Genomic DNA, 257,033 nt, shown 5'->3' on the forward strand with positions numbered 1-257,033 from the left:
GAGACTCTGTCTCAAAAAAGTAAAAAAGAAAGAAAGATAGGCAATGTGAAGAGATACAGGGAGAAGGAGGCCATCAAGTACAGAAGCCTGGAACAGATCTTTTCCTTCCAGCCCTCAGATAAACCAACACTGTCAACGCCTTCATTTTGGACCTCTAGCCCCCAGAAATAGGAGATAATACAGTTGTTTAAACTACGGATTCAGCTTGTGGGACTTTGTTACAGCAGCCCTGGCAAACTAATACGCTGATGGAACAAGGGAAAGAGTCCCTTTCACGACTGCCAACGTTGGGTGGGAAAGAAAAGCATTAGGCACCTTTGTCATCTTCTCCTTCTCCCCTGATGCTCTGCTGAATTTAATCTCAGAAATTTGTGTCTGTTGCTCAGTTCCCAAGAGCAGCATTCTGGGTACAGGCATGAGTAGTAGTGTTTTGGTTTTTGTTGTTTTATTTTGTTTTGAGACAGAGTCTCGCTCTGTCACCCAGGCTGGAGTGCAGCGGCACCCTCTTGGCTTACCTCAACCTCCACCTCCCAGGTTCAAACGATTCTCCTGCCTCAGCTTCCGGAGTAGCTGGGACTATAGGCGTGTGCCACCAGGCCCGACTAATTTTTTTTGTATTTTTAGTAGAGCCGGGGTTTCACCATGTTAGCCAGGATGGTCTTGATCTACTGACCTTGTGATCTACCCTCCTCGGCCTCCCAAAATGCTAGGATTACAGGCATGAGCCAACATGCCCAGTCAGGATTTTTTGTGTGTGTGACGGAATCTCTCTCTGTCGCCCAGGCTGGAGTGCAGTGGCATGATCTCAGTCCACTGCAACCTCTGCGTCTCAGGTTCTAACGATTCTCCTGCCTCAGCCTCCTGTCTAGCTGGGATTACAGGCTCCTGCCACCATGCCCGGCTAATTTTTGTATTTTTAGTAGAGATGGGGTTTCACCATGTAGGCCAGGCTGGTCACAAACTCCTGACCTCAGGTGATCCACCCACCTCGGCTTCCCAGAGTGCTGGGATTACAGGTGTGAGCCACCGTGCCTGGCCTTGTTTGTTTTTAATTGAAACTAGCCTTTTTATAGAGTACAAAGAAAGGAGTGTAGATGTTGCAAATGTCGATTTGTAACATTTCCCTTCTCTTATCACCACACTACAGAATACTGACATATTAACTCTCACATGTGGAAGGAAGGAAGGCCATTGGAGCTGGCCAGAGCAAAGCCGTTTTGTTCCTGAATGCCATTTTACAACTGCCTGACTGCAGAATGTAATTGCTAATGTTGCAGACAAAATTGCTGCCACTTAATGAAAAGGACTTTATGCTGAGGACTGAACTTTTCCCAAACCCCTGAATCAAGGACTTTTGCCTAGAAACCAATGCACTGTCATGATAACACTTCATCTTTAAAGAAAATAGTGGGTTATGAATGAGTGAGAACTAACTTTTTATTTCCTTTAAAAACGCTACCCAAAAATAGCTGGTCAGGACACAATCCAAATGCTTCCGGAATCTGTGTTCCTTGAATTGCAATTCTAAGGCTGCCAATAAACTTCTTTCGTTGGATTTCAGTCTCTGTGACTCTGGTTGACACAGCAAGACTGTGTTTAAAAAACATAAAAAAATAAAAAATAATCAAGGTGTGTCAGTTGGACTGCTACTTCTGGAAACTCTAGGAGACAATTTTTTTTCTTTTCCTTTTCTAGCTTCTCCTCCTCCTTTTCTTCCATCTCCTTCTCCTTTTTCTTTTTCTTTTTTTTTTTTTTTTGAGACAGGGTCTCCCTCGCTCTTTCACCAAGGCTGGACTGCATTCGTGGGATTATGAGCCCTCCCCAGCTCTAGTGATCAGCTTGCCCCAGTCCCCAGAGCAGCTGGGACGACAGCGCCCGCTGTCATGTCTAGCTAATTTTTCTTAGAGACGGGAGTCTCACGATGTTGCTCAGGCTGATCTCCAATTCCTGGGCTCGAGGGCTCCTCTCCCACCTCTGCCTCCGAAAGCACTGGGATTGCAAGCATGAGACACTGTGCCTGCTCCTCCAGCTACTTGAGGCCAGCTGCATTCCTTGGCTGTTGCCCCTTCCTCTACCTTCAAATAGCTTTCCGATTCTCACTTTTTAGCGCCATTTTCCACTTTAGATACCCCTTGTAATTACATTGGGCCCACCCGAATACTCCACGAGCATCTCCCTATTTTAAAGTCAGCTGATTAGCAACCTTAATTCCATCTGCAATCTTACTCCCCTGTGCCAAGCAAGAGAACAAAGGCACAGGTTCCAAGGAGTAGGATGTGGACATCCTGAGGGATGGAGGTGGGGGGCATTATTCTGCCTTCCACACTTGCCCAAGGTCACGCAGCTAGTTAAGTGCTAACTAGCACTGAGTGCTGTGCCCGTGAAGCTTATGTACATAGGCTTTCACTTAAACTGCAGACAGAACTCGGCTACTTAGTGGGGGGCACTTTCCCTCAATGTTATTAGCATTGTTCCACTGCAACGTGGAACAGCAGCTCCGACGAGTCCGGGAACAGCGCCTCCCGCCAGACCCAGGCGGCTTCCTCCACCCACAACCCGAGAGACGACCCGCTGGGCCCGCCCCGCGGAAGCCGCCGGTTGCCTGGCCAAGGAGCGGACGAGAGTCTCGGGGGAAGCGGGTGAGTGGTCCCCACCCGGGCGGGCCGCCTCTGGAGCGAGGAGCGCGGCGCGTAGTCGCGGCGCGCGGCCTGGGGAACGGGGTGGCGCCGAGCGGGAGCGAGACGGAGACGCGCTCCGGGCGCTCGGCTGGGCCCCTCAGCTCCGCCCCGCGGTCTGGGCCGCTCGCCGCGAACCCGGGAGTCCCTCGACGCCTTGGGGTCTCGGCGCGGGGCGCAGTGGCGGCCGGATGCCTCCGAGGGCCGGGGAGCCAGCAAGGCGGAGCGGCTCTTCCGGGACAGAGGGGCCTCACGGGTGAGCGGGGCCACTGGGCTCCCCCTGGGTGCGGTTGCCAAGCGGGCGCCGGCCCTACGGGTTCTTCTCGCTGCCCGGAAAGAACCAGTGGGAACCGCAGCTGCAGCAAAAGAGAACTTAGCGCGGGGCTGGCCGAGCCAGAACAGGGCCTCAGACCGTCTTCCCGCGGATTCCGGGGCCAGGGTTTTTAAAGGGTACTTTGGCGGCAGGGAACTGAAACAATTGACCGGCTGTGAACGAGATCGCAGGAGCCTCTGCAACTCGGAGAGGTTTCGCGGGTTCCCAGGAAGGGGGTGGGGTCAGTTTCCTTTGCCTCCAAGTTTACACGAAATCCCTCTCGTAGGTATCCTAGCCTCTGTGTTAGAATAAGAAAACAACACAGTAACTTAGCCTGTGAGGTTAGAAGCAAGATGGAGTCAGTCATGCTAGATTTCTCCCATTATTTATAAATCCGCAAAGGTGGTTTCAGGGCACTTTCTGAACTTAGCCCATGTCTCACCGGTGATCCCAGTTCTGGGTGTTTGTAAATCACTTTATTAGGTTTTTAAATTATTGTTGCAGGCATGCGAAGGGGCCGATATACTTCTGCCACGTTCAGAGTGTATTCAGGTCTTGTCATGGTCATATGGGTATAATATTGAGTAACAGGCAGATGTGAACAGAAAACATCAAATGTGGTTTTCAGCCAAGAAGTCTGGTTGCTCTTATTTTTCAGTTACTCTCCATTGCACAGAATAAAGCCCCAAAGAAATGAAGAATAACATGAAACTTGGCTTCCATGTGAAATCGTGTAATGGCAGGTGTTAGAATAATGGTAAAAGGGCTTGTTTCTCTATATACACTCAAAGACCTCATCATTCTTTGAAAAAAATTGTTTCGAAGACAACGTGTATGATTTGGTTATATGAAGAGATTATTTCTAGGATTTCCTAGTAATTCTGTGATAAGCAAGAATGCAACCCGCAGTTTTACAGGTCACTGTAGTAGAGGTTTTAGTTTGATTTTTGCTTTGGCTGTCATGCTCTTTCTGCCTTATAATTCTTTGTGATAAGATTAGAAGACGAACACTATAAGCTTTTTGAAAAATCAGGTAAATTCATTCGTGTTTTTCTTGCAATGAAAAAGAATGCATCACTTTTTTCTTTTTCTTTTTCTTTTTTTTTTTTTTTTTTTTGAGACAGAGTCTCATTCTGTTGTGCAGGCTGGAGTGCAGTGGCATGATCTTGGCTCACTGCAACCTCTGCCTCCCGGATTCAAGCTATTCTCCTACCTCAGCCTCCCGAGTAGCTGGAACTATAGGTGCAAGCCACCACACCCAGCTAATTTTTGTATTTTTAGTAGAGATGGGGTTTCAACATGTTGGTCTGGCTGGTCTTGAACTCCTGACCTTGTGAAGAATGCATCACTTTTCTAAGGTTTTAATAATCATAATAATCATAATATTCAGTACCTTCTGTGTACCAGGCAAAGTGTTAGGAAAGTTTTATCCATTGTCTCTTATGTGCTAAGCAGTCCTACTAGCTGCTTCATCGTGGAAATATAGATGAGACAACTCCAACTGTTTGTTTAACATCTCTCTTGACTCCCAGGAGCCTCTAGCTTGGCATGTCCAAAATGAAACACATGTCTCTCTTCTCCCCATGTTTTGCCCCACCCTGCAGCACTCCCACTGCCAGAAAAATCAGACAAACAAAAAAACACCCACATAACCATTGCGCCTTTCCTCTTAGGGAGTGCCAGAAACCATCCAGTTCATGCCAGAAAACTGGGAGTCAACCTTGCCCCTTCTCTGCTTAACCCCATAAATCTGACACCAAGAATCCTGTCAACTCCTCTTACATCTTTCCTTGCCATTTATTCCGGCCCCACTGCCTCCACCCTATTCCATTTCGTTATTTTCCTGTCTTTTCTATTGTTGAAATCTTCTTACTGGCCTAGCCTCTGAGCTGGCCTTCCTGCCTCTCCTCCACTGGTCCATTGAATCTGCCATCAGAGTGAATGTTTCTTCTAATATGCAAATATGATTATATTGCGTTCTTGGTTAACTGCTTCAGCAGCCTGTTACATTCTTTCAGTTTCTTGAACTGAATGTAGTCTCTTTAGCTCTTAAATATGCAATTTCTTCTTTCTTGAATATTGTTTTCCTCCTCTTTGTCTAGCCAACTTTCATTCCTCCTTTAGGCTTCAGCTTAAATAGCCTACATTTGTTGAGGTTTATGCTTGTCTCTCTGCATGGGATGTCCACGGTGGCAGGGACTATGAGAGATTTGTTCAGACTATAACACCTGACTCAGAGTTGGTGCTCAGTGTCTACCTGTTGAATGAACGGTATAGGGGAGAAAAAACATTTTTTCTCTACCCTCTTAGGTTCAGTGGCTAGGTCCTGCAAGATAAACAGATGAGAGAGATATTAACAGGAAAAAAGGTTTATACATAAATGTAAAGAAGTGGTTAAACCAGGGGGCTCATATGCCATTTTCACAACGAGTAAAAATTGTGGAGGAGTAACTAGACAAAGGTAGGGGAATGCTTCTTGGGTAAATTGTAGGAAGGTAAATATATTGGAAGCTAGCAGAAGATAAGGGTTATTCAGTAAGGTTTGTTATGTGGACTCAAGTTGATGCCTTCCCCAATCGTAAGGGTTGCTCTCCTTTTCCTCGTACTGGAGAGGAAGACACATTGACAAATGGATATTTATTACCTATACACAGGAAAATTTATACCCTGCATTTGTACAAAAAAGGGACAGCAAAGAGCCAATTGGTTTCAGCTCAAACCAGTTCTTACCCAAAAGTGGCATATTTAGGGAGGGCATAAGCTGATCCTCCTCAAAAGGAACAAGTTGCTTGTTTCTTATCATGATTATGAGAGTGACTTTGAATTAATTTCTGCTTTTTGAAAGTATGTTTAATTCTCAGCTGTTTCTGCTTTTGAATGCAGTTTGGGAGAGCCCATGTGACTGTGCAAGCGGAGCCCAGCTGTGTGGATGCCCCAGCATGGATGACTACATGGTCCTGAGAGAGATTGGGGAGGGCTCCTTCGGCAGAGCTCTTTTGGTTCAGCACAAAAGCAGTAATCAGATGTTTGCCATGAAAGAAATAAGGCTTCCCAAGGTTGCTACTAAAGAAATTAGCTCACTTTGAAAGTAAACAGGCAATTTGTATAAAAGAATAAGTTTTTTTGCCAGGCATGGTGGCTCACACCGGTAATCCCAGCACTTTGGGAGGTGGAGGCGGATAGATCACCTAGGTCAGGAGTTTGAGACCAGTGTAGCCAACATGGGGAAAACCGTCTCTAGTAAAAATAATTTTAAAAAATTAGCCAGGTGTGGTGGTATGCACCTGTAGTCCCAGCTATTTGGGAGGCTGAGGCAGGAGAATTGCCCAAACCTGGGAGGCAGAGGTTGCAATGAGCCAAGATCACGCCACTGCACTCCAGCCTTGGTGACAAAGCGAGACTGTAAATAAATAAATAAATTTCTGAGATTTAACAGGGAATTTCTCCTTCATGCAAAAGATGTAATTGGTTTATTCATTAGCTTTACGAGGGCTCAATACATTATATGTGGTTCTTAGGATACTGTGATTAACAATGGGAGAAAAATAGTAAGAGTTTTGGTGGTGATTATTGATAACTTTATTTGAGCGAACAGTTTGTAATAATTTCCACTTTTGTATACCTAATGGTGTAGGAAATCCTTGGCAAAGCAACTTAGGTGCAATATTAATGGAAAAGGATCATAAAAATACAATGAAGAACAAATGCTAACCTTTGGTACTAGGAAATCTACTCTGTGGATCAGTTTATAGATTTTATTTCCTTGTAGACTATTACTGTGTATCATAGTTGTCCTATGAAATAATTCATTAAATGGAGACCATGTAATAATATTTTGGATCAATTTTTAAAAATACATTCTAATAAAGTTCTCAGAGTGCTGGGTATTTTTTTTCCCACTGTATTCTTGACTTCCTTCAGTGATTTTCAGACTTGAGTGGGCATCATAACCATCTGGAGGGCTCGTTAAAACACTGATCCTTGTCCTCCACCCACAGGCTTACGACTGATTATGTCCAGGTGGGCATAATTTTATTTTATTTTACAGAATTTGCATTTTTAGCAAGTTCCCAGTTCGCGCTGCTGCTGCTGCTGGTCTGAGAACCCTTGTGTTACTACACAATCAATGGCAGTTTCTTTTCTTTCTTTTTTTAAATTTATAGAAGGGGTCTTGCTCTGTGGCCCAGACTGGAGTGTAGTGGCACGATCATAGCTCAGTGAAGCTCGAAGTCCTGGGTTCAAGTGATCTTCCTACCTCAGCCTCTTCAGTGGCGGGGACATTGGGTGTAGGTGTAGTATAGTCCCAGCCACTGGGGAGTGTAGCCACCACACCCAGATAACCATGGCAATTTCTTTTTTCTTTTCTTTTCTTTCTTTCTTTTTTTTTTTTTGAGACAGCATTTTGCTCTTGTTGCCCAGCCTCAAGTGCAATGGCATGGTCTTGGGTCACTGCAACCTCTGCCACCCGGTTCAAGGGATTCTCCTGCCTCAGCCTCCCGAATGCCGGAATTACAGTCATGCACTACCATGCCCGGTTAATTTTTTTTTTTTTTTTTGAGATGGAGTTTTTTGCTCTTGTTACCCAGGCTGGAGTGCAATGGCGTGATCTCGGCTCACCGCAACCTCCGCCTCCTGGGTTCAGGCAATTCTCCTGCCTCAGCCTCCTGAGTAGCTGGGATTACAGGCACGTGCCACCATGCCCAGCTAATTTTTTGTATTTTTAGTAGAGACGTGGTTTCACCATGTTGACCAGGATGGTCTCGATCTCTCGACCTCGTGATCCACCCGCCTCAGCCTCCCAAAGTGCTGGGATTACAAGCTTGAGCCACCGCGCCCAGCCTAATTTTATATTTTTAGTAGACATGGAGTTTCTCCATGTTGGTCAAGGTGGTATCAAACTCCCAATCTCGGGTGATCTGCCCACCTCAGCCTCCTGAAGTGCTGGGATTACAGGTGTGAGCCACTGTGCCTGGCCAGCAATTTCTTGATAGTAAGATAAATCACTTAGAATTTCATTCTTATAGAATAAGTTAGGGATAAACAGTTTTGGAAACTTACTTTGCATGCCATCTTTGTTCATCTTTGATGCAGTGATACACCAGCATATTCTTTTTTTATTTGGACCAGTCGACTCATAAGTGATGCAGACCGTCAAAACATGAAATCCCCCCTTTTTTTCTTTTACAATTAAAAAAATTTCTTTTTCTTTTTTCTTTTTTTTTTTTTTTTTTTTTTTTTTTTGAGACGGAGTTTCGCTCTTGTTACCCAGGCTGGAGTGCAATGGCGTGATCTCGGCTCACCGCAACCTCCGCCTCCTGGGTTCAGGCAATTCTCCTGCCTCAGCCTCCTAAGTATCTGGGATTACAGGCACGCGCCACCATGCCCAGCTAGTTTTATTGTATATTTAGTAGAGACGGGGTTTCACCATGTTGACCAGGATGGTCTTGATCTTTCGACCTCGTGATCCACCCGCCTCGGCCTCCCAAAGTGCTGGGATTACAGGCCTGAGCCACCGCGCCCGGCCCTTTTTCTTTTTTCTATATTACAAGTCATCAAGCAAAAGGTATAGTATTTTTGATGGTACACTGGCTCTGTAAGTCAGATAATGCTTAGGCTGATATTAAAACTAACATTCTGACTGTGTAAGAAATGAAAAAAGAGAATAAAAATACAATGAAGGGCTCAGCTCAAGCACGAAAATATACCCAGAATTGAAAAATCACCAGGCATTTTTTTTGTCATTTGACAAACTTAAGTTGAGCCAAAGTATTATAAAACTGGATCTAGCATTGAAATACCATATAAACTATATTATTGTAAAGTTATCTATTTTAAAATGCAGTATTAAATTTATGCTTTTTAAAAATGTTTTTTCTAGTCTTTCTCCAATACACAGAATTCTAGGAAGGAGGCTGTTCTTTTAGCCAAAATGAAACACCCCAATATTGTTGCCTTCAAAGAATGTTTTGAAGGTAAATACGAATTCCCCCAGATATGTGCATTTCTGAAATTGATTTGTAGCCACTACAGCTTTTCTAAAGAGCCTGTGTCTGTTTTAGCTGAAGGACACTTGTATATTGTGATGGAATACTGTGATGGAGGGGATCTAATGCAAAAGATTAAACAGCAAAAAGGAAAGTTATTTCCTGAAGACATGGTAAGAGATTGACTTACATAGTTTCTCTCAAGGTGTAGAAGCCACTTTTCTTATAAAGTTTGTATAAGTTAAAAGCATTGATATCTGTAATTACTCGAGAAGGTAGATAGAAATGACTGATTTCTGCATTGGTGTTACCACTTAGTGTCCTCAGAATACCACTGCCTGAAATGGTTTTAGGAAGTAAAATCTATAGGTTATAAATTATTAAGGAATAAAACTTGCATGTTTAGAATAATTTCAAGGTTGTGTCATCAAATTTTGTACTAGATATTTAAAATCTTGATTTTTATCATACAGAAATTTTAGAAAGCAAGTGTATTTTATTTTGTATACTAAAACATCAGAAGAATGAAGCTTGCCATTTCTGTTTCTTGGGAGTACCTATCCTCAATCTTTTTCCTTCTAAAGCTTGAAGTGGTCCCTTCAGTCTAAGACTGGCTGCCTTTTTAGTGGAAAATTGCATACTAAATATTTTTAAATGAATTGGCTATGGAAAACATTTAAATTGCTCCAGTGAGGCTTAGTTTGATTTAGGTTATAGCATGTTATAAAAGTATGTAAATAAATGTAAGTAAGTATTCTTTATTTAGAAATTGTATTGTTACAAATATGGGTTCCATAGAGGGAAGTCAGCCTTGGCTTCAGCTGGAAGAATCTCCATAGCAAAAGTGAAAACAAAAATCAGTTTGACATTTGACATTTAATTGTTGGCCCCCAAAACACCTACAAATTCTGGGTACTGTTGACCTTGGATTTGTAAGTAGGAGCTATGGACCTCGAAGCTTTATTTATAATATAATGAAATCTTTTAATGTTACCCTATGGATATTCTGCAAAAGTAAATGAAAATCCAACATAATGATTACACTAGAAAAGCTGTAGTGTATTTCTTATTGTTGAACTACTTTTATATAAGCATTTAAGAAATACTTTTATTTGGTTGAATATAAGAAAACTATAGTGGTAGTTTTACTAAAATAAATTGCTGTTTGGATCATGCATAAGATGATGGAATATGGGAATCACAGCTTTTCTGAATTTCTCGAAGTAACACTGAATCTTAGTTGAACTACGTAACTTACAGCATTCTGTTCTCACATTATGTATAATTCTGGTCGACTAAGGCCAAGAGATAATTCTTTGGAATTTTAGGTTAACATGAGCAAGTTACTGCATTTTTGAAGATTTTGCATACCTTTTCCTTACAGATACTTAATTGGTTTACCCAAATGTGCCTTGGAGTAAATCACATTCACAAGAAACGTGTGCTACATAGAGATATCAAGTCCAAGGTGAGTGGAGTACATTTTTGGGCTGAAAAACAATATAGGCTGGGTGTGGTGGCTCATGCCTGTAATCCCAGCGCTTTGGGAGGCTGAGGAGGGCAGATCATGAGGTCAGGAGGTGGAGACCAGCCTGATCAACATGGTGAAACCCCATTTTTACTAAAAATACAAAAATTAGCCAGGCACGGTGACATACTTCTATAGTCCCATTTACTCAGGAGGCTGAGGCGGGAGAATTTCTTGAACCTAGAAGGCGTAGGTTTCAGTGAGCCAAGATTGCATCACTGCACTCCAGCCTGGGCGACAGAGTGAGACTCTGTCTCAAAAAAAAAAAAAAGGAAAAAGAAAAAAAAAACCTGTCAGCCTAATATTTATTTATTTAATTTTTGAATGAAAATTTCCCCCACCTTTATTAAAATATAATTGACAAAAATTATATATATATATATGTTGTACACATGATGTTGCATATATTTATATATATGTAAACACATTGTAAAATTATTAAATCAAGGTAATTAATATACCTCTATCACCTCACATACTTATTATTTTTTTGTGGTGAGGACATTTAAGATCTAATCTCAGCACTTTTTAAGTATTCTGTGCATTATTATTAACTATAGTCACTATGTTGTACAGCAAATCACTGGAACTTACTTGTCCTAACTGAAACTTTGTACTCTTTGACTTAATATTTATACTTACCAAATAAGGTAATACCTGAGAAAGTCATTGAAATCTCTGTAGTAGTACAGTCATGCATCACTTAACGACAGGGAGAGAAGTACTCAGAAATGCATCGTAAAGTGATTTTGTCGTGTGAACATCATAGAGTGCACTTACACAAACCCAGATGGTATAGCCTACTACACCTAGGCTTTAGAGTGTAGCCTGTTGCTTCTAGGCTACAAACCTGTACAGCATGTTACTGTACTGAATTCCTTGGGCGATTGTAATACAATGCTAACTATTTATGTATTTAAACAGAAAAAGTACAATAAAAATACGGTATTATAGTCTTATGGGACCACTGATACATATGCCATCCATTGTTGACTGAAATGCGGCACCTGACTGTGTGTGTTAATGTGTCCTTAGCTCTCTTTTAGTGACCGCTTGCTAAGCCCATGTGTTCTCAGATGGACAAGGGCTGACATCTGGGCCTGCCATGTGGCATCACCCTGACACAGGTTCTCACTGGGTAGATTGGGTCTGCTGATACAACCTAAAACTTGCTTGTCAGATTTCGAAGCACTCATCTGAGTTTCCAAACAGGGGAATGTGTAGCTGTCAAGAGGGGATCTTGGTGTTTTGTGCTTCACTCTGGGACTTAGCTGTCAGCATTTCTACCCTTAATCTCCATCATCAGCAGGCTTTGGAAGACACCTTATCTGCCTCGTGTTTGTTGATGGAAAACATAATCTGAGTTCTTCTTTTTAAATGCAGAATATCTTCCTCACTCAAAATGGAAAAGTGAAATTGGGAGACTTTGGATCTGCCCGTCTTCTCTCTACGTATGTATCTCTGTTCTATCGTAGTGACAGTAATCAGAATATCCATTTTCAGGAATGCTCTGTAATCATTCTTTGCCTTCTTATGATTTTAGTCCGATGGCATTTGCTTGTACATATGTGGGAACACCTTATTATGTGCCTCCAGAAATTTGGGAAAACCTGCCTTATAACAATAAAAGGTGAGTGGTGCATATCTGATGCAAGGGTGCCCATTTGGTGACAGGCATTGTAGCCTGCAAATGTTGCTACACTCTGACGTCACTTCAAAGCAGATGCATGGGTCATTTGATTTCTGAAAAGTATATCTGAAGGCAGTGTGGAATCTATATTGCTAATCTATATTGCGAGGGTGCTAGATGAAAGTAATAGTTTTCCAATTTTATTAATTATAGTTGAGAGGAGCAAATGCTGAAAAAAAGGCTAGTCATCTCTAGGATGGTATGAATTATATCAGTGGTTCCCTGACTTTGCTGCTCCCACTAAAAAAAATCCCAAAGCCCATTGTTATGTCTACACTAATTAAATCAAAATGCCAAAGGATAGGAAGCAGGCATCAGTCATATTTCAGAATCACTGAGTGATTCCAATGTACAGCAACATTTGAGAATCAATAGATTGTGTCATTGAGTTACTCTTTATAGGGATAGATTATAAGCAGTTGGTTGATAGATAAATTGATTGCAGGAGGTTAGTATGAAAATCTTAGTGATTTAAAATGCAGTATTTTTTCTGAATGTAAATTATATGTGCCTATCGTGGGGATGGATGTGCAGGAAAAATTGGAAGTAGATCTGTAAGAAAGGTCATGGAAATCACCTACATTTCCCAACTGCTAATAACATTTTGCGGTTTTTTTCTTCATTCATTCACTTTCCCCCCTAAAACTAGTTGATATATTTTATGTATAATTTGCTTTTGTTATTTAATATCATAATAATCATTTCCTCACATACTTAAACTCTTCATAAATTTTCTAATGGCTGCATATATTTTATCATATGGCCCTTATTTACTTAGTAATTCCTTTGTTGTTGGCCTTGTGTTTCTAGATTTCAGTATCATAAGCAGTGATGTGATTAACATACCTTTTGTTTATAAAGATGTCCTTGTTTTATGTCACATTCTTGGCATGGATTCCTAGAAGTAGAAACACCTAAAGGCTGTGTTACTTTTTGCTGACTTGCTTTCTGAAAAGGGTATGACAGTCTATACTAAATACGTTTCTTTAAAAGTGGAATTGACTGAATGGGGACGAAACAACTCTACAAGGATTTATTGGGACAATTGGGGAAATGTGGGTATACAGTAAATATTAAATAATGTTACTGAATTGAGATTAAATTGATCAGATGTGATAACAGTATGGTGTTTCTGAGAGAAAGGGTACGTCTTTGTTCTTAGGAGATACATGCTGATGTATATAGGGATAAGGTGTTCAATACCTGCAACCTTTTTTCAGGAGGTTCAGATAGATATAGGGGAGGGAGATTAGCACGCAAACATGGCCAATGGAAATAATTGCAGGACCTAGATAAGGGCATATGGACATTTGCAACTTTTCCCTAGATTTCAATTTTTTTTTTTGTTTGAGACCGAATCTCGCTCTGTTGCCCAGGCTGGAGTCCAGCGGTGCGGGGACTTCCCAAAGACGCACCCAATTCTCCAGTCCGAGGCCCTTGGCTTCTCTTACCGCAGAGAATGGGGAAAGGGGCCCAGGAGGAGTGGTGAGCTTGCCACTTAAATAAATATCGTGGACCCAAAGAGTTTTTGCAGGAAAACCGATTTATTAGGCGGAGAGAGAGAGACAAAGAAAAAGAAAAAGCTCCCATGCTATTGTGGGAGGTGAATTCGGAGGGGATATCCGTGTAGAGAAGGCGGAGTTTTAACCCTGGAGTTATCCCTCATTCATATTCTCGTCCAATTTGAGAGGAGTTCTTTCAAACTTCCTCTGGAGTGATTGATTTGACTCTGATACCGGATTGGCTGCTTGATCCGCAACAGAGCCTCCTCCTCCCAGAGCTTTCCGGGGGCTTTTTGGATAAAGAAGCCTACCTGGATTCCTTTACCTAGCCCGCAAGCGGGAAACCTAGGCAAAGAACTTTACATTCCGGATGGGGGTGTGGATAGAGGCCTGGTGCTAGGAGACTCTTGCTTTTGAAACCACGCCCCTCGTGGATCCGGAAAGAGAAGTTTTTTTCCTTATCACAGTCCCTCACAGTCTTGGCTCACTGCAGCTTCCAACTCCTGGGTTCAAGCAATTCTCCTGCCTCAGCTTCCCAAGCAGCTGCGGTTACAAGCACCTGCCACCATGCCTGGCTAATTTTACATATATATATATATATATATATATATATATAGAGAGAGAGAGAGAGAGAGAGAGAGAGAGAGAGAGAGACAGAGACAGAGACATATATATATATATATATATATATATATAGAGAGAGAGAGAGAGAGAGAGAGAGAGAGAGAGACAGAGACAGACAGAGAGACAGAGACTGGGTTTCATCATGTTAGACCAAGCTGGTCTTGAAGCCCTGGCCTCAGGTGATCCGCCTGCCTCGACCTCCCAAAGTGCTTGGGTTACAGGTGACAGGTGTGAACCACCATGCCTGGCCAGATTTGAAATTTAAAAAAACTAAAAGGGGAAACAGTTGATAAAAAACCGTTAATTAAAATAAAAAGGCATGTCATCTAGAAAAGTCTGGAGGAGCTGGGCCGTTGTACGTGCTTGTGGTCTCAACTACTTGGGAGGCAGAGGCAGGAGGATTGCTTGAGCCCAGGAGTTCCAAGGCTGCAGTGTAGTGACATCATGCTTGTGAATAGCCACTGCACTCCAGCCTGGGCAACACAGTGAGACCCCATCTCTAAAAAAAGAAAAGGGAAAATCTAGAGGATGACAAATAGGTGGTGTGAATGATGGAGGAACCTGGAGAGGCTTAGCATGAAGAAGTGCAGGGCATGGGGCCAACTATAAAACTCTGGATTTTGAAGAGCTATTTTGTGGAAGAATTAGTAGTCTTGGTCTCTTTGTTTTGAAACATAGAGCTAACTCCGGGGATGGAGAGAGTTCCCAGAGACATATTTTGGCTTTTGAAAAGGAAGAACACTATCCCTGAGAGCCATCCAGCAGGAGAGCAGACTGTGTGGGAGGTAGAGAGCTGCCTAGCAGGAGATGTGATCGAAGGCTGGGTGCTGCGTCCAGGGTGGTCGGAGTGGAAGCTCACTGGATGCCTTCCAGAGTCCTTCCAGCTGTGATCATCTGAGTCCTCAACTATTCTCTCTTGCAACTGAATTCCCAAATACTACTGAAGTGATAGCTCAGCCACCCTGATTTGAAGGGGTGGAGATTGAAGAGCAGAGAGTTTGATCGTGAACGTTACTCTTAGGAAGTATGTAGGTGTCAGACCAAAATTATCTATTTTATTATACTGCCTAGGAATTACTTGTGATATCTAGTCTTATAAAGGTAAGAAAATACATAACCCACTTGTTATTACATTGCTTCTTTATGCTTTCAGTGACATCTGGTCCTTGGGATGCATTCTGTATGAACTCTGTACCCTTAAGCATCCAGTAAGTATGGCGTGCAAAATGAAAAAGGCAGCTTGTCATGTCTAGCTGAGTCCTAATAAGGTGACAGATTCTAGTTGGTAGTTTACTTCTCTAGGATGAAGTCATTATAAAAGTTTATATATGTTTCCAGTGCAGTCTTCTGCCCTGAGATAGTTTTGTAGCATCTACTAATAGGAAATTCCCATTATTTAGTTTTGCTGTGCAATACATAACCTTTCCCTCTCTTTTTCTTTTCCTCTTTTCTTTGTTTTTGCTATTCTTAATTTTTTATTTTGATAAATATAAAATTTGCCATTATCCTTTTTTTTTTTTTTTTTTTTTTGAGACAGAGTTTCGCTCTTGTTACCCAGGCTGGAGTGCAATGGCGCGATCTCGGCTCACCGCAACCTCCGCCTCCTGAGTTCAGGCAATTCTCCTGCCTCAGCCTCCCGAGTAGCTGGGATTACAGGCACGTGCCACCAAGCCCAGCTAATTTTTTGTATTTTTAGTAGAGACGGGGTTTCACCATGTTGACCAGGATGGCCTCGATCTCTTGACCTCGTGATCTACCCACCTCGGCCTCCCAAAGTGCTGGGATTACAGGCGTGAGCCACTGCGCCCGGCTATCCATTTTTAATTACACAATTCATTGTCATTAATTACATTCACAATATTGTGTATCCATCACTACTATCTCTTTGGGTTTTATTTATTTATTTATTTATTTTCTGTGATGGAGTCTACTCTGTTGCCCAGTCTGGAGTGCAGTGGTATCTTGACTCACTGCAACCTCCATCTCCTGGGTTCAAATGATTCTCTTACTTCAGCCTCCCGAGTAGCTGAGACTACAGGTGCATGCCACCAAGCCCAACTACTTTGTTTTTTATGTATTTTTGCTGGAGACATTTTTGTGTGTGTATATATATATATATATATATATATATTTTTTTTTTTTTTTTTTTTTTTTTTTTTTGTATTTTCCCCATGTTGACCAGGCTGGTCTCGAACTCCTGACCTCAGATGATCCACTCACCTCAGCCTCCCAAAGTGCTGGGATTACAAGCATGAACCACTATGCCCAGCCACTACTATCTCTTTGTAAAACTTTTCTCATCACCCCAAATGGTAGCTCTGTACTCATTAAACAGTTACTCCCCATTTCTTCACTTTCCCTGCTAATCTAATTTATGCCTCATAAATTTACATATTCTAGATATCTCATACAACGGGAATTATACAACATTTGCCCTTTTGTGTCTGGTTTATTTCACTAGCACAGTGTTTTCAAGGTTCATCCATGTTGTAGCATGTATCAGGATTCCATTCCTTTTCATGGCTGAATAGTATTCCATTGTATGTATAGTCATGTGTATCCATTCATCTGGTTTTTTAAATTTTTTCTTTTATTTTTATCCTTATTTTTTTTTTTTTTTTTTTTTTTTGAGACGGAGTTTCGCTCTTGTTACCCAGGCTGGAGTGCAATGGCACGATCTCGGCTCACCGCAACCTCCGCCTCCTGGGCTCAGGCAATTCTCCTGCCTCAGCCTCCTGAGTAGCTGGGATTACAGGCATGCGCCACCATGCCCAGCTAATTTTTAGTATTTTTAGTAGAGACGGGGTTTCACCATGTTGACCAGGATGGTCTCGATCTCTCGACCTCGTGATCCACCCGCCTCAGCCTCCCAAAGTGCTGGGATTACAGGCTTGAGCCACCGCGCCCGGCTTTTATCCTTATTTTTATTTTTGAGATGGAGTCTCGCTCTGTCACCCAGTCTGGAGTGCAGTCGTGTGATCTAAGCTCACTGCAAACTCTACCCACAGGGTTCTAGCAATTCTCCTACCTCAGCCTCTCAAGTAGTTGGGATTACAGGCACCTGCCATCACGCCTGGCTAATTTATTTATTTATTTTATTTATTTATTTTATTATTTTTTTTTTTTTTGAGATGGAGTTTCGCTCGTTACCCAGGCTGGAGTGCAATGGCGCAATCTCGGCTCACCGCAACCTCCGTCTCCTGGGTTCAGGCAATTCTCCTGCCTCAGCCTCCTGAGTAGCTGGGATTACAGGCACGTGCCACCATGCCCAGCTAATTTTTTTGTATCTTTAGTAGAGACGGGGTTTCACCATGTTGACCAGGATGGTCTCGATCTCTCGACCTCGTGATCCACCCGCCTCGGCCTCCCAAAGTGCTGGGATTACAGGCGTGAGCCACTGCGCCCGGCTTTTTTTTTTAATTTGTAGAGGAGACAGGGTTTTGCCATGTTGTCCAGGTTGATCTTGAACTCTTGACCTCAGGTGATCCACCTGCCCCGGCCTCCCAAAGTGCTGGAATTATAGGCGTGAGCCACCACACCTGACCTATCCATTCATCTGTTGATGGATACTTGGGTTGTTTCTATGTTTTGGCTATTGTAAATAATGCTGTTATGAACAATGATGTACAATTATCTGTTAGAGTCCTTGATTCCAAATTCTGAGGTATGTATCTAGTGGTGGAACTGCTGGGTCATATGGTAACTGTATTTGGCTTTTTGAGGAAGCACCAAACTTTGTGAGAGTGCCTGCAGCATTTATTTCCTCAGCTTTTTGCAGTTAGATTTCACTTATCATATGAGTTTCCTCATATGATAAGTTTCCTCCTAACTGAAATATCATGAAAACACAGACTTTGCCTTATTATTTTTTCAAGATATTTTTAAATATATGAACAAAAAAAAGTCAAATAACTTGTCCCGCTTGTTCAGCAGTAGTTTATTACATAGAACAACAATTGCAGGGCTAATTCCTATTAATTCTTAGCTTTGCATAGAAATCAATTCTGTTCTTTGGGTACGGATTGAAACTTAGCTTTTTACAGATGTACTTGAAGGCATGTAGAGCTCAGGAGAGAGTGAATGGTTGACAAACATCCTTCACCACTAACAGATGAAAGTAGACAAACTGAAGACACCTGGTATTAATGAAAGATTATCTTTCTTGAATATAAGTGGTTTATAATGATAGCTGTGCAGTTAGAACAGCTGCGGGAACCTTTAAGATGCTGATGCCGAGGCCCACATCACAGTGACTGAATTGAAATCTCTGAAAATGTCCTGGGCATGTTTTTAAAGCAGGTGATTACAGTGTACAGCCCAAGTTGAGAAGCAACGTAGTCTACAAATAAAAGTATTTTTTAAATTCCTACATCTTATAATTGTTTACTTCCTGACTGTATCTTTTTCATAACTTATATATACACATTCTTTTTTTTTTTTTTGCCTAGCAAGAATGAGTATTAAGGACTTTTGTGCCCTGAATATTTGGCACAAGATCTGTCATCTCTTTTCTACTGGAAGACAGAAGTTGTTCTCAAAACGTTAGGAAATGCAGATGATTGGTGTAATGGTTAAAAAGCCAGAGGCAGCTGGGCGCGGTGTCTCAAGCCTGTAATCCCAGCACTTTGGGAGGCCGAGGCGGGTGGATCATGAGGTCAAGAGGTCGGGACCATCCTGGTCAACATGGAGAAACCCCGTCTCTACTAAAAATACAAAAATTAGCTGGACATGGTGGTGCGTGCCTGTAATCCCAGCTACTCGGGAGGCTGAGGCAGGAGAATTGCCTGAACCCAGGAGGCGGAGGTTGCGGTGAGCCGAGATCGCACCATTGCACTCCAGCCTGGGTAACAAGAGCGAAACTTCGTCTCAAAAAAAAAAAAAAAAGCCAGAGGCAAAGCAGATTCAGTGGTATTTGTCATGATCAGAATTTGTCCTTTGTTATGTGTTGATTTTTCTTTTTCATATATTGACTTGCATTTTTTTATTCATGGGAGAATACACTTTTTTTTTTTTTTTTTTTTTGAGACGGAGTTTCGCTCTTGTTACCCAGGCTGGAGTGCAATGGCGGGATCTCGGCTCACCGCAACCTCCGCCTCCTGGGCTCAGGCAATTCTCCTGTCTCGGCCTCCTGAGTAGCTGGGATTACAGGCACGCGCCACCATGCCCAGCTAATTTTTTGTATTTTTAGTAGAGACGGGGTTTCACTATGTTGACCAGGATGGTCTCGATCTCTTGACCTCGTGATCCACCCGCCTCAGCCTCCCAAAGTGCTGGGATTACAGGCTTGAGCCACCGCGCCCGGCTGAGAATACACTTTTTAAAAAATGAACTTTAAAAAAATTTTAAAGAGTTTTGGATTTACAGAAAAATTGCAAAGATAATACAAAAAGCATACATATACCGCACACTGTAATTAACATTTGACATAGCCTTGAGGTATAGAAACATTTCTTAAACAAGATTCAACAAGCAGAAATTATTAAGGAAAAACGATGAATAAATTTGACTATACTAAATTATAAATTTTGCATAGCAAAAGATACCATAAATAAAAACATAATATACAGATCAGGAGAAAACATTTTCAAACGTAACTAGTCAATAATTAATACAATACAGTATCTTTTTTAATATTTATTTCTAATGTCGGCGTACATGTCCAGGGTGTGCAGCTTTGTTACATGGAAACGTGTGCCATGGTGATTTGCTGCACCTGTCAACCCATCACGTAGGTATTAGGACAATACGCTTCAAGGTAGAATGCTAACATGTTCTTTCATAAACATTACCAAGGCTGACATCTAATGTTCTGATATATTTATTATACATGGAAAACTTTAAAAATGTTACTCCAGTCTGTCATTGTATATCCCACACTGTCACTCGTCAAACTTTAATAGCTACTTTAATGACAGGGATGGTTAAAAAGGATTTTGCAGTAGAAGTTTAAAACTGGAAAAGTCTGGCTAGGTGCAGTGGCTCATGCCTGTAATCTCAGCACTTCGGGAAGCCAAAGTGGGAGGATCGTTTGAGCCCAGGAATTCAAGACCAGCCTGGGCAACATAGCGAAACCCTGTCTCTACAAAAAAAAAAAAAAAAAAAAAATTTAAAAAATTTAAAAATTACTGTAATCCCAGCACTTTGGGAGGCCGAGGCGGGTGGATCACAAGGTCAAGAGACCGAGACCATCCTGGTCAACATTGTGAAACCCCGTCTCTACGAAAAATACAAAAAATTAGCTGGGCATGGTGGCACGTGCCTGTAATCCCAGCTACTCAGGAGGCTGAGACAGGAGAATTGCCTGAACCCAGGAGGCGGACGTTGCAGTGAGCCGAGATCGCGCCATTGCACTCCAGCCTGGGTAACAAGAGTGAAACTCCGTCTCAAAAAAAAAAAAAAAAAAAAAAAATTAGCCGGGAATGGTGGCACAAGCCTGTAGTTCCATCTGTTTGGGAGGCTGAGGAGGGAGGATCACTTGAGCCCAGGAGGTCAAGGATGCAGTGAGCTGTGATTGCACCACTGCACTCAAGCCAGAAAACTACCTGCAGAAAACTGGAAAAGTCTGAAGTGCATGTTGCTATGGAGCAGGCCTGGCAGTTTCTGGGGAGGGGTGGAGCGAAGGGATATCACACTTATTATAAGCCTTTTAGTATCATTTAATGTTTTAAAATGTCATGCATATTTTAATTCATATTTAACATGTATATATTACTTTGATTTTCAATATATATTAATAATGTATATCTGCAAAAACATTATGACTAATAAGGTAGTCAAAGCAGGCATTGATGGAAATACCTTTTCTAGAGGGGGAAGCTTTTTACCATTCACGTTCAACTTTCTCCTAAACCACCTTAAGATTATATAATGGAGGAGGAATTTGTGGCTATAGCAGATTGAGATCATGGCAGGTCCAGAAGCTGATGAACAATTTCATTTCACTGGTATTAAAAAATATTTCAACTCTTATACTCTCACAGGTAGAAAGAATTGTGTACTGGCCACATACGGAAGCATTGCTTTGATTATCTTATATTTCAAGTTAAGGTCTAAAAAAACTCCAGCTGTGAAAGAAACATAAATGGATTTTAAACTGTCTCCGGTTCTTAACCTCATCTGTTAAGTTCCATGCCTGGAGAAGCTAATCCCAACTCATCATGTGATAATACAATTTGTACAATAAATTATGAACCTGGAAAAAAAAAAAAAAAGATTATATAATGGTATCTTAAGGACACCTCTAGAAAGAAAAATGACCAGATAGCAGATACATTTATTAAATTAAAATAATTTACACAGCTGGTAGTTTCTTCCATTTCTTCCCCTGTATCTGTTTTTAAAGTTCAGTTTTTCTTTTTAGTTTCAGGCAAATAGTTGGAAAAATCTTATCCTCAAAATATGTCAAGGGTCCATCCGTCCACTGCCGTCTCATTACTCCTATGAACTTCAGTTCCTAGTCAAGCAGATGTTTAAAAGGAATCCCTCACATCGTCCTTCGGCTACAACGCTTCTCTCCCGAAGCATCCTAGCCGAGCTTGTCCAGAAGTGCTTATCCCCTGAGGTACGATCTGTGTTGGACTGGCTGTGAACAGTTTTCAAGTGTATGGCAAATGGTTTATCTTTTAACATTACATATTACCTGAGCTCATCAAAATCCAAATGATATAGAAGTATATTAAAAAATAAAAACTTAAAACTTTTTCCTTCCTCTTTCCCCCACCACAATGCTGTTCCCCAAGAATAATCACAGTTACAGTTTGTGTATCCTTCCAGACCTTTTTTTAGACATAAATGTCTACATTTGTCTATCTAAATTATATGTACTTTTTTTTTTTTTTTTTTTTTTGAGACGGAGTTTCACTCTTGTACCCAGGCTGGAGTGCAATGGTGCAATTGCACGCGCCACCATGCCCAGCTAATTTTCTGTTTTTAGTAGAGGCGGGGTTTCATCATGTTGACCAGGATGGTCTCGATCTCTTGACCTCGTGATCCACCCGCCTCGGCCTCCCAAAGTGCTGGGATTACAGGCTTGAACCACCGCGCCCGGCCTATATGTACTTTTTTAAGTGGCACTTTTGTTTCTCACCTTGAAATATTGTGCTGAAGAATGCTGATGGTGAAATGAAATCATGGCAGTATCTATAGAAAAGTATGTTTTCACATCTTTAAATTCTCAACTTTAAATTTCAGGTCATCATGGAATATGGTGAGCAGGTATTAGAAGAAATAAAAAACTCTAAGCATAACATACCGAGGAAAAAAAGTAAGAATTTTGTACAGCGTATTTTTTTAATTAAGTGCTCTTTTAAAAATATACTATCACAGAAAAATGTATAATTTTTAAGTTATTAGAAATGATTATCAGAGATACTCCTCAAATGAACATTTTCTTTTTGTTACTTTACATGTAATTCTGTACTGAATACTGTACTTTCTGATCTCTGAAAAAAATTGGGATTTAAAAAAGCCTAATTTGGGATATTTTAGTGATGGAAAGATTATGTTGTCATTATTAGTACCATATTTTCTCTGGCTTGCTGTGTAGATCAGATAGAAAGCTTCTTCTGTGGGCTGACCTAAGAATCTATCCATGAAAATATAGCACTAATCTTATAGGAAAATGTATCCCGTATGTATCCCATATGCCTGGTGCTCTTTATCATAATGTTATATGCAGATACTACAAAAGAAACATTTTGAGAACTGGATTGTTTTCTTAAACATAACTTTTAAGTGTTGTTTTGGAAGGATGTAAACCCTTTAGTCTTATAACTCAACCTTTTCTCCATCCGTTAAGAGATAGCCAGTTACCCTTGTTTTACCAGTTTGCATTAGCATAGGTGTTATTCTGTGGCTTTTGTTTACATCCCAAGGTAATAGGAAATTCGTTTTAAAATGCTGGGTAAGAAAAAAGGAGACTAAGAAAACTTTCAAGGTAGTTTGGAAAAGTGTAGGTTTTTTAAAAATTAACTTTATTGGCCGGGCGCGGTGGCTCAAACCTGTAATCCCAGCACTTTGGGAGGCCGAGACGGGTGGATCACAAGGTCAAGTGATCGAGACCATCCTGGTCAACATGGTGAAACCCCGTCTCTACTAAAAATACAAAAAATTAGCTGGGTATGGTGGTATGTGCCTGTAATCCCAGCTACTCAGGAGGCTGAGGCAGGAGAATTGCCTGAACCCAGGAGGCAGAGGTTGCGATAAGCTGAGATCGCGCCATTGCACTCTAGCCTGGGTCACAAGAGCGAAACTCCGTCTCCAAAAAAAAAAAAAAATTAACTTTATTTTATTTTTGAGACAGGGTCTCACTCTGTCTCCCAGTCTGGAGTGGTATTATGATCTTGGCTCACTGCAACCTCTGCCTCCTGGGTTCAAGCCATTCTTGTGCCTCAGCCTCCAGAGTGGCTAAGACTACAGGCATGCACCACCACACCTGGCTAATTTTCTTTTCTTTTTTTTTTTTTTTTTTGGTAGAGACAGAGTTTTACCATGTTGACCAGGCTGGTCTCAAACTCCTGACCTCAGGTGATCCACCCACCTTGGCCTCCCAAAGTGCTGGGATTACAGGCATGAGCCACCATACCCGGCTGAAAAGTGTAGTTTTACAGTTTTTAGAAAGAAGAATAAAGTAGTTAGACAAATGTCACTAGATTGGGACCATATGTATGGTGGCATATCCAGTTTAATCTGTAGACAGACCAGAACAATGAAATGGAATAGGGGGGATTGTTTCTGACTTGCTTACTCATATATTCAGTGAGTCATCATCGATGTTCAATAGCAATTTTTAAAAATGTTGAATGAACAAGGCACATGAACCACAGGGCTCTGCCGGAGGAAAACGAGGCATATAGACATTCCTACCAGAGATCAGTTGCCAGAGTTCTCTCCTAACTCCTTCTGCTCGTCTCTTGTGAGCTAATAAAAAGCTCACTTCTTGTTAGGGACACCTATTCCACCAGCTGTGACAGCTGACAGGAAAAGCAGGGACTCCACTAGCCAGCATGCACTAAAGGGGAGAATGACCTTAGGCATGCAGGGTATGTTACCTCTTCGTGCCTAAATGGGTTGGCATAAGTGGATAGAGATCTCTTTTAACTTTCAGATTTTAACTTTAGGAATGAAACGGTGGAAATAGCCTCCTTGAACAACTGAGATGTATTATTAGGTGGTTAAAGCTTGATATTCCCATTCAGGATATCAAAGAGCTTTGGGTCTTTGACTTTAATAACCTCAAGCTGTATGCAGATCATATTAGGATGTTAATAAGATGATCCTTTATGTGTTTTATCTCTCTGTCTTTTCTCTCTCTTTTGAAAGCAAACTCTAGCAGAATCAGGATAGCTTTGGGAAATGAAGCAAGCACAGTGGTAAGTGCTTTAAAATTAAATTTATGAGGCTGGGTGTGGTGGCTTACACCTGTAATCCCAGCACTTTGGGAGGCTGAGGCAGGTGGATCACTTGAGGTCAGGAGTTTGAGACCACTCTGGCCAACATGGTGAAACCCTGTCTCTACTAAAAATACAAAAATTAGCTTAGTGTGATGGCGCACACCTGTAATCCCGGCTACTCAGGAGGTTGAGGCAGAAGAATCGTGTGAACCTGGAGACGGAGGTTGCACTGAGCTGAGATCATGCCGTTACACTCCAGCCTGGGCAAAAAAAAAAGAAATCACATTTATGAAACATGCAACTCCTGGGTACTGGGTACCCTTAAGTACCGTGAGATATTTGGAAGATTCACCTGGTCCCTCTAGTTAAGTAATTCTTCATCTTTAGGCGTGTGAAATAACTGGTAGCTGTTCTCCTGTACTATCAGCTGAGCCACTTTAGGTCACCATTTATTGTTTTTCCAGTTTTTTGTTTTGTTTTGTTTTGTTTTTTGAGACGGAGTTTTGCTCTTATTACCCAGGCTGGAGTGCAATGGCACGATCTCGGCTCACCGCAACCTCTGCCTCCTGGGTTCAGGCAATTCTCCTGCCTCAGCCTCCCGAGTAACTGGGATTACAGGCACGCGCCACCGTGCCCAGCTAATTTTTTGTATTTTTAGTAGAGACGGGGTTTCTCCATGTTGACCAGGATGGTCTGGATCTCTTGACCCCGTGATCCACCCGCCTCGGCCTCCCAAAGTGCTGGTATTACAGGCTTGAGCCACAGCGCCCAGGTTTCCAGTTTTAATTATTGATGGCAGTGGTTTCAATACAGATGTGAAAGAATTTTGTCCTGCTTTCAGTCATAAAAATCTTTCATTACTGTGGCTTTATTTATTTATTTGAGATGGGGTCTCACTCTGGCATCCAAGCTGGAGTGCAGTGGTGTGAACATGGCTTCTTTGAACTCCTGGGTTCAAGTGATCTTCCCACCTCAGCCTCCCAAGTAGCTGTGACTACAGGCATGTGCCACCATGCCCAGCTAATTTTTTTTTTTTTTGGCATTTTTTTTAGAGATGGAGTTTTGCCATGTTACCTGGGCTGGTCTCAAATCCCTGTCCTCAAGTGATCCTCCTGCCTTGGCCTCTCATAGTGCTGGGATTATAGGTGTGAGCCACTGCGTCTGGCTGCTTTTTGGTTTATTTGCTTGTTTTGAAACAGTCTCCCTATGCCGCCCAGGCTGGAGTATAGTGGCACGATCACAGCTCACTGCAACCTCTGCCTCCTGGGTTCAAGTGATTCTCATGCCTCAGCCTCCTGGTTAGCTGGGACTACAGGCACGGGCCACCATGCCTAGGTAATTTTTTGTCTTAGTAGAGATGGTGTTTTGCTATGTTGGCCTGGCTGGTCTTGAACTCCTGGCCTCATGTGATCTGCCTGCCTCAGCCTCCCAGAGTGCTGGGATTACAGGTGTGAGCCACCATACCTAGCCTGCTTTTTTTTTTTTATGGTGGTAGAATATACATAACATAAAATATGCCATTTTAGCCAATTTTAAGTGTATAATTCAGTGGTCTTAATTACATTCATAATATCGTACAACCATCTATTTCCAAAACTTTTTATCATCCCAAATGGAATCTCAGTACCTATTAAACAATAACTCCCCACTTCCACCATTGCAGCCCTGGCAGCCTCTAATCTCAAATCTGGTAGCCGCTCAAATCTCTGTGTGAATTTGCTGATTCTAGGTATTTCATATAAGTGGAATCATACATTATTTGTCCTTTTGTGTCTGGCCTCTTTCACTTACATAGTGCTTTTAAGTTCTTCTATGTGTCAGAACTTCATTTCTTTTTATTGCTGTGCTGAATAACATTTAGATTACTATATTTTTTTTTTTTTGAGACAGAGTCTCACTCTTTCGCCAGGCGCCAGGCTGGAGTGCAGTGGCACAATCTCGGCTCACTGCAACCTCCGCCTCCTGGGTTCAAGCAATTATTCCGCCTCAGCCTCCCAAGTAGCTGGGACTACAGGCTCACACCACCACACCCAGCTAATTTTTGTATTTTTAGTAGAGACGGGGTTTCACCATGTTGGCCAGGATGGTCTTGATCTCTTGACCTCGTGATCCGCCTGCCTCGGCCTCCCAAAGTGCTGGGATTACAGGCTTGAGCCACCGCGCCCGGCCTAGATTACTATTTTGATCTTAACATTTTTCTGTTCAATGCCTTGTAGCGCCTCCTTGTTATCCTAAGAATCAATTTTCAGGGTGGCATTCGGGGTCCTGTTTGTCCTGTCTGTCCCTGGGCAACTGTGACATTCTTTTACACTGAAGGTTCCATAAAGCTGTGGATATTAACAGCCGATTCATGTTCCAGTGTTGTCACACCCACCTTAGCAAATCGTGTACTATTGATTTTTTTCTTCAGTATTTCAATTCACCTTCCTTGCTTTGCTCTCCTCTCATTTCCCTTTCTCTCTTTTTTTCTTTTCTTTTCTTCCTTCCTTTTTCCCTCTCTTTTCTCTCTCTCCCTCCCTCCCTCCTTCCCTCCTCTCTTCCCACCCTGCCTCCTTCTCCTTCCCTCCTTCCTTCTCTTCCTCCCTCTCTCCCTCCATTCCTTCCATCTCACCCTGTTGCCCAGGCTGGAGTGCAGTAGTATGAATACCATTCACTGCACACTCGACCTCTTAGGCTCAAGGGATCCTCCCACCTCAGCCTCTTAACTAGCTGGAACTACAGGTGCATGCCACCACACCCAGATAATTTTTTAACTTTTTCTAGAGATGAGGTCTCACCATGTTACCCAGGCTGGTGTGGAACTCTTGGGCTTAAGTGATCCTCCCGCTTTGGCCTCCCAAAGTGCTGGGATTTACAGGTGTGAGCCACCTTGCCTGGCCTAACCTTTTAATTCAAACAGGAAAATATGTTGTATTGACATATTTTTACTCTCTTTATGGAATGTACTAGTAATTAAACTTGTTGTAAATGTTTTGAATAAACCATAGGTTGTAAATAAATAACATCCCACCATTATGTTGCTACAAATGGAATACAGGCCTCTGTCCTTTTTTTCTTTTCATTGCAGTGTCTGTTTTTTCCCAGCTTTTTGAGTTATAATTTACATGCCACAAAATTTACCCATTTTTATAAATTTGATAAATTATCCCAATTTGATAAATTTTGATGATGGTATTTAAACGTTCGTATAACCCCTGCCACAGTCATCATGTAGGACTTCCAGGTGGGGCAGGGTGGCTGGATGGTGGAGGCAGGAGGATCGATTGAGGCCAGGAATTTGAGACCAGCCTGGGCAATACAGTGAGATCCCCATCTTTACAAAAAATTAAAAATTGTAGCTGGGCATGGTGGCACATGCCTGTACTCCCAGCTATTGGGAAGCTGAGGCAGGAGGATTGCCAGAGGCTGGGAGGTTGAGGCTGCAGTGAGCTATGATTGCACCACTGCACTCCAGCCTGGGTGACACAGAAGACCCTGTCTCAAAAAGAAAAGAATTTCTATCCCCTAAAATGTTTCCTTGTGCCCCTTTGCAGACGATCTGTGTCCACATGCTATAGTTTGATACCGCCTGTAGTGAACACAGCAATATGTGCTCACAAAATGAAAAGAGTGCAACATGTAAACAGAATGGAGAAAAGTCCAAAACCTCAGTCAGGGCATGAAGGACTTGAGGCAGGAAACTCGTGTGCAGGCCAGCAAAGGATGGTGGCAGTGAAGGCAGATTGAGTAGCATCCAGAAGACGGTGGGAGGCCACTGCAGACGCAGAGAGCAGTGATCCCCAATGGCAAGGAAAGATTGGAACCCCCTGGGGGCTTTTCACAGCTGCCCCTCACCGCTATTCCTGAAGATTCTGATGTCCATCTTGAGTGTAGGGGGCTTTTAAATCACTGCTTTAAATGAGCCACCACTGAAAAGTGACAGATTTTTGTGTTCCCTACATGTATAGGAAGAGAAGTTTGAGAACCACTGCTTACAAATAAGAAAACCCCACATGCCAGCCAAGCATACTGTTTGTTTATTCATTCAACAAATAACTGAGAACTTGTTTGCCTGGGACTATTAGGCATTCAGTATGTGCTCCTCAAAATAGATGCAGATTTAGTAAACTAGATAGTGTATTATTATATTTCATGAAATAAATCAAGGGCTTAGATAATTTGGAAAGATACTGAATTAAGTGGTAACATTTTGATTGTATATGGCAACTTTATAAAATATCTGATTTTGATATTATAGTTCGTAAAGCTTAATACAGCACACCATATTGAAATTTTTCATTACTCTTTTCCTTATAAAGATCTGCCAAACATCTGTCATTTTAATATATTCTCTTCATATTTATAATCATTGATATTAATGGCTATGATTGTGTATGTCTATTAATATATACACGTATGTAGGTTCATGGTTAATATACATGTTATTAAATACATCTATATGGCTATTAATATACATGTCTTTGGGGTTCTATGATTAGTCATGTTTTTTAATCCATTAATTTTTATTTGAAATTAAAATAGCTGACTTTGCATATGTGTTTACCTTTTTTATTCTAGCAAATCAAGCATTATTTAATCGGTCTTTTATTTATTTATTTATTTTTTTCACTCTTGTTACCCAGGCTGGAGTGCAATGGCGCGGTCTCGGCTCACCGCAACCTCCGCCTCCTGGGTTCAGGCAATTCTCCTGCCTCAGCCTCCTGAGTAGCTGGGATTACAGGCACGTGCCACCATGACCAGCTAATTTTTTGTATTTTTTTTTTTTTTAGTAGAGACGGGGTTTCACCATGTTGACCAGGATGGTCTCGATCTCTTGACCTCATGATCCACCCGCCTCGGCCTCCCAAAGTGCTGGGATTACAGGCTTGAGCCACCGCGCCCGGCCTTAATCGGTCTTTTAAATTTCTTTTAAAGCAGGAAGAAGAACAAGACAGAAAGTGTAACCATCCTGATCTGGGAAGCATTAATGAAAATTTAGGTAAAAGTGCATTGAGAAGAGTAGACAGAGGAGAAAAAGGTAAGTTATTCAAATTCTAATCATTTCTTAGATGAGGAGTTGCGGAATACAGAGGAAATACCAATTTGTATGTTACTAGGTCTCAGATATCATAAACAAGAGTACAAGTCAGTATTTTTTTGCTTACCCAGTAACTTATTTAATGTTTTAGGAATATTTTATTTACCATAAAAGAGAGAATAGTATTTATCAGTAAGAGCCATTAGGAAGAGTAGTATTTATTGTACTATATGACATAAAAAGCATGTCCTACTGTGTGTCTGTAAGTCCTCCCAGGGCTTCATTCTTGTACAATGTGTAATATGTAACTATGCATATATTTTTAAAATTCAGTCACATTAACAATTCATTTTAACTTTTCATTTTGGAGTTTTTAAAAAATGTCCTTTGCTTAGATTTGAAAGAACATTGTTGCTAGATCTGAGTTTGAAAGAGAAAAGAAACACTTCCATATTGTTGTTAGAGTATGTGTGTGGACAGAGATGAATACGTGAAATACAAGCTTGGCATTCCTTTCTTAACACTTTAAAATCAGGTAACAAGTCAGTCCATCTGCAGAAAGCCAGTTCACCAAATCTTCACAGGCGACAGTGGGAAAAAAATGTACCTAATACAGCTCTCGCAGCTCTGGAAAATGCATCCATACTCACCTCCAGTTTAACAGCAGAGGATGATAGAGGTTAGTAGTGAGACTGAATACTATTATTTTATTAGATAACTTTTTCTAGTAGTTATTTGGTGTGCTAGAGGTTTTTATTGTCTGTGAAGGGTATTTGGCATCACACATCAGAGCATTGTTCACACAGGTGAGTGAAGCAGATTTTAGTTGACAGTCAGATATAATTAACTTTGCTTGAAAATATGATCTGGAAGGTGTTGTACTGGCCCGAGCATAGAAAGTCAACACCAAGACAAAAGTATGCCAAATTGCAGGGTTTTTATTGCCAGCGGCCACGGAGGACTCTTGTCTCTCCAACCCATGGCCCTGAATGGAGGGTGTTAAGACCTTTTATACCCATAAAACCACCTCGGGAGTGAGGGGCAGGGGCAGGGGTGGGGGTGAGGGGCTTCAGACATTCTGAGGGCTAGTGGATTCTGTAAATCACCTCCTGGGCAGGGATGAGGGTGAGGGGGTTCTGGACACTCCAGTGGACTCCTGGGCGAAGATAGGGTGAGGGGCTCCAGACACTCCAAGGGCAAGGGGACTTTTGACCTTCTGATTGTTACTTAAGTGGTTCACAAAAGCCAAGATTAGCATTTGTTTACACATTGGGTAGGGTGGAAATCACAGTCCTTAATTACTTATTCACATTTGGGTTATAGATAGCAGTTTCAACAGAAAAACCGAGGTATGGTTGAGGTATACAGTTTAATGGGGCTTTTACCATGTCACAGAAGGTACGTGCTGAAAAATCTTTTTTTATTTGACACAAATTTTTGTCTTTTCACAACTAGGTGGTTCTGTAATAAAGTATAGCAAAAATACTACCCGCAAGCAGTGGCTCAAAGAGACCCCTGGCACTTTGTTGAACATCCTTCAGAATGCTGACCTCAGCTTGGCATTTCAAACATACACAATATATAGACCAGGTAATTCATGTCTGTATGCCACCTTGGAAACCCTTTGACTTTTTGAAGATTGTGATAAAAAGACACAACATAAAATTTACATCTGAACCATTTTAAAGTGCACAGTTCAGGGGCACTCGGTGCTTCACACTGCTGTGCAGCCATCACTGCTGTCCATCCACAGAAATTTTCTCACCTTCCGAAACTAAAATCAAAGCGTTTCTCCTCCCAGAAACCCTCTGATTTCAAAGTTATAGAATTCATAGCATTGTCTTTTTGCGTGTTTTTGCATCTTTTCTAGCCAGTCTTAAGCTACAATTAAAGTTTTTCATAGAGCTACATTACTTCTATTGGCTCATTTGTTTGCTTATTTTCATAATCCTGCTACTACTATCCTTGAAGAGTAGCCCATTTTTATCATGCAAATATGCCACTGCCTTAGCAACAACTCCAAGATTTCTTCTGCAGTATACCTAAACTGTGTTACATTGAATGGAGCTCAAAAAGGATGAACAATTAGGATTTGATTTTTCAATTATTTTAACAGACATTTTTACCAAAATTGTATAAAATAATTTTTATAATACTATCCTTAGGAATCTAGGCCAGTGGTCTGCATTAGATATGTATATCTGTATGTGTCTTATAATTATGATAATTTAATTACTAAGCTACCTTGCTAGGTTAAGATCTAAGATAAATTATACCTAGTAGAGCGTGTAATGGTATGGCAAGTCTGACTATATTTATTGCAACGATTGGTCAATATTTATTGAATGCCTACTATAGGTTAAGATAAAAAAAGAATAAAACGCATTTCCTGCCCTAAGGACGAAGGGGTTCGTTACCTGGGAGGTGAGCACACTGATAAAGAATGATTGTGCTCTGTGGTGTATGCATTCAGACGGAGAGGAGCACCAAACATCATGAAAGCCCTAAGGAGAGGCTGATACACAGGAGGGAGATGTTAAGGGAGGTTAACGGTTATGAATTTTAATTTAGCAATTTTAGGTCCTGGCTTTTGTGTCCGGTTTAGTGATGAAGTTTTGTCATTTTAGGAAACTCCCTGTTCAAAAAATGTATCATAGTTCTATTTTGAAATGCCTTTTATAAGATTCAGCCCATGTTTTTAGGTTAGGTTTTCATGCTGTTTGTGAAAAATTTAGAAGTAATTACTACCTGGAAAAATTTTTTGAAGCGTACATGTAGTCTTCCTTCAGTTTCCTACTTTTCTTCCCCCTCATTTTGAAAACTTGAGAGGGGAAAGCTGAGAGGAAAAAAGAAATTGCTATAATCCAACTTCCAAAGGTAACTTTTAATGCCTTAATATACATTATATTTGGAGGATTTTATTGTAATTTTCCAACTTTTTTTTTCTCTTAAAATCATATTTGCTGGGCGCGGTGGCTCAAGCCTGTAATCCCAGCACTTTGGGAGGCCGAGGCGGATGGATCACAAGGTCAAGAGATCGAGACCATCCTGGTCAACATGGTGAAACTCCGTCTCTACTAAAATACAAAAAATTAGCTGGGCATGGTGGCGCGTGCCTGTAATCCCAGCTACTCAGGAGGCTGAGGCAGGAGAATTGCCTGAACCCAGGAAGCACAGGTTGCGGTGAGCCGAGATCGTGCCATTGCACCCCATCCTGAGTAACAAGAGCGAAACTCCGTCTCAAAAAATAAATAAATAAATAAAATAAAATAAAATAAAATCATATTTATAGGCTGGGTGTGGTGGCTCATGGCTATAATCCCAGCTCCCTGGGAGGCTGACACAGGAGGATTACTTGAGCTCAGGAGTTCAAGACAAGCCTGGGCAACATAGCGATACCTCGTCTCTACTAAAAAAATTAGCCAGGCATGGTTCTGGACACCTATAGTCCCACTACTTAAGAGTCTAAGGTAGGAGGATCTCTTGAGCCTGGAAGATCGAGGCTGAATTGAGCTATGATCACGCCACTGTACTCCAGTCTGGGTGATAGAGTGAGACCCTGACTCAAAAAAAAGGAAAAAAGAAAGTACTGTTTATAAATTTAATTCACGTCCTGGTGCTTCTGCTTCAGGGGCCTGATTTATGCCCACAGTTGTGTTGGGTAATGTGTGGAGACACTACAAAAGAGTTATGGGACATGGCATTGTCCTGAGTTAGCCAGCAAGCTTGTGGAGGAGTTGAGTCAAACTGCGTGAAATAAGTAAATACTGTGTAAATTGGTATATTTTCTGTTCATATCTCCTGAAGGTTCAGAAGGGTTCTTGAAAGGTCCCCTGTGTGAAGAAACAGAAGCATCAGACAGTGTTGATGGAAGTCATGATTCTGTCATTTTGGATCCAGAGCGACTTGAGCCTGGGCTAGATGAGGAGGACACGTATGTTGTGATATGCGTAGAAAGCTTTAGGGGTGTGTGTGTGTGTGTGTGTGTGTGAGAGAGAGAGAGAGAGAGAGAGAGAGAGAGAGAGAGAGAGAGATTTAAATTAGACCATGATAATTTGAGGTTTAGTAGGGACCTATTTCATTATAAATGGGTATTTATATCCTGATCTTTTGTCTGGGATGGGCTACGATCCTTACATTATGATTATAAAATTCCTGATTGAGCCTTATGCCTATAACCTTTCAGCTTGGACTTGTAATTTCTTAATATATTAGGTTTTACATTTTTGAAAGTTTTAGAAACAGTAAAAGAAGTGATCTTTTGGAAGAAGTAACAATTTCTTCCCTTTAGTTGCTTTATGGAACTAGTTTTTCAGAAGCTTAAATATTGTGATGGTGGTGTTCTGCTTTCAATTCATCAACAGATACTGTGGCCCTATTGTAGAGGTTTATGGTCCAACCTGTTTTTTCACAGGGACTTTGAGGAAGAAGATGACAACCCCGACTGGGTGTCAGAATTGAAGAAGCGAGCTGGATGGCAAGGCCAGTGCAATCCTGAGTCACACTGAGGAGAGGCTTCAATGAGGAGTTCATGTCGGGATGATAATTAGTTAACACGATGTATATTTTCTTTTGGAAACAGAATGAAGTGGAGGAAACTCTTAATACTTAAAATTGTTCGTGAGTTTGAAAAGTCTAAAACCCTGTAAGTTTTGAACTCAAGGGAGAAGGTATAGTGGAATGAGTGTGAGCATCAGGCTTTGCAGTCCTGTAGAACAGAAATGGGATGCTAGCCTGCCTCTACCCACTAGAGGGGTGATTGTGAGAAATCACTTGACTTCTTTGAGCCCCAATTTCCTTAACCATAAAATGAGGATGATAATGCCTACCTCAGAGGGATGCTGACCACAGATCGTTATAGCAGCTCATATATTATTATTCACATTATGATTTGTGTTTATTATTATGTGACTCTTTTTAAATTTCCTAAAGGTTTGAGAATATATTTAATTATGATACAGTAATGTGTGCAATTTTTCAATGTGACCTGATTCTGAGTAGTTTGAAAATCATTCCAATGATCTTCACCAGCGACCAGCTGTCCTTAAGTATTCAGTCCCTCCTAGGATGCACGAAAGCATCTGAGTTGGAGGGTCAGCCCTGGGAAGCGTGGGGTGGTCTGCAGATCTTGTCAGAAGATGGCAGTCCTGTAGATGATGAAAGAAGAGGCCAGAGGTGAGGAGTGGAAATGGTAAATGTCAGAAACTAGAGAGTGATGTGGAACGAATAGGGGGCGAACAGGGGACGCATGGCACACATGTGCTGGGTCCTGTCGTGTGTTAATGTCATCTAATAGTGTTCACTTTAGTGAGATGAGAATATTTCTCTAAAGAAGAAACAGGCTTCACTTAGCACCTCTCACAGGGACATGAGCCAGGTAGATACGGGGAACAGTGCTAAAGTGAAGAGGTGAAGAGCAGGGGAAAATACATTTAGGGTCATTAACAAGCACTTGCTGAAATCTGGAATATATACATCTCTCTCTCTCTCTTTTTTTTTTTTTTTTTTTTTTTTTTGAGGTGGAGTCTCGCTCTGTCGCCCAGGCTGAAGTACAGTGGCGCAATCTCAGCTCACTGAAACTTCCGCCTCCCAGGTTCAAGGGATTCTCTGCCTCAGCCTCCCAAGTAGCTGGGATTACAGGTGCCTGCCACCACGCCCAGCTAATTTTTGTGTTTTTAGTAAAGACAGGGTTTCACCGTATTGGCCAGGCTGGTCGTGAACTCCTGACCTCGTAATCCACCTGACTTGGCATCCTCAAGTGGTGGGATTACAGTTGTGAGCCCCTGTGCCTGGCCAGGAATATATACATCTTTTAAAGATTTAACAATTTTTGGCTGGGCGTGGTGGCTCATGCCTGTAATCTCAGCACTTTGGAAGGCTGAGGTGGGTGGATCCAGGAATTCAGGAGATCGAGACCATCCTGGCCAACATGGTGAAACCCCATCTCTACTAAAAATACAAAACTTAGCTTAGTGTGATGGTGTGTGCCTGTAGTCCCAGCTATTTGGGAGGCTGAAGCAGGAGAATTTCTTGAACCTGGGAGGTGGAGGTTGCAGTGAGTCAAGATCATGCCACTGCACTTCAGCCTGATGACAGAGTGAGACTCCTTCTCAAAAAAAAAAAAAAAAAATTGACAATTTTTAAATCTTAACATGCAAAACCTGTGGTATAGAACCCAACCTCACCCATTTGCTGTATTTACATTTAGACGTCTTTCATCTTTCATCTCTGGTGGTCTCCAGCAGTCTGTAAACTTTTTCTTGTTTTTCGGGACCTTGACGTTTTTGAGTACTGCTTAGGTATTTTGTAGACTGTTGCTTAATTTCGGTTTGTCTTACAATTGGACTAAGGTTATGGATTTGGGGGAAAACCACTAAGGTGAAGTGGTGAAGTGATGAATAAGTCATCAGCATGACTTATTCCCGGTGTTGTTCACCCTGATCACTAGAGTAAGGCAGTGTCTGCCAGGCTCTCCACTATAAACTTCGTAATTTTCCATATTCATGCTATGTTCACTATAAGCAGGTCACACAGTCCCGTGCGTACTCAAGTGGAGAGGAATTAATCTTTACCTTTGGGGGTGCGGTTGGGGGTGGGAATATATCCAATAATAAGTCTTTCGTTTTCTTGCTTAAATTGTTCTAGCTCTGGCCATTGGGAATTGTTTCAGGTCAGCTCCCATGTCCCTTTGATGTGGCCCTATCCTTTTGGAATACTTCCTTCCTTTCTGGCACTATAAGAAGATGGTCCAGACTCATCTTTACCTTCTCTGTCTCAGCCCCAGTATCATCCATTTCAACAAGGAGCCTTGGTTCCCACTGGTTTATAAACCAAGATCTGGGGGCTGGGTGTGCCTGTTGTTCCTGGGGTGTCACTGCTCCTAGGCCCTCTCAGCAGACAGCTAGGAAGTATATGTGTGTATACTAACCTGTGTACACTGTATAATTGTATAACTATCCACACATCTCTACAGTTATTTCTGTATCTCTCCATCTGTACATATATTAAATTAAGCATGAGTCCATACTGATGTCTCCAACTGACCCAATATACAAGGTTCATTCTAGCCTTCTTCTCATGGTTTTTTATAACTTCTGTCTCTGACAATGAGGAAACTGGCTTGCACCATCCACCATCCACTTAGCTGTTCAATCCTAGTCTATTTGTAAAGCCCTTTCTAAATCATTAACCCATACCTGTGGAAGAAACAAATTTACCAACTAGGGTACAGAGTTTATGTATCTTTCCTAGTCTCATGGTTTCCAGTCAAATACCATCTCCCAAAATTATTTAGGTTAGCTCTTTGAAATTAGCTTACCACTCTCTTGAAGATTTTCCAAGTTAAAGCAGGCATGGATAATTTTAAGGATATTTCCAGATACTCAGCTTCCATATTTACTGTATTCCATGCCTCTTATCTTCAATCTTAGCATTGCCCAAGGGTATAAACATTTCCAAACCATCAAACAAAAACAACTTGCAATTGTGTACAGTAACTGACAGACTAGATGAGTACTGGAGAATAAATAGTTTTGAAAATCAAATGGCTTATCGGCTTTTACTTTTAATAAACTTTCAGAATGATCAGTTCATGATTATAAACCATTTTTGGTGATAGATTGCTGTAAGATTCTTTTTTTTTTTTTTTTTTTTTTTTTGAGATGGAGTTTCACTCTTGTTATCCAGGCTGGAGTGCAATGGCACAATCTCGGCTCACCGCAACCTCCGCCTCCTGGGTTCAGGCAATTCTCCTGCCTCAGCCTCCTGCGTAGCTGGGATTACAGGCACACGCCACCATGCTCAGCTGATTTTTTGTATTTTTAGTAGAGACGGGGTTTCACCATGTCGACCAGGATGGTCTCGAACTGTCGACCTCGTGATCCACCCGCCTCGGCCTCCCAAAGTGCTGGGATTACAGGCTTGAGCCACCGCGCCCGGCAGCTGTAAGATTCTTGAGATATAACTAGGCAAAAATAGAAGGGACACTTGTAACAAAACTTTGATTCCTATATACTTATTTCTCAGCTCTTACAGCTTTAAAAAAAAAAAAAAAAAGGAAGCGAATCAGTGTTAAACTTTATTGTAGCAAGAAGTTATTCCTTTATGGATACAGAAACTAATGACACATGAGGAGCCCATCCAGGGCCTAAAAAGATGAATTTTCAGTACTTACTTATTTGAGATGGTGTCTCACTCTGTTGCCCAGGCTGGAGTACAGTGGCACCATCTTGGCTCACTGCAACCTCCATCTCCCAGGCTCAACCGATTCTCCTGCCTCAGCCTCCTGAGTAGCTGGGACTAGAGGTGTGCAATTTTTGTATTTTTACTAGCGACAGGGTTTCACTATGTTGGCCAGGCTGTGCTTTTCACATACAAACTAACCAGTCCAGAGCTGATGCCCCCAGCTACCCACTTCATCAGCCTTCCACAGGACTTACGTGGTCTAGGCCCCTATTCCTCTGCCCTGATCACCCCAGGGCCAGGTACCAGACAACTAGGGACAGCCCCTATGCGCCCAGAGCCTGCTGAAATTACTATAATAGCTAACCTTAACCCAGTTCACCTTGCCTCATTCATTCCTTCCCATGGAAACCACAATAAAGGCTCTTGCCCATGTTTTCCCATCACTCCTGCCTTCTCAGTGACCGCAGTGCCTCGCCATGTGCTCCTGCATGGCATGGTACTTTCCCTTCTCTTGGGATCTGTGAGTCACAAACTGTCTTTTCAGTGGCAACAGACTCTTGACCTACCTACAATTTATTTAATTGAGCATAAAGTTACTTTCCCATTTGTCTACAACCACAGTAGACCTGGTGTCCTGGTGGAGGAAACATCGTCCTACAGTCCTGTTCCCACGGAGGTGACAGGAACCCAGTGTCAGAAGGAGCCCTGTGAGGATCCGGTAACCTACCACAGGTTGATTCTCCTCTTTTGTTGGTAATCTGATGATGCAGAGGATTCCCTGGGCCTCTTGAGCCTCTTCCTTTCCCCCCGGGAAGCAAAGGTGAGAGTCTGAGTGGATCCTCCAACAGAGTTGGAGGACAGAGAAAAGCTCTCGTTTCAGATGAAGGTCCACCCATTGGTGAGGGACCATATGTGGAATGTTCTCTGCCAAATGCCGTATTTGGAACATAAAGTGCATCAGGATCTTTTCCTAACAGTTTAAATTGTATTTCAGTTAATTTTTGCCTGCTGTGAGCATTGTCTTTCCCTAAATGATTGAGGTTTCCTTCAGCAGTCCGAGCTGCCAACCAATTACGATGTGCTTTTTTCTCATAGTCCACCGTTGATAGCAATGAATAGTTCTCTTGAATTCTTCTTTGAGATACTTGACTCGCTTTCTATAGGTCTCCAGCTTCTCGGTGGCATGGACAATCTTTCTGTCTACTTTAGAAAGTTTCTCTTCTTTCTCTAAGTGGCTATTTTCCTGTAGTGTTAATTTCCTATAGAGTCTCATTTCATTTTGATAGAATTGAGTAATTATTTTAAGTTTCTGTTGAAGCTTCTGATTCTCACTTTCTAAATGTGTGTTTTCTGACTGCAAAGATGCTTGTTGAGTCTGAAGATTTTTAATGCACCGTGTAAGCTCTTCCTTTGTTTTTTCAACTTCAGATAACTGAATATCAATTTGGTTTCTTCCTCCTTCCAAGAATTTTAAAGATGCATTTAACTTAGCAGCATGAATCCGTTTCTTCACAGCTCCTTTTGGAGGATGATCTAAGTAAGCACATTCTTCTGATTCGGTGTTCATTGCTAATTCCAAGTTCTCATCTTCCATTGCTAATTCCAAGTTCTCCATCTTCCATGAACTTGAGGATGAAATACTTGGTCTGGAAAAAGAGTTAAAAGAACAGAAATCAAAACATTCTGAACAAAATCAACTGATGGCAGATATTTCAAAAATGATAGTCTCTAGAAGATAAGTCAGAATCCCTCAAATCACAAGTAGCTGAAGCCAAAATCATCTTCAAGATATCTCAAATGAATGAAGAACGACTGAAGATAGCAATAAAAGGTGCCTTTTATTGGATATTCATCCAATGGATGAATGAATACATACATGAACGAAGCAGAAAAAATACTGAGGAATCTGAAAAGTTAGACAGATGGAAATGACATAGAAGGAACTTCAGAGATAGAGAATTTACCCTTGTGAACCCGGGACTCTGCCTGCCATTCGGGACCAATAGGTGTCCACTAAACACAACTTTCCAAGGACAGGAGTTTCGCAGCTTCCCCTCTTCCTTTTCCTGGCCAGAGCCTGTTGATTCAGACACTAAATAAATAGATGAGTGGGCAAACTGCATTCTCAGGGTTCAGTCTGTGCTCATGTTGTCCTAAAGCTCATGCTTCATGTGGAATGCAGTTGAGGTCACTGGGTTGAAGGTGAAAGCTTCTCCCTTCTTCTTGGACACTCCCTTTCCCCAAAGGGCAGTGTAAGAGTCTTCAATCCCTTCCCCCAAAATTCTAAGGAGATACATTAAATCCTAAACAAATAACTAAGGAGCTAAGTGAGGCAGTTTGCTTTTACCAATGGCATTTCGAAATTTACCAGGAGGGTTTTTAAAAAATGGTATTGGCACCAAAGAAATGGGAGGGGTGCTCCTGAAAGGGGCGATGCAGCAGCATGAACCTCTTGGAATGACTGTAATTATACTGTCTCTTGCTCTTTAAGCCAGTGACAACATGTGCTTAGTGAGCTCTTCCATGATGAGCAGACTCCTCATTCCTCTTTTTCTGGATTTGCAGCTGCATTGCAGGGACAGCTTAAAATAAGCCAAACCCAGGCCAGGCTGCAACTGATGTGGGACCCTCCAGGCCACAGAGCCTGGGGCAGTGCCACATAGAGTCTGCAGCCATTATGCTGCATGTCCTTCTGGGGGATGCTAATGACCAGAGGATCAGGACAGCCAGGAAATACAGCCTGCCCTCATCCACTCCCTCTTCTCCTGGAAGAGACGTCTGCAGGACAAACACCTGGAGCCTCTAGGAAAGAAATGCTGCTACACAAGCTCTAAAGGTGACAAATAAAATCACCACAGCCTGTTGTCACCAGGCAGGCCTGTGGTGATCAAGCAGCATGGCTGGGATTTGGGGTGCATTTGGGAGGACCCAGGCAGAAAGAATGGCAGAGGCTGCCAGCTTGCTGCACAGCTGCAAACATGCTAAGAGAGACAAGACAGGCAAAGCTGACATCTGTCAGGAACAATTAGCTGCCATCAAACCCTTAGCCTCTGCTCAGCCCTCTGCAGGGTGTGAATGTTTGCAGATGTCCTTCTGTTCTAACACCGTCTCTTCTTCACACACATTGAGCAAAAGGAAGCTGAGAGTACATGCTGCAAGAAGTAGTCACTTGATTCCTAAGGTCAGTTTAGCCCAGGAACAACAATAACCAGTTCCATGGTGCTGTGGGCCAACACGCAGAGTCGGATTGTGTAACTAGTCATATAACGCCTCATTTAATCCCTGAATAACTCCATTAGGTGGGTCATATTCAGTTCATTTCATGCATAGGGAAACTGATGCTTAGCGGGGCTCAGCGGCCTGTCACCAAGGTGGAGAAAGCCAGGCAAGTAGAGTCCAGCCAGGTGCGGCTGTCACACTGGAACGCCAGTGCTCTCCTGCTTCCCTTGCAAGTTCAGACTGACTGCAGCATCTCAAGCCAATCCCGGGAAACAGGAGGGGCAGCTCCCACCTGAGGTGTAGGGGGCTGGAAGGGACATTCCTCTTGGGGACCCAGAGCTGACTCCTGGGACTCCACACTTAGCCCACCTGCCACCATGGTAGGCAGGGGCAGGAGCTGTGAGTTCAGCCTCTGACTCTGCTATCTGGGCACTAACCACTCCCACCACCTCCCTGAGTGGCAGTGGTTAATTGCACTGCCTGAGAGCCGCCATAGAGCGCATTAGCTGAGAGACCGAGGCTCCTGAGTGTGGCCCATAGAGCAGCAGCCTCACGGCACCTGGGCCCCAGCCCACATCTACTGAGTCAGAATCTGCACCTCAACAGGACCCTGACTCCAGGGACGCATGTTAGAGTCCAGGACGCCCTTCCAAGGTCCACGCTTGAATTCCAGCTTCAAATCCTGGCTTGGCCATTTAGTGGCTGTGATTCCAGCTTGTTACTTCATGACTCTGTCAGGAATAGATTCAGGTTTTGTGGGCCTCCATCTTATACAGTCTGGAGTATTTTCCTTAAGAAAAGAAGGATATAAAATTACAAATACAAAATTAGGTACAAAAGTGATGTTTGGAATGTAAAGACTTCACGGCAAACCACAAATATCAAAGAGCTGACAAGTACTGAAAAACGCTAAACAATCCAGAAACCTAATTTCATGTTTTTATCAACCAGTACACTTCTGCAACACTTTTACCCTGTATTTTGGGGGTCCGATGGACTCTTCCTCTGGCTATGATTTTATAAAAGATAATTCAGCCTTTCCCCTAACAATACTGATAGAAATGTTTCACTCTGGAGAGCTGGAATGTGTAGAGTATGCCACTTCAAGCACAGACATACTCATTAGATAGAACGCTGCTATCGATTTCTGCCCTAAAAATACAACAGCTGCAGTGAATTGTATTTCTTGCAACTGCCATTGAAGAAGAAAACAATCCGTAATGTCCTTATAAGATATAGGCCACATTAAGTCCGTTCCTGACAAGAGAGGCCTTTGCTGATGAGAGTCGACTCTGCTAACAGTTTTACCTGTCAGATAATTGGGAGAATTCTCCACAGTAGCTTTGGACTCCATGTGCTACAGGTCTGGGGTTCCTCTGCTGTTCATGTTCCTCTACATAGACACAGAGGCACACCCCTGTCACCATGCCCCTGGGTGAGTCAGGAAGCGGACAGAGGGAGTCGTCCTGGGTCCTGGAAGCCATTCCTGTACAGGGAGCACTTGATACCCAGAAGTGGTAGCAAATCATCGGAATAGATCTCGCTCATTCAAACTAATTGTATCCTCAACTCAATGACCTTTTCACCTGAAAATCATTGACACTTGACACAAGGAACGTGCATGTGCTGGAGGGAACACTGGCAAGAGGAAACCTGTCTTAACCAATTACAAGTGAAATATTAATAACCCATTTTGCAAAACTTCCAAACACATGGCCACGAGAACACATGGCTGGGCCCCTTCTAGAGCCTCACAGAGGCCTGAGCATCACAGAAGCCTTGAGGGCGAAGCTTCAGTGAACGGCCCAGCGAGTGGCCTCTGCACTCTGGTTTCAGTTCTTTCTCCATGAAATGGCCGGAACGATCGTATTTTACATGTGGGCTGTGTGACAGCTGGGGAGAATGAGCATGTAAAGGGTTTCTATGCACTTATCATGATGCAAGGCACGTATTTAAGGTTCAAGAAGTGGTAGCCATCATCAATGCATTCTCCCCTTGTAGAAAATATCTTATTTATTTCAGTCTGCATGTTAGTTTAGAGAAAGGAGCCACATGGAGCCAGGCGCTGGCTTGGGTTTGGCCCTTCCAGCCATCCAAGCATGGACCCAGCCCAGCCCTCCTTCCTAGGTTTGCATCCCAGGAGGGCCTGGCTCCCTGGAGTGTCATTGGCCCAGAGCCCCTCAGGGTCACCTCAGGTCAGTTACCCAAGAAATCCTTACCTTTCATCTTTTCAATCATCCACCTAAAATGTATTTTACCTCAGTGATTTTTCTCTAAGAATCCTCTTTAAACACACTCTTTCCACTTTCAATTAAACCAGAAAGAATTCAATACCCTCCACCCCTTCCTCCCTTCCCTGCTTCCTCCCTTCCTCCCCTTCCTCCCTTCCTCCCTTCCTCCCCTTCCTCCATTCCTCCCTTCCTCCCTTCTTCCCTTTCTTCCTTCCACCCCTTCCTCCCTTCCTCTCTTTCTCCCTTCCTCCGCCCTCTGAGCATTCCCTTGCCTCATTATCCAGCCTCTTTCTCACTGCATCCTCAGGCTCTGGGAAGCTGAGTGACTCCCCTGAGGTGATCCAAACTCGGTTCTGTCCAGCTCACCAGTTTTTTTCATTCCCTTATGCAGAGGAGGAGAAGTAAGGCCCCCTAAAACTAACCTGTGGGCTAAAGCCCTAGTTCCCCACCTGCTGACCAGGCGGACATTGCCTAAAGAGCATTAATGTGACTTACAGATGCCAGCCCACCCACCTCCCAGCCGCACACTGCACCTGCCAACATCACTACTGGAACAAGTCCTAATGTGTATGCTAAATTCTACTGTTTGCTGAGAATGATGGCAAGGAAAACCTGGCTGCCAGGCCCCCCACCCCCCAGGTAGAAAACTGCTTGGGGCATTCTAAAGTAGCAAAACCATATAGGCATATCATACACCAGTTAAAACAATTCTTTTTTTTTTTTTTTTTTTTTTGAGACGGAGTTTCGCTCTTGTTACCCAGGCTGGAGTGCAATGGCGCGATCTCGGGTCACTGCAACCTCCGCCTCCTGGGTTCAGGCGATTCTCCTGCCTCAGCCTCCTGAGTAGCTGGGATGACAGGCACACGCCACCATGCCCAGCTAATTTTTTGTGTTTTTACTAGAGATGGGTTTCACCATGTTGACCAGGATGGTCTCGATCTCTTGACCTTGTGATCCGCCCGCCTCAGCCTTCCAAAGTGCTGGGATTACAGGCTTGAGCAACCACGCCCGGCCCAAAACAATCCTTTAAGCACGGGGTATGTGACTCTGCCCCTGTGGCTCCCTCGTGGAGAACGCTTTCTAGTTTGTGTGTATTCAGAGGTAAGCAGGCACCAGCTGCCTAACTAGTTTATTTTTGTTCCATGATAAAACACAGAACACCTGTTTGTTAATAATAATCACCTGTTCAGAGATAATAAATTCGTGGGTTAGCGTCTGCTCGAGGCCCTCAGTCTGGAATGCTCATAGCCTCCTGAGGCTCTCAGCTCGGAAGGCTGTTGGCTTCCCCCAATAGTCCCTCACTTTGCTGTTCTATCTGGGTGTCTGCTCCTTAATTCCTTCAGTGCCGCTGGGGTGGGGGTCCCTACAGCTGAGCTGGTCGGAACAGCACCATAGAGCTCCACAGGGCAACTGCTCCTTCCTCTAAGTGACTTGCCAGTGGACCAGTGACATCCAAGGTCTCCTCTTTCTCAACAAATGGCAGCAGGTTGGGGGGGACGTGATGCTGCCAGGTGAAGGGCAAGGTTTACTAAGCCTGAGTAAGGAACTGGGGGCAGCTGCGGACAAAGAGGAGTTTGCCCCAGAGAGGGTGCGCAGGGAAGGAAAGAGAGGGAGAGTGCAGAAGCAGGAATTCCAGAGGCAATCATATAATTCAAGAACAAAGATGGACAGGCACCCCTAGGTTCCTGAATCCCCCACTCTTCTGCCACCCTGCCCTGCTCACATATCCAGGTACCCTCACACACCTGAGCCGATCCAGTCAGCTGTTTTCTGGGAGATGCTGGGGAAACCCACCTGCTGCTGAGGACTGGTGCCCCCAGTGAGTCCTGCAGGTTAAAGACGGTGGTTTTCAGGGCTGGCAGAAGGGCTCTGCGCTAAAAGCAATTTTGCTACTTGCTAAGTATGTGTTGGGCAAACTACTTAATATCTCTGAGTTCACTTTCCTAAGCTGAAAACTCATTGATGGGGCTTAAACGAAATGATGAAAGTGCCTGCAGCAGCACCCGATAGATCCCATAGCATCACAGTCCTGGGTTGACCCCGGTCTCTGCCCCAGGGAGTTCCAAATTCTCATGCCCCAAACTGCAGACTCAGTGCCCTCCGAGAATGTCGCCCCTCTCCTTCCACCTCTAGAAGTTTGAGTAACTTCTTTCCTGTTTATTGAGAGATCCACCCCAGTGTCCGCTCATTCCCTCCTGTCCCTCTGGGAATTTCCTCCATCCATTTTTGCCTCCTTTTTCATACCTGTCTCCTGAGCTTCCAAATATTGATCTCTCTTCATCCTAAAAACATTTCTGTGCCTCATCCCTGCAGGCTCAAATGTGATCTTCCTTCTCTTTACCACCACACTTCTCAAAATAACAATTGGCATTTCTTGAATGTTTCTCTCGAAGGTCCTCTGTGAACTCCTAGTGCCAATTCCAGCCATGCCTTGGGGTCAGCACTTCCTCCTGCCGCCTCTGCACCTTCAGCTCCATCCTGGAACTTTCCTGACAGCCCCTCCGTCCTCATCTCAAGTCACCTGTAACATTTAATGTGACTGACACTTCCCTCTTAAAAAATCTTTCTCAATGTCTGGATATTTTGGAAATGTACATTGCAGCATAAAGGGGTGAAAAGACACGATGTCTGGGATTTACTTTAAATTACTTCAGCAAATGAGAAAAAGAAAAGGAGAAATAGAAGAAGCAAAAATGATACGCAAAATCTTGACCTTTATTTAATTCAAGATGTTCAGGGTGGGTATTTGGGGATTCACTCTTAGTCCCTGTATTTCTACATACAAAGCAATTGACATTTCCCATGATAATTTTAAAAATTATTTTTATTTAGTTAATTTTTGGAACAAGGTCTTGCTCTGTCATCCAGGCTGGAGTACAGTGGTGCAATCACAGCTCCCTGAAACCTTAACCTCTCGGGCTCAAACGATCCTCCCACCTCAGCCTCCTTGGTAGCTGGGATTACTGGCATGTGCCATCACGCCAAGCTAATTTTTCTATTTTTAGTAGAGATGGGATTTCACCATATTGGCCAGGCTAATCTTAAACTATTGACTTCCTGATCTGCAGCCTTGGCCTCCCAAAGTGCTGGGATTACAGGAGTGAGCCACTGTGTGGCCAGAATTTTATTTATATTTAATAATTATTGGTATTATGATCTATTTTCTTGTGATAAATTATATAGTACTAGTAATTTTAACAATTTAATCCAGAAAAGATAAAAATCTATGAGTGGGAAATATAAATTTCCATTTCTATACTTCTTTCAGCAGTATGACAGGATGATCAGTAAGACTTTCAAGCATGAAAAAGATAACTGGGATAAAATTCTATCAGGAAAGTAGAATGAAGGTATGATTTTATAAAGTATGTGTGAGAATTTGAGAGAAGAAATTTGGGTGTGGTCACTGACACATGAAATTAAACAAAAACAAGTAGGTATATGATCTCATATACCTACTGATATTTCGAGGGAGTTTCAGTGCCAAAGAAACTAACATTGGATGTTCCAACTTCTAAACAACTTTCCTGTTATGGGCTGTATTCCCCAGCCCCTTTCCGCCACTCCTAATCCACATATTGAAATCTAACACCAATAACTTATAATGAAACTGCATTCGGAAATAAGAACTTTAAAGATGCAATTAGATCAAAATGAGGCCTTTAGTTCAGCCTTAATCCAATTTGACTAGAGTGCTTTTATAAAAAGAAGAAATTTGGGAAAGCGGGGAGGGGGCGGATAGATGATTTTTAGAAGGAAGGAGAAAAAGCATTGATATAAACTTATGATTTTTGAGTTTTTTTGTGGGTTTGTGTGTGTGTGATGGACGATGGCGGGTACTATATCACCGTACTGTTCAGATTCCGCTGGATATATTTCACTTGCGTCACTATTTACAGTTGCTGGAAATTACATTTTTTTCAAGTACTTAAACATTTTAGACAGCTGCTTGATGTGCAAATCCAGAATGGGGCAAGGTGGGGTGGGGATGGGGCGTGGGTGCAGACGCTTGGGCAGCGCCAGTTTCGTTAGAGTCCCTTGGCAGCGGCCGCTGTGGCCCAGAAAGTGGGAAGCAGTTCCTGTCTCACGTCCACCTCTCGGCCATATGTGAGACCTGTACAAGAAACACTTCCTGTCTCAGTGTAGCTCATCTGCAAAGCTGGGAGACTACTGCCTTGCGGGGTTGGAAAGAAAAGAACGTCTGCGAAGCGGGAGCGCTACTGTCAAGTGCAAGGAATCTCGACCCAAGGCAACAGGACTGGGGGTGATTCTGTCGGGTCTCCAAACTCCCTGGCGCCTGACCCGCCTCGCGGTGGACGGTGTGGACGTGTACCCTGGCCATCCCAGCCCCACCCCGCCTCCGCCCCGCCCGCCCCGCCTCCGCCCCGCCCGCCCCGCCTCCGCCCCGCCCCGCCCCGCCTCCGCCCCGCCCCGCCCCGCCCCGCCCCGCCCCGCCTCCGCCCGCCCGCTCCGCCCCGCCTCCGCCCGCCTCCACCCTAGCACCGCCCGCGTTTCCTCGCGCGGCTTGGACACGGCTGTAGGGAGGCGCAGCGGCTTCTGGAACCCGGATCCTTTCCACGCGCCTGCCGGCCCCGCGGAGCCTGCGGAGCAGGTATGCTGCAGGGGCTAGACTTAGTTCTTGCCCGAAGCCGCCTCAGGGCTTCGGGAGCCGTGAGGAAAGGGAAGGAGTGTCCGTCCGGGGCGGTAGGGGCGTCCCAGAGGAGACCTAGCGTCCCGGGCGCGTCGGTCTCTATGGCAACGCCCCGCGCGCTGAGCTCGGTCCAGGTCAGCTTCCCGCTGCCGCCTCCGGGGGCGGCCCTAGGGGAGAGGGAATTTTCCTAGACTTGGGGGCTTCCACCCTGTGGTGCCACTTGGGCGGGAGGGTCGCGTGCCCTCAGTTCTCGGCTGGTCACCTCCGGCCCCAAGTCCGCATCCGTCTCTCTCAGAACCCGGTCCTCGGGTGTCTGCAGCCTCCCCTGGCTGTGGAGCTGGTTCCCAGTCCCCTGCAACCCAGTGGTACCCACTCCCTACCCTGACGTGAAATTATTCGAAAACAACCCCCTTGCTCACCTCATTAAAAACAACAGCGACAGCAAAACTGTATTATGCCCTAACTGTAGCATAAAGGGGAAATAGAAGGAAAGCAATAAGAAAGTACATATTTCCGTCTGAAATGCTTGGCACTGCTACCCTTGAGGAAATAGAGAAGTAGCCAGTAGTCGCGCCTGGACAGTCGCCGAAACCTGAGGGCAGCAAAGGCAGATTGTTGGGTCTCCGGGACCAGGAGCAGCATAGCCGGTGGAGGGCATGATTTTCCCAAATGGGGAACAATTCTTGGTAAACCTCCAAACCAAAGTGCAATCAAGCCTCACTTTAAGTTGCATTCCTAGAAAAAAAAAAAAAAAAGTCAGTGTTCATTAAAACTGTGCAAAAATACTTAGCATTTCCATGTAAAATGGAGTTTGGTTCTAGCTGCAGATAACAGATTTTTCCACACACATGAATTACAGGAAGACTCTCCAAGGTGGTAGGACCGTGGGGGTAATCCTTTATTGTGCGGGACTGTCTCTCGAATGGCAGAATCGTAGCATCTCAGGCCCCATCCACTTGGCAACCGCATGCCTCTGCATCTGGGGGAAACAGCCTCCCCACCCTCCTATTTCCAAAATTGCCCCTAGGGGGCAGTACGTTCCCACTAAGAAACGCTGGAATGTAAAAGTACACAGGTTTAAGGGCATACCGGGTATATAGTATCTTTCATTCTCAGAACAAACTTGCAAAACAGGTGTTGTTATTCCATTTTAGAAATTAGGAAAGTAAGATTTTGCCAGGTTAAGTTACTTACCCAAGAACACAGGGCACAAGTGTATCAAAGCTGAGCTATGACCCATGTCTGACCGAGAAACTGTCTTTCAGTTGTTACCTGAGGCCACAAGGTAAGTTATTTGTCTGTCTTGGCAAGGCTGGGAGGAAAGTTTTAGCAAAGTGAGTTCTTTTACACTTTAGTCATCAATTTTGTGACTTTGTTAGTCTTTATGAGACGTGTGTGATATATTCACATTACTGTAATTCCAGGAACCTCAGCCCATCCAAGACCATGGATAAGTACGATGTGATTAAGGCCATCGGAGAAGGTGCCTTCGGGAGAGCATACTTAGCTAAAGGGAAATCGGATAACAAGCATTGTGTCGTAAAAGAGATCAATTTTGAAAAGGTAAAGTTAAGAAGTTCAAATTTCTGTCAATTTTCTGTGGAATATTCAGCTGGCTTTTAATCCAATATAAAAAGGGAGTTTGTGTCTTTTTATAATTACAAATTTTAAGCCATAATTGATTTTTGTTAATTCAGCCTCCTAAGTCCATTGTCCAAACAGCAACCAATGATCTTATTTTTAAAAAGAGGCTCGACGCAGTGGCTCACCCTGTAATCCCAGCACTTTGGATGGCCAAGGTGGGAGGATTATGTGAAGCCAAGAGTTCGAGATAGCCTGGGCAACATAGCAAGACCCTGACCCTACCCCAAAATAATTTTATAAATGAAAATAGAAAATAAGATCATATCTCTGTGGCTTCTATGACCCTTCTTAGGGTGCCCTGCAAGGCCTTGTGAGATGCCACTCTCCTCTGTTGCCCTGACTTCTCTGGTGCACTTCCTCTCTCCTTATTCAGGTCCTCTACAAGGGATTTCTGCAAACATCCTAGCTAGGGTAGCCCCCTCAGCCACAGTCACACCTCATCACCTTATCACACTACCTTGGTTTTTTCTTTTTCTTTTCTTTCTTTCTTTCTTTCTTTCTTTCTTTCTTTCTTTTTTTTTTTTTAAGACAGACTCTCTGTCTGTCACCCAGGAGTACACTAGCATGATCTCTGCTCACTGCAACCTCCACCTCTGGGATTCAAGCAATTTTCCCACCTTTGCTTCCTGAGTCGCTAGGACTACAGGTGCATGCCACCATGCCTGGCTGATTTTTTGTATTTTTAATAGAGATTCACTATGTTGCTCAGGCTGGTCTTGAACTCCTGAGCTCAAGTGATCTGCCTGCCTTGGCCTCCCAAAGTGCTGGGATTAAAGGCATGAGCCACTGCTGCTGGCCTGGTTTATTTTCTTACTAGCATGTATAGTGCTCTGCAGTTACTTTGCTGTCTTAATTATTCACTTGTTGATTATTTGTCTTCCTCAGTATGCAGAACAGTTCCTGACACATATTAGGTGATAAACAAATTTATTGAGTGCACTGAATGAATAGAGGAAAATCACATGTAAATTTTTGTCTAACGATTTTGGAAAATAAATATAGCTAATTAAAAATTAATCATTTTTGCTAACTCCACCTTAGTCAGTGTTTATGTCATCCTCATTAGTGATATGTTCATTTCAAATATTGTTATATAACAAATAAATTGTTTTTAGAATTAATTTTAAGGCAAGTCTTGTTGGTCAGATTCTAGAGAATTTATAAATGAGAGTAGCATAAAAAGTTCCATACAGAGTGTGTGCAAAATGGACTACCCAAGTTACACCATGTGAATATACTTAATGCCATTGAGTTGTGCACTTAAAAATGGTTAAAATGATATAAATTTTATTTTATGACAAAAAAAATTGTAAGAAATCCTACCCAAACTTAAAGCTCATGGGTAGATGACTGGCTTCCAGGGATAATGATTTATTTCCCAAAATAGGTCTAATTATTTTATTTTATTTTTTTGAGATGGAGTGTTGCTCTGTGGCAGGCTTGAGTTCAGTGGCACAATCCTGGCGGCTGACTGCAATCTCTGCCTCCCCAGTCCAAGCGATTCTTCTGCCTCAGCCTCCTGAGTAGCTGGAACTATAGGTGCGCTCCACCACATCGGCTAATTTTTGTATTTTTAGTAGAGATGTGGTTTCATCATGTTGGCCAGATGGTCTTGATTTCTTGACCTCGTGATCTGCCTGCCTTGGCCTCCCAAAGTGCTAGGATTACAGGCGTGAGCCACTGTGCCCAGCCCATCTTTTTGTGAATCCATGGCATGTTCGTAATAATGTCCTCTTATTCTAGTGGCTCACCTTAGCTTCCTTCCCTGACATTATTCTGCTCACTCTCTTTTGTTTACCTGACTGCTCTTCCTTAGGCTTATCTTTCTCTTCAACCTCTGTATGTCTCCAACCATGTGTGCTTTCCTGACCTTCTCTTTCTGTAGTCACCTAAACTGCCCCACTTCAGTGTTTACCACTAAGCAGATCACTCCCAAGTCTCTGTCTCTACCCCTGACATCTTTCAGTGCCCTAGTGCTGCATTTCTTCTGCCAGCTAGATAATTTTAGGTAATGTCTGTGTTCGTAATCTATTGCTGTGTAGCATATTACTCCAAACTTAGTGGCTTAAAGAATAAACATCTGTTGGCCGGGTGCGGTGGCTCAAGCCTGTAATCCCAGCACTTTGGGAGGCCGAGGCGGGTGGATCACAAGGTCAAGAGATTGAGACCATCCTGGTCAACATGGTGAAACCCTGTCTCTACTAAAAATACAAAAAATAAGCTGGGCCTGGTGGCGTGTGCCTGTAATCCCAGCTACTCAGGAGGCTGAGGCAGGAGAATTGCTTGAACCCAGGAGGCGGAGGTTGCGGTGAGCCGAGATCGCGCCATTGCACTCCAGCCTGGGTAACAAGAGCGAAACTCCGTCTCAAAAAAAAAAAAAAAAAAGAATAAACATTTGTTACCTCGGAGATCCTGTGCATCAAGAATTTAGGATGACAATCACTGAGACCACCTTGGAGGCTAGGTATCACATTTGTACCCCGAAACAAGTATTACTAGCAATTCTTCGTTGTAAGCAGACACACTTCACCACCTACGTGCTGCGCTGTGATAAGTTCAATCATGTGTTTATGGTAGCCAGGCTCAAAACCTTGGGGTCATATGTGAGCTTATTCCCTCTCCACATTCAGTCATTTGCTGAATGCTGTTGACTCTTTCTCTTCCTGGAAGTTGCTTCAGTCCTTTTGTCGATGCCTTGGGTCACTTGGATCCTTCAGTCACTTTCTCATGGCTCCAGCCCAATTTTGACAATGCCCCAGCCATGCACCTAAACCAGGTGTCCCCAAACTTTTTACACAGGGGGCCAGTTCACTGTCCCTCAGACCGTTGGAGGCACGCCACATACTGTGCTCCTCTCACTGACCACCAATGAAAGAGGTGCCCCTTCCTGAAGTGTGGCTGGGGGCCGGATAAATGGCCTCAGGGGGCCACATGCGGCCCATGGGCCGTAGTTTGGGGACGCCTGCCCTAAACCTTCACTGGGACAGACGTTGTAGAGGAAGAGTTGCCTAGGTTTGACTACATAAATTAGAAAATGTTTGTATGTCAAAACAAACACTATAAATAAGTTAAAAGAAAACTGAAAAGGTGCCCAAGTATTGACTTAATGGTGTTAGCCTTTTAGTAAATCAATAAAAAGATAAAATCCGTATATGAAGTCATCATGCAAAAATTTGAAACTCATTAGAAAACTAAGAAATTAGGAGTTTAGGCCGGGCGTGGTGGCTCACGCCTGTAATCCCAGCACTTTGGGAGGCCAAGGCGAGTGGATCATGAGGTCAAGAGATTGAGACCATCCTGGTCAACATGGTGAAACCCCGTCTCTACTGAAAATACAAAACATTAGCTGGGCATGGTGGCACGTGCCTGTAATCCCAGCTACTCAGGAGGCTGAGGCAGGAGAATTGCCTGAACCCAGGAGGTGGAGGTTGCAGTGAGCTGAGATCACGCCATTGCACTCCAGGGTAACAAGAGTGAAACGCCATCTCAAAAAAAAAAAAAAGAAATTAGGAGTTTATTCAAAGGAAAACCCTATTAACAGTTAGAAAACAAATGTCCAACAGTAGGTAATTTGTTAAGTAATTTATAAAAAACTCAGTGGCTGTTAGCAGTCATGTTGTAGGTGAAGCTGACATGGGAAAATTTCAATGTCTGCAGTGTTTGAGAAAATAGTAAGTATAGGGCAATAGACTCTTTGTAAAAATATATATATTCTCCATGTATATGTATACCTACAAATATGTTCATATAGGTACAAAGAAAAAAGATACACTAGATTGTTATTATTGAGAAAGAAAGTGGCGTTTACCTTGTACGTTTTTTTGAGACAGTTTCATTCTGTGGCTCAGGCAGCAGTGCAGTGGCATCATCATAGCTCACTGTAACCTTGAACAAGCCATCCTCCTGCCTCAGCCTCCTAAGTAGATAGAACTTCAGGCATGCGCCACCACACCCGGCTAATTTTTAATTTTTTTTAGAGACAGGATCTTGCTATGTTGCCCAGGCTGGCCTCAAGTGATCCTCCTGCTTTGGCCTCCCAAAGTGCTGGGATTACAGTTATGAGCCACTGTGCCTGGCCTGCCTTGTGCTTTTGTATTGTTTCGTTCTTCAGAGAAGTTTGAGATCCTCTCTGATTTGCTCCAAAATTACAGCTCCCATTACATACCCTACTTTTTTTTCCACACTCCAGCCTCTGCATTTGCTTACAGGGCTGCTTCTCCCAGGGTCCCTTCCTGTGGATCTCCCAGCATCAAGATCCCACTTGTTCAAGGCTGAGCTTCACCATATCTCAAGAATCCTCCCACTCTAAAGAATTCCTCCTTCTCTGTAAACCTGCCTAATTTTTATTGGAACCTCTGTTAGAGTCCTGACTGCTTTCTTTCTGGACATGCTTTGTCTGTTTATTTTATGCCTTTTCCTCGTTATTTAGCTGGAACGTGTTCTGTGAGGGCAGAGTCCATGTGCGTTGTGCTGGTATCCCACACAGCACCTCGTACTAATGCTTGGTGCAGTAGATATTCAGTAAATTCTTATTGGATAGATGATTCACTGGACAGATGCTTTCAGGCTCTCTTGCTCTATTGTGAAGCTGGTATATGCTTAGGAATTATAAACCCATTTTAATTCTATGTAAAGAGAAAATATTTGAGAGGTGACTCTCCATCAAAATACACATTACTTCATTTCATAGCATCTCTCCTGTTCTTTAGTATAATAAAAAATTGACTATATTTTTCTAATAGAGCACCAATTTTTAAAATAACTTTCCTCATTAACTACTCTTGTCACCATGCCATAAATAAGTAGAATCTTATATCAGCCCCCATTATTCTTGTTTTTCCATATCTTTGTTATCAAATTTGCCAATAACATGTGTCACAACAGTAACATTTATTACTTCTTTCTTCCTATATACTCTCATGAAGTTTTTCATTACTTCTTATCTAAATAAATGTATATTTCTTTTCTCTAATGCCTCCCTACTTTCTACACTAGACCCAATAACTAAATTGCTTATTTTCTTACATGTACCAAAAAGATAATATTTTCTCTCATCATCCTACCATTATCAAGCATGTTCTTTTCCTTCTGGGCTCAAATCAAAGTGTTTTATCTTTCCTTGATTATGAAAATAAAAATGTTCATTGTAGAAATTTTGAAAACAACCAAAGGCCAGAGAAAAATAAAAATAGTGTATAACCTCTTTCTTAATCACTATGGACATTTTCCTGAATTTCTCTGTAGACTATTTATTATGTATAGTATACTTTATAAGTTATTAGAATGATTGATATCATGGTGGATATACTCTTTTTTTTTTGAGATGGAGTTTTCTCTGTCACACAGGCCAGAGTGCACTGATGTGATCTCAGCCCACTGCAACCTCTGCCTCTCAGATTCAAATGATTCTCCTGCCTCAGCCTCCAGAGTAGGACTACAAGTGTGCACCACCATGACTGGCTAATTTTTGTATTTTACTAGAGACAGGGTTTCAATATGTTGGCCAGGCTGGTCTTAAACTCCTGACCTCGTGATCCTCATGCCTTGGCCTCCCAAAGCACTGAGATTATAGGTGTGAGCCACCACACCCTGCCCAGATAAACTTTTTTCCAATAGTATTTTACATTAGCAATATATTGTGAACATTTCCTCATGTCATTCAATGTTTTTATGTAACAAAATGTTGTCATATAATGATATTAAATGTTCACACTAATGATAAAGGGACCACTTTCCAGGGTATCCATTATATGTCACACCATCCTGGGTGTTTCATATATATCAACTCAGTGTAATCCTCACAACAACCCTAAAACGTAGCTCTCATTACTCTCACTATCCAGGTGAAAGGGCCAAGGCTAAAGAGGTTAAGCAGTTAGCTCCAGGATGCACAGTCATCGGCAGATCCATCTAAGTCTTTCTCTGCTCTTTCTACACTAACACATTACCTCCCTTGATTTTTAATGACTGCATAGTATGGTAGCAGGTTAAAACTACCGTAATTTAGCTGGGCATGCAAGTGCCCATAGTCCCAGCTATTCCAGAAGAAGAGTGGGGAGGATCCCTTGACCCCAGCAGTTCAAATGCAGCTTAGACAACATAACAGAACTCTGTCTTTAAAAAAAAAAAAAGTCGGCCGGGCGCGGTGGCTCAAGCCTGTAATCCCAGCACTTTGGGAGGCCGAGGCGGGTGGATCACGAGGTCGAGAGATCGAGACCATCCTGGTCAACATGGTGAAACCCCGTCTCTACTAAAAATACAAAACATTAGCTGGGCATGGTGGCACGTGCCTGTAATCCCAGCTACTCAGGAGGCTGAGGCAGGAGAATTGCCTGAACCCAGGAGGCAGAGGTTGCGGTGAGCCAAGATCGCGCCATTGCACTCCAGCCTGGGTAACAAGGACGAAACTCCGTCTCAAAAAAAAAAAAAAAATAAAGTCAGCAAAACAATCCCTGTAATTTATTTAACTCTTTTTCTATTTTCAGATAATTATATTGTTGATTGTTTTTCTTGGCTATGATTCAGTAACATTTAATATGTAAAGTCTGATTCATTTTTATTAAACAATGCTATGTATATATACTCACCTATGTATGCATGAAATAAAAAGCTCTAACTATTAACAACAGTTGTCCCTAGGGAATATAGTATTAGGTTGACGCAAAAGTAATTGCATTTTGCCATTCAGAGTGAGGTTACCACCTGTGGACTTTCATCTATGGGCTAGATGAGAAAGAAGGAAGGAAGTTTCACTTTTACCTTATTCACTTCTATTTGACTTAAAACAAGTATACATTATTAAGGTAACTTAAAAATTAGCAATAAAACACTGTAACAAAGGCTTTTGTATGAGAACGCTTCTGTACACTTTTTATTATCTTCTTTGAATAAGTTTCTAGAAGAATTAGTAAGTCAAAAATAGAAAAATTTCACTCATACCTGTAATCCCAGCACTTGGGGAGGTTGAGGCAGCTGGATCACTTGAGACCAGGAGTTCAAAACCAGGCTGGGCAACATGGTGAGACCCCTCTCTACTAAAAATACAAAAAATTAGCTGGGTATAGCGGTGCTTGCCTGTGGTCCCACCTACTCAGGAGAGTGAAGTGGGAGGATCACTTGAGCTCAATGGGCAGAGGTAGTGAGCTAAGATTGTGCCTGAGCACACTGGGTGATAGAGCAAGACCTTGTCTTAGAAAAAGGAACATTTCTTCAGCAGGATACAGACCCCCCCCCCCAAAAAATGAACATTTTAAAGGTTTGTATTATGTATTGTAAAATTGCTTTCCCAGAAAGATTTTGTCAGTTTGTGTAGTTTTACCAGAAATAATTGAGTGTCCATTTTGCTACTTTCTGGCCAATAGTGGCTATTGACATTCTTCTCATCTTTGCCAATTTCATACATGAAATATTATATTACATTTTGTTTCAGTTTTTATTCCCCCCCCCTTTTTTTTGAGATGCTGGAGTGCAGTGGCATGATTTTGGCTTACTGCAGCTTCCACCTCCCAGGTTCAAGAGATTCTGATTCTCCTGCCTCAGCCTCCTGAGTAGCTGGGACCACAGGTGTGTGCCACCATGCCTGGCTACTTTTTTGTATTTTTAGTAGAGATGGGGTTTTGCCATGTTGGCCAGGCTGGTCTTGAACTCCTGGCCTCAAGTGATCTGCATGCCTCATTTGGCTTCCCTAAGTGTTGGTATTACAGGCATGAGCCACCATATCTAGCCATATTTTGCATTTTAATTTTGTTTATAATATTATTTTGAATAAATAATAGGAATTTTTTAAGTTGCTAAATCTATCCAGCTGGTAGGAGTAATTTCACCTGTTTTGTTTTGAAACGGCTATGTACTGACTATACAATTTAAATTGGGGCAGGAAACATTGAAGCTTAGAGAGGTTAAGGAACTTACTGAAGGATCCTTCAGCTGGGATGCAGTGAAGCTAGAATTGAGAATATTAATTTAAAAAAATTCTTAAGTCTAAATGAGAATGTAAAATTTGGCCAATGTTGAAGACCTCTAGTGGGTGGAGGTCCCATGGACACTAGAAAGGCAGGGCAGTCAGGGGCTGGAAGTCAGGGTAGAAATGACAAGTCAGCAAAGCATAAAGAGTGAGAAAGAAAAAGTAGAAATGAGGCGTGACCACACACTCCTTGAAAAGTATTGTCTGTAGATGAGAGGTAGAACAAGAAAGAACAGCTAAATACATCTAAAGTGAAGCCACACAAGACAATTTCTATTTGAAATTGAGAAATGTAGTCATCTTAATACAAAATTTTACTGGCCCGATTTCTGTATAAAAACAGGCATATGATATATAAAAATCTGGCATATGACACATTTTCTTTTTTTAGATTTCATTTGTTTCTTCTCAGCAGTGCTTACTCCTGGAATGTTGCATTTTTATAAAGAATTCCTTTGCTCCTGAAAGATAAATATTAAAACACCTTTCCTCCATATGGCTAGATAATGAACACAGTACCACCAGTCCAACTTTTAATATAGCAAAACTTCACTGGAAGTTTTTATTTTCTTGATGATGATTGTTGACGAACCATTGATTAGACACAGGGTATTCTGTTAATTCTAGAAATGTTTCCTGCCATTGAAAGATCATTTTCAAAGTGACATTAAAAAGCCAGTGACATTCTAGAGAATTTTAGATGGAAATGAGCAGAAAGCATGTTCTTTAAACCAGGTTACCTCTACAGACTACTGTCTCTTAATGTAATTTAGATGCCCATACAAGAAAAAGAAGCTTCAAAGAAAGAAGTCATTCTTCTGGCAAAGATGAAACATCCCAACATTGTAGCCTTCTTCAATTCATTTCAAGGTTTGATTTTTCTAATATTCTTTAAGTATTTTTATAAAGCATAGGCACGTGGACATATGTAAAAAGAATTGTTCCGTGCTCGCTTCGGCAGCACATATACTAAAATTGGAAAGAATTGTTCCTAAGGACTATGTATAAATTAATTTTTGGAAATGTGTCATTTCCCCATTTACTCAATTTGCAGTTTGAGATATCCTCCTTATTTCCTCTCAAGTTTTTATAGACAGCTTTCTTATGTTTTCTTGTTTTTCCACCTATCCTTAATTCTCACTCTCTTAAGTTAATGACAGTTTATTAGCTTAATGTTAATGACAGTTTATTAGCTTAATGTTAATTATTATTAATTAATTATTAATCATTAATTGTTTATTATTATATAATATATAATTATATTTTATATTATATTATACTATAATTATATAATTATATAATAATTATTATTAATTATTAATTAATATTAATGTTAATTAATTATTAGCTTAATGACAGTTTATTAGCTTCTTTGCTATAGTAACAACCCCCAAATGTAACTGACTAACAATAATACACACCTGTTTCTCATTTATACTACATACTAGCTATGGTGGGCAGGGGTCTGGAGTCTGGGGTCTAGGCTGAAGGAGCAGCTCAGATAGGGAGTTAGTTGTTCTCATAAGCAAGAGAAGAGAGGAAGACACAGAGCCCACCACACTATGGCTCTCAAAACCCTGCTGGTGTGTGTGTGTGTGTGTGTGTGTGTGTGTGCGTGTGTGTGTGTGCGCATGCATGCATGCGTGTGTGTGTTGAGGGTACTCTGCTTACATGAAATCCTGCATATCCTTAGGCAACAGATGGGGCTGTGTAATCCACTTACAGAGAGCTAGCAAACAGCCACACACCATAGCTTGGTACACTGCCTCATAGAGGGGGAGAACTTTAGGGAAGGCATTCTCTTCCTCTGTGCACCTGAATACAGTTCACCTCCACCATCACTCTAGTCCAAGGTAAAAAATAAATAACATATGAAGGAGCATTGGTCAGACAGCATTCCTTCACTGAACTGATACTTACTGTGTGCTTACTATATGCCAGACATTGTTCTAGGTGTCAGGAATACAGCAGTGGACAAAGCAGATGAAAATCCCTGTTTTCATGAAGTTTATATTCTACTGGGAAGAGATAGACAATAAAAAAATAGACAGTATGTCAGGTATGTCTTAAGATGTGACAGGGCTGTATGTGCTGCCAGTTTTATGAGGGGTCATTCCCCAGCCCAGCCCCCAGCACGGGGCTGTTTTAAGAGCGGTAAGTAGTTCATGGAGCAGAAGTGTTAACCTTAGTATCTTCGAGCATCATCAGTGGGGTAAAAGTTAGTAAATAAATAAATACAGCCACTGTGTCTCAAGCTTGTACACTGTGCAGGGCACTGTGTTCCTTACTGATTAAAACCACTGCATTCAAAGTAGTTTTGTGTGTATGACCCTTCTTTGGCTTCTGGGTATTTAAAAGAGCTCTTGGGAGGGACTCTTCTGAGGTCTTCCTGGGAACAGAGCAGTACACATGGTCTGGAATTGGGTTACATGGAATAACTTTCAAGGAGAGCCACTCAATAAAGTGCCTGCATTCCTATCCATTGATTGCGGATAATGCTATAAGATGATCTTTCTCGTCTTTATTTTTATTTATTTTTTTCTGAGTCAGAATTTCGCTCTCTGTTTCCCAGGCTGGAGTGCAGTGGTATGATCTTGGCTCACTGCAACCTCCACCTCCTCGGTTCAAGAGATTCTCCTATCTCAGCCTCCCAATTAGCTGGGATTATAGGTGCCTACCACTGCGCCTGGCTAGTAGAGATGGGGTTTCACCATGTTGGCCAGGCTGGTCTTGAACTCCTGACCTCAGGTGATCAACCCACCTCGGCATCCTAAAGTGCTGGGATCACAGACGTGAGTCACTGCGCCTGGCCTTCTTTACTCTTTTTTTTTTTAGGTTATTACTATGACTCTCTGGCTAACTCCTCATCTTCAAGCCTTTTCTGAACCCACAATTCGAATTACAGCTCCCTTTGCTTCTCTTCCACAGCAGTTGTACTTATGTATGTCTATTTATATAATTTTGAATTTGTTTCATAGTTGTCTCCCTTTACATAGTAAACTTAATGAATTTGGGGACTCCATCTGTTTTACTCACCACTTGATACTTGGCATCTAGCACACACTGGCTGCTCAATACATATCTACTGAATGAGTGAATGGACTGGACCACTTTTAAAGACTGGAGTATTTCCTTATACCATGTGAGATCGATTTTTGAGGACAGTTTGCTACTGGAAGTTTTTGCAAAACTAAGATCATTTTTACAGTATAAATAACCTCTGCTATGTTTGTTGATACTACAAGTTTACATTTTCTTATGACTCTTTTTGTTTAAGTAGAGCACTTCTGTGCTTAGGAAATCTAGAGCTATTGTGATGCCTTTGAGTTTGCTTGGCAGATTGCTGGGACTTGAACCACTGAGTTTATCTGAAAGCTTCAGGAGCCTTGTAGCCTCTGTCTTTTAGAAACTATAGGTAAAGGCTTGTTTACCCGCAAATGGCTTCTCTCTCTCTGATCATAACAATTATGGCACTAATGTTTGTCTATAGAAAATAGGATATTTTTATTGGTTTGAAGACACATAAGAAAAATAATGAGAATGTAGTGGTATTTTCCTAAGACTAAATTAATTCCATTTAAATTTCATCAATAAACATTGATTAAGTGTCTGTTATATGCCAGGCATGTTCTAGGTCTTAGAATATGTCAGCAAACAAAATACAGGCAAAAATCCCCACACTGTTGTGTTTGTTTTCTATTACTACATAGCAAATGAACACAAATATAGTGGCTTAAAAACAACACCTATTTATTATCTCTTGATTTCTGTAGGTCAGAAGCCTGAGGTTGGCATAGCTGGAGTCTCCGCCCAGAGTCTCACCTAGTTGAAATCAAGGTGTCAGCTGGGACTATTACCTGTGGCTCATGGTCCTCTTCCAGGCTCATCTAGGTTGTTACAGATTTCATTTACTTGCAGTTGAGGTAATTGGATCATGGCTCACTGCAGCCTTGAACTCCCGCTCAAGTGATCCTCTGGCTGTGGCCTCCCAAAGTGCTGGAAGCACTGAGCCTGGCCAGAAAGAGCTTTTTCACGTTTGTTTAATCACAGAGTTTTATTTTATATTACTCTTGCACACACATAAAAAAGAAAATATAAGCAAACAAAATTGGTTAAGGTATTCCAAAAATTATGCAGGCAGTGATTTCCAAATAAAAAGAAAATATAAGCAAACAAAGTTGGTTAAGGTATTCCAGAAATTATGCAGACCCATCTAGCCTGCTCCATAGCAATCGATTGGAAGATGCCAATGTTTGTAAGAAACAATCTTGATTTTTTGTTTGTTCGTTTTGAGATAGGGTCTACTCTGTTGCTTAGGCTGGAGTGCAGTGGTGTGATTACAGCTCACTGCAGCCTTGAACTTCTGGGCTTAAGTGATCTCCCACCTCATTTTCCTGAGTGCTATGACTACAGACATGCACCACCACACCTGGCTAATTTTAGTAGTTTTTTTCTTTATAGAGCCAGGGTTTCACCATGTTCCCCAGGCTCATCTCAAACACCTGAGTTCAAGCAATCCACCTGCCATAGCCTTGGCCTCCCAAAGTGCTGGGATTACAGGCAAGAGCCACTCTGCCAGGCCTTTAATTTTTTTTAATGTGCATTTTAGAATGAATTATAATAATTGTTTAATGTTAGAATTTGACAAATGAAAAGGTTATCCAGGTGTGGTGGCTCACACCTGTAATCCCAGCACTTTGGGAGGCCAAAGTGGGTGTATCATGAGGTCAGGAGTTTGAGAACAGCCTGGCCAAAATGGTGAAACCCCGTACCACTAAAAATACAAAAATTAGCCAGGCGTGGTGGAGCATGCCTGTAGTCCCAGCTACTTGGGAGGCTGAGGAAGGAGAATCACTTAAACCTGGGAGGTGGAGGTCACAGTGAGCAGAGATGACACCACTGACTCTAGCCTGGACAACAAAGCAAGACTGTCTCAAAAAAAAAAAAAAAAAAGATTATATAGTACCCTTAATTGTTTTGAGAGGTCAATGATAAATGGGCTTTACAGGTCCAGAAACTACTGTCCTATAGTGGACCTTGCTTTCTCTTTCTGGGGTATCCTTTTTTGTTTTTTTGAATTATCAAATATTATACATCTTTTAGGAGTAAACACATCCCACCTCATAAATCTAAAGTGATCTCTCTCACCTCTGCTCTGAGCCCCTCTAAACTCTTACTGGCCTTATCATACATTCACATGGCATTTATAGTATACTGTATTATTAGGTTAATATGTATTCTTTGTTTCCCTCAATGAGATTGGAAGTTCCTTGAGAAGAAGAATTATTAGTTATACCTTTTATTCCCTCCTTCAGTGCTTATTTTTTAAGCAGATGGAAAATTTGAGAGCATAAATGATTTTTCCAGGTACTTACAATAAATATAAAATTAACAGTGGCTAATGGATAAAATACTTATTTTACAGCCAGATAATGCTAATTGACATAAGTGGTTTTTTTCTTTTTCTTTTTCTTTTTTTTTTTGAGACGCCCACACTGGAGTGCAGTGGTGCAATCTTGCACCTCCACCACCCAGGTTCAAGTAGTTCTCCTGCCTTAGCCTCCTAAATAGCTGGGATTACAGGTGCACGCCACCTCGCCTGGTTAATTTTTGTATTTTTAGTAGAGATGGGAGTTTAACTGTGTTGGCCAGGCTGGTGTCAAATTCCTGACTTCAACTGATCCACCCACCTTGGCCTCCCAAAGTGCTGGGATTACGGGCTAAGCCAGTATTTTCTTTAAGATGGCTCTGTCATGACAAATCTTGAGTCAGTCAGTTTCTTTCACCAAAAACCAGTGTAAGGTTGAGTGAACTGGAGGTTGATGAAAAGGAAATGAGATTAAATCATTTCTCTTCTGTCTCATTATTCTGATTCTTTCATGGTTTTGAAATTGACATCCCTTCATTGCTGTGGCAGACTTTAAATAACTGAGCTTTAGTGATAAGAAACATCAGTTCTCCTAAAACTAACACATTCCTGAAAATAACTGATCTCTAGATATTAGGGCATATCAGGAAGCATCTTCTTTTTTTTCTTTTTTTTTTTTTTTTTTTTGAGACGGAGTTTCACTCTTGTTACCCAGGCTGGAGTGCAATGGCGCGATCTCAGCTCACCACAACCTCTACCTCCCAGGTTCAGGCAATTCTCCTGCCTCAGCCTCCTGAGTAGCTGGGATTACAGGCATGCGCCACCATGCCCAGCTAATTTTTTGTATTTTTAGTAGAGACGGGGTTTCACCATGTTGACCAGGATGGTCTCGATCTCTTGACCTTGTGATCCACCCGCCTTGGCCTCCCAAAGTGCTGGGATTACAGGCTTGAGCCAATGCGCCCGGCCAGGAAGCATCTTCTTAGAACCCTTCCTGGATGTCCAGTCTGACTTGCATGCACTTTCTCCTCACTCTCCAGCCTGCAGACTTCTTCACAGCAATCCTCACCCAGTGCTTAGGGAGCCCCAGCTAGCCTTTGCCTCCTTAACAGTAGGATGAATGGCTTCTTTGCTTTTTATTCCTACATAACATTCCTTGTTTTTGCATGTCCTCAATAGAAGTTTGTTAATAAATGAATGGATCTGTGTGTTAAAGAAGAGACGTGGAAAAATTGAAATACGTGAAAGAAGATGCATGTTTTGCAAATTAGAAGCATCCAAGGGTAGATGCTGCCAGGTTCCTGATATCCATGGGAAAGTTGGTTTAGGTTTTAAAGAGTGGGATAGCAAAAGATAGCTATTTGGCAAGAGATTCTGGCATTTAGTGGATACTACAGAGGAAAATGTTAGGAAGATTAACAATTGCTTATAAGCCCGGCTTTGTCGCATCTGTCTTGTGTTTTTTGAATCTACTCAACAGACATTTAGGCCCCTTTGATGTGCTAACTTCTGTTTTGGGTACAGAAGAATGAAGTGTGGACAAACAAGTTAGTAGAAGTCCTTCTTTTTTAACAAGATCCCAGCTGGTGGTTGGTCAGCTAATGAAAAAAGCTGGTTAAAGCAGAAAATCATCTCTTTTAGTCTATTCCAGCAGCTGTAACAAAATGCCATAAACTGGGTGGCTTATAAACAACAGAAATTTATTTCTCACGGTTCTGGAGGCTGGGAAGTGCAACATCAAGGTGCAGGCAGATTCAGTGTCTGGTGAGGATTCACTTCCTGGTTCATTGATGGTTTGTCTCTTTTTGTCTTCACATCGTGGAACGGGAGAGGGTCTCTCTTGGACACTACAGGCCTCTCTAGTATGTTCAAGTACCTACTCACCTTCCAAAAGCCCTACACTTCCTAATACCATCATCATGGAAGTTAGAATTTCAACATATAATTTGGGGAAGACACAGACATTTAGACCATAGCAATTATACAAACATATTTTAACATAAGAAGACAAAATCATCCTTTGAGTGCAAATGGCTGGGGAAAAAAAGAAAAGAAAAGAAAATCTAAGGAAATTACAAGCATTTGTCAAAGGATAGTTTCTTTTCTTTAATATAGAGCAAGTGTTTGTGGATAATCTGTCCACAATCCTTTTTATAAGTTTTCTAGTTATATTTCATTCAACATTTAGGTCAATGGCAATTTCTTTTTTTAAAAAAAGAAAACTACTCACTTTGTATTACTGAGTCCTTCAAAATATTCAGCATAGCTTTTGGAGAAATAATCATATCTTTCATTTTCTATTCATATATATATATTTTTTTTTTGAGACGGAGTTTCGCTCTTGTTACCCAGGCTGGAGTGCAATGGCGCGATCTCGGCTCACCGCAACCTCCGCCTCCTGGGTTCGGGCAATTCTCCCGCCTCAGCCTCCTGAGTATCTGGGATTACAGGCACGTGCCACCATGCCCAGCTAATTTTTTGTATTTTTAGTAGAGACGGGGTTTCACTATGTTGACCGGGATGGTCTCGATCTCTCGACCTCGTGATCCACCCGCCTCGGCATCCCAAAGTGCTGGGATTACAGGCTTGAGCCACCGCGCCCGGCCCATTTTCTATTCATATTTTATCAGTTTATGTTACAACGACAAGAATAAATGGTATAAACATACTGGGAAAAAAAACACAATGGTCTTGGTAGGATTCAGTTTAATTGGTAGGAGCAGAGGTACTTGGACATACTAGAGAGCCTTGTAGCCTAGTGATAACCTGGTTGGGGCAATAGCAATGGAGAATGTCCTGTAATCTAGTGAGTGGTTTAGGCAGAGGTCAGTTATGAGTTTCTATTGTATTCAACAATGTAGTTGAATAAGTGCCGTATAAATATGGCATTATGCCCAAATTCAAGAAGGGGCTGTTAATTCTTCCTAGGGTGTTATGAAAGAGTCACAGCTGCTATTTTTGCAGCAGATTTCTAATCTCTCAAATGACTGTATTAATAAAAATAGCCAACATTTCTTAAACTCTTATTATGTGCAGGCATTGCTTTAAGCATCTGACATGGATTAACTGATTTAATCTTTCCAGCAATCCAAAGAAGAAATTTCTATACTGTTATTTCCATTTTACAGGTGAGGTAATGAGGCAAAGAGAAATTAAAGTGACTTGCCCAGAGTCACAGAGCTAAGAAATAGAAATGGCATAGTGGGATTAGAACCCAGTCCATTTTGATTCCACAGCCAGAACATGACATGATGATAAATATCTGAAGTCCTTCCAGCACCAAATGATTTCTTTTCTTACAGAGAATGGCAGGCTGTTTATTGTGATGGAATATTGTGATGGAGGGGATCTCATGAAAAGGATCAGTAGACAACGGGGTGTGTTATTTAGTGAAGATCAGGTAAAAACTTTGAATTTGCTTTTTAATTTTATATATGTGTGGCGGGGGGAGAATTAAACGTGTAATGTCATAAGTAGACTATGTTGTTATAAAGCATGTGTTTTGGTAGAGAAATTCAAACCATAAAATAGTGGATCAATGTTCTTGGTAGATTCAGTCCAGAACAAGTTTCCAGTTGAACCTAAACTGAATTGTTTTTTAGAGAGAGATTTTCTTGAGAAAAGATAGTCTGTTTGGACAATCTCGTGTATGATGCCTCTGAGTTAAAACTTCATGGTTAAAAAAAAAAATCTGAGCCGGGCGCGGTGGCTCTAGCCTGTAATCCCAGCACATTGGGAGGCCGAGGCGGGTGGATCACGAGGTCGAGAGATCGAGACCATCCTGGTCAACATGGTGAAACCCCGTCTCTACTAAAAGTGCAAAAAATTAGCTGGGCATGGTGGCACGTGCCTGTAATCCCAGCTACTCAGGAGGCTGAGGCAGGAGAATTGCCTGAGCCCAGGAGGCGGAGGTTGCGGTGAGCCGAGATCGCGCCATTGCACTCCAGCCTGGGTAACAAGGGCGAAACTCCGTCTCAAAAAAAAAAAAAAAAAAAAAAAAATCTGAATGTGAGTGTTCCTTAGCCATTTAACATATGACATATTTATAGCTTCACTGTTTTCTCTTTAACAATTTGGTGCTCTGTTTTAAAATAGATATCCCACTTTGCTAGAGAGGATAGAAACTTATCTTAGCCATGCCTGTTTGGTTTCACTGGTTATTAAGAGGGGGAGACAAAAAATGAAGAATAATGGCCTCAATTCCCACTTTCTCTTTGCATAAACATATTTCTCTTCTGTTCTCCAAGCCTCCTTGGAACTTTCTTGGGAGAGGTACTCATAAAGGAGACAGGTTTGTATGTGTGGAGAGGAATCTGAATTAGTGCCTGTGTGATTGATGGTAAGGCCATTGCCTCAAGCAGCACACAGAAAGGCCTGCCATCTATCCTTTGGCCATTTGTTTCTTTGTTCTGGTTTAGCATGTAAGAGCGTCATGCTCATATAATTTCCACTTAAAGTTGAGTATTTTGAATATACAAAGGATTAAAGAATCAATATCTCTAATCTCTGTAACATTAGTCAAGCATTCTTTATATGCTCATTTGTGTTAGATATTAAATTCCATATTCATAGAAGCTCTCCTTTCTTATCTAGGTACTATTTTGCCACATTTTATAAAAATGCTTCTCATGACAAAATTTTTAGTTACCTTTCTTTTTGTTAGGAATGAACTAAAATTACAACTGGAGATTAATGTTTGGAATGTAGTTTTATTCCTATTATTTTCCTCTTTCTGTATAATTTGGCAGACAAAGAACCAGTGAAATTTTAGAATCGTTTAAATAAATCTCTATGGTCATAGGACATATTTTCATAAAGAGGCTCATGGCCAACAAAGATAAAATAAAATCATGACTTAGAAATAAAATTAAACTTTTTTTTTTTTTTTTTTTGAGACGGAGTTTTGCTCTTGTTACCCAGGCTGGAGTGCAATGGCGCGATCTCGGCTCACTGCAACCTCCACTTCCTGGGTTCCGGCAATTTTCCTGCCTCAGCCTCCTGAGTAGCTGGGATTACAGGCACACGCCACCATGCCCAGCTAATTTTTTGTATTTTTAGTAGAGACGGGGTTTCACCATGTTGACCAGGATGGTCTCGATCTCTTGACATCGTGATCCACCCTCCTCGGCCTCCCAAAGTGCTGGGATTACAGGCGTGAGCCACCGCGCCCGGCGAATAAAATTAAACTTTAAAAGTAAAGTATTTATTGTTTTTATATTAGATATATAGACATTTCATTACAATTCCTAATAACCTCACAGATCTCGCGTTTCTTCCTCTTTCTCTCCCTACCTCCTTCCACTGTAAAGGAAGAATCGGTGGTGCCCAGGTTATCAGGAAACAGGGCTGCTGCGTATATTCCTGATGCAATTAGCATCCCAGGGATAAGTAAGAAAAGAAGAAAATCATGAATGGCATGCCTCTTTCCCTTGCTTCTACTTATCGTTTTTTGCATGTGGAATTTCCCTTGATACCAGTGATATTTGGATTACTTTTCTGTGCCTCCATTTTTCTAGTTGTAAAATGAAAATAATAACGTTATAAAGTGTATCTATTAACTTCATTTCTATAAATAGACATACACTATGTGTGTGTGTATATGTGTATGTGTATAACTTCTTTCTTTCTTTTTGCATGTTACCATGAAGACGTTTCAGTGACTACCAGGCTATTCAATGGCTTTGTTTTTTGTTCTCTCTATAGATCCTCAGTTGGTTTGTACAGATTTCTCTAGGACTAAAACATATTCATGACAGGAAGATATTACACAGGGACATAAAAACTCAGGTAACAGCTCAGACAGAAGACTAAGAGAGAACTCTGATCTTTTCTTGAAGTGCCTCAAACAACATGACATTTTCTCCATTTATAGAACATTTTTCTTAGCAAGAATGGAATGATTGCAAAGCTTGGGGACTTCGGTATAGCAAGAGTCCTGAATAAGTAAGTACTTTGAAAGTCATTTTTTTTTTTCTATTCAAAATAGCCCAAGTATGTATTTTTAGGTATCATGGATTAAGAATATATTAAAATCTTGGTTGTCCAAATAATTTTAGGTAGCTTTATGTCAGTGCATTAAATCAGTCAGATGGTACTTTGAGATTAAAATTCTCAAGATAAATTTTGGCATAATAGAATGATGTTGCTAATATTCTGTAGTGTGATTCCAGTTTTATCAACTATCGGATGTGACTAATACGCATAAAGCCAGTGAGAATTTAGTGAAACAGGCAGGTTTACACTTCTTAATGAAAAAAGTCAAACTCTGTAAAATATTTGAAGAAATTTATTCAGAGCCAAATACGAGTGACCAAAGGCCCATGCCTGTGACATAGCCCTCAGGAGATCCTGAGAACATGTGCCCGAGGTGGCTGGGCTACAGCTTGGTTTTGTACATTTTAGAGAGACATAAGACATCAATAAGGTGTACATGGGTTTGGTCTGGAAAGGCAGAACAACTCAAAGCTGTGAGGAATGGGAGGGAGCTTCCAGGTCATAGATGGATTAAAAACTATTCTGATTTACAGTTGGTTGAAAGAGCTTATCTAGAGGCCTGGAATCAATGGAAGGGAATGAGTGGGTTAAGATAAGGGTTGTGGAAACCAAGGTTTTTGTTATGCAGATGAAATCTCCAAGTAGCAGGCCTCAGAGAGAATAGATTGTAAATGTTTCTTTTTTTTTTTTTTTTTTTTTGAGACAGAGTTTCGCTCTTGTTACCCAGGCTGGAGTGCAATGGCGCGATCTTGGCTCACTGCAACCTCTGCCCCCTGGGTTCAGGCAATTCTCCTGCCTCAGCCTCCTGAGTAGCTGGGATTACAGGCACACACCACCATGCCCAGCTAATTTTTTGTATTTTTAGTAGAGACGGGGTTTCACCATGTTGACCAGGATGGTCTCGATCTCTTGACCTCGTGATCCACCCGCCTCAGCCTCCCAAAGTGCTGGGATTACAGGCTTGAGCCACCGCGCCCGGCTTGTAAATGTTTCTTAACAGTCTTAAAAAGGTGCCAGACTCTTAGTTAATTTTCTCCTGGATCAGGAAAAAGACTTGGAAAAAGGGGATTTTCTTCAGAATGTAGATTTTCCCCATAAGAGAATGCTTTGCAGGACTATTTCAAGATACGGGCAAAGAAACATGATGTGGAGTAAAGTATTTTGATTTCTTTCAGGCCTTCTATCTGTCATGTGATGTTATGCTAGAGTCAGGCTGGACTTTGATGTCTTATTGCTACAAAGCGTCTGCTTTGTCAGTCTTAAGGTCTGTTTAATGTTAATGCTGGTCAACTGTGCCTGAATTCCAAAAGGAAGGAGAAAATAATGAGGCATGTCCAACCCTGCTTCCCATCATGGCCTGAACTAATTTCTCAGGTTAACTTTGGAATGTCCTTGGCCAAAGGGAGGGTCCATGAGTTGTTTGGGGAGCTTAGAATTTTATTTTTGACTTACACACTTTCTAGTGAATAAATTAGTGCACCTGTTGGGAAGACAATTTGGTGGCAATATATATTAAGAGATTTTTTAATATTTCTATTCTATTTCTATTTCTGGAAATGTGTTCCAAGGGAATAGTTTGAAATTTGGAATAACGTAAATACCTAAATAATTGGAAAATGGTTAAATTTAATAAAACTTGGCATGGCCATGTACCTGACTATATCATAAAAAACATTTATGTTTGGCTGGGCACGGTGGCTCAAGCCTGTAATCCCACCACTTTGGGAGGCTGAGGCGGGTGGATCACGAGGTCAAGAGATCGAGACCATCCTGGTCAACATGGTGAAACCCCATCTCTACTCAAAATACAAAAAAATCAGCTGGGCACGGTGGCACATGCCTGTAATCCCAGCTACTCAGGAGGCTGAGGCAGGAGAATTGCCTGAATCCAGGAGGCGGAGGTTGCGGTGAGCCGAGATCACGCCATTGCACTCCAGCCTGAGTAACAAGAGTGAAACTCCGTCTCAAAAAAAAAAAAAAAAATTACGTTTTTGAAGACTTCTTGATAACTTTGTTATACTAAATAAAGAAAATGGAATTCTGAATTTTAAATACATTGTGATCACAGTTATATGAAAAATATTGGTGGAAAAAAGACAGGAAGGAATTATATCAGAATTTTAACAATAGGGGCCGGGCGTGGTGGCTCACGCCTGTAATCCCAGCACTTTGGGAGGCTGAGGCGGGTGGATCATGAGGTCAAGAGATCGAGACCATCCTGGTCAACATGGTGAAACCCCATCTCTACTAAAAATACAAAAAATTAGCTGGGCATGGTGGTGCATGCCTGTAATCCCAGCTACTCAGGAGGCTGAGGCAGGAGAATTGCCTGAACCCGGGAGGCCGAGGTTGCGGTGAGCTGAGAACACGTCATTGCACTCCAGCCTGGGTAACAAGAGCAAAACTCCATCTCAAAAAATAAAAAGAATTTTAGCAGTAGTTGTTTTGGGTGCTAAGATTCTGGGTAATTTTTTCTAATTATTCATTTTTGTATTTTCTAAATTTTAAATCATGTGGTTGCAATTAGTTAATATCTTACATCTGAGAGATTTTTATAACATGACAATTTCATCTCTTTGTGGAGTCTTTAAGCCATAAAAATATGTTTTAATGTGTAATTTTTTGGGAGGTGAATTGTAATTTTAAAAATCAACTGATTTTGTTACTTTATCAATATATAGTGTTTTTCTTCCTTCTAACACTTGTATGCTTCAAATCTTGTGTTATCCATTTTCACATTCTTCTTGCATGTCCATGTCTTAAGACTTTTCATAAGACTTTATCTCCACTAAAAAACCGTGCTAATTTATTGTTTAACATAATTTACTAGTTCCATGGAATTTGCTCGAACTTGTGTTGGAACACCTTACTACCTGTCCCCAGAAATCTGTCAGAATGAGCCCTACAACAATAAAACGTAAGTTGCTGACTCTCAGTTTAAAAGTGTCAGTAAAATCTGATGGATGATACTGAACGAAGATTCCAAACACTAAAATTCAAATCTCTTCTTTCTTTTTTTTTTTCTTTTTTTTTTTTTGAGACGGAGTTTTGCTCTTGTTACCCAGGCTGGAGTGCAATGGCGCGATCTTGGCTCACCGCAACCTCCGCCTCCTGGGTTCAGGCAATTCTCCTGCCTCAGCCTCCTGAGTAGCTGGGATTACAGGCACGCGCCACCACGCCCAGCTAGTTTTTTGTATTTTTAGTAGAGACGAGGTTTCACCATGTTGACCAGGATGGTCTCGATCTCTCGACCTCGTGATCCACCCGCCTCGGCCTCCCAAAGTGCTGGGATTACAGGCTTGAGCCACCGCGCCCGGCTCTCTTCTCTCTTTCTTATGGTACTTTTATAATTTCATTTTCTTCATGTGTGAAATTGTTCCTGGACCAAACTGAGGGTTGGGCTGCTATTTCTTGTGGCCCAATAATGAGATGCAGATGAAGTAGGGAGGAAGTGAGTTTTTATTTCTGTAACCAGTTATAGGGAGGTTTGGAAATTATCACCAGACCAACTCAAAATTGCAAAGCTTTTCGGAGCTTATACACCTTTTAAACTATATTTCTACATAGAAGAGTGCATTCATTTAAGGACATAAGTGATTCACTTCTTTTAATCTATAACTAAGGTTTGAGTCCTGAAGACCTTCTTCTGGAGCCTCAATACGTTTACTTAATCTAAAATGAGTCTAAGGTGCTGGGGTGATTACCCTTAATCTTGTTTTATGCTAAATCATGGAGGTTTGGGGAGTTCCTTCAGACCTCCAATAAACTTGTTTGTGGAGGCCTGGGGAGTTTCTTCAGACCCCTGATAAAACTTGTTTAATACTAAATGGGTCCTGTTAAGAATTCCTTCAGGCCAGGCGCGGTGGCTCAAGCCTGTAATCCCAGCACTTTGGGAGGCCAAGGCGGGTGGATCACGAGGTCGAGAGATCGAGACCACCCTGGTGAACATGGTGAAACCCCGTCTCTACTAAAAATACAAAAAATTAGCTGGGCATGGTGGCACGTGCCTGTAATCCCAGCTACTCAGGAGGCTGAGGCAGGAGAATTGCCTGAACCCAGGAGGCGGAGGTTGCGGTGAGCCGAGATCGCGCCATTGCACTCCAGCCTGGGTAACAAGAGCGAAACTCTGTCTCAAAAAAAAAAAAAAAAAAGAATTCCTTCATTATTTTGTCATGCTTTAAGGCCCAGGAAAGACCTAGGCAAAACTCTTGATGGGCTTTTGTTACATTCCCTGAGGAATATATAAGGGCACTGGCTTTTTTAGCTTTCAGTGTTTAACTTACCACTCAGTCAGTACTGAAACAGTTGTGATGGAGGCCTGCGTTAGTAAGACCTGGCCTGCCACAAAATGGGGATCCCAGAGACTATCTCTGAGCAGTGTTACCTGAAGCTTTCGAAGTTCTTTAGAAGAAAGCCATTTGTCTTCCTTTAAAGATACAAGTGGTATAAAAAAATAACATCAAAAATTGCCGTCACTGTGATGTCCATTTTTTGGTTGTATGTTTATACCTTTGAAGCACTGTTTTGTCTGTTGCAAGACAAGATTGAAGAAGATGAAGCAGAACACAGTGTGGTCTGGTGACTGATCACTGGGTTAGGAGCTGGAATCCTAGTCTTGGCTCAGTTGCTGACTTGACCAAGTCAGTTGACCTCTGTGGTCCTCAGTTCTCTAACTCATAACAATGAGAATATTGACTAGGTAATCTTTAAGGTGTCTTCCAGCTTTAAAACCCAGCTAGTTTTTATGTATGTGAGATCAGAGTCTGGTTCTCAGTAGTAATAATAATAATTATTTGTTTTGGTGATGGAGCCTGGTTCTGTCACCCAGGCTGGAGTGCAGTGGTGTCATCTTGGCTCACTGCGACTTCTGCCTCCCAGCTTCAAGCAATTCTTGTGCCTCAGCATCCCAAGTACCAGGACCATGCCTGGATAATTTTTTGTATTTTTAGTAGAGACAGGGTTTCACCATATTGCCCAGGCTGGTCTCAAATTCCTGACCTCAGGTGATCTGCCTGCCTCTCAAAGTGCTGGGATTGCAGACATGAGCCACCACACCCAGCCCTCAGCAGTAATGTTAATGTATACAGCAAAAAAAGGTGAAGAGGAACTTTTGCTTCCTATAAGGAGAAGGGAAAGATTTTAACTTTTCAAAGCCAGCTGCCATTGAACAAGTTGGCAGTAAGGAAGACTGTGTTCTGTTTGGGTTAATTGTCCTTTTGTTTAGGAAACTGCCCAAGAGATGTTTGGCTATTGGACTTTGAAAGAGGTAAATGAAAGGCAAAGCTCGGATGGTGGAGAATTACAAAAAGAATAGTAAGAATTTCTCTGCATCATAAAATAACAGGGATTTTTGTTTTGTTTTGTTTTGGTTTTGAGCTATCCCCTGGCACCTAGGAGTTTGGCCTCAAGTTAGTCATGCAGGAATGCGGGTAGAGTGTGCTGGACAGAAAGTGGGCTGTTTAGAGCAGGGCGTGGTGCTGCGGTGCATTGCTTTGTTTCCTTGTACTGCTTTTCAAGAATGTGAATCAACATGTAAATAGTGCTGGATGTGGTGACTCACACCTGTAATCCTAGCACTTGGGGAGGCTGAGGGGAATGATTGCTTGAGTCTAGGGGTTCAAGGCCCGCCTGGGCAACATTGTGAGACCTTGTCACTACATTAAAAAAAATAATAAATATTGAAAGGCTTTAAAATATGCAGAGTTGGTGCATCTGAAAATGGGAAGATCTTAGCAATAATCAGGTGGGTGGCTGCTGGCTCCGTTAGAGCAGCAAACATTTCCTGGTTCACCGCAGTCTTCACCATGCTGCAACGGGCCCCTCCCAACTGCCAGGTGGCTGCAGTACTGGCCTGAGCCCTGGGAGGCATATGAATTCTCCAGCCTGGCTGCAGAGGGTGCTCTGGGGACAGAAGTTTGGGTCTGTGGAAGCCCTAGAAAAGACAAATTCTGTGTGGTGTGAAGTGGTCAGTGAGTTTCTAGAAGCTCTAGAAAGGAGACGTCTGTTTCCTGGGTCAGGTGCAGGTGGCTTATGCCTCCCTCCACTTTGGGAGGCCAAGGAGGGAGTACTGGTTGAGCTCAAGAGTTTGAGACCAGAAAAAATAAAAATAAAAAAACCCCACAAAATTGTTTCCCACCAATCTTACCATCTCTTGTATTTATGGTCTATTGTACTCAAACCCTTAGTATAAGAGTCAGTCAGTCTCTCTCTCTCTCTCATTTACATGCATGAAGCATTGCTGCTGGAGGAGGCATTTACCTCACTCCTCACTTTAATGATTCCTTCTTGCTTTGCCTCCTGATATTTACATTTCTCATTATACATTTTTTGATCTTTTAGATTTAATTGTGCTTTTTGTTCTACAAAATAACTCCTCAGCTAAACCAATCACATATAATAAATATTTATGAAATACTAAATCTGTAAGGAGCAAAGCTCTCACGATATATATTTTAAGTACATTTTTAAAAATGTTTATTGAGAATCAGATACTGTGTTCATTACATAACTTTGGTTCTGTCAAAAGCCTTGAGTAGGACATATATTTCAAAATCAATTCAATATTACCTTTGAGTCAAAACAAATCCATGTTTGAATTCTGCCTGCCTCCTCCAAATTGCTCAAAATTTCATCATATACATTTTCTCTGGGCAGGAAGCTGAACTAAAGCCACCAGGTTGTAGCAAAGTTTGTGTGCCTTTCTTCCACTAGAAATTCAACAAACTATAAATTTTATTTTTATTTATTTTACCTATTATCTTCTAATAAGGATTGATGATATATCTGAAAGCATTTGTAAAAACGGGTCAACTTATATAAAATTGTAAAGCAACACAAATTTAAGGCACTGTAAGGGTAAAAGCTTTTATTAAGAGTTACGGATATTTTCGTGGCTTGTAAACTCTGATCTTCTCTAGGGATATTTGGTCTCTTGGCTGTGTCTTATATGAGCTCTGCACACTGAAACATCCTGTAAGTATGCTCATCACCAGACTAATCTTGAATTACTAGAATTGTAGAAAAGAAATTAACTTCTGGGAGAAAAAGGTTAATGTTTGGTTTTATTAGATTGTTAAAAATTATATGGATGAGCTACTTAAAATAATGGTAGATCTATATATCCTGACATAGAAAGATGTCCAAGCAATATTGTAAAAAGCCTGAGTTGGAGAATAGTATATGTAGCATATTTTCATTAAAAATAAACTATGTGGGCTTGACATGGTGGCTCATGCCTGTAATCCCACCACTTTGGGAGGCCAAGGCAGGCAGATCACTTGAGGTCAGAAGTTGGAGACCGGCCTGGCCAACATGATGGTGAGACCCCATCTCTACTAAAAATGCAAAAATTAGCTGGGCATGCTGGCGTACATGGAGGCTGAGGCACGAGAATTGCTTGAACCCAGGAGGTGGAGACTATAGTGAACTGAGATCACACCACTGCACTCCAGCCTGGATGACAGAGTCTTCTCTGTCTCAAAAAAAATTAAATAAATAAATTATGTGTGAGTACATATGTTTGGCAAAAGGAAAATGTACATGGACAAAGTTTATAGGAAAAGAGTCTTTTCCCAGAGGTCACATGGGATGTGCCAAATCCTCCAGCATTGTTACCCACGACACCTGTGAAATGTGATCTATAAGAAAGCTCATCAGATATACCCAGTGCCCAGGGTTTTTACTGGGGACTGGTCACATAGGCACCCTCTACCATCAAACTTCCAGACACCTGGAAAGAAAGCAGGCATTCAGCATAAGCTATATTGTGTGCATAAATAGCTGAGGGAGAGAGAACCCCTCTTAACATTCAGGTAATGGTGGGAATTCTCCTGAAGTCTTAGTTCCCACGCCAACATTGTAAGCAGGCCTTTCTGAGGATAGCCTGCTACATCAACTCTTTTCTCCACAGCTGTCATTATTATTGTTATTATTAATTATTGTCAAGGGTTGCACAGCCAGTGTCTGACCAAAACGTGTACCTATTTTTTTTTTTTTTTTTTTGAGACAGAGTCCCACTCTGTTGCCCAGACTGGAGTGCAGTGGCCTGATCTCAGCTCACTGCAACCTCTGACTCCTGGGTTCAAGCAATTCTCCTACCTCGGTCTCCTGAGTAGCTGGGATTACAGGTGCCCACCACCACGCTCGGCTAATTTTTTTGTATTTTTAGTAGATACGGGATTTCACCATGTTGGCCAGGCTGGTCTTAAACTCCTGACTTCAGGTGATCTGCCTGCCTCTGCCTCCCAAATGCTGGGATTATAGGCATGAGCCACTGTGCCTGGCCAACGTGTACCTTTATTGCTACACTGTGGTGTTGAATATTATTATGTATAAATAACTATTGGGTATATACAATAGAAGATTCTCTGGTTTATGAAGCATTTTAGAGGAAATGAAGAATGTTTATGCTAATTTTAAATAGCAAGAGATAAAATTTCATATCACTATGACCTCAACTTTGTAAAATAAAAATGATTTTTAAAAAAGATAAGAAGGAGCTATATCTCTGAGTGGTAAAATTACACATATTTTTCCCATGACTTTAGAACTTCCTATACCTTCCAGTTTTTTGTTATGAATAAACATTATTTTGATAATAAGATAAAATTAAACAAACATAAAAAAAGAACTTGTTTTAAGTAACATGGCATCTTGTTGAGTAACTGCAGTATCTGCTCATGGAAGATTAGTTGATGAAAACAATTTAGGGTGGACCATAGTGCTTCTTTTTTTTTTTTTTTTTTTTTTTTTTTTTTTGAGACAGAGTTTTGCTCTTGTTACCCAGGCTGAAGTGCAATGGCGCAATCTCGGCTCACTGCAACCTCCGCCTCCTGGGTTCAGGCAATTCTCCTGCCTCAGCCTCCTGAGTAGCTGGGATTACAGGCACGCGCCACCACGTCCAGCTAATTTTTTGTATTTTTATTAGTAGAGACGGGCTTTCACCATGTTGACCAGGATGGTCTCGATCTCTTGACCTCGTGATCCACCCACCTCAGCTTCCCAAAGTGTTGGGATTACAGGCGTGAGCCACCACGCCGGGCCCAGTGCTTCTTTTTTATTGACACAGAGTCTCACTCTGTCACCCAGGCTGGAGTGCAATGATGTGATCATGGCTCCCTGAAGCTTTGACCTCCTGGGCTCAGATAATCCTCCTGCCTCAGCCTCCCAAGTAGCTGGGACCACAGGCTCATACCACCATACCCAGCAAAATTTTAAAAATCATGACTTGGAGAGATGAGATCTAACTGTGTTTCCCAGGCTGATCTTGAACTCCTAGGCTCAAGTGATCCTTCTGCTTCAGCCTCCCAAAGTACTGGGATTGCCCACAGAGCTTAGTGCTTCTGCAATTTAAAACCATTGTTTTGCTTCGTGGTATGTTTGTTACTTTAACACTTTTAAGATTTGTTACTTTAGTAACTTTTCTCTGATTTAGTATCATTGCTCCTTGTCCTTTCAGTTTGAAGGTAGCAACTTACAGCAGCTGGTTCTGAAGATTTGTCAAGCACATTTTGCCCCAATATCTCCAAGGTTTTCTCGTGGCCTACATTCCTTGATATCCCAGCTCTTTAAAATATCTCCTCAAGACCGACCATCCATAAATTCCATTTTGAAAAGGCCCTTTTTAGAGAATCTTATTCCCAGATATTTAACTCCCGAGGTGAGTTTTGAGGTGGCTGTTTGAATTTTGGCAGAGATTTTGGTTTGTAGGTCCTTGACACGTGTGTTTGGTTTTAGGTCATTCAGGAAGAATTCAATCACATGCTTATATGCAGAGCAGGAGCGCCAGCTTCTCAACATCCTGGGAAGGTGGTCCAGAGTAAGTGTGACCTAGCTGTGCAATCAAAAGCATCTATTACACATGTGTCATACACAGAGTAATGCAAGGAAATGTCACCAAACATATGGAAAGTGGACATTTGAAAAATACTAGCAGTATAAGCAGGAGAAAAATCATCTTGTCAAATGGCAACTAGTGAGTGTGCCTGAAAGTTGTATATCTAGCTCATACATTAGCATCTTCCTTCTCATTAGTCAGGAAACCTTCATGAAGCAGAGGGCATGCTGAGAGAGATGCTTGAATAGGTTGAACCCAAACTTAACTTTTGTATAGGAAAGGGATAGAGTGGGAGAAGGTTATAGATAGACACAGATAATGAGATGAAACTTATTTTTCTAAAATAGGGTAGACCAGCAATTAAGAATTCTGTTGCAAAGGACCACTGGAGCTGAAGTTAGGATCTTGGGGTCTAATCGGTAACAACGGGAACTGTTACTAAATGAAAGTGATGAAGTGCTCTGTGTCATGGGAGGGGTGCATTAAGGAAGAGAAAATTACTAATTCACTTGAAGCTGTGAAAGTTAAAGCCCCAGAATTTAGCCACAACTGAACGTCTAGACTTACAATATCAGGAGGAGCAAAAAACCTCTCAAAGAAATCTGTGATAGGGAAATGTTATCCATTGTGATAGAGATGCTAAAATCAAGGAAAGTTAAAGAGAAAACGAATGAGCTTCTTTGCCATTTAATTTGACTGACGTTGTATATCAGTCTAGATTGAGAATGTTCAGAAAATAGATAAGTAGAGAATATGGGACAGTGTATTGTCCATGTTTCTAGTATAGGTAAGATAGGAGAATAAGAACAATTTTTTTTTATTGAGATTGGGTCTCACTGGGTTGCCCAGGCTGGCCTCGAACTCTTGAGTTCAAACAGTCCTTCCACCTTGGCCTCCCAAATTGCTGGAATTACAGGTATGAGCCACCTTGCCCAGCCCAAGAACAAATTTTGATGGAGATAAAGACAAACATTAGAAAATCTACTCATACCTTAATCTCAGCACTTTGGGAGGCCAAGGAGGGTAGATCACTGGAGGCCAGGAGTTTGATGCCAGTCTGGCCAACATGGCCAAACCACGTGTCTACTGAAAATACAAAAATTAGCTGCATGTGGTGGCACATGTCTGTCATCCCAGGTACTCAGGTGGCTGAGGCATGAGAATGGCATGAACTTGGGAGGTGAAGGTTGCAGTGAGCTCAGACCCAGCCACTGCACTGTAGCCTGGGTGGCAGAGTGAGACTGTCTCAACAAAAACAACAACAACAACAAAAAAAAAAAAAAAAAAAAAAAAAGAGAGAGAGAGAGAGAGAGAGAGAAGATCTGCTCATCGATTCCAAAAAATGTGACATGAATGGAGTGGCCTGATAACCCAAGCTCTGATGACCAAATTTAATAACTTTTACTATTACCTCATACATATTGTTTCTGTAAATGTTAATATTAATTTCTATTTTTCTGGAAAAAAAAGTGATGTCATATATTACTTGAAGTATGCAAAGGGACTCTGAAAAAATGGTTTTCTCCTTTTAAAGAAAATGCATATTTTTCAGCTGTACTTCTCTGTGTGTAAAATATCTCTGGCTAAAAAGTAAACTTGCTGAAATGTAGCTTATGTTTATACTCTTACACGTATCAGTATTAAAGGTGTACAATTTTTAAAAAATTGAAGCCATTTTATTTTGGTTAATTAAGAGTGCAAAATACAAAAAGTGAGATTCCAGGGAGAGTGCCCACCAAGATCAAGGATATCTGTGCCAATTAAAAGGAATGAATGGAGACCACCAGCTGGAGCACAGAAGCCCAGATCTGTAAGTCATTCTAAACCTTCCTTTGTGATTTTTTAGCTATTTTACATAAACATATACATATACATATATATATATATACATATACATGTATATATATACATATACATATATATATATATATATTTTTAAATTAAGACAGAGTTTCGCTGGGTTACCACCAGGCTGGAGTACAGTGGTGCGATCTTAGCTCACTGCAACCTCCACCTCCTGGGTTCAAGTGATTCTTCTGCCCCAGCCTCCTGAGTAGCTGGGACTACAGGCACATGCCACTATGCCCAGCTAATTTTTGTGTTTTTAGTAGAGATGGGGTTTCACCATGTTGGCCAGGATGATTTCAATCTCTTGATCCACCTGCTTTGGCTTCCAAGGGGGATTACAGGTGTGAGCCACGGTGCCTGGCTGGTATATTCTTTTTCTTTAATTTTTTAACTTAAAATTGTGGGTATGTAGTAAGTATATATATTTATGGGGCACATGAGATGTTTTGATACAGGCAAGCAATGTGAAATAAGCACATCGTGGAGCATGGGGTATCTATCCCGTCAAGCATTTATCCTTTGAGGTATGAACAACCCAGTTATACTCTTTTAAGTTATTTTAAAATGTATAATTAAGTTATTGTTGACTATAGGCCATCTATTTTGCTATCAAACAGTCGGTCTTATTCATTCTAATTTTTTTAACCCATTAAAGGTATGGTATATTCTGACCTACCTGCACATGTTCATGAGGTACAAGCTCATTATTTGGAGCCCACCGATTTTGTACTTATTCTGTAATGAGCATTATAATGGTATTTTGTTGGACAACTTCTAGTTTTTACATTTTATAAAACAAAGCTGTATGTTCTTACTAGTATACTTCAGGTTTAATTTTATTATTATTATTTTTTTATTTTATTATTATTATTTTTTTTTTGAGACTGAGTTTCGCTCTTGTTACCCAGGCTGGAGTGCAATGGTGCGATCTCGGCTCACCGCAACCTCCGCCTCCTGGGTTCAGGCAATTCTCCTGCCTCAGCCTCCTGAGTAGCTGGGATTACAGGCACGTGCCGCCATGCCCAGCTAATTTTTTGTATTTTTAGTAGAGACGGGGTTTCACCATGTTGACCAGGATGGTCTCGATCTCTTGACCTCGTGATCCACCCGCCTCGGCCTCCCAAAGTGCTGGGATTACAGGCTTGAGCCACCGCGCCCGGCCTTAATTTTATTTTTATAACTGAAATTCTTCTAATTTCTAATAACTAAGGTTTTTCTATGTAGGACACATGAGTAACATAGCAATAGAAAACAATCTGCACTTAATTTTCTTAATACTAACATATATAGGATTGAGAAGTTTTTATGATATAATAATTGATATTTCCCTAGTGATTCTTTGTGCTTAATTATTTGAATTCATTTCAGCAGAGTGTTGAGTCTTTTAGGTCATACTAGTGAAATGCTTCTGGTATGCAAATGATAAAATGGCTATTATATTTTAATTAAAGAATTGCATTTTTAAAGAAGGCTCATGGTATAATTATAGAACCATTTGGAAGTATATTTACTAAGTGTTTACTTGATACGTAGACATTTTAGAAAATGTGTTCGTATATAAACTTTTTAAAAAAATCCATTGTTTAAGTTATTGCCCTTCATTTGATACAGGGCTTAGCTTATTTATTTATTTGAAACAGGGTCTTGCTCTGTCACCCAGGCTAGAGTGAAGTGGCGTGTCTTAGCCCATTCCAGCCTTGAGGTATTAGTCTGTTCTCATACAGGCTAATATGAAGAACTACTTGAGACTGGGTAGTTTATAAAGAAAAGAGGTTTAATTGGCTCACAGTTCTGCAGGCTATATGGGACACATCGCTGGTGAGGCCTCAGGAAACTTATAATCATGGTGAAAGTGGAAGCAGGCTCATCTTAAATGGCCAAAGTAGAAGGAAGAGAGTGAATGGGGAGGTGCTACACACTTGTAAACAACCAGATCTCATGAGATGTTACTTACTGTCAGAAGAACAGCAAGTGGGAAATCTACCCCCATGATCTAATCACCTTCCACCACACCCCTCCTCTAACTTTGGAGATTATAATTCAACATGAAATTAGGGCAGGGACACAAATCCAAACCGTATCATTCTACCTCTGGTTCCTCCCAATTCTCATGTCCTTCTCATATTGCAAAATACAATTATCCCTTCTTAACAGGCCCCCAAGGCTTATTATCATTTCAGCATTAACTCAGAAGTCCACAGTTTAAAGTTTCATCTGAGACAAGTCAAGTCCCTTCCACCTATGAGTCTATAAAATAAAAAACAAGTTACTTACTTCCAAAATATGATGGGGGTACAGGCATTGGGTTAATTCACCCATTTCAAAAGGAAGAAATTAGCCAAAACAAGGGGTTATAGACTCCATGCAAATTCAAAACCTAGCAGGGCAGTCATTAAATCTTGAAGCTCCAAAATAATCTCTTTTGATTCCATGTCTCACATTCAGGGCATACTGCTGCAAGGAGTGGGCTCCCAAGGCCTTGGGCAGCTCTGCTTCTGAGGCATTGCGGCTACAACCCGTTTGGCTGCTCTCACAGGCTGCTGTTGAGTGCCTGTAGCTTTTCCAGGTGCATGGTGCAAGCTGTCGTTCAATCTACCGATTTGGAGTCTGGAAAATAGTGGCCCTCTTCTCACAGCTCCACTAGGCAGTGCCCCAGTGGGGACTCTGCGTGGGGACTCCAATGCCACATTTCCCCTCTGCACTGCCCTAGTAGCAGGTCCCCCTGCAACAGGCTTCTGCCTGGACCTCTAGGCTTTTCCATACATCTTCTGAAATCTTGGTGGAGGCTCCCACGCCTCAACTCTTGCACTCTGTGCACCTGCATACTTAACACCATGTGGAAGCCAAGGCTTATGGCTTGTGCCCTCTAAAGCAGTGGTCTGAGCTGTACCTTGGGCCCTTTTAACCATGTTTGGAGCTAGAGCAGCCATAATGCAAGACACCACATCCTGAGGCTGCACAAGTAGTGGGGAACCTGGGTGTGGTCCTCAAAGCCACTCTTCCCTCCTAGGCCTCCAGGCCTATAATGAGAGAGGCTGCCTCAAAGGTGTCTGAAATGCCTTCAAGTCATTTCCCCCATTATCTTGGCTAGCAACATTTGACTCCTCTTTATTTTTGAAAATTTCTGCAGCTGGTTTGAATTACTCCCCAGGAAATGGGTTTTTGTTTCCAAGCTGCAAACTTTTGTTTTACATTCTGCTTCTCTTTTAAATGTAAGTTCCAGTTTTACATCATTTATTTGCTCACAAATATGACCACAGGCTGCTAGAGCAGCCAGGCCACGTCTTAAACACTTTGTTGCTTAGAAATTTCTTCTGCCAGATATCCTAAATAATCACTCTCAAGTTCAAAGTTCCACAGATCCCTAGGGTAGTGATACAATGCCTCCAACCTCTTTGCTAACGCATAAGAAAAGTACCCTTTGCTCCATTTCCCAATAATTTCCTCATCTCCATCTGAGACCTCCTTAGCCCGGACTTCATTGACCATATCACTGTCAGCATTTTGGTCACTACAATTTTAACAAGTCTTTAGGACATTTCAAGCTTTCCATCATCTTCATGTCTTCTTCTGAGCCCTCCATACCCATCTAACCTCTGCCCATTACCCAGTTCCAAAGTTACTTCCACATTTTCAGGTATATTTATACAATACCTGACTCCTAGTGCCAAGGTACTATGGTAGTCCGTTGTCGTACTGCTATAAAGAACTACCGGAGACTGGGTAATTTATAAAGACAAGAGGTTTAATTGGCTCACAGTTCTGCAGGCTGTACCAGAAGCATGGCTGGGGAGGCCTCAGGAAATTTACAATCATGGCAGATGGGGAAGCAGGCTCATCTTACATTCAGGAGGAAAAGAATGAAGGGGTAGCTGCTACACACTTTTGAACAACCAGATCTCATGAGAACTCACTCACTATCACAAGAAGAGCAAGGGGGAAATCTGCCCCCATGATCCATTCACCAGGCCTCTCCTTCAACATTGGGGATTACAGTTCAACATGAGATTAGGCAGGGACACAAATCCAAACTATATCACTCAGCCTCCCAGGCTCAAGTGATCCTCCCACTGAGGCTCCTGAATAGCTAGTACTACACGTGTGCATCATGATGCCCAGCTGGTTTTTATTTTTTGTAGAGTCAGGGTCTCTCTGTGTTTCCTGGGCTGTTCACAAACTCCTGGGCTCAAGTGATCTGTCTGCCTCAGCCTCCCAAAGTGCTGGCATTATAGGCATGAACCACTGTGCCCAGCCTAAGGGCTTAATTTTATTAAAGAAATAAGAAAAGTATCTTGTGATTCAGAGGACTCTTTATCAGACCTGTAGAAGAGAAACTATATCTAAAAGATTTGAGGATGAATTAAATTACGACAACTGTTGAACACATTGACATTTTTTCCAATTCTTTGAAAAGGTAAAATTGATTTCCACAGGAACTACCTCTGATATTCTTATTATTGTTGGGATGTTAGAGAAAATTTTAAAGAAACTGTTTATTGTCTTTCAATACTTTTCTCTATTTCTAACCACTTTTCAACAAGTAATTAATAGTATTTTCTTCTAGGTTGTATGCATGTGAAATTGTAAAACAAAGAAAACTACTTCTCACTTTAAAAGATTTTTAGAATAGGTCAGTGCAGTGGCTCATGCCTGTAATCCAACACTTTTGGAGGCTGAGGCAGGAGGATCACTTCAGCCCAGGAGTTTGAGACCAGCCTGGTCAACACATTGAGAGCTCACCTCTGCAACAACAACAACAACAACAACAACAACAACAACATAGCTGGATGTGGTGGCATGTGCCTCTAGTCCCAGTTACTTGAGAGGATGAGGCAGGGGATCCCTTGAACCCAGGAGTTTGAAATGAGCTATGATCATACCACTGCCCTCCAGGCTGGGTGACAGAGCAAGATCCTGTCTCAGAATTTAAAAAAAAATTTTTTTTAATAAACATGTAATTTGTGTTTAGATTAATGAACTAAATTTTATACATTTACCTTAATATTTAAATAGAACTATATGAAGGTACCATTTTTCTAGATTAATGATGGTAAAATATATGCAATTTCATGTGGTCCAATCTAACATATATGAACCATGTAGCAGTAAAAAGAACAAAGAATATAATATGTTACCTCTTTACATGAGGACATTTGGTTTTAATTGTTTTTGTTATTCATATTCCCAATGATTTGTTCCTAGGTTGTTCCAGTAGTTTCATCTTTTTTTCTCTTTTTATTTTTAACTGTAAACTGGACAGAGTTGCCACATTTAAGGTTAAATTGACCCCACTTTGCTCTTTAGCAAGAAGGTCTTGACTGGCTTTTGTATCTTAATTTGATCTGTTTCTTGTCTTCTAACTCAGTGGCCTCTATTCAATTGTGAGATAAACTGTCATTTCTGGTTCTCCTGTTCTCATTCTGTTCTGGTTGGGAGGGGTGGTAAGAGCTGGGATGGCAATATTCCCATGACAGCTGTTATATGACCTTTTTTATGTTTTCACTGGAAGAATGACTCTGATTCAGCATCTTCTTTTCTTTAAGTCATGATGCCATTTTGCATTTAGTCAATTTATCAGAAACTAAAATGTTGCAAATCCCCAAATGTATGAATTTTACAAATACTTTTTTTCCTTATATAGTAAGGTATAAACAAACTTATGAAAAACAGAAAACAATAATTCTGAGTTTAGTTTTGGATCTTGGGTGGGCTGGGCATACTCACTAGCTAAGTACTTTTCACATACTCACCATGAAGTATGCATGATTCATATCCATACCTTAGCAAAATTGTAAACCGGTATACTATAGTACTTAGGTCTTTTTGTACTCTAGGCTTGGGGACTCTTAAGATTATTTTACTGTGAAAAACAAGTGTAGAAGAAACACAGCAAAAATACACCTTCAGAGCCTTGTCTTAGCTCTGGTCACTATCATATTGCCAAGTATTGTAAATTTATATTATGGTTTTTAAAAACATCCCCTCTTCTTTTCTTCAGATAAAAATGATAGGAAGGCCCAAACTTGCTGCTGTGTGTGGACATTTTGATTACTATTATGCTCAACTTGATATGCTGAGGAGGAGAGCCCATGAACCAAGTTATCACCCTGTTCCTCAAGAAAATACTGGAGTTGAGGATTACGGTCAGGAAGAGAGGCACGGCCTATCCGCAATTCAATGGTAATATTGTGGTGTAACTTAAGCTTTGGTTTTCTGAAAATAACTTTATATATTAACATTCATTATTCTGAAATCCAGATTTTCCTAACATAAATAATCCAAGAAGAACTTTGCAAATCTTAATTTGAAACACATAGTTCCCTTGATCTTTTATTTATTTATTTATTTATTTATTTATTTTCTGGAGACAGAGTCTCACTCTGTTGCCTAGGCTGGAGTGTGGTGGCATGATCTCAGCCCGCTGCAAATGCCGCCTTCCATGTTCAAGCAATTCTCATGCCTCGGCCTCCCCAGTAGCTGGGACTACAGGCCTGCGCCACCATGCCTGGCTAATTTTTGTATTTTTAGTAGAGACTGGGTTTCACTATGTTGGCCAAGCTGATCTCAAACTCCTGGCCTCAGGTGATCCACCCACCTCGGCCTCCCAAAGTGCTGGGATTACAGACGCGAGCCACTGTGCCTGGCCATGTTAGTGCCCTTTTTCTAGGTCAGTCCCATACCTGCTTGTTCATTGGTTCTTCAAATTCTCAGGCACTTTCTCACCAGGCAGCCACGTAGCTCATGTAGCCTACCCGACTTGGCCTCCTAAAGTGCTGGGACTATAGGCATGAGCCACTGTGTCCAGCCCTTCTTTTCTTTTTTGTTAGAAAGATTTTGTTTTTGTTTCCGTCAGAATGTCTTATATATTACACAAATCAAATCTGTTGACATCTCAAGCATATAAGAGCAATTAAATGCTCTTATAAATTACGTGGGAATTATGTATACTGTGAGAAGTGTTATAATTATTATATAATCTATATGCTAATTTAGAAGTAACAAAGAAGTAACAGAAGTAACAAAGTCTTGTAATTGAATAAAGCAATGAATGTGTTGCTAGATTATCACAATTGATAAGTAATTGATACACTATCTTCTTTTTCCTTTGACCCTTTTTCATCTCAAGTCTGTTCTAGTTTATTTTCTTTTTCATAGAGTCATTAACTGTAGGCACAGACCCATGATTTTTCCCTTTTAATGTTCTTTCTTCCTTTTACTAAATTCTACTATATGGCAGGTGAAAAAAAGAGTAGTATATATTCCATTTTCCAAAGAGGTTTTACTAATTTGAATTAATAATTGAATGATTAGAATCAAAGGATCATTTGAGACATTTTGAGAAATATATTTCATTTCAGCATTTATATTTTAGGGAGTCTCAAAATATGGACATATTAGAAAGAAAATAGTATACTTAAATTGGTCTTAATGATAGATTTTCAAAAAATTTACTCTATAACAGATTTCTGCAGATCTGTAATATTTTCAGATTTTTTTCACACTGATGTCAATATTCCTGTGTCCTGAATAATTGACACCTAACACAGGCCTGAAGACCTGAGTCTGAGAGTTCTTTTTAAAAAATGTTTTGTCATCAAATTATTTTTGTTCAGGGTTTAGAATTTGTTACTTTGGCAACTATGGTTATTTATTATTGAAATTTTGGATGAATTATGAAAAATATAACAGACTGATAGTAATCTCATTAAAGTGAAAATGAGATAAGAATGCAAAGAGAATAATTTCTTCAGAAACATATAATGGGAAAAACATGTTTTTATCTTTAAAGATACTGGATACTGTTGTGGTTTTATCCATCTTCATAACACATTTTTAATTATCTCCACAATTATCAAAAGTTGAGTCTTCCATTAGTTCAGATTGTAATATCCATATTAGACTCAATTAGTGAGGGACAGAGATTTTACAGATGAACTGGGAATAGCCACAAAAATCCCTTTCCCTTTTCTCAACCACTGGGAAAATTATCTTCCACTCTGCCTAAATTTGAGAGCTGTCAAGCTATCAATTATTTTGACCATGTCTGATTTTATCTCCCAGGCTCTTACATGAGACAGCAGGAAGGTCCTTCTCTTTCCTGGATGCCCCTTCGATGCCTGGTAATCCCTCTTCTTTGTATGGTCTCCCAGCCCCAGCTTTCTCTCTGCTGGAGATCCAATTCCAGGCCATGGGATGGAGGAAGAGAAATTTCTACAGGATTTGGGGGGTGGGCGGTAGAGAGGGGGTAGACAGAGAGAGAATGTCTTTTGGATTTTGGACAGTCCCTGGGTGTCTGAATCATTTTCCTTATGAAGATATTGATACACGTGCCAGTTAGGCTTTTGAGACAGGTGAGTGCTACAAATTACCCTCATTTGATTCAGGAACTACCTGTGTGTCAGGCACTTCAAAGCCCCAATCCAATCTCTTCTAATCCTCATATCAATTCCTTGAAATGGTACCATGCCCACTTTACAGCTGAGGAACTAAGACTCCAAGACTTTAACTAGCTTGTCATGCCATCCTATTTCTAAACCCCTGATTATTAACTTGCCTCTTTGTAAATTGGGGATGCTTATCATGATGTTCCTTCCTAAAGGAATTATTTCTGAAATGACAGTTCTGTCTTTGGAGCCATAGAAGATACTAATATTTCAAAAAAAACTTATTATCTGAAATGCAGTTTTTAGTTAGCAACCAGTAATTACAGAAATGTTTTGCAGGAAATGTTATAAAAAAAAAAAGAAACATAAAATACGAGTATAAACTTGAAAATTGTTTAACTAAAATTACAATTGTGCTGGGAAAATACCTTAAACATTTGGAGAGACAGCTAAATCATGATTTCCTCTTTCATTAAGCATGTATGTGCAGAGATAAAGGGATGGAGGGACACATTCTGCTCTCAGGGAGCTCAGTGTGTGGTGCAGGAAACATGCAGCCATTGTTAAATCAGGAGTGCCAACCTGTACATTAGACACCTACACAAAGCATGAGAACTTCTGGGTGTGGATTTGTTTTCCTCCCCACAGCATATGGAAGGACTGAATCTTGCCCTGAAGAAAAATCACTGGATAAGAATATTTTTCTGTTTAATCCTCTCCTGTATACTCACTTGTTATTCTTTATCCTTTTTCCTCTTAATTCCAAAGTTTTCTTTTCCATTGTAAACATTCTGTAACTGTGGACTACTTTTTGGACTTGGAACTTCAAGCCACTGGTGAATTGTGAATCTCATTGCTAAACTGAAAATCTACTTGTCAAATTGGTGCCTGAGATTCATTAAAATTTCTACTTAAGCTGAACATTCTTATTTTCTAAGGCCTGCTGAGTACCTTCAGAGAAAATTTGAAGCTCAACAATATAAGCTGAAAGTGGAAAAGCAATTGGTAAGTAAAATAGCAAATATGGGAGGCAGTTAGGAATTTCCTAAGAGTTTTTCTGTTCACAGATATTCAAGTCAAAGTTCATTCCACCGGAAAGTCAAGACTGCTCTCTACCAGTCTGCAGTTATTTTTTGTTTTTTATTTTTTGAGACAGAGTCTCACTTTGTTACCAGGCTGGAGTACAGTGGCAGCATCTCAGTTCACTGCAACCTCTGCCTTCTGGGTTCAAGCAATTCTCATGTCTCAGCCTCCTGAGTAGCTGGGATTGCAGGCGCCCACCACCACGCCTGGCTAATTTTTGTATTTTTAGTAGAGACAGGGTTTCACCATGTTGTTCAGACTGTTCTTGAACTCTTGACCTCAGGTGATCTACCCGCCTTGGCCTCCCAAAGTGCTGGAATTACAGAATGTGAGCCACTGCACCTGGCCTGAGTCCCCAGTTTTTAGTAGCTAAAGAAAATAATGGGAACAGGCTTGAATCAGAGTCTTAGCAGCCCTGTTTCTTCCTTGGCTCTGTCTCTTCTGTGGGACCTTGGACAGTTCATTCAACCTATCTGAGCCTTAATTTCCTTTTCTATAAATGAGACAATTTAGAGTAGATGAGCTTCAAATTTCCTTGTAGTGCTTTGGTTCTATTTTGTTAAAGATTCTTCTGCACATTAAAAAAAAAGTGACTGGGCCAGGTACAATAGCTCATACCTGTAATCCCAGCACTTTGGGAGGCCAAAGCTGGCAGATCGCTTGAGCCTAGGAGTTCACGAATAGCCTGGACAACATAGTGAGACCTTATTTCTACAAAAAAATGCAAAAATTAGCCAGGCTTTGTGGCATTGCCTGTAGTCCCAGCTACTCAGAAGGCTGAGGCAGGAAGATGGCTGAAGCTCACAGTGGTTACAGAGAGCTAAGATTGTACCACTGCACTCTGCCAGGGTGACAGAGTAAGACTGTGTCTCAAAAAAAAAAAAAAAAAAAAAGTGACTGTTGTATTTTATTTGAAATGAAAGTTAACCTTTACCCTTAAATACTGTCAGAATTCTGGGGCTGAGAGGGGCTGGATTTGCACCCTATTTGTATTACTCTTGTTTTGAACCGCTGAAAACTTGTAGTTCTGTTCTTCTACATAATTCATGCTCTGGGGTTGCAACCCTTTACAAAGCTTTAATATTACAAGTATAACTTACCATTTCCAAAAATAAATCTACATATCTCAAATGGTAGAATAAAATATGGGTCACTTAGAATAAGCTACTTAAATGGTCGAATTCATTTTTAAAAATTGTTTACTGTATGTGTGGCACAGTGGCTCACACCTGTAATCCCAACACTTTGGAAGGCTGAGGCAGGAGGATCGCTTGAGCTCAGGAGTTCAGGACCAGCCTGGCATCATAGTGAGGCCTTATTTCTACAAAAAATTTAAAATTAGCTAGATGTGGCGGCATGTGCTTGTTGTCCCAGCTACTCAGGACACTGTCGCAGGAAGATTGCTTGAGCCCAGGAGTTAGAGGTTGCACTGAACCAAGATTATGCCACTGTACTCCAGCCTGGATGACAGAGTGAGACTCTCTTATATATACATATTATATATAGATATATATTAATATATAGATATATAGAATATGTATATATATAATACATATATATTTTTTTCTGTCTATATAAATGTTCTATACTTAAATTAAGAAAAATCTACCACTTACCACAAAACCCTCCCAGATATTGAGTTTGCTTAGTGATATAATTCTTGTTTATAGGAAAAAGTCAAGGTCAAATCACAAGATGTTTCTGAAATAAAAGTGTGCTTTTAAACTATTTCATTCATTAAATAGGGTCTTCGTCCATCTTCTGCGGAGCCAAATTACAACCAGAGAGAAGAGCTGAGAAGTAATGGAGAAGAGCCTAGATTCCAGGAGCTGCCATTTAGGAAAAACGAAATGAAGGAACAGGTTAAAGACTGTTTAATTCCAGGGCTACCATTGTATTTCTTTGTATTACTGTCTTTTCGTATGTTATAGGAAGTTACTTCTATTTCCTACAGTGCCCCTGAGAGGGCGCTGTTGTGTGAATACTTGGACACTCAATTTGTCAACACGATGCTGCGTGTTACAGGGGATACAGAGTTAGGTATTTCACTTTCTCAGAGAATGCAATATGGCTAAGTTCATGAAGCTTTTCGCCTTGGATTCATAGAGTAACGGTCCATCATTAACAGATTTGGCATTTGTATTAGTTTCCTGGGCTGCTGTAACAAAGTTCAACAAATTGGCTAACTTAAGGCGGTAGAAATGTATTGTCTCACAATTCTGCGAGAGCAGAAATCCAAAATCAAGATGTCAGCAGAACCAAGTGCCCTCTGAAAGCTAGGGGAATCCTTCCTTGCCTCTTCCCGGTTTCTGGTGCGTCACTGGCAATCTTTGGCATTTCCTTTATTTGCAGTCGCAAAACTCCATTCTCTGCCTTCATCACATGCTGTTCTCCCTGTGTGTCCCTGTCTTCATATGGCCATCTTCTTCCAAGGACACCAGTCATATTGAACTAAGGGCTCACCGGTATGATCTCAGCTTAACTAGTCACATCTGCAGCAACCGTGTTTTCAAATGGGGTCATATTCTAAGGCACTGGCGGTTAGGACTTCAACATATCTCTTTTTGGGGAGGGACAAAATTCAATGCGTAACAGGGTTATATATATAGGTGGGATTTATAAATTAAGTGTACATCATGAACACATTTGGGTTATATATAAAATCAAGCTCTGTATCTGAAGCTGCTGTCTCACAGGGTGTGAAGTACCACAGCCAAACATAAGGCAGATTATCATTTTAGGAACAACAGATTTTTCTATCTTGTTTTATATTACACACTTTTGAAACTGTAGGCTGCATAAGGATTATTTTTGTTATGGTATTCATAAACACTTAAAGTTTCTGGATTGGGTTTGCTTTCCAGGAATATTGGAAGCAGTTAGAGGAAATACGCCAACACTACCACAATGACATGAAAGAAATTAGAAAGAAGATGGGGAGAGAACTCGAGGTAAGTTCGTTCTTCTAGGGGAAGCATTGTTCTGTCGATTTAGAGCTAACCAAATTGAGCTGCTATGAAAAGTAATGATTTCCTCATAGAAAAGATAAAGTTTTATCATAGAGATAATCATGCAGACTTATTTGTAATAGGAAAGCTGTCAGACCTCACTGGAGCGTCAGTTTATTATGGTTTACGAGAGACTGCGCAAGGTAATAAGGATATCTGAGATTGTCAGGAATGGCTATTATTAAAATACCTATTGATTGTTTTCCTCATGAATCAGTCAATATCTATTTACTGAGCAGCAACTTTAGACCAGAACTGGATTAGATGCAGAAAGTCCAAAATGAGTGTAAGTTCATGCCCAGAAGGAGGGGAAAAAAATCCCCACCACACTAGCATTTTTTTCAACTATCTGCAGGGTAAGGTTCTAAAAGCTATTTAAGGCAAAATCTGAGTGCAGTTGAACTGATCCTTAAAAATCTCTTCAAGGTGCCACATTGGAAATTGCTCATTCCATCTCCAAGAATGTCTATAGAGTTATTGCTTCTTCAGAAGCGTGTCAGATGAAATAGCCAGCCTGTGTTTGAAGACCATGTTGTAAGAAAGACACCTGACTATTGAAACACTAGGAACACACTCAGTGCCCTAGAATGCCCTCCTAGGAGAAGCTTGCAGGCACTGAGATGGCTGTCTCCATCCCACTCGCACTGGCCACGCACTCATTGAGTAGAGCCACCTTGCTGCCGAAATTCATCTGTCTCTCTGTCTCTTTCTCTTCCACCACAGTGCATACAGATAAATTAATAGAAGTCAAATGAATGTGTGGTACAATTCAGTTGTATTTGCCAGGGTGTGAACTAGAGCTTTCACATACTGTGTTAGTCTGTTCTCACACTGCTGATAAAGACATACCCGAGACTGGGTAATTTATAAAGAAAAAGAGGTTTATTGGACTCACAGTTTCACATGGCTGGGAGGCCTCACAATCATGGCAGAAGGCAAAGGAGGAGGAAAGTCATGTCTTACATGAAAGCAGGCAAGAGCTTGTGTAGGGTAACTCCCATTTATAAAAACATCAGATCTTATGAGACTTATTCACTACCATGAAAACAGTATGGGGGAAACTGCTCCCATGATTCGATTCAGTTATCTCCATCTGGCCCCACCCTTGACACATGGGGATTATTACAATTCAAGGTGAGATTTGGGTGAGGACACAGCCAAACCGTATCACACATACTTTTTTTTCTTCTTCTTCTTTTTTTTAACGACAGAGTTTTGCCCTTGTTGCCCAGGCTGGTGTGCAATGGTGTAATCTCAGCTCACCACAGGACCTTTGCCTCCTGGGTTCAAGCGATTCTCCTGCCTCGGCCTCCCCAGTAGCTGGGATTATAGGCATGTGCCACCATGTCTGGCGAATTTTTATATTTTTGGTAGAGACAGTGTTTCTCCATGTTGGTCAGGCTGGTCTTGAACTCCTGACCTCAGGTGATCCACCCACCTCAGCCTCCCAAAATGCTGGGATTACAGGCATGAGTCACTGCGCCCAGCCATACTTACTTTAATTTACTCCCACACAGAGAAGTTAAGTAGCTCATCCAAAGTCACTTAGATATTACAAAGCAGACTAAATATTTAAATATCTGACTTTAGGTTGGGCACAGTAGCTCATGTCTATAATCCCAGCAATTTGGGAGGCTGAGGTGGGAGGATTCCTTGAGCCCAGGAGTTTGAGGCTAGCTTGGGAAACATAGGGAGACCCTTCCTGCTCTAAAAAAAAGTACAAAAAGGCCTGACGTGGTGGCTCATGCCTGTAATCCCAGCACTTTGGGAGGCCAGGGCGGGCAGGTCATGAGGTCAGGAGATTGAGACCGTCCTGGCCAACATGGTGAAACCCTGTCTCTACGAAAAATTCAAAAATGAACTGGGTGTGGTGGTGTGCACCTGTAGTCCCAGCTACTCGGGAAGCTGAGACAGGAGAATTGCTTGAACCAGGGAGTCAGAGGTTGCAGGGAGCTGAAATCACGCCACTGCACTTTAGCCTGGCAACAGAGCAAGACTCAGTCTCAAAAAATATATAATATATATATATACACATATATTTACATACATGCACATATATACAAAAAAATTTTAAATTAGCTGGGCATGATGGTTTGCACCTGTAGTCCTAGCTACTTGGGAGGCTAAAGCGGGAGGATTGCTTGAGCTAGGAGTTAAAGGCTGCATGATTGTATCACTGCATTCCTGCCTGGGATACAGAGCAAGACTCTGTCTCAAAAAAATAAAATAAAAAGTAAAACAAAACAAAAATCAGACTATAAAACCCCTACTTGGATTCATGCCTGTAATCCTAGCACTTTGGGAAGCCAAGGCAGAAGGATCGCTTGAGCTCAGGAGTTTCAGACCAGCCTGGGCAACATAATGAGACTCCATCTCTACGAAAGATTTAAAAAATTAGTGGGGCATGGTGGCAAACACTTGGAGTACCAGCTACTCAGGAGGCTGAGGTGGGAGCCTGAGATTGAAACTGCTGTGAACTGTGATGGTTCCACTGCACTCCAGTCTGAGCAACAGAGGGAGATCCTGTCTCAAAAAATAAAAAAATATATAATTAAAACCACTATTTTTTCTGGCATATGCAGATCTACTTGTAAATGGTTGGAATGATGAGACACAAAACAGTCATAGAGTAAGCCCTGAAGGTGCACAGGTGCCAACATGAGCAGAACGAGCAGGAAACGGGTTTTTATGGAAGAAGTGGGTGGGGCCTAAACTGGGTCTGAGAAGAAGAGTGGAATTTGGAGAGGCAGAGTTAAGGGAGGGGAGTGGGCATTCTGAAAGAGCCATGCAAAGGTTGGGACAGAGGTCTGCGTGTGCTGGGAGGGGCAGCGTGGAGGTGGTTCTCTCCAGAGCAGAGGTCTGGCTCATGGTGGGCAGCCTCGAGCCATCATCAGTCTTATGTCTAAAGCTGGTCAGGGATGGGCAGCCTGAGCCCTGCAGAAATGGATAGCAGACATTTCTACAGAGTCTATGGAGGAAGGACTGGGAAATACTGAGGCTGCCGTGTGGAGAAGGAGCTATGAAAAGGGTTCTGTCCAGCCATTCCATTGATCATACATCAGCCAAGTAGCCTTCAGAGCTCACTCAGAACCAATCTTGTTGACTGCGTAAAATTTGTTTTAAAGGAGAACTCAAAAATAAGTCATAAAACCTATTTGGTGAAGAAGAGTAACCTGCCTGTCCATCAAGATGCATGTGAGGGAGAAGCACCTGTGCAGGTAATGATGGCTGTTATCAGACATGCGTGTGCTTGTGGTGCATGTGCTCCACCTGAGTGGCTCTTACCTTTTGCTGTGCAGCACAGCAATGTAGGGAACTTTTTAAAAATTCAGATGCTTCTCTCTGCCCTAGATGGTCTGGGATGGGGCCCAGGCATTCTGTCTGGAGAAGCTTGCTGGATGATCTGTTGTGCAGCCAGGTTTGAGAACTGCTGCTCTTTAGTATAAAAGCCTTCCGCTCTCTGGAGGATCTGAGTCAGTGTCTCAGACACATTGGTCCAGAAATCTGACAGCCAACTCCTCTTCCATTTCAACCTTATGTTTTTGGTGGAGGTAAGAGGCTGGGCAGAGTTGAAATAACAAATCTCAAGAGAGTTTTTTCCTCCTTCTGAGAATATATTATACAATTATAATGTAAGATGAATCTTGATTTCAGCCAATTCTGAGAGTTACTCAACCTGTGAAATAACCTGATAAACAATGCTCTTATGATTACATGTGTTACTTTTCAAGGAGTTATGTTGATTTTGTGAATAAGAAGCCCAAGTGTGCTTTTATTTTTGCTTAGTAAGAAGATTCTCAATGATTTGGCCTCTAATGAGAATTATTATCTCCTCTTTATAATTAGTATAATTCTTTGTGTGTTTTTTTTTTTTTTTTTTTTGAGACGGAGTTTTGCTCTTGTTACCCAGGCTGGAGTGCAATGGCGCGATCTCGGCTCACCGCAACCTCCGCCTCCCGGGTTCAGGCAATTCTCCTGCCTCAGCCTCCTGAGTAGCTGGGATTACAGGCACACGCCACCATGCCCAGCTGATTTTTTTGTATTTTTAGTAGAGACGGGGTTTCACCATGTCGACCAGGATGGTCTCGAACTCTCGACCTCGTGATCCACCTGCCTCGGCCTCCCAAAGTGCTGGGATTACAGGCTTGAGCCACCGCGCCCAGCTATTTGTGTTTTAAATTATATCTATTATTAGAGCTTGATCCAGAGTCAACTAGAAATGGAAAATCCTCAAGGAATTATAAACTTGTTATTCAAAGGTGCCAGTAGGATCACAGTCCAATTCTGTGAAAACACAGCTCAGATGTTACAGATGTGTTTTTTTCACATTTTAACCTGGTTAGATTAAATCCAGTGCCTTAATGTTTTTAAGAAGTCAGGTAGTTAAAAATAAACCAATGGAAGAACACAAACAAATGATGGTACCCTCCCTCAAAAATTTTATATCAGGAATTGGGTGAATAAAATTTTATATGTTTTATGCAAGAGGAATAACACTGAAAGAAAACACACCAAAATGCCGACGGTGGTAATTGGTGGTATCTGGATTGGTATGAGTAGTGGTGATTATTGTCTCTCTACTTTCTAAATTTTTATAAGAAGGTTACAGAACTTTAACTACAAATGTGTATAATAAACTGTCTGTTCCCTAGTTCTGTCAGTAATCAGTATCTTCAGACAAAAACAGCCATCTGAAAGCCAGGAATGGTGGCATGAGACTATAGTTCCAGCTATTTGGGAGGCTGAGGATCCCTTGAGCTCAGGAGTTTGAGACCAACCTGGGTAATACAGCGAGACCCCCATCTCTTAAAAAAAAAAAAAAAAAAAAAAAGGGCATCTGCTATTTTCTGAAGGCTGCCCTCCAGAGCAATCCAGCAGCAGATCCCTTTGCAAACTTCTGTAAAGGAAATAATTGTCACCTAGTTTGTCTACTTTTTGAATTTAGGTATTAATTATCTTATGTGAAGGAGATGTGTAGCTATAACATAAGACACGTTTGATAAAAGTCTCTATTTGTAGAGTTATCTTTCCAAAATACCAATTTGAACACATTATTTCTCTACTCGATGATCAATGGCAACTGCCATTTTCCTTAGTGTGGCCTGCTAGACTTTTGTGAGTTGTTCCTAACAGAATGTTCCAGCCTCATTGCTCACATTTTCCCCAAACATACCCAAGGCTCTAACCTTCTCAAATTACTTTTTAAAGCACTACTCATTTACAAAGACATCTTCCTTTTAACCTTCAGGCCTTTGTAAAATGCTCATTCCTCTACTGAAATACCCTTTCCCTCTCTTCTTTTCTTGTAGAACTCATCATATCAGACCTCCTGGTGAAATTTCTACCACAGCTTTTTTCCCTTTCCCCCTTAGAATTAATGACGCCTCATCTGTACTTCCACAGCTTTTCCAAATACTTCATACACAGCCTGTGTCGTTGTTACTTATTTGCACTGCAACCTTGGGAAGGGTGTTTTTCTGCTTGGTAATATTATGAAGTCTGAAATCAGGGCTGTGACTGATGTATCTTACTTATATTTGTGAAATTGGTTGTCTGATCTGCTTGGATAGTCTGGTCATCTCAATTGTACAATATGTGTCCCATTACTTTACTTTCCTTAAAATACAACGATCTCAGATCCCAACCTTGATCTACTCCAGTGGGTGGGACATTGAACCTCAGTCTGCTGTCAGGCTCTCCAGCATCATGTAATCTGAAAGCCCTTCATGGTCCTGTGAAGATTGATTAACTGTGCAGCCATGAGGTCTGGGATCTTGAGGCAGGGACACCAGGCTGGTGTCCCGTCTCTTGCTCACTACTCCTATATACTGCCACAGACTAGGACTTGAGTCCCCCATCTATTTTAAAAAACAGTTTTATTGAGATATAATTGATCACAATAAACCACACATGTTTAATGTATATATTTTATAAGATTTGACACGCACACCCATGAAACCATCACCACAATCAATATAGTGAACGTATCCATCACCGGCAAAAGTTTGTTGCACCCTTTTGTAAACTCCTCTCCTATTCTCCCAGCCTCTCCTCCCATCTCATCCCCATGCAACCACGGATCTGCTTTCTGTTGCTGTAGGTTGGTTTGCATTTTCTAGATTTGTTTGCATTACAAAAATGGAGTTGTGCTATATGTATTCTTTTTTTCTGGCTACTTTCATTCACATAATAATGTTGCAATTTATCCATATTAATAGTTCATTATTCTTTATTGCTGAGTATATTCTATTGCATGAATATATCAAAATTTATTGATCCATTCACTGTAGCGGGATATTTGGGTTGTCTCCAGCTTTTGGCTATTATAAATAAGCTGCTAGGAATATTCATGTAAAAATCTTTTATTTATTTTTTTTTGCCCTGGAGTTTCACTCTTGTTGCCCAGGCTGGAGTGCAATGGCATGATCTCAGCCCACTGCAACCTCCACCTTCCAGGTTCAAGCGATTCTCCTCCTTCAGCCTCCCAAGTAGCTGAGATTACAGGCATACACCACCATGCCTGGCTAATTTTGTATTTTTGTTAGAGACAGGGTTTCACCAGGTTGGTTGGGCTGGTCTTCAACTCTCAATCTGAGGATCCACCTGCCTTGGCCTCCCAAAGTGCTGGGATTACAGGCGTGAGCCACTGCGGCCGACCATCAAGTACAAATCTTTATGTGGTCATATGCTTCTTTTCTTTCTTTTGGGTAAATACACTGGACCAGGATGGATGGATTGTTTAGTAGGTATATATTTCTCTTTCTAAGAACAGGCAATTGGTGTTCCAGAATGGCTGCACTGGGTTACACTCCTCTGGGCATTATAGGAGTGTTTCAGTTCTCTCTGTGCAGTTCCCCCGCTCTTTAGGTCTTTGTCCTTCAAACTGTAGCACCTGAATACCCCCAAGCATCGTCTTATCAACTCAGGGAGTCTGCCACTCTCACATTCGGTTCCCCATCCCTGTACCGTGGCCTGCAAACTGTCTCAAGACAGGAGGCTAGGGCAGTTGCAGGGCTGGTCTCATTGGCTTTCTGTTCATTGCTGGATGTCTAATGTATTAAAATCCATTCGTCTATTATATATTTGATCTGGCTCTTTGGTTGTTTCGGGTGGGGAATTAAATCTGGTTTCTGATACTCTGTCTTGGCGGAAAGCCTAAGTTTTCAGTGCCCACTGCTGGGGAGGGATGGAGAGCACTCAAGAGCTCCTTTTGGAGACTGAGTTAGAGAAGGTGTGAGAGGTTACATACCTGCTTTGGAGCCTTTATCCCACTGTTCCTCTGCATGGAAAATACTCTCCCCAGACCTGCATATGCCAAGGTCCAATATTCCCAGGCTTAAATCAATTGCCAAGTAAGCTTTGCCTGTGTTACTCTCATCCCGACTCGTTTTCCATCCTATTATTCTATTTTATTCCCTTGATAGCACTTAACATTTCTGAAATGACGTCATTCGTTAACTCATTTATTATCTATCCTACTCCAGTAAAATGTAAGCTCCATGTTAACAGGGGCCTTTCTGGTCATGCCCACTGTGCTAACCCATTTTGAGGGTGTCTGGCCCTCAGGGAGTGCTCTGGTGAATTTGTGGAGTGAGTATTAAGATGAAGATGATGCTAAGTAGGCAGTGGATATGTGAGTCTGGAGCTCAGAGGAGAGGAAAGGTGAAGCCTGATGATACCCATTTAAGAGTCACTTCTTAAAGGTGGCATTTAAATCCATAGGAATGAATGAGACCCCTTGTATTAAGGAAGAGAGGAGCAGAGGGCCCCAGATAGGACCCTAAGAAATCTCTGAATATAGAGCCCACATCTCAGTTGTGCCTTTGAAATTCTTGTCATCTAGTTTTAGTTTTCTTTTCTTCCTCCTTGAAATTGCCTGCCAATTTTCAGAGCCCTCTCCTTCCTTTATACCACTGTGAGTTGTACACTTCACTTATTTTCCTGATTAAGATCATAATCCTCTTAAGGGAATGATCAACAGTCAACATTACATTCTTGAATTGAATTGGGTTGCACTGGAGTGGACTGGAGTGATCAGTATTGTCACATTATAGAATTTCACCCGCTGAAGTGCCAGTGTAAAATGTTTTAATATTTCAAGATAATGGACGCTGTGCCCAAGTTTTTAGTGAATTATTAACTTTCCATTATAAAAGTTTGTTTTTGTTCTCAAATCAATCATCAGATTTAACCCACAAATCAACTCATGTAAACATACAATGATAGAATTGTATTTTTCTCTAAACTTTCAGGACACTGAAAGAGACTTGAAACAAATTAGGCTTCAGTACATAAAGGAAAGTAAAAATCCAGAACAGAGATATAAAGCGAAGGTAAGAAATACTTTTGTCTTTGGGTTCCATATTAAATAGCTGGCTGGGGAGCCACCTTGTGATCTGGGTTGCCTACATGATTTTCTCGTATTTTATAGAATTGCTCTATTTTGTGATGTGAGACTAATGGTTTTAAGAATCTATACTGTCAAATAAAATTGACCTAGGGAGTTGTAATTTAATGGCTTTTATTGAATTGCTGTATCGATTTTTTTCTTTGCTTTCTCCTAGAAAGGGGTAAAGTTTGAAATTAATTTAGACAAATGTATTTCTGATGAAAACATGCTCCAAGAAGAAGAGGTATGCCATTAAGTCTAAATTTCCATTAGTAGGTATGAGAAAATGCATCTATCTTACCTAATAGCATGTTTCATGACATTATTTCACAGGCTGTAAGGATAATTTTTTCAACTTTTAGATTCAGGGATACATGTGCAGGTTTGTTACCTGGATATATTGTCTGATGTTGAGTTTTGGGATATGAATGATCCCATCATCCAGCTACTAAGCATGATACTCAGTAGTTTTTCAGGACTTGCTCCCTTCCTTTCTCCCTGCTCAATGGAGCAGCTCCCAGTATCTATGCCATCTTTATGTCTATGAGTACCCAATGTTTAGCTCCCATTTATAAGTGAGAACATGCAGAATTTGGTTTTCTATCCCTGTGGAATTTGCCTTAGATAGTGGTGCCCAGCTGCATTCATGTTGCTGCAAAGGACATGATTTCATTCTTTTTAATGGCTGCATAGTATTCCATGGTGTATATGTACCACATTTTCTTTATCCAGTCCACCACTGTTGGGCACCTTGGTTGATTCCATGACTTTGCTATTGTGAATAGTGTTGGGATGAACATGTGTTTTTTTGGTAGAATGATTTGCTTTCTTTTGGATATTTTCACAGTAATGGGATTGCTGGGTTGAACAGTAGTTCTGTTTTAAGGTCTTTGAGAAGTATCCAAACTTCTTTCTATAGTGGTTGAACTAATTTATATTACATTCCCACCAATGCTACATAAGCATTCCCTTTTTTCTGCAACCTCACCAATATTTGTATTTTGACTTTTTAGTGATAGCCATTCTGACTCATGTGAGATGGTATCTCATTGTGGTTTTGATTTGCATTTCTCTGATAATCAGTGATGATGAGTATTCTTTCATATATTTTTGTTGGCTGTTTACATGTCTTCTTTTGAGAAGTGTCTGTTTCTGTCTTTTGTCCATTTTAAAATTTGGGTTATCTTTTCTTGTTCAGTTAAGTTCCTTATAGAGTCTGGATATTAGACCTTTGTTGGATGCATAGTGTGCAAAAATTTTCTTCCTTCTGTAGGTTGTCTGTTTACTCTGTTGGTAGTTTCTTTTGCTGTGCAGAAGCTCTTTAGTTTAATTAGGTCCCACTTGTCAATTTTGTTTTTGTTGCAATTGCTTTTGAGGACTTAGTCACAAATTCTTTCCCAAGGCCCATGTTCAGAATGGTGTTTCCTAGGTTTTCTTCTAGGATTCTTTTAGTTAGAGAGTTAGAGGTTTTTTTGTTTTTGTTTTTGAGACAGAGTCTCGCTCTGTCGCCAGGTTGGAGTGCAGTGGCATGATCTCGGCTCACTGCAACCTCCGCCTCCTGGGTTCAAGCAATTCTCTTGCCTCAGTCTCCCAAGTAGCTGGGACTGCAGGCCTGTGCCACCATACCCAGCTAATTTTTATATTTTACTAGAGATGGGGTTTCACCATGTTGGCCAGAATGGTCTTGATCTCTTCATGTTGTGATCTGCCCACCTCAGCCTCCCAAAATGCTGGGATTACAGGCATGAGCCACTGTGCCTGGCCATAGTTAGAGATCTTACATTTAAAATAGTTAATTCATCTTGAGTTAATTTTTGTATACAGTGAAAGGCAGGGGTCCAGTTTCATTCTTGCGCATATAGCCAGCCAGCTATCCCAGCACCATTTATTGGGTAGGAAGTCCTTTTCCCATTGCTTATTTTTGTCAGTTTTGTCAAAGATTAGATGCTGTAGATAGGTAGCTTTATTTCTGGGTTCTCTATTCTATTCCTTGCTTTATGTGTTTGTTTTTGAACCAGTACCATACTGTTTTGGTTACGGTAGTCTTATGGTATAGTTCGAAGCTGGGTAACGTGAGGACTCTGGCTTTGCTCTTTTTGCTTAGAATTTCCTTGGCTATTTGGGCTCTTTTTTGTTTACATATGAATTTTAGAATAGTTTTTTTTTTTTTCTAATTCTGTGAAAAATGACGTTGGTAGTTTGATATAAATGTGTTGAATCTGTAGATTGCTTTGGGCAGTATGGCCATTTTAATGATATTGATTATTCCAATCCATGAGTGTGGAATATTTTTCCATTTGTTTATGTTATCTATGATTTCTCTCTGTGTTTTGTAGTTTTCCTTGTAGAGATCTTTCACCTTCTTGGTTAGATGTACTCCTAGGTATTTTATTTATTTATTTTTTTGGTGGCTATTGTAAATGGGATTGCATACTTGATTTGGCTCTCTGCTTCAATGTTCTTGATTATAGGAATGCTACTGATTTTTATACTTGATATTGTATCCTGAAACTTTGCTGAAGTTGTTTATCAGCTCCAGGAACCTTTGGGTGGAGTCTAGGGGTTTCAAGGTATAGAATCATATCATCCATGAAGAGATACTTTGACTTTTTCTTTTTTTATTTGGATGCCTAGAATTTTAAAAAATATTTCCAGAAAAATATTTGGTGTTCAAATGAGTTTTCCAAATACTTTTTATTCTCCCATTTTATTTTATTGTGGTTATTTCTTTAGGTAAATTATTAAATTTTAATTTACTTTTCTTTAAATAAAGGAGCTATTTTACTCATAATATTAATTGTTATCACAGCCAAATTAAAGTAGAAGACCTGATATATATTCAACAACTAATATAATGACCTAAAAAACTGAGCAGGTACCCTGAAACCAGGCACATTTACTTTAGGTCTTAATTCATTATTGATAATGTTGGGTAAATCTCATTTATGCATTTGGGCTCTCCTTGCTACAGCAATAGCTATCCCAACACAGTAAATCCAAATTTCATTTTATTACTTGATTTTAACATTTTTTTAATCCCGGTTTTATCAGACCTATGACAGATGTCAAAATTAACTGGTTATTTTTCCATTTTACCTTTTCTGAATTCACCTCTTAAGTCAATGTAGGTATGAATAATTATACATGATGCTCAGTCTTTTTCTTTAATGTTCTTTTTTAGCTTAAGACATTTTCATGTTAGCATTTCTTATTTTTATGAGCATTTGCTACATAAAGACTTCATTAGAGTTGTGATAGTTAGCATTCGCCTCTGTTCAACCATAAGTTCCTAAATGCCCTGGAGCTGTGACATCAGAGTGGAACAGATCTGGGGACCTGCTTCTGGGTGGGAACTTGAGAAGTGGTCCCCTCAGAGCTTCTGTGAAGTGAGGTGCTGTCATTGCCCTGTTGAAATGAGAGAATGGAGTCCAAGAAGTTTTAACTGCCATTCTTTTTTATTCTTTGCTTCTATCTGCTTGAAACAGAAGTGGTCATTTTGGTATTGACTATAGAATACTAGGAGCAGATTTGGGCACCTGGTTAAGAATGTTGTTTACTTAAAGCAGGGCATGAATGACAAAATCTTGAGAGCCCTGTAGCATGGAACTGAAGTGGAATAATATTGAAGGCAGAAAGTCTAGATAAAATTAAGTTGCCTTATGACCAGTGCTTGACACTGTTGACCCGGAGAAGAAATGAAAACATTTCTATTTTTATCTTATTCTGACATAGCTCTAGTTTTAAAACTCTATGGAATTATTTCGTTTTACTAGGAACACAAAACATGTGGTTTTTCTTTCTTGCAAAATATGACTAATTTATCATGAAACACTGTGGAATTGATTTAGGTAATGGATATACTAAATGAAACTTTGACTTTTGAGGATGGCATGAAGTTTAAGGAGTATAAACGTGTAAAGGAGCATGGAGATTATACAGACAAAGCATTTGAAAAACTCCACTGCCCAGAAACAGGTACGTGTCTCTTGAAAGTTGTAACTGAGAAGGAACTGTTTTATTAGCAACCCATCTTGAACTCTATCCCCATGCATCTGCCTCGCCTCCACTGTTACTTGACCCTCTCTGCTCTCCCTGAGCAAGGCAGAAACACACTTCCTATTCTCCTGCCACCCATGCAGAGGCCACGCTCCCTGAGATCCAGCCCTCCTCTCATGCTCCACACCCACTCCCTCCTGCAGCTTCAGCTTCTCCCAGGAGCTCCAGACTTACCAGTCTTTTTCATTCTCCTTTGGGAAACTCCATGGACAAGTGTTGCCAGTGTCTGAAACTTAGCTGTGTAAAGTGAAGCTCTTCTGTGCTCTTCCTTTCCAGTGACCCTTTATTTTGGTCAGTGTCACAGGTGCGACTGGTTGGGGCTAGTGTCATGGGCAGTAAAAGAATTTATCAAGACAATTGTAGGTAAAGAAAGGCAGATTTATTAAACTATGAAGATACGTTGCAAGAGTGCAACAGGCAGCACAGCAGAGAAGGGGCTGTCTGCCAAGAGGCAGTGGTTGGAGGGAAATTTTATAAGGTCATACTGGAGGAGCTACATGTTGATAAAGTGTGTGGATAAGGTTGTGCTGCTGGGGCTACATGTGGAAGAAATGAGGTATTTGGGAGCAGGATATGCCAGCAGCTTGTCTGTGATTAGCCATCTCTCAGAACAGACGTTCCCCCATCCCCATGTGGGGCCCCTCCCCTGTTGTTGTTTACTCATCTTAAGAGAACTTCACAATCAGTGCTGTCACCAGGGTGAACTCTCAGCATAGTGTCTACTCTGAGATGTCTCTGGGGTCTTCTTCTTCTTTCATTCCCTCTGCTACTAGTTTAGGGCTCTGTTACCTCTCAGTTGTGTCATGTGGGCTTCAGAGACAGATGGGAGTTTGAATCTCGGGTGTTGCTGCCACTTTCTGATTATATTAACTTTCTTTTAAAAGTTATTCCGACATTCTAAATCTCAGTTTTATCGTAGGAACAGGGGATAATAGTAGTAGGAACAACCATACAGGGTAATTGTGAGGACTGAAGTGAGCTTTGATGTACACATGACCTGGCACATACTAGGTGCCTAACATAAATGTTGTCTTTTCATTTTCCCTTTGCCTTCCCTTCACTGTATTGCCTTATTCTTTTATGTGACCTCCTTTTCTCTAGTATTTCCCATTCATTCTCTAAATGGTTACTGTATTAGTCTGTTTTCATACTGCTAATAAAGACATACCTGAGACTGAGCAATTTACAAAAGAAAGAGGTTTAATTGAGCTTACAGTTCCACATGGCTGGGGAAGCCTCACAGTCATGGTGGAAGGCAAGGAAGAGCAAGTCATGTCTTACATGGATGGCAGCAGGCAAAGAGAGAGAACTTGTGCAGAGGAACTCCTCCTTTTAAAACCATCTTATCTCATGAGACTCATTCTCCATCATAGGAACAGCATGGGAAAGACCTACCCCCATGATTCAACCACCTCCCACTGGGTCCCTCCCTCAACATGCAGGAATTCAAGATGAGACTTGGGTGGGCACACAGCCAAATCATATCATTTACTAAAGTTATCTTGCATATTATTACTCTGCTCAGATTTTATTTTGGATAATACCTGCAGAATAAGCTCCATTCCACATATTACCACATTTAACACCACATGGCCTAATTCTGCTCTGACCTACTTTTCTTATCCCAGCACTCCCTGTTTCCTTCCATGGAAAATAGAATCCATACAACCTGCTGGAAAACCCATCTTCTCCTACAGCTATATGAGCATTTGCACACCTGACTTGGCTTGGTTTCCTTTTCCTGGAATATCCTCTGCCTCATTTCCATCTGGAAAAATCTCCATTCAGCAGGCATATTGAGAATCTCCCTTGTGCCAAAGACTGCTTGGTGGTAGAGAGCTCAAAGATGAATGAAATCTGGGCCCTGCTCTCAATATCACAGAAGTGTTAGGAGCAAAAGAGGCACAAAACATGTTTTCCGAGCCTGAAATGTACCGTTGGAGTGCGATCTGGCTAGAGAGTCAGGGAGGTCCACACTCCTCCAGGGCTTGGCAAGCCGTCATATTTGTGATTGAGAAGGATCATGCTGGCTCCAGAGCAAAGGATGGCCTGGAGGGTGAGACTGAAGGCAAGAGAAGAGTCCAAGTGCGTGAGCCAGAGTGGTGCAGGGAGAATAGGTACTGAGTGTGGGGCCTGAAGAAGAGAAGGGGCTCCAGGATATTCCAGGCTTTCTAATTCAGATGCATAAAGCTTTCACCAACCAAATATACATCACATGGAGGGTAATGGGGTCAGGAGAGACAAGGTAGTGATCTAAATTTGGAACATGTTGAGATTTAGGTCTTTATGGCATCAGTTGCAGATGCTGTGTAAGACTGAAAGCTTGGGGCATATCAGGGATAAAGATATAGCTTGGTGGCCCTTGGAATATCCGTGGTTTTTAACCTTGGTGATGTCAAAATACCTAGGCAGAGGGACTGGAGTGAGAGGGAAATGGAGCTTAGGACAAAACTCTACCACTATATAGACAAATTTTGGAGACTCAGGAGAGAGTAAAGCCAAAGGAGGAGAGACAGGTCATGGAGGAGGCACAGGAATTGGCAGCATCAACTAAAAGAGAAAGGCCAGGTGACGTGGGTGGGATTTGGTCCTTCAGAAACCCTTAGTGGCCTCAGGGAAAGCAGCCAACTGTGAAAGGGGTAAATTCATTAAAAAAAAAAAATTTTTTTTTTGAGATGGAGTTTCACTCTTGTTACCCAGGCTGGAGTGCAATGACACGATCTCGGCTCACTGCAACCTCTGGCTCCTGGGTTCAGGCAATTCTCCTGCCTCAGCCTCCTGAGTAGTTGGGATTATAGGCATGCACCACCATGCCCAGCTAATTGTTTGTATTTTTAGTAGAGACGGGGTTTCACCATGTTGACCAGGATGGTCTCGATCTCTTGACCTCGTGATCCACCTGCCTTGGCCTCCCAAAGTGCTGGGATTAAATTTAACTGTTTTCTTTGTGTCAGTTTGCTGGGAAGAGGAGAGCGGGTTGGCTGTTTTTTAGATGAAAGGAGGAAGAAAAACCCTTCATTAATGTGTACTGAAAATTCTCTCTCATTTTAATCTGTATTCCTGTAATTATTATTTAGGCTGAAGAATTTTTCCGTATATTTGTTGACCATTCATATTTTTTCTTTTTCTTCTTCTTCTTCTTCTTTTTTTTTTTTTTTTTTTGAGATGGAGTCTCCCTCTGTCACCAGGGCTGGAGTGCAGTGGTGCAATCTTGGCTCACTACAACCCTCATCTCATGAGTTCAGGCGATTCTTCTGCCTCAGCCTCCCCAAGTAGCAGGGACTACAGGTGCATGCCACCACGCCCAGCTAATTTTTAAAAAAATTTTTTTGTAGAGACCAAGTTTCACCATGTTGACCAGGCTGGTCTCGAACGCTTGACCTCAGGTGATCCACCGCCTTGGCCTCTCAAAGTGCTGGGATTAGAGGTGTGAGCCGCTGCACCCAGCCAACTATTCATATTTCTCTTATGAATTATGTACTCATGCCATTCCTCCTTTTCTCTACCGAAAGCGACGTTTGTTTTTTATAAGACTGATTTAAATCAAACCTTTTCCTGTAATATGTATTGCAAGTGTTTTCCCCAGTTGGTTGTCAGATCTCGTTTTTAGTAATAACAGCAAATATGTATGAATGTGTGTGTGTATATTCATTCACTTAGGAATAAACTTTACAAGAATTGTGCAGTGTGTAGAAAGAAAACTAAATCCTTACTGAGGTATTTCAAGGCCACTTGAATAAATGGAGAGAAATAACAGTGCTATATATTGGAAATATGTTTTTCAAATAAATATTGCACTATCGTTGTCTGAGGTATCACCAAGAGCTCTTTGTCTTGCGACCAAAAGAATAAGGAATGTGGACACCAAGGGTGAGTTTGGAGTGAAAGTTTAATAAACAAAAGAGGAAAGCTCTTCACTGCAGAGAGGGGACCCAAGAGGGTTGCCATTTCACAGCTGAGTAAAAAGCTTTTATGAAAAACGTAATGGGGCTGGGTGTTTCACTTGTACAAGATATTTCTGGCAGCTCCACCCCGTCCTCCTACTGTGCTGACTGACTGGGGGTTGTCTTTGGAAAAGGCACCACTCAGAAAATGACATGATGGTTGGGTGGGCATGGTGGCTCATGCCTGTAATCCCAGCACTTTGGGAGGTCAAGATGGGCAGATCTTGTGAGGCTAGGAGTTCAAGACCAGGGTGGCCAACAGGGCAAAAGCCTGTTGCTACTAAAAATACAAAAATCAGCTGGGTGTTGTGGTGCATGCCTGTAATCTCAGCTACTTGGGAGGCTGAGGCACAAGAGTCACTTGGACCTGGAATGTGAAGTTTGCTGTGAGCCAACATTGCACCACCATACTCCAGCCACACTCCAGCTGGGGTGACAGAGCAAGACTCTTGTCTCAAAAAAGAAAACAAAAAGAGAAAGAAAATGACATGATAGTGTAAAGGAGGACCAATTGGAGACTTGGTCAGCAACTGACTGAGTATCAGAGTGGTGGTTCATAGAGGCTTGGCTCACAGTCCAAAGTATGCCCCAAAAAGAAAGGAATGTGCTCATTGGAGCTCACCATGAACATGCCCACAAAAGGAGAAGGAATTGTTTCCTGGAGGCCCACCGGTTGCACCAAGGACAAAGGCGTTTCTATGTTGGGCCTTGCTCCCTTATCTGTGCAGCTGTGGGCATGTTTTAGGCAAGTTTCCTGTGCCAGTTCTCTTATCTGTGTCTGCAGCTTGATTTTTCAGAATGTTTTTTTGCTTAAAAGAATTCTACCAAGGACCTGCTCTAACTGCCTGCCTAACTGGTTCTTTCTTTCTGTACCCTCAAAATGTGGATTTATGGCCATTTCAATCAAAACCACAGTAGATTTTTTTTATTTTTATTTTTATTTTTTTATGGTATAGGGAGATCTCAGGAGGTTGGAGAATTCTAGAGCTTCTTAAGTAGCCAAAAATTTTGAAAAAGTACAGTGAAGTGGAATTTACCTTTCCAAATGTCAAAATATATTACAGAAATTATAGTCATTCAATAACAGTATGATAGTAGCACCCAAATAGCTAAAACAGTGAGAAGAGAAAGTTAGAAACAAATCCTAGTATGTATCATAATTCTGCACAAATGAAAAGTAACAACACAAGTCAGTGTGAAAAGAAAGGATTATTCAAATAAATGCTGCTGGGCCAACTGGTTAATAGTTTGGGGAAGATTGTGAAATCAGACCCTAAATAATACGATACAACAAAATAAATTTTAAAAAATCAGAGTTTATATGTAAAAAAGTTATACATTAGAAAATGGAATAAAAGAATACAGTAATTTTTTGAACAGGGAAGAGGTAGCTGTTCAGAGGACGTAGAAAAATATCACAGAATAAATTAGTAATAATTCAACTTTAGCCGGGCGCGGTGGCTCAAGCCTGTAATCCCAGCACTTTGGGAGGCTGAGGCGGGTGGATCACGAGGTCGAGAGATCGAGACCATCCTGGTCAACATGGTGAAACCCCGTCTCTACTAAAGATACAAAAAATTAGCTGGGCATGGTGGCACGTGCCTGTAATCCCAGCTACTCAGGAGGCTGAGGCAGGAGAATTGCCTGAGCCCAGGAGGCGGAGGTTGCGGTGAGCCGAGATCGCGCCATTGCACTCCAGCCTGGGTAACAAGAGCAAAACTCTGTCTCAAAAAAAAAAAAATAATAATAATAATAGTAATAATTCAACTTTAACAATAAAAAGCTTTAGTAAAGCAAATATTACCCCTAGAATTATCATTTTCAATAATTTAGTTTAAATAATCATAAATGTCCACAAGAATTTAGCTACAAATGAGGTCATTATATAATGGTGTTATTAATAATAGTGAAAAATCACCAGCAGCCTAAAAATCTGGCAGGAAAGGATTAGTTACATTATATTACATTCATGAAGCAGAATACTGTATTTGCTTTAAAATAGCTGTATAGAAGAATATTCAATAACCTGGATATGATCTATAGCTGATTGAAAAAAGCAAGCTCTGAGAGGATATGTATTATGTGGTCCAATTTTTTGTTTCAAAACAGCAAAAACCATATTCAGAAGAGTAAAATTGAAATTTTAATAGTCTCTGGACAGTGAGATTATGGGTGACTTTTTTTTTCTTCTGCTTAGCTGATTTTCAGATTTTCTTTTTCTTTTTCTTGAGACAGAGTCTTGCTCTGTCACCCAGACTGGAGTGCAGTGGTGTGATCTCTGCTTACTGCAACCTCCGCCTCCCAGTTTCAAGGGATTCTCCTGCCTCAGCCTCCCGAGTAGCTGGGATTACAGGTGCCCGCCACCATGCCCAACTAATTTTTTATATTTTTAGTAGAGATGGAGTTTTGCCATGTTGGGCAGGCTGGTCTCAAACTCCTGACCTCAGGTGATCCACCTGCCTTTGTCTCCCAAAGTGCTAGGATTATAGGTGTGAGCCACCACACCTGGCAATTTTCAGATATTTTTAATTGTTTTTAAATGTAATTTTTTTTTTTTTTAAATTTATAAAGACGGTGTTTCACCATGTTGGTCAGGCTGGTCTTGAACTCCTGACCTCAGGTGATCCACCACCTTGGCCTCCAAAGTGCTTGGATTACAAGCGTGAGCCACCACACCTGGCTGATTTTCAGATATTTTTATAGTGAAAATAGTAATAAGGAAAAAGTCAGAACAAGTTTATTTTAAATTAAGAAAATGGAACAGATTACATTTCTGTGGAAAAGTTCTCATAGATGCCTCAAGGAATTTGTTTATTTGTGTCACTGATATTTCCTTAGCATTTGGCTATATTGGCTAGTCAATCAAACACTAAGAATAAAAGTAAAGCAGTGTTGACACCTCTTTACCATTTCAGTCTTTTATCTATGTTAGAACAAGGGTGGTCATTTTTCTGGTTTTGAACATACCTGCTGATAAACTACCTCTGAGTTCCTAAGAACTGTTTGGAGCAATTAGTTACACTTTGCTTTTGAATTAATGAGTTATTTCCTTACACCCAGGGTTTTCCATGCATACTGCAGCTGCTGCTGGAAACAGGAGGCAGTGGGATGGAGGAGCGCCTCAGACTCTGCTGCAGATGATGGCAGTGGCCGACATCACCTCCACCTGCCCCACGGGGCCTGACGGTGAGTCTGTGCTTAGCGTCAGTTGTCAGGAAGGGAAGACCAAGGCCCTGTACAGCCTGGTGCTCATCCTGATGTGATAGTCTACTTCTCGGTACAACTCCCTATAGATCTTGTATCAGACACTTTCAAGGATCTTGTTTTGATATCTCCATAAAGAGACTTGCCTGCTAATTATCCTGGACAAATGGCCGCTCTAGACATGCACATATAAAGGAGGAAAAATCTAGGATGTCACCTTCTTCAGAGTGAGGAAGAGTGCAGGAGGAAGGCAGCTGACTTGATTTACCTTCCAAGGCCAGCTCAACGGTCTTGCGATTTCATAGGCTTATTTTTGTTTTCACCAGTAAAATTAGAATTAAAAGAGTAGCTATCCCTATAAGATTTAGAGAGTTGGTAGTTCAAAGATACATATATAAATTGCTTTGAAGCCAATGTGTTGTTGAAATGTTAAGAATATTTAGGATATGATGATGTTTTCTACCGAAATTCCTTCATTTACATTTGAACCTCTGACATAGCCTTTCCTTAGAAGAGGTTCATAGCAGCCTCCAACCTCTGAGCATTATCTTCACAGGTGGTGAAGATTTGTATTACTTATTTTCTATGTGCTTGATAACACTGGGCTTAGAGGGAGCTAAAATTTGTAAGTGTGCTGTAAGTTGAAATATGTAAGTATCACTGAAATGAGCAATTATGTGTATAAATGGAATTATAACTTAACAAGATAATTGAGGGGAAGCGCAATTAAAATAGGCAAATAGAAATTTTATCACACCAGAACAGCCAGTTTACAAAACAATGACTCTTTCCCCCATCAGCTGTGTGATGAGAAGTCGCTAAATTTTTCTATTTTTTTTTTTTTGAGACGGAGTTTCTCTCTTGTTACCCAGGCTGGAGTGCAATGGTGTGATTTCGGCTCACGGCAACCTCCGCCTCCTGGGTTCAGGCAATTCTCCTGTCTCAGCCTCCCGAGTAGCTGGGATTACAGGCACACGCCACCATGCCCAGCTAATTTTTGTATTTTTGGTAGAGACGGGGTTTCACCATGTTGACCAGGATGGTCTCGATCTCTTGACCTCGTGATCCACCCACCTCGGCCTCCCAAAGTGCTGGGATTACAGGCGTGAGCCACCACGCCCGGCCCCAGAAGTCGCTAAAGTTTTCTATATTTCTGCTTCTTTGTTAATAAAATTAGAGGTGGGATTAGGTTACCTCCTAACATTCTGTGATCTTATACAAATGCAAATGAGAAGCATTTTTATTTTTAATAACTCTTTTCTCTTCAGATGGCCAAGTTATTGTGATTGAAGGCATTCCAGAAAACAGGAAACAGTGGCGGCGTGAAGCTCCAGGAACTTTAATGAGTATTTTGGCGGCAGCACATCTAAGGAGTAGCTCATTTCCTGCCGATGAAGGAGAATTTGGTATGTAGATTATTTTTAACACGATAACCAGTCCCCAGAGGAATTTTGTCGAAGATTTGCAAATTCCGAAAGGGGATAAAAATACCTTCAGCTGGGAGAGAGAACTGGGAGGGTGTCTAGCCTTTTCAGAAGGTAATTTGCTTGGTCCAATCCTGTTCCAAATGCAACTAACAAAAGACACGAGCTTCCCGGGCGAGTGGTGTAATTTTCTTTAATGCAATCAGCTGACAATTGGTAAAAAGTTTAATTAGGGCGAGGGGCTTTGTAGCTGATTATCTAGTATTGTTTTGCTCTACCTGAGAGAGTCAGTTTATTTCTGACAGCTGTTCAGTGGACTCAAATTACTATCTCATGGGCAATAAAAATACACTATAATATCATGGTTTTTTTCCTCCAATTTTTAGCAAGATTCTGCTTTTGTTTACTTTAAGGCAGGAGTCCCCAACCCTCCAGCTGCCGACCAGTAAAGTCTGTGGCCTGTTAGGAACCAGGCCACACAGCAGGAGGCAAGTGGCGGCCAGGTGAGCCTTACTGCCTGAGCTCTGCCTCCTGTCAGATCAGCAGCCTCGTTCAGTTCAGTTCTCGTAGGAGAGCAAACCCTATTGTGAACTGTGCCTGTGAGAGATCTACTATGCACACTCCTTATGAGAATCTAATGGCTGATGATCTGAGGTGGAACAGTTTCATCCCGAAACCGCCCCCCTTTCTGTGGAAAAGGGGGGAAAATTGTGGAAAAATTGTCTTCCATGCAACTGGTCCCTGGAGCCAAAAGGCTGGGGACTGCTGCTTTAAGGGGAAGCCAACCATCATTTTCTAAAATTTGAGGGGCCTGGATATGGCTCACACCTATCATCCCAGGACTTTGGGAGGCCGAAGGAGGAGGATTTCTTGAGGTCAGGAGTTTCAGGATGCTCTGAGCTATGATCACTGCTCTCCAGCCTGGGTGACAGAGCAAGAACTTGTCTCTAAAAATAAAAATAAAAAATAAAGCCAGGCACGGTGCCTCATGTCTGTCATCCCAGCACTCTGGGAGGCAGAGGCGAGTGGATCACATGAGGTCAGGAGTTCGAGACCAGCTGGCCAACATAGGGAAACCCCATCTCTACTAAAACCACAAAAATTAGCTGGTCATGGTAACACACACCTGTAATCCCAATTACTCAGGAGGCTGAGGCAGGAGAATTACTTGAATTGTGAGCCGAGATCACACCATTGCACTCCAGCCTGGACGACAGAGCAAAACTCCATCTCAAAATAATAATGATAATAACAATAAAAAAAGATTGAGGGAAATCACATCATAATTCAGTCTTATATCAGGTATTCAAGTGTGAAGTGGTACAAGAAAAGCTACTGCAGACAAGTAGGGATTCTAGGAGTATCTGCACGAGTGTGAGGTCTGGGACCTGGTATTGTGAAGTGAGGGTGAGCAACAAGTAGAAAAACTAAGGTACTAGGTATTCTTGGAGGCTGACAAATGTTTACAAAGTTAAATACCACTACAAAAACATAGTAATTTTTAATTGTCAGTTGAGTTCCAACAATTAATGAATACACATTTTATAATATTTTGAAAGGCTTTCTAATGGAATTTTTTTTATGTGGAACAGGACATTTTACTACTACATCTAAATATCTTTGTTTCTCTGAAGTACAAAGCCAAAAGTTTAAGATTATAAACTCATAATTAGTTATTAATGTCTTAGCATTGTTATTGGGAGATGATCTAGATAGTTAATGGATACCTATCATTTAATTTAGCTTAGCAAAACTCGAAGAGAAAAAGTTACCAAAAGGATTTGAAAAACCTTTTTAAGGTAAACATATTATAAAACCTGATTATTATTAAAACTTTTGGCCGGGCGCGGTGGCTCAAGCCTGTAATCCCAGCACTTTGGGAGGCCAAGGCAGGTGGATCACAAGGTCGAGAGATTGAGACCAACCTGGTCAACATGGTGAAACCTCGTCTCTACTAAAAGTACAAAAAATTAGCTGGGCTTGGTGGCGCATGCCTATAATCCCAGCTACTCAGGAGGCTGAGGCAGGAGAATTGCCTGAACCCAGGAGGCGGCGGTTGCGGTGAGCCGAGATTGCTCCATTGCACTCCAGCCTGGGTAACAAGAGCGAAACTCCGTCTCAAAAAAAAAACAAAAAAACTTTTATCTGGCCAGGCTCATGGCTGTAATCCCAGCCCTTTGGGAGGCTGAGGCAGGAGGATCACTTGAGCGCAGGAGTTCGAGGCTGCTGTGAGCCATGATCATGCCACTGCACTCCAGTCAGTGTGACAGAATGACACTCCAACTGTGAACAAACCTCTTATTTCATTACATTTATTTATTCATTCTTAACAACTATGTTTGGAAAATTTCAGGAAACATTGCCAAATCTAACCATCATCTTCTTTATCAATCATTTCTACAGTTTGTGAATGTTAGGCAGTCGCCACCTAAGCAAAAGCCCTAAAGTTAATACATGGATGTTTTGCTGATCAGATGACCTAGCTGCTTTCATTAACCAAAAAACTAGTCTTATTTATCAAAAATTTACCCAAGTTACATGAATTAAAAGGCATTTGAGTTCATTTCTACTTTCATTGATAAAATATTTCATTTAAATACTTACTTTTGCTTTAAGCCAATTAACTATACCTCTTTCAAATATTTCACTATCAAGTGAAATGTCAACCAAACACAGGTTCGGCCAGTCTCCGCTTGCAAACTTGAATAACAAGGACAAGGCGCGGTAGAAGGAAAGCGACTTTATTTTCCAGTGCTAGCAGTGGGGAGATGGTTCAGGCTCCTGCCTTAATAAAACCACTTCAGAATTCTCAGGCAAAATGCTAGGGCTTAAGAAGGGGGAGTTTGGTATGGAGGGCATGTGGGATGAGGTGGTGCAAGTCTATGTGATTTGTTCCAATGACTTATCTTGTTTGTTTATTTTTTGAGATGGAGTCTTGCTCTGTTGCCCAGGCTGGAGTGCGGTGGCACAATCATGGCTCACTGCAGCTTCCACCCCCTGGGTTCAAACAATTCTTCTGTCTCAGCCTCTTGAGTAGTTGGGACTATAGGTGTGCACCAACACACTCAGCTAATTTTTGTATTTTTAGTAAAGACGGGGTTTCACCATATTGGCCAGGCTTGTCTCGAACTCCTGACCTTGTGATCCGCCTGCCTCGCGAAGTGCTAGGATTACAGGCATGAGCCACTGCGCCCCACCAGGATGACTTATTTTGAGTTCTTGCCCCATCTGGTGATTGGGCTGGTGCCATCTCCTGCTTGTTTGGGTTGTAAATTAGCTGCAGCCTTGAAGTAATCTGGTGGGGGAGAATTTGATAGGCACCTGGATTATCTCAAGATCCAGTCTCTGGAACTTCTAAGCAAACATGATGAGATAAGCCAGCAATGCAAGAGAGTGCCTGGTGGAAAGAAAGAGAGTCAAGAGTATTATGTCATTACTAAAAAGTCAATACAGAGGGCGACAAGAGGAAAAAAGTTAAAATAGAGCACTCAGTTACAAAATCACACACACGTGATACATATACAGACACACAGAAACAGGTTTTATAGCTTCATAAGGCTTGCATTTGCCAGTTTTCAAATAATTTTTCCTCCAACTTTTTTTTTTTTTGAGACTGAATCTCACTTTGTCACCAAGATTGGAGTCTCGGCTCACTGCAAACTCTACCTCCTGGGTTCAAGTGATTCTCCTGCCTCAGCCTCTGGAGCAGCTGGGATTACAGAAGTGTGCCACTACGTTCAGCTATTTATTGTATTTTTAGTAGAGACAGGGTTTCACCATGTTGGCCAGGCTCGTCTCCAACTCCTGATCTCAAGCAATCCACCTGCCTCAGCCTCCCACAGTGCTTGGATTATAAGCCTCCAACTTTAGACTATTAGTCTCTTGATTACCTGTTCCATTGCCCTAAACTATAGTTAGCAAGCCAACCCTAAATTTGTACTTCTGAAAGGATGACTCTTAAAGGCACAGAATTTAGATCTAAACACCATTATTTGCTGAAGAAAAGGGCAGAGTCAAGGTTTAGTCAAGAGAAGATTGCCAGGAAAGGTGTCTGAAACAAAGGTAAGATTTGTTATGTGAACTTTAAATTAATGTCTTTCCCATCTTAAAAATTTCTGGTGGTTTGGGTGTAGGGGGAGGCCTTACAAATGGAGATTTCCTTTATAGATGTAAATTTTTTTATGAAGAGTTTTAAAACAGAGTCTAATATTTAATATGTGAAAAGCAGACAAAACTGGAAGGCAGTGTATCTAAATCTTTCAAAATCAAGGCTCTAACTTCTCTGTTGAATCCTGGGTCCCACCCCCCCAAAGAAGGGAAACAGCATGGGACTGTGCTTCTTGCTACACACACATTCCCCCGAGGCTGGTGGGTAACCTAATGCCAGTCAAGCTACTGTGAGCAACCCGTCCCCAACAGGAGCCTTATACCTTGATGGTGAGTGTTCAATAACTTCCAAGTGTTCAAACCTGTCTTTTAATCTAAACCCACAAAGAAGTAAGTAGCCCCATCCAGTAACAACAATTCACTATGTGTACCCAAAATATCTGAGACAGGTGTTAGATATAGTGAACTCCAAGTTTCCCTTCAAAGAATCAGTATGTCAGTATGTTCAGCTCTCTTATTCTTTAATTCTCCATTTTAAAGTTTAACTGCCTTACAGTTTCAGTAAACAACCTTTTCCACCAGTTCTAATCAGTAGTTCACAACTGTTTCCCTGGGCCCCTGCTCTGGCCACCTGCTCAAGTCACCTGCTCTGGTCACCTGCTCCGGTCACCTGCTTTTGACCCCTGGTTACCTGCTCTGACCTGTCCTGTGACTGTCCTTTCCACCAAACTACCCACCCTGCCACTCTGGTTCGTATCTGTGCTCTCTTTAAAATAGCCAGTCGGAATTAGACTTGACTATGCGGTCTAACCCTAGCCAGTAGGGAACAACACAGCAGTAGGGGTGACCTCCGTCAGGAATACGAACCTTCCCCTCCCTTGTTCAAGTGTGTGCTCACCATTGTTCCATCTGTGAGCGGCACCCTTCTATAGAAGTAAATTGTCTTGCTGAGGAAATTTATATTTGAGTGCCACTTCTTTTGCAGCACTGAAAATGTACAGATAACAGGTCGCAATCAATTTAGAAAGTTTATTTTGCCAAGGTTACAGATGCGTCTGTGACACAGCCTCAGGAGTTCCTGCTGACATGTGCCCAAGGAGGTCAGGGTACAGTTTGCTTTTATACATTTGAGGGAGACATGAGACATCAATCACTATGTATAAATTGTACATTGGTTCGGTCCAGAAAGGAGGGACAACTCGAAGCAGGGATGGGTGGGCGGTGGGGGGGCTTCCAGGTCATTGGTAGTCAAGAGACAAAAGGTTGCATTCTTTTGAGTCCTTGATCATCCTTTCACTGAATACACAATTTAGTCTGGCTCAGTGAAGCTGCATTTTTTACATAAACAATAGGGCAGAGGAAGCAATCAGATGTGCATTTGTGTCAGGTGAGCAGAGCGATGACTTTCTGTCCTGCACCTGTGAAAATCAGCTATCAGTTTACATTGCCAGAGTGAAGTTCAACAGAACTGTTTAGGGTAAAGATCTTGAGGCCTGCAAGGAACTTCCTTGTGGGCAAATTGTGAGGGAGGTATACAGCTTTTTAATATTTGTAGCTATCGCCGGGCGCGGTGGCTCAAGCCTGTAATTCCAGCACTTTGGGAGGCCGAGGCGGGTGGATCACGAGGTCAAGAGATCGAGACCATCCTGGTCAACATGGTGAAACCCCGTCTCTACTAAAAATACAAAAAATTAGCTGGGCATGGTGGTGCGTGCCTGTAATCCCAGCTACTCAGGAGGCTGAGGCAGGAGAATTGCCTGAACCCAGGAGGCGGAGGTTGCAGTGAGCCGAGATTGCGCCATTGCACTCCAGTCTGGGTAACAAGAGCGAAACTCCGTCTCAAAAAAAAAAAAAAATCTGTAGCTACCTTATTTAGGAATAAAATGGGAGGCAGGTTTGTCTGATGTAGTTTTCAACTTGAATTTTCCCTTGCCTTAGTGATACCTCGGTCCGGAGATTTATTTTCCTTTCATAGCTGCAACGGCTGTCAGCCCCTTCCAAAACTACAGCTTTTATCGGTGACTTGTCAGCCATTGCACACACAAAAATCAATTTTCTCTCACAGTACCATGTAATCCCTGGTACCCCAAAGTCAAAGTGATCAAGTAGCTTACTGCAAAAGACAGTAGAGTTTTAGATCTGAGAGGAACCTGCCCATGACTCTCTGTACCCCACTAGGAAAACACGACAACCTAAGGAGGGATGAGTGGCACCTTCTCTGCATTCCTCAAAGGGTCTTAGAGTCATTGGAAGTCTCCTGCAGATATTTTCACACGTTATTAAAAATTGCAAAAGGAAGGAGGAGCAGAAGTGGAAGGAAATAGAAGAATAAGTTGTAGAGGAGCCAATTTGGGAAGGTTTTTAAGATACCTAAAAGGCCAATGAGAAGTTTTACATTTTTCTCAGCAAAAGTCATGTCAAAAAGATAGGAAGCAACTGAAAAAAAATTTCTGGAAACAGCATCCAAAAGAAGAAAAAAAATTATATGGCCTAAATATTAAACCTTTAATTAACCCGACTTCTGATCATAGAGTTCTAAACAGCGATGACAACAACAACAAACCAAAGAAACAAAAACCACTTTCCAAATCTCTTACCAGATTTCAACCAGGACAGAAATAAAGTAGGTCTCCCATTTAGTTTGTCTGGTTCGAAATTAGCTTTTTTTTTTTCTTTTTCTCTCAATTGTGCACACAAAATGAATTATTTTAGACATTTGAAAGGATCTCATTTTGGCTTCTGCTGCTTTTGACCATCCTGGGTTAGGTGGGCTCTGATTCCTAGAGAGTTATAAGAGGACACCTCATAAATGTTATACATAAGTCCAGCTGGTATTTTACTAACCGGAATTGGTCACAAATGAAAAACCAACCCATAATCTCAAACAGTAGAAAACAGTTGCCATCTTAAAAGCACACTACATAAATAAGAGTAACAGTGCCACACTGTCAATTCCTTGATTCAAACTTTCTCTGTTGAGGCAGAAATGAAAAAACCTTGACCCCAACCGTCTGCTGTTAAACAGAGGAAGAAAAAAGTGAATTTTCTGCAGAGCTCTTTACTGAATCTCCTGTCCAAAGACAGAGACCGAAGCTCTCACTAAGAGAGAATTTGAAAATATCCTAAATAAAGTCTAGACTTTCAACCAGAGTAGAACGGCTGAATTCAGGGGCACCTGATGGGACTTTTTAATTTAAAAAAAAAATTTTGTGGGGCCAGGCACAGTGGCTCACACCTGTAATCCCAGCACTTTGGGAGGCTGTGATGGGTGGATCACAAGGTCAGGAATTTGAGACAAGCCTGGCCAATATAGTGAAACCCCATCTCTACTAAAAATACAAAAAATAAGCTGGGTGTGGTGGCATGCACCTGTAGTCCCAGCTACTCAGGAGGCTGAGGCAGGAGAATCAGTTGAACCTGGGAGGTGGAGGTTACAGTGAGAGATTGTGCCACTGCACTCTGGCCTGGGCAAAAGAGCAAGACTCCATCTCAAAACAAAACAAAACAAAACAAAAAGTATCTTGAGATAAAGTCTATAAACATTCTTATAATAATTTATATTTAGGGAATGTAAATTATAAAGGGTAAGGAAGCATGCCATTTCACTGGGAACATTTTTTTGTGATTGATACATGAAATAAATGCTTATCTTATCATTGTAGAATCTTAGAGTAGTTGAGGGGATGCTGCATTGCTATAAAGAAATGAAAATTGTTCATCTTGACCAACATGGTGAAACCTCGTCTTTACTAAAAATACAAAAATTAGCCGGGCGTGGTGGTGCATGCCTGTAATCTCAGCTACTCAGGAGGCTTAGGCAGTATAATCACTTGAACCTGGGAGGGGGAGGTTGCAGTGAGCTGAGATCATACCACTGCACTCCAGCCTGGGAAACAGAGTGAGACTCTGTCTCGAAAATAAATAAATAATAAAAAATACATTGTGCTATCTTCAGTCTAATTCTTTTCCTAAGAGAAAAAGCACATTTTAAGTAACAAAAATAACTTCAAAAAAAAAAAAAAGATGAAGGTGTGTGTATGTGCCTTGAGTTTTCCCTGCAGGCATTCACGATGAAGCCTAACCATGGTGGGATACTCAGGGCATAGAAACAGTGGAGAATAAGAGTGGTCCAGCTGTGGTTAATCTTGTTTTTACACCAAGATCTTCTTAATTTTTCTATATAATCAAAGCATCCGTCCCAAAAGTGGAAGGGTTTTGTCTCTTCCTCTGTGATCCTTGTTCCTGTCACTTTTTCTTGTCTGGTTGTGTTATCATCCCTTTTCTTATTTTCTGTTTTGATGGAAATGGCTAAGAGGTTTACCATTATATTGATGTTCACCATATGATTTTTGGTATATTCCCCTCATTGGGTACATAGGCTGGGATGCTTTATTATCTTTCTCTGTCATTTCTTTAGCAATGGGAACATTAAAACAATGGCTACCTAAAGAAGATGAAGGAAAGGTAGAAATGGTCTCTGGCATTGAAATAGATGAGGAACAGCTAGAACCAAGATCTGACGATGATGATACGTAAGTAGATCATTTGCCAATACCTAAGTCAAGCACTGGTACCAGGTGAAAATGCTGCTGCTGAGACATTGGAAATAGTCACCTGAGACCTAGCTACAAAGATCAAGTTTGACAATGCATGGGTTTGGTCCTGGGTGCTCCATTCTTCTCCAGTAGCATCATTTTCTACATTTGCTTCAGTGATATTCTGTCTTAATTTCCATGGCTTTATCGTACCTCCTGATATCTGGTAGGGTGAGTCCTCACACCCTGTTCTAGTCTTTACAGCTTTTTCTTCAAAATTCTCTTAACTATTGTTTCCCATTACTCATCGTACACTGTACATCAAGCTTGTTCAAGCCTCAGCCCAGGACGGCTTTGAATGCAGCCCAACACAAGTTTAGAAACTTTCTTAAAACATTATGAGATTTTTGAATTTCTTTTTTTCTTTTTAGCTCATCAGCTGTGATTAGTGTTAGTATATTTTATGTGTGACCCAAGACAATTCTTGTTTTTCCAGTGTGGTCCAGGGAAGCCAAAAGATTGGACACCCTGTTGTATGTACGTCATTGCATTCTTTTACAAAGTATGAGCAACTTTGTTGGGATTTTGGTGGGAATGACATTACATTTGTTGAATAAATTATGGGAATTGGCATATTTGGGATTATGAATCTTTTAAAAATTATTATTATTATTTGAGACAGAGTCTCACTCTGTTGCCCAGGCTCGAGTGTGGTGGTGTAATCACAGCTCACTGTAGCGTTGAACTCCTGGGCTCAACTGATCCTCCTGCCTCAGCCTCCCAAGTAGCTGGGACCACAGGCACATGCCACTATGCCTGGCTAATCTTTTTTATTTTTTGTAAATAAGAGGTCTTGTTATGTTGTGCGGGCTGGTCTTGAACTCCTGACTTCAAGCTGTCCTCCCATGCTGGCCACCCAAAGTGCTGGGATTACAGGTGTGAGCCACCGCACTTGGCCAAAAAAAAAAAAAAAATGTTTAATTGGCAGAAAAAAATTGTATTAATAAGCTGGGCGTGGTGGCTCATGCCTGTAATCCCAGCACTTCGGGAGTCGGAGGCAGGTAGATCATGAGCTCAGGAGATCGAGACCATCCTGGCCAACATGCTGAAACCTGTCCCTACTAAAAATACAAAAAATATTAGCTGGGCCTGGTGGTACCCGCCTGTAGTCCCAGCTACTCAGGAGGCTGAGGCAGGAGAATCTTTTGAACCTGAGAGGTGGAGGTTGCAGTGAGCTGAGATCGTGCCACTGCCCTCCAGCCTGGCAACAGAGTGAGACTCTGTCTCAAAACAAAATTGTATTAATATATATGAATGGTATACAATATGTTTTGAAATATGTACACATTGTGGAATGGCTAAATCAAGCTAATAAATATATGCATTACCTCACATGCTTATTTATTTGTGGTGAGAGCAGTTAAAATCTACTCTCTTAGCAATTTTCAATTATACAATAGGTTTTTTTTTGTTTTTTTTTTTTGAGATGGAGTTTCGCTCTTGTTACCCAGGCTGGAGTGCAATGGCGCGATCTCGGCTCACCGCAACCTCCGCCTCCTGGGTTCAGGCAATTCTCCTGCCTCAGCCTCCTGAGTAGCTGGGATTATAGGCACACGCCACCATGCCCAGCTAATTTTTTGTATTTTTTTTAGTAGAGACGGAGTGTCACCATGTTGACCAGGTTGGTCTCGATCTCTCGACCTTGTGATCCACCCACCTCGGCCTCCCAAAGTGCTGGGATTACAGGCTTCAGCCACCGCGCCCGGCCACAATAAATTGTTATTTACTGTAGTCACCATGCTATACCATAGATCTTCTGAAATTATTCTACCTGTCAAAGTGAAATTTTGTACCCTTTGACCATCATCTCCTGGCTTTTCCTTCCACCTTCTCCAACCCCTAGCCCCTAGAAACTAGCATTCTCCTCTCTGCTTCTATGAGTTCGATTGCTTTTGATTCCACATATTAGTGAGCTTGTACGGAATTTGTCTTTCTGTGTCTGGCTTATTTCACTTGGCAGAATGCCCTCCAGGTTCATCCACATTGTCACAAATGCCAGGCTTTCCTTCTTTTTAAAGGTTGAATAGTATTCCATTCTGTGTATATACCATATTATCTTTATGTATTCATGTATTGATGTGACTATAAATCTTAACATCCATAAATATAGTATAGCTCTCTATTTATGTCTCTCTTTTCTTTGTATTTTTCAATATTTTTACAATTTTCTTTATGGCATAGTACCACTTAATTTTGTTATTGTTGCTATTGTAAATGGGATTTTTCTATTTTAATTTTATTTATTTTTTATAGAGATGGGGTCTGTGTTGCCTAAGCTGGTCTTGAACTCCTGGGCTCAAGTGATCCTCCTGTCTCAGCCTCCCAAAATGCTGGGATTATAGGCGTGAGCCACTATGCCTGCCTGATTTTATTTTTTAATTGAAAAATGATAATTTTACATGTTCATAGAGTACATAGTAATGTTTCAATACAATGTATTGCTATACAATGTATAGCAGTCAGTTCAGCATAATTAGCATATCCATCATCTTAAATATTTATTGTTTCTTTGTGTTGGGAACATTTAACATCCTCTGTCTAGCTGTTTAAAACTATATACCAGGTATTAATGTTAACTGTAGTCATCCTGCAGTGGTATAGAACACTAGAATTTATTCCTCTGATCTAGCTGTAGTTTTGTGTCCTTTAACAAATCTCTCCCTTTTTTTCCTCTTGTGTTTTCAAACTGACAACTGCTAATGTATAGAACACTACTGGGGGCCGGGCGCGGTGGCTCACGCCTGTAATCCCAGCACTTTGGGAGGCCGAGGCAGGTGGATCATGAGGTCAAGAGATCGAGACCATCCTGCTCAACATGGTGAAACTCCATCTCTACTAAAAATACAAAAAATTAGCTGGGCATGGTGGCGCGTGCCTGTAATCCCAGCTACTCGGGAGGCTGAGGCAGGAGAATTGCCCGAACCTAGGAGGCGGAGGTTGCGGTGAGCCGAGATCGCGCCATTGCACTCCAGCCTGGGTAACAAGAGCAAAACTCTGACTCAAAAAAAAAAAAACAAAAAAAAACACTACTGATGTATCCTGTAACTTTACTAAACTCTCTTATTAGTTCTAAATTTTGGAGTCCTTTGAATTTTAAAAGTTTTATTATAATTTACGTAAGAACATCTGTTTTGAGACAGGGTCTTTCTCTGTTGCCCAGGCTGGAGTGTGGCAGCATGATCATATTCACTGCAGCCTTGAACTCCTGGGCTCAAGTGGTCCTCTTGCCTCGCCTCTGGAATAGCTGGGACTGCAGGTGTAGCATGCCACCATGGCCAGTTAATTTTTTTTTTTTTTTTTTTTTTTTTTTTTTGTAGAGACAGGGTCTTGCTGTGTTGCCCAGGCTGGTCTTGAACACCTGGCGTCAAGTGATCCTCCCACCTGGGGCTCCAATAAAGTAAATTATGAGCCAAATGCTGGGATTACAGCAGGAGCCACTGTGCTTGGCCTCTAATTTACTTTTAAAATAAGTTCCAGGGCTGGGTGCAATGGCTCACTCCTGTAATCCCAGTACCTTGGGAGGCTGAGGAATGCATAATTAGCTGGGCTTGGCGGTGCATACCTGTAATCCCAGCTACTCGGGAGGCTGAGGCAGGAGTAACGCTGAACTCGGGAGGCAGACGTTGCAGTGAACCAACATTGTGCCCCGGGATTCTAGCCTGGCGACAGAGTGAGACTCCCTCTGAAAAAAAAAAATATGTTCCAAATTTTTAAAGTATACTCTTTTCAGCCTTCCTACTACCTCTTTACCTCAACTACACAGTCCTCTTCCCTACAGTCAACCAAACTAATCTGCTTCTGGTGTGTACTTCTCCAGATGAATTCCGTACCCACATAAGCAAAAATATATTTCTTTTTTTTTCAAGTTTCAGTTATTTATTAATCAGTGTAATCACCAATAGATTACGTTAACATGATTTCATGCATTTAGAGAAGAAATATTTCCTGGTTCAGTGGAAAATTGTGCGGATGGCTTCTGGAAGACCTTCATTTTAAAGCAGCTTTACATTTCATTTAGAAATCTGGAGGTTCTTTCTTCAGTTTGCTGTAATCCACTTTCACAGAGTAGAACTTGTATTGATCATTGGGACCCAGTTTGTTCCAGGGCTCTGGGTTATTCTTTTTGTCCCAACAAACATCTGGATTGAACAATGCCAAATGCAAGAGATACAGGGCTGCTCCACCACCTCCAGCTCCAATAAATACAAAGAGGGGGATCAAGCTCGGATGCTTCTTGGCCTGACCTAAGATGTGGCGGAGCATGTTTGCGGCAGAGAACTCCGATTGGAAAGAAGAAAATGAGCCCAGCCACCAAGTCCCGGGCTAAGTAGTATCTGCACTGACACTATGCAGATTTCCAAAGTCGCAAAAATTTTTTTTTTTTTGAGACGGAGTTTCGCTCTTGTTACCCAGGCTGGAGTGCAATGGCGCGATCTCGGCACACCGCAACCTCCGCCTCCTGGGTTCAGGCAATTCTCCTGCCTCAGCCTCCTGAGTAGCTGGGATTACAGGCACGCGCCACCAAGCCCAGCTAATTTTTTGTATTTTTAGTAGAGACGGGGTTTCCCCATGTTGACCAGGATGGTCTCGATCTCTTGACCTCGTGATCCACCTGCCTTGGCCTCCCAAAGTGCTAGGATTACAAGCTTGAGCCACCGCACCCGGCGTAAATGTGTGTGTGTGTTTTTTTTTTTTTTTTTTTGAGACGGAGTTTCGCTCTTGTTACCCAGGCTGGAGTGCAATGGCGCGATCTCGGCTCACCGCAACCTCCGCCTCCTGGGTTCAGGCAATTCTCCTGCCTCAGCCTCCTGAGTAGCTGGGATTACAGGCACGTGCCACCATGCCCAGCTAATTTTTTGTATTTTTTTTTTTTTGGTAGAGACGGGGTTTCACCATGTTGACCAGGATGGTCTCGATCTCTTGACCTCGTGATCCACCTGCCTCGGCCTCCCAAAGTGCTGGGATTAGTAAATGTGTTTTTTATAGAAATGGTTCCATAGTGCACTGTCCTGTGATTTGCTTTTTTTCCCATTTAACAATATTATGTTGAATACATATTATTACTTCAAAAACTAGTAGTCGTATAGTTTAAATTTCCAGAACAAGGCTGGGCATGGTGGCTCAAGCCTGTAATCCCAGCACTTTCGGAGGCCGAGGCGGGTGGATAACAAGGTCAAGAGATCGAGACCATCCTGGTCAACATGGTGAAACCCTGTCTCTACTAAAAATACAAAAAAATTAGCTGGGCATGGTGGCACATGCCTTGTAATCCCAGCTACTCAGGAGGCTGAGGCAGGAGAATTGCCTGAACCCAGGAGGCAGAGGTTGCGGTGAGCCGAGATCGCACCATTGTACTCCAGCCTGGGTAACAAGAGCAAAACTCCATCTCAAAAAAAAAAAAAAAATTTCCAGAACAAAAACTATTGGGTCAAAATGCGTGTACATTTGTAAATTGGATATCGTAAAACTGTCCTTCACAGACGTTACACCTGTGAACATCAGTGTATGGAAGTGCCTATTTCCACACACATTCTCTTGCTCAGTGTGTTGTCAAATTTTTGGATTATTGCATAATTGATAGGTTAAAATAAAAGTCAGTTCATGATAGTTTTAATTAGGATTTCTTTTATGAGTGAGGCTATCTTTCCATATGCTAAAGAGCCATCTTTATTTCCTCTTCCAGGAAAGTTCATTCGTGGGACATTAATTTAAAATTTAAGTATTAACATTGTATTGATTTTGGAACTTTTCACACTTTAGGAAACTTAGTCTTTTTTGAGACCGAGTCTTGCTCTTGTCGCCCAGGCTGGAGTGCAGTGGTGCGATTTCGGCTCACTGCAATCTTCGCCTTCCAGGTTCAAGCAATTCTCCTGCCTCAGCCTCCAGAGTAGCTGGGACTACAGGCACGTGCCACCACGCCCACCTAATTTTGTGTTTTTAGTAGAGTTGGGGTTTCACCCATATTTGACAGGCTGATCTTGAACTCCTGACCTCATGATCCACCCTCCTTGGCCTCCCAAAGTGCTGGGATTACAGGCGTGAGCTACCTTCCCTGGACTAATTAGATATATTTTGTATCTTCTCAATTATCTCCAATAATACCTCGTTGTACTTTCTTTTTTTTATTCTTTTTGTTCCTTTCCAGGTAAATTCTTCTTCTTCTTCTTTCTTCCACCCCCACTTTTTTTTTTTGGGGGGACAGAGTTTCACTCTTGTCACCCAGGCTGGAGTACAGTGGTGTGATCTCAGCTTACTGCAACCTCCACCTCCTGGGTTTAAGTGATTCTCCTGCCTCCACCTCCCAAGTAGCTGGGATTACAGGTGCCAGCCACCATGCTCAGGTAATTTTTGTATTTTTAGCAGAGATGGGTTTTCATCATGTTGGCCAGACTGGTCTCAAACTCCTGACCTCAGGTGATCCACCCACCTCGGCCTCCCAAAGTGCTGGGATTAATTGTGGGTGAGTTCTTGATACTGTTTTCTAATCCTGTCTTCATACCATCTACTGAGTTTTTAATTTAAGTAATTACACATTTCGTGTACAAGGTAATTATTTTTTCTTGTATTTATATGGTCTTGTTTCATTAATGCATAATTATTTCTCATAAAAAATTTAAATAAATGCTTTGCTTTAATTATCTTTTTGAGACTATTTTAGGAGATTTATCAAAATCCTCCATAAAAAAAATTTCGTCTGGAGTTAGTTCATGTCCCAGTTTTTTCTTTTATTAATTTTATGCCATCTGTCTTACCATTAGATTTGTTTAGGTGTTAGAATTTTAGTTTGTGTGCTCATTTCGTTTTGGAGGATATAAAATTGCTTTTTCTTCCTTTCCTTCGTCTTCCTGCATACCTCCTAAATATCTAACAGGGTCTTCTCGTCTTCCTTGGGTTCCCCTCCATTCTTGCTATTTGGGACCCTTGAAGAGCAAGTGTGGTCTAGAAGAAAATCTCAGTAATGTGGCTTGTCTGTTTAGCCCCATCTGTGGAAGAAAAATTATCCCTAAGACATTCATAACCATAGATTTGACTTCACTTGCGTTTGGAGCTTGAATTATATAATACTTGTATGGGCTGGAAGCATCCATGTTGAGAAATTAACACTAAAATTAACATTAAGGGGTGGTAATACTCCTAGGATTTTTAGAAGTAAATATTAGACACTCTGGAGGGATAAATGTTGGATTTTTTCACTAAAGCACTGGTGAAAATGAACTTACAATTGAATATTTAAAAACAGAATCCACTGTGAGAGATAGCAAATACAATAAATGCTGATTAGATCATGAAGAACTTAAATAATATAATTATCTTAGGAAGACCATAATATTGTATATTTAAAATTATATAATTCAGAAATCCAAACATAAGAAAAACATAGTCCCTCAGTAAAGAGCAGGAAGATTGTCTTAGCCTGTTTGGGCTCCTCTAGATGAGTTAACAAAAATATCAGAAATACACTTCTAGTTCTAGAGCAGGCATCCCCAAACTACGGCCCGTGGGCCTCATGCAGCCCCCTGAGGCCATTTATCCGGCCCCCCCGCCGCACTTCAGGAAGGGGCACCTCTTTCATTGGTGGTCAGTGAGAGGAACACAGTATGTGGCGGCCCTCCAACGGCCTGAGGGACAGTGAACTGGCCCCCTGTGTGAAAAGTTTGGGGACGCCTGTTCTAGAGGCTAGGAAGTCCAAGATCAAGGTGCCAGAAGATTTGGTGTCTGGTAAGGGCTAGCTTTCGGCTCCATACACAGCACGTGGAAGGAGCAAACAAGCTTCCTTGGGCCTCTTCTATAAGGGCACTAATCCCACTCATGGCCTGATCACCTCCTAAAGGCTTCACCCGTCAGTACTATCACACTGAGGATTAGGCTTCAACACACGAATGGGAACAGGGGAACACAGATTCAGACCATAGCAAAATTTATTTTTATTTTTTCTGTTGACACCTGGCACTTTATTAGTGGGGAAACTCACCTTGGTCTGGCAGAGAGACTGGGAAATGAAACAATTACCAAGCAGCAACAATGAAAAGATATTTATACCTAGACACAGCATAGTTTAAATAGTAGAGGAACAAAGACAAAGGAAGGATCTGTGTAAAGTACATATCTCAGGAATGGTAACAGTGTGAGCTGCACTTACTGGGCCACCCAAATTTATGGTCTCCAGTTTTAGTGGGGTTCTCCGTGATGACTGACAATCCTAAGCTTGGTCTGCTTCCTTCCCAGTGTAATGGAATCAGCAATCCCAAACCCTCATCCCTCACCTCACTCCCATTCACCATACTCTCATCGTGGGACTGTGCCTCCTTCTTCACAGAGATAGTACGTGGTCTGCAGAAGGAATCGTCTCAGTTTTCTGGCTCCATAACTTCTCTGTATCTATGAGTCCTCTCCTTTTCTCTCCCTATCTTCCTTTTCCTAGGAAAAACTGTCCCTCTTCCTGCTTAAAGCCGGTGCTTCACATGTGCTCTAAAACGCAGACTCTTTTCAGTGATCTGGCTCCTGTTGGTTATTCCACCTTCTCCTGTTTTCCATATCTACTACCTCCTTTCCCTCAGCATATAAGTATGCCCAAATCTCTCCCATTAAAAACCACCACCACCAAAAACCATTGCCCCATGTTCTCTAAATAACAACATTCCTTTAAGAGCCAAGCTCTCTGAAAGAGGAGTTTAAACTCATTGTCACTGCCTTTTTGTTTTTGAGATGAGGGTCTTGCTCTGTTGCCCCGGCTAGAGTGCATGGCATGATCCTAGCTCACTACAACTGCAAACTGGGCTCAAGCAATCCTCCTGCATCAGCCTCCTGAGTAGCTCTCCCAGCACTTTGGGAGGCTGAAGTGGGAGGATTGTTTGTACCCAGGAGTTTATGACCAGCCTGGGCAACATAGTGAAACCTCCTATCTGCTAAAAATCAAAATAAAAAGCCAGGCATGGTGGCACTCGCCTGTAGTTTCCTGCTGTCACCACTTTCTTAACCTCCTATTGCTTTCTTGGCCCACTGTACGTTGGCTCCTGCTGCGTGGCACTTCTCTGGAATATTCTCTCAAAAGTCATCTATTACCTTGAAATTGCCAAGTCAGATAATCATTTCTCAGTCCTTATCTTATTTGGCTACTCCTTTGGCTTCCATGATACACACCTGCTTGGCTCTTGCCAGCTGTTTCTCAGTCTCCTCCACTTGCCACTTAAAGAGTCTCGCCGTCTCCCAGGCTGGAGTGCGTGGTGAAATCTTGGTTCACTGCAACCTCTGCCTCCTGGGTTCAAGTGATTCTACTGCTTCAGGCTCCCGAGTAATTGGGACTACAGGTGTGCGCCACCATGCCTGGCTACTTTTTTGTATTTTTAGTAGAGACAGGGTTTGGCCATGTTGGCCAGGGTGGTCTTGAACTCCTAAACTCACACTTGCTACTTAAATATTAGGTTGGTGCAGAATCTTTTCTTGATCTCCTATTCCCTTTCCTTTCTAAAAATACCAATTTGCAGTCTTAGACATAATTTTAATTCCTGGTTCTATGAATTAGCAGCCGTGAGACCTTCAACACATTTTTTAACCTCTTTGAGCCTCAGCTTCTTTATTCACAATTTGATGATGATAATGTCTACCTCAAAATGTTGTAAGTATTACATGAAATACAGTATAAGTACCCTAGGACAGTGACAGACATATAGTAAGGGCTTGATGCATGGCAATTGTTTTTTTTTTTTTTTCTTTTTTTTTTTTTGATACTCTCTCCCTCTCTTAAACATTAGATGATGGATGTTAATAAGTATAATAAAGGGTGTTTAACACAAGTGCAACTAAACAGAAGACTAATTCTCTCGACATTAGTTGTTTATCATGCTTAGAAAAACCTGGCTGAAAATGCAACTTTTATATTGCTCAGTTGGGGATGGAGTGAAAAGAAAAACAAGTTTTACATGCATTCTTCAGTGCTTTCATATCATGACGCTGATTTTTACTGCTTATTATTTCAGAAATTTTGAAGAATCTGAAGAGGAACTGAGAGATGAAGTAGTAGAATCCTTAGAAAAACTCGCTACGTTCAAAGGGGAAGAGAAAACAGATGACGCCTCCAGTGCCTCTCAGGATTCTGGAAAGTCAAGAGAAAAAGACGGGATAGGTGTGCAGAAACCTGAAGAATTAAGTGAAGGCTTGGAGACTATTTCTACTCTATCTAATGACCACATTTGTATTACTGACGAAGACCAAGGAACATCAACAACCAGTCAAAATGTACAAGTGTGATTATTGTACTTTTTCTTAATAAGTTAGTATCTGTTACCTGTAGTATTTGTTTGGGTACAAGTCATAAATGCTCATTTACTGTAAGGGTTTTCTAGTAATCGCAAGGATGTATTAATTTTTCTTTCAATTTAGAAAGAACTAACTTTTGAGTGTAGACATTAATATTTTTAAAGTTTCGATTAAGAAACTTTCAGCTAACACGTGGTAGGCAGAGTAATGTGGCTCAACACCCCCCTCCAAAACGTGTTCCGTCCTAATCCCCACAGTTTGTGAATATGGCAAAGGAGAATTAAAGTTGCAGGTGAAATTGTTTGCTCATCAGCTGACCTTAAAATAGGGAGGTTATCTTGGCTTATCCACGTGAGTGCAGTGTAATCACAAGGGTCCTTACGAGTGGAAGAGGAAGGCAAAAGAGAAAAGCAGAGGGATGGCAGCATGAAAAGGACTCAGCCTGATGTTGCTGGCCTTGAAGGTGGAGGACAAGGCCACAGACTAAGATTCAGACAGCCTCTGGAATCTGGGAAAGGCAAAGAAATGGATTCTTCCCTAGAGCCTCCAGAAGGAACACAGCCCTGCCAACGCCTCGATTTTAGCCTGGTGAGATCCACTTCAGATTTCTGACCTGCAGAACTGTAAGATAATAAATTTATGTTAACTAAGTTTGTGATAATTTGTTAGGACAGCAGTATGAAACAAACACAATATACAGATTCATTCATTTAACGTAATGAATCTGCCATTTTATAAAACTGATTTTGAAATTTCTTGTTACATCGAATATACTTTTTCAAAGCTGACGTTGACACAGGAATAAGGCAATTGAGCAAGAACAAGGCATGGTGTGTTAATTATGCACTAAATGACCATTTTGTTTTATTGGATTAGTTTCCAGTAGTTTCAAGTGTATAGGTTGAGGGCAGGGACTATATCTGGTCTTTATATCTTATAATGGTCTCTGTATATAAATACAGCTATTAGCATAGTCAGAAATGTTTCTTGAATTAGTAAATGGCAAAACATTTCTTTATTAAGACTGTAAGCTGTTTGGTGTAGGAAACTAGACTTAAACTTTTTAAAATTGATCATAACAATTCCAGTGTTGAACATGTGCCTGGAGCTTACCAGATGTTTATTTAAACACTAATGAGTGTGTCTGGGCTTAGGAAGGAGAAAATGGTTGTATTTCAACGTGGTAGAATTCTGCCTGAAATATCTGCTCTATAATAAAAGTCAAATGTCTCATTGATGCATTGTTAAGCTGAGAAAATGAAGATGAGGTGAGGTTCATCAGATGATTTCTAAGGTCTGTTTACTATTTACATTTCATATAATTTTCATTAAATGTGGAGAATGCAAGTCATTTGAGTCACCTGAGATATGTCCAGTTTGGAGTATCGTTAGTGGAGTACCTGCAGCTCTTTCAGTGCTCAGTGTGTATACGTGTTTATTTACTTTCAGGACTAGTTCATAGGAAAACTGTTAGTGACTTCATTTAATCCTTATTCTGAACAGTATTTGAAAGCAAGGGAAATGAAACATGATTCCTAAAAACCCCAAAGATCAAGTCAACTAAAGGAAAAAAAAGAATGTTTAAAGATGATAAATGAACAGGCCAGTGCGGTGGCTCAAAGTGGTAATCCCAACACTTTGAGAGGCTGAGGCAGGAGGACTGCTTGAGACCAGGAGTTTGAGATCAGCTTAGGCAACAGAGAAACACCCACCTCTACCCCCGACATCCAAAAAGAAAAAATTAGCTGGTGTGATGGTGTGCAACTGTGGTCCCAGCTATTCGGGAGGCTGAGGTGGGAGGATCACTTCAGCTTCAGCCTGGGAGGTTGAGGCTACAGTGAGCCATAATCCGTGATCACATCACTGCACTCCAGCTTGAGTGACAGTAAGACCCTGTCTCAAAAAAAAAAAAAAAAAAAAAGCTTATCAGGTTATTGGTTTGTTCCATGACAAGATGCTTGGCTAAAGTATTTTAGGTAATAGTCACCAAGCTTTACTCAACAATTTTGAATTATTTGCTGTAAACTGGAAGTATTCACTGTGATATGTATATATAACATTTCAACTGGTTTTAGTCCCTAATTCTAGACCTTACCCATTTTACAAACACTATTAGCTAAATTATGTTCCTGAGGCATGGCTCTGATTACTTTGCTCTGGCTTTAGCCTTGGCCTCATGTGTTAAATTGAAACTTCATCAGAGCTGTATGCATTACAAAATTTTTTATTAGAAAAATCAGCCTCTTGCTATTGATGTATGATAGTATCAAAGTGATCATTCTGTAAATGGTAGCAGTTAAGTGTATCAACACTTCAACCTCCTCTGCATCTAGTAACATTTGCATATAGTCCAAGTGAGCACAGAGCAAGAATATTGAAACAGATGCTTCTCCAAAGCCAAGGGTGGCCTTACATTTAGGGTGGGAAAAGAGGCAAATGAGTTAGCAGAGGAGCAGCAGGAGATGGGGGGTAAGTTGCAGGACATAATTTGCTTCTAAAAATTTGTGTAACATGTTGTAGTTATATAATAAACTTTTCTATTGTACTAATTGACAGATTTGGCACAGACATACTCTGATTTATTGTGAATATATCAGAGTTCTGGAGTCTGGGGTATATTTACATAAACACAAATATTCTGAAAACATCAATAATCATACTGATCTCTATCTCATAATTTTGCCTTTATAAAATTCCTCAAAAATGATTTAAATCAAGTATATGAAGCTCTGTAGTTTTTTGTATGTCTGAAATACTCATTAAAAGTTTATTAAGCCTGGGCTGGGCGCGGTGGCTCAAGCCTGTAATCCCAGCACATTGGGAGGCCGAGGCGGGTGGATCACAAGGTCGAGAGATCGAGACCATCCTGGTCAACATGGTGAAACCCCGTCTCTACTAAAAAATACAAAAAATTAGCTGGGCATGGTGGCGCGTGCCTGTAATCCCAGCTACTCAGGAGGCTGAGGCAGGAGAACTGCCTGAACCCAGGAGGCGGAGGTTGCGGTGAGCCGAGACCGCGCCATTGCACTCCAGCCTGGGTAACAAGAGCGAAACTTCATCTCAAAAAAAAAAAGTTTATTAAGCCTGACAACCTATTCTTAATGTTTCCATAAGCAAGACAAACTTTTATTTTTCTTTCTTCTTTTATTGGCATATGGAGCTTGGGAATATTAGTGGGAGAACAAGATGACCATGTGAGGCATACAAAAGGCACCATGCTGGTAAGAATACAAGGGAATGAAAAGTCACTTATTTAAATCATATTTAGACACAGACTTTGTACCTCTTAGATGTAAATCATGTCTAAATACAAATCTAAATCATATTTACAAATAATTATGACACAAAGTCTATGTAACACACACTTTATAGTACACAACTGTAAATAAGAATACAAATCTCCACTGCTGTGGGTTCAAAACACAGCAGGCTTGGACCACTCAAAAATGACATTTGAGAGAAATTAAGTCATCCTGAAGTTCTGCAGACAGATACTAGCAGACATATCACTTTGACACTTTTCATGCTGTCATTCAGAAAAAAATAGAATACATGTAATACCACATTAGGAACACTGATAATGAATATATATGCAAATTATATCTTCAAACGATTTATCTGTGATATATGAAAATCATTTAGAAGATGTAAGCTTAAAATATATTTTATGGAATTCTGGAAAACTTTTTCTTCACTACATCCTCTCCTTTTGCTCTGGGCATTTCCATTTATTTATCTTTGGTCCCATAATTTTCTCTGTGTAGATAAGTAGGCTGAGTGGGTAACAGTATGAATTCTACTTCAAAGTGTGGCTACAAAGTCAGAAAAAGCACTGGGCCAGGAGTCAGAATATCCAGGTTATAATTTTGATTCTTTCATTAAACAGCTTTGTGTCACTGAAGGAGTCTGCTAAATTCTTTAGATTTAAATTGTTCTTGTCTGTAAAGCTGAAAATAAGAGAGAACTGGGCTAGAAAATCTGTAGGGTTCCTTTCATTCCAATTTCTACCAGTCTTTTTCTAAATGGCATCATCTCTAACACAAAGTTACAATGGTGTGTCAGAACCTCCTGTGACTGACCCTCTGTTTTGCTACTTTTTGATCCGATGACAGATGGCCTGCAGATATATCAACAACCTAATTGGGAGTAGATAAGCTGGCCAGATTGGTGAATGACTGAGAAGAGACTGCAAAAGAATAATATATCCTTTCATTTGCCCCTTAGCACAAAGATGAATCAGGCTATGGAAGGGGTCAAGTCTCTGTACTAGAAAGGATTGATTATATAGGCAGAAAATGCAGAAGTTTTAGGTCTTTATAGCCATGTCTGCCCACATATGTATTCACTTTTCCATGCTAGTTTTTCAGGATAGAAGTTGCATTAAATTTAGGCCAGGCGCGGTGGCTCAAGCCTGTAATCCCAGCACTTTGGGAGGCTGAGGCGGGTGGATCACAAGGTCAGGAGATCGAGACCATCCTGGTCAACATGGTGAAACCCCGTCTCTACTAAAAATACAAAAAAATCAGCTGGGCATGGTGGTGCGTGCCTGTAATCCCAGCTACTCAGGAGGCTGAGGCAGGAGAATTGCCTGAACCCAGGAGGCGGAGGTTGCGGTGAGCCGAGATCGCGCCATTGCACTCCAACCTGGGTAACAAGAGCGAAACTCCGTCTCAAAAAAAAAAAAAAAAAAAAAAAAGGTTGCATTAAATTTATACCAATTCCTTTCAACACTTCCTTTTATTCTAAAAGGAAATTTTCTTTCCTGTTTTCTAAAGTAAAGTGATTTGACAAATGAGATTGAATTTAGAAAAATATTTACATGTGAAGGTTTTTAACCATTTTATATAAAATATCTTTAATTTTATAGATATGGCATTACTTAAGTAACTTTTCCACAGATGATAGAAATGCCACTTCAAATTCCTGATCAGAGAATCTGCTTACAGATGCACGGGCACTTTTTCTGATTTGGAGTCTCTTTTCTGCAGACATGGAAAGAATGTGAGCCATAGTTTCAGCATAGCCTTCTTCACTCTCAGCCAGAAAGCCAGTTATATCTCCTTCGTGAGGAACAACAATGTCAAGCTTCGGGCCCCCTGAATTGTGTGCAAGGATAATTGTGCCAGCTGCCATACACTCCACAACTCCTGAAAAAGAAACAAAAATCATGTAGTCTTTTAAATTTTTGAGTATGTTCATAAGAATGAGGATGAGTACAAATCTTCAAAAATTTTAAGGGACTTATGAGAAAATTAAATATATGTCTAGACATTTGCTTATTTAACTTCTATAATACAAAATAAAATAATTTTAAGTATTTTAGTTTTCAAAGCTTCATAATAATGCTGCTTCATTCTTTTTTCTTTTGTAGAGCTAGGGTCTCAATATGTTGCCCAGGCTGGCCTCTAACTCCTAGCCTCAAGTGATCCTCCCATCTTGGTCTCCCAAAGTGCTGGGATTTACCAGCATGAGCTACCACGCCTAGCCTGCTGCCTCATTCTTAATTAAAATAGACAAGTAGATGGAAGACTAGCCTATTAAAAAACAGATATATTGCAGATAATTAAAAAAGACTAGAGAATGTTACCAAGATGGTAGAATATTAACAGGTATTAGAAAAACAAAAGGAGTAAAAAGATACCAAAAACAAAATTTTAGTAGTTCAAATTACATTATTAGCAGAAAAAATAAAAAATGTAAATCACCTAAGTGAAGGATACTATTACGGTGCTTATGTTACTGCCTGGGCTTCTGGCATATTTGAGACTACTGGTGTGCCCAACAGCAGTGTTGAACTAAATGGAAGCTGTGGTTAGTTTCTGCTAAATGATACACATGAAATATAAATTACTCTAGCCAGCGTTTCTTAGCTGTATTCTTAAAAGAGAATTAAGCTCTTCAGAGAATGATTTAAGTGAGTGCTTTCCCAATTTTCTGAAGGATGGTAGAGTTGATATCATCCTGGATGTATAGGAGAGAAATGAAATAATTCTAAATGTTTTTAAAACAGTGGTGAAATCCCTGTAGAACAGATTTCAGTAGCTCATACCATATTCTGCTTGAGGCTGGAGAGCATCCTGTACTTTCTCAGAGACCTGCATCTAATCAATGTTACCCTCTCCCTCTCTACTGGCTCCTTCCTATCAGCATTAAAGCGAGGGCGCCACATGTCCTTCCTCAGGTCCTACAACACCCCTAGCCATTGTCTCTTCTCCCCTGCTGCACTTCACAAACTTACTGAAAGTGTGGTTTGCACTTACCAACTCTACTTGTTCACTTCTGAGTGCTTAACTTTTAATTTTTGCTTACTGTCTGACTTTTGCTTCTAGTTCTCCCTTAAGACTGCTCTTACCCAGGTCACCAGTGACTGCCTTACCTTCCCCAGCATCTGGGCAGCATCAGTTGGAATCTGTGCCCTCTCTCTGCTTCTCAACACACTCTCTTCCTTGGTTTCCAAGACACTGCACTTGGCTGGCTTTCCTCCTTTCTCCATTTCTTCTCTCCATTTCTCAGCTGTTCCTGTTCTCTGCATTTTGTACTGAGAGCCTCTTCTCGCTTTGCACACATTCCCCAGGCTATCTTATCCACATCCATGGGAGCTTTGATAACTACCTTGTACAAGGACAATCCTCCATTTATATTTCCAGAACTGATTCCTCTCCTCAACTTCAGACTCCTATATACAACTACCTCCTGGACACATGCCCTCACATGTCCCACAGATGAACTCAAACTCTGCAGGTTCAAAACTTGGCTCATCAATGGCATTTGCTCTTGGATTTCCCCTCTGGGAGAAAGCCAACACCATTCTCATAGCCGTCCAGCTCCCAAAACTCTAGGTGGTCTTCTCTTCCTCCCTCATTTAACACATCCAATTAATCACCAAGTTTTGGTCAATACTACAGCAGAATCTCTCTCAAGCATGTTCACCTACCAAGTTCAGCTCACTAGCACCTCCGCCAGGGCTGCTACAGCAGGCCAGTTCATGTTACTGCCTTTCCAGTCTTGCTCTCCCTGCTCCTTACTGATCTACTCCCCATGTAGCCAGAATGGACGGGAGGAATCACAAAGCTTTTACATGCAACACTTAAAATCCTGACATTCTTTTCTGCTGGCTTAACCTGGCCCAGATCACCTCTCTGTTGTTTCCCTGCTGAGGGTTCCTATTGATGTATCTGTTGTCACTCCTGTCACAGTGCTATTTCCTCTACTGGAGACTCTCCCCTCTCCTAATCATTAGTTAACCTCTAATTATTGTTCGGGTCTTGCTCAAGTGTCACATCACTTCCTTGGGCAACTGTTCCCTGCCCCCTTAGGTGTTTCTCTTTGGCACTCTCACATCACCCTGCACTTCCTTAGCACAGCACCTGGTACAGGGCATGACATAGAACTTGCCTGTGTAGCCTTTTGGTACCATCAGAGGGCGGGAAGCCTCTGACAGGCTAAGCAAGTCTGGTCTCCACCACATCCCTGGTATCCACCCAAGTCCCTAGCACAGAATGAATGCTTAGTTAGTTTCTATGGAAGGAAGCACAGGAGGTCAGATCCCATGCAAAAGGTTGGGTCAACAAGTTCTTGCTGAATGTCTGGGTCTAGTACTATACTACTAACTAGGAGTGAAAAAAAAGTATAAGAGATATTGTAGTCTTAGTTTAGGAAACGTCACTTTTATGTTATCCTCATTTTCCCTAACAACTAACAGTGTGAGGCACAAAGCACTTGAGAAACATACGCAGACCCACATCAAACACAAAGCAGTACTTGATTTTATAGCGCGCTTAAAAGGTCAGAATAGAGATAGCAGTTTGTGCCGGAATAAACAAGGCTAAAAGGCAAGGAGATTGAAGTTGAAGACTTATGATGGGATCTGGCACAAAGAAGGCCATTCCAATGGTGACGGTAGAATCAATAAAAGCCTAAAAGAATTACTGTGAGAAGCCCCTATGCAAACAGTGGTTTTCAACTTTTGATGCATAACAGAATCACTTAAGCAGCATTATCGAAATACATCTACCTAGGCCTGGTCCAGAGATTTTCATCTGGCCACTCAGTAGGATTAGGGTAGGGCCTGGCAATCTGTACCACTAAGTATGTAGTGGGGTTAGATGCGGAGAGAAAGTGTTGCCGTTAAGAGAAGGGGCTATCCGGGTTAGAATCCAGGCTCTACCCACTTAATTACTGTGTAGCTGAACTTGAGCAATTTCTAAACCTTCCTGTGCCTGAGTTTCCTTATTTATAAAATGAGAATAACAATAACACCTATCAAATAGAGTTACAGAGGGGCTTGAATTAGATAATATGTGTAAAAATCTCAACAGTGGCCCGCACACAGGAATTGGTCAATAAATACTAGTTGCCATTATTAAGTACAATCTTACAAGGTCTCAAATGAGGAGAATATATTTGGTGGATTAGGGGAGGAGAATGAGGGCACGAGGCAGACTTCTAGAGTATTATCATTTTATCAAAGGAACCTAAAGTGTGTATCTCATGGCACCGAACAAGTTGTTTAAAGGCCAAACTCACCAATCCCAAAATGCTCGTTCCACATGGTATGCAGACCAATTGTTGCTTCTGACAAAGAATTCTTTAATTCATCAAATGGAATGTTTATTTTAAATTCCACATTTTCTTGAACTCCTAAATCCTCAGATAGCCTTCTCAGTTGGTTTACCCTAAGTTCATCATCTTTGTTACGACAACCTCCAATAAGGACAAGTTTAAGAGGAGATGACTCAACCATCTTCTTCTTCAGCAATTTAGCAAAGGCTCTGATCTGCAATGGATGATTCTTTTCCGGCCTAAACTGGCCAACAGAAACCAGCACATGGCCTGGGGTTGTCTTTTTCTCATGTAAGGGAATGTCCAGAAATGTCTGCACATCGCAAGGTGGATAAACAACGTTAGTGCAATTCCCAACTTTCCACAGTGAGAGAATATGGTTTAGTGTCCAAGAAGAATTGACCATGACTACGTCACTGCAAGAACCAACAAGTCCGTAAATAAAAGCAAATAAATAGTAGTAAATGAGCTTTACTTTGCTGAGAAAAGGATTCCTGGTAATGAAGGCTGCATTATTAAGTCCAACATTTTGATTCTTCACTATAGAGAGCATGTCAGTGCTGATAGTAGGATAATGAACATAGCTTCCAACTTGGCAACCCCCTATATACTTAAACAGAGGAAGTGTAAAAGCGTATCCCATGGAATCGATGTAAACATCAGGAACACATTGCATTAGAGCTTCCCAGCCGAGAAAAACAGATCCTAGACTTTGGCCCAGCAGTGTGAAGTGAGGATAGAGTGAATCTTCCACAAGATAGCGTTTCCTTAAAAAAACAAACTGGACTGGGAGAATTAATCTGATGTTAAATCTTCTGAAAGCACCTTCTAGTATCTGTTGACCGCTGACATTAACATCGCCGGTATAAACAACATAAACGGCTTCAGGATACCTAAAATAGAATGTAGTGGTTAAGAATGTATTAGGTCACAAAAATTAGCTGGACAGGGTGGTGGGCACCTGTGATTTTTGCTACTCAGGAGGCTGAGGCAGGAGAATTGCTTGAACCCAGGAGGCGGGGGTTGTGGTGAACTGACATTGTACCACTTGGACTGCAGCCTGGGCAACAAGAGCAAAACTTCATCTCAAAAAAAAAAAAAAAAAGTATTAGGTTAAAATCAAGCAAAAAGTTGTAGATAACTGTTTTCTTACAATCATAAAGAAGCTTATTTTTATACTAAAAATGATGTTTTCTATGTTTTTTATTTACTGAATTAGAACTACAGTCCCTCAAATGAGACTGTGACTTCTAGTTCTTTGCTATTTCCTCCACTTAGAGTTTCACATAGAACAGGCATCAACAAACACTGTTGATTTATGAATGAGATGTTCTCAAGAAATACTCAAAAACTTTCACAGTGGTCTTAGTAAAAAATGGTAATAAAATACCATCAACAAACATGTCTTCTGATAGGCTCACAATGCTAAAGTAATGCTCAGGGTTTTTATCTGAAAAATGCAAAAAGGCTTTAAAAGCTAGATCTTGTGCCTGTATCACAACTAATTAGTCTGAAAATATCTAAAAGTATGTATTCTTATGACTTGTAATGCTTTGGTCTCCCCTGACTATGTTATTCCTTTTTTTTTTTTTTTTTTTTTTTTTTTTTTGAGACGGAGTTTCGCTCTTGTTACCCAGGCTGGAGTGCAATGGCACGCTCTCGGCTCACCGCAACCTCTGCCTCCTGGGTTCAGGCAATTCTCCTGCCTCAGCCTCCTGAGTAGCTGGGATTACAGGCACGCACCACCATGCGCAGCTAATGTTTTGTATTTTTGGTAGAGACGGGGTTTCACCATGTTGACCAGAATGGTCTCGATCTCCTGACCTTGTGATCCACCCGCCTCAGCCTCCCAAAGTGCTGGGATTACAGGCTTGAGCCACCACACCCGCTTGTTTATATTATTCTTTAAGTCATAAAACATTTTAAGCATCCACTATGAGGTGCCAGGTTTGGGGGATATGGAGATGAGAGAGTCTTTATCTTTAGAAGCTGAGTCTGGTGGAAAAAACAGACATGCAAAACAAATAACTGCAAAACTGTGTGCTATGCATTGATAAAGACAGCCACAGGATGCTGTGGAAGCCTAAAGGATGACAATCTAACTGCTCCTCTCTGGCCCCTTCCCAGTTACTCTTTACCTAGCAGAATTAGCCTTTTAAAACGTAAAAAGATTGTGATCTCTGGTAGCCTAAAAATGGCCACAAATTCCTTTTTTTAAAAAAAAAAAAAAAAAAAAAAAAAAGACAGAGTCTTACTGTCTGTTGCCCAGGCTGGAGTGCAGTGGCATGGTCTTGGCTCACTGCAGCCTCCACCTCTCAAGTTCAAGTGATTTTCGTGCCTCAGCACTCCTGGGATTACAGGTGTGCACTACCATGCCCAGCTAATTTTTGTATTTTTTAAGTAGAGATGGAGTTTCGCCCTGTTGGCCAGGCTGGTCTCAAACTCCTGGCCTCAAGTGATCTGCCAGACTTGGTCTCCCAAAGTGCTGGGATTACAAGTGTGAGCCACTGTGCCCGGCCAGGCCACAAATTCTTTGATATTTTTCCTATTGAGAGGTGGTATCTATGTCCCCTACTCTGGAATAACACTGGGCTCTGTGACTATTTTGACCAACAGCAAAAGTGACATTCTGCCAGTTTCTCAACATAGAAAGGGACTGGCAGCTCCTACTTCCTGTCCCTTGGAATGCTCATGCTAGGAGAAGACAGCTGTCACGTACGAGTCTAACCAGCCCATGACTGCTCTGTTGTGTACAAGCTCAACCCAGTCACATGAAGAAGCCCCTCAGTGAGAGATACCAGACAGCCCCCAGCAGTTCCAATCATCCCAGCCCAGGAATGAGAATGTGAGTGAAGAAGGCTTCAGATGCCTCCAGCCCCAGCTGCCATCTAACTGCAATAGTATGATGGGGACCAAACATGGCAACCCCTAAACTATGTCACAGAACAGTCAACCCCAAAACTGGCTTACTATAGCACTTAGAATAAAACCTAAACTAATTTCCCTGCTCACTCAAGTCCTGTGTGATCTGGAAACTGCCTCCCTCTGTCACCTTCCTTCCCAAGCTTTCCTTTGCCCTTCAGGGTGCAGCCAAACTGGCATTCTTTCCTTTGAACATGCTAAGCTCCAGCCGGCCTTAGGGGACTTGAAGTGGTTGTTCCCTCTACTCTGAATTCCCTTTTCTCATTTTCACTCTGTCTTTTCATAAGCCAGGTAGTATAGCATGTGGTTCAGAACATGGGCTCTAGTGCCCCAAGTTTCCTTCTTTGTCAAATGAGGATAATGGTAACAACTGCATAAGGCTGTTCTGAGGATCAAGTAAGCTAACACATGTAAAGCACTTCAAACAATGTCTGACATAAAATCATCAAGCCATAAATGCAGCTGCTTTTATCATTCAGATTTTGGTTAGGTGTTATCAGCGATTTTCCTGATCACTCAATCTAAAGTATCAAGTCACCCCTATATTACCCTATTTTAATTTTTTATATAGCACATCTTACGATTGGATATTTTTCTTCTTTGCTTATTTTGTCTCTCTCAACTAAAATTGAAGGTCCAGGAGAGGACTTGTCAATCTTGTTCCCTTCAACTCAACCCCTAGAACAGTGCCTGGCACATAGCAGATCCCCAGTAAATACTGCTAGGTCGAATGAAAAGTGCACTGTAGGATATGTTCAGTTAGGAAAGACTTGTAGAAGTTTACTGGGGAGAAAAAGGTTATTTCAGAAGAAAAGAACACCATATATAAAGGGAGGGACTCTAGAGAGAGCACGACGTGTTCGGGGAGCTGCTCCTTGTTCTGCATGTTGGAGCAGAGTACATGTGAAGGGATGGGGATGAGAAACACAGTGTGGCCAGAGCAAGATGTAAAAGTATCTTCCAAGTCATATTAACGATTTGGGTTTTTTCTCCTTGTAGATGAGTTAGGAGTAACAGAGATTGCTGGGGACTATGTGTCCAGATATCATGAAACTTTACCACTGCCCTCAAGAGGTAGATAATCTAGTTAGAGAAGAAAAATGTAGTACCAATGAGAGTAGGAAAAGCATCAAGGAGTTGGGACTTAAGAGATTCTTTGTATTTAGGCAGTTACAGAAGATGGCAGAGCAAATACAGGGGTAGGGGCTGGAAGCTAGGATGGGCCAAGATTACAGAAAGGTATAGCTGAGGGAATTCTGTGTGAAGGCCTTGGCACTGAATGAAGGGTGTATACCAGGAAGTAGGGTAACCATGAAGAATAACAGTTTTCCTCATGATAAAATAATGGAAACTACTATGCTTTTTCCTTTCTAAAAGGGAATCATAAATATTTTTGGGGTATTGGGATGGAGATGAGGAAGCCTAAAATATTAAAAGATGTGTAACACCATATTCTTTCTAACATGGTAACTTGAGACTATCCAGCTGGTAGATATAAAAATTCCAGTCAAACCGATGCTTTAATAAAGATTATTCTTGTGTGCCGCAACTGCCTGAAAGTATTCAGGCTTAAAGTACTCTAAGGTACTTGGTATATATTTATGCTTATTACTTAATCTCTTCTGTATACACTCTCCCAAGGACACCAGTTATTCCCATTAAATTATGCTATAAAAGGGCAGATGTTGGCTGGGCATGGTGGCTCACACCTGTAATCCCAGCACGTTGGGAGGCCAAGGTGAGCAGATCACCTGAGGTCAGGAGTTCAAGAGCAGCCTGGGCATGGTTGTGGGTGCCTGTAATCCCAGCTACTTGGGAGGCTGAGGCAGGAGAATCGCTTGAACCCAGGAGGCGGGTGTTGCAGTGAGCTGAGATCGTGCCATTGCACTCTAGCCTGGGCAACAGAGCGAAACTCCAGCTCAAAAAAAAAAGCAGATGTTTTCCCCATCCACTGTCCATTTTTTTCTTTTTTCTTTCTTTTTCTTGAGACAGATTCTCACTCTGTCACCCAGGCTGAAGTGCAGTGAATGGCACAATCACAGCTCACTGCAGCTTTGACCTCCCATGCTCAGTCAATCTTTCCACCTCAGCCTCTGGAGTGGCTGGGACTATATATGCACATCATGATGCCCAGCTAATTTTTTGTAGAGACAGGGTATCACCATGGTGCTCAGGCTGGTCTCAAACTCTTGGGCTCAAGTGATTCACCTGCCATGGCCTCACAAAGTGCTGGGATTACAGGTGAGAGCCACCATGCCTGGCCTTGTCTAATTCTTTATCATAGCAACAAAAATTGAATAGGATCATATAAGGCATGTGGGCACATGAAAGAAATATTTTCTTATTGAGGAACAGTTTAAAAAGGAATTCATTTTTTACTACTAGGTGCTTTTGAAAGATGAATTTCTGGGTAATAATTTTAAGAAATGGAACAATATAGCAAATTAGCTAAGACAGATGCATACCTACTTTTTCTGCAGGGCTCTTAAAGCACACCATAACACTCTTTCTCCTCCTCCGCCAGCATTGCAGTATGGATGAAAAAATGCAATCACCATTTGATTTTTCCCAGTTTTGCTAGTTGACACGAATTTTTTCTTTCTCTGTAGCAGCAGTCTGATTCCCCAAAGGACAATGACCAAACATACATATAAAGTTCCACATACAATTAGCCCAGGGAAGAATAATGAATAAAAAAACCTGAAATAAGAGGACAAAGTTGAGAATCAATGTGATATGTACATTTAAAAATTTATAAAATAAAGTCTGCTTTTACATATCTACTTTTTATATTAATGACAAAGAATTGTCTTTAACAAGTCTGCTAACTCCAAAATACTCAAGTATGAAAATTCTAATGTTGCTAAATATCCAATATTAAAAGGATAAGTCCCCTTTAATTCCAATCCCCCTAGCATGTTACCAATTTAACACACTTTAACCAGCAGTAAAAATCAACACTGAACCCCTTTTATCCTCAGTTTATGTGCTATGGGATTAAAAACAAATCTAACTATTAATCTAAATAAAACATGATTAAGAATGTATTACATACTGTCACTCTGAGGGTTAGATGCCAAAGAAGTATGTCTTTTGAATGATCAATATTCCATTAGTTATAAGTCTGGTAAGTAGTAAATCTTCATTCTGTCACTTCACCTCAAGTAGAACAATTTCTGGGATAAAGGAATGGAACTTAGATTTCCTCACTTCTATTTCAGTTCTGTATTTGCTCTATTTACATGACCTAATACTACTACCTTCCCTTATGTGCCTCTGAATGAGCTGCCAAAAACCCACTAATGTTCTACTAATATTCAGTAATAAACTCATTCACAAAGTGACTATTAAAAGGTTCTCTATTACTGTCAGGTGAACTGAAGCTCTGCAAAAACAAGGGCCCAGGCTTGCTCACTATAATAGCCTCAACGCCAAGGATGACGCCTGGCACAGAGAAAGCATCCAATAAATATATGACTGATGCAAAAGTTTATTACCTCTTCAGATGTTGCTCGAAATATGTTAAAATAAAATGTCAAGGTGCTTTTCTTTTAGGGTTGCCAATATAGTTGGAACCTAACCTAATATTTTTCATACTCTGCCTGTCCTTTATAAAGGATTTGAGGACAGTTTATAAGATTTAAAAATTAATAAAAAGCCAAAAGTTAAATAGTGAATAGCAGACTGGCCTGTGGGCTGCTTAGTAGCCTAAGCAAATAGGAACTGATACATAGTGTATCAGTTCGTTTTCATACTGCTGATAAAGACATACCTGAAATGGGAAACAAAAAGAGGTTTAATTGGACTTACAGTTCCACATGGCTGGGGAGACCTCAGAATCATGGTGGGAGGTAAGGTACTTCTTACACAGAGGTGGCAAGAGAAAAATGAGGAAGAAGCCAAAGCATAAACCCCTGATAGACCCATCAGATCTTGTGAGACTTACTGATTATTACAAGAATAGCATGGGAAAGACAGGCCCCCATGATTAAATTACCTTCCCCTGGGTCCCTCTCACAACATATGGGAATTCTGGGAGATAGAGTTTAACCTGAGATTTGGGTGGGGACACAGCCAAACCATATAATTCTGCCCCTGGCCCCCTCCAAATGTCACATCCTCGCATTTCAAAACCAATTATGCCTTCCCAACAGTCCCCCAGAGTCTTAATTCATTTCAGCATTAACCTAAAAGTCCTACAGTCCAAAGTATCATCTGAGACAAAGCAAGTCCCTTCTGCCTATGAGCTTGTAAAATCAAAAATAAGTTACTTCCTAAATACAATGGGGATACAGGTATTGGGTAAGTACAGCCATTCCAAATGGGAGATATTGGCCAAAACAAAGTGGTTACAAGGCCCATGCAAGTCCGAAATCCAGTGGGGCAGTCATATTTTAAAGCTCCAAAATGATCTCCTTTTACTCTAGGTCTCACATCCACATCATGCTGAAGCAAGAGGTGGGTTCACATGGTCTTGGGCAGCTCTGCCCCTGTGGCTTTGCAGGGTACAGCCTCCCTCCTGGCTGCTTCCATGGGCTGGTGTTGAGTGTCTCCAGCTCTTCTAGGAACGTGGTGCAAGCTGTCGGTGGATCTACCATTCTGGGGTCTGGAGGATTATGGCTCTCTTCTCATAGCTCCACTAGGCAGTGCCCCAGTAGGGACTCTGTGTGGAGGCTCCAACCCCACATTTCCCTTCTGCACTGCTCTAGCAGAGGTTCTTTATGAGGGCCCTGCCCTTGCAGCAAACTTTTGCCTGGGCATCCAGGCATTTCAATACATCTGAAATCTAGGTGGGGGTTCCCAAACCTTAATTCTTGACTTCTGTGTACCCACAGGCTCAACACCATGTGAAGCTACCAAGGCTTGGGGCTTCCACCCTCTGAAGCCACAGCATGAATTCTACGTTGGCCCCTTTCAGCCATGGCTAGAGCAGCTGGGACACAGGGCCCCAAGTCCCTATGCTGCACACAGCATGGGGACCAGGGGAACTGCCCACAAAACCACTATTTCCTCCTGGGCCTCCAGGCCTGTAATGGGAGAGGCTGCTGTGAAGATCTCTGACATGGCCTGGAGACATTTTCCCCATGGTCTTGAAGATTAACATTAGGCTCCTTGCTACTTATGCAAATTTCTGTAGGCAGCTTGAATTTCTTCTCAAAAAATGGGTTTTTCTTTTCCACTGTATTGTCAGGCTGCAAATTTTCTGAACTTTAATATTCTACTTTCCTTTTAAAATGAAATCCTTTTAACAGCACCCAAGTCAACTCCCGAATGCTTTCCTGCTTAGAAATTTCTTGTGTCAGATACCCTAAATCATCTCTTCCCAAGTTCAAAGTTTCACAAATATCTAGGGCAGGGGCAAAATTCCACCAGTCCCTTTGCTAAAACATAAGAGTGATCTTTGCTCCAGTTTCCAACAAGGTCCTCATTTCCATCAGAGATCACCTTAGCCTGTATTTCATTGTCTATATCACTATCTGCATTTTGTTCAAAGTCATTCAACAAGTCTCTAGGAAGTTCTAAACTTTCCCACATTTTTCTGTCTTCTTCTGAGCCCTCCAAACTCTTCCAACCTCTGCCTGTTACCCAGTTCCAAAGTCGCTTCAACAGTTTTGGGTATCTCTTCAGCAGCACCCCATTCTACTGATACCAATTTACTATATTAGTGCATTTTCATGCTGCTGATAAAGACATACACGAAACTGGGAACAAAAATAGGTTTAATTGGACACAGGGCACCAAGTTTAATTGAACTTACAGTACCACATGGCTAGGAGGCCTCAGAATCATGGCAGGAGGTGTAAGGCACTTCTCACATGGTAGTGGCAAGGGAAAAATGAGGAAGAAGCAAAAACAGAAACCCCTGATAAACCCCATCAGATCTCGTGAGACTTATTGACTATCACGAGACATATTCTCTATCACTAGTAGGGAAAAGACTGGCCCCCATGAATCAATTAACTCCCACTAGGTCCCTCCCACAACACATGGGAATTCTGGGAGATATAATTCAACTTGAGATTTGGGTGGGGTCATGGCCAAACAGTATCACATAGTTTTCACAGTCCACATGAAAACATACAAATTCATCAGAAAAGTAAATTTTGCTTTTTTTAGATACAGGGTTTCACTCTGTAACCCAGTTCAGAGTGTGGTAGTGCAATCACAGCTCACTGCAGCCTCAAACTCCTGGGCTAAAGTGATTCTCCTGCCTCAGGCTCCTGAGATGCTGGGACTACACCCAACATTTTTTAATTAAAAAAAAATTTTTTTTTTTGGTAGAAATGGAGTTTTGCTATGTTGCCCAGGCTGGTCTCAAACTCCTGGCCTCAAGTAATCCTCCTGCCTTGGCCTTCCACAGCACTGAGATTACAGGCATGAACTGCTGCACCTGACCAGAAATAAATATTTTATTGATATAATATTTTGAAATAAAATTCTCATGGGATTTCCTATTGTGAAGAAATCCTCTTTGTTCCTATTGTGAACAAATCTCATGTGGGATTTCTGATTATGTACTTGAAGAGGTAATTGATTCGATTTGAAATCCCACATAAGCACTTTATTTCAAAGCTAAAGTAATTTAGTCTCAGAACACCTTTATACTCTTAAAAATTTTACCAAGGATCCAACAGAGCTTTTGTTTACATCAGAGTTTCTCATCGTTGACACTACTGACATTTTGGACCAAATAACTCTTTGTTGGGGAGGTTGTCCTATGCATTATAGGACATTTTGTAGCATCTTTGATCTTGACTCACTAAATGCCAGTAGCACCCTCCCAATCAAAATTATCAGTTGGTCATGGTGGCTCATGTCTGTAATCCCAACACTTTGGGAGGTTGAGGTGGGAGGACTGCTTGTGCCCAGGAGTTCGAGGCTGTAGTAAGCTATAATCATGCCACTGCACTCCAACCTGGGCAACAGAGCAAGGCTCTATTTCTAAAAAAATAAAAAATAAATTAAAAAAACCTCCAGATATTGCCAAATGCTAAATGTCTTGTGAAGGGCAAAAGTCACCCCTGGTTGAGCACCAGTGGTTTACACTGCTTATATCTACCAATATTTAGTATATTAGAAATGAAAACTAGCCGGGCACGGTGGCTCAAGCCTGTAATCCCAGCACTTTGGGAGGCCGAGGTGGGTGGATCACGAGGTCAAGAGACCGAGACCATCCTGGTCAACAGGGTGAAACCCCATCTCTACTAAAAATACAAAAAATTAGCTGGGCATGGTGGCACATGCCTGTAATCCCAGCTACTCAGGAGGCTGAGGCAGGAGAATTGCCTGAACCCAGGAGGCGGAGGTTGCGGTGAGCCGAGATCGCGCCATTGCACTCCAGCCTGGGTAACAAGAGCGAAACTCCGTCTCAAAAAAAAGAAAAGAAAAGAAAAAAGAAATGAAAACTAAAGAACTTTAAAATTTTTATGAATTCATTTAAAATTAAAATACTTTCATTACATATTAACATATTTTTATTTAAAAAAACTTCTATTTTCCAAGCGAAAAAAGATATTTAGCAAGAAGGGTGCCAATGTTTTATGTTTTTTGCAAATCTCTTTAATGTTTGGCTTGACGTGAAACCAGATAGTGGCTCCTGTTTTCTGTTTCTGCATTAAATCTGTAGTGATATGCTGTTTTTGTTGAAGTATATGACGAAAGTTCAGGCTCACTTAGATATATAGTAGGAAAACGGAGTATATGTTAATATATATTAATCTTAAATATATTTAACTTTTCAGGTAGTTACAGATATTCTTTGATGCTAGACCAGATTTGACAAGTTATGCAATTTCTGAATGTCAGTTGCAATACAGACTCTGAAACCCTAACAATGACCTTTTCATACTGTTAACTAAAATCCACTAGTGTAATTTGCACTTCAAATTATCTTTTTAAAAATTTTTATGATTGATGTAAAAAGTTACATAAAATATAGAACTTTTTACATCAATCGTAAAAATTAAAATAATAGATTGTCAAAAAGCAGAGGATTCAACATAAGCTTTATATTTAAGTGACGTGTTAACAACGGAAGCTTTGGTGAGTTTAAGAGGAGAAACTAAGATGAGAAGGAAGATCCAGTTTCTTCTTTACCGAAAAGAGACACGATAGATTGGAAAATGTCTCTGGCTCAATCGTAAAGAAAAATGAGGAATGAATATGAACAATTTATGGCAGACTAATTAGAGTATGAAAGAGAAAGAAAAAGCTGAAACAGGGAAGGGAACTCGACCCCTCAGTCAACAGTAAAGCAGAAGAATATGCGGAAAACTGAGTCAAGACCTAGTCTGTTCCATCCTTTACAGACCTCCAAGAAAAAGACTGCTCATTGGCCTGATAAATTACTTTAGATTCATGACAAGGAAGGCCATTTCCCCGCAAGATATAGCTACACTGGACAGGCAAGTACCACTATAGAACAGAAAACGTCTGTGAACCCACACGACCGGCTCCTCACCTCAACAAGTTGCACAGGCACCAGACCCCTTCGGCGGCCGCCATCTTCCGCCGACCCGCGAACACAGGAAGTGCTTCACTTTCCTTTTCTCTATTGGCTCCCGAGAAGGCGAGCCGTGCTCGCCCCGCCCGCACGGGTCAATTGTGCGTTACAATTGGTTACTGGTAGCTGCCTCCCACGGCCTTCCAGCCAATAGAATCTGCCGAGGCGTAGACTAACGTTTCGCGTGGTAAACACGGATCCCCGCCCCCTTGGGCAGGATAGCAGTGAGGGGGTTGGGCCGAGGAGGGCGTGGCCCGTGATTGACAGCCGTCGCTCCCGCCCTCGGCCCCCTCCCCCACTGGAAGCCCCCGCCGGGACACCCGCGCCCCCACCCCCGGTCGAGAGCCCGCCGCCCGTTGGAGGCCAGTGGCTGGCCTTTGCACACCACGGATCGATTTTCCAGGTGCGGAGTTCACTCTCGCCGAGGTTGCTTCCTTTGGGATCCACGGCACCCGGCAGCCAGGCTCAGAGTCCGAGGAGCGGCGCCACCCGGCGTCCTCCCTGCACGCGTTGGGCGAGCTCTGGGAGCTGCGTCTGCGGCCGGGTTCTGCGCGGCTCACCTGCCCTTCTGCTCCCGCACACGCCTGAGATCCCAGGACCGTGTCGGAGCGCACCGGCGCGAGGTGGCCGAGACCGCGGACCAGGACGGGCCTCCCTGTGGCGCCGGCACGGCGGAGGACACTGAGGCACCGGCGGGGCCGGCAGCTCCAGGGCGGGCACTGCCAGCCCCCCAGGGAGCAGGTGAGAGTCCGAGGCCCACTCTCCCCGCGTCCGCAGGTCGGGAGGACGGCGGCGCGCAACTTTGAAACACCCTTGTGGCTAGGGCAGCACATTGCCCAGTCCCAAATCAACGGGCGGTGCCCGGACCCCTCCTTGCATTAGAGCCGCGCCGACGCCCTCACGCCCAGCGCCTCCCGTCCTTTTACATCGCACCCTCCTCCGCCGACCTGGTGACCTTTGGCTCTGAGCCGGATCAGAGAAGAATTCCGTGTCCGCGCGGGACGATGCCTGAGCAGGAGAGACACATCACAGCCAGAGAAGGGGCCAGTCGGAAAGTGAGTTTCCTTCCCCCGCGCCCGCGCAGTGTGCACACTCCCATTCGGAGGACTTTCCTCCCCACGTTCGGCGCTTACTCGCTCCCTGGGGGCGCGCAGGGAAGGCCGGGCCAGAGCCCCAGCTCTAGGGGCGTCGTGGTTTGGGAGAAAAGGACCCTTTAGAAAGAGCTTGTCGAACAATGGAAAACCCCGCATCTCAAAATTCGTCTTTATGCTTTTAAGGGGTCTCACGCTGGAGAGGTAAAGTGAGCGTCGATTTGCTGTGCTAGAGCTCTCATGACTCTAAATGATGAAGTTAATTACCTGGATAAGTTATTCAGAGTCTGGTGCTTAGACCAGATATGGTATATTAAGGCCGTGGACTTTTATAACTGTTTTAAATTCATTTTAATTGTACGAGTAATACATTAAGACAGTCTTTTAAAAATGCAAACCGGTCTGAAATACTTTGCATGAAAAGCAGATCTATTTTCCAGTCTTTTTCTATTCATGTACCTATGTCTTTAGCAAATATTTATTGAGAACTTACGTTTCAGGCGCAGTATTGAAGAGTTGATACAGTAGTTAACAAGACATGTATCTGTATGTAATATGCACAAACTCAGAGAACTCTTGAGGTTTCGTTTGTGTGAGGTTTTAAAATTTTTGTTTTACCTAAATGAGATCACTGTATGTGTGTTCTCTTTTTTCAGTTTAACAGTATATGTTGGAGATTGTTTAACTGTCTTATTCAGTGCAACCTCTGCAGAGTTTGAATGCATCATAGTTTATTCATGGTTTCCTAATGGTGGACATTCTGTTTGCTACTTTTTTTTCTCTCTCTGTTACAATGAACATCTTTGTACATGATTTTTTTTTTTTTTTTTTTTTTTTTTGAGACGGAGTTTCGCTCTTGTTACCCAGGCTAGAGTGCAATGGCGCGATCTCGGCTCACCGCAACCTCCGCCTCCTGGGCTCAGGCAATTCTCCTGCCTCAGCCTCCTAAGTAGCTGGGATTACAGGCACGCGCCACCATGCCCAGCTAGTTTTTTGTATTTTTAGTAGAGACGGGGTTTCACCATGTTGACCAGGATGGTCTCGATCTCTCGACCTCGTGATCCACCCACCTCGGCCTCCCAAAGTGCTGGGATTACAGGCTTGAGCCACCGCGCCCGGCTGGTACATGATTTTTAATGCTGACACTTTTTCTTTAGGATAGACACTTAGGCCTGGATTGCTGGACAGAACAGTAGGATGTTTCTTTTCCACAGATTTCTGAAACTAATTCAGCTACATTGCTAGGTGCTCTTTAGTGAATTCATCTAGGCTCTGGTGATACAGAAATGAAAACTAATGGATTAATGGATGGACAGAGAGAGGCTGGTTAGTAGGTCATTTGTACGGTGTGATGACTATGCATTTGATAGGGGTATGAAGAAATGTTGGGAGGGGTGGCTTGTGTAGAGGAGACACTTTCAACTTCCTACAGTGTCCCCACCTAGAGAAAAAAATCCTTATCCTTTCAAATCAAGCCCAAGACTTGCCACCTCCTTGAAACGTTCTGTAACTGCTCCTGCCCATGTTGACATAACTGTCTTCTGGAATCCTCTGATAATAGTGTTGACCAACGTTATTAAGCTTACACGTGTGCTGGGCATTGCATTATGCACTTCCTATCCCTCTATGTGCACTCGCGCATTTAATTCTCACAAAAACCCTTTGATGTAGATATTATATCTTGTTATCAACATTTATTCAACAAATATTTTTTTGAGTACACCTATGTACCAGGTGTTTTAGACACTGGAGATTTAGCTAGCACCAAGACCTTGCCCTCGTGGATTTACATCCTAGTAGGAGATAGGAAAAAAGAGAGGGGCAGATAAACAAATATATAGTGTAGGGGTTAAGGGAAAACAACTTCTGTGCCCCGTGAAGATTCACTGAAAAATCAACTGACAAATGACAGATTAGTAGGAGAGAAGGCATACACATTTATTAAGGTGTGTGAGAATCTTATAAAATAAAATCTCAGAGAAAGGCAAGATCGTTACCACTTTTTTTTTTTTTTTTTTTTTTTTGAGACGGAGTTTCGCTCTTGTTACCCAGGCTGGAGTGCAATGGCGTGATCTCGGCTCACCGCAACCTCCGCCTCCTGGGTTCAGGCAATTCTCCTGCCTCAGCCTCCTGAGTAGCTGGGATTACAGGTACGCACCACCATGCCCAGCTAATTTTCAGTATTTTTAGTAGAGACGGGGTTTCACCATGTTGACCAGGGTGGTCTCGATCTCTTGACCTCGTGATCCACCCGCCTCGGCAAAGTGCTGGGATTACAGGCTTGAGCCACCGCGCCCAGCCCATTACCACTTTTATATCATCTTGAGGTTACAGAAAAAGTGGGGCCCCTAAGCTTGGGCAAAAACACGTTATGGTTGTAAATCAGGTTATAGGAGGGAGAGAAGAGGAGACTCGACTAGCAAAAGTGGTCATATGTAGATGAAACCTCACAGGTAGCAGCCCTCAGGGAGATTAAATGTTTCAGACCTTGAAGCTTCCAAACTCAGCTAATCTCTCCTAGATCCAGACAGGAAAGGGCCTTTTAAAAAAACCGGGCTGCATTAATATGGATTCTCTACAGATGCTCATCTCTCTCACAAAAGACAGTAGGACTACTTTTATCTGTAGGCCCTCTGAACGGCCATCTCGAAATATGTTAAACAAGTCTGTTTTGAGGTGAAATGTTTTGGTTTTCTTCAGTAGCTTTATTTCAGGTACTGGTAAGTACTGTGAAGGAAATAAAGCATTTTGGGGCCAGAAGTTCAAGACCAGCCTGGGCAGCATATCAAGATGTTGTTTCTACCACACACACACATGACACACACACGCAACCAAAATTAGCTGCACACGGTGGTGTGTGCCTGTTGTCCCAGCACTTGGGAGGCTGAGGCAGGAGGATGGCTTGAGCCCAGGAGTTTGAGGCTGCAGTGAGTTGTGATCCCACCTCTGTACTTCAGCCTGAGTGATGAAGCAAGGTCCTGTCTCAAAAAAGAAAAGAAAGCAGAGTAAGGGAATAAGATAAGGAATGACATGAGTGGAGAGGAAGATGCTGTTTTAAGTTTTAAGTAGGTGGTTAGGAAGTGATTTCTCTGGGAAGGCGGGATTTTAGTAGAGACCTGAATGATTCAGATTTCAGAGAAGTGTCCTAGACTGAGAAACCATAAAGTGTGAGTCCTAAGGCAGGCGTGTGGTAAGAAGAAATATATACTTGGTCTTGTCCCAAGTTCCTGACATAGCTTCTAAAACCCTTGTAATTTTTTGAGAAATTACGGTAAGAGTATCTTTTGTTGTTTATAACAAATCCCTTTCACCTCTACCTGAGTTTCTGCTAACCAGAGGGCTCTTGATGGGCCCCTAGATAGCTTCAGAATGAAGGCTGATTGCCTGAGGAACCAACCACAGGATTAGGGTATTCGAAGTTTCAGCCCCATACTGTAACCTCTGGAGATTGTGCCAGTCACCAATGGACAATGATCTAATCAGTCATGCCTGCAGCATAGGGCTTTCTTTAAATTTTTTTTTTTTTTTTTTTTTAACCAGTGCAGTGGATCACAAATAGAGCTTTCTTAAAAACTGTAAATGATGGGTTTTGGAGAGCTTCCTGTTGGTGAACACATCAAGGTGCTGGGAAGGTAATGCCTGGAAAGGGAATTGAAGCTCCTGGAAACTTCCATTCCCATATCTTGTCCTCTCTTTTCCATGTGGTGGTTTCTTAGCTGTGTTTTTATAATAAACTGGTGATAGTCAAGAAAGTGCTTTTCTAAGTTCTGCCAGCTGCTCTAGCAAATTACCCAATCTGAGGAGGTGATTGTAGGAACCTCCTGACTTCACAGTCAGTTGGAAGTACAGGCAGCCCAGGCTTGGCGACTGGCATGTGAAGTGTGGGCATTCTTGTGGGCCTGAGCCCCTACCTGTGGGGTCTGTGCTAACTCCAGGTGATTGGGGTCAGAATTAAATTGAATTGTAGGGCACCCAGTTAGTGTCTGGAGAGTGAGAATTGGTTGGTGTGAAGAAAACCCCCACACATTTGGTGTTAGAAGTGTCATGAGTGGAAACAGTACAGAAGACATGATGTTAGACTTTGGGGAACAATAAGAAAGCCAGAGTGGCTGGAGCAGAGGGAAGGACAGGGAGTGGTAGAACAGGAGGTCAGAGCTCATCATTGCTTTACAGATGGGGAGACTGAGTCAGGCACAAGTTAAGTACCTTGCTAATAAGAGGCAGATCTAGGATTGAGTCCTAACCAGGCCTGCCTGACTTTGTCAGCTATTTGTTATTGTCAAAACTTATTTGACACTTGTCACACCACCCAGTAGGATTATTTACTGAATATATCTTTTATTTGCAACTCTGTGCTTGAAATGGGGACCAGGTTTGTACCCTTTGAAAAAATATTTCCCACAGCACATATAGGTGCACCACAGTTGTTCTTGAATGAATGAATTCTCGACATGATTTCTCCATGTTGTGGAGACCTCTCTGTGGGGCAGCAGTGACCTGGTCATTCAGCCTCAGTCCACAAACATGGAACACTTTCTGTTTGCCTGGTACTGGGCCAAGCAGGGGAATGCAAAGATGAAGACAGGTCAACCCCTGTGCTGGATGGGTGCCAGCACAGAGCTGTCTACACAGTACAGCACCCAAAGAAGGGGCACAAAAATTACTTCAGTGGGAGGTGGTGCTCGAGTGGGTCTTGTAGGAAGAGCACATGTTGACTAGGCATGCAGGAGCATGGAGAGAAGGATGTTGAAGGCAGAGACCAGTAGACTTAAAAGTCCAGAGGATTGGAAATGGAAAGAGGCATTTAGGGGTTGTGAGGGCCATGGCAAGGCTGGAAGAGAGGAAGGCTGAAAGGTCCCTGGAAGACCCTGTTTATCAGGCTAGGATTTTGGACTTTGCCCCACAGGAAAACAGCATAAGGCACTCCTGCAAGGCAGAGGGTGAACTGGGCAGGGAGCTGCGGGAGACCAGCTGGAGACTATTGGAAACGATCATCCCAATCCAGACCAAAGATGACTGAAAAAAAGAACTATAAGTTGGCTGTTCTACCCTTATTCTCTCTGGAATTGACTTCTCGATAGAGAAACTCGGCTGTCTAAACTCAGCTATCCTGAGTGTTAGAGGCCAATGGTAGTTTTAACAGCAACCAAGTGCAGTTGTTACCTACAGAGCAGGGTAATAAACTAAGCTAGTGAGAGAGATGGATTTTAAGTGCTTCTTTACCTGATGCACATTTTCCTCTCAATGGGAGGGATGGAGATGGCCCAGTAACATGAACACTGCTCACTGATGCCATACCATAGGTATCCAGAAAGTATGCATGTTCAGGTGACTTCAGTATCATTTTTATCTATAGGAGAAAATTGGAATCATTGCGTAGTGATATTCTGAAATGTCCGTTGCTTCTTTTTCTTGTACAGACTTTTTTTTTTCTTTACTTACGTTAAAGGAGAAAATCTGAGCAGATCAAAGGTCAGTGAGATAGAGGGCAAAGCAGAGAATGACTTCTTATTGCAGTGTAACTAACATAGCAAATACAACTTTTACAACACTAGAAATTGTGAAATCTGTCATTTCTGAACATAGCAGTTTTGTTGGAGCTGGAAGTGCAGGAAACCACATGGATGGTATGGCCAGCAGTTTCTTGTTTCTAATCTCAGTTGTGCTTTCCAACGCCTTTTACTTGTCCTTATCAACTTCGTGTTATTCTTGGCAAGCCTTCACCACTTGGAGTGAGCCCCCTGCTTAATCTCTGCTGTCCCTTATTTTCAACAGGTAACCTCACTTCTTACTCAAGGAAACGGACGTTGAGTGTGTTTTTCTTCAACGTTCAGCCTAGCTCTACCAACCTTCTCCCGCAATTTTTCTTTTCCTTTCCAACTCTTATTTTTGTTTCAAGGGATAGATTTGTTCCATGGGTAAATTGCGTGTTGTGGGGGTTGGGTGTACAGATAATTTTGTCACCCAGTAGTCAGCATAATACCGCCTAAGTCGTTTTTTAATCCTCTCCCTCCTCCCCCACTGTCTGTCGTTCTTTTTTTGTGTCCATATATACTCAGTGGTTAGCTCCCACTTAAAAGTGACAACATGCAATATTTGTTTTTTCGGTTGTTGCGTTAATTTGCTTAGGATAATGACCTCCAGCTCTATCCATGTTGCTGCAGAGGACATGATCTCATTCTTTTTTATGGCTGTATAGTAGTCCATGGTATATATGTACCACATTTTCTTTATCTACCCTATCTTTGATGGTCATCTAGGTTGATTCTATTTTTGTCATTTTGTGAATAGTGCTGCAGTGAGCATACACATATGTATGTCTTTATGGTAGAAAGATTTATATTCCTTTGGGTATACACCCAATAATGGGATTATTGGGTCAAATGGTACCTTGTTTTCTTCTTCTTCTTTTTTTTTTTTTTTTGACAGGGTCTCACTCTATCACCTAGGCTGGAGTACAGTGGCATGATGATGGCTCACTGCAGCTTCAACCTCCTTGGGGTCAAGCGATCCTCTGATCTCAGCCCCTCCTGAGTAGCTGAAACTACAGGCACATGTCATCATGTCCAGCTAATTTATTTATTTATTTATTTTTACAGAGAAGAGGTTTTGCCACGTTGCCCAGTTGGGCTGGTCTCAAACTCCTCCGCTCAAGCAGTCTTTCTACCTCAGCTTCCCAAAGTGCTGTGATTATAGGCATGAGCTACTACGCCTGGCCAAATGATAGTTCTATTTAAAATTCTTTGAGATTGCTTTCCACCATGGCTGAACTAAGTTACGTTATTTTCTCCACAACCTTGCCAGCATCTATTATTTTTTTGACTTTTTATCAATAACCATCCTGACTTATGTGAGATGGTATCTCATTGTAGTTTCAATTTGCATTTCCCGGGTGATTTGTAATGTTGAGCATTTTTTCATATGCTTGTTGGCCGTGTGTATCGTATTTGTCTTTCTTTGAAAAGTGTCTATTCATGTCCTTTGCCCGTTTTTTAATGGGTTCTTTTTTGCTTGTTGATTTGTTTAAGTTTCTCAGAGATTCAGTATTTTAGACCTTTGTCTGATGCATACTTTGTAAAATTTTCTTCTATTCTGTAGGTCATCTGTTTATTCTGTTCCAAATTTTATTTAGACCTACAACCCATTTTTTTTTTTTTTTTGAGACGGAGTTTCGCTCTTGTTACCCAGGCTGGAGTGCAATGGCGCAATCTCGGCTCACCGCAACCTCCGCCTCCTGGGTTCAGGCAATTGTCCTGCCTCAGCCTCCTGAGTAGCTGGGATTACAGGCACGAGCCACCATGCCCGGCTAATTTTTTTGTATTTTTTAGTAGAGATGGGGTTTCACCGCTCCCGGCCCTACAACCCATTTTTATCTCCTTATCTCTGGAATCAGAGGATAGGCCTGTCTGCTTTTCAAGGTTGTCCTCTCTACCAGGGTCCTGGACACCTTCCTCTCTGCTTGTTCTGGAACCTACTAGTTATTGACCATGTTTTCTCTTAACCTCCAGTTTTTCTCTTTTTCTGCTGACTTTTCTTTTTCTGCCTGTGACACCATGCAACTTGCTCTTATTCTAAAATCTCTCCCATTACTTTGTTTCTCTCACTAGCTGTCATACTATTTCTCTTCTCCCTTCCTCCCTCAGTTTTCTAGAAAGAATAGTCTACACTTGCTCGTTTACAGACAGCGCCTAGGAGCCCCACGTGACTCACGAACAAGAGCGTGATCACTGCCATGTCACTCTCCCAGCTGCTCCTTCCTTATCTTTTTGCATCACCCATAGGAGTGCCTGCCACAGAGGTCCTCAATTTTGTGTTCATTGTAACCCAGCTTATTTTCTGTTAAGCTTTGTTATAAATATATAAATTCTTGAATAACACATTACTTAGTTTTCCTCCTTTCTGAGCTTCATAGATATGATATTATAGTACGTTTAGTCTTAAAGGACCAGTTTTTCTCATTAGACATTGCATTTCTAAGATTCATTGCTGTGTTAAATGCCATTGGGAGGTATACAGTAGAGTTTGTCCAGTTTCCTTGAAGAGTACTTGGAGGTCTGTGGGTTTTTGTACTTCATGAGCAGCTCTGTTGTGAACATTCTTGTGTCTCCTGATGCACAAAGGCAGTCTGCTCACCGCTTTTCCCATTACTTTCTGGCTCTTCCTTCACCACTGTCCGGAATCCTCTCTTGTTTAGGTTTCCATGATTACCACAGGCAGATACTCCCCAGTTGTTATTTTAATGGCCTCTGCCACGGTTTGAATGTTTTCATCCCCTCCAAATTTCATATTAAATCTTAATCCCCAGTGTAACAGTATTAAAATGTGTGTCCTTTAGGAGGTGATTGAAGCCTTCATGAGTGGGGATTAGGTACCTTTATGAAAGGGCTGGACGGAGGGAGTTTGCCCCCTTTTCACCTCTCCAGCCACATAAGGACATCGTATTTCTGTCTTCTGGAGGATACAAAGACATGGCTCCATCTTAAAATGGAGCAGCCCCCACCAGACACTGACTGACCCACTGGAGGCTTAATCTTGGACTGTACAGCCTCTAAGAACTGTGAACTATGAGAAATAAAATTCCGTTATTTATAACTATCTACTCTGTGGTATTTTGTTATAGAGTTACAAAGTGACTAAGATAGAAATTGGTACCAAGAAGTGGGGTATTGCTATAACAGATACCTGAAAATGGGGAGGTGGCTTTGGAGCTACGTAAAGGGTAGAGGCTGGAAGAGTTGGAGGCGCATGCTGGAAAAAGCCTAGATAGTTATGAACTAAGCATTAAGGATTATTTTGGTGAGGGCTCAGCAGAACAGAGCTGTAGACAGAACATGAATCATCTTAGAGATTACTTAAGTTGTCATGATCAGAATGTTGGCAGACATATGGACAGCAAAGGTCATTCTGATGAGGTCTTAGAAATGAGGAATATTTTATTGGGAACTAGAGAAAAGGCTGTTCTTACTTTTTTTTTTTTTTTTTTTTTGAGACGGAGTTTCGCTCTTGTTACCCAGGCTGGAGTGCAATGGCGTGATCTCGGCTCACCGCAACCTCCGCCTCCTGGGTTCAAGCAATTCTCCTGCCTCAGCCTCCTCAGCAGCCGGGACTACAGGCACGCGCCACCATGCCCAGCTAATGTTTTGTATTTTTAGTAGAAACGGGGTTTCACCATGTTGATCAGGATGGTCTCGATCTCTTGACCTCGTGATTCACCCGCCTCGGCCTCCCAAAGTGCTGGGATTACAGGCTTGAGCCACCGCGCCTGGCTGTTCTTACTTTATTTCTAAAATGGAGGAGAACTTGGGTCAATTGTGTCTGTGCCCTAACTAACGCTTTGTGGAGGATAGAATTTAAGAGCGATGAACTTGGATATTTGGTGGAAGAAATCTCTAAGCAGAGTGTGCAGGGTGCTGCATGGCTTCTCTTGATTGCTTATAAGAAAATGCAAGAAGAAAACAAATTAAAGACTGAAATTATAATCAAAAGGGAAGCAGAACTTGTAAAGATTTGCAAAATTTTCAACCTGACCAGAACATAAAGAATAAAAAGGCTGCTGAGAAGAATGGCCTTTGGGACTGCTACTCCTGTCACAGGCCCAGAGTGCCTGGACCTTGAGGGCAGAACACCTTCTAGGGAGGGGACCATGCCCCATCAGCAGGGCTGTGGGTCTAGTTGCCCAGGGCCACCTCGAGTCTCTGCTTCCTGAATTCTACAGTGCTCCTTGGCCACCCCAGTTGTGGCTCAGGTGTGACTGGGGCTGCTGCTCTAGAAGGTGCGGGCTATAAATCTTTGTGACCATGTGGTGCTAACTGCAGCTGAGCAGATTCAGGAGCTGTGGAGTATGGCTACTTCCATCTAGATTTCAGAGGATGTCTTGGAGAACCCGGGGCCCAGGCAGAAAACGTCTATGGGGAAGAGCCACCACAGGGTGCCCCGACTAGGGCAATACCATCAGGGTCATGAATTGGGCAGTGCCAGACTCTACACAGTTCAGGGCTCCATCTAGGGGGAATGAAGAGGAGACTTTTATAAAGTATTCAGGGGAGCAAAACAAAGAGAATAATTGATTGGTTAAAGTAGAAAGGCCTAGTTATAAGCTGTCATGAGATTAGAGAACAAAGTAAAAAGGAATAAAAAAGACCCTAGTTAGAGTTTAGTTGGTTGTTTCTGATTGATCAAGTCTCTAGTTAGAGGTAGTTGATGGATTCTGATTGGTTAAGCTTAAGCTTTGTTTTACTGTTTATGTTGAGTTGGGTTTGGTTTGCTTACGTAGGAACCTGAAGTGCTGGAGTCGTTTCAGCCTGCCTCCTGATTAATTATTTTTTTAACACAAGTTAGAATGCAACTCCATCTGCCTGATACCTGATGGCCTAAGACAGCTGGTGGCGCTGCCACCCTGTATCTCAAGTTGCACACAACTGAAACAGGGAAAGGCAAGGATAATCCTGCTCTCTTTTAAGGAGGCTGCTCAGGAGCCCTGACAAACAACTTTGCCTTATATTCCATTGGCTAGAACTTTGGCTGGTTTTCAACATCTTAAAAATGGAAGACTTTTCTGTATAAAACTCCAGCTATCCACATTCTCTTGGGAGCTCTGGTGATACCAGGCCTTTTAGACAACAGTTGGCTGGAGCTGAGGAATGGCTGCCCCCTCCAGGTGGGTATGAGCTCTTCCTGTGGCCACAAGCCCCACACGGCCTGTTCTCTCATTTAAGTTATTGCTTGTGACAGTACAGGCACACCTTTGCTTTATTGTCCTTTTGCAGATGCTTTTTTTTCTTTTTTTTTTTTTTTTGAGACGGAGTTTCACTCTTGTTACCCAGGCTGGAGTGCAATGGCGCGATCTCGGCTCACCGCAACCTCCGCCTCCTGGGTTCAGGCAATTCTCCTGCCTCAGCCGCCTGAGTAGCTGGGATTACAGGCACGTGCCACCATGCCCAGCTAATTTTTTGTATTTTTAGTAGAGATGGGGTTTCACCATGTTGACCAGGATGGTCTCAATCTCTTGACCTCGTGATCCACCCGCCTTGGCCTCCCAAAGTGCTGGGATTACAGGCTTGAGCCACCGCACCTGGCTTTTTTTTTTTTTTTTTTAAACCAGTTGAAGGTTTGTGGCAACCCTGCACTGAGCAAGTCTACTGACGCCATTTGGGTAACAGCATGTACTCACTCCATGCCACATTTTGGTAATTCCCGTAGTATTTCAGATTTTTCATTATTATTATATCTGTTATGGTGATCTGTGATCAGTGCTCTTTGATGCTACTGTTGTAATTGTCTTGAGGCCCATATAAGATGGCAAACTTAATCTATAAATGTGTACATTCTGACTGCTCCACTGACTCCAGCAGTTCCTGTCTCCATCTCTGCCTCCCTCTGGGCCTCCCTATTTCCTAAGACACAGCAATATTAAAATTAGGCCAATTAATAAACCTACAATGGCTTCTAAGTGTTCAGGTGAAAGAAAGAGTCTGCCCCCTTTAAATCAAAATCTAAAAATGATTAAGCTTAATGAGGAAGGCTTCTCAAAAGCTGAGATGGGCTGAAAGCTAGGTCTCTGGTGCCAAACAGTTGGCCAAGTTGTGAATGCAAAGGTAAAGTCCTTGAAGGAAATTAAGTACTACTGCAGTGAACACATACATGATAAGAAAGCAAAACAGCCTTACTGCTGATATGGAGAAAGTTTTAGTGGTTTGGACATAAGATCAAACCAGACACAACATTCTCTCAAGCCAAAGCCCTTCCAGAGCAAGATCCTCAACATTAAAGCAAGATCCTCCACCAGCAAAAGACAGCTCAGATGACTGTTAGCATTTTTTTGTAATAACATACTTTAAAATTAAGGATTTTTAGGCCGGGCACGGTGGCTCAAGCCTGTAATCCCAGCACTTTGGGAGGCCGAGGCGGGCGGATCACGAGGTCGAAGGATCGAGACCATCCTGGTCAACATGGTGAAACCCTATCTCTACTAAAAATACAAAAAAACTAGCTGGGCGTGGTGGCGCATGCCTGTAATCCCAGCTACTTAGGAGGCTGAGGCAGGAGAATTGCCTGAACCCAGGAGACGGAGGTTGTGGTGAGCCGAGATCGCGCCATTGCACTCCAGCCTGGGTAACAAGAGCGAAACTCCGTCTCAAAAAAAAAAAAAAAAATTAAGGATTTTTTTTTTTAGACATAATGCTATTGCACACTTGATAGACTATAGTGTAAACATAACTTTTATATGCACAAGGAAACCAAAGCCTTTGTGCCACTCACTTTATTTGGATATTTGTGTTATTGCGATGGTCTAGAACCACACCCATGATATCCGTGAGGGACGCCTATATTTGAGATTAGATCCCTGGCTTAAAGGGATAAAGGAATGAGTGAGGGAGGAAGGAGCCAGCTTTTGCATGAGGCACCTTCTGATTTATTTATTTATTTATTTATTTATTGTGTCAGGTTCTCTGTTGCCCAGGCTGGAATGCAGTGGCATAATCATGGCTCACTGCAGCCTTGATCTCCGTGGGCTCAGGTGATCCTCCCACCTCAGCTTCTCGAGTAGCTGGGACTGCAGGCATGTGCCACCATGCCCAGCTAATTTTTTAAAAAAATTCTCGCCGGGCGCGGTGGCTCAAGCCTGTAATCCCAGCACTTTGGGAGGCCGAGGCGGGCGGATCACGAGGTCGAGAGATCGAGACCATCCTGCTCAACATGGTGAAACCTCGTCTCTACTAAAAATACAAAACATTAGCTGGGCATGGTGGCGTGTGCCTGTAATCCCAGCTACTCAGGAGGCTGAGGCAGGAGAATTGCCTGAGCCCAGGAGGCGGAGGTTGCGGTGAGCCGAGATCGCGCCATTGCACTCCAGCCTAGGTAACAAGAGCGAAACTCTGTCTCAAAAAAAAAAAAAAAAAAAAAAATTCTCGGCTGGGCACGGTGGCTCAAGCCTGTAATCCTAGCACTTTGGGAGGCCGAGGCGGGTGGATCACAAGGTCAAGAGATCGAGACCATCCTGGTCAACATGGTGAAACCCCGTCTCTAAAAATGCAAAAAAAAAATTAGCTGGGCATGGTGGCTCGTGCCTGTAATCCCAGCTACTCAGGAGGCTGAGGCAGGAGAATTGCCTGAACCCAGGAGGCGGAGGTTGTGGTGAGCTGAAATCGCGCCATTGCACTCCAGCCGGGGTAACAAGAGGGAAACTCCGTCTCAAAAAAAAAAAAAAAAAAAAATTCTGTTTTGTAGAGATGGGGTTTCACCATATTGCCCAAGCTAGTCTTAAACTCATGGGTTCAAGTGATTCTCCCATTTCAGCCTCTCAAAGTGCTGGGATTACAGGCATGAGCTCCCACACCTGCCTGAATGTTGAATGTTTTCTGAAAGTTTAGCAGTCTTTTTATAGCAGGCACCTTTGTAAGTTGTTTTTGCTTGACATTCTTTGTCATTCATTCAACAGATCTTTATTGAGAAATTCTTAAAGTGTCAAGCACTGTTTTAGACCTGGAAAAACAGCAGTGACTGGACAAAATAGATGTGAAGAGGCCATGTGTGGTGACTCAGACCTGTAATCCCAGCATTCTGGGAGGTCGAAGTAGGTGGATTGCTTGAGCTCAGGAGTTGGAGGTAAGCCTGGATAACATAGTGAAACACCCGTCTCTACAAGATAAATAAATAAATTAGCTGGGCATGGTGGCATGCACCTGTAGCCCCAGCTACTTGGGAGGCTGAGGTGGGAGGATCACTGGAGCCAGGGAGTTGGAGGCTGAAGTGAGCTGAGATCGTGCTAGTGCATTCCGGCTTGAGTGACAGAGTAAGACCCTGTCTTAAAATTAAAAAAAAAAAAAAAAAAGATGTGCTTGTGAAACATATCCTGAGGAGATACTGTTAGAAAGAGTAGTTGAAAGATATATTATTGCATTTTGTGGTGAGTGAGAACTCTCAAGAAAAATAAGACAGGGAAGGGTGATAGGGAATTGGGAGTGTATGAAATTTAGATAGGATAATTTGGGAGAAAATTACTGAGAAGTTGACTTTTGAGGAAAGATCTCATGGAGGTGAGGAAGTGAGCCCTCTGGATATGGGATGTTGGAGGGAGGTATTTCTAAGCTTGTAGAAAGTTCCAGAGGCAGGTGCATGCCTTGCTTCCTTAAGGAACAGCAATATCAGAATGATTGTTGCAGAGTGAGTAAGGGGCCAGGAGTATGAGGATAAGTTGGAAGGTAATGGGAGGGCTGCAACTGTATAGTCTTACGGGTCATCATTGTAAGGATTTTAGGTTTTATTAAACACATGGGAATCCCCTGGAGGCTTTTTAGAAGAAAGATATCTTTTGACTTCCCCTTAAAGGCATTCTTCTGACTTTTGTGTTGAGAATAGATTTTAGGGGGTAAGAGCATAAGCTAGGAGGTCAGATAAGAGATTCTAAGCAATAATGTAGGTGAGATGAGCTGGTGGCTTGGACCAGGGTTCTTGTGGATGTGTTGAAGAGACTGTATGCTGGATGTATTTTGATGGTGGAACTGATAGGATTAGCTAAAACATTTACATGTGGGTTTGAAAGAAGTAGATGATTTTTTTGCTTTTTAATTTTTAATTCATTTTAATTATTTTTGAGACTGAATCTTACACTGTCACCCAGGGTGGAGTGCAGTGATCCAGTTACGGATCACTGCAGCCTCTACCTCCTGGGCTCAAGTGATCCTCCCATCTCAGCCTTCCAAGTAGCTGGGACTACAAGTGTGCACCACCCATGCCCAGCTAATTTTTAATGTTTTGCAGCCATGGGTTCTCATTTATGTTGCCCAAGCTGGTCTGAAACTTTTGGGCTCAAGCAATTCTCCCACCTTGGCCTCCCAAAGTGCTGGGATTACAGGCATGAGCCACTGCACCTGAATGAGACGGTTCTTATCAAAGGGGAATCCAGGATTTTTTCCTGGACAGTGGAAGGAAGGAGGTATATTTACTAAGATGAGGAAGACTCTGGGAGCAGCAGGGGAAGAGCAGAATATTGAGAGCTCTGTTGTAGGTGAATTAAGTTTGAGATGCATATGAAACACCAAGGAGATGGTGATGAGGCATTTGGGTCTGGAAGTGTAGAGTTTGGGAATTGTAGGCTACAGGTGGTGATATAGTCTGAATGTTAATGTCCCTGCTAAATTCATATGTTCGTCCCTAACCTCCAAGATGGTGGTATTAGGAGGTGAGAACTTAGCAGGTGATTTGGCCATGAGGGCTCTGCCTTCTCAAATGGGATTAGTGACCTTATAAAAGAGGCTTGAGGGAGCCACTTTGCTCTTCTGCCATTTGTGGATGCAGTAGCAAGGCACCGTCTGTGAAGCAGAGAAAAGCCTTCACCAGACACCGAATCTGCCGGCTTCTTGATCTGGGACTTCCCAGGCTCCCGAAGTGTGAGCAGGAATTTTTTGTTGTTTATAAATTACCCTGTCTAAAGTATTTTGTGCTAACAGCCTGAGTGAACTAAGAAAGGTATACTTCTCCTGGCCTGGATGAGTACACAAAGAAGAAGTACAGATGGATAAGAGGTCCAAGGGCTGAGCTGGGGCCACTGCAGCACTTGGAGGTTTGGGAACTTGGAGGCTCTGGCGAAAGACTCTTATAGGAGCTGTTGGTGGGAAGGATAGGAGGAAAATCAGGAGGGTAGGGCAACTTGGAGGCTGAGCTTGGATTCAAGGACAGGTCACCTTGGGCAGTGTGAGAGTCACCGGGCGGCTGAGAGTGAGGATGGGTGTGGGGAGTGGGGATCTCAGGAGCCAGAGAGCGGATAGGATCACTGTCTAGGAGAGCGAAGAGTGAGAGGACTAAGGGGTAGTTGGATTGCCAGGTGGCAGCACGGGTCCTCTCCCAGTTAGTGGTGCTGAATCAGAGTGTGGCCAGCCAAGCCGAATGTGCATTGTGTTTTATTCTTGTTGAGCTGCTAGGGGACAGGCATGGAGCCCAGTGGAACTGAGAGTAAAGCAGTGTTGGGAGTTTTGCAGGTAAGTGCCAGATGATGAGAGCAGCCAGAGAAGTCACAGGTGCATGGAATGAACTGTGAAATGGAAACATTGGCTTTTACTTTTCCATAATCCCATTGTTTCTCTTTTTGGCTGTCCCATCTCTTTATACTTTAGAACTATCACAATCATTTTTCACTCAAGACTCTTCAGCCAAGTGTAGTTTATTTAAGAGTACTCCTTCTGTGAGCTTACCTAGATATGTGTTTGTTTGCGTCTGTCTCCTGTTAATAGGCTGGGATAAAAATCCTGCTGAGCCAGTTGGTTCAGTCTTGGAGACCAGCAGAAGTGGTGGGAGAATGAAACCAAGTAGCTGTTAGAGCCCCCCAGTCCTTCCCTGCCCACGCTCCCAGCACCTAGTGTTTGAGTGATTCAGGCTTTAATACTGCCCCTTACTACCGTTCTTCTCTCCCAGCTTGCCAATAAATTTCCAAGGGCAGTATGTGTCTTGTGCTTCCCTTGTGGTCTTCTCTTGTGCGTACACTTAAATATGTGGCTCTCAGGCTGTAAGTAATCTGCATTGGTTAACACTCCCTGCTGTTGTGAAAGATGGGCTGCTGGAACCCTGACTATTGATGGTTGTGCTGTTTGTGGTGCTCATGTTCTCTGCTTGGGAACCCAGTATGCAGCTTTCATGCCAGGTTCTGCCCTCCTGTCACAGGATCTGGGACTCCTCTTCCTGCCTTGGGAGGCCTAGCCTGGGGATTTTGTCTGGGAAGCCCTGCCCAGTGTGAGCCTCTAGCTGGTCTGAGCAGGTAATCTTGTGAGGGCTGATATATTTTAACCAGATGTCCCTCCTCCAAAGAGTCCTTTGTCCAGGAGGTTCATGGAAACGTGAGCTGCCCATCTGCCTTTGGGCCCAGGCTTCTCAGGTTGCAACAAGATTGTTTAGGACACCAAAGAGATATTTATTTCTATACAGAAAAGATCCACAGACTGGGAGGTGAAAAAGATGAATTTTCTTCTGGAAAATGGCTTGTGAAATTTGTACATGTGGAAAGCAGAATAATCTAGTGCAAGGAAACCCTTGAAGACCTTTCTTTAGGAATATATGAGGGACTGATAGAGTTTGCCCTTGCGTTGTGATAAGGGGGACAAAAAAGTACCATGAAATTCTAGGTAGAAAGCACATTCTGAGCAGTATATAGTTCAACTCATTTATTTAAATATGGTTAAATATACATATTAAAATTTAAATATGTAAATATTTAACTGCTTAAATATACTTATTTAATGTCTGATATTGTTCATCACCATGTTAGGTCTGTGGGCAGCTAAGATATCAGATCCTTGTGTTCCCAGGTCTGACCATGTTTCCCAAAGTGAGCACATGCCCGTAGGCATCAGTAACAAGTGTGGACTGAGCTGACTGCAGCCTAGATGGAGAGGGAAGACTTGTCCTCCAGCAGTGTTACAGGCTGAGCACTTGCTGGCATCCTGGTGTTGACGTTAGCGATGTTGAAATTCAGATAAGGGAGAGAGCCCCTGGCAGGATTCCACAGAGAGGCAGGGCTTGAAGGATAAGAAGGATTAGGCCGGGCGCAGTGGCTCAAGCCTGTAATCCCAGCACTTTGGGAGGCCGAGGCGGGTGGATCACGAGGTCGAGAGATCGAGACCATCCTGGTCAACATGGTGAAACCCCGTCTCTACTAAAAATACAAAAAATTAGCTGGGCATGTTGGCGCGTGCTTGTAATCCCAGCTACTCAGGAGGCTGAGGCAGGAGAATTGCTTGAACCCAGGCGGCAGAGGTTGCGGTGAGCCGAGATTGCGCCATTGCACTCCAGCCTGGGTAACAAGAGTGAAACTCCGTCTCAAAAAAAAAAAAAAGAAGGATTAGATGGTGCCAGGAAGGAGAGGAGCAGGGAAGCCAGGGTCAGATGAGAGGAAAGGGGAAGGTGCCTGAAAGAGGTGTTTGGACTTAATGCTGTAGCCTGGACAGGTGGTTCGTGCCTTAGCTGTTCCACAGGTCCCTTAGATTCTATGGGAGCAAAGGAGAAGCCACTGCGTTTACCCCAGACTTGCTTTCTTCCCACCCTCCCTCCTCATCTTGGTGCACACATCACCATGTGCCCAGTCTGCCAAACTGGAAATGGCATTGTCATCCTCAGGCCCCCTCTTTGTGTCACCTGCTGTGATCCAGTGGTCACTGAGTTGGGAGCCCGACTCATTTGTTTAATTTTATTCTACTATTAAATTTCCTGCCCCTTGTAATCCCTCCTCTGCTGAGTCTTCATTCTTGTTTCTGCCCAAACTGTTTCCAGATCACAAATGTGATTCTGTGAGTCCTCTGCTCAGAATCTCCTGGTGATTTTACACCACCCGCAGGACAAAGTCTAGACTTCTACCCTTCCTAACCTGGCCCCAGCCCATTTTCCTGGCCATATTCTGGGTCTGAGCCACCATCTAGAAGTGGTTTGAATGGTGAAGTATTTCAATTTCCTGGAGCTAACAGGATAGACTATTTAAAAGCATGTGGAACATATGATCCCAACATATTTTCCTTATTAGCTATTCATGGGTACAGCACAGAAGAAGCATTTATGTTTATTTAATAACTCCTTTGAAAAGGCAGCAGAAAAAAATAGATGTTACCTTTGGGAAGGATTTTCACCAAGAATGACAAAATCTTTTAAAACTCTAATGCTTAAAGAGATAAGCTTCAGTTACCTGGAATGTCTGCTTCTGGCACCTAGTAAATGAAATGTCAGGTGGGCAGCAGGGCATGTGGAGATTCTGATAGATCCTATCAGGAAGGGAGAGAGAGAGAGACATAGATTCTTCAAGGGCAACTTGAAGAATCACTGGAAAGCAATTGCAGATGCATCTGATGTATTTACATGGGCTCCCATAGAGGCAGCTGCACAGTCCTGTAGTGCTGGCCTCTGTCTGGCAGGGAGGCTGGGGTTGGGACCCAAGGCCTTTAGCATCAAATATGCCTTTCCTTTGATGGAAATGGGTTTGAATGATATTTCCTGGAAATTGAGGCAGGTTCTTTTGGTTTTTTTTTTGGCTGAACACTTAGAAGGTAAGAGGCAAACCCAGACACATTTTGGAGGAGTTGGTTGCACAGTGTGTGCTTTAGAAGTGATAGCAATCCCCATGGAGTGCAGTAAGAAGCAGCAGGATAAAGCAGGCACGAAGGGCCTTCGGTGCATGGATCAGCCTTGGGATTGCCTTTTCTCAAAGAGAACGGATCTCTGGGACAGGCGTTCTCGTGGCAGGGATGACAGTGTTAATGGGGGAGGAATCATTGTTGTGGGTAACCTATGAGGAGGCAGCCTTCAGTGACCTTGGGCTTGTGTTCAGAATGCCTCCATTGGGTGCATACCTTAGTGACCCCCTGCTGGTACATTCTGCTGTGAAGAATCATGCAGAGAGACAGAGTGACCATTTTACCAGGGAACTCAATTCCACACTCACTTGCTGCAGCAGGTATGGCTGGGATTAGTGGCTGTGGTGGAGCTGTTCCAGCCATGGGGGATGAGGTCCCTCCTTCTGGTCTGCCAGTGGTGGGGTGGGGTGGAGTGGGGTGGAGGGTGGGAATGGAGGCAGTGCTGCCCGACAGAGCAGGCTGCTGCTGGAATTACCACAGTGTCGTGTGTCTCTTCCTATTAATCCTCATGTGGAACAGCAGGTAGCCTGAGAAGCCTGAATTGTGCCTTAGTTCCTGGCCCTGGTGCTGCATATAAAAACAGATGAGCCTTCTTAGCCAATGCGTTTGTGCAGTCACTTCTTACTGAAGTCAAGCCTTGGTCCAAGGGAAAACAAAGCTACAGGAAACATGGAACTTTCTTATACCTTCTTGAAAATGCAAGTCATGTTGCCTAGGAAATACTTCTCTCACTGAGTATTCTGCACCCCGCCAACACTGGAGCTATGGAAGAGGCAGCTGAAGCTATTCCAAGAAAATGTGAGCAGTTTGGTAATAAAAGCAAGTAGCATATCTCTCCTGTCTCTAGACTGGGTTTCTAGGAGTGCACATGGCCAAAAGGAAACTGTGCTGAATTCTGGGGGGTAATTACATGCTGAGCTCATGGACACATTTGCTGGGTGTCCAGTCTGCGTTGGGTGAGGGTGTAGATGGGCCGTGTGCAAAGATTGACAGTGCTGCATGAAGTGTGGTGAGTGCTGGGATGGGTGTAGATAAACAAAAGCAAGTAGGTGCAGTCATGTGCTGCTTGCCCAAGTTCCCAAAGCTTGCTGCCAGACCAAAAACTGCCGGCAGCCTCTCCTGGGCTGCGTCAGGAGCAGAAGGCTGCCTTCCTCCTGCTAATTAGGGGACTTCTAAAGCATTTCCCTCTGACACAACCAAGTAGTCTCCTGAAGGTGAACTGCTTTAGTGAAGAGGGAAGGTGTGGCCACGGACTCTGCAATGGAGAAAGCCAGGGGTGAGATGCTTCAGAGCCCCGAGCAGTCCTTCCTGGCAACTCTGAGTGGCCCACATGTGACCCTGCTATCTGTCCACAAGCAGTGTTTCTTTAGGAAGAGCCCTGGGGTCAGGCACTCAGCCAGGCCAGTGTCTAATGAGGAGGAAGGCACTTCACCATCAGAGGAAGGAGAATTTCCACAGAGAGTTTTGAATGGAACCCGGGAAATGAGTTCCAATCAGGTCAGTACAATTGCAGATGGACTAAAAAGTCAAGAAGGGCTTGCACCGTTTAAAGATGGAGATTTCTCTCCGTGTCTCATGTATCAGGTATTGGGGAGAGGTCTGGGGAGGGGAATGAGCGTGTGAATGTAGCACCTAGCAGGAGTCAAGGTGATTAATTACACCATGACTTGGAAGTTTGGGTTTTGTTGCTTTTTATTTTCAGGATATTTTGTAAGCCTTTATGAAGCAAAGGTTTTCCAAAATGCAAGTCAAACAAAAATGAATCCTTTCTTCTTTTTACTAATATATTTTATAGTGTATGCCTTATTTTGTTAATTTCTACATTTTAACTTAACCTTTGGAAAATGCTGCAAAATGAAGTTCTTTTTCTTAAGCAAATGAAAATTGTGTTACTACAAAGGTTAGGTCACGTCCAAAAGTAGGACGTATAGCGTTTTTGTAAAAACGGTGCCTTTTAGTAGCATTTCTGAGCGGACCGGTGGTGTGTATAGTGTCTTTTTCATTGACTAGTCAGATGAAAATGAAAAAAGACTTTTGAAGACATTTACTAGTTAGGTACAAAGGAAGGTTTTGTAAGTACTTTGCCTCCTCTAAGACTTAGTTTTATGCTGTTCATTGGTTTAAAAGTGCCAAAGACTAAAGGAAATTTTGTGAAAAGAATTTTTGAATGTACTTTGCAAGAGAATTTACATATGTTGAAATCACAGGGTACTTGGATATTGAAGACAGAAACTCTTTTTGAATATTTAATGATTCTGCATTTTACTGTCAGGTTTTAAACTAAGGATATAACTATGCTCAATGTATTTATTTTAAAATATTAAAAGTGTTTTTTGGTGTTCTGAATTTATAGAAAATTCCAGCAGACTCCTTTGAAGTTTCTTTCCAGGTGAATTTAAAAATAGGAAATGTAGAATTATTCAAGTGGCTGCCAGTTTGGGTAACTTCTACACAGAGGTTCGAGTGGTTTTTGGGAGGGAAGTGTGGTAATGGATACAATTTTAATTACTTTGTTTCCCAAAGTAGTTTTTAAATTTTCATTTTATATCTCTTTAAATTGTACTAAGCCAGTAGCTAAACTAATGTGTTAAATCATGTAGAATTTAAGGCGTAACAGAGCTTTTAATCTTTTAATCAGGCTTTTCATATGTTGCCTGTTGTACAATATATAGTGAACATTTATACTTTTAGCCATGTGTTTGAAATAGTGAAATGTTAAATATTTTGGGGTATAAATGCTTGAGGCATTAAAAAAAAATGTCTAAGCTATTACTTTACAAATTCCAGCCTATGTCTGAAATTTTGGGATATGACATATGCTAGTGATTTTTAAGGCCAGCACCAATCTGTGACTAGCGGGGCAACCTGAAGCTGACTAGGGGAGCCTCCTCAGAAAGGAGGGCTGGGGAAGAGGCCTTGGTGGAGGGATCTGAATGCAGACCCATGCTTTGTCCATCTCAGGTTGTGGGGCCTGGGCAGGTGAGTCTTGGGCACTCTCATTCAGATTCTTCATTGCAAAGGAGGTGATAAATCCTGCCTCATACGATTGTGAAAGCACTTTGTAGATTATCATTCAAATGCAAAATAGTATTACTTCCACCAAAATTATACTTTTTCAGAAGAATTTCCAACTCTAAGATGTGTTTGATACGTTGTCTGGATAGGACTGTGTTAACCCAGTAATCTATCTGAGTACAACTGCAACTCTGTTTTTCCTTACTTTGTTTTTCTTTCTAAATTTTTTATTTTGGTTCATGGTCTCTTGGTGATGCCGAGGCTGGAGTGCAGTGGCATGATCATGGCTCACAGCACCTTAGACCTCCCAGGTTCAAGTGATCTTCCTGCCTCAGCTCCCTGAATAGCTGCCACCACAGGTGCTCGCCACCTTGTCCAGATAAATTTCTCTTTTTATTTGTAGAGATAGGGTCTCCATATGTTGCCCTGACTGGTCTCATACTCCTGGGCTCAAATGATCCTCCTGCCTCCACCTCCCAAAGTACTGGGATTATACATGTGAGCCACCCTGCCTGGCAGCTCTATTTTGTCTAAAGCTCTGATTATAAAAGTAGCATATACTCATTATAAAAAACAAATTTGGGCCGGGCGCGGTGGCTCAAGCCTGTAATCCCAGTACTTTGGGAGGCCGAGGCAGGTGGATCACAAGGTCGAGAGATCGAGACCAACCTGGTCAACATGGTGAAACCCCGTCTCTACTAAAAATACAAAAAGTTAGCTGGGCATGGTGGTGCGTGCCTATAATCCCAGCTACTCAGGAGGCTGAGGCAGGAGAATTGCCTGAACCCAGGAGGCGGAGGTTGCGGTGAGCCGAGATTGCGCCATTGCACTCCAGCCTGGGTAACAAAAGCAAAACTCCGTCTCAAAATAAATAAATAAATAAATAAATAAAACAAATTTATGATGTAATGAGGGGAATACAGAAAAGTATAAAGAAGAAAATCAAAGCAATCATTCTCCCAACAAATATGAATGTGTATATGTATATGTGACTATGTTTATGTGTACATATGTGTATTTTTAAAATGAATATAAGATTAAATGATACATATTATCTTATACTTTGCATTTCTTACTGAATATTTTGTGGACATTTCTATATGTCAATATATATATACACCTAAATTATCTCTTTTTTTTTTGAGACACAGTCTTCCTCTGTCACATAGTCTAGAGTGCTGTGGTGTTAGCTCACTGCAACCTCCACCTCCTAGGTTCAAGCATTCTCCTGCCTTAGCCTCCTGAGTAGCTGGGACTACAGGCACCTGCCACCCCACCTAGCTACTTTTTGTATTTTTAGTAGAGACAAGGTTTTGCCGTGTTGCCCAGGCTGGTCTCAAACTCCTGACCTCAAGTGATCTCCCTACCTCAGCTTCCCAAAGTGCTGGAATTATAGGTGTGAGCCACCGTGCCCAGCCTAGATCATCATTTTTGATTGCAGTTCCACTTTTAAATTTAGGATTAATTTTTAGAAAGAATTTAATTATCTTCAAATAGAAGAAATTTGCAGTAGCTGGTTTATGATTATAAAAACCAACTCAAAAGTTAATTACAATTGAATATACATTCGTTGTTAACAAGGTACTGATTCAAAGACTGTTATAAATCAGCTTTGCACCTTGAGAACTAACATTTAGCACTTGGTATATGGTAGGTACCTTGCTCTTGTCATTTAATCATTTTAACAACTTTAGTAGGTATCATCGGTCCACACTTAACAGATGAGAAGGCTGACTGAGAGCGTATGTCACCTGAAAGATTTAATCCTAGGTTTATCTGATGACAAGTCCTTGCTTTTCCATTGAAACACTGAAGTATTATTTCATACACTGGATGAGACAGAGTTTGAAAGTATTGGAAAGCTGCTAATTCATAGTGAATGGAAAATTAGCTTTCAGGTGGCACATTGCTCAGAAAGGACACAGGTGGTAGCTGCTATGAATAAAACATTTAAAAATTGCTGTTTATGTCTAGTGGATTTGTTTGCTTGTATTTTACATTCCTTATACAATGCAGAGTACATTCTGTACAATTTAGAGTGAAAACCTGTTTCTTTGATTCTTCTATTTTTCAGACAGGCAGAGAGGGGAAAAGATCTTTTTTAAAAGGCATAACTGGTAAAAACTCAGAGTCTGAAGGGCACATTTCCCCCTACTCCCTTCCCACATTAGAAAGTTTCTCTTTGCTGATATGAGCATGGCTAAGCCTGGTGAGGTTTCTAGGAATTAATTATGAAAAGGGGGACAATAGGCAGGAGGGCCTTTGTCACAAATCCCCTCCAGGAGAGCACACTAACCACAGTAGAAGGCAGGGGCTCAGTGCTTTGGCCTGGGTGTTCCTATCAAAGCTTCAACAGACAACCTTTCAGGCCCAGGATGGTGGGCTGGAGAAGAATGGGTGCCTCCCTCTGAGACTCTCCCTTCTCTATTCCTTCCTTACGTCTCTCCTCTACCCGTCTTGGCAGGTGGGAAATGGTTGGAGGTTACCAGGAACTTGTTTCCAGAATTCCCCTTTGTTTCCAGAAACAACTGCTTAAGCCTCCTTACTCACAACCCTGTTGACTTCTTTGACCAAGCTTGGCTGCTGAATTTTTTGTTTTTTTTCATACAGGATCTCACTGTGTCACCCAGGTTGGAGTGAGTTGCCCAGATCTTGGCTTACTGCAACCTCCACCTCCCGGGCTCAAAGGATCCTTCCATCAGCAATACCCCTTTAGCCTCCGAGTAACTGGGACTACAGGTGCACATTGGCTGCTGTTTTAATTTGTCATTGTGTCCTGTATCTGACAGAGCTCAGTCCAAGCTGTTGACTGAGTGAACAAATGAATGAACTAGAAGTAGATTTATACCATAGCAGGGGAATTGATGTTAGACGCATTGAACTGATGGTGACTATAAGGTTGTTAGGTGGTGGACTTGCCATTTTAGAGACCAGAATATGGAATTTTGTCTTAGGTGAGTGGTGTTCAGGTTTGGTTTTATTTTTGCCTAGTTGAAATCAAAATGACCCTGCTGGCACAGGTATATCCCTTCTAAGATAAAGGAAAAACAATAAATGAAGTGGTGTGATCTAGTCATTTAAAGAAGTATCATCCATCATTATGGAATCATCAGCATCACTATTATTTTATTTGCTTTTGTAGAGAACATTTCAAGTGGATTCCTGAATTTAGTTTTTCCTGAAAGTAGTATCTGTGGATACAAACATCAGTAGCAAAGTATAGAAGTGTAGTTGTTTTCCTCTCTTAGATAAATAGGACCATCTTAATACAGTTCTGAATTTTTTTTCTTTTCTTTTTAATGTCATGGAAGTCTTTCCATGTTGATACATGTAAATTCATCTACTTTTTAAAAATCATGGCATGGATTTCTATTTGATGGACTATGTTTTCTGTAGTCAGTACTCTGCAGAAGAATATTGAGATAGTTTCCAGTTTTTCACTACTTGAATGCAGCAATAAATATTTTCATGTAATTGTATATCTGTATGGTGAAATTCCCAGAAGTAGAATTTCTGGGAGAAAAGCAGTCATGCTTTTTAGAGAGCAAATAGGCAAAATTTACCTTTCTGCAAGCAGTGGTTAAGAACTGTTTTTCCGTATACCCTTGTTTACTGTATCATAAGACTTTTAAATTTTTACCAGCGTATTTGGTGAAAAGTGTTATCTTCTTTAAATTTGTATTTTATTAATTTTTAAAAAGTTTATCAGAAACTTAGTACGTTTTTTCCCTAAGGATTATTTTAAGTAGAGTTCCTATCATGCATTTATAGAGTAGTGCTAATTTATAAACATTTGGTTTGTACCTGTGTTGAAGGAATACATTTATTTTATGTGTCATACCTATAATTCTAGGTGGAAACCAATACATTCATTAGGCATTATAGTGTACATTTTTGTGTGACAACATAAAATACCAACTGTAATATATTTTATCAAATTTGACAATCATATGCAATCTGTCAACAAAAATAATACTGAGTTTATTGTCTTCTGTCATATAAATATCTGAATTAATTTAATATCATTAGTATTGACATTTCTTCTAATTAATGATAACATTTCATATGTCTCAGGTAGGTCTTTATATTGTGATCATATAATTCTGGCAAATGACATAGAAGAATTAGGACTTCACGATTTTGAATTAGACTATTTCATTCAAATGTAAAATATTCCAAGCTCTTGACAGTTGCTTCATAGTGATAGGCCTGTCATTTAAAACTTTTTTGTTTTGCATCCGTTGGTGTACAGAATAAAAAAAAATAACAATAAAACCTCTTTGTTGGGAGAGGCTTGAAATATAGAGTGTTTTTAGAGAAGATTCTGAAGCAGGGAAGTGCTGTTAATTGATAAAAGTTGGATGGAATAATTGTTACAGTAGACATAAGTTAAAAGCAGCACATACTCTGAAACGGTTTGTTATAAAGCTGTGTAGCAAGAGATTGTGAATGGGTTTTCTGAGATAATATTGTGAAGTGCTCCTTGGAAAGGTTACCCCTGTCTTTTAGTTTGTGAATTTCTAAATTTCATTTTTTTTGTATATTGAAAATAACATATTTGTATGTAGTGAGGTTTATTTTGTTTTTAATTTTAGTCCCCCTCCCCCTTTTTTTGTTTTTGAGATGGAATCTTGCACTGTCACCTAGGCTGGAACATAGTGGCACAATCTCAGCTCACCACAACCTCCACCTACCAAGCTCAAGTGATTCTCCTTCCTCAGCCTCCTGAATAGCTGGGTTTATAGGCACATGCCACCATGCCCATCTAATTTTTTATATTTTTAGTAGAGATGAGGTTTCACCATTTTGGCCAGGCTGGTCTTGAACTCCTAACCTCATGATTCACGCACCTCAGCCTCCCAAAGTGCTGGTACTACAGGTGTGAGCCACTGCACCTGGCCTCACTTTTTTTTATTTTTTTATTTTTTTAAGGCAAGTATCAGATATGCTACATCCTATTTCTCAGTAAGGATGTAGCATAAGGATGGAGTCTCACTCTGTCACCAGGCTAGAGTGTAATGGCGCAATCTCGGCTCACTGCAACCTCTGCCTCCCAGGTTCAAGCAATTATCCTGCCTCAGCCTCCCAAGTAGCTGGGACTACAGGCGTGTGCCACCACGCCCAGCTGATTTTTGTCTTTTTAGTAGAGACGGGGTTTCACCATGTTGTCGAGGATGGTCTCGGATCCCTTGACCTCATCATCTACTTGCCTCAGCCTTCCAAAGTGTTGGGATTACAGGCATGAGCCACCTCACCCAGACATGCCTCCGTTTTAAAAGTAGATAAAATTTAAATAATTGTCAGTAGAAAGTCTTTCTGTACCATTGTGAAACAGAGTTCAAGGACAGAGTGAAGGGCTTGGGGGAATATGTACACCAGTTTTAATGATTAGTTTGCCTTATCAATAAAATGGAGAAAAATATGTAAAGTACTTGAACCTTCTTGGGTCATGTTTGAAGATCAAATGAGATGATGTTTGTCCTCATAGTCGTTCATTTTCAAACATGTACAATGCTAATCTTTTAAGGCTCCTTAGCTCTCAAGTCTTCCTGTACAACTGTAGGGTGGGCATTATTATTACTCCCATTTTATACCTAAAGGAAACTGAGGCCTGGATTTGCTCAGATCATGCTGCAATTCATACTTAAAACTGTCAGACATACCCTCAAGAAATTCACAAGTAGGAAAGACAGCCATTTAAACAAATATATGTAAAAATGTTCTTTGAAGTATAAAGCAGTGTACAAAATGTCATCAATTCATCATTGTTGTTATCTTTCTCACAGTCAATAATATTGTTGCCCAAATTAGAATGGTTTAACAAAACATTTTCTTCCTTGCCTTAGACCAGGGGTGTCTATTCTTCTGGCTTCTCTGGGCCACATGAGAAGAATATGTCTTGGGCCACACATAAAATACACTAACACTCATGCTAGATGATGAGCTTTAAAAAAATCACAAAAAAATCTCATTAAGTTTTAAGAAAGTTTACGAATTTGTGTTGGGCCACATTCAAAACTGTCCTGGGCTACATGTGGCTTGCAGGCTACAGGTTCGACAGGCTTTCCTTAGACAAATGGAAAAACCACATTTATTTTCTGGTTATAAAAGTAACACTTGCTTTTTTTTTTTTTTTTTTTTTTTGAGACAGAGTTTCACTCTTGTTACCCAGGCTGGAGTGCAATGGTGCGATCTCGGCTCACCGCAACCTCCGCCTCCTGGGTTCAAGCAATTCTCCTGCTTCAGCCTCCTGAGTAGCTGGGATTACAGGCACGTGCCACCATGCTCAGCTAACTTTTTGTATTTTTAGTAGAGACGGGGTTTCACCATGTTGACCAGGATGGTCGCGATCTCTTGACCTCGTGATCCACCCACCTCGGCCTCTCAAAGTGCTGGGATTACAGGCTTGAGTCACCGCGCCCGGCCTAACACCTGTTTTTTTAATTTAAGTTTAAAAAATTGGAAATTATGTGCAGATATTTTTTTAAAAATCAGTATTTCATAACTCACCCAAAGATAAGCTGAATTTCCTCTAACGATTCTTAAGTATATACCCCTGAATACTTATGTTCATAGAGATTAACATGGGACATTGATTCTTCTTCAGTGGGGATTTTGGAGACCAGCCCCCACTGGCCTGGATTCCTGGGATGGTTTAGATGAGATCCTTTCTCGAGTCAGGCAATTATTTTTCACCTTTGCCCTCCCCTGTGAATTTCTGGCATTCAGAGAATTCTTCAATAAGGCTGAGCAAGGCAGTACTCATTTCAGGTACTCAGGATGTACGCATCCAGATCTGCTGCCTCCTCTGACTTACATCCAGCTTCTCCTGTAAGTGTGGTGGCCTTGATGAGGGATATTGAGGAAAATGGAGCAAGTGTGGATATTCTGCTATAGTTTTTCTCAGGTGACAGTTACTAGTGGGTGAAGCCAGGGCTCAGACAGCTCAGTTCTCTTGCGTGTTAGCCTGGCTTGCTACTTGCAGGTATGGCTGTTTATTTTCATTTCGCTTTTCTGCATTATAGTCTCTACCTATGATTAATGTGGCTAAAAAGAAAAGGTTACTCTAAAAGTTGATTTTAAGAAATATAGAGCTTCCCAGATTTCTGAGCAGCATTTAAATCCCAGCTCTGTTACTTGTGTTGATTTGTGCTCTTGGATAAGCTTCTGAGCCAGTTTAAACAGTGAAATGGTGACATTACCTACTTCTAGAATTGTCTGAAGCGTGAGGGATATAAAATGCCACCTTCATAAAATAACACTCAGAATCATTAATTATTTGTTATTATTGGATCTGTGTGCATATGAAAGAATTAGGACTTTTTTGTATTTTGAATTCCATGAAAGTACAGATGGATTGAGTTGTATGGGGGGAGGTTATATATTGGAAAAGCTGCATGCACATAAAACACATTTGCATCATAAGTTGTCATAGGTGTTATACATCCTTCAAAGCAAAAGAGTTACTGAAGATATGTGGCAGGGGATTGAGTGGTATTTTTTTTTTTTTTTTTGAGACGGAGTTTCGCTCTTGTTACCCAGGCTGGAGTGCAATGGTGCGATCTCGGCTCACCTCAACCTCCGCCTCCTGGGTTCAGGCAATTCTCCTGCCTCACTCAGCCTCCTGAGTAGCTGGGATTACAGGCACGCGCCACCATGCCCAGCTAATGTTTTGTATTCTTAGTAGAGACGGGGTTTCACCACGTTGACCAGGATGGTCTCGATCTCTTGACCTCGTGATCCACCCGCCTCGGCCTCCCAAAGTGCTGGGATTACAGGCTTGAGCCACTGTGCCCGGCCGATTGAGTGGTATTCTATTTAAGGTTGATGGGAATCCAAGAGTAACCATTAGAGACCTCTGAAGTGTCTAGTGGTCTTTCACTTGTGCATGGGTTAGTATTTTTTTATTTGCGATCACAGCCACTTTCTAACAAGGCATCCTGTTTCTGCTTTATCACTATCAGCTTGGCTTTGAAACCCTTCATCAAAAACATGCCACCCAGTTTCTGATTTCTTCATATCAGAATAGTCTATCCAGAGATCTTATTTTTCTTTCCGGGCTCCATCTCGGCAAGTCAATAGTTTTTTTAACCTATATTTTATTTTAAAAGCCCTGAGACTCTCAGCAAATTCCATGTGACTTGGGTACCTAGAGAGGTAGCAGAGAATTGAAATTCACTTTTGGAGCCCCCTCTGTGGCCTCCTGTGCTTCCAGACCCTTCTCATCCTGATGTCTACCATGGTTTATTAAAAATTCAGAAGCTAGGAAGTCATTCCAAAGCCTGGTGTTGGGTCTGCAGAAAAAGTCCCAAATTTTTGTCCTCAAGGAATGCAGAATCTAGTGGGAATTAGATAAACCATGGCTTACACAAGGCTTTCTGGGATACCCATGTGGGACCTGCTCTCTATCTCTGGGACTGTTTTATGAGTCCTTCAATCTTAGCCTGTGCGTTTGTTTTTTAAAATGTGTCAGGAGAGTTTTCCCCCCAACGATTGTCTTAATTGAAGAACTGAATTAAAAGCATATATACACCCCATGTCTACACTTAAAACTATCTGAATACTACCAGTTGTTCAATGAGGTTGTTCCTAGACCAACAGATACTCTAGTGTTTTGTAGAGATATGTTATTTGCAAGGCTTTGTCTTCTGTAACTGCTTGGCCTTAAAAACCTACCTGTCTAGAAAGAGGGCCCTCTGAGTATTGTTTGATAATAAGAAATTGCTTTCAATACTTCTGCAAACCCTTTTGGCAGCAACATGGAATCAACATTCCGGAAATTAAGAGCCACTATTGTGGCTTGGGGTTTGTTAAGTTGTAATTGGAGCAAGGACCACAAAATTTAGGTTGGGCGGGTAGTATATCATGAGGGATTTGTTTTTCCAACAAACTAGATGGTTGAGGGTTATATTTTTCTTATGAGAAGGAAGAGGTTTTTGCTTAATAAGGTACTATATGAAAATGAATGTTCTTGAATATCTTAGTTTTTCTTTTATCCTTGATTCCTTTTTAATTAAATTAGTATTTAATTAACACCAACTACAATCAAATCACTGTTCTGAGTCTTCTTTGTGCTCATGTTAATTTGTAAATTAATTAATTTTTAGAATTTGGTAACGTGTATTGTACAGTAAGTCGTACAGTGAAAGTAACTCTTCTTTGTGTCCCAGCTACCTGGTTCCCTTCAGCTGCCTAATCTTTCTCAAACTTTATACCAGCTTTTGCATTGTCCCAGAGATAACTCATGCCTATACAAGCATCCATTTGTATGATATTCTCTTGTTTCACACAGGTAGTGCTAGCACTGTGATACAATCGTAGCCCTCTCAGTGAACTACACACCCCTGTATTCAAGTCAGTATAATTCCTGCCCATATTGACTGTGCTTGGCCATGTGACTTGTTTTGGCCAGTGGGAATTAGCAAACGTGATGCAAGCAGAGGCTTTATAAGAGCTTGCACTTTGAGATGTGTTTAGAGGAGTGTTTGCTATTATGACACCCAGAAGCCCCCAGCTGTGAAGTCCCCAACTAGTCATAAAGAGAAGCCATGTGGAAGAGAACCAGGTCCCTGTCAACAACCTTAGCTGAGCTCCCAGCCAGCAGAGAGCATCCACTTGGCAGCCATGTAATGAATGAACCATCTTCTTGGAAGTGGAACTGCCAGCCCCATTCAGACCACCCCCAGTGGTGCTATGTGGAGAAGAGACAAGCTTTCCCTGCCAAGCCCGGTCTGAACTGAAAAATTATGAACTCTTGTGTAAGCTACTAAATTTGGTTTGTCATGTAGCAACGGACAACAAACACATACTATATATATGGTATTTTCTGTGCCTTGCTGTTATTGCTGAACAGTATAATAGATGTCAGCTTATTTCAGTACATACAGAGCCACATCATTCGTTTTAAGAGCTGAATTATTCCATTTATGGCTGTACAGTAATTTAGTTAACTAGCCTCTTGTTGATGAACATTAATTTTCCAATCCTTCACATTTAATATTTTCATGGCATGCTTCCTTTTGCACATGAACAAATATAGTTATTGGGTAAATTCTTAGAAGCAGAGTTTCTGGGTAAAAGAGTATGTAAATTTGTATTATTATTATTATTATTATTTTTTGAGATGGAGTCTTGCTCTTTCGCCAGACTGGAGTCAGTGGCACGTTCTCGCTCACTGTAACCTCTGACTACCTAGTTCAAGCGATTCTTCTGCCTCAGCCTCCCAAGTAGCTGGGATTATAGGCCCACATCACCACGCTCAGCTAATTTTTTTTTTTTTTTTTTGAGACAGAGTTTCGCTCTTGTTACCCAGGCTGGAGTGCAATGGCGCGATCTCGGCTCACCGCAACCTCCGCCTCCTGGGTTCAAGCAATTCTCCTGCCTCAGCCTCCCGAGTAGCTGGGACTACAGGCGTGCACCACCATGCCCAGCTAATTTTTGTATTTTTAGTAGAGACGGGGTTTCACCATGTTGACCAGAATGGTCTCGATCTCTTGACCTCGTGATCCACCCACCTCGGCCTCCCAAAGTGCTGGGATTAAAGGCGTGAGACACCGCGCCTGGCCAATTTTTGTATTTTTGGTAGAGACAGGTTTCACCATGTTGTCCAGGATGGTCTCGAACTTCTGACCTCGTGATCCACCCACCTTGGATTCCCAAAGTCATGTAATCTCATGCTGGGATTACAGGCAGAAGCCACTATGCCCGATTGTAAATTTGTAATTTTAGTAGGTATTGCAAATTGCCCTCCGGAGAAGTTACACTCCCACTAGCAATGTAGGAGGACTCTGCGCTGGAGAAAATGGTGAGCACTTTGCCATAGTGTGGTTGAAATGTTACATTTCTCTTTAATATTTTCTCATATATTTAAAAACCACTTGCATTTCCTTTTTTTTTTTTATGAACTGTCTTCTTTGTTGTTTGGATTCTTAGCCTTTTTCTTTTTTGGAGGAACTCTCTGTGTGTAAAAGAAATTAGCACTTAATGTATGCTATGTGAAGCAAATCTTTTTTCCCCCAGTTACTCATTTATCTTTTGACTTCATTTGAGTAATTTTTTTCCTTATTGTTTTTAGTTATGTCAATCTTCTATAGCTTTTGGATTTTCTTGTTTTGTTTTGGTTTGTTTGTCATATTTAGACTTTTCTCACTTTGCGATTATTATAGATATTCTCCTGTGTTTTCTTCTAGTGTTTTTATTATTTCTTTTTTACATCTTAATCTTTGATCTGTCTGAAATGTCTTTTGACATATAGGTTTCCAAATAGGTTTCTGAGGTGGCTAGTCAGTTGTCTCTTAATGTTATTACACCAAGTCATCTTTATTATGTAGTCATGTGCCTCATAATGATGTTTTAGTCAATGGTGAACTGCACATATGACACTGGTCCCATGATAATGAAGCTGAAAAATTCCTATTGCCTAGTGATGTTGCAGCTGTCATAATGTCATAGTAATGCATTACTTATGTATTTTTGGTGAGCTGTGTAAACCAGCCTACTGTACTGCCAGTCATAAAATTATAGCACATACAATTCTGTATATAATACTTGCTAATAAATGACTATGTTATTGGTTTATGTATTTACTATAGTCTTTATTGTTATTTTAGAGCGTATTCCTTCTACTTATAAAAAGAAAAAGTTAACTGTAAAATAGCCTCAGGCAGGTCCTAAGAGGTATCCATAAGAAGGCATTGTTGTTACAGGAGATGACAGCTCCATGCTTGTTATTGCCCCTGCAGACCCTGCAGTGGGATAAGATGTGGAGGTGTAAGACAGTGATATGATGATCCTGACCCTATGTAGGCCTAGGCTAATGTGTGTGTTTGTGTCTTAGTTTTTAACAAAAGTGTTTACACAGTTAAAAAATAAAAAATTTAAGAAAACTTACAGGATAAGCATATAAAGAGAAAATATTTTATACAGCTGTCTAGTATGTTTGTGCTTTAAGCTAAGTGTTAGTACAAAAAAAGTCAAAAGTAAAAAAAGTTTAGTGTTCATGAAGTAAAAAAGTTACAGCAAGCCAAGGTTAATTAATAAATTATTATTTTTTAGAGCTAGTGTCTCGCTTTGTCTCTCAGGCTAGAGTACAGTGGTGCAATCATAGTTCAATGTAACCTTGAACTCCTGGGCTCAAGCAGCCCTCCTGTCTCAGCCTCCCAAAGCATTGAGATTACAATGAGCCACTATGTCTGGCTATGTTAATTTATTCTTGAAGAATTAAAAATATTCTTTATAAATTTGATATAGCCTAAGTATACAGTGTTTATAAAACTGACAGTAGTGCAATCTCCTAAGCCTTTACGTCTACTCACCGCTCATTCACTCACTCACCCAGAGCAACTTCCAGTCTTACAAGCTCCATTCATGATAAGTTCCCCCTCATACAGGTACACCATTTTTTAATCTTTCATATTTTTGCTGAACTTTTCTGTGTTCAGGTATGTTTAGATACACAAGTACTTACCCTTGTTTTACAGTTGCATACAGTATTTAGTACAGTAACACGCTGTACAGGTGTGTGGCCTGGGAGCAACAGGCCATACCATACAGCCCAGGTGTGTAGTAGGCTACATCATCCAGGTGTGTGTCAGTGACTCTATGATGGTCACACAATGATGACATCACCTGATGACTCATTTCTCAGAATATATCAGCATCCTTAAACAACACTGTTACACATTCACATATTTACTCAATTCAGCAATCTCTTTTGAATGGCTATCCCCAAAATTACCTAATTATTCCCTTTTTTCTCTTCGAGAATGTTACAGTGAGTATTTAAAATTCTATGTAATTATTAATCCCAAACCTTTGTAGATATACAAATCAACATTTACGTGGTCTGTATTTTAGAAATTATTTAAACATTTATATTGTTAAACTGCTCAAAAGCCAGTTGGCAAGGTTTGCATTTTTTGCATAGGAAAAAGGAGGAGATCATACCCTGTAATGGAGACTCATCTGAAGACAGGCAGGATTGTGTACAAGTAGAGAGAAATGTACTTTTTTAATGACATCATGTATAAAGGCCTGTACCCAAATTTTTGAAGCATATAATAGTTCTGGTGTAAAAACGACATCTAGTTAAGAGAGCCGTAGGCCAGGAGCCTGTGAAAGGAAGATTTTGATTGTTTATAGAATGACTGAGATCACATCATTCTGTGTAGAAACCAGGAAATAATACTTGTACTGTGGTGTGTTGAGAAAATAGGTCCTTTAATTCAGTGATGCACCTGAAATTTCAGGTGATGACTACAGCTCTCCTGAACACTGAGGAGGGCAATGTCACTGAGTCACGCGCAGAACTATGAAGTTCCTCTGAAAGTCAACTTCCTGCTGTTCCAGTCTTTCCCCTCTTGCCCCTCGGCTCAGCCACAGGTGCTTATTTAACCTCGCCCAGGGAGCATACCCCCAAAGCTTTTTCATAGGCGTGTGGCCCACCTTTGGATTCTGACCTTGTTGTCCTGGGAGGACCCAAAGGGTATTAAGCACATTTGACCTCTGCTAAGAAAACCAGACACCCCAATAAAGAGATATAGAAGTAAGGTGTTGCCTATTCTGGGGTTTGCATTGCAGCAGGACCCCCAAAGTTGGAGCTGAAAGGACTAAATTCTATGGGGAGGTATCAGCCAGGGGACCTCTTTTGGGATACCTGTGCCTTCCCACTGTGGGCCGCTGTGCCCGCTGCCTCTGCTGGAGGCCAGCTGTGCTGTGTTCCATGTGTAAAGCTGTGTCGTGCTTGCCTTCTTTCCTTCAGAATCCTCCACGTCTATGAGAAAGACATTTCACTAAGGAGGACAGACAGCTGGCTTTTAGATCCATAATCACAGAATGTCAGAGCTCAAAGGAACCCATGAGAGCCTCTTCATTTTTTTTTTTTTTTTTTTTTTGAGGCGGAGTTTCGCTCTTGTTACCCAGGCTGGAGTGCAATGGCGCGATCTCGGCTCACCACAACCTCCACCTCCTGGGTTCAGGCAATTCTCCTGCCTCAGCCTCCTGAGTACCTGGGATTACAGGCACGTGCCACCATGCCCAGCTAATTTTTTGTATTTTTATTAGAGACGGGGTTTCATCATGTTGACCAGGATGGTCTCGATCTCTTGACCTCGTGATCCAGCCGCCTCGGCCTCCCAAAGTGCTGGGATTACAGGCTTGAGCCACCGCGCCCGGCGAGCCTCTTCATTTTATAAGTGATGCCTTTAGCTTTCCTTCTGTGTATTTTATGTTCTTCCACCCTTGGGGTGTTTTGACACGAGTGGCATTGTTTTCCATTTTCTCAGTGCCAGACAAGCTGGGATGTTGTAGAAAATATTTAGTTTTAAGGATAATAAATATTATTTCTTTTCTTTTTAGATCTTATCTAAACTTTCTTTGCCTACCCGTGCCTGGGAACCAGCAATGAAGAAGAGTTTTGCTTTTGACAATGTTGGCTATGAAGGTGGTCTGGATGACCTGGGCCCTTCTTCTCAGGTGACCACCAGCACAATCAGCATCTTGGGCATGACTTGCCAGTCGTGTGTGAAGTCCATTGAGGACAGGATTTCCACTTTGAAAGGCATCGTGAGCGTTAAGGTTTCCCTGGAGCAAGGCAGTGCCACTGTGAACTACGTGCCATCGGTTTTGAGCCCACAACAGGTTTGTCATCAAATTGGGGACATGGGCTTCGAGGCCAGCATTGCAGAAGGAAAGGCAGCCTCCTGGCCCTCAAGGTCCTTGCCTGCCCAGGAGGCTGTGGTCAAGCTCCGGGTAGAGGGCATGACCTGCCAGTCCTGTGTCAGCTCCATTGAAGGCAAGGTCCGGAAACTGCAAGGAGTAGTGAGAGTCAAAGTCTCACTCAGCAACCAAGAAGCTGTCATCACCTATCAGCCTTATCTCATTCAGCCCAAAGATCTCAGGGACCATGTAAATGACATGGGATTTGAGGCTGCCATCAAGAACAAAGTGGCTCCCTTAAGCCTGGGACCAATTGATATTGAGCGGTTACAAAGCACTTACCCAAAAAGACCTTTCACTTCCGCTAACCAGAATTTTAATAATTCTGAGACCTTGGGGCACCAAGGAAACCATGTGGTCACCCTCCAACTGAGAATAGATGGAATGCACTGTACATCTTGCATCTTGAATATTGAAGAAAATATTGGCCAGCTCCCAGGGATTCAAAGTATTCAAGTGTCCTTGGAGAACAAAACTGCCCAAGTACAGTATGACCCTTCTTGTACCAGCCCAGTGTCTCTGCAGAGGGCTATCGAGGCACTTCCACCTGGGAACTTTAAAGTTTCTCTTCCTGATGGAGCAGAAGGGTATGGGACAGATCACAGGCCTTCCAGTTCTCATTCCCCTGGCTTCTCCCAGAGAAATCAGGTGCAGGGCACATGCAGTACCGCTGTGATCGCCATTGCTGGCATGACCTGTGCGTCCTGTGTCCATTCCATTGAAGGCATGATCTCCCAGCGGGAAGGGGTACAGCAAATATCGGTCTCTTTGGCCGAAGGGACTGGAACAGTTCTTTATAATCCCTCCGTAATTAGCCCAGAAGATCTCAGCGCTGCTATAGAAGACATGGGATTTGAAGCTTCAGTCATTTCTGGTACGTACTTGATGTATGTTTGAGGCATGTCTGAGCTCGTCTCTTTTTCTCTTTGTGTCTTATAGCTCCTGGGTGGTGGGATAGGTGAGTCCCGCTCCCTGCCTCCCATGTCAGCAGTTGAATAAAATCCTGCAAACTTTCCTTGCTTATTAAATTTGTTAGGATAGAGGAAATACAATCTCCAAGTGTCTGGATTTTGCTTTTCATGTAGTTGGGATTTTGAATTAGTCTGTTTTCTGTTGCTTATAGCAGAATGGCTAAATATGGGTAATTTATAAAGATATAGAATATCTTTTTTCTTTTCTTTTTCTTTTTTGATGGAGTTTTGCTCTCATTGCCCAGGCTGGAGTGCAGTGGCATGATCTCGGCTCACCACAACCTTCACCTCCCGGGTTCAGGCTATTCTCCTGCCTCAGCCTCCTGAGTAGCTGGGATTACAGGCACGCACCACCATACCCTGCTAATTTTGTATTTTTAGTAGAGACGGGGTTTCTCCATGTTGGTTAGCCTGGTCTTGAACTTCCAACCTCAAGTGATCCACCCGCTTCAGCCTCCCAAAGTGCTGGGATTACAGGCGTGAGCCACCGCGCCAGCCCCGAATTTATTTTTTAAAGTTACTGAGAAGTCTAAGGTTGAGGGGCCACATCTGGTAAGAGCCTTCTGCCAGTGAGGACTCTGGTGCCACAGGGCATTACATGGCAGGGGTGCTGAGTGTGCTCACATGGTTGCACAGGTGGCTCTTCATCTTTTTAGAAAGTCTCAACTGCCACTCCCGTGATAACCTATTAATCCGTAAGTGGATTTGTCCATTCATGAGGGCAGAACTTTCATGATACAGTCACCTCCTAAAGCCCCCACCTTTTAACATTGCCACATTGGGGATTTTGTTTCCAACACGTGAAGTTTGGAGGATACATTCAAACCATGGCTGACTTGAATGCTAAACTCCTTGGATTTGGACTTCTTTTCTGGAGAGAATTCTGAGTCTGTATCCTGAATTAGAGCACTGTGGGACCATCCAGGACCTTCTTTTACCAAGAGAACTGTTATCACCTTCTCAAAAGATTTGTTTGCTAAACAACAGAACCTTAGTCTCATCACCTAGAGACCATTGCTGGTAAAAATCAGAGTTTAAGGAAAGGATTTATCCATGATTTTTCTCTCCTGATTTGATGAATATAAGAAGAGGTGAAGGTGAGGGAGCCACCAGGGTTTTTATTTTTTAATGAAAATTTTTTTAATTTAATTTTTTTTAGAGATAAGATCTTGCTGTGTTACCCAGGCTGGAGCACAGTGATATGATCATAGGTCACTGCAGCCTTGAACTCTTGGAGTCAGGCGATCCTCCCACCTCAACCTCCTGACTAGCTGGGACCAGTATTTTTATTTTTATTTTTTTGTAGAGACAAGGTATTGCTGTGTTGCCCAGGCTGGGCTTGAACTCCTGGCCTCTAGCAATCCTCCCATCTCAGCTTTTTTTTTTTTTTTTTTTCTTTAGCAGTGCAGATTGGTAGAAGGACTCTTTAAAGTGCTTCAGCAAGCTGCATGCAATGGTGTGCCCTTACATTCCCAGCCACTCGGGAGGCTGAGGTGGCAGGATAGCGCTTAGGTGACATCATGAAACCCCATCTCAAAAAACTGCCACAGCACACTCACAGGGGTGCTGCAGGGTATTTTAAACTTTTTAGGGAAACAGAGAGACGTCTTGTCAGAATACTACTATGTGGTTTGAACCTAACTAAATAAAAGGAATTCTTGAGTATTTCTTTTGCCCTGTGGTATCCATGAACAAAGAAAGTTTGGGAACCTCTGTCATGTGACCTTTGACCAGTCATTTCACTCTGGGTTCCACTTCCCACGTCTAAATGATATGGGTAGAAAAGAGGATCTCTCTGGGATCCCTCTCTACTGCAGGTGTGTTTCAATTAGAATGTCAGGCTCAGCTTTGCCCTCTCTGCAGGCTTCGCCCCCCATCTCAGGCCGACTCCACCTGTCTTTCCTATCCCAACATGCCTCTCAGATCAGGACCTCCTGTCTGCGCCTCAGCTTTTTCAAAGTGCTGGGATTGCAAGTGTAAGCCATTATGCTCAGCTACCATCAGGGGTTTTAATCAGAGGAAGCACAAAAAGTCAGATTATATTTTAGAAGACTGGTGTAGTGTCAGGGTACAGTGTGCATTAAGGCAATGAGACCACATAGGAGGCCAGGTGAGAAATGATGAGGGGGCAGGAGAGAAAGAGGTAGGTTTGAAAGACATTCAGAAGGTCAGCTCCACCAAGCTTGGGGTCACCAAGAGCGGGGTGTGATGGGGAGGGCCATGGAGGAAAGGGGTAACTGGGATGAGCCCCTAGCTGGAGGACAGTGGGATAGGAGGGTCTTGAATTTTGGGGGTTCTGTGGGCCTGGGAATGCAGAATTGAGTGTGGGAACATGACAGAGACCCAGGAAGAGTGATTGTGAGATGGGAAAGAAGCAGAGGGAAGGGGAGGGGTCTTCTAGTCATCCTGGACATAATGCGAGCTGCAGAGGCCAAGATTAACTAAGGGAGGCCATTGGAGGCCTTGGCAGCTGCTTCAGGACCCGGGGAAGGTGGGACCCCAGCCTGGCTCATGGTAGGAGTGGCTTAGATTAGGGATAGCGAGGGTGATAGGTGAGTGGAGATGGTTGAGAGGCTGAAGATAAGGACGGGAGGGGCACGTGTTGTGAGGGGCAGGTGTGTGGGTGGTGTGTTGTAACCAATTAGGTCCCAGACATGGGCCCTGCATGTGCGTGTCTCTGGGGACTGGACCAGGACATGGCTGGCTTCCTCAGCCTTTTGACTGGAGCTCGGCCCTGTAGGGAGCAACGGGCCCAGCACTAGGAAGAGCTGCTTTCAGTGGCATGGGCAAGCCCACCGGCATCTCAGTGCTCAGGGCTGGCTGGACTTTGGTTTCCCACATTGTTGTTGCCTGTGGCCACTGAGATGAAGTTTATGTCCTTGAGAAGTTTGCTCAGCTGTGAGTCTTTGCTGCCTCCCCTCTGTGTACACAGCGCACACCTACTGCTGAAGGGAGTGGGCAGTCATGGAGCGGCCTGGCCACATTCTGTGCTTTGTTTTTTTGTCCTGGGTTTCAGGAAGGAGTTTCTTTAAAAACAAAAATCAATAAGGAAAACACAACGGAACAGTAAATCCCGTACTCAAAAGAAATATAGTATAGGGTCAACATCTGCCTGTTTTTGTGCAATGTTTAGTCTTGGAACAGTGCAATCAGGTTAGTGGTAGTAAAAACAAATTAGCACTGAACTACATGTTACAGAATAATTGGATTTAATTAAGTAAACCTAGAGAGAAAAGAATAGTGATTTTTTTAAATTGGACAGGATTATGAGAATTGTATTTAGCCCAAGAGGTGTTTTGGGTATCAGACTTAGCAAATAAAAATATAGGACATCTAGTTACATTTTAATTTTTCATAAACAATGAATGGTTTTTTAGTATAAGCATGTCCCACTCAATATTCATGACTTACATATAGTAAAAATTATTTGTTGTTCATCTGAAAATCAAATTTAACTGGATGTCCTGTATTTTACCTGGTAACTTTAATTTAGAATAAACCATGAGTGTGCTGGTTTGTATTTGAACAGTCCTTCTTGATTGATTAGGAGCTCTTTGAGGACAGCCTTGAGGCCAGTGTGATTTGTTTCTCCTTAGACTCACTAGCACCCACATACAGTAGGTTTTCCTGAAGGAAATGAAAGATAAGGTGAAGTTATAGGGGAGCTCAGTGGAGGAATTTAATACAGGGAACTATTTTTTTTTTTTTTTTAATGTAAAGATTTTTAAAATTTCTGCTGGGAAGGGAGTAGGATAAATAGAACTGTTTTCTAATTTGCTCTCCACTGTATACACACATACCCACACACATACATAAACATACATACACCAAAAATACCCCAAACAAAGAAACAAAAAAACCAGGAATGAAAAACCAAAACACTCTCAAACTGCACCAATACTTCATATTTTGACCAAAAAAAAAAAAAAAAAAAAAAAAAATCCTGGGAGGAAGGGCAAAATGCAAAATCAAATGACCAAAAAATGCTGAACAAACAGCATTATTAATATACAAAATATTTATATTACTGAACTAGTAACTAGTAACAGGTGATGTTCTCCATGTCTGTAAAACTTTGGAACCACATAGCTGATTTGTTAATCTAGTCCATGCCAGCTTCCAAAAACCAAAATTTTAGTTAGCTTCATTCTTTGATGCCTCATCAAAATTTTCTACAAGATCTGGAACATCATCATCCTCCTCATCAATGTCTTCTGGTTTTGGTGCTTTACTGTCTAAGACTCTTCAATACCAGCTATATTATTCACAGCCAGTTTTTTTAGAGAACTCTGAAGCTTTTTCTCATCAGCTGTAGCTGTTCTATGTACCACCTTCTTCTTTCTGCGAGCCCCCTATCCGGACCTGAGCCTGAAGTTTGGCTAACTTTTCTTGATTCTTGCTGTTGGTAAATCTGAAGCCGGGAGGGTCCTCCAACACCAGCATGCAGCAAGAGCAAGATGGCTGCCTCAGCGGACTACAGGGAACTATTTACAAAGGTGTTAGAGAGTTGGAAATCCAAATAGGAATGGGAAGAACCCCAGAGATTAATAACTTCAGGAAGCCTCCTCCTCCAGGATGGCTGAGGGACAGGGTAGCTACTGGAGCCCAGGGGCTGATGCTGCTTGGTGGGAGCTGAGACCACAAACCCTCGCCAAGAGCCCTGAAACCTCTTGTTCTGAAAAACATATTATTTGTTCTTCTAATTTGCATATTTTCTGACGTTTTATCCTAGAAAACTGTTCCACCAACTCTCTTGGAAACCACAGTGCTGGGAATTCCATGGTGCAAATTACAGGTGGTGTACCTGCATCTGTGCAGGAAGTGGCTCCCCATGCTGGGGGGCTCCCTACCAATCACACCCCGGACATCTTGGCAAAGTCCCCACAATCAGCCAGAGCAGCGGCACCGCAGAAGTGCTTCTTACAGATCAAAGGCATGACCTGTGCATCCTGTGTATCTACCATAGAAAGGAATCTGCAGAATAAAGCTGGTAAGAGATGAACACCCATGTTGAACTTGGGAATGCTGTATATAGACCTCGTTTTCTCCCTTCAGAATCTCCAGCAACCATGTTTATCAATAGCCCTAATAATCAGGTAGCAAGTTCATAATATAGCAGGGATGTTTGTCTAATGTCCTTGTGTAACTGGCATTGTGTTCGTGAAGAAGTATTTAGTTTGAGACAAAATGTATCTCTGAGTAAGTTAGCTGTGGAAAATCCAGTTTAAAGGTCATGGTACCCTCTATGGACACACTTCTAGGTTGTGCTAGTATTATCCCATATTTTGTTCCCTCCCATCCCATCAACCCCTTACTATAAAATGAATAAATAACCTGCGTTTTGTATAGAAGTTGCAATTTCAAACATTCTGCCCTGTTGTTCCTTTAAACCAGAGAGTGTTTACAGGAGCAACAGGACAGAAATAGGTGGAAATGTCAAAGTTTTATCCTCCAGAATGCATTTCCAATACTTTTAATCTTGAAAGTACAACAAAATCCTGTTTCTTTTTTTGTTTGGAAAATCTCTTAACTATGACTCTACCTTGCCACCAGAATCACTTTCTCTTTTCTTACCCAAGTGATGTGTCTTTTTGCTTGAATTCCCTGGCCCTTAAAACCAACCTTGAATTCAGATGACATGTTTTTCCAGCCTCTTGTTCACTGTGTATTGTAGTGTCCTGCACCTCTGGAGTGACTGTTAGCAGATGGAGATGTTAATATGTTGTTATCCATGGGCTGACTGCTTGTAAAATTAGCCTACAATCTCCTAAAACCTACGTTACTGTTCCTGACTTGAATCCTCATTTTTATCCCATGTGGCATCCTTTCTGAAGCACTTCATTCCTTTCATTTATGTGAATAAGACTTTTGCTCCCATTTTACACAGACACAATAGTGTTAGCAAGATTGTGGGATTTCTTTTTCATACCTGAGTCATTAGAAACTATGAAAGAGTAAGGAAACCACTTTTGAAAATGCTTTATTTTTTCCTTGTATGAAATTGTCTGGAGGGGAAAAAAGGGGTATCCTTTCTGTAACAGCAGTCAATAACTGCAGACCACATTCCTCGTTTCATTGGTGTCTTCTAAAGCCTGAGTCAGGATGTGGTCCATGGACTGGCAGCACGAGCATCACCTGGGAGTTGGCTGGACCTGCAGACTCTCAAACCTCATCCTAGACCGACTAGTCAGAATCTTTTCTAACAAAGTCATAGAGTGATTCGTATGTCCATTAAAGTTTGAGAAGCATTGTTCTTCTAGAATAGTGGTTGTTAAACTTCCCTGTACATTAGGACCACCTGGGGAGCTTTTTTAAAAAAAATGAAACTAAAGCAGATCTACAAGAAAAAAACAAACAAGCCCATTCAAAAATGGGCGAAGGATATGAACAGATAGTTTACAAAAGAAGACATACAGGAGGCCAACAAACATATGAAAAAATGCTCATCATCACTGGTCATCAGAGAAATGCAAATCAAAACCACATTGAGATTCCATCTCACACCAGTTAGAATGGCGATCATTAAAAAATCTGGAAACAACAGATGCTGGAGAGGATGTGGAGAAATAGGAACACTTTTACACTGTTGGTGGGAATGTAAATTAATTCAACCATTGTGGAAGACAGTGTGGCGATTCCTCAAGGACCTAAAAATAGAAATCCCATTTGACCCAGCAATCCCATTACTGGGTATATATCCAAAGGATTATAAATCATTCTACTACAAGGACACGTGCACACGAATGTTCATTGCAGCACTGTTTACAATAGCAAAGACCTGGAACCAACCCAAATGCCCAAAGATGATAGACTGGATAGGGAAAATGTGGTACATATACACCATGGAATATTACGCAGCCATCAAAAACGATGAGTTCACGTCCTTTGTAGGGACATGGATGAACCTGGAAACCATCATTCTCAGCAAACTGACACAAGAGCAGAAAATCAAACACCGTATAGTCTCACTCATAGGCGGGTGTTGAACAATGAGAACACATGGACACAGGGAGGGGAGCACTACACACTGGGGGTCTGTTGGGGGGAAATTGGGGAGGGGAGGGGGGTGGGGAGGTGGGAAGAGATAGCATGGGGAGAAATGACAGATACAGGTGAGGGGACAGAAGGCAGCAAACCACACTGCCATGTGTGTACCTATGCAACAATCTTGCATGTTCTTCACATGTACCCCAAAACCTAAAATGCAATTAAAAAAAAAGAAAAAGAAAAAAAAATGATGCCTGCCATTCACCCCAAGAGACTCTGATTTGGTTGGTGTGGGTTAGAGACCAGACATAGTGATTGTTGAAGGCTCTTCAAGCAATCCTCATATGCAGCCATGTTTGAAAACCACTGTTCTAGAGGATTCTGGGGAGATGTGTTTTTGTTCGGTTATGTTGACCATGTCACCCCAGAGGCCCTGCCCACCCACCGTGTTACAGCTGTGACTTGATGGTTCCAGGTATTCTCTCCGTGTTGGTTGCCTTGATGGCAGGAAAGGCAGAGATCAAGTATGATCCAGAGGTTGTCCAGCCACTCGAGATAGCTCAGCTCATCCAGGACCTGGGCTTTGAGGCAGCAGTCATGGAAGACTACGCAGGCTCCGATGGCAGCATTGAGCTGATTGTAAGTACGGTGGTTACATTATGGGGTTACAGGCTTCTGACAATTTGCATTTTGGACAGCATCCATCTTTGAGATTAGTAAATTTCCCTGTCTTGGACATACCTGGGTTGTTGTTGTTGGGTATCTTGTTTGTTTCACTTTCCTTTGAAGCCAACGATGACTTGTTCATTTTAAGAAACGTCAGTTATGTTAAAAAGTCATGGGCGGGGGATCCCACTGAGTACATTCAGGGTGTTAGGAGGAAGAGATAGTGAGCTACAGGAGTATAGAAGAAAGAGGAATTAAAGACGGTGGGCTGCCCTGAGCTGGGTGGTCTGGGGGAGTTAAATATGAACACAGTCCTTCAAGCCTAAAAAGAAGCTAGCATGCCTGCAAGTATCTCAAGGCTGAAGAGGGAAGTCCGTGTGGTAGCAAGCACCATTCTAAGAGAAAAGGACTTGTTATAGTTCGTGGGTGTCTAGGGGGCCAAAGTGCTCCCCAATACTCCGTCTGAGGTGAATGCTCCAGATGGTGATTGTTGCCAGTGTTTTGGGTGGGGAGGTATTGTTTCCCATCTGTCTACATGCCAACACATTACTGAAAACAATGGAAGTATCTGGTGCCTAGAACATGCTATGTGTGAAAGCACTTCTATACTTTTTGTACAGCTTTTTTTGTGTAAGCAAAGGGAGACTTAGAAGAACTCGCAGAGAATTGAATGATGCTGCTTTACCCAGGTCAGAGGTTTTCTACTTCCTTTGTGTGTTTTGTCAGTGCCATTAGTGCTAAGTGGATGTTTGAAGGGAAAGCATCGAGAACACAGAGGCCCCTGAGCTCCTGAGAAGCCGTGTTCTTGTGGAGCAAACTCTTTGCTATGGTAGGGCCTCCCTGTGTGTGGAGGGCACAGCTAAGACTTGCTGGGTCACAGCTTGGATCAGCCCCACAAGAGGGCCAGGGTCTCTGCTGCAAACCTCTGGATCTACATGTGGACATCTCTGCCTACTCAGAGTTCTGTGTGGAAAATCTGAAGCAAGAGAATTATTGGAAAAGGTGAACATTTCTTTTAAGTGGCATTTTTTTATTGTAGTGTTTTGTTGTTTTTTTTTTTTTTTAACTATGCTGTGTCAATAATTACATTGTCATCACATGTTCACATTTTATGTGAACTTCTTTATTTAATGAGTCTTCTAGGAAATGTTGACCACTGATACTCAGAAGTGTGAATTGTCTAATTCACTCTATATTTGCCTAATATATATCTCAGGAATAGCATGTCACACTTAAGACTTCCCTTTCCCATGTCAGGACGCACAACATGGTACGGCACAAACAGCATAGGCTTTAAAAGCCAGGTTTGAGTTTTGGCCCTGTTGCTGCAGGGATACTTCTGAACCTGGTCCGAGAAGACTCACCTCATGCTGCAGATGGCAGGGGCTTGGAGCATATTCTGGAGCCAGCCCATCTGGGGACGTGCTTCAGCTCTGCCCCTCACTGATTGTGTGACTTTGGACAAGTTCCTAAACCTCTCAGTACTGTGATTCTGAGACCTACCTCTCAGGGTCGGCATGAACAGCACAATGCCTAGAATAGCACCAGCCACCTTGCAAGTGCACAATAAATGCTGCCTATTATTATTTTTGTTATAAAAAACAAAAGAAGAGCAGAGAAGCATCATTGAAATACTTGGAGACTTGATTTTAAAAATTCTGTTGGCAGTCACCTGCCAACAGGTGAGCTCCTAAGTTTGCCTGGTGGTTCTTGTATTCCATTATTTCCTGGGTCTTGGGCCAAGTTGAATGCATTCTGATTACAGATGAGCTCCCCTCTTCTTCCTCCCTAATTCCAGATGGGACTCTTGGCTCTTTTGGTATTTATTCTGGGATCACTGATGCGAATTTCAGCATGAAGCTCCAGTCGCGTCATTCCAGTGCTCATTACCCCTCAGTGACTTTGCATTAAGTGTTAGCTTAGTAACACTGCAGCTGGCTGCTTGAGAGCTTTCAGGCTGTGGACCCACTCAGCACTGCAGCCTTCCCTTTTTTCCCTTGCACATCCTGTGTCCAGACAAGCTTGGCTTTTGATGGTTGCCTGAACACCTCATACCATCCTGCCTTTTGTCATTTTCGAGCTTCTCCTTCTGCTAGTGTCCTTCCCTTCACTTGTCAACACCCTGTTTATACCTTGGGACCACCTTTGATTACATTGCCTCCATCGGCCACCTTCCTCCTGTACCCTTGGAGCCAGCAGAGCACTAAAGTAGGGAGGATGCTAGCAGCAGCTGCAGACCACATGCCAGCAACACTCAGGATTACGGCGAGTATGTCAGGAGTACAGTGAGTTTCACAGAGGTGCACATCCCTGTGCAGGCATTAGTATCCTAGCATTGCCGGTGAGGTAACAGATGGTAGAGAGGGGCTTATAAAAGCCCATCCCTATCAGAGCCGGAAATCAAGGCTTGGTCTGTTGCCATCTGCTTCATGATTGGCTATCTCCTAGTACCTGATTTGGGGAAGAACCACTGTTTGATCCCTGAAGCCACTGGAAGAACGTTGAGAATCTCTCACGCGGAGTTTGACGGTGGAGTGCAGGGTCTTAGGAGCGGTGCTGAGGAGGGAAAGGCTTATGGCTGCCTGTCACCCAGACTCCCCGTAGGGTCCTTCACAGGCTTCCCTTGATCCTGGGGTTGTGGGATTCTTGCCATCCTGTGTTGCAGATCACAGGGATGACCTGCGCGTCCTGTGTCCACAACATAGAGTCCAAACTCACGAGGACAAACGGCATCACCCATGCCTCCGTTGCCCTTGCCACCAGCAAAGCCCTTGTTAAGTTTGACCCAGAAATTATCGGTCCGCGGGATATTATCAAAATTTTTGAGGTAAGTCATTCATTACAAAATTGTACTCACCTTTTAAAAAACACTCATATACAATCATTAAAGAAAAATGAGAAAATACAGCTAAGAAAAAAATGAAAATAACCTAAAATTCTTCAACTTTTGTCATGGAAATAAGCTCAGTCATTTAAAAATAAACTGAAGGTAAGTAAATAGTAAATAATCTGAGGAAGGATATCAGTGAATGGATAAGAGAAGATGAGGAAAAGACATTATTATTGTTTTAATTTCAGATATTCCCTAAGAAATCTCAATGTTGTACATAGGGTTAAAGTGCCTAATTGTAGTGTTTAAAGGTGATTTATGCCCAAACCGAGTATCTGTACAGCAAAGGAATGTTGGCACTGGAGAAAAAGATACCACATTTGCCACTATGCCAGGCCAGTCTTGTTGTGGAGAGCTTGGTCATTTCTGCTTTGGAAAATCAGGGAGAACTTTCACGCGTGCCCTGCCTCTTATTCCTTCCTCAGTTTGTCCACAGACATACTATTTCCTTTTTGAAGTTTATACGATACTAGACTATAAGAGAATGAGCATCAGTGGTGATCTAAATGGGTTAAGGCAGTCAAAACTGAACAGGGTTAACTTGTAACAGCTAGTTAAAGATTAAGTTTAGTGGGAACTACAGGTTATAAAATTACTTATGAAATGAAACTTCTCATAGCAGGCTTAATGTAGTATCCTGAACTTTCTCGTGTGTGTGTGTGTGTGTGTGTGTGTGTGTGTGCGCGCGCGCACGCGCATGCTGTTGTATGACCTGGGAGAGCTTTTTTTTTTTTTCCCCCTCTCTGAGACAGTCTCAGTCTGTTGCCCAGGCTGGAGTGCAGTGGCATGATCTTTGCTCACTGCAATGTCTGCCTCCTGCGTTCAAGTGATTCTCCTACCTCAGCCTCCCAAGTAGCTGGGACTACAGGCAGGTGCCACCAGACCTAGCTACTTTTTGTATTTTTAGTAGAAATGGGGTTTCACCATGTTGGCCAGGCTAGTCTCAAACTCACGACCTCAGGTGATCCAACTGTCTTGGCCTCCCAAAGTGCTGGGATTACAGGTGCAAGCCACCGTGCCTGACCTGGGAGAGCTTTTTGACATGGAAATGATCATGTTGCTGGTCTAGGGCCCCAACCTTGGAGACAGACAACACAGCGTTTTTATCAGCTGGGGAAAGATGCTCAGAAAGGTTAAGTAACTTTGCTCACAGTACCCAGCTCATGGACAGCAGAACTGGTGCTCAAATCCAAGTCTCGCACTTCCAAGCTCAGTGGCCTATGTGTGTCTAGTACACTACACATCTTAAAGCACAGTAGTGATAAGGCATTGATGAGGCTCAGATGTCAGACTAATGCAGTCAACAGCAAGGAGAGTCCCATGTGGTGCCTTCGAACATGGCTCAGTCACCCTTTCTGATTTCTTTCTTTATTGTTTTTTTGAGACAGAGTTTTGCTCTTGTTGCCCAGGCTGGACCACAGTGGCACGGTCTCAGCTTATTGCAACCACTGCCTCCCAGGTTCAAGCAATTTTCTTACCTCAACTTCCCTAGTAGCTGGGATTATAGGTATGCGCCATCACACCCAGCAAATTTTGTATTTTTTTTTTTTTCTTTTGAGATGGAGTTTCGCTCTTGTTACCCAGGCTGGAGTGCAATGGCACGATCTCGGCTCACTGCAGCCTTCGCCTCCTGGGTTCAGGCAATTCTCCTGTCTCAGCCTCCTGAGTAGCTGGGATTACAGGCACGCACCACCATGCCCAGCTAACTTTTTTTTTTTGTATTTTTTTAGTAGAGACGGGGTTTCACCTTGTTGACCAGGATGGTCTCGATCTCTTGACCTCGTGATCCACCCGCCTCGGCCTCCCAAAGTGCTGGGATTACAGGCTTGAGCCACCACACCCAGCGCAAATTTTGTATTTTTAGTAGAGATGGGGTTTCACCGTGTTGGTCAGGCTGGTCTTGAACTCCTGACCTCAGGTGATCCACCCACCTTGACCTCCCAAAGTGCTGGGATTACAGGCGTGAGCCATTGTGCCCCGGCAGCCCTTTCTGATTTCTGATATCTCACTCTGATAACTTGCTTCTACCCTACCCAGCCTGCTAAGTGAGGTGCAACATCCTCACTGACCTTTCTTGGGGAATATTGCTAATGTCTGGCCTCCATTCTTGCCTCTCTGGGCCATCTTTTCCTAATATAATTAAGCTGGTATTAGTTGTAAAAGGATTTGCCTTTAGGCAGTCTCAGCTGCTCCTCCTCCCACCCCAACTTTTAATTGTTGTGTAAAAGTCCCAGCACCAGAGTTCTGGGGCCCCTGTCTTTATTGTGCTGCCAGACAAGAGCATTCCTGACCATTTTTCCTGTGTGTATTCACAAAGAGTATCAGAGCTGTAGTGGTCAGATCAACGTGGTGACAAAGCGCTTGAGTTAACCTGCGAGGAAAGGGCAAGATTGTGGTGCAGACTCTGTTGGGGCACAGCGGAAGCCGTGCTGAAGGAGCTGAGTTCTGTGGCCGTGGGAAGAAGCCTGGGCTGGAGGCTGGAGCTCTGAGTCCAGCTCTTCTGATAAGGCTGGGGCTTTGGGCAAGGAATTTAACCTCTCCGACTTTCTGTTTCCTCACATAAGGAATGAAGGTTCCTGACCATTAGGTATTTAGGATTTCTTCACTCAGAAATGCTGAGTTTAAATTATAAATCAGCACTGCTCAGCTTTGGGCTTTGGGGAAGCTGTCTTCCTGGAACCTCCTGCCTTTGCTGACAGAAGGCAGAGGAGTTGCCATGTGATGCCCTCTTTCCAGGCTGGTGTAGTCACTAGGCATAGATGGGTGCTGAACTTCTGCACAGGGTTTATAGGGCTATGGGGTAAAGAAGTTGTGAGCAAAAAACCCACAACAGTCTTCTGAGGCACTTTTAGATTCGCTTTCTAATTTCCAAAGCTGAAAAGTGCTTTCTACCAATGCCTGTTTTAACCAGTACCTTCCTCCTTTTTCCCCACCCCTCTCTTTTTAATAACAAGGAAATTGGCTTTCATGCTTCCCTGGCCCAGAGAAACCCCAACGCTCGTCACTTGGACCACAAGATGGAAATAAAGCAGTAGGTAGAACACAAAAGATAAACTCTAGCTCTCACCTAAATGTCTTCCTCTGCCCAGGTCCGACTCTGCCTGCTGGTCCTGTCTTCCCACGGTGCCTTCTTCCTGGATTAGCTGCCTTTACGCTTGTAATGTGAACCCTCTAAAACAGTGTTGTCCAAAAGAAGTTCTGGAATGATGGCAGTGTTCTATATCTGCACTGCCCAGTGTGGTAGTCACTAGTCACATGTAGCCAGTGAGCACTTCAAATACAGCTAGTGTGACTGTGGAAATGAATTTTTAACATTAAAGGAATTTCAATGTAAATAGCTATCTGTGGCTAACAGATTGGATAGCACTTCGGTTGGGAGGGAGGGAGAGAGTGTAGATTTTTTTCTTTGACAGTGTTTTCAGACTTTATTTGCATGGGTTCTAGGCATAATGGCTGAGTAGAAAGAAAATAGCCCAGGAGCGGGAAACCTGAGTTTTATTCATTGTTTCAGATGGTCACTTACTTATTCAGCACCATAAAGGTTACTGTTGTGTGCAGTGCACTGTGCTAGGTGCTGGGGATAAATAAATATCTTCCTTGTCTTGGAGGGGCTTATAGTCTGGTTAAGAAACAGTGAGTGAGCAGTGAAATTAATGGCTCTGGCAGATCCTGGAAGGCCTAGGAAAACTCCAGCCAGGTGACATAGGATCTGAGCCTCAAAGAATGAGTGGAGGTTTGGTTGGCCGAAGGAATTGGTTGGGGGTACCTTCGGAGACTGCTGTGGCTTGGTCCCCAGTTGGCATGCCTGGGGCACAGGAGGAGCTGACAGGAGAGGCATCTAGATAGCCAGGTGGGGGTCTGGTTCTTGGGTCCAACGGCTTAAGACTTCAGCCTCACAGCCAGTAGTTTTCAGGTCATTCCACAACCGCTTGGTTGGAATTTCATGGATACTGCAGCTAACATGGGACCACAGCTATCGGCCATGATCCCTGATTCTAAACTATGGTATTCATTGAGACAGCCTCACTGTTCTCACGGACTCTATTTTAAGTGATTGTTTAAAAATTGAATGTCTAAGTTTATTCTAATAAAATGCTGCTTTTGTCTGTTTTTTTTTTGGGGGGGGGTCTGTATAAGACTGCATTTTGAAAAGAGAGCTATAGGCAACCATAGGCCAAAGATGTTAAGCTTTTTGGGGGCTAGATTCTCAGCTTTGGGGTCTCAGTGGCTTCACCTATAAATTGGAGGTAATAACAGTATGTGAAGGTAGGGGCTAGGCCTAAACATCTCTGGCACCTCCTTCTAGTGATGTATAGATCTCTAGATGCTCCCTCAGATGGCCAGTGCCAGAGAGAGAGAGCTTACTTTCGTTTTAGCCCTTGGTGGTCTGTCCCAGACATGTGATAAAGGCAGGCCTTAAACCAAGTCCTCAGGAGGGGACTGGCCTGTAATCCAGGTGACAAGCAGTGTCTGATATATCTGTGTTGCTGCATTGCTTTCAGGTGGAAGAAGTCCTTCCTGTGCAGCCTGGTGTTTGGCATCCCTGTCATGGCTTTAATGATCTATATGCTGATACCCAGCAACGAGCCCCACGAGTCTATGGTCCTGGACCACAACATCATTCCAGGACTATCCATTCTAAATCTCATCTTCTTTATCCTGTGCACCTTCGTCCAGGTGTGTATTAGAAAGGTGGGCAGACCTCTCCCCTGCATGCTGCGTGTGGCCCTCTCAGCCCCAACATAACCCTTTAGCTTGGTTTAAATGGCATCTTATTGCAGCTTTCCTGCCCCACCCAGGCGGTTGCTGCCTTTTTTGTCTCTTATGAGCAGTAGGTGGGGCTTGGGGCCCTCCAATGTGGGGGACTAAGAAGGGCCTGGTTTCACTGTCAGTTTCAGTTGATTGCAAGTGATCAGAACTGTCCCTGGAATAGCAACCTCCTTGCTGCAAGGTGTGGTGAACTCTGTCTCCAATTTGCCCATTGTTTAGCTTAATTTATGTTTGTTGTTAGAAGCAGCAACTGGATCATCCTTGAGCCCATGCCACTCTTGAGTGTTCTACCTCAAAAGGTGGAGATCTGGTCCTTATCTACAAGGAAGTTATAATTTAAAAGAGACAGGCATGAAATGTCTGCTTTGGTGGTGATATTTAGCTTTGTGTCTGGTGGGAAGTGTGATCTCTATGTATATATTTTGGAATGTAAAACTAAATTCCTGTCTTACATTGGAATGTTTAGGGCTATTTGGGGGCAAGCATTGGTAGGTCGGATTTTGTTTGTTTTGAGACAGGGTCATTTTTTGAGACCCTGTCACTCAGGCTGGAGTTCAGTGATGTGATCATAGCTCACTGTCGTCTTGAACTCCTGAGCTCAAGCGATCCTCCCACCTCAGCCTCCTGAGTAGCTAGGATCACAAATGCCTGCCACCATGCCTGGCTATACAGGGTCTTGCTGTGTGCCCAGGTTTGTCTCAAACTCCTGGCCTCCAGCAGTCCTCCAACCTCAGTATCCCAAAGCACTGAAATTACAGGTGTAAGCCACTGCACCTGTGTTCACCTGTAGCCTGAATTTGTGTTTTTCTATATTTTGTTTGATTATAAGTGTAATACACACTTACTATAAACAATTCAAACCATACTGACCTATAAGAAGAAAAGGAGAAGATTCATTTTCACTAATCACATCCGGCCTCCAGCCCAATCTTATTCCTCAGTGTTACCATGGTAATATTAATAGTTGAGCATTTGGGCATGTATCTCTCCAAATCTTTATATAGAGGAAATGCACTCTTATGTATATGTGTGTGCATGTTCACATAACACAGATAAAGACTTTTTAAAACTGATATGGGGTCATATGAGATAGACTGATGTGCAACTGGCTATTTCACTTAACCCTGTATTATAGACATCTTTTTTATTTTTTTTTTGAGACGGAGTTTCACTCTTGTTACCCAGGCTGGAGTGCAATGGCGCGATCTCGGCTCACCACAACCTCTGCCTCCTGGGTTCAGGCAATTCTCCTGCCTCAGCCTCCTGAGCAGCTGGGATTACAGGCAGGCGCCACCATGCCCAGCTAATGTTTTGTATTTTTAGTAGAGACGGGGTTTCACCATGTTGACCAGGATGGTCTCGATCTCTTGACCTCATAATCCACCCGCCTCGGCCTCCCAAAGTGCTGGGATTACAGGCTTGAGCCACCGCGCCCAGCCAATATAGACATCTTTTATGCCAGTGGCTTATAGGTAGAGCCCATTCTCTTTAGGGAATAGAATGCCTTGTATTGTCCATAGTATAAATGAGTTGTGATTTTTTTTCCCTACCATTTCACCATTCTCTTATAAGTGGACATGTGTGTTGTATGCACTGGGTTTTAAAGGTCTCACATGCTCTTGGTCATCCATTCCTGTGGACAGCAGGTCTCTGAATTGGAAAGTATATTTCATATACACCCATCAGAGAGGAAGAAGTAATATCAAGACTGTGCACAAAGCTAGAGGCTCTGCCATCCCAAGGGCCCTCAGCCCTGGGTTGCTCATTGAACTCTCCTCCCTGCTTGCCAGCAACATTCACTGTCCTTGTCTTTCAGCTCCTCGGTGGGTGGTACTTCTATGTTCAGGCCTACAAATCTCTGAGACACGGGTCAGCCAACATGGACGTGCTCATCGTCCTGGCCACAAGCATTGCCTACGTCTATTCTCTGGTCATCCTGGTGGTTGCTGTGGCCGAGAAGGCGGAGAGGAGCCCTGTGACATTCTTTGACACGCCCCCCATGCTCTTCGTGTTCATTGCCCTGGGGCGGTGGCTGGAACACTTGGCAAAGGTAACAGCAACTTCAGGTTCAGAAAAGAACTGCTCCTTCAGTAAACAAATCTCCCTTCCTCTGAATACCATGTTTAGAATTACTAATTATACCCAGCATAGAGGCTGACTTAAAGAAATAGGAAACCTCCATATAATTAAGGTGCTCTAGCCACTAATCTCCAAATTGGTCACTACTTCTGAAATCCCAGCTAATCTGGTTAATGATTAAAACCATCATTCAGGTGTATTGTGTAAACTAAAGAACCCTGGCCCTCAGTTCAGAGCCTACATTGTCTCTTAGTGCAAAACTGAGTATATATTTGGTACAGAAATCCATACATCCGCCTCAAGGTCATGCCATTTTTAACACCCTCCATTGTCCCCAACACTGAAACGTGTATCTTCTAAGAGAGTGGAACTCAGGCCCGAAAAGAATTTAGATTGAACCTAAAAGAAAATGGTCAATGGGAAGACTTATGTTTGTTTTCAGTGTGAAATGTAATTCCCAGACCTTGGTGGCACGGGCACTGTGTGTGGAAGTGACACACGTGGCTACACATGGTTACACGTGGTGGACAGCAAGTAATACCCATGTGCAGAGCCTCTTATCATGTGGTACAGCTGTTTCTCTCACACAGCTGCCTCTAACATGACACTTTTGACTCTCAGGCTGGGTTTTGATAGGTCTGCTTTCCATAGCTCTCATTTCACATTCTGGTTATTTCCTAGAGCAAAACTTCAGAAGCCCTTGCCAAACTCATGTCTCTCCAAGCTGCAGAAGCCACCGTTGTGACCCTTGGTGAGGACAATTTAATCATCAGGTGAGTTACGGTTCTTTTTTTTTTTTTTTTTTTGAGACGGAGTTTCGCTCTTGTTACCCAGGCTGGAGTGCAATGGCACGATCTTGGCTCACTGCAACCTCCGCCTCCTGGGTTCAGGCAATTCTTCTGCCTCAGCCTCCTGAGTAGCTAGGATTACAGGCACGCGCCACCATGCCCAACTAATTTTTTGCATTTTTAGTAGAGACGGGGTTTCACCATGTTGACCAGGTTGGTCTTGATCTCTCGACCTTGTGATCCACCCGCCTCGGCCTCCCAAAGTGCTGGGATTACAGGCTTGAGCCACCGCGCCCGGCAAGTTACGGTTCTTAAAGGGCTTTGGGGTTGGTTTATATCAACCCGTATGAGTTGTACTGACATTGCAGTAGACATTGAGAGTATGGGCAGAGACACAGTAAGATCTCCCATCTCAACCCAGTTACAAAAGCAAGGCATTGAACTATAAAACAAGCAAGATTGGCCGGGCGCTGTGGCTCAAGCCTGTAATCCCAGCACTTTGGGAGGCTGAGGCGGGTGGATCACGAGATCAAGAGATCAAGACCATGGTCAACATGGTGAAACCCCATCTCTACTAAAAATACAAAAAATTAGCTGGGCATAGTGGCACATGCCTGTAATCCCAGCTACTCAGGAGGCTGAGGCAGGAGAATTGCCTGAACCCAGGAGGCGGAGGTTGTGGTGAGCCGAGATCGCGCCATTGCACTCCAGCCTGGGTAACAAGAGCAAAACTCTGTCTCAAAAAAAAAAATAAAAAAAAAATAAAAAAAGGCAAGATTTGGGGGTGGTCTATGTGTATTACAGATGACACATGGGAAGTGTAGATGATTAGCATTTCAGGAATTAAGAAGAGGAAGGCTAGTGGTGGTCAAGGAAAACTTCACAGATAACATGGAATATGAACTAGGCCTTCCTAGCAGGATACAGATTCAGAGAGGCAGAGAGATAAGGACTTCAACTTGCTCAAGAATAAAAATTGAAGAAGAAATTTATCTTCCTCATAAGGTTGCCTGATATTAAAAATAATAATTATCATTGTTTCTGGAAACTCCCATTGCATTTATTGTTTGCTAGACACTATTCTGATCTCTTTGTATTTAATCAACCAAAGATGGAAACTTTCTAAGGAAGGGACTATTATTACTCTTTTGCTACAGATGAGGAAGCTGAGGTTCAGAGAGGCTAAGCAACTGGCCCAAGGTCACACAGGTATTAAGTAATGGAATTGGGATGTACCCAGGCTGGTGGATCCAGAGTCCATTTTCCTAACCTTTACACACACTGACTCTTAAGGCATATTTTATAATATGGAAATTTTTGCTAATGAAGGTTTCTGTATTTCCTTGGGATTAGCTTCTTTTTTATATTCTAGGCAGTGGTTATTTGCCTAAAATAACCTCCTTCATATTCCTAAAATCTCTCTGGTCCTACCACATTTTCCATTAGCCTGTTATCTCGCTTCACACTACTGGAAGGAGAAGCGTTGGGATGGAAACGCCCCATTTCCCCGTCCCTCGGCCTACTCCGCTGGCCTCCTCCCTGACATCTCCTGTTCCTGCCCCGTTGGTGGGAGAGGCGTCTTCGCCTACCCCTCTGCCTGGGAACCTCCCTCTTTTGGTTTTCTCGGTGGTCTTTGGTGTCTCTGGTTCTTATCCTCCCATGTCGTGTAGACTCTAACCACTCCGTTGTCAGAGGTGTCATGCCTCTGCCCCTCCCCTGAGTGCCCTTGTCCGTGCGTCACACTGTTGCTGGAGGCAGCCTGCCTTAGCTGTGTCTTGGGTACCTGGTTGTGAAGGCTGAAACAGTCCCCTTGCTTCCCTACAAGGTCTGCTGGGCTGGTGTAGCTGGCCGTGGGCGTGCCCCAGGTGCGTAAGAGGAACTGACCAGGGCCACACAGATGCATGAGTGTTCATGAGGCACAGGCTGGCTGCAGTGCGGCAGCACTGGTTTTGTTCTGGATGCTGGCTTTTAAATGATCATCGCAGTTGTAGGAATGGCAACTGAGATGTGAGTCCTTCTGGTGTTCCAGGTTCACTCCCCAGCACTTTCTACAGATCGTCTAGTTCCATTCTGTATCTGTTCTGTGAGGTCGCACTGTCATCATCCTGGCTTTCCTCAGGAAGAGCCAAGTGCAGCAAGGTGGAGTAATGTCCCCAGAGTCCATGGCAGGCAGGCAAAGAGCCGGGATTGGACCCCTGGAGGCACAGAGCCCCACCTTGGCCACTGTGCTGTGCTGCCCCTAGACAGGGCCCTGCATACGGCACCTGGCCTGCTGGGCTCTGTTGTGCCAGGGGTCTGCAGCACTCACATGCCTTGGCTTCTTTTTTTTTTCTCTTATAAATTAATGGTATGAGTTTCTGAGAAGTGAAAACTTTCAGACAGGGAGCCAGGCCACTGGCAGCTGTGTTGGTTTTGATTCATGTTTCCTCCGACTCGCCCTGCTAGGGTCTGTGGTGCAGTTTGAAGCACCTCTGATGGCACCGACTGCAGTCGCTTGGAACTATTCCAGGGATCTGAACAGAAGAAGAAGGCGTCTGCCAGCCCAAGTGCCCATGGAGTGCATGCTGTACCTGTCATTACTCAGTTATTTTCCAAGGATGGCGGTTCATTTTTTTGGCTGGGGACACACAGCCTGACTACTACCACACAACATAATGGGACATTATTAAGCTAGGAGCCAGAAGACAGAGTTCGTCCTGGCTTTGGCTCACAGTTTGGGTGTGGTCGTTCCTACTTGCCTCCTGACAGCATGCCCCGGGCCCACCCCTCTGTCCCAGGCCAAGGCTGCACCCTCTGCCGCCTGGATTGCAACAGTCTAGACCTCTCCTGAGCTTGACCATTCTGTGCTTTGAGGTGCACTGGGCACTGGTCCCCCAGTCACTCTGCCTCCCACAGGGTCCTCCCACATCTGGGCCTCTGCCCGTGCCTTTGGTCCATGTTACCTTCTGAAGGCCCCCGGAGGTTCTCACATGACTGCCTTCTTTCATCGAGGCTTGGACCTCTCCCTCTGTCCATCCCTTTGCTGCAGACACTTGTGCTTTCTCTTTACTCCAAGTCTTGGGTGCTGGCAGCATTTTCAGGTGCGATCTGTCTGGCACACTGTGGTTTCCTTCCTTGCTGCTGCTGCCGCCGCTTAGTCTCCACGGGCTTTCTCCTCTCCTCATGCCTTGTGGATGGTCCTTGGGGTTCTGGTGGTGGTGCCTCTGCCTTTGTGTGATACAGGCCATCACTGGGGCATCTCACATCCCCATGTCTTTGGTTAACAGCCATGGTAAGCTCATTCTCAAACCTACGTGTAGATCCCAGAGACCACCTGCTGGTGGGAACATTTTTCTTGGGTGTCTCTTAAAGGCTCAGACTCGTCCTATCTGTATTCTACTTCACCTTCCCCCACTTTTTCCCAAAAATATTCCCCTTCCTTGGTGCCCATCTATCTTGGAATGGCACCATCATGCCGGCTCCCCGTGTGTCCTCTACAATGTCTCCCCTGCCCTCATTCACACATCTGCACCCTGTCCTCATGGTTCTAGCACCTTCATCTCTAGGGCCTCATCCACTGCCACCATGCTGTTCCAGGCCACTGTGACCTTGCCCCTAAAGCAGCGCAGCTGTCTCCTCCTACTGCTTGCACCCAGGTATCCATCCAGTATTTTTCCACATTCAAACCAGTGATCTTTATGAAAGCACAAATTGATCATATTACTCTGTAGTGGAAAATCCCTCAACGGCTGCCTACTGTCCTTGGGTTAAGTCCCTGTTCCTAACGTGGCAATGAGGCCCGGCGTCTGCCTCATGCCTGTTGAACGCAGCCCATCTTGCCATCCTCTGCATTGTGTTCCAGCTGCCTATACCACTGGCAATTCCCAGAAGGGGCTGCCTCACCCTGTAGACCTCTGCACACATCCTTCCTTCCCCTGCACTCCCTTCTTCCTTCTCCTTTGTCTGGCTCCTTACCCTCAAGGCTCAGCTTGGAAGTTGCATCCTCCAGAAGCCTTTCCTGATTCCCCAGGCCTGGCTCAGCTGTGGTTCCTCAGTGCTCTCAGAGCGTTCTGTGTCTCAGCCACCTGGGACATAAACATCGTGGGCAATCAGGTACTCACTAATGGGATGAAACTGCTGTCAGATGTTAAAGAAGCATACTGCACACATGCGTGTGCTTGATATTAAAAGGCTTGCACAGCCCCATCCTCAGCCTCCATGTTGAAATTTTTTTTTTTTTTTTTTATGATTGATGGGGAAACAAATTACAAATTATATCTAGACCAGTGAGCATAATGCTATAAGTTTTTTCTTTGTTTTCTTAATTTATATTTAATAAGGAAGGGGAATAGAAGAGAGGAGACAAGTAAAGTGAACAGATTGCTAGCAGAAACTCTTAAAGAAGTACTATGAAACAAACCATGGCCTTTTAATTAAGAGGGCACCTGTCACTCTGCACTTGGGGAAGAATAGTAACTTCTGAAGAATAAATGCTATTGGAATTTACCAGAAGGAGCCACATTTTAACCATAAAGGACTGTTCCTCGTAAGCTGCTTAGAGTTAGAAAGATGTGGGTAATTTAGATCAAAGGAGACATTAAAAGTTAGATTTAACAGAGATTAGCATTACTGAAGATTTCTTAGAAAGACACCCAATTGGATGTTTGTGCCAATTTTAAGTCTCCTTACAGAAGTGGACATTTTAAAATTTAGTGATTAGGTTCTGCTGGAGAAGGGTCTGCCCTTTAGTTCTTGGGGTCTCTCATTCCAGATTGAATTCAGGGAGCTCCTCCTCCTGACATGGGCCTCTCAGTCCGTGTGGAGACGTCTGTGGGATGATAAATCCTCCAGCTTGTGCAAAGGAGGCCTCAAGGGCAGCGTTGAGCCTGGACTTCTCCATCGCTGGAGCACTTTAAAAATAAGCAGAGCATAGTCTTTGGTTGTCAAGATCCTTGCCTCACTCAGCCACTAAACAGATTAACACAGGTGTACTCCCAGCACTAAAGACTTTTTAAAGACACTAAAGACTTTAAAGTCTTTAAAGACTTTTCAGAGTCTTTGAAAGTCTCCTTTTCAGTGCTCCATTTATTTTGATCGCCATTATTGAACTTACCGTGTGTGTCTTAACTGTCCATCCATGTGTCTGCTTTTACATATGAGGCTATAAACCTCCTGAGAGGAAGGCTCCACTCTGCCACTCTGTCCTGTTTGTAACGCCAGCCTACCCTGGTGCCTGGTACACAGAGGCCGGTCAATATGAAAATGTCATTTAGGTGAATAAAAACTCGCCAGCATTCATTGGGTACTTACTGTATACCAGGTGCCATGCTAAGCTTCTCACGTAATCCTGGGAAGTAGCTATACAAGTCTGGCATCCTCACAGCACAGAGACTGTTCCTCAACAAATTTTAAAAAGGAAAATATTGATGCAAATATTTAACATACCTAGCTGCATATGCTAGTTACTAAGCTTTATATATTTGCACATAGCAACATTTAAATAAATGGGCATGTATGTTCAATTTTGTGCCTTTCAAAGACATCTTCAGGTTTTACTCAAATGGGGGTAATACGACTCAGCTAGTATGTTTCTGGGAAGATTCAGTGAGATAAAACAGGTAAAAATCTAGCATAGTTTCTAGTACTCAGTAACTGTTTCTCCTTCTCAAGTCAGTAAGATGGCTTTCTTTTTGTCCCTGTGATAGTTTAAATGTAGTCTTTGTAGATTGAAAGGAAGGTGTGAAATAACCTCAGAGCCCTGCTTGCTCTCCATACATGCTCTATGGCTTGCTCACTATTTGCTCTTGAGCCAGTGTTACCTATACAGTTAATCCTGTTGGGCCCATGCCATGCTTTTAGAGAGCTGCTGCTAAAGCTGGCCCTGGGCCGTGGGTGTCCTACCTCTGGCTTTGTCTCTGTTCCTGCCGCCCTCTCCTCTCTCCCCGACAGCATCTCTGTCTCTGCAGGACATGTCCCACCAGCGCACAGTTCACATGTACGTACAAGACGCAATCCCCACCTTAATCCAGCCTCCCTTCCACTGTTCTGTTTTTCTGTTCCTTCACAACAAGCCTCCTTTAAAAGCTTGATTTTCTCTGTTGTCTTTGCCTCCTCACCCCATGCTCTCTCAGCCCGTTCTAGTTGAGCCTCTGCCTCTACCAGTTTATGAACTTGGTTTGGCAAGAGCCATCAAATTATTTTCATGTACCCCAATCCAGCATCACTTGTATTCTCATTTCAGTCTCTCACCAGTATTTCCCCCATCTGTTTCTCTGATTTCTTCTTCTTTTTTTTTAATGTGTAACTCACATTCACTGCAACAAACAAACCCTGTGTGTAGGGTGTAATGAACTTTTACATGTATTTGCCCCTGTGGAACTACTTGAGCAGCGTTAGATGCTGTTGGATGGGTGTTCCCTCCTCCTCATCCCCAACTCTCATTTTCCTCCTGTGTCCCTGCTGTTCCTTCAGTTTCTGCTCAGCCTGCAGGTAGTGGAGTGTCTCAGGGATGAGTTCTAGGACCCCTTCTCTTTATCCCCGTACATTCCTAGAGAGGCTCATATGATTTCACGGCTTTAAATGCCATCTACATGTGACAGCTCCCTGGTGTGTTCTCTACCTCTGACCTCTTCGGTCCACTCCAGACTCATTTTCAGCTCCCTAGTTGACATTTCTATGTGGAAATCAAACAGGCATCTCAAACCTGACACGCCAAAATGAACCATTTCTCTCCATCCTTTCCCTTCTCTTCCCTCAACCTCCCTTAGCTGCTCCTCCCTAATTTTTCCCCCTTGTTAAATAGTTTCTCTATCTAACCAGTTGCTCAAAATGAAAATTTGGAGCTCATCTTTGATTCTTTTCTTTACCCTCATGTTTAGTACATTTTCACATTTTGTTGACCCATGACCTAAGACCTCTGACCTAAGACCCATGACCCCTGTATTTCTTCTCTCTCTGTAGTCCAGGTTACCGCCATCTTCTACTTAGGCTGCTGCAGCAGCCTGACTCTCCCCACTCACTCCTGTGATCACTCCTACAGCCCGTTCTTATGTAGCAGCCAAAGAGATCACTTAAATGTGAATCAGATTGTGTCACTTTCCTGCCAAAACCCTTACATCTAAACTCATGCTCTGCTCCAGTAGACCTGACATGATCTGGGCTCTGCCTGCTTCTCTGACCTCAACTTGTATGTCACTTACTTGCTTGCTTGCTGTTTCTCAGACTCACCCTTCCTGCTTGCCTTAAGCCTTTGTGTCCATTGTTTTCTGTCCTTGAACTTCTTTCCCTGTGTGTTGGACCTTCTTGGCATGCAGGTGTCAGCTTAAATGTTATCTTCCCAGAGAAGCCCGTCCATGTGTCATCCTCCCTGCCACTCTAAGAAACTCTCCAGTCACGTGATCCTGGTTTATTTCCATCATAGCACTTATTCGTACTTAGTACTTGATGCTATCTTGCTTGTTGTCCATTTCCACCACAGAACTGGTCTTCACGAGGGAGTAGGGCCTTTGCTGTGCCATGCACAACTGTATCACCAGTGCCTAGAACAGTGCCTGGCATTTAGCAGCTGCACGATAAATATTGGCTTAATCTGTAAATGAACAGATCAAATGAATACTATTGCTCAGTATAAACAAGTATAGTGTAACTCATGTGACAGCTGGCCTAGAACCTGACGCAGTGACCAAGTGAGTGATGAGTGGTGCTTGTTGCAGGGAGGAGCAAGTCCCCATGGAGCTGGTGCAGCGGGGCGATATCGTCAAGGTGGTCCCCGGGGGAAAGTTCCCAGTGGACGGAAAAGTCCTGGAAGGCAATACCATGGCTGATGAGTCCCTCATCACAGGTGAGATGGCTTGTTTCAGTGTTCCCTCAGGAGGATATCATAGCAGCTGTCAGGTCACATGAGTGCTGGATGGGGCTGAGCCAGTGATGGTTGTCTCTTTCCTACATCTAGGAGAAGCCATGCCAGTCACTAAGAAACCTGGAAGCACTGTAATTGCAGGGTCTATAAATGCACATGGCACTGTGCTCATTAAAGCCACCCACGTGGGCAATGACACAACTTTGGCTCAGATTGTGAAATTGGTGGAAGAGGCTCAGATGTCAAAGGTAATGAAGAAATTTTTAAAACGAACTTCAGCTTTCTCGTTTTAGAAATTATGTCAAGAGTTCTGGGAAATCAGACAGTTTTATTGAGTAGAGATGGCTTAGTAAACGTTGTTAAATGAGGGAGATGATCCCAATCCTTATCCATGCTTATGGTGTTTTATTTCTTCATAGGTTGTAATTTCCCATGGTCTTGGTGTTTTATTTTCATAGGCACCCATTCAGCAACTGGCTGACCGGTTTAGTGGATATTTTGTCCCATTTATCATCATCATGTCAACTTTGACGTTGGTGGTATGGATTGTAATCGGTTTTATCGATTTTGATGTTGTTCAGAAGTACTTTCCTGTAAGTTGAATGCCTTGGGCTATGTGGTGGTTGTGTTTTAAATAATCTACTGACATTGATCCTATTCTGTAATGTCTTAGATTTATTGGGCTTTAGTTACTCATTACATTTTGTTTGCTTGCTTCTCTTATTGGCAGCAAAATCTAAGCCAGAGTAGGATAAGAAATCACTCTCCTTCTGCACATTTCTATTAAAGATGTCCTTTGCATTCTCCTTAGGTAATTTTCGCAGATACCAATTGGTGCCCAGTTGTAATGCTTGAGGCGTTTATAATATGTATTATTGGCCATTTTGAGGTTATGAGGCATACATCGTAGAAAATAGTTCACTTTAAATTTCAGTGGCATGATAATATTATTTAACACATTTTAAGAAAAATGTGTTTTGATGTATGTATTTACCAGTACCATCTTTGACCTCCTAGCTTCCCAAGTAATGTGAATAGCTTTTTTGTGTTTTATTTTGATGTTTTATTTTTTTTTGAGATGGAGTCTCCCTCTGTTGCCCAGGCTGGAGTGCAGTGGCTTGATCTTGGCTCGCTGCAACCTCCACCTCCCAGCTTCAAGCAGTTCTCCTGTCTCATTTTCCCAAGTAGCTGGGATGTAGGTACATGCCACCATGCCCAGCTAACTTTTGTATTTTTAGTGGAGATGGAGTTTCACCATATTGGTCAGGCTAGTCTCAAACTCTTGACCTCAGTTGATCCACCTGAGTCAGCCTCCCAAAGTGCTGGGATTACAGGCATGAGCCACTGAGCCCAGGCGTGAATAGCTTTCTAATTAAATATTTACTAAACATTATATGTGAGGCAATGAAATACACATTTTTTAGTTTTAAAAAGTGGATGAAGAACACTATCTTAGGAAATACGGTTTTATTAAGCCTCAGAAAAAGAAAGGAAAATACAGGCCACCCCTCAAAAAATGTATCTGCTTGAGGAATAAAAACTGTATTACATCCATGAGTCTCAGTTGGGAGCTATGACATTTTTGGTTTTTGTGACTGGGGAGATGCTGCTAAACATCCTATAAGGCACAGCACAGGACCCTACAACAGATAATTATCTAGTCCCAAATATCAGAGGCGCTGAGGTTGAAACCCTGGTAATGTACTTAAAAAGCTACTGGCACACTTAGAACAGTATTTGGTAATGGCCCAATGGGTAGAACAATGTTTTCCCCTTATCTTATTCCTAGCCCCATCTAATGCTGCTTATGCCGTAAAGCTATAGAATAAGAAACTACAAAATGGGCATGGTGATGCCCGTGTAGACTCAGCTACTCGGGAGGCTGAGGCAGAAGATTGTCTGAGTCCAGGAGTTGAAGGCTGTAGTGTGCTATGATCATGCCTGTGAATAGCCACTGCATTCCAGCCTGGGCAACATAACAAAAAGTACAAATATGGAATGGATAATTTTTTTCTTTTAAAAAAATTTCTGCTCATAATTAAAGGTATATCAAATGTTCTCAGGACACATGTCATTTACTAAGATGTCATTTTTCTCCCTCAAATTTCCCATCTTAGATTGAAAAATGTTCAAGTTAAGCACTTTCTGACATCTAAGGAGACCTCAGTGCTCTTAAAAATAACTTATGGTTGCGTGGCTAGAATTTGCCAGTGGCTACCCAGGGCACCTGACTGCCTACAATTTCGGCTTTTTCGGGAGAGCAGTGTGTTGGCATGTGGCCGTGGGAAGACTCAATCCTAAACAAGTTGGAATCTGTGGCTTTCTGCTGTCCATGCCTTTCCATCTTACTTTGGCTTCTTTTGTTTTTATCTGCAATATCAGGGAGGATGCTGGCAAATGAGGTACTGCATGTTCCTTTAAGATACTATCATCTCTCTACTGTACCAAAGTCATTGTAGAGAAGGGCTTGTGGTAACTTCCAGAAGTCCACCCAGTCCTATCAGAATGCTAGGTGTGATTTTGACAAGAATTAGTGTGTGTTTAAAAAATATTACATAATCTTTACCTCTAAAAACTCTCTACCTAAATATAACTGTTTCTTTGAAAATTAAAAGACTCCTTTAATATAGAATCCTGCCTTTCAGAGTGAAAGAATAAAATGTAGTTGGAAACTCAGGAGGTTGTGGTCCATAGCTTCACTTTAGACAACTGTGCTTTTTACTATAAGTAAGCGAACATAGTATCTCTTGGTTATACTACACACCCACCGGCCATTTTGAAAAATAAACCGAGATAATTCAAGCTCTCAGAATACAAATAATACCAAGTGTCTGGAAAGTAGACTCATATTTTGTTTGTTTTAAGTTACAAAGAAAAAATAGTGAAAAATATAGAAAGAAAAATAAAGATAGCTCCAAATCATATCCTTAGAAGTAAATATTTTGCACTTTGGTGGATATCTTTCCAGTATTGTTGAAATGCTATATTCAGATAGAGGCAGAGATTTTTGCACAAATAAATTTCAGCACGTGCCATTTTGTACTTGCTTTTTAATTTTGCAGTGCTGCTGGTATCTTTCTGTATCAGTAAGTGTAGATATACATCATCATTCCAACAATGGCTTCATACCCCATTATATACACCACATCTACAATTTAATTAATCCCCTATTAGCTGTTTCCATTTTTTGCCCTTACAAAAACAAAACAAAATACGATGGTAAATATCCTTGCATCTCTTCTCATTTATATGATTGTCACCTTAGAATAGATCCCTTGGAGACCAGGCATTTTTAAAGCTGCCCTAATGATGAGAAAAATAATGATAATAGTTACGGTTTCTTAGATGCTGCTCCTATGCCAGGTGTTATGTACTGTGTATATTTATATGTTTATATGTATATTGCCTCATTAAATCCTTAGCACAGTTTATGAGCTATGCATTGTCATCTCCATTTTGTATATGAGGAAACTGAGGCACAGAGATGTAAAGTTAGCCTCAGAGCCTCAGATGTGGTCCATCTCCAGAGTCTGCCTTCCCCTTTCAAGGGCTTTCATGTGACTCGGCTCCTGGAATGCCTCTTTGAGGGAAACCTGTTGGATGAAGTTGGGAAACTGGGATGTGGAGAGCAGTAACGTGTTCTCTGTGACAGCAAAGCAGTGCAGAACACCATCTGTTTCCTAAACCCAAGTCGGTCATGCTATGTCAGGCCCAGTGCCCCCCTGAAGTGTCCATATTTGTTTAGGGTTCTTCCTTATCGAACTCTCAACCTGCCTCTGTCTCTGACCTATTTTCAGAACCCCAACAAGCACATCTCCAAGACGGAGGTGATCATCCGGTTTGCGTTCCAGACGTCCATCACAGTGCTGTGCATCGCCTGCCCCTGTTCCCTGGGGCTGGCCACGCCCACAGCCGTCATGGTGGGCACTGGGGTGGCTGCGCAGAATGGCATCCTCATCAAGGGAGGCAAGCCCCTGGAGATGGCGCACAAGGTCAGCCGCACAACAGCTTTCCTCGTCTTGAGAGATGAAAGTAGTGTCTGTTTACCAGTTCACACTGAGGAAAAAGCCTGAGAGCCACCCAAGACAGCAGTGTTAGTTAAATAGAAAAGGAAGCCAAGTCTAACCGGGAATAACCACAGCCACAGAGTAGCCACCAGTCACATAATGAAACGCTTTATCAACATTACTTGATTTAATTGCATTAACAACTCTGTGTGGGAGGTGCTTACCATTCCCATTTTACAGATGAGGAAACTGCAGCAGTAGATTAGGTAACTTGCCCCTAAAGGCCTGCAGCAATCAAAGGCAGAGCTGGGATTCACACTCAGGTAGCCAGGCTCCAGGACAGAAGCCCCACCGTGACATCTGTGGGATTAGTGGTGGGTCCTGTGACCCTGGGAAGAGAAGAGCGTGTGACAGTGTTTTTGACGAGTCTTCCTTTTGCTCAACTTACCAACCTCTTGCCTTCCACACGTCCACATATTTAATCAGCATTTGTTGGGCACTTGATATGTGTGGGCCCCGCACTGGGTCCTGGCGATGGTCATGGTTTCCAGCTGCCAAGGAGCCCACCAGGTTAGCAGGAAAGACAGAAAGTGAAAAAGTAAATAGCAAAGGTGGGTGGGTATTACAAGTATTATGAGATGGTGCTTGATGCCATGAGGACACTTGAACAGGGGCCGGTCCTAGACTCAGGGACGAGGGCGCTGCAGATGTTCAGGGAAGGGAATGTGAATGTTCATCTGAAACCTTACGGTTGAGTGAGAGCCAGACAATGGACCTGGGGAGGATGTTCCAGAATGGGGCCAGCAGGTGGAAAGGACCTGTGGAGGTGGAGCTTTCCTGCCCCACTGTATCCCAGCATCTAGCCCGAGACATCGAGAACATTCAGAAGTTATTTGTTGAATGAGCAAATGAGAAACTGGAAGAACTGGAAGAAAATCGAGAGAGAGGAACTGGAGATGAGGCTGTTGAGGGAGGGGCCAGAATACAAAGGCCGAAGGTTTAGTCAAGGGTTCTGAACATCAGCCTGGAAGCCATGTGGGCGATGGCACACCTATGCGATGTGACCAGGTCGTGTGTTGTGAAGATCATTCTGGCTGCAGAGTGAAGGATGCACTGAAAGCTGGCAAGAATCCCTGGAGGAAGATGAGTCAAGTGTGTTGAAGGACGGCCACCACTCAGCAGCAGAAACAAGAAGCTGAATTACTGTTTGCTTGTAAGGGTGAACCCTGCTTGTGGGACATGGTCTGAACAGAGCAACCTGCTGGCCTTAAATGGGTTTGAATTATACACTGTCCCTCAGGGTCCTGACCCCTGACCTGACGTGAGGAAGTCTGTGGATGGTGTCACTGTCTGGGGGACGATGCTGTGCCATCTCCTGTACAGCCAAATGAGGGTTTCTGGCTTTGCCTGGTCAAGGTCAAGCCTCAGGGTGACTGGTTTGACTGGGCACATAGGGAAGTGGGAGTTGTTGGACCCCGAGATTGATGACAGAGGATCATGTTAAGGAGCTGTGCAGATGTCTTGTTTCCTGCCTGAGGCAGGTTGGGTGAGGTTCTGCCTCAGGACTATGACTGTGGAAGACCCCGTCTGTATTGTGGTCACTGAGTTGTCGTTGTTTCTGGCAGATAAAGACTGTGATGTTTGACAAGACTGGCACCATTACCCATGGGGTCCCCAGGGTCATGCGGGTGCTCCTGCTGGGGGACGTGGCCACACTGCCCCTCAGGAAGGTTCTGGCTGTGGTAGGGACTGCAGAGGCCAGCAGTGAACACCCCTTGGGCATGGCAGTCACCAAATACTGTAAAGAGGTATGTGGACCTGGACATGGCCCTGCCCTCCCCCCCAGTGCTGCTTCACTCCTCACCACCCAATTCTCTCCTAGCTGCCTGAGGAGGCCTTCACTGTGTGGTCTGGAAAACCACTTAGAAGGCCCCTCTGTAGCAGTCGGAGACAGGGCTCACAGTCAGCCCCCACCACAGTTCCAGGTTATCACAAAGGGATGCCAGTGTCACTGGCATTTGCTGAACATCACCAGTTGTCAGGCTCAGGAGAACAACAGGAGTGAGATTTGACCTCTACCCTTTGGGAGCTCAGCCTGGGGAGGTCGGGCAGTCTAGAAACCCCAGCCATTCCTTTCCCCTGCCACCTGGTCCCCTCCTCCTCCAGGGCCTGATACACGAGCAGTTCTCTCTTGATAGCCTCAACTCGCTTTGTTAACACTAATTATTCCATTGTTTTTATGAAGTTATTTGCGACATAAAATTCACATCTTCCTGTCTTTGGCACCTGCACTCCTCTTTAAGTTGAGGTGTTTGATGTGAATTGCCTTTTTCCTTTCCACTTGGCAACCTGCCCGCTATCATGAGGCACCCATTCGGGGAAAGATTTCAGGCTGTTCAGTCTCATTCAACTTAACAGCTATAATATCTTTACCAAGGGAGGGAGAAATAATTATAAGTTACTAGTCTCTGCCGTAACCTTTCCCATCCATCCCACCTCCCTCCCCTCCTATCGGTTCCCGCTTTCTGCTGCTCTCTTGCCACCTTCACCCCGTGTCCCTGTCCTGCCTCCCTCCCTCTCACTTCACCCCTCATGGCTTACAGGTTCCTCTCCCTCTCTTTCCACCTTCACAGGAACTTGGAACAGAGACCTTGGGATACTGCACAGACTTCCAGGCGGTGCCAGGCTGTGGAATCGGGTGCAAAGTCAGCAACGTGGAAGGCATCCTGGCCCACAGTGGGTGCCCTCTAAGTACGCCAGCCAGTCACCTGAATGAGGCTGGCAGCATTCCCAAAGAAAAAGGTATCGCTGGCCTTTGTCTCTGCAGCTGGTTCAGTGTAGAGGTGGGTCAAACCACAGAGAGTCCCACGCTTAGTAGCGATTGCCTCTGCTGTGCGACAGACGGTTCATGGCTGAGGCACCCATGCCGGCCTCCCCACCCCCCGGAAAGCCTGCATTTTCTGCCATGTTCTTGGACGCATCTAAATTTTGATGCTTATGGCTGCCTTAAATTCGTGGAGCATTGCTTAGCTGATCCGTGATTTTGATTCTCCTGTTTCTTATCCCAAATGGGTCTTGCTGCTCATAAGCTACAGAGTAGGCAGGTGGGAATTCTACTTTTGTTCTTCCTGTTTCCATCCGGTGTGGTAGAACTCTGACAATATTTACAGAGCTGGCAGAAAAAGTCAGGGAAAGCAGAGGGAAATGGTCTACCCGAGCCAGGAAGGGACTCTGCTTGGCGAGACAACTGCTTCTGAAGGATGGCCTCTCTTATTCTCAAAGTAGCTTGCTAGCCACCAGCATAAAAGGTAGAAAACAAAACCTGTGACCAGTGTTTTTCCTAAGTGTTGGTAATGAAATTGTGACTTAGATTGTGTGATTGTAAGCCATCCACCACCACCTTCCAGCCATTTAAACCCCCAGGGATGACCTTTCCACGAGAGCCTGGCTGTGCGGTGACACCTCAGTTAGCAGCACATACTGTTAGAAAGTGACAGGTGAGAGACGCATCAGCCTCAGGAGTTGCAGTTTTAAACATCTCATATAGACTTGTCTGATTATTTGTTGATTCGCCTGGGGTCATCGGTACCAAGCAGTAATGAATATAGTCAACACTTGCTTTGTGTGCTGGTGAAATAACTAAGTGCTTCTAATCCCTGCAGAAAAACAATCAGTGGATACCTCTAAGATAGAGACGGACATTGTCTTATGTTTAATATGTTTATACCATTTCCACCCATATAGCATGTACTATTAATGCCCCGTCTTAATTCATACCCACATGTCCTACAAATTAGTTTTACTTTTTTCTTGTCCTAAAGGATGCTGTCACAAGAGGTGCTTACTGGGTTACAGTTTTTCAGAATGGTTAAATGGATATTTTGCTATTAAAAGGATTGCATGGTTTTTAGTTTATAGTGAAATCTGACTATTTAGGAATAACCACAGCCTCTGTTGAATAGATGCAGCCCCCCAGACCTTCTCTGTGCTGATTGGAAACCGTGAATGGCTGAGGCGCAACGGCTTAACCATTTCCAGCGATGTCAGTGACGCTATGACAGACCACGAGATGAAAGGACAGACCGCCATCCTGGTGGCTATTGACGGTATCTCCTGCTTCTGCCTTCCTTCCGCTCTCTCAGAAATGCAGTTTTCTGTAGATACCAGGCAAAAGAGTCCTCCTTTAAAAAGGAAATGAAAACAAACAAAAACCTTCCTCTCTTTAATTTCAGGCCTGTTTTCCAAAAGATTGTCTTTTTGTTCCTTCCCACTATCTCCATCTTGGCCCCAGAGCCAGCTGTGATCTGGCCTCAGTCTTCCTGACCTTGGAATTCTAAACTTTCTTTGTTATCATTGTTGCTGTCGTCCGGGTGGGCAGTTCAGAGTCATCCTTCTCATTCATGCCTGCAGACAGAGCAGGAAACGGGTTTAACTACAGGGCACCTTTAAATAATGAGATCCATGCTGCTCTTCTCTGTCTACTTTATTTATTTATTTATTTATTTATTTATTTATTTATTATTATTAGGCCAAGTTTTGCTCTTGTCACCAAGGCTGGAGTGCAGTAGTGCAACCTCCACCTCCTGGGTTCAAGCAATTCTTCTGCTGCAGCCTCCTGAGTAGCAGAGATTACAGCCACCTGCCAGCATGCCTGGCTAATTTTTGTATTTTTAGTAGAGGTGGGGTTTCACCAGGCTGATCTGAAACTCCTGACCTTAGGTGATCTGCCCACCTCGGCCTCCTAAAGTGCTGTGATTACAGGCGCGAGCCACCATGTCTGGCCCTTCTGTCTGTGCTTTATACAGACTGGTTGTGCACAGAGTACAGGTCTCAAGACTGCAGGTGTTTTAGTGCTCAGATTCCATCCTGGGCTTTGCATCCCAGAGAGAGAAGAGTCTTTACTTTGTTAGTGTAAGTTTCTGCTAATAGAAGTAACAGTATATGCAAGCAAGAAATAAAATTTACGACACCACATTTTGAAGGATCCAGCCAAATATGTCTTCCTCTCACGTTCTCTCTTTTTTTTTTTCACTTTTTTCCAAGTCTTTGTAAATCCACAGTTCCCTCAGCTGTCGAACCAGAATTGGCACAACTGAAGGAGTCGTGCCCTCTCATATGCCATCCCTCTCTCTGTTCTCATTCACGCCTCAGCCCTAAAAGCCCTCCTGCTTCTATAACTAAAGATACACTAAAAGCAAAATGCTGCAGAAATGTTTTCTGTAGGAAAAGGCAAAGGAAGGATTGATTTTCTAGTTTGGACAGTTATCACTTATTAAATGACATCTGTTATATTTCTCAAATTTTAGTAGCTAATGTGTATTGAATTCTTATTACGAGCCAGGCACCTTGCAAAATGTCATACATTCTCCTTGCAGAAAGTTTGGAAAATTCAGCTATAAAGAAGAAAATGAAATTACGCATAATCCTATTCTTCAGGGAGCCACTGCAAAGATTTTAGTTATATTGCTACTAGACTTTTGTGTGCATCTGTAAATGCGTGTACTTTTTAAAAAGCCAAAAAAAAACCCCATGGTATTATATATAATTTGGTGTTTTGTTTTTTGCACATAACATTGTATGGTGAGAACATTGCAAGTGCGGTATCTTTGTGTGGGGTGCCCTATCCTGTGCAGCTGCTGATGCTGGCTGGTTTGCTCCAGGTGTGCTCTGTGGGATGATTGCTATCGCAGATGCTGTCAAGCAGGAGGCCGCCCTGGCTGTGCGCACGCTGCAGAGTATGGGTGTAGATGTGGTTCTGATCACAGGGGACAACCGGAAGACAGCCAGAGCCATTGCCACCCAGGTACAGCCGTTTAACGTTGCAAACTGTGTAAAGCTCATAGTAGCAGTTAGAGGCAAAAGTAAGCACCAGTTGGCCCAGCACTCAGCGGTACTCCTGCTCTTTTCCCCTCGCTGGGTGCTTTTCTCTCCACGTGCGTCATGCTGTGACCATGCAGTGTCCCATGAGTGCTGTGCTGCTGTGCAGAGAGGTCTCATCCCTGGGGCCTGAGCACATGCATCCTGGAAAAAGGAATTCTAGTGTTCTCTAAGCTTTTCCTAGTCTTTGCGACGGAAAAATAGTTTGTGGCTTAAGGGCTAAGATAGACATTTTCTAATTTTTATGTTAAGGGAAGATTTTGCCAGCTCAGCTCTTCTCACTGGGGCGCCCAGATAAGTGACTCGGTCCTGGACAATTCTCCAGCAGCCCTTGGTGCTGAGTTTGGGCCGTGAGGACAGCCCCACTGGAGGGCTGCCTGGCTCCCCACACAGCGGTGGCTTCAGTTTAGATTCCTAGAAATTACGCCCCTCCAAATGTGTGCAGAGCTCTAGTCGTCTGAAAGCCTCATCATGTCCCATGAGGGAAGCAGCAGGACCCCTGTTTTTCATGGTCCTCCTTGCTGACAATGGACCTATCGAGCGTCCTTTCCCCATTTCCTGGCTAACACTTGTTCATCTGTTCAGCAGACACGAAACACCATGAATGCGACAGGCACGCGTGGGGCCAGGCTCTATGAAGAGTGAAAGGGGCTCTGCCCTTGAGGGGCTCATGGTCCTGTGGGAAGGTGGATCAGGGACAGGACATAGATCTGAGAAGCGAGAGAGGGACTAGGAAAGGGAAACTGCACCTTCCAGGACAGAACCAGCAGCAGGAGCATTTCCCAGGGGCACAGAGTAGCAAGGTGATTGGAGATGCTGCGGGGAGCTGAATGGTGTGGTCGAGTGTGACACCAGCTGCAGACCACCAGGCAGAGGCCAGACCCTGGGACCCTGGGGGCCTCGGAAGCAGACCCCAGAGAGTTGAGCTGCCCTCCCTGGCAGAGGCCAGACCCTGGGACCCTGGGGGCCTCGGAAGCAGACCCCAGAGAGTTGAGCTGCCCTCCTCTGGGAGGTGCGTGGGGTCCACTGGAGGATGTGAGGCAGGAGAGTAGGAACGTGGCCGCACAGATGCTTTGGGAAGACTGTGGAGGCAGCACGTGGAGAAGAGAGTTGAGGGACTAAGCGGTGGACAGGGAGACCAGCAAGGGAGCTGTTTGCATATTCAGGAAAGGACGGGGCCTAAACCAGTGCAGGGTGTTGGGGCGAGAGCCAGGGAGAAGCTGACCCTGTGACAGCAAACCTGCAGGGTATAGTTGACCAACATCACTGACTGGACCCAGAGGCTGAGGGCAGAGGGGGCAAGGGTAACTTGGGGTTTCTGCTGCAGTCCAATACCTTTTGCCAACACCAGGCGTTGCCTTCCTTTCCTCTTAGGTTGGCATCAGCAAAGTCTTTGCAGAGGTGCTGCCCTCCCACAAGGTGGCCAAGGTCCAGGAGCTTCAGAACAAAGGAAAGAAAGTCGCCATGGTGGGAGATGGGGTCAACGACTCCCCGGCCTTGGCCCAGGCAGACATGGGTGTCGCCATTGGCACCGGCACAGATGTGGCCATTGAGGCAGCCGATGTCGTCCTCATCAGAGTGAGCACAGCTGCAGCCAGGCTGTGGGAGCTGGGAGGGCGATGGGCCGACCCCTTCCTCACTGCATGCTCCTCTCCCTCAGAACGATTTGCTGGATGTGGTGGCTAGCATTCACCTTTCCAAGAGGACTGTCCGGAGGATACGCATCAACCTGGTCCTGGCACTGATTTATAACCTGGTTGGGATACCCATTGCAGCAGGTAGGCAGCTCTTACCCACTGGGCTTCAGCTGTGCCCAGAAAGGCTTCTCCCTCCTGGGTTCTTGCTGAGGTTAGTGAGTGGCTTACTCACTGGCTGGCTAGAGGTGTTTTAGTAAGGCTGGTTTTGATATGTCCCCCGCTTTGTATGTCTCTAAAGGTAAATGAGAAACTGCTGAGAGGACCCAAAGCCTTCATCCACTCTGGTCCTTTCTAAAAAGCTAGTGGAGATGCTTGGCTATATTTTCTGAACCTTTTGTTAAGTTATATAGTCTGAGAATTAGTCATTAGTAAGAATTATGAGACACCTGCTACATGCTAGGAACATTTTTTTTTTTTTTTAGATGGAGTGTCACTCTTGCCGCCCGGCTTGGAGTGCAGTGGCACAGTCTTGGCTCACTGCAACCTCCACCTCCTGAGTTCAAGCAATACTCCTGCCTCAGCCTCCCGAGTAGCTGGAATTACAGGCATGTGTCACCATGCCCAGCTAATTTTTGCATTTTTAGTAGAGACAGGGTTTCACCATGTTGACCAGGCTCAAGCTCCTGACCTCAGATGATCCGCCCGCCTCGGCCTTGCAAAGTGCTGTGATTACAGGTGTGAGCCACCGCACCTGGCCATGCTAGGCACAGTTACTGGTGTTTCAGAACCTTATATTGGACATTAATCCTGCCTGGTTTTACTCTGATTTACACAGATGATCATGGAAAGAAATGGCTTTTTGTCCAGGCATGCTGTCTCATGCCTGTAATACCAACACTTTGGGAGGCTAAAGCAGGAGGATCACTTGAGCTCAGGAGTTCAAGACCCGCCTGGGCAACATAGAGTCCACCTTTACATAACATTTTAAAATTAGCTGGGCATGGTAGCATACACCTTAGTCCCATCTGGGAGTACAGAGGCTGCGGCAGGAGGATGTATTGAGTCCAGGAGCTGGAGGTGGCAGTGAGCCGTGATCACACCACTGCACTGTAGCCTGGGCAAGAGTGAAACTCTCAGAAAACAAAAAGGAAAATAAATGGATTTTTCTGCTTTGTAATTCCTCCTCCTTCCCCCTCCCCAGCAACCGCCTCTCTCCTGTCCTCTATTCCATGGAACACGGCAGGGAAAAGTTCCAGACCCTTCTGCGAGGCAGTGCTCCTCCATGGGCTTAGGAGAGATCAAGTTTGCAAACTCGGCATTCCCGCCTGGGTCTCCCTTGTGTCCAAGTGGTTAGTGATGACGTGTATAACAGGGCCTTGGCCTCCTGAGCCCAGTGAGTCAGGCAGATTTATTTCCTGTCCTCAGAGCCAGGTCACGAGCTTCATTCCCCCAGTGTGTGCCTCTGCCACGCAGAATTGATCGTACCTGTCTCCTGACCCTGTCCTGGGACCCAGCTCTCATTCCTCTTTTAAAGATGTTATGAAGCCCTGGAGTCAATGTCATCTGCTAGACAAGGGCTGTAGCCATCAGCCGTGATTATCCTCTGCAGGACTGTGGCTGCAGGATGGGCTGCTGGCTCCCTCACCTCCTGCCGCTTTTCTCCTCCCCCTGTGCCCGCCCTTCCTATTCCCTGTGCTTTGCCGCTCCCCTGGAGCTGGCCCTGAAATGGGATGCCATCTGTGAGTGGTTCTGGGAACATCAGGGCGAGTGGAAGAGAGGCCCATTCGACAGCGCCCCACACCCAGCTTTCTAGGAAGCCTCGCTTCGGGGGGCCTGTGGGCAAGACCCATCAGCAGGGGCTTCCAAGCATGCCAGGAGGAGACCCCCACAGGGGCCGCTGAGGGTGGAGCCAGCCCGGTGCTGGAGGCCCTCTCCTGGCTCCTCTCCCAGGCCTAGGTGTGAGTGTGAGTTCTTTCTTCCCCAGGTGTCTTCATGCCCATCGGCATTGTGCTGCAGCCCTGGATGGGCTCGGCGGCCATGGCAGCCTCCTCCGTGTCTGTGGTGCTCTCATCCCTGCAGCTCAAGTGGTGAGTCCCCTCAGGTGGGGCATCTGTGAGAGGCTCCCAGGAGGCCCTGTCGCTCTGCATGCCCAGGGCACAGTGGGGCTTGCCTCTCATTCCCCATTCATTTGCCTGGGATAAATGCTGCAGTGGAAGCCCACGTAGAGCCGGGTGTGCGTGTGTGTGACTTAGCACCGTGAGCAGGCAGTTCACTGCTGTGCAGCCTCGTGCCAGGCTGCCCTTACTCTGCCGCTCAAGGGTTGTGATGTGAACATCAGGCAGACATGGTTGCCTGTGTATTATCTATCATTTTTTCCTTTAAACAAGATGTTCACTTATTTATGAGTCCATTCACTTAACAAAAGTTAGTGGCACCCTACAATGCATAAGGCAGTTTCTAAATCAGTTGAGCTTTCCTGGAACCATAGGGAGTTTAATGCCCTTTTCCTTTGAAACTCTTGAGGTTTTTATACTGAATGTTATGAAAAGATGGATGAGAGGCCTTCACCAGGTTAGAAAAAAAAGAGCCTTGTATCTAGAATGGCTCAGATGCTGTTGCATTCCTGCTTTCCAGCTATAAGAAGCCTGACCTGGAGAGGTACGAGGCACAGGTGCACGGCCGCATGAAGCCCCTGACGGCATCCCAGGTCAGTGTGCACATCGGCATGGATGACAGGCGGAGGGACTCCCCCAGGACCACGCCATGGGACCAGGTCAGCTATGTCAGCCAGGTGTCGCTGTCCTCCCTGACGTCCGACAAGCCATCTCGGCACAGCGCTGCAGTGGATGATGGTGGGGACAAGTGGTCTCTGCTCCTGAATGACAGGGATGAGGAGCAGTACATCTGATGGCTCCAGGCGGGCAGGCCCAGGGCGGGGACTGGCCTCCACTCGCCACAAGCTAGGCAGGACAGCCAGCAGCAGGATGGGCAGAGCTAGCCTCCAGCTTTGGGGACTTCCACACCCTGGACATGTCCGATCACCCCGCCCTGCGATGCATGGCCTTGTCTGGGTGGAGCTGGCCTTGGCTTGGAGAGGATGTTCCTGCCTGCTTCCTGGCCTCACTGGGCCGTCAGCATGGGCTTTGTCTTGGACTCTAGTCCTTGCCTGTGGGACTGCTGAAGATGAGAGGTGAGCCACCCTCCTCACAGACCTCTCCTGGAGTATTTAGGACGACTACTATGAAATGGAGAACAGTTTCATCAGGACCAAAAAACCTCGCTGGGCCTTTCCAGAGAACCACAGACCTCGCTGTCAGGCTCTTTCTGATGACGCCTGCGTGCCTCATGTTTCTGAGACCACAGTTTACCTCAGGTGTCTCTGTTGCTTTCTGCCTGCACGGTCTGTTCCTTTTCTGTCCTGTGTGCTTTCACTGGGGACCCCGTGTGACCCTGCCTGTCACCTAGGAGGGCAGGACCAATGTCCTTGCGGTCCCTGCTGCTGCTCTCGGGCGCTTCTCCAGTGCTCTGGAGTGTGCATCTCAGCCCGAATCTGCTTCCTGGCGTGCACATCCCTAGCCAGGGAGCTTGCCACATCCTCCTTCAAATCGAGGCGAGTTCTTTCTTGCTTAAGGGCCCCTTCTCTGTAGAGTGGGGGCTTCTCAATAGAGTGTTGTTGCTGACCAGCTGGAGTGAGGGTCTCAGAGCCTGACCTGAATGTCCAGCCTCGGCTTCCTGTGGAGTCTAGGTGCTCACAATTCAGGGCGTCCTTCTGTGCCGCTGCCCAGCCTGTGGTGCTCAAAACAGGTGCCCCATGGGAGATATATGTGTGCAGGAGCCTCCCTGCATGGCCCCAGGAGCTTCGTTTTCATGGTCTTCTGTGTGACTGTCACCTCGTGGGGCCCAGTAGAGCATTCATGTCACTAGTGTCTGGCATTGTGTGGCTTGGAGGAAACAGTGCTGCCCAAATAGGAGGAAAGCACAACCTCCCTGAGCCTGCCTTCTGCACGCTGCCCAGGGGCCTCAGGAAAGGAGTGGCCACAGCTCCACTGTTTACCTGACAGTGGCTCTCAGAGCAGCAGAAGGGGTCCAGTTATTGACTCTGAAGTTGGTGGCGATTGACAGAACGCCTTGGAGTGAGCTAGTAGAGTTGGATTAAATTCTGGGTGAAACTCTTGTCTCCCACCCAAAATAGTTGTTATTTTTTTTGAGTGTCCATTACTTGCCAGAGGAAGTGTTAGCAGCACTTTTGATAGATTACCTCTAATCTTCCAGCAAACCAGCAAGGTAGCTATGCCTGTCCACATTTTACAGGCAAGGAAACAGGCTCCGAGAAGCTGAGGGCCTCGCCCAGGATGACATAGCCAGTGGCCGTACCGTGTCTGTCAGCTCTGAAGGCTTTACTCCAATGTCCTTTTGCCTTGAATAGAAATTTGCCTCATAAGAGTAAAAAAAGAAAAGGTCTTTGCCTCCTGGAAGAACAAATCTACCAGGTAATCTAGTAATTATTTCAACTCAGAATGCAGTTGATTCAGGAGGTCCTCTGACCTTCACCATGGATGGTTAGTTTCACTTTTTACATATAGTTTTTGTGGGGTTTTATTTTATGAAATCCAAGCGCGCCATTCACTGTGTTTTCAGCCCCTGCTCCAGCTGCAGCGGATTCCTGCTCTCCGGCTGTAATCGCGTCCTCTCTTTAGGCTTGCTTGGGGAATGTCGTTTCCTGACCAGGCTGATCATTATCTAAAGAATCGAATTCTGTTGATTTTTAAATCTTTTAGGACCATAAAACATTGTGTTCATCTATGGACCTGGAAATATTTATATAATTTTATAGAAAATAACCTTTTAGATGGTCAAAGTATAAGGAATTTTTTTTGTCAGATAACCATTTCTACTTCAAAAACATTCCATGCAATATTAGAATAAAGTTCCTGTCATTCCTCTAAAAATCTGCCTGTGAGTGAGATGCATGGTCAGAGGCCAGTGCCATCCTGCCTTCATGAGCGCGTCTGTGAGGCGCTGGCTTGGCTGGATGTCTTTTTAGGGGGCAGAGGAGTGTGGGATTTTAACAGCAGGGGACATGAGGATGGTCAGAGCCCGCTTTTTCTGCTATCCCCAGTGCTCATGTGAGCCCCGCTCGCTAATGCAGGGCTGCCTCAGTGACGTGTGGGGAGAACGCTGAAAGGCAGCCCCTGTCAAAGTCCCTGCCCACCCTGGGTCAGACACAGGCCTAAATTTTGACATCGTTTGCACCCCTCTGTTCTAGGTCAAGTGTCTGCAAAAGGCTGTTCTCAAACACACTCAACCAGGAGGGATATGTTTGAGTTCCTTGGCCTTGAGGGAGTGGGTCAGGAGGAGGAGCAGAAAAATCTTGACTAGTGGGCTCTGCTGGGATAGCTCTGTGGGCATCTTGGGGTGGCTGGGGACGTAAGTGAGCCATGCCTAAAGGGAGTTGACAGTGTAATCTTCACCCACACCAGGACACTTTGAAGAGTGGAAGGAGGCACTACGAATAGTTATGCCAGAACAACTGGCCTAAACTGGGACTATCCAGGCAAACTGGGACATGTGCTCACCTTCCTCCAATGGGAAATAGACATTGTGACGTCTCCACTGGCACAAACTACCTACTTTAGAACCTTGCCCCATTATAGGTTCCAGAGACATCCTGGTGGCATAGTCCTTTATCACATTTCAAGGTTCCTCCCCATATCCACATCTTGGTACTGACACTTCTCTGTGGAATCACTGAGGTGATTATCTCAATCCTTGATGGCTCAATGTGACTTCACAGATAGATAACCAGTCCCGCCCTCCAGCACACCCTGGCGGACTTCGTGCCACACGCGCCTGACTGTTTTTCTGGATGCCTGGGTACAGAGATTTTATGTTTGTGTATGTCCCATTGTGAAAAGTGAGGGTTGTTATCACCTTAGGAAGGAATCCCATTTCTTTAGAAGATAGATACTTTCTAAAACTTGAGCACATTTTCCTGATATATTCCTCAGGCAGAATAAATCACAGCATCTCTATTAACTTTGAGTCTTTAAGACTTTAGTGAAGGATTGTGATGGGATTACCTTTTTAATAAACAAATGCAATAATTTTCATCTTTTTCCAAAAATGACATCTGGAAATTGACATGTTAAAAAATAGATTCTTAAGTGATTTTGCTGGATTACCAAGGAATCAAGATTAATAAAGGTGGCTTTTATTTTCTATAAATCCAGCATAGACCAAAATCAGGCAATCAAATAGTATAATTAAAAAGAGATTATTCGAATTGCAGAAGGACTTTTTTTAGCTCTAAAAAATTATGACAGTTTTAGTAGGTAAGTTTCTTAGTGTGTATACAATTGAGTTAGACACTTTTTATTTGCATACTTTATTTTTCTTTTTTTTGAGATGGAGTCTTGCTCTATCACCAGGCTGGAGTACAGTGGCGTGATCTTGGCTCACTGCAACCTCTGCCTCCAGCGTTCAAGCGATTGCCCTGCCTCAGCCTCCCGAGTAGCTGGGATTACAGGCACATGCCACCACGCCCAGCTAATTTTTGTATTTTTACTAGATACAGGGTTTCACCATGTTGGCCAGGATGCTCTCCATCTCTTGACCTGTTGACTTGCCCACTTCAGCCTTCCAAAGTGCTGGGATTACAGGTGAGAGCCACCACGCCTGGCCTGCATACATTTTTCTTAATTGCATCTTTGTTTGTTTTGTTTTTTTTTAAAGGAACATATGTGCAAAGAAATACTTTAAGCAACCACTCATGCTGACTCTCAGTTTCCCTTTGCAGATTACCTTGATGTGTGAGGAAGCTGATTTGGTATTGAAAAGTATTGTGAAACTGGGAGGAATGAAACTGCTCTATTTCCTCATTTTCTTTCTTTCTTTCTTTTTTTTTTTTTTGAGACGGAGTTTCGCTCTTGTTACCCAGGCTGGAGTGCAACGGCGCGATCTCGGCTCACCGCAACCTCCGCCTCCTGGGTTCAGGCAATTCTCCTGCCTCAGCCTCCTGAGTAGCTGGGATTACAGGCACGTGCCACCATGCCCAGCTAATTTTTTGTACTTTTTAGTAGAGACGGGGTTTCACCATGTTGACCAGGATGGTCTCGATCTCTTGACCTCATGATCCACCCGTCTTGGCCTCCCAAATTGCTAGGATTATAGGCGTGAGCCACCACGCCCGGCTTATTTCCTCATTTTCAAACTCACCTTGGACAGGCATGTAAACGCTATTGTTCAGGTTTTCATTCCAGAGAGAGATGTCTACTTTGCTATTTTTCTTTGTGTGAAGACAATGACAGTGGTTGAAATTACAGGATAGAATATGAGAATGCTAAGTAATGCTGTGAAATCCAGAATCTCCTTTATTCAGGAAGATGAATAAACAGATATAAAACCATCCAAGGGCTAAAATGAAAAGAACTGATGGAAATTTAACGTTTTTGCCCTTTGAAATGGAGACGGCTATTAATTGTTCTCAATAGAAGCATAATAACTGCTTATAGCAAAAAATTAAGCATACAGAAATGCAGAAAGGGGGGGGAAAGGGCTAATACTCCCTCCCCAGCCCCAAAAGGAAAGCCCATGAACATGATTTCATGGAGGGATGTCCTTTGTGGATGGACTGCATCGGGGCATGGACAAAGCCTTCCTGCTCTGCGTTAACCAACACCTGACCAAGTGGCAGCCATCTGAGACAGGTGTGCAGTGGCCTCAGACCTGCTGAGAGTGAATCCAGGTCCTGGTAAGATCAGGGGACAGACAATGCTCAAATATCTCCAGGCTGCTGAGTGCTGGGAGCCTGGGCAGGTTCTGTCACTCATCTTGATTGGCCCTCACAATGGCACTAAGAGCTATTTGTATAACTGTCCCATTTCCACAGATGGGACCAAGCCTCAGGTTGTTCAGCTGACTGTCCAGGACACAGCAGGGGTGTTCAAACCCACTTGGCACTGGCACTGAAGCCTGTAATCTGTTACGCTCCCTCTGGAAAGCTCCCTCCTCTCAAAGGTGAATGCTGGTGCTTTCCTCAGGAGAATCTGTGCTTCCTCAGCATCCCTTGGTCCCCTTACATGGGCAAGAAACGTGTCCTTTGTTAGGACAGTGTGCTTTATCTCAAGAGCCACCAGGTGTCCCTCTGACCAAAACAACCTCCTAGTCGGCTGCTGGAGCCAAATTACCATGGTTTATGCATCTAGAAATTCAAATATCAGAATGAAAACGTGAGAGGCGAAGAGCGTGAGGCCGGAGGTTAGCCCTGCCATGGGATGCCTCCATGCTACAATGTAAGCAACACCTGTACTTGCAGCCCAGGATTGCAGAGCCTCAGACCTGCATTTAGTGCAGAGGACAAGTTGGGATGACTCGACAGTCACCACGTTTCTCTTTATCATCATGTGCATCTGAGCTTCATGTTAAATATTCTTGCAAGTTTAGATAACCCTTTTTTTTTTTGAGACAGAGTTTCGCTCTTGTTACCCAGGCTGGAGTGCAATGGCACGATCTCGGCTCACCGCAACCTCCGCCTCCTGGGTTCAGGCAATTCTCCTGCCTCAGCCTCCTGAGTAGCTGGGATTACAGGCATGCGCCACCATGCCCAGCTAATTTTTTAGATTTTTAGATTTTTAGTAGAGACGGGGTTTCACCATGTTGACCAGGATGGTCTCGATCTCTCGACCTCGTGATCCACCCGCCTCGGCCTCCCAAAGTGCTGGGATTACAGGCTTGAGCCACCGCGCCCTGCCTGGATAACCTTTTTTAAGGCTTGAATATTTTTTAAGAGAAAAGGTTTCTAAAGGGCTCACAGTATTTTTGATGGCTCCAAAGATCTATGTTTTACCTCCTGTGTTTGCCTTAGGTCTACAGGACTCCACCTCAACCCTCTGCGCAGAAGTCTGTCTTCAGCAGTTGATTACAAAGCTGGTACTCTGGTAACTTAGAAAATAGATCCTCACCAAAGCCCCGGGGGCCGCTTTACCTGCTCTAGACCTCTGTTTTCTCATCTGTTTGATAAGAACTGCCTTCGTGACTATCCTGAGCTAGGGGGACGGAAAGGGCAGTCCACAGGAAACCCACACGCAAAGGCAAGGTACGTGGTGGTCACAGGTGATCTCAACAGGCAGTGAATATGTCGTGCACTCAGGTCATCCTAACTCTTCGCAATCAAGTACAATCGGGGCCTCAGCCTTCTCATCTACACAAATGTGGATAATAATAGTTCCGGTCTCACAGCTCTGCCATGAGGGTATGATGAGGTCGTCTGAGTAAAGCACTTAGAATAGTGCCTGGAACATCCGAAGTGCTCAGCAAATGCTGGCGTCTGTTGTCATCATTGCTGTTATGAGTGATGATGTCTGTATTCTAGAAAGAAACACCTCGGTCTTTCTTCCCGGAGCAGGTAAAAGCTATCTTTGTTTTTAACCTGTTGAGCCAGAGAAAGTGCCTGTTTTGGGGTCTGCTGCTAAGACTTGGACTGATCATGAAAGTTTGCCTTTAAAAAGAGCTGTCATTTGTCCAGTTGCTGGACGCCAGGCCAGACCCCCGGTTCTCTTGTTTCCTGGTGGTCTTTGCATGTGAGCTCCACCTCAGTGTGCCCTGAGTCCAATGGAAGACACAGAATGTAAGGGAGGTTAACAGCACTGGCCTTGGAGTTGGGCAGACCTGAGTTCAAAACGCGACTGTACCCCTTAAGGAGGTCACTCGCCATCCTGAGCTTCTGAATCAGTGTAAAATGAGTTCACTGCTGCCTCAGTGGCTTGTGAAGGTTGAGTGGAATTATGTACATAAAATGCCTAGCACAGTGCCTGGCACATGGCAGACACTCGTAAAAGTAGTCATCGTTAGAAGGGCACTGACATGGTATCCCCAGGGAGGGACTGGAGAGGTAAAAGCTCTCAGGGAGCATCTGGGAGGGCCCTAGAATGGGGTGCAGGCTCTTGCCTGCCTGAATGATGCTGGTGCACAGTGAGGACGTGAGTGTAAAGGGTGCTAAAGAGCAGCAGCTGTGGAGATGAGGCAAGTGTTGATTTTTAATGCGGCATTTCACCTGGGTTTACAAGACCGGACTTTGTCTTATTCAGCCCACCTGCCTTCTAGTCAGTAATTCTATCATTTTCAGCAACCTTTTAAAAATATGTTTCCCTTTTCTCCAGGAGAGAATTACATCACCTTGAGATATGATTTCCTAAAGAATGTACTAATTTTTGATTAAAATAGAACAATCTTGCTCTGCTATTTCTGACGACCCAGCTTTGGGGCTATAAATAAACCCAGCACAGTGGTATGGTACTTTCATCACAGCAGTGAGTGGGCTGTGGCGTCGTGCGAATTTAATCACAGAATAACCTGCAGTTAATAGTTCCCGGGGTGGGGTCGGGGGCAGTGAGGGGATCGTCTATTTATTTATTTGGAGGACTATGGGTGTTTTATAAACTTTCATTTTCTCCTTCCTATTTAATGTTGGGAATAAATGCCAAACTCCGTATGACCTTAGATCCAGCTAAAAATGTTAACTTTTATTACTTCTGGGAATCTCAAAGAAGCTGAAATTGCCCGCTGCTGACTTAGAACACGCTTATTTGGGTTCTTTGGGGTTTCCTGTAAGGTATGAAGCACTAGACACTTCAGCCTGGGGGCTTTGTTTTCCTCCCAAAGCTCCACTCATCTCTAGGTAATCTTTGCTTTGCTGAATAACAGTGTTTTATATTTTTTATGACTTTATTTTTTTTAATTAGATAAAATTACATATATCTATGATGTGCAACATGATGCTTAGAAGTATAAATGCATCATAGAATGATCTAGTCATGTTTTAACGTTACTTATGCTGTCACTGTCAATTATCCTTGCTCCCTGTCCCACCTTAGAGCTTTCAGAGGATGACTCCATCCCTCCTGCTCCCAGCACATCCCTGTCCCCACCCACTACACACACACCCCCCCCACGACAATGAAGGGGCCTTCACTTGTTTTGCCTGTCCCGGGTTCTTCCCTTCTTCCTGAGCCCAAACATTCCGGCTGCTCTCATGCTCCAGGGCTCCCTGTGTCATTGTGGCTTTGCTCTGATTATGCCTTCACCTCAGCAGTGAGGAAGACTAGTGAATTATGTCCACTGCCCATACAGCGGATATCCTGGAGGGACTCAGGTCAGCTTGGCCTCTCCTGGTGACTGGGAAGTGCAGGGGCTGTGGAGCTGGAGGTGGCTTCATCCACAGTCAGTGAGGAAGAGCAAAGCCACAGCGAGGGGGTCACTGTGGGAGGGGGTCCCTTCTCCAGGTCCCCAGAGGAGTCCTGAGCCCACGCTGAGCCCGGGAGGATTCAGGGAAGGCACAGAGCCTGCCTCAAGGAACCAGTGCAGTCAAGACACAAACATCTACACGACACACACCACACACGCATAGACACATACATCAGACACACCACACACACACACCACATACTACACACACATAGACACATCACACACCACACACACAGTATATACTATACACACATAAACACATCACACACACCACACACACCATACACTACACACACATAGACACATACATCACACACACCACACATGCATAGACACATACATCACACACACCACATACACACACCACGTACTACACACACATAGACACATACATCACACACCACATGCACACCACATACTACACACACAGACACATACATCACATACACCACACATATACCTCACAAAGACACCACATACACCACATACTACACATGCATAGACACACACACCACACACACATCTCACATATGCCACGCACACGTAGACACACCACACATATACCTCACACACACGTACCACGTACCACACATGTGTACATATACCACACATACATTTCACACATAGCACACACCACAGACACATACATATACCACACACACACACCATGTATATACCTCACACACCACACGCCACACACACCACATACTACACATGCATAGACACATACCACACATACACACCACACATGCACGTCACACACCACACATACACCATACATACCGCACATACACCACACACAGCACATACCACATATGTATAGACATACATATACCACAAATATACCACACACATACTACACACAGCACATACCACACATTCAAACACACCACTCACCACACACCTCACAGCACATACCACACACAGACACATACACACCACATGCCTCACACACACATATGCCACACACACCACATACCATACAGAGACATATGCACCACACACATACCTCACACACAGTTACATGGACACATGCACCACACCATATACCGCTGCACACATACACACAATACTACACACACAGCTAATGACAGAATGAGCTCCTGTGTCTTAGGACAGGGATTTGGTGAGGAGAAAAATCGTGTCTGGTCTCTGCTTTGGGGAGGAAGAGTAGCATCTGGGCTGGCACCAAAGTGTGATTTCATGGAATAATATGAAGGTAGAGCCTGGGTGGGAAAGGGGTGTTTAGGGGAAAGCTACGTGGTTAGGGCAGAATGGGAGAGCCTCTCCTTGGCAAGTTTTGGGAGGAAGTGTGGAAGGGGCATGTATTACCAAGGAAGGTTCTGGTACATGTCTCTATGCATCTCTGTAACTACTGGAACTGAGGAGACGCCTGGGATAGCTCTGTCTATATTTGTGTGTGTTATGTGTAGGGGTGTGTGTGTGTGTGTGTGTGTTTGTGAGAGAGAGAGATATGTAGTGGTGTATGTGTTGCTATTGATAAACCATCTAGATTAGTACAGGGAAAGAAAAAAGTTAATTCCACCTTTGGTAGCATCTGTTCTAAGAATCACTTCCTTGTTCCTTTCAATGGAAAGTGCTCGTGGGAAGTACTTTTGTTGATGATGTCAGAGGGCAATTAAGTGGGGGAAATTGTCAGAAAGCTGACCCTATTTTCCACTAGTTTTAATCAGCTTTAGAAGTCAGTCGATGAAACGTGATGTTCCTGCCAGGTGCTTAGCCTGGTACGAAACAGGACCGCAGTCCTCAAGCTGCTTTGCTAGGGGGCCTAGATGAAGGCAGTGGAGTTTTGGGAAGACAAATGAGAGACTAAGAAAGAACTAAACAGTGGTGCACTCCTTCTAAGTGCAAGAGTCCTTTAGAAAGGAGTAATCTCAAGTAATGCCAGAAGGCTTCCCAGAGGAAGAGTTGTGAAGGGCCTGAGGTCCTTATGTGTGCTGGCTGGTCCTCTGCCGGCAGACCGTGTTATATCAAAGGTTCTGAGAAGTCCTGCAGCATAGAAACCACATTTCCCAAACACATTGGAGAATCTCTCCTCCCATAATACAGTTATCGTCAGATACAGAGAAGAGATCTTCTGGGAATGCTACTCAGAGAGGGTGAGAACTGAGTAGGTCAAGCACAGGAGGGCTTTGCCCAGGAGGACAGGAGGGGGCTTGTGGTCCAGGTGGTGCGTGACTGGTGCACGCAGTGGGGAGTGCAGCCTGGCTGCTAGGGAGAGCGGGACAGGGGATGAGTAGGCTGGGCGGGGCCATACTGTTTGGGGTGGACAGGCAGAATCCAGGCCGGATGGAAGGAGGCAGACACAGCCTGCTCTCTTCTTTCTCTTCCAGTGCAGGAGATGCCACCATCCCCTCCCTGTCCCTTTCCCTGAACCATGGCCTCAAGAATGCAGAATTCAGAGTCGTAGGAAGAACAGGGGGAGATGGGGGCCCCATCCCTAACCCCAACCCCACAGGCAGGATTTTGAAGACCCTTAACAGAACCAGCACCCCCTCTCCTGGGACTGACAGAAAGAGTAAGACAGGTTTTTGTTTGTTTCTGTTTTAGAGAAGGGATCTGGCTATGTTGCCCAGGCTGGTCTGGAACCCATGGGCTCAGGTGATCCTCCTGCCTTGGCCTCCCAAAGAGTTGGGGTTACAGGCGTGAGCTACTATGCCCATCCTGAGGGAATGTCTCTTTAGTTGTCTGTTTTGTTTTAATCTGTGAGGGAGGAGAGTCCAAACCACATCTGAGTAGGGCGCCAGCCTCTAGAAGGCCACCAGGTGGCCAGTCCCAGACAGGAGTGACTGAAGAGCAGAGTGTTGGGAGAAGCAGCCGCAAGGCGGGAGGGTAGCTGAAAGGGTGAGGAAGGGGTGATTTTCAAAACTGATCAGGAGGAGTAGGCCGCTCTTCCTCTTCCTCACCCAGCCCCAAGCCCTGAGGGTGCCTGATGCTTCTTCATTAACTCGAGATAATTCCTGGAGCCCCCAAAGGGGCTTCGTCTGAGGGGTGCCAAAAGGCAGATACCCACCTGGGAAAAATAGGACCGAACGGCTGCCCATGGGTGAGATTTCTCACTTGATGTTCACCTGCAATGAAACCAGAGTTCCTCCTGGCTGTGGAAGATGGCTGCTCATCTCTGCAGGGGTTGGCTGAGGGCTAATTGGGCTTGGGGGACTTTCCCCTTCCCATCCCCTCCCCTCCACTTCCCTCCTCTCCCCTTCCCATCTCTTTTTTCTTTCACCCCTTTCTCTCCTTCCAGCTTCCTTTTCCTCCTTCCCTTTCTTCTCCCTTCTTTCTTTCTCTCTCTTCTTTGAACAGACAGCTTTGGAGCTGTTTGTCTCACCAGTGGCTCTCAAGTCCCCAGCGCCAAAGCATCCGAGTGGTGGTGGCTGCCGGCACTTTCCACTGTGAGAGGTGCCGCCTGAGAGCCTGGTGCTCGGCCTCAGGCTGGCACTGGACTTCAGTGTGGGTGTGGCACAGCCGACACTTTTTTTCCTGGCCTTAACAAGTCACCGTTTCACTGCCTCCCCGGGTGGCTGTGGTGGTAGCGTGAAGCCTGTCAGGTCACAGAGCAGCTCGTCACCAGCCCATGCGCGTTCTGTCGCCTGAGAGGCTCCGTCACAGGCGATGAGGCAGCAAGGAATGAGGCACAGCCTAGAGCTCAGTGTCTAGGACTGGACTTGGTTTGTCAAAAGTGTCCCAGTAGTGTCCCATCCCTGCTGGCACTGGCAGGCTGCAGCGCAGAGTGCCCAGGGCTCATCAAGATTTGCTAACAGAGGCTTGTCCAAGAATCATCCAGCCAGCTCCACGTGAGGTGATATTGCCATCACCTGACTCTGAGGGAGGATTCAGACAGCCCACTTCATTGCCTCCAGCACCACACCCTGTGGCAGGCAGAACAGTGGCCCCCAAGACATCCTCATCCGAATCCCAGAGCCTGTGAAGGGCAAAAGGAGCCCTGCACATGTGATTATCCGTCTTGACATGACGAGAGAATCCTGGACCATGTGGGTGGCCCCAGATAATCACAAGGGTGCTGCTAAGAGGGAGGTGGGAGGATCAGAGACGAGACGCATTGATGGAGGCAGAGGTTAGGGGGATGCGACTGGAGATGGAGGTGGGGCCACGAGCCAAGGACTGTGGTGGCCTCAGAGGCTGAAAGAGCCTCCAGAAGGACCAGCCCTGCCCACATCTTGATTTTAGTATATAAGACCCATTTCAAACTTCCCACCTCTGGGACAGTAAGAGGACGAATTTGCATCGTTAAGTCATGAAGTTTGCCGCAGCTCGTTACAGCTGCAATAGGAGGTGAATCCACCCACCTAAGCTCTTCTGCAGGCGTTGTCCCTGTCCCACAGGAGTCACTGCTGTCACCTGGGAGGTTGAGGCTGCAGTTAGCAGTGATGACACCACTGTGCTTCAGCCTGGGTGACAGAAAAAGACCCTGTCCCAAAAAACGGAATCAGTAAAAATAATTTTAAAAATTATTGTGAAAAAAGTCAACTGCTTTGTATATAGAAATACAGCCCAGCAGTCCTGGGAATAGGAGCCTAAACCTGGGCCCTGCCTACCCAAGGCTCCTTTAAAGAAGCCTCTGAAGCTAAGCATGTTTGGGAATCACTGGCGTATACATAGGGCACTTTCCTGGGGATGACCCTTACTGTGTTTATCTGCCCCGTGAGTCGTTAAGAAAATGGCATGTGCCCAGCATTTCCCAACGGTCTGTGAAACCTTTTTTCAAGCACTCACTTCTGCGGTTGGGTGGCCCGTAAGGGATGAACTGCTATGCCATCTCCACCCTGTGACACTCCTAGTCAGAGGCCAGGGCTGCCTGGAGAGAGGTGTGATGGAGGAACAAGAAAACAAAGACGTTAAGTCTTGGCTGTTCTTTTAAAAAGCACAGCCCATATGTGTAAATGAAAGAGTGGAGAGAATGCATGATCAGGCTGAACCAACACACCTATCCCAACACACACACACACACACACACACACACACACACACACACAGTGGGTAGGGAGGGATACTGATGAGAAAGAATATGTGAGAAAGATTACATCAGGTTGAGTTTCCGAGAAAATGCTCTGAACCTTTGCTCCCCAACTGAGTGGGAGAGTGGGAAGAACAGGGGGCATCTATCTGTGAGAGAAAGATGCTTGAGCCCCTTAAGTTCTGATGGCTTGAGGGTAGAGCAGACCATTATCCCCTATGCCACATGAATGTCCTGGGAGAGGAGTTGCCCCGAGCATCCCTTGTGGTCTGGGTGAGCGGAGGACAGATGCTGCCTGGATTGTACTCAGGTGGGTTTCTGACAGCAAGAGCTCTGAGGCAGAGGCTACCTGGTGCGCCTTAGAGAGACATAGGCCCCGGGGCCGGGTGCCCCACCTCTGTAGAGTCCTTTGCCTGGAAGTAGACTCACAGGAATGGCTCTGAGCATAGACACTGAAGACTGAGGAGCAGATCTGCTGCGAGGTTGGGGACGAGCAGCCCTCTCTCCTGCCCTTGGACCATTTAGGTCTCCTGGGTTCCTGTGAGACTTTGGGAGCTTCCTGGAGTCCAGTAACAACCAACGTGTAACTTCCAGCCCAGTGGATTTAGGAGCTGGAATAGCAATTCTCTAGAGACCCAGTTTACGGATTGAGAGGCAAACCTGCTAGATACCCGAATGCCTGCTCTGCACCAGGTACTGAAGGAAAACCCAGGCTTCCCTCACCTCGCCACATGCCTTACTGCTCATGTGCAGCCGATTCTCAGTTCTGTGATGAGTGTGTGCGTGTTGACCAGGGTCAGCACTCGGTGGCTGCCTCCTGATCCAGCGAGCTCTCCGCCCAGCTCCTCTCCCGCGAGGCTTTGCAGAACTGTGAAATGCAGTTATCAAAGCAAAATCAAACGAGTTTGAGCCAAAGGGGAATTTATAATTGGGGTGCAGGAGTGTTGCAGGGTCACAGCTGGGCCTCGGGACGATGGGGCCGGGACTCAGGCCATCAGTAGTCCACTCGCAGCAAGTATTCATTAGGTGACTCTTGCAATTGTGGGCGAGGGAGCTACGGCCGACAAACCATTCAGACAAGGCTCCTGCCCTTCAGGAGTTTCCATTCTAGTGGAACAAAGAGACAGCAACAATAGGCAAATAAATCCTTTAATTTCTGCCAGTGGAAAGTGCCATGAAGACACCACAGGGTAGAGGAGGACAGCCACAGGGTAGAGGAGGCAGTGATGGAACGTGGGAGGGAGATTCCGTGGAAAGATGCTGCCCCATGAGTGCGAAAGCGCCGACGGGTCCTGGTTGGAAGGGTCAGTGCTGGTGTCCCTGGGTAGGAGGGAGGGAGGCAGGAAGGACAGGGCCAGATCTCAAAGAGACCAGCTGAGTAAGAAGCTGACGCTTCATTCCAAGGCTGCTGGAAGACATTGGAGGCTTTGACGGAGGGGCGTGTCATGATTTGCTTCATGTAGTGAGTGGACTGTAAGGGACTGAAGAGGCCTTGCCCTACCCAGCCCCTCCTCAGGGCTCACCTGGGCTGCATGGCACAGAGCAGAAGTGGAAATCCACGTTGGCGGAATTGCTGTCAAAGTCTTATCTTTTCTCTGTCGAGTCTTAGCTTAGCTTGAGACCATGTGGTACCCTTCATCTGGGAAATGACACCTAATAGTCTCTACCTAGCTTTTATCAGATGTCTGTTTCAGGAGCAGTGCACAATACAGGCAGCAGCTCACATCTTTCTGCTGAGAGGTAAAACTCATGCCGAGAGTGTGTTCTCTGGTCCCGGCATAAACACCGCTGTTAAAATGCCTCTTGGATTCCTCACTACAACTTCATACCTGGACTTCCAGAAAATAATCCCACTTGCTGCCTAGTCCTTGGCTTCTGAGCCTGGCGATAGAAAGTCTTCCTCCCTCCCTCCCTCCCTTCCTTCTTTTTCTTCATTTTTCCTTCCTTCTTTTCCTCCTTCATATTAATCCACTATGAGCTAGGCATGATGCGCTAATAGCATAGAGATTAAATGAATGCCCTCTCTGCCGGGGGTTGAGTGGGGGAGTCAGAAAAGCAAACGAGCATAGGACGGTGTTTTGGGGACACCGGCAGGTGAGGAGCCACACACAGGTGCGCAGCAGGAGACCTGCAAAGCCTACTCACCACAGCACCCTTTCCTTGAGACACAGCCAAGAGGGCTACCATTAAGGAATAGGATAGACAGCTTGCGACATGTGTCTTAAGAGAAAGGAGTTACTCTGCAGCGTTCAGAATGAAGCAACAGGATCTGTGTGTATCAACATGGGGGAAACATGGTGCTGAGTGAAACAAATTGCAGACAGATACATAGAGTCATGAAGATTACTCGTTTTACATATTGTTCTAGACACCAGCCCCTGTGGTTAAAGTACAAACGTGGTCTGGAGCTGTACACCAAGTTGAGAATGGTAGCTTCCTTTGGGGAGAAAGGGAAGAGAATGGGGTCTGGGAGAAGTGTGTCAGAGCCTTCAGCTATATTTTTGTTTGTTTTTGAGACGAAGTCTTGCTCTGTCACCCAGGTTGGAATGCAGTGACACGATCTTGGCTCACTGCAACCTCTACCACCTGGGTTCAAGCAATTCTCCTGCCTCAGCCTCCTGAGTAGCTGGGATTCCTCGCCCACCACAGCCAGCTAATTTTTGTATTTTTAGTAGAGAAAGGGTTTCACCATCTTGGTCAGGCTGGTCCCGAACTCCTTACCTCAGGTGATCTACCCCCCTCAGTCTCCCAAAGTGCTGGGATTACAGGCGTGAGCCACCGGACCCACCCTCAGCTATATTTGTAACTTATTTCCATAACCATGAAGCAAATATACCAAAATGTCAACACTGGTTAAATCTGGATAGTGGGTCATGGATTTTGTCTCTTTATTCTTTACGTTTATATCCATATTTAAAAGATGTGTAAATTTAAAAAATACATGTGGGTTTGGAGTCTGGAGAGAGGCCAGGACTAAAGCCATAGTGTTGGCTCCTCTTCGCAGCAGGCTCAGGTGAGTTTCACCTGGGCCTTGGCACTGGCCACCGGCACTTCACGCAGTGGTGAACAAAGGCCTTGGGAAGCACCTACTTTTCACAAAGGAGGTAGAAAAAGAGAAGACAAAGATGGGAATAGGAGGAGGTCTCAGAAAAGGAGCAGAGCCAGCAGGGATGTGTGATAAGGACATCTGGGAAAGAAAAATAATTTCTAATTATTGGCCGGGCACGGTGGCTCACGCCTGTAATCCTGACACTTTGAGGGGGTCAAGGTAGGTGGATGGCTTGAGCTCAGGAGTTCAATACCAGCCTGGGAAACTTGGCAAAACCCCATAGCTAAAAAAAAAAAAAAAAAAAAAAAAAAAAAAATTAGCTAGCCATGGTGGGATGTACCTGCAGTTCCAGCTACTTGGGAAGCTGAGGTAGGAAGATCGCTTGGGCCCGAGAGGTTAAGGTTTCGGGGAGCTATGATTGCACCACTGTGCTCCAGCCTGGATGACAGAGCGAGACCTTGTTCCAAAAACTTACTAAATAAAAATAATTTTTAAAATTATCATGGGAAATGTCAATTGCTTTGTATGTAGAAATACAGGGACTAAGAGTGAATCCCCAAATACCCACGCTGAGCATCCTGAATTAACTAACGGTAAAGATTTTGCATATCATTTTTGCTTCTTCTATTCCTCCTTTTCTTATTCTTTTTTTTTCTTTGCTGAAGTAATTTAAAGTAAATCCTGGACGTCGTGTCTTTCCACCCCTTCATACTGCAGTGTACATTTCCAAAATATCCAGACATTGAGAAAGACTTTTTTTTCTTTTTTTTAATTGAAGTCTGGCTCTCTCGCCCAGGCCGGAGTGAAGTGGCACAACCTCGGCTCACTGAAACCTCTGCCTCCCACATTCAAGTGATTCTCCTGCCTCAAAGTAGCTGGGATTACAGGTGCCTGCCACCACGCCCAGCTAATTTTTGTGTTTTTAGCAGAGATGGGGTTTCACCATGATGGTCTCAATCTCTTGACCTCGTGATCTGCCTACCTTGGCTTCCCAAAGTGCTGGGATTACAGGCAGGAGCCATCGTGCTGGCTGAGAAAGATTTTTTAAGAGGGAAGTGTCAGTCACATTAAATGTTACGGGTGACTTGAGATGAGGACCAAGGGGCTGTCAGGAAAGTTCCAGAATGGAGCTGAAGGTGCAGAGGCGGCAGGAGGAAGTGCTGACCCCAAGGCATGGCTGGAATTGGCACTAGGAGTTCACAGAGGACCTTCGAGAGAAACATTCAAGAAATACCAATCGTTATTTTGAGAAGTGTGATGGTAAAGAGAAGGAAGATCACATTTGAGCCTGCAGGGATGAGGCACAGAAATGTTTTTAGGATGAAGAGAGATCAATATTTGGAAGCTCAGGTGACAGGTATGAAAAAGGAAGCAAAAATGGATGGAGGAAATTCCCAGAGGGACAGAAGGGAATGAGCGGACACTGGGGTGGATCTCTCAATAAACAGGAAAGAAGCTACTCAAACTTCTAGAGGTGGAAGGAGAGGGGCGACATTCTCGGAGGGCACTGAGTCTGCAGTTTGGGGCATGAGAATTTGGAACTCCCTGGGGCAGAGACCGGGGTCAACCCAGGACTGTGATGCTATGGGATCTATCGGGTGCTGCTGCAGGCACTTTCATCATCTCGTTTAAGCCCCATCAGCGCGTTGGGAAGTGAACTCAGAGATGTTAAGTAACTTGCCCAACACATACTTAGTAAATAGCAGAATTGCTTTTAGCGCAGAGCCCTTCTGCCAGCCCTGAAAACCACTGTCTTTAACCCGCAGGACTCACTGGGGGCACCAGTCCTCAGCAGCAGGTGGGTTTCCCCAGCATCTCCCAGAAAACAGCTGACTGGATCGGCTCAGGTGTGTGAGGGTACCTGGATATGTGAGCAGGGCAGGGTGGCAGAAGAGTGGGGGGTTCAGGAACCTAGGGGTGCCAGTCCATCTTTGTTCTTGAATTATATGATTGCCTCTGGAATTCCTGCTTCTGCACTCTCCCTCTCTTTCCTTCCCTGCGCACCCTCTCTGGGGCAAACTCCTCTTTTTGTGAAGGGCAAGGTTTTCTAAGCCTGGGTAAGGGACTGGGTCCCCAGCTGCCCCCAGTCCCTTACCCAGGCTTAGTAAACCTTGTCCTTCACCTGGCAGCATCACATCCCCACCAACCTGCTGCTATTTGGGAGAAAGGGAGGAAGGGAGGAACAGGAGACCTGGGAGGTCGCTGGTCCACTGGCAAGTCACTTAGAGGAGGAAGGAACAGTTGCCCTGCGGAGCTCCATGGTGATGTTTGCAGGTGCATTGTGCGGCTGGGAGGTGGGTGAGCTGGCATCTGTAAGTCACATTCATGCTTGTTAGGGAGTGTCCGCCTGGTCGGCAGGCGGGCAACTAGGGCTTAAGCCCACAGGTTAGTATTAAGGGGACCTTACTTGTTCTTCTCCACATAAGAGAATGAAAACAAAAACAAAAACACTGGTGAGCTGGACAGACCTGAGTTTGGACCACCTCAAGGGAGTCACTCAGCTTCCCAGAGCCTGAGGATGCAGTGAGAAAGAGGCTGGAGAATGATGCATGGGAAAGCTCAGAGGGCGGAGGAAGGGAGAAAGAGGAGGAAGAGGAGGAAGAGGAGGAAGGGAGGAAGGGGTGGAGGGTATTGAATTCTTTCTGGTTTAATTGAAAGTGGAAAGAGTGTGTTTAAAGAGGATTCTCAGAAGAAAAATCACTGAGGTAAAATACATTTTAGGTGGATGATTGAAAAGATGAAAGGTAAGGATTTCTTGGGTAACTGACATGAGGTGACCCTGAGGGGCTCTGGGCCAATGACACTCCAGGGAGCCAGGCCCTCCTGGGATGCAAACCTAGGAAGGAGTGCTGGGCTGGGTCCATGCTTGGATGGCTGGAAGGGCCAAACCCAAGCCAGCGCCTGGCTCCATGTGGCTCCTTTCTTTAAACTAACATACAGACTAAAATAAATAAGATATTTTCTACCAGGGAAGAATGCACTGATGATGGCTACCACTTGTTGAACCTTAAATACGTGCCTTGCATCATGATAAGTGCATAGAAACCCTTTACATGCCCATTCTCCCCAGCTGTCACACAGCCCACATGTAAAATACGATCGTTCCGGCCATTTCATGGAGAAAGAACTGACACCAGAGTGCAGAGGCCACTCGCTGGGCCGTTCACTGAAGCTTCACCCTCAAGGCTTCTGTGATGCTCAGGCCCCTGTGAGGCTCTGGAAGGGGCCCAGCCATGTGTTCTCGTGGCCATGTGTTTGGAAGTTTTGCAAAATGGGTTATTAATATTTCACTTGTAATTGGTTAAGACAGGTTTCCTCTTGCCAGTGTTCCCTCCAGCACATGCACGTTCCTTGTGTCAAGTGTCAATGATTTTCAGGGGAAAGGGTCATTGAGTTGGGGATACAATTAGTTTGAATGAGCGAGATCTATTCCGATGATTTGCTACCACTTCTGTGTATCAAGTGCTCCCTGTACAGGAATGGCTTCCAGGACCCAGGACGACTCCCTCTGTCCGCTTCCTGACTCACCCAGGGGCATGGTGACAGGGGCGTGCCTCTGTGTCTGTGTAGAGGAACATGAACAGCAGAGGAACCCCAGACCTGTAGCACATGGAGTCCAAAGCTACTGTGGAGAATTCTCCCAATTATCTGACATGTAAAACTGTTAGCAGAGTCGATTCTCATCAGCAATGGCCTCTCTTGTCAGGAACGGACTTAATGTAGCCTGTATCTTATAAGCACATCATGGATTGTTTTCTTCCTCAATGGCAGTTGCAAGAAATACAATTCACTGCAGCTGTTGTATTTTTAGGGCAGAAATCGATAGCAGCGTTCTATCTAATGAGTATGTCTGTGCTTGAAGTGGCATATTCTACACATTCCAGCTCTCCAGAGTGAAACATTTCTATCAGCATTGTTAGGGGAAAGGCTGAATTATCATTTATAAAATCATAGCCAGAGGAAGAGTCCATCAGAGCCCCAAAATATAGGGTAAAAGTGTACTGGTTGATAAAAAAAAAAAAACATGAAATTAGGTAACTGGATTATTTAGCATTTTTCGGTACTTATCAGCTCTTCGATAATTGTAATTGGCAGCAAAGTCTTTACATTCCAAACATCACTTTTGTACCTAATTTTGTATTTGTAATTTTATACCATTCTTTTCTTAAGGAACATACTCCAGATTGTATAAGATGTAGGCCCACAAAACCTGAATTGATTCCAGACAGAGTCATGAAGTAACAGCTGGAATCACAGCCACTAAATGGCCAAGCCAGTATTTGAAGCCGGAATTCAAGCGTGGGCCTGAGAAGGTGTCCTGGACTCTAACATGCGTCCCTGGAGTCAGGGTCCTGTTGAGGTGCAGATTCTGACTCAGTAGATGTGGGCTGGGGCCCAGGTGCCGTGAGGCTTCTGCTCTACGGACCACACTCAGGAGCCTGGGTCTCTCAGTTAATGCGCTCTATGGCGGCTCTTAGGCAGTGCAATTAACCACTGCCACTCAGGGAGGTGGTGGGAGTGGTTAGTGCCCAGATAGCAGAGTCAGAGGCTGAACTCATAGCTCCTGCCCCCGCCTACCATGGTGGCAGGTGGGCTAAGTGTGGAGTCCCAGGAGTCAGCTCTGGTTCCCCAAGAGGAATGTCCCTTCCAGCCCCCTACACCTCAGGTGGGAGCTGCCCCTCCTGTTTCCTGGGATTGGCCTGAGATGCTGCAGTCAGTCTGAACCTGCAAGGGGAGCAGGAGAGCACTGGCGTTTCCAGTGTGACAGCCGCACCTGGCTGGACTCTGCTTGCCTGGCTTTCTCCACCTTGGTGACAGGCCGCTCAGCCCCGCTAAGCATCAGTTTCCCTGTGCATGAAACAAGCTGAATATGACCCACCTCATAGAGTTATTCAGGAATTAAATGAGGCCTTACATGACTAGTTACACAATCCGACTCTGTGTGTGTTGGCCCACAGCACCGTGGAACTGGTCATCGTTGTTCCTGGGCTAAACTGACCTTAGGAATCAAGTGACTACTTCTTGCAGCACGTACTCTCAGCTTCCTTTTTCTCAATGTGTGTGAAGAAGAGGCGGTGTTAGAACAGAACAACATCTGCAAACATTCACACCCTGCAGAGGGCTGAGCAGAGGCTAAGGCTTGATGGCAGCTAATTGTTCCTGACACATGTCAGCTTTGCCTGTCTTGTCTCTCTTAGCATGTTTGCAGCTGTGCAGCAAGCTGGCAGCCTCTGCCATTCTCTTTCTGCCTGGGTCCTCCCAAATGCACCCTAAATCCCAGCCATGCTGCTTGATCACCACAGGCCTGCCTGGTGACAACAGGCTGTGGTGATTTTATTTGTCACCTTTAGAGCTTGTGTAGCAGCATTTCTTTCCTAGAGGCTCCAGGTGTTTGTCCTGCAGACGTCTCTTCCAGGAGAAGAGGGAGTGGATGAGGGAAGGCTGTATTTCCTGGCTGTCCTGATCCTCTGGTCATTAGCATCCCCCAGAAGTACATGCAGCATTATGGCTGCAGTCTCTATGTGGTGCTGCCCTGGGCTCTGTAGCCTGGAGGGTCCCACATCAGTTGCAGCCTGGCCTGGGTTTAGGTTATTTTAAGCTGCCCCTGCAGTGCAGCTGCAAATCCAGAAAAAGAGGAATGAGGAGTCTGCTCATCATGGAAGAGCTCACTAAGCACATGTTGTCACTGGCTTAGAGAGCAGGAGACAGTATAATTACAGTCATTCCAAGGGATCATGCTGCTGCATCGCCCCTTTCAGGAGCACCCCTCCCATTTCTTTGGTGCCAATTCCTTTCTTTTAAAAAACCCTCCTGGTTGCCAGACGCGGTGCCCCAAGCCTGTAATCCCAGCACTTTGGGAGGCTGAGGCGGGTGGATCACGAGGTCAAGAGATCGAGACCATCCTGGTCAACATGGTGAAACCCCGCCTCTACTAAAAATACAAAAAATTAGCTGGGCATGGTGGTGCGTGCCTGTAATCCCAGCTACTCAGGAGGCTGAGACAGGAGAATTGCCTGAATTCAGGAGGTGGAGGTTGTGGTGAGCCGAGATCGCGCCATTGCACTCTAGCCTGGGTAACAAGAGCGAAACTCTGTATAAAAAATAAATAAAACCCTCATGGTAAATTTCGAAATGCCATTGGTAAAAGCAAACTGCCTCACTTATCTCCTTAGTTATTTGTTTAGGATTTAATGTATCTCCTTAGAATTTTGGGGGAAGGGCTTGAAGACTCTTACTCTGCCCTTTGGGGAAAGGGAATGTCCAAGAAGAGGGGAGGAGCTTTCACCCTCAACCCAGTGGCCTCAACTGCATTCCACATGAAGCATGAGCTTTAGGACAACATGAGCACAGACTGAACCCTGAGAATGCAGTTTGCCCACTCATCTATTTATTTGCTGTCTGAATCAACAGGCTCTGGCCAGGAAGAGGAAGAGGGGAAGCTGCGAAACTCCTGTCCTTGGAAAGTTGTGTTTAGTGGACACCTATTGGTCCTGAATGGCAGGCAGAGTCCCGGGTTCACAAGGGTAAATTCTCTATCTCTGAAGTTCCTTCTATGTCATTTCCATCTGTCGAACTTTTCAGATTCCTCAGTATTTTTTCTGCTTCATTCATGTATGTATTCATTCATCTATTCAGTGAGCATTCATTAAATGTCAGCTATGTGCCAGGACTGCACTGGACACGGGGGCCACTGTCCCTGCCCTTGAGCTTACAATACAGTGAGGGGTGGAAGAGCAGGGGTGAGTGGGCAGACAGCGAGGTCAGTGCCCCTCTGGGGGAAAGCCCGCATGTCTGGGGCACGTGGAGCTGCGGAGCATCACCTACTGGGTCTAGGCGCTGGAGAGGCCTCTTGGAGTGGTCCTAGGGAAACAAGTTGGCAATGATTAGGGAGGAACTTAGTGAAAGAAAGAGAATGATGTTCAGAGGGAAATTTTGAAAATGTGGCCAAAGAGTGTATCGTGTAAACCCTCTCTCCAGTCCCCACAGCCTTTAGTAAAAGATCAGTTTCCTGAGAACGCACTGTGGGCTGGGAGCTCTGTGGAGGATGTGCCAGCCATGGCTCGGGTGCTGCAGAGGCTGCTGCCCCCACGTGACATGGAGAAGGCTGTCTGCAGAACAGCCACAGGCAGCAGCACAAAGAATAAGCATGAATGGGAAACACAGGTCCCAGGAGCTCTGCCTCCCTCTCGTGTGTCCATTCGCTTCTCAATAGTCACTGAATACTTGCCACACGCACTGTCCTTGGGACTGGGAAAACAGCCACATCTTAGCCCTTTTGGACCTTTACAGAATGATCAACAAATCTGTGGCATGTCAGACCATGATGGAGGAAGACAGCTAGGGAGAAAGACAGGGGAAGGAAATGAGACAGAGCAGGCAGGGCTGGGGTGAGTGTGGGAGCTGCCACACTGACAGGTGACATTCAAACACACCCTTGAGGGAGTTGCCACATAGGTACCTGAAGTAAGGGTGGTCCAGGCAGAGGAAACATAAGTGCAAAAGCCCCGAGGCAGCAGCGGGCTTGCTGTGTTCAGGGAAAGACAAGGGGGCTTGGGAGGCAGAAGCAGAGCAGTGGGAGGGAGCTGGTGGGGAGGAGAGGGAGCCGGGGCCAGCGCATGGAGGGCTGTGGAGGCTCTGTATCAGGGCAAGTTGAGAAGTCAGTGGAGGCTGTGGGCAGGGGAGTGGCAGATGTGACCTCTGCTTCAATGTGAGCACCCACGATCAGGTCAACATGGGCGCTGGCTTCAGAGCAGCCAACTGGTGCCTAGCAAAAACAAAAACAGAAAGAGTCTCTGGATCTCCAGAAACCGAGTAAACAAAAATATTTATTGAACACCTAGTAAGTGAAGGACATTTTGTAGGTAGTTTGGTTCCTCTCCTGAAGGAGAGGGCTTTCCGGGGGAGTTGGAGATACGTGCACGCATGGGAGATGATGGCTCACTGCAGGGCGGCGCATCATCCGTGCTGAAGGAGTGCCGGTGTTTCAGAAATGGACACAGAGCAGGTCAGTGGATGGACAGGGAAGAGGAGCACTCTCTATGTGCCAGCACTGTTCTGAGTGCCCTGGGCCTTCTGGGCATGAGATGAGCGTTTTTCAGTCATACATGGGACACTGAGGATCGTGCTAGGCAGAGGTGAGCCCTTTCCTGGAAGGAGTTAATCTAGAAAGCATAATCTGTTTCATCTGGAAGGAGCTAAAATCTCT

The 257,033-nt window shown here is 43.2% G+C and overlaps 6 protein-coding genes and 2 pseudogenes across 16 annotated transcripts; 4 read left to right on the top strand and 4 right to left on the bottom strand.

The window, feature by feature from the left end:
* Positions 1 to 2,341: 2,341 nt before the first annotated feature.
* On the top strand, positions 2,342 to 37,832 carry NEK3 (NIMA related kinase 3). 6 transcript variants are annotated; one of them, XM_039473358.2, is made up of 16 exons: positions 2,342 to 2,639; positions 5,872 to 6,044; positions 8,867 to 8,960; positions 9,048 to 9,145; positions 10,357 to 10,440; positions 11,884 to 11,951; positions 12,044 to 12,130; positions 15,470 to 15,524; positions 21,677 to 21,877; positions 22,507 to 22,579; positions 24,637 to 24,686; positions 29,622 to 29,724; positions 30,260 to 30,403; positions 31,180 to 31,314; positions 33,532 to 33,658; positions 34,139 to 37,832. In XM_039473358.2, exons 2-16 carry the CDS (start codon positions 5,928 to 5,930, stop codon positions 34,230 to 34,232), a joined length of 1,530 nt encoding a protein of 509 aa, XP_039329292.1. In that variant the 5' UTR covers positions 2,342 to 2,639; positions 5,872 to 5,927; the 3' UTR covers positions 34,233 to 37,832. The 6 variants fall into 6 exon arrangements, with proteins under 6 accessions (XP_039329292.1, XP_074243755.1, XP_074243756.1 ...); XM_039473359.2 differs by lacking the exon at positions 2,342 to 2,639 and adding an exon at positions 2,862 to 2,931; XM_074387654.1 differs by lacking the exon at positions 5,872 to 6,044.
* Positions 21,164 to 21,527, top strand: LOC104651244 (ATP synthase F(0) complex subunit k, mitochondrial). Its single transcript, XM_010337915.2, has one exon. The coding sequence runs from the start codon at positions 21,221 to 21,223 to the stop codon at positions 21,395 to 21,397; it is 177 nt and encodes a 58-aa protein (XP_010336217.1). The 5' UTR covers positions 21,164 to 21,220; the 3' UTR covers positions 21,398 to 21,527.
* Positions 37,833 to 38,501: 669 nt separating the features above from the next.
* On the bottom strand, positions 38,502 to 39,523 carry LOC101029875 (cTAGE family member 2-like). Its single transcript, XM_010337914.2, is given in 2 exon segments — positions 38,502 to 39,010; positions 39,013 to 39,523. Coding segments are annotated over 2 exon segments (1,020 nt in total).
* Positions 39,524 to 47,871: 8,348 nt separating this feature from the next.
* Positions 47,872 to 136,133, top strand: NEK5 (NIMA related kinase 5). 5 transcript variants are annotated; one of them, XM_039473319.2, is made up of 23 exons: positions 47,872 to 47,970; positions 49,434 to 49,572; positions 58,390 to 58,486; positions 66,287 to 66,384; positions 68,688 to 68,771; positions 68,857 to 68,927; positions 71,809 to 71,895; positions 75,896 to 75,950; positions 78,436 to 78,636; positions 78,714 to 78,795; positions 80,508 to 80,623; positions 86,660 to 86,841; positions 89,984 to 90,050; positions 91,874 to 91,990; positions 92,993 to 93,079; positions 96,262 to 96,354; positions 101,389 to 101,469; positions 101,701 to 101,769; positions 105,374 to 105,500; positions 112,586 to 112,711; positions 113,998 to 114,135; positions 122,678 to 122,792; positions 132,833 to 136,133. In XM_039473319.2, the coding sequence occupies exons 2-23, from the start codon at positions 49,456 to 49,458 to the stop codon at positions 133,101 to 133,103; spliced, it is 2,481 nt and encodes an 826-aa protein (XP_039329253.1). In that variant the 5' UTR covers positions 47,872 to 47,970; positions 49,434 to 49,455; the 3' UTR covers positions 133,104 to 136,133. The 5 variants fall into 5 exon arrangements, with proteins under 5 accessions (XP_039329253.1, XP_039329254.1, XP_010336211.2 ...); XM_039473320.2 differs by lacking the exon at positions 101,701 to 101,769; XM_010337909.3 differs by lacking the exon at positions 71,809 to 71,895.
* LOC120365693 (cytochrome c oxidase subunit NDUFA4 pseudogene) lies at positions 126,705 to 127,196 on the bottom strand (annotated as a pseudogene).
* A 103-nt stretch (positions 136,134 to 136,236) lies between the features above and the next one.
* On the bottom strand, positions 136,237 to 153,157 carry ALG11 (ALG11 alpha-1,2-mannosyltransferase). The gene is made up of 4 exons (XM_003927180.4): positions 153,058 to 153,157; positions 147,066 to 147,296; positions 141,639 to 142,567; positions 136,237 to 138,259 (listed from the first exon to the last, which is right to left on the bottom strand). Exons 1-4 carry the CDS (start codon positions 153,099 to 153,101, stop codon positions 137,988 to 137,990), a joined length of 1,476 nt encoding a protein of 491 aa, XP_003927229.1. The 5' UTR covers positions 153,102 to 153,157; the 3' UTR covers positions 136,237 to 137,987.
* Positions 153,158 to 154,070: 913 nt separating this feature from the next.
* ATP7B (ATPase copper transporting beta) lies at positions 154,071 to 238,035 on the top strand. 2 transcript variants are annotated; one of them, XM_003927178.4, is made up of 21 exons: positions 154,071 to 154,154; positions 190,670 to 191,903; positions 196,733 to 196,990; positions 199,463 to 199,626; positions 202,319 to 202,480; positions 205,498 to 205,574; positions 207,046 to 207,220; positions 209,130 to 209,363; positions 210,074 to 210,165; positions 217,872 to 217,999; positions 218,111 to 218,265; positions 218,476 to 218,610; positions 221,815 to 222,009; positions 223,650 to 223,832; positions 224,658 to 224,826; positions 225,987 to 226,130; positions 227,685 to 227,827; positions 229,276 to 229,479; positions 229,562 to 229,679; positions 231,523 to 231,625; positions 232,173 to 238,034. In XM_003927178.4, exons 1-21 carry the CDS (start codon positions 154,104 to 154,106, stop codon positions 232,444 to 232,446), a joined length of 4,398 nt encoding a protein of 1,465 aa, XP_003927227.1. In that variant the 5' UTR covers positions 154,071 to 154,103; the 3' UTR covers positions 232,447 to 238,034. The 2 variants fall into 2 exon arrangements, with proteins under 2 accessions (XP_003927227.1, XP_074243757.1); XM_074387656.1 differs by lacking the exon at positions 154,071 to 154,154 and adding an exon at positions 154,168 to 154,394 and having other exon boundaries at positions 232,173 to 238,035.
* LOC104651255 (transcription factor BTF3 homolog 4-like) lies at positions 196,095 to 196,455 on the bottom strand (annotated as a pseudogene).
* Positions 238,036 to 257,033: the final 18,998 nt, after the last annotated feature.

The sequence above is a fragment of the Saimiri boliviensis genome, chromosome 16 (genome assembly GCF_048565385.1).
Source record: "Saimiri boliviensis isolate mSaiBol1 chromosome 16, mSaiBol1.pri, whole genome shotgun sequence".
NCBI lineage: Eukaryota > Metazoa > Chordata > Mammalia > Primates > Cebidae > Saimiri > Saimiri boliviensis.

What these genes read in the sequence shown, in the direction of transcription:
- NEK3 (XM_074387653.1), top strand. Translation starts at nt 5,835, where the DNA reads ATGTTTAATTCTCAGCTGTTTCTGCTTTTGAATGCAGTTTGGGAGAGC. An exon ending in AGTTATTTCCTGAAGACATG is followed by an intron (nt 9,146 to 10,356) that starts GTAAGAGATTGA and finishes TTTTCCTTACAG; the next exon opens with ATACTTAATTGGTTTACCCA. An exon ending in TCTGCCCGTCTTCTCTCTAC is followed by an intron (nt 11,952 to 12,043) that starts GTATGTATCTCT and finishes TTATGATTTTAG; the next exon opens with TCCGATGGCATTTGCTTGTA.
- LOC104651244 (XM_010337915.2), top strand. Translation starts at nt 21,221, where the DNA reads ATGGCAGGTCCAGAAGCTGATGAACAATTTCATTTCACTGGTATTAAA.
- NEK5 (XM_039473319.2), top strand. Translation starts at nt 49,456, where the DNA reads ATGGATAAGTACGATGTGATTAAGGCCATCGGAGAAGGTGCCTTCGGG. An exon ending in ACATGCTCCAAGAAGAAGAG is followed by an intron (nt 101,770 to 105,373) that starts GTATGCCATTAA and finishes GAATTGATTTAG; the next exon opens with GTAATGGATATACTAAATGA. An exon ending in TGCCGATGAAGGAGAATTTG is followed by an intron (nt 114,136 to 122,677) that starts GTATGTAGATTA and finishes TCATTTCTTTAG; the next exon opens with CAATGGGAACATTAAAACAA.
- ALG11 (XM_003927180.4), bottom strand. Translation starts at nt 153,101, where the DNA reads ATGGCGGCCGCCGAAGGGGTCTGGTGCCTGTGCAACTTGTTGAG. An exon ending in TTAAGAGCCCTGCAGAAAAA is followed by an intron (nt 142,568 to 147,065) that starts GTAGGTATGCAT and finishes ATTCTATTTTAG; the next exon opens with GTATCCTGAAGCCGTTTATG. An exon ending in GAACGAGCATTTTGGGATTG is followed by an intron (nt 138,260 to 141,638) that starts GTGAGTTTGGCC and finishes TTTCTTTTTCAG; the next exon opens with GAGTTGTGGAGTGTATGGCA.
- ATP7B (XM_003927178.4), top strand. Translation starts at nt 154,104, where the DNA reads ATGCCTGAGCAGGAGAGACACATCACAGCCAGAGAAGGGGCCAGTCGG. An exon ending in CCCTGGAGATGGCGCACAAG is followed by an intron (nt 222,010 to 223,649) that starts GTCAGCCGCACA and finishes TGTTTCTGGCAG; the next exon opens with ATAAAGACTGTGATGTTTGA. An exon ending in CCAGAGCCATTGCCACCCAG is followed by an intron (nt 227,828 to 229,275) that starts GTACAGCCGTTT and finishes CTTTCCTCTTAG; the next exon opens with GTTGGCATCAGCAAAGTCTT.